The 288,358-nt window shown below is 42.8% G+C and overlaps 1 protein-coding gene across 1 annotated transcript; it reads right to left on the bottom strand.

The window, feature by feature from the left end:
* Nucleotides 1-54,150: 54,150 nt before the first annotated feature.
* Nucleotides 54,151-276,506, bottom strand: GRM5 (glutamate metabotropic receptor 5). The gene is made up of 8 exons (XM_014571135.4): nucleotides 276,262-276,506; nucleotides 133,407-133,642; nucleotides 119,605-119,851; nucleotides 111,167-111,335; nucleotides 108,596-108,722; nucleotides 87,802-88,741; nucleotides 68,440-68,535; nucleotides 54,151-57,417 (listed from the first exon to the last, which is right to left on the bottom strand). Exons 1-8 carry the CDS (start codon nucleotides 276,489-276,491, stop codon nucleotides 56,592-56,594), a joined length of 2,871 nt encoding a protein of 956 aa, XP_014426621.2. The 5' UTR covers nucleotides 276,492-276,506; the 3' UTR covers nucleotides 54,151-56,591.
* Nucleotides 276,507-288,358: the final 11,852 nt, after the last annotated feature.

Raw genomic sequence — 288,358 nt, 5'->3', positions numbered from 1 at the left:
AGTTCATCTCATCAGGTTTTTATGAGCTTGTGAAGCAAATCTACTCTGTTACGTTGATTATCAATGAATGGCGTTCCAATTTGAAAACTGTAACACTGAAAAATAACTTCAAATTTTTCCCTGAGGAGCTAAGATCTACCTGATGATTTTGAGGCTTTTTTCTGTTTTGAAGCTGCACTCGGATTCAAAATGATGTTCAGCACATAAAGAAGGTAATAAAGAAAGGGCAGTCCCTAGTTAATTACTTCATAGCTCTGAGCTGCCATACACTTTGTCTTTGTCTGCACTATGTTTTTCTGCTGGAAGAGGCAATGCAAATGAAGCACCGATTAGCATCCCGGATAGGGATAAGGATCTTGCTCAGCAAGGGGGTTTTGCACAAAATGGACATGTCCACACTGCCTGTTTTTGCACAAAACCCTTTTGTGAAAAGGCATCAGAGGAGCTTATGCATATGAAGCACAACAAAATGCTAATCTGTGTTTCATTTGCATTGCCTCTTTTGGCAGAAAACTGTAGTGTAGACATAGCTTTTGTGCAATCACTTACTCCAGAGCAAACAGGTTACAAAACCTCACCACACCCGGAATGTATATTTAACTCTTTTGTCTCTGTGAAACTGACTATAAAAGGGGAAAAACAGCATAAAAATCAGACTGCAAAATGGAATAATTTTGGGGGGGAATCAGTATGCAAATGGAAATCGCCTCAACTATCAAGTCCATAGAGCTCCGATTGATACATCTGACTATCCTTGAAGAGCATATGAATGACAATGACATATGTAAGCAGGGGAATGGTCCCGCTATTGTGGGGAACTTTCCTGGCTTCTATACCACCCCGGTGAAATGAACCAGCAAAAGGATCTGAGTCCCCGCTCCCACTTCCTTTACCCCACGGCTCCCTGATCCTGAGGGCTCCCCCTCCACTCTCCTGAGTAGCAGAGCCCTTGAAACCCCAACAAGGCTGGGCCCAGGTTTCCTGGGGCTTAATCCCTGACCTTGTAGTCACTAGGGGCAGGAGTTAGGGTGTCCCCACTCCGAGGTGCTCTCTTTACACTGCAGGCCTTCTTGGCCCAGTGATCACTTCATAAGGTTCAAAGCAAATACAATTTATTAAACATCAACTGATTAAAGAGAATAGAATAAGAAACAATGAGAATGGTTAAATGAGAACACACAGCCCTGCTCTGTAGCACAGGGACATCAACACAGCAGTCTGCAGAGTGTAAGGACAGTTCACAGTCTCTTCCTTAGAAGCCCTGGATGTGCTGCAAGGGGCTGCAGGCTGGACATGCTTGCACTGGCAGTGACCACACAGCCTCAGTCTCTAAGTGGCCAGACCCCTCTCCCAGTCCAGAGCCTTTCCCCACACTTTGCAGGTCCCAGTAGCTCACCACATCCAGCTGCAGGCTGTGCTGCTTGGCCAGTTCCAGCTCCTTGTGTTGCTTCTCTGTTCCTTTTGGCTTTCTGAGCACTGCCAGTCTGCTGCTCAACACAGGGTCTGCACTGCTTGGCCTGTCTGTGTCTGGTTCTGTCGTTGCAGGACTTCTTCTTGTACTCCTCTTTCAGCTCTCTGTCTTTGCAGGACCTCTTCTGCACACAGCTTGTTCTGCTCTTTTCAGCTCCCTGTTTGCCCAGAGAGAGCCAGAACAATCCCCACTTACAACCTGTCAGTCAGGCTGAGCTGGAGTGTTGACTGCTTTCCATTGTCTCTGGGGTCTGTCAGTCTCATGAACCCTTCCCCTTCTGAAGCTGGTAAACCAAAAAAACTCCCACAGAGTTTTAGTAAGGGGTAACAGTCCCCTTACACATACAAAGAACTAACTAGGTTGCATTCAAGTGACATTAAAATATGCTCAGATGATTTACCATTTACGATGGTCTTGAGCTTACATGTCTAGTTCGGAAAGGAATTGTATGTAAAAATAGCCTCACTCTCATGACTAGGAGCTCTACGGAAATGAATGACAGATTTGCTCAAGTTGCAAAGGTCAAAGATGAACTGATTGTCTAGATTCAGGTTGAATGATGGAAGAGAGTTTAGTTATGTCTCAGTAGGCAATGCAATCTACTGCTGTGCAGGGATCAGAACTCAAGCTCTGATGAACTTGTCCTTCACTCACTGAGCCAGCAAGAATTGGAAGTGTATGAGAGTAAGGGGGACCCTTTCTCTACTATCTAGTATGTAGCCATTTATCCCTGTGTAGTGTGGGTCAAAACACCACCATGTGTGAGCAGCGAATTCTGATTTGGCAGCATTTTATGTCAATTTTTGGGCAGGTGGACGTGACCCATAATTGAAGGGCAGTAGGGAATCTGAGCCAACATACTCAGCTTATGGGGTGACATAAGAAGAGCAACTCATGTCACTCATACCCATTTCTGCATAGTCATGGCACTGACTCGAGATGTTCAAGGGAGGGCTGGATAATTGAGAATCAAATCTAGAACTAGGACACAAAACCACAGTGGGGGCCTGTAGCAATACTGGAATAGGTCAATGATGCTACTAAATCCTGCTCCCCCTGAAAGCAAAGCTCGAAGAACCACATCTATAGCGAGTGCTTTATACGAAATAGAATGTTACTCACAATTAAACCTGAGCAAATAATTGATTTTTTTTGGTTCCAGGCCAAAACAATCTCACATAAAGAAAACATTTTGTTCAGATCAATTTGAAACACAGTTTTGGAAATAAAATGTCAAAATATATCCTTTAGAAGATGTCAAAAAGTTTTGACTCAAAAATCACAAAGTCCTCAATTTTATTTGACTGAAACTCTTTGCCAAATTCAATTCAATTTCACAAATAGGGTTTCAATCACCCTGAAACTGCTTTTTTTGAGAATTTACTATTTGAATGAAAAATTTCTCCCAGCTCACATCACAGCAACCATATAATCTGGAAAGTAATGAAGATTAACTACAACTCCCCCTTCAGCTTGTCTTCATTTCACTGAGTACATTGGTGGAATGACTCAACAGAAAAAAGAAAACCAAATAGCAGTCAGCAAGGTCCATTCCTCAGGAGCTAGCACATAGAAGAAGAACATAAGGTAATGTAACCTAGGAATGTAATAGTGTAGTCGATTAACCGATAAGCAAAAGCTTCTAGGTTAATGCTGTAGACTACACGCATTTCCCTCCCCCTCCCCATGCCAGTCATTTTTTTAGCAGGCTGGCCAGCAGCCTGGCTCAGTTCTGGCTTGCACCTGATCCAGGAACGCAGACCTCCCTGCCCAGATAGGGGCTGCTGCCTTCCTGCTCTGCTGCCTCTGTATCAGAGGCAGCAGCAATAGGCGACAGGCAGCTGGTCCACAAGTGGAGCTGGCTTTTAAACTGGATCCCCTTGTGGACCAGCTCCCATCTGGCACCCTGCGCTGCTGTCTCTGATACAGTGGCCGCCGACCTCACCCCTGGGGACTATAGAACAGTCAACTAACCAATAAAAATTCATGAGGTTACTTGACTATTCACTTAACCTATATTTAACATCCCTAATGTAACCCAGAGGTACTAAAGACCATTGAGAAGGGAGAATGAAGTCTGCTGTGCAGTCTTAGCTGAGTGCCAGGGGGCTTTTAGTTCAGGTAACTGAGATATGTGGCTTTAGCCCTTAAGGCAGCAAATTCAATTCCTCTTGCCAGTGACCCAGGTCCATCAGCTCTACAAGTGGGAGCTTATCCAGGATGAACTGCTGGGAGGTCCCAGAAGCTTGGGCTGCATTTTCTCAGCTGAGGGAAATATGTATTCCAGAGGCAGAGACCACTGACAAGGGAGAGTGAAGTAAGCCTGTACTGAGAGCCAGCTGGTTCTTAGCTCATACTGTAGAGGCACATAGCTTTAGCTTAAGATCGCAGGTTCAGTCCCTCCTACTGCACTGGTACAACCAAGATGAAGGCCAGAATATTAAATACACTGTAACCAAGTATAGTGCATTCAGTATGTTGGGAAAACAAAGAAGATATTAAAAGTCAATCTAGGTCAAGTTGCAATGCTTTTTGTAGAAGAACACTTTTCTGTCTTGAAACACACTGCTCCATTCTTGCATCCACTCTTCCCTGGAGTGCTTGGCTCACTGACCTTGAGAGGACACCATTACAGGAAAGCACCAGGGAAAACACGGAAGACTGCAGATAAACTTTATAAGGACACAATACATCTAACCTAAGTCATTTATTTTCCCTGACAGAATCTCACCCTCTGTGGCTTTCAAAACGAAAAATCTATCAGTAAAACAAATGACATTAATGGGATTGTAAATCAGCTGTGAATTCCCCCAAAGGATGTATTTCACTGCAAGTCTCAAACACACAGATTTCAGCACTGCCAGAGCCAGCCCCCACACCATTCCACTGACTGATGGCAGAAGGGGTTGCGCAGCAGGTATTTGTCTATCACCAGAGAACTGTTTCTGAAAAGCTGATGCATAGCAGTAAATGGCACTACTCTACTTCTGATGCTCCTCAGTGGGACTTACACTTTTGATTAACCAAGACCCCTGATGTCTGAATGATGGGTTGTTCAGCACATCTGAAAATCAGGCTCAAGAAGGCCCGTTGACAGGGGGCGGGGCAAAGGAGGCAATGACCCCGGGGCCTAGCAAGTCAAAGGACCTTTACTGCAGCAGTGGCGTCAGGCAGTCCCAAGCCCTTTAAATCACTGCCAAAGTTTCAGAGCACTACCCTGCATGTGCCAAAGGCTAGGGGCGTCCAGTGTCATGGTCTAGGCAGCACCGAGGGCTGGCTTCCCTGGATGTGTCCCTTCTAGAGGCACAGGGTTGGGCTTCTCCCCAAACTTTCTCTGGGGGCCTGCAGAAGCTGTTGGTCCCCCTGAACTCAAGGTATCTCAAGTTAGGCATCCAAAATCAGAGGCCATTTTTGAAAATATTGCCCTCGTGAAACAGTGCAAAACTGTATTCCAAACTTTTTGAAGCATTTAAAGTAATACAAGGCAAACAGAGCCCCAAAGGGTCAGAACACTCTTATTGGTGCCAATTTACCATAGCAGGCTTTGTTTAAAAAAACATTTAGTTTTACCATAGGGCTACTTCAATGCCCAAAGTTAAGCAGAAAGAATCAGTGAGCTGATAGCTGAAAAGCAGTGTTTAGAATCATATAACATAGGCTATGTCTAGACTGCAAGCCTCTTTCGAAAGAGGCTTTTTCAAAGTATCTTTCAAAAAAGCCTCTTTCGAAAAAGAGCGTCTAGACTGCAAGCAGTACTTTCGAAAAAGCAAGCCGCTTTTTCGAAAGAAAGCAGCGAGTGAGTCTGGATGTTCTCTTTCTAAAAAGCCCTGTTGGCATTCAAAAACGCCTTTTTTCAAAAGAGCACTTTCGAAAAAAGGCGTTCTTCCTCGTGAAATGAGGTTTACCGCCATCGAAAGAAAAGCCGCGTTCTTTTGATTTAATTTCGAAAGAACGCAGCTGCAGTCTAGACGCAGGTGAAGTTTTTTTGAAAAAAGGCTACTTTTTTCGAAAAAACCCCTGAGTCTGGACACAGCCATATTTACAGTAGCTGGGTGTAAAAGAGAATAGCTTTATATTTTGCCGCCTTAGGGTAGTGACAATGGTTCATATTCTGTATATTGTTCCTTTGGTGTTTTATGTGTGTAGCTAAACTGACTATTTTTATGGTTTACACATAGAAGTAAGCATTTGTTTATTGTTTTCCTGTTAAAAATGCTATCACTTACAGTGATACATTATTGATTAAGTTGTGCTAATTAGTGAGTGCTTAGAAATTACAGCAGTGGTTGGTATATAACATGAGACATAGAGCCAAACTGGTACTATTTGCCAGAACAGTAGAACATAAGAGTGGTCATACTGGGTCAGACCAAAGTATCCAGTATCCTGTCTTCCAACAGTGGCCAATGCCAGGTGCCCCAGAGGGAGTGAACAGAACAGGGAATCATCAAGTGACAAACAGAAGCTAGAGACACCATTCCTTCCCATCCTAGGTAATAGCCATTGATGGACTTTTCTTCCATGAATGTATCTAGTTCTTTTTTGAAACCTGTTAAGTCCTGGCCTTCTCAACATCCTCTGGCAAGGTGTTCCACAGGTTGACTGTATGTTGCATGAAGAAATACTTCCTTTTGTTTGTTTGAAACTTGCTACCTACTAATTTCATGGCCGCACAGCCATCGCCCCTGGGAGCATGGCGCATGCGCAGTCTAGCCATGGATGCTGGCATGCAGCCCGGGGCCTGCCTCTAGGGTGCATGGCCCAGTCTGGCCCGGCCATCGCTGTTGGCATGCAGGGGGCATTGCTGGCTGGCACCAGGGGGATGCGAGCGGGCTGGTGCTGCGGGAGCCGGGCGTGTGGCTCCTGATGGCAGCTGTAAGGGATGCCGTGCACCCCTTACAGCTGCTATCAGGTGCCCCCCATCAGTTGGCGTCCTCGGCAGCTGCCTGACTCCCCCATGCCTCTGTCCGGCCCTGCTTCAAGGTCCGTTCCAGGTCCCTATGAGATAGGTATATCTCCAGATATATTTCCATGTACTGAGTGCTCTGAGTATCACTATACATTCTGCAATATGACTTGTGAACTAAACCACATAATCTCTCCCTATGCATAAAAAAGTTTTTCCTGCCTCGCAGCAGAATGACATCATCAAGCTCTCTGGCCTCAAAAGCAGCCAGAGAGATGGGGGTTGGTGAGCATAGCAAGCAGGGGGCAGACCCCTAGTTTTATTTAAAAAATACAAATATTTGAGTGGCAAGAATGCCAAAAACCAATTTGCAAAAAATAAGAGGCACTGCAAATACAAACTTTTAAATTGGAAAGGAGCAAACATGTCTGTCCACCAACATCCACATCTGTCCACTGTGACTACACAAAGAGCAACTATTTTCCTGGGACAGTCTATGTGAAGCTGTGGTTTTCCTTGCTATCCCCTGATGTGGAGTGGGAGGGGTAAGAATGCGGCCCATGATGCCAGATGAAATGTCAGGGGGTGTATGGAGCTTCTAGCATGAAGTTCTCTAAGGACTGAAAAGTGGGAGTCTCGGAATATTGGGTTCCCCTTTGACAATATTCCCAAGTCTGCTGAAATTGTGTTTGCTAATTGAGAAGACCCATTATGTCTTGGCACATCTCCCTTTCTTTTTCTTAGGCCTTTCTCCCATCCATTCTTTCTGTATTCAATATGATGCCATGTGGGTTTTCCAGGGCCTCTGTTCATGGCTGATGCAGCACTGGTTGGCAGGGCCTTGCTGAACATGTCATACCTAAGTTCTCTTTTTGACATAGCTGTAATTTTACTTCTCTATTTGGGGGCAAAGGGCAGCTCCAGTCAAATCAATGTGTGGAGGGGTGGGGATTCTGTGCCTGCCTACTGGGGGCACCAGTTCAGATTTCAGAGGTGGAGAGGCATACACACATGCTTACCGGAGGTCCCTTCCTCTACACCAGCCTCAATAGGTTGTAGTGAGACTGGCTAGACTACGGTGGAGTCTTTAAAAGATCCTAGTTTATGGCATGGCTGGACCCTTCTCATAGCATCTCTCTTTTCCAGTCCTCATCCCTGACCTGCAGTCCATGGCAGGAGTCTGTCACAGGCTCCCCTGAGTATCCACAGTGGTTTTCAGAGTGCTGGTGGGTTCTTTGCCAGGTCTGGCATACACTTCATTTAAAAGGTGATAGGCCTGTGGCTCAGCACTAGATCAGTTGTTGGCCTCCTTGGCCATGTGGTACACTTGGTGCAGGCCCTTTACTTCACTGGGGCACTGCTGCTGACTTCTGTCATTCATATTTGCTTGCATCCCTGGGCAATCTTTTTGTAGATGGCCGCTTTTCTATGGCTGGTCCTCAAATGTGATTGCAGAACCTCCTCTCCCCCACAGGCCCGGGAGATCCAATACTTCCTACACCTCCAGACAGGAACTCCTTCTTTGATCTCTAGCTCATACTCCCTACACCTGTGCATGTAATAAGGAGTGTGTCTAGAGTATGGATCCAATGTGGTCCGTTGGGCAGTTGCACATGACAAGGGAGGGTTGACTAGGTGCCCTCACCAAGGGTACGTCTACACTACATGCCTCTGTCGGCAGAGGCATGTAGATTTGTTTATTCAGCAAAGGTAAATGAAGCCGCGATTTAAATGATTTACATTTACATGGCTGCCGCGCTGATCCAACAAACAGCTGATCAGCTGTTTGTTGGCTCGCCGCTAGTCTGGACGTTCCCCCTGTCGACAAAGGGCTTTGATGTCGACAAGGGGAACGTCCAAACTAGCGGCGAGCCGACAATCAGCTGATCAGCTGTTTGTCGGCTCAGCGCGGCAGCCATGTAAATGTAAATGAAGCCGCGATCATTTAAATCGCGGCTTCATTTACCTTTGCCTACAACCCTAATCTACATGCCTCTGCCGACAGAGGCATGTAGTGTAGACACAGCCCAAGATGAGCAATCAGGTAAAAGCATTTGAAAAATATGTTAAGGACTTAAAGTAGGAGTTGTTTCCAGTCTCCATTACCACTGGACAGAGGAGTTTACAACTGTGACCAGAGTTGTCACTGTTACAGGGAATGGGGAATTGTAGGACAGCTGCTGGAGGACTGTTAGTGTCAACACAGGTTACCCAGTGTCTACATTTGTGCTGTTTTGACCTCGGTTGGTTAACTGTAGTAGCTCAATGATTATGTTCAGTATTCCAGACATGTTAGGTGCTGACTGTTTCATAGTTAGAAATGGCATTTTTAAAACATCTGTCATACTCCTGATGCTATATAAAGAATAAATAATAGTTAATTGGGGATCTAATGATTGCAGGAAAAAACGGAATCTTCCATTATACATTTTACTTTTAGAAAATGGAATTACAATTACTCAATTTAAGGCATGTGTCTACAATCAGAATTTCCCCATCACATTCTCATTCCTTTTTTAATTAAAAGAATAAAATGGTGAGAAAGATCATTCTGTTCACATTACTGCTGATAAGTGCTATTTTCTGTCCGTTGGTGATTGTATCAAACTCTCACTGGCTACTATCTTATCCATGCATCTCAGGGCCCAATTTGTCCCAGAGAATTTATCAGGTAGAAGATGGTCAGAAGCTATTGAGGATAGGCAGCAATATCATGTTCTAAGTAGTCCAGCTGTCACAATGCGGATAGGCTGTTTCAGAGTTTTGCTGTAAGAGACATGCCATTAAAACTGAAAGGCTCCAGATGTTTGCAGCTACTGTGCCTTAACATCTTCCAAATCCAGCATTACAATCTAGGTTCTAAGGGCAAAATTATGCAGATCTTAATGCAGCAAAATTCCTCTTGGAGTGAGTGGGTGTGTGATGACATATTCAGAGCCCACCCGGGGCCAGGGCAGGAAATGATTATGGCTCTAACCTGAAGACAGAAATTTACAACTGTTCTTCCCACAGCATGTGCTAAGCCTATACGGAGATCCTCTAGTTAATCAAGAAGGGGCAGGATACAATGGAGAAGGCAGACTTCAAAGGCAGCTGCTTTGATCAAGGATAATTAAGTAAGAAACAATACAACCATGGAGAAAGAAACAGCAGTGGATAGGAGAATAGACATTCAGAGGAAGAATAGTGCCGATACCAGTCAGAAACACAATACTGGCAGTAGAATGCCCGTATACAGGTTTCTTTTTTGGGTTGGTTTTCCTTTTTTTTAACCATTGGGAAAATTGGTTCACATGGCTGGACATGTGTAAATTTAGGTGTCCTTAAAAACTGAAGTTCTACTGAATTCCTAAAAATGTGAGTTCTAATTTAAAAATAAAAACAAATTACCATTTGGGTCCCCAGAGTGCACATGGCTGATTTAGTTTCAGATCTTGTCTTGACTAGATAAAATATCAATGAAGACTTTGACTCAGTGGAAAATGAGTTGGGGATATAGATATCTACCCATCAGCAGTTTACCACGAAGTCTGAAACAAATGGCAGTCTCTGCTGTGGAAATTTCCAAAGCTAGGCTACTTGAGGTATGTCAAGCTATTAGCATGGAAGGAGGAGCACAGGCTGCAGAGGGGAAAGTTTGCAGGGTTGAGGAAGTTAATATGTGCCCATGTAACACCAAAAGGCAGAACCAAACCTGGGGTCTTGGAGCTTAGTGCATGATCCTCCATGCACTCGAGCTCTCAGCTTAGCCTATAGACTCTAGAGCACACTCGGGCTATGTCTACACTGAAGGCTTCTTGCGCAAGAGCATCTTACGCAAGGGTTCTTTTGCAAGAAGTCTTGTGCAAGAAAATGTCCACACTGCCATGTATGAGCTGTGCTTTTGTGCAAGAGCGCCCATGGCAGTGTGGATGCTCTCTTGCGCAAGAAAGCTCTGATGGCAATTTTAGCCATAGGGCTTTCTTGTGCAAGAAATCCCTGCCTGGTGTCCACACTGCCCACTTGTGCAAGAGCTCCTGCGCAAGAGGGCTTACACCTGATAAAAAAGAGTATAGTGCTTGTGCAAGAAACCCTCTCTTACCACACTGTACTGTACATTTCCTTGCGCAAGAGCGGGCGGGCAGTGTAGATGCTCTGCAGATTCTTGCGCAAGAACGACTGTACTTGCGCAAGAAGCCACGAGTGTAGACATAGCCTCAGTCTCTCTCTTGCTCTTTCCGTAAGTGGTCTAAGTGCTACTGCATGGGACAGTATACCATACCCAGAAGGAGTGTGCATTACAAGTGTATGGTTTGAATATTAGCTGGAGTTGCAAAATCTCTGTAAATAGCTCTCTTGGGGTGCATCTACATTGCACTCTTAGCTTGAAATAAGCTACGCAATTTGAGCTATGCAAATTGCATAGCTTATTTTGAGTTAATTTCAAAATAGCTTAGTTCAAAATCTGGCACTGTCTACACAGCACCAAACTTCGAAATAGAGTGCTATTCCAAAATGTCCTTTAATCCTCATGGAATGAGGTTTACAGGGATGTTGGAACAACACACCCATTATTTCAAAATAATGGGCGTGCTATCAAGACGTGGAAAACACTATTTCGGGATACCGGAAGTATCCCGAAATAGCGCAGCTGACTAGATGATCCTTGAAGAGCATATTTTAACATGGGAGTGTAGAAGCCTGCATAGCGACTGTTTGTACTATATATTTTTTACATTATAGGACTCTCAAAATCTTCTCTAATGAAACTAGCCAATTAGCCCGTCATAAGATGGGATTTTCAGGTCTCTCCTCCACGTCGGTCTTCTCTCCTGAGCCTCCGGTCTCTCGCTCTGTGTCTCTCTCTCTCCTCCTCCTACTGCCTCCCCCTCTCTCTCTTCCCTCCACCTCCTGCCTCTCTCTCTGTCTCTCTCTTTCTCTTCTCCTCCCCCTCCTGCCTCTCACTCGGGGGACTGCGGTGCCCAAACAGTCGTTTGGGTTCCACGCTCCCTGTGCTGCATGGGGAGCGTGAAGCCCAAACGGTCGCTTGCACCACTTGCTCCCACGTGGCAGCCAGGCTGAGCGGCACAGAAGTCAGCCAAGCGCCATGGCGGGAGGCAAAAGACGTGACTCAGGCAACAGCACCATCCAGAGGGAACAGCCAGGGAGGCAACAGCACCACCCAGAGGGAACAGCCAGCATTTCAGCGTTACAGAGTCACAGACATTGGGCTACTATATATATGATATTTATTTTGTGGGCCTTCTGCTATCTGATCCCTCCAACAATTTCTTGCAACTATGAAGATTGAAATTGATCAAAATTGAAAAAAAAGCTTAAAAATAAGTACTGATGTCTGTCAAAATGGTAAAAATATAAAAATCAAATTCTGTCAAGCCAAGGATAAATAAGTAAGAGACTGACTTTCAATAGGCTGTAGGTAATTGGCTTGATCATGAATTCCAGAGCTGACATTTGACAAATTGCCTTAATGAAGACATACTCCATTAACTTGGTAAATATCCAGCATCAGGAAGGGTCTTTCTTGCTTTCATCACTTCAGCAAAGAAAATATTTGCCAGCATTATGCTAGTAGTTAATTGACTAACATCACCCCCTGAGGGAGGGTTAAAGGCCTTTAATTCACGTTTCAGTTCAACATGGTATGGGTAATTACCCGGAGGGCTAGTTAGGCATTGATTATGCATACAAATGACTACTTGGATATCATTAAGTAGCCTGTCTGTCTCCAGCCACCCTTTCGGCTGAAGGATCACCTCCCTCTCACAGCAAAACCTGCAAAAGGGGCCAGAGAGGCAGCAAAAGTCAATGACATTTCTTGGGAACCATCTCCTCAAGCTGAGGGAGTGAGGGAGCAACATAATGTTTGCAAAGTTTGCAGCATGCAAGGCTGCTCACTCCTAAAGATCCAGGGTGCTCAACATCTGAAGAGGGAGGAGCTATATGTAAAGATGACTGACTGCCTCACCATGTGTGTCACTTGCCTGCCACTTCCCTCCAAACTCCACCTTTATAGGATAACTTGGGTTATTGGCTAATCCTCTTGTACATTCACAGCAGCAATCTGGAGACTCCATGTAAATCAGGGTCCTCCCTTTGACAGAGCCATCTCCTCCTCTCCCAGTGGTGTGACAGCAGTCCTTTGCAGCTGGATAGCTTCCTCAGCATAGGATATCACCACATGAATACTCTTGAGGAATTCTTTGTGGGCATAGGTGTTCCTCAGCATAGCCACCTCCTCCTGTCACTCTGCCACCTGCTTCCTGAGATGTTCCACAAACAGGCACCTTTCACATTGGATGATCCCCCCACCAGCCTGGATTTCTTTGAGAAATGAAGACTGTAGTTTCTGCAAATCTGCACCAGGATCTGGGTAGAGGCAACCATGCTTAGGTTGTCTGTCTGGATACAGGCACAAATGGAGGAGACAGGACCAGCGCTCCTTCCTACCCATAGCGAATATATTATGACTCCCTCACACCAACCCCCTCTCAAACTCCCCTGTTTCTGGTCCTCTCTTCACCAGCACCCCCTGGTTGCTTAGCCTTTGACTTTTAAGGCCTTCTCTTGTAGGTCAGCTCTACCCCCTCATCAATCACACAAGGGGATCACAAGGCTGACTGAGGGTGATCAAAAATGATCAAAGAACAAAAGCTCACACAGTCTCCAGACACTCAATCCCAATTGGCTCAGTAATGGACATAAGTGAAATAACCTGTAAGAGAAAGAAAAACACAGTCAAGCAAACATTCACCCCAAGGTTAGTACTCGCAGCTTCTTCACTCAGCAGGAAGATCTCCTTTTCCCTTTCAGGAGCCCCTGTTTGCAGTCCCCTTGTTCAGCAGGAAATACTAGCGACCAGAGCCAGTTCAGAACTGTGGGTATTCCCCTCCTCTCTGCTGAAAAGTTGTGTAATTGAGCTCTACATTCCCAGAAATAGATGGACTTAGGGATGAACTAAGGCATACCTTTCAGAAGAGCATTCAGCCTTGGCTTTAAAAGTCCTGTCATGCTAGGACTTTTTCACTATATGAAATCACAGAAATCACAGAAAGATAGGACTGGATATGACCTCTGGAGGTCACTTATTCCATCCCCCATGCTGAGGCTGGATTGAGTATAACTAGACCATTCATGATAAGTTATTAGGCTGAATGCAGGAATGATTTATTTGAATTCAACTATTCATGTGCTTAAATAAGAATGTATGTTATTCTTATTATTTGTATGACTGTAGTGTGTGAAGAACACAAGTGTTCTGCTGGATGAGGGCTCTAGAGAAGTGACTACATTCACAAAATCTTATCCCGATGTACACTGGACTCAAAGTAAATGAGGAAATGGGTTCTCTAGGGACAATTTCTCCTTTTGGTTGTTCTAAAGTCTTGGACAGTAATCTGGTGGCAATGTCCTCAGTATATCCACCAAATTCCTGTCCAAGACTTTCCAGTCCTTTCACTTAAAGAGGAATATATGTATTCCTATAAAGTTCTACAACAGGAATGGCATCTGATGCCAACTAGTCCTGCCTCATGAAGGGCTCAGTGCAGAAAAAGAATGAGAGTGATACTCATTAGAAATCTCTTTTTCTTAGAATGTTTTCCTGTGAAAGGATTCATTTGAGTGTGCTGTGATCTAACTGAAATGTATAATTTACTGTCTGTTTACACTGCTATTTTACCAACAGAATATTTTTAAGTCTGGCTGACTGACACCTTTTAAATCGCAAAGAATGAGAGAGAAGAGACACCCCACCCGTGCATTCTAAGTGCAGCTTTAGTAATTTTGTCTTAAATGTACATTATCATAATGATTCTCTTGATGAGTTTTTAACTTTTCTTTTTCTGGCAGAAAAACATAATAAGGTAACCTAGACCATGTTCAGTGTGGTATTTAAAGCTGACAGATGTGATGCTTTCGATTTACTCAATATACTTTGCTGGAGTAGTTATTTTCAGTTTAGTGCACAAAATGCACAAAGCAAAGAGGAAAAGTGTTACAAAAACAAAGAGTCTGATTATCCACTCATTTGGTTCTGATGCTACTTTCCTGTGAAGTCAGTAGCTAGATTCCTATTGGCTACAGCTGTGCCAAGGGTGTATCAACTGGGTGCAAAAGGCTCCTGCACCAGTAGTATCGTTTTATATTCATTGTGACTTTTCCCATGTGAAATTAACTGCACATGAGGTTGGTGTAACCTGTTTCATGTAAAACATTCTGGGTAATAACATGAGAAGACTCCAGGTCTGTAAAATTAAACTGTTTCCTTACTAAGTGAAATATTCACATAAGTGCTGCAACATTCAAGCCATGTGAACACAGACTAGCTTAGTGGTGCCTCCTCCAAACTCGTCCTGCAACTGGTGCTTTTGCCTTCAAATATCATAGAAGTTGCTATAGCTTTCCTTTCAACATTTTGTTGTTGTTGTTGTTATATCTTAAAAAACATTTGATGGCAAATAATGGATTTTTCAATTTTTCCAGAAGTTCTAAACATCCAAATTTTGCTTTGGGTTGAACAGCAAATTAAATTTATTGAAATTTTTGGTGAATCAAAACAGCCAAGGAGTGAGGAAAAGGCAGTCTCCTTTATAACGGTTAGCCCAATGACTAAGGCAGTCATATGCAATATCCCTCTACTTAATGAGAAACATGAATGTGAAATAGGTTTTCCTCCTCTTGGATAAGGGACCTAACTGCTAAACTATGGGATATTGTGATCTATGTCTTTTTCAATCTGTGCTGTGGAAGCAGTTCCACTTATTATTAATTACTAAATAGCAGAGGCTTGAAGTTGGCTGTCCCACAATCCGATTGAGCCCCATAACCACTAGGCTACAGAAATATTTGACCTTTCTTTCCTGGACCCAGTGACTATCCGGTGTCTTTCCTATGGAGCTTAGTGCATGAGCCTCTCTAGTGCTTGAAGTAAAAGCCAGCTGGCTCTTAGCGAAGGCTGTAGAGTAGGCTCATTATTTTCTGTGTAAATGGTGTAGATGCCACTGGTGGGCGAGTAAACGACATCCAGCAAGTGTGTGGGTTACATACACATTGGTCTGTACATTATTCAATGGATATAAAATTACAAGGGATGTGGGGTTTTTTGGTTCCCACAAGCACTCCTCTAACTAATCCGGAGACCACAACAAAAAATGGAAATAGCACCAAATCGATGACTGCTTTTGAAAATTTGGTTGCCTGTGTCCATTCCCTCAGGGCAAAACAGTCAATGACTGCCCCTCCCCCCTGAAAGAGATGGCTGAGGTTTACAACAATGCTATTTATCTTACTAATAACACATTAAAATGCATGATTTGTAAGGTATCAGAGGGTTGTCTTAGTCTGTATCTGCAAAAACAGAGTCCTGTGGCATGTTAAAAACTATCAGATTTATTTAGGCATAAGCTTTTTTTGGGGGGGGGGGGGACCCACTACTTCATCAGATGAAACATCTCACGAAGTGGGGTTTTGCCCATGAACGCTTATGCTCAAATAAATCTTTTAGGGCATGACTACACAGCAGCGTTATTTCGAAATAAATCATGCTATTTTGAAATAACAAAATGAGCATCTACACAGCAAGTCCGTTATTTTGAAATAACGGGCTTCTTATTCCAAATTCTTTAACCTTCATTTCACGAGGAATAACGCCTATTTCAAAATAGTTATATCAAAATAGGGTGTGTATAGACAGCACAGTTGTGGTTATTTTGAAATAAGTGGCCTCCAGAGTTTCCCATAGGTGCTCTGCTGGCCACTCTGTCCACACTTATCTGAACTCTATAGCTCCCCTACCCCTGCAGCCCTTAAAGGTGCAGCCACTGGGGAAAGGGCTTGTGGCACAACGCAGGCCCTTCTAGCCCTGTGCCTCACACCCGCAACCATCACTGCCTTCCCTGCTGCTATGGCAGAGCCTCGCATTCCATCTGCATCCCCATGGCTGCTAGGAAGCTGGCAGCCACCTCGGAAGCCCCTCATCGGGGCAAAAGAGGAGGGCTCCTTCATGGACTGAAGAGGAGATCCTGGACCTGATCACTCTCTGGAGGGGATCAGTCCACCTCCAGGATCTCTGCACCAGATAGTGAAATGCCAATGTGCACAGATGGATGACAGACAGCTTGGTCCAGAGGGGGCACAGCCACACTCTGGACCAGGTTAGAATGAAGATTAAGGAGCTCCACCAGGCCTATGCAGGCCAGGGAAAGAAACTCCTGATTGGGAGCAGCAACCCAGAGTTGCTGCTTCTATGTCCAGCTGGATGGCATCCTGGGAGGGGGGCAGGCCATTGTCAGCCTCCGTGATGGTGGGGCCGTGGAGGAAGATGATGAGGACAAGGAGGAGGAGGAGGCACTGACACTATGCCTGCCAGCCAGGAGGTCAACTTGTCCCTGGAGCCAGTATTCCCCTTCCAGGATGTCACCCAAGAGTTGGACGAGGCCAGGGAAGGCCCATCAGGTGAGCTGCATTACTTTCCCTGGACACAAGTGGGAGGAGGCAGTGGGCAGTGAGGGGGCTACATGTTGGTGCACATGGAGCACCAGTCCAGAGCACACAGTCACAATGAGGCTGTCACATAGGAACCCTGCGCTCCTGCTCACAGGGTTTCTGGAGAAGCCTGCCTCACTCCTGACTCCATGGTGGGACACCTTCCCACCCCAAGAGACGGCAGAGGAGGATGGGGTCATGGACACACACACAGCAGTGCTGCACATGGCACACAGGCATGGCTGCACTCTCAGCGGCATCCATCCCTGGGCAAGCGTGGCAAGGCACAGAACTCTGAGCCCCTGCCAGGGGAGCCTGCTCAGAGGGGGAGAAAGTGGAGGGGACCCCAGTAGCAGTCTCTCTGGCAAGTGGCCTCTGCAGCTTATACACACTTCCCCCAACACTCTTCCTCCACTTTATCCTTTGAAGAAGCTGTTCCCAACTGCTGGTCCATGGACCGGCACCAGGCCGCAAACTCTTGCCTGCAAGGCCACTGTATACTACCAGTCACCCCCCCTCCCTCCATCCCCCACTCCCAGGCTCCGCTGGGGAGCAAAGCAGTGTTCCCTCTAAGGTGAGTGCCTATGCGGCACGCACCAAGACTTTGATGTCTGCTCAGCTGCTCTGGGGCAGGGCCATATGGTGGGCACCCTGGCCCTCGCTTCAGCCTTTCTCCAGGGCTGGCACTACGAGCTGCATGGTGGGAGGTGGCTGTTCTGGTGGACCTGGTTGGGGCCGGTGCCACGTGTTGGGCAACAGCTGTTCTGATGGCCCTGGCCAGGGCCAGAGCTGGAGTTGTGGGGAACTGAGTTGAGGGAGGTCATGTCAGTGGGTGGGGTGGAGCGCAGTGCACAGGCAGCCCGAGGTCCATGTGCAGGGAGAGCTGATGCAGGACAAACCTCCATTGCCAAGGCTGGAGCTGCATTGCCAGCCCCATATGTACCAAGCGCAGATCCTGTCCCACCAAGCCACACCATGAAGGAGTGGCAGGGGCCTCCTCAGCTGCTGGCTACTACACCTATGCCCTGCCCTGGCCAACAGGGGAGCCCTTGGAACTGCCAGGTCTGACCCAAGCTTGGAGTCTTGGTTGTGTGATTCTTCCATGTAGCGCCGTTGCCTGGGGGGGGGGGGGGCACATCTGGGCAAATGCTGAGCTGTTAATCCCTGTGCAACTACCTCCCATGTACTGGGACCTGCCACTTTGCGCCCAAGTCCCCGTGAGGGTCACTCCAAGCAGCCTCTTTCACCTTTCCCAGCTCTCTCTGCCTGGCTCTCAGGCTGCTGAATTGTGGGCTGTCTTAAGGGATGGAGGACTCTCAAGGGCTCTGAGAGGCAAGGGATGACACTGAGGGGCACTGGGGCATCTGGGTGGGGAGCTGGCACTGGGGAGCTCTGGAGGTGAGGCGAGTAGTGAGGGGATTATGGGGGCAAGGCTGACACTGCAGGGCTATGGGGATGTGGCTAATATTGGAGACTGGGGGCTGGCACTGGGGGACATTGGGGAGCTTGGGTGCAGTGGGGCTCTGGAAACAAGAGGCTGGCACTGGGGTCTGGTGCTTGGGGATTCTAAGCCGTAAGGGGCAGGGGGCTGGCGGAGCTGAAGTCATCTGTTCATGGCAGCTCTGGGGGCTGGGGTTTTGGGTGTACCGGTAACATTTTATTTGCATATTCATTATTTGTATAATGAATATGCAAATAAAATGTTACCAGTCCGCTAAAAGTTTGTGAATGGATTTGCCAGTCCGCGGTATAAAAAAGGTTGGGAACCACTGTTCCAGAGTGCAGAGATACAAGTCCTCTCTGTGTGTGGGACTCTGCTACTGCCAGTCCCAGGGTGGACATGTCACAGAGAGAAGGCGAACCAGCCCTTCCCTCCTCCCATCCGCAGGTTCCTGGCCTGAAGAGCACTCCCCATGCCTGTTTGTCCCTGGGACATGGGGGTATCAAGGCTCCCCTGGGATGTCTGTGCTCCTGCAGGAATGTGCCTGCTGTCTAGGCCACAGAGGGCCTTGCTCGAAACACTTAGCCTTCATCTGACCCAAGACATTTCAGTGTCGGCTCAGAGATGAGGGACAAGCTTCAGGCACTCTGTCTCCTGGGATGACGGCCCTTCTCTTTGTTCTTCGCAGCTGGACCAGCTGTGAGTGAGATGCATCCACCACCTCCTGCACCAGCCTCCTGACCCTGCAAGATCTGCAGGTGCCAGTGACCCCAGGAAGACCTGCAGTGGGAGCATGTTGCCTGCCTACATGACTTGCAGTAGTCTCTGGAGTGGCAGGACTTCAGACTGGAAGCAGACCTGGAGCTTAACCATGCCACCTGGCAGGAGCTGTTGCAACAGGCCCAGAGCATGAGTACGGCTTTCACCACCACCATCGACCACCTGGTGACCACTGTTGAGTGGTCCAGCAGCCTCCACCCTGCTCCTGCTGCCTCTTCTGCTCCAGCTCTAGCTCCTGGCCTTTCTCCCACTCCTGGCCCCTCTAGCTTCTCCCCCAAACCACCCCCTGGACACTGAGGGCCCCATATATGAGGCGGTAGAACCATCTGAGGCAGATGCCAGTTCCAGTCCCATCCATGAGACCCTCCTCCACCTTCTTCCCCCTTCCACCTCCCTCCTCTCCCCACCAGGTACTTTTCCTCCAAGGTTCTTTCTCCAGTCCCTTCCCAGTTATATTTACCCCAATTTAAAAATACAGTTTATTGTTCAAAATCAAATGTCTTGTTTATTATGTCTGCAAGGGAGGGGAAGTGGATGGGCAGGGAGGGTTGTAGGAGGAAAGGCACAGAAGGGCAATGTAGAGGCCTCTTGTGGAGAGGCCCAGGGGAGAGTCCCTTCAGTGTCCTTTTCAGAAACTTTCCCTCTGGGCCTCCTGGATGCGCACAGCTCCCTGATGAGTTTTGTGGATGGCAGTCACGTAAGGCTGCTCAAAGGCCCTTGTGAGCTCCTCAGCTTCTGCCCCCCAACTCTGGCAGGAACATCTCCCCTTTGTTTTTGCATAGGTTGTGCAGGACACAGCAGCCCGCCACTACATGGAGGACATTCCCCTAGCTGAGGTCCAGGCAGGTGAGGAGACAGTAGAAGCTCCCTTTAAGACAGGTGAGGGCACCATCCACAATAATGTGGGCCCTGCTGAGACTGCCATTGAAATGTTCCTTGATTTGGTCAAGGTGTCTAGTGTTGGGCTTCATCAGCCAGGAGAGCAGAGGGTAGGCTGTGTCCCCCACGATGCACATCAGCAAGTCTGCCTCCCCAACCCTGATGGTGCAGTCATGGAAAAAAGTGCTAGTGTGCATCTTCTAGTAGAGGTCGGAATTGCAAAAGAGGCAGGCGTCATGCACCTTCAACGACCATCTGACATTATGTCCACTAGGGCCTGCAGGACCATAGAAAATTACCCCTTCCAGATGATGTAATCTGATGGCCAGTGGTTGTGTGCCTGGATGGAGATGTGGGTGCAATTTCTGCCCCCCCCCCCCGCAGTTGGGGATAACCATGGCAGCAAAGCCAGTGATGATGGGGTGCATGTTGCCCAGGATGATGACCTAGCATCATCAGCAGGATGGTATTGATGGCCCTCACTACCTGTAGAAGGAGACAAACTTACAATCACAGGGTTTCCAGAGCTCTCAGGAATTCTCCAAGCCCAACCCCACTTCCCACACACCTGGAGCAACCCCAGCTCTCCACATCCCCTGGCAGGTCTTTGTGAAGTTGGAACTGACAAACCTTCTAGGGAGGGAGCTTCCACTCCCTTTCTCCCGCTTCCTTAGAGAGACCCATACCAGCAGCTTATTGCCCCCCTGAGACAGTAGCCCGACAGCTCCATCCCTGCATGAGCATGGTCCAGATGGGCGATCTTCCCATGCTAAGCTAGTTCCTGATGGAGCGGTAGCCATCCAAAGTGGTGAGCTTCCACAGTCCAATGGTGACCTGCTTCTGGACAGGGATGGTGGGTCGCATGAGGGTGTCCCATCACCTGAGGGCAGGGGCGAGCCACTCACACAACTCCAGGAAGATGTTCTCCCACATGTGGAAGTTCTGGAGCCATGGCTGGTCATCCCACCACTCCATGACAATCTGGTCCCTTCAGTTGGAATAGGTGTCCCATCGCCAGAAGCAGCAGTGCACGGTGCTCAGGGGAAGATGGGTGGGGCTGTGCTGCATGAGCAGCATGTGGAGAGAGATGATGAAGTGCTGCACAGGGAGCGGTGGGTCCTATTCCTGCATAGCCACGTGGACAGCCTGCAATAACTGCAGCAGGAGGTGCAGCAGCAGGTGCTCTCCAGGTGCTTTCCAGCAGGTCTGGCTCCATGGCAGAAGTGCTGTGGTGTCTGCAAGGGCAACCAGAGCACACAGTGAGATGAGTTTTCTGTCCTTCAAGGAGGTAGGCAAAGATGAAGAGCCTGAGACACAACTGTACAGGGGGGTCCCTTTAAGCATGAGCCTCAGCTGTCCTCAGTCAGCATCTCCAGGAAGTGACTGCTGTCCTGATGCCCTGTCTGAAGTGCTTCAGGGAGGCTTTAAATGGAATTCAGGCTCCAATCAGTGTGGATGCTCTATTTCAAAATAGCTCAGTGCTATTTCGAAGTGTAGTGTAGTGTGGACGCATTGGTAGTGTGGACGCACTATTTTAAAATACGCTTATTCAGAGTTTTTATTACAAAATTGTTTATTTCAAAATAAGCATGTAGTGTAGATGTGCCCTTAGTCTTTAAGGCACCATGGGACTCTTTGTTGTTGATGTATAAGCTGTGGCATTGCTTGATCTAGTTAACCTTTTTTTCCAATTACAGCACTAGTATTATGCAAATCATGAGCCAAAATATAAGATGCCAAATTTGTTATTTAAAATTATATATTTAAATTAAAAATACATTATGGGATGAAATTAATTAATATATAAAAGTAAGAAACACAATACTGTATGAGAACAAAGTAAAGTATCAAAGTATCAAACATGCTAAAGAAAAACCTAATCATTACTCATGTAATTGGCAGACAAGGAAAAAACTGATATACAAGATGTAACTGACTATGACTCGCACAATTAAAATATACAATGTAATACGTGTGCTGCTCCGGGACATCAATGCCCAGAGAAATGAGAAGATGGCTGCCTGGTGCGCACCATCTCCCAGGAGATCCCTGAGGAGGCGGCCGGGGTGAAAGCAAAGGGAAAACCTGTGTCTCATTCCCTGGCTGAGCAGCAGAGGGGGCCTCTGAACCTTTGCTCATGATAACAGCTTGTCAGCCAGCGGTAGTGGCAGTGAAGGGAAGGTTAGCCTGGAGTGCCTTTTGATAAACTTAGGGCATCTTAGCTGGGTGACTGAACTTGCTGGCTTATGTTTGGCAAGGAGCTGCATCGCTGAAGAAGGGAATCTGGTAGCACAGAGGAAGCTTTTTCCTCTTTAAAGTTTCTCAGTCCTCAGCCCTGCAGCCGGAGAGCCAGCATGGCAAGCACAGCTTCTCCTGTTAATTATTCCATGATATCTAGAGCCCTCATGGTTGAAGGTGACATTTTGATATAGGAGCTCTGCTGTTCTCAGACAAACTTATTGGGCTCAATACAGGGGTAAATGGATGAAATTCTATAGCTTGCGTCTGAGGGAAGTTCAATCCAATGGCCTCTTTTTAAAAAATCTTTAAGAATTCATCCCTGGCTTTGACATAACATAAAAAGAAATCCCTGTTACAACTCAGCTGTTATTGCATCCTTACATGCAGTGTCTAGGACTTCAAAAGCACAGTAACGAGATGCAAAGTTAAGTCCTACTTCTGGTAATAATACTTAGCAATTACATAACACTCTTCATCTTCAAAGGGCTTTATAAACATTAACCAGCTAATCCTCTCCATAGTTTGTAAGGTGGGTAAATAGGTATTATTATCCCTCTGGAAAATGGGGGAATTGAGTCAGGAAAGCTAAGTTATCTTGAAGCTGATATTTCTGTATAGATGATTCATCATGTTATTAACTATTAGTGTCCTTACTGGAATTTTATGGGTTTTTTTAACTTGGCATATTTAACTGATGGGCATGTTTATTTGTTCCTGTCAAGGCCAGCTGCTGTTGCTCAGCTTGTGATAAATAGAAGTCCTTAAAAATCAATATTCAGGAAAATCCCACTTCTAGGGTAGTCAATCTGAGTGTTGTTAACCATGCTCTTTTCAGTGCTATATAGTGGCTCTCAAGATTGTGTCTCTTGTTGTTTATTATGAGTGATTTGTATTGTCAGTGAAGTATATTTTATTAAGGGAAACAGGTTCAACTAGCCCTCTGTGTTCAATTTAAACCTTTTAGCAACTGCTTTTCTGATTCTCTTAGCATCTGTGAATTATAAGATGAAATAGATAGCCAGGATAGCTTCCAATTTTGTTTTCCATTACCTTGTATTTCCTCATGTGTAAGCAAGAAATTAATACACAACGCCCATGTAACACCCCCTACTAGCCTTTTCCCCCTGTGTATACATTTTAATCAACATTGTGAAAACCATTAGTTCCATTCATTAGCTTAAATGAAGAAATGTGGTCAGTATAAGAAGAGATGTGAGCACGCTGTTTGGAAAAAGAAATTTTCTCAGTGACATAAAATAATAGGAGGTTTATTAAAGAAAATTTGCAAAAGATTAAATCTCCCTCCCAAACCCCAAAACAGAAATAAAAACACACACCATAAAACAAAACCCCAAAGATTCAACATAACTTGAGTCCCATCTTTGTCTCCTACCAGAAACCATGGAATGCAAAACAACACACAGAGACACTGAGTTGGGGGAAAACATATTTAAAGTGAATATATCATGGCCAGTATGGATATGTCTACACTACAAAGCTAATTTGAACTAACAGCCGTTAGCTGTGATGTGCCGAGTGTGGGCACTCAGGGCACTCCAAGTCAGGACTGCTTTGCTGTCCCTCATCGAGGTAGACAAGTAAGCGGGGAACCCTGAGAACTGTCTGTCCAGGGTGGGGGTCAGGTCCCTTTAAGAACAGCCCTCAGCTAGCCTGAGGCAGCAGCTTCACATTCTAAGTCCTGCTTCCGGCCAGCCTTAACTTGGGTTCAGGGTCCACTCAATGTGGACATGCTAGTTCGAATTAGCAAAACGCTAATTCGAATTAGTTTTTAGGTCTAGATGCACTAATTCGAATTAGCTTAGTTCGAATTAGTGCTGTAGTGTAGACATACCCTTAAATACTAGGGGGAAAACAACTGATGGTAACACACCCACAGTTAATTTCATCATAGTCAGAATTCAGTTATCTGTGAAAGGATACTTAAAGAAACCGGCCAAACTGTCACCTCATTTTCAGTGGTGTAACTTCCATGAGGTAAAACTAGTTTCATTGATAGGAAAATTTGGCTCCTTAATCACCTCCTGAGATTTTGATTCTTCTTCAGCTCACACCAACTGATCCTGAGTAACATCACTGATTTCAAAGGAACAGTATTACCAACTGCAAAGACTCAGAAAGACAAGCCCTGAAGAAAGCATGGAATAAAAAAAGCAAACATCACGTTCTTATTTGCCTTCTTATTTTTTAGCCTTTGAGGTTTTCATTTTCAGATTTTGCTTTGCAAACCACGAGAACAAGAATCTTTCTTTTTTTAATCATAAAAGCTGAAATCTATAATAAAAGTTGCATGAATCCACGTGCTGAGTGGATATCACATATCACAGGATTAACAATAAAATACCTGAGTGAGTTCTGAGCCCTTCACTCTTTTTCAAGTTTTACAAAGCCTTGCAAGAAACAAATTATTCCCTGGCTGTGTCTACATTGGCACCCTTTTCCGGAAAAGGGATGCTAATGAGACAAGTCGGAATTGCAAATGCCACGGGGGATTTAAATATCCCCCGCGGCATTTGCATGAACATGGCTGCCGCTTTTTTTCTGGCTCGGGGCTTTGCTGGAGAAAAGCGCCAGTCTAGACGGGATCTTTTGGAAAATAAAGCCTTTTCCGGAAGATCCCTTATTCCTCTTAAAATCAGGAATAAGGGATCTTCCGGAAAAGGCTTTATTTTCCAAAAGATCCCGTCTAGACTGGCACTTTTCTCCGGCAAAGCCCCGAGCCGGAAAAAAGTGGCAGCCATGTTCATGCAAATGCCGCGGGGGATATTTAAATCCCCCGTGGCATTTGCAATTCCGACTTGTCTCATTTGCATCCCTTTTCCGGAACTTGCACATAATTAAAGTAGAATTTGCCCCAAGAGCATTCCTAGAAATGGACTGTCAGGGATGTTTCCCACTCTGGCACTCCAAGTGCCAGAAGGTGGGGGCCCACAAAGACCTTAAATACCTTGCCTTTATAGGCTCTGCTTACCCAAAACTCCCTCAGAGTCACAGATGCACTGGATCTGAGAAAAAAAACCCAAAAGCTGCCACCATCAAATGATTTCCCCTAAAAACAGGAAGGGACACTTGAATTCCTTCCCCGGGATACCCCAAGCTCTTTTGCCCCAAAAGAGTTTGAAAAAAGAAAAGAGAAAAACAAGCTGCAGTCTTTGGAAGCTGATCGTTTATCTTAGGCAGGCAGATACCCACCCACACAGAGCCCCTGTTCCTTTCCATGACACAAGAATCAAATCATCACCTTCAAAAGTGATTTTTATTACAAAACAAAAGGTAAACTTGCTAAAGCATCCTTGATTGGTAGGTGTTACAGAGCAACTAATTAAAACAAATTAAAACACAGAGAAAATCTCTGAGAACAACGCTTAGGGTATGTCTACACTACCCTCCTAGTTCGAACTAGGAGGGTAATGTATGCATACCGCACTTGCTAATGAAGCCCGGGATTTGAATTTCCCGGGCTTCATTAGCATAAGCGGGGAGCCGCCATTTTTAAATCCCCGCTGCTTCGAACCCCGTGTAGCGCGGCTACACGGGGCTCGAACTAGGTAGTTCGGACTAGGGTGCCTATTCCGAACTACCGGTACACCTCGTTTCACGAGGAGTACCGGTAGTTCGGAATAGGACCCTAGTCCGAACTACCTAGTTCGAGCCCCGTGTAGCCGCGCTACACGGGGTTCGAAGCAGCGGGGATTTAAAAATGGCGGCTCCCCGCTTATGCTAATGAAGCCCGGGAAATTCAAATCCCGGGCTTCATTAGCAAGTGCGGTATGCATACATTACCCCGCTAGTTCGAACTAGCGGGGTAGTGTAGACATACCCTTAGATAGTGAATGGGGGAGGCGAGGCATGGATTCACACAGAGAAGTTCAAGCCAGACCACAAAAATAAAGAAAAATACCCTAACTGCAACTAAATACATGTTTCCCTTATTTACTCACAACCCCTTCCTGGTTCAGTCTACTTCCATGCCCCAAATTCCTTTGAGGCATGGTAATCTTGCCTGGGTTTGAATCAATCTGTGTTTCTCAACTCCTAGCTTAACTTCTCCCCACAAAGAAAGCAGGCAGGACCAGAGAGCTCCGGCTGCCCAGTTTCAGAAGTGCAGCCTGACCTGGGCTGGCAGTGGGAAGAGATTCCCAGCAAGGCTGGCGTGGTGGGGAGCACTAGGGTTAGCAGGTAGACCCCCCCAAAATACCGAACACACTTGATCATGGGCACGGAGAGAGGGACTGGCCAGAAGGGGGACAGAGCTAGCGGGGGGAGGGGGAGATGCGGGGCTGGCCGGGAGGAAGGGGGGCGGGAAGCAGAGCTGGCAAGGAGGGGGTGCAGCCACTGGCCGCAGCTGAAGTCCAACAGGCTGTGCCCCCGGCAGGTACTCCCTCTAGTTGTTAGTAGAAACCGGGCAGGGGTGGAGGGAGTGGCTGGTAGCCGCTCCCCCCACCCAGCTTCTGCACACAGCCAAAGGCTCCCAGCTGGGAGGCGGGGCTGCGACTGGTGCTGTGAGCCTCTGGCTGTGTGCAGAAGCCGGGCGGGTAGAGTGGCTGAGAGTCCCAGCCATTGTCCCTGTCCCCCCTCATCCGCCCAGCTTTTGCACGTGACCACAGGGCTCGCAGCACCAATAGCAGCCTGCCTCCCAGTCACTCCCCTGCCAGGCTTCCCTCCGGCGCCCAGCCGGAAATTCAGAAAATACCGGACATTGCACATATTTGCTATTTTCTGATTTTTTCTACCGGACAGAGGGTGCAAATACTGGACTATCCAGTAGAAAAGCAGACACCTGGAAACCCTAGGGAGCGCAGCCCTGGCCAGGGCTGGTGGCTAGGAGCACAGCCCCAGCTAGGGCTAGAGGCAGTAGGGCCAGCAGCCAAGGTCAATCTAGTCCAGTATCCTGTCTTCTGATGGAGGCCAATGCCAGGTGCCCCAGAAGTAATGAATAGAACAGGTAATAATCTAGTGATCCACCCCATCACCAATTCCCAGCTTCTGGCAAACAGAAGCTAAAGACACCATCCCTGCCCATCCTGGTTAATCACAATTGATGGACCTCTCCTCCTTGAATTTAATGACCAGAGATGGGTAATGCAGCTTCTTTTCTTGAAGTGCACTGTGAAATGTAGGAGGTAAAGCAGGGAATATAGTTCCTTCCTTTGCCACTACATGGAAATGAATTAGTTCCAGAGTTGCTGCCTAGGTTTAAACACATTGGTCAAGATTTTCCAAAAGTGTCTGGTAATTCTGGACAATCTAAAGGAGATTGAATTTTAAGTGCTAGAAACAAGCCCTCTAAGAAGCCAGCCTTTATAAAGTGTCTCAAGCAAGTCCCCTACAATCACTTTTGAAATTGTGACCACTGCAGGTAACAGGTAAGCTTCATTCTGGAGGTACCATATCAATGATCATATTTCATTTGAGACTCTTTTTGGGAAAGGCTTTTGATGCTGCTAAACTTGGATTCCTTTTGCAGTAGGTAAACTTTTCATGTAGTAGACAGTAGCTTGTTAAATCCTGTTCCTTTGGATGTTTTACTGATGTTTGCTTTGATATAGGTCCCCTGCTGACTAGCTTCATTTGCAAGCGCCTGCTATTCTTGTCACACACTCTGTATTACTTATACTGTCCTCAGGGGGTCTACAGAAATCCTCCAAAGGAAGCTCTGGTGTGTCAGTCTTTCCACACTGTAGAGCCACCTCAGGGTTTGCAACCACAGCAAATGTGACAGGGCTCCTTACAAAGGGCTTAAATCTGCAGGGTGCTGAACTGAGGGGATTTGAGAACAATCCCCACTGTAGTGCCATAGAGAATAGGCCTTAAGTAAGCCTACAGCAATTCTGAATACCCCAAACATGCCAATATGAAGCAAATAGATCGGTCAGGCTATGTCTACACTATGCGGTTTTTCCGGGCTACCAAAGGTAGCCCAGAAAATCTCCGCCGCGTCCAAGGAATACATCTGCTGTTCCACTTTTTTTTGTGAAGAGCAGACGCACTCTTTCAGAAGCCCTGTCTTTCTCCTCCCACGAGGAAGAAGGGCTCTTCTGAAAGAGGAGGATTTTCTGAAATTTGGGCCAGTGTAGACTGGCCAAATTTCAGAAAAGCCTCTTCTGAAAAAATGCAATTAGCGTACCTTTTTCCAATAGATCCCTGTAGTGTACACATAGCCTCTGAGATGCAGGCTAAAATCCTGATCCTCCTGAAGTCAATTGGATTTTTACCATGACTCCAATGGTGTGGGGAGGGGTCAGTATTTCATCCATAAGGTCTGGTTATGGAAACCTTATTCACATCGATTAGTACATCCTAGATAGGCTGTGCCTCTGAGTTATATGGAATTATTCAAATAAGTATCAGGCGGCAAATTCATGTCAATATTGATGAGGGGAAATATTCAAGAGCTCCTAAGTGACTTAGGAGTCTAAGTCCGATTTTGAAAAGTATTTAGGGTTTAAGTGCCAAAGTCCCACTGACTTGCAATGACACTTAGGTTCCTAAGGGTATGTCTACACTAGCCCCCTAGTTTGAACTAGGGAGGCTAATGTAGGCATTCAAAGTTGCAAATGAAGCCCGGGATTTAAATATCCCGGGCTTCATTTGCATCTTCCCAGGCGCTGCCATTTTTAAATCCGCCTTAGTCCGAACTCCATGCCCGCGGCTACATGCGGCACGGAGTAGGTAGTTCGAATTAGAGGAGTACCAGTAGTTCATATTAGAGATCCTAATTTGAACTACCTACTCCATGCCGCGGGTAGCCGCGGGCATGGAGTTCGGACTAAGGGGGATTTTAAAATGGCGGCACCCGGGAAGATGCAAATGAAGCCCGGGATATTTAGCCGCCCTAGTTCGAACTAGGGGGCTAGTGTAGACATATCCTAAGTGCCTACATCACTTCTGAAAATGGGACTTAGGAGGCTAAGTCCAATAGGCTCAGACCTTCAAAGGTGCTTAGCTGATGCAATGCCTAACACATGGTGCTGTCTACTAGCATCTCCAGCCCAGAGCTAGGCATTCAGTCTCCTCATATTATGCATGAGGAGTTAGTTGCCTAAGAAAGGGAAACACAGAAGCAAACAAGCCAGCCGGGAGTGGAATGCCAAGAACAGAGGTGGAAGGAAGAAAAAGCTTGTGTGTCTAAGGCCATATTTACACCAAAGACTGTAGCACCATGTGTGGATACCTCCAAAAGTGATGGAGAGGATTTTTCTGTGGCTGTAGGAGCTCCATCTGCTTGAGTGGCAACAGCTAGGTCAATGGACACATTGCTAGTTTTAGCATGCAAGAGCATTACACTTCCCAGCTACTAAGTACACTAAGTGTAAGCTACCCTAAGCCTCTAAGAAGCCTTACATGACTGAGAAGCCCAAGCCCCATTTTCAAAACTTGGGTTGCCATTTTCACACCATAAATAAAAACCCCAACTTTTCACAATAAGCCAAAATACACAATAGTCTGTAAAAGAGGGTACCTCTCTGTGGAGTACCTTTATGTGGCTGGACATGGCATAGCAATTCTCTCCCTGTCCGGTGTCCCTGACAATGGCAGCTCAGGTCCTCCAATCCTCCAGCCCTGAAATTCCCTCACAAAGGGATTAGAGAAATATCCTTTTAGATATTTCTGCACGTCCTCTAGGAGTTTATCTTTTTTCCCAAACCTAGCTTAATTTTCCCTTTCTGTTCTATGTGTATTTACAAATAACCTTGAACTAGAATTAGGCTCTGCAATAATTTATCCTTTTTTGCCTGGCTCCATGACATTTCCTGATGAAGGCAGCTTTGAACTAGAAGCAGTACTACTGCAGGGTAGAAACAGAGTCTAATGCCATTATCCTCAGAATCCTCAGGCCATAGGCTGATTTGGAGTGCCACTGTTTGTTTACTTGGGAAGGGAATTGGGGAAGGTGGTGACCAGCAGGCGGTGGGTGGGGGCTTTGGGAAAAAGGTGGGGTAGGGGCAGGAAGAAGCAGAGTACGGGTGGGATCTTAGGGAAAGGGGCGGAGTGAGGGCAGGACCTCAGAGCTGACTGGGAGTGGTGTGTCCGCAGAGAAAAGTGAAAGTTGACTCATATGTGTAGGACAATCTACTTTACTCACCTAGGCCATGTCTAACCTCTACACTGCTATATATGCTCATGCTAGCAGAGCATGCAGTGTCTCAAAGTGCCACTGTAAGGGTACATCTACACAGCAACATTATTTCAAAATAACTAGCTTTATTGCGAAATAACTTAGTCCGCCTCTACACAGCGAACAGTTATTTCAAAATAGTGTAGAAATACTGTCATGTTGGAGGACTTCTTTCTCCGACTCCATAACCCTCATTGTACGAGGAGTAAGAGAAGTGGGAGGAAGAGTACTCTATTTTGCAGTGTTTTGTAGACACTCCCAATTTCAAAATAAGCTATTTCAAAATAAGCTACGTAATTGATGTAGCTCAATTTGCGTAGCTTAAGTTGAGTTAAGCCCTGCTGTGTAGATATACCCTAAGGCTACGTCTAGACTGGCCCCTTCTCCGGAAGAGACATGCAAAGCAGGCAAGTCAGAATAGGAAAATCCGCGGGGGATTTAAATATCCCCCGCGGGATTTAAATAAACATGGCCGCCGCTTTTTTTCCAGCTTGGGGAAAAGCCGGAAAAGAGCGTCTAGACTGGCGCGATCCTCCGGAATAAAGCCCTTTTCCGGAGGATCTCTTATTCCTACTTGCAGGATTTCCCTATTCTGACTTGCCTGCTTTGCATGCCTCTTCCGGAGAAGGGGCCGGTCTAGATGTAGCCTTAAGTGTAGATATAGCCAGTGACACTCAAAATAAAGTTAATTAATTGGGTGGCAGCAAAACCTTACATTATTTATATTGAAGAGAGTTGCCCACTTGCAGGGGGCAGCCAAGTGATCAGATAGATTTAATCCCAATCTATGTGATTTGTATTCTACGAATACAAAATTTAAAGGGGACAGTTTAAAGGTCTCACACTGTCCATCAGGCCCCAGGAAAGAGCTGGTTACTATAAAAAGCAAAGAGCATGTTTTAATTCTTTGCCTCCAAGGCCAAGGCAATTAGCACATTGGTAGTCGTGCTACATTTGTGGCTGGACCTCACTATGTGTCTGTACATTGCCTAGTACAATGGTTCCCAATCTCATCTGGGGACTTTAGGTGCAACAATAATACAAATGACTTTAGTAGAGGCTGGGTCATATTCTTAACTAGTATAAATTGGTTTAGCTCCATTGAGTTCAACAGATTTAAGCTAATATAGATCAAATAAGAATCTAATCTAGTGTCTATCTCTAAAAATATGGTCTTTAGGTAAAAGCAAAGAATGTCGACGTGCAACATTCCTTCCACTATTTCTCCAGTGAATAATGTCCATCTAAACAGTCCTTTTGTATTTGTTTGTTCCATGCTATTTCCTTGGATGCTATTTAGTGAATAGCAATGTAATGTCCTTCCGTTACACTAGACTTACTGCAGAGTTATCCCCAGCTGCACCTTTGGAAGCCAAATAGCTTCTGTAATACTTGTTCCAGACTTAAAGGACTATTTTGGAAATGGGGGAGAGAAAAGTCTCCATGAATGCTAAGTAGCTCTGTGTAGTTCACCACCCACACACTCTATTGAAACATGACCCATTAACTCAGTATGGCAAATGCAATTTGAAAGGATGCCCCAGTTCATAAAGCAATATGTGTCTGTCAATAATAACTTCACAGATGTTGAAAAAAAATCTGTTGCTCAACATGATACAATGCATGAGTACATTTAAATCTCTCTGAAAACCATCAAACACCTAACAATGACTCTAAAGAGCAAACATCTTCTTAGGTAAATAGTCTTGAGCATGATACAAACCAACACAAGTGCAGATGTAAAACATTTGATTTTCTCTGGTTACACGTGTGAGACATGTTGAAGTGACAAATTTGAGCCAAAATGTGGAAAACCACTTACTATGCCAGGGCTTACTCGCTGGACTCTGCATCGTGCTTACATTGAGATTGACAGATTGATTAGACTGGAAAAACAGGAATAATGATTTCTGAGTACATATCCAATATAAAACATGGCAATAAGAAAGGGACAGCGTAGCAAGTACTTACCAGTGTTGGGGGAGAGAGCTTCAGACAACAGCTGCAAATCACAAAGAAACCTTCTTTAGCACTTCACCCGTGATGCTCTGCCAGGTTTAAAAGGCCAGTTCCAAAAAAGCATGTTGGGAAAAAAGTTCCTCTCAAGGAACCCCAGGCATTCGGTGAAGAAGGAGCTGAGTGTCAATCACTGTATAAATATAAGAACTAGCTAAGGAACAGGCAAGGACTCAGGGTATGTCTACTCTACAGTGTTTTGTTGGAAAAACAGCCGTTTTCGACAAAACTTGAGTTATGTCCACACTGCAATCATGTTCTTTCAAAATTAAATTGAAAGAACAGAGGGTTTTTTCCGACAGTTGTACTCCTCTTTCTATGAGGAAGAACACCTTTTCCAAAAGAGTTCTTTCGAGAAAAGATGTGTGTGGACGGGGAGGAAGGTTTTCTTTCAAAAGAAGAGGCCTACAGGAAAAAACACAGGTGCCCTGGAGGACACGCCATCCAAAGTAATCACAACTCTATAGTTCCTGTCTCCTGGCACCTCTTAAAGCTGCAGGCACCCTGGAGAAGCCTTGTGGCAGGAAGACGGCCTGAGAGCAGCACCTCACTGCACGCCTCTCCCTGCCACAGGCCTTGCCACCCATGGTAGAGCCACAAGCCCCCTGCAACCTTCCTGGCCCTCGCAGGGAGCAGCTCCAAGGATCTGAGGACCCACCCAGGGGGACCAAGAGGCAAGCACCCTCCTGGTCCAGAGCGGAAAGGTGGTCTTCCCCGCACGCGGTAGTTTTGGAGCCATTGCTGGTCATCCCACTGCTCCATGACCAGCTGGTCCCATCAGTCGGAACTGGTGTCGAGCCTCCAAAAACACCTCTCTACTGTGGGGTGCCGTTGCTCCTGCACCCAGGGGGTGGGCCCCAAGAATGAGCTTGGTCAGGACCAGGAAGGCAGCTGGCAAAAAGTGCCCAGGGGCATCTCTGCCTCCATTGCACAAAGGAAAAGGCTGTGGTATCCAAAAGAGCGGGGCAACCACAAGCATGCACTGCTAAAGCTTTGCTGTCCCTTGAAGAGGTAGCAAGCATGCGGCAGAAGCAAAGAAACGGCTGCCCGGGGAAGGGGGGGGGTCCCTTGAAGCATGTGTCTCTGCAAGGCTCTGACACCAGCACTCGGAAGCAACTGGTGATGTAAAGCCCTGACTGAAGTGGTTCTGAGTGGCCTTTTATGTGAGAGATCATCCAATCAGGCTGGATGCTCTATTTCGAAAAAGCAGATCACTTTTTCAATGCGCTTTTGTGAGTGGACACTCTCTTTCGGAAGAAACTTGAGGTCTAGAAGTAGCTTCAGATACCTGAGTTTAATTCCTTGCTCTGCCAGACTTCTTATGTGATCACCAGCAAGTCACCTACTCTCTTTGGGTATGTCTACACTACAAAGTTAATTCGAACTAACGGACATTAGTTCGAATTAACTTTGATAGGCGCTACACTAGCGCTCTGCTAGTTCGAACTTAATTCGAACTAGTGGAGCGCTTAGTTCGAACTAGGAAAACCTCATTGTATGAGGACTAAGCCTAGTTCGAACTTACTAGTTCAAATTAAGGGCTGTGTAGCCCTTAATTCGAACTAGTGGGAGGCTAGCCCTCCCCAGCTTTCCCTGGTGGCCACTCTGGCCAACACCAGGGAAACTCTATTGCCCCCCTCCCGGCCCCGGTCCCCTTAAAGGGACATGGGCTGGCTACGGTGCCCGTGCCAGGTGCAAGCCTGCCAGCACCCAGCCAGCAGAACCTGCACCTGACACGGCTCGAGCCAGCCACCCGATGGCCCCCAGCCCTCCCCCTCTTCCCGGGACCAGGATGGCGGCTCCCGGGAGCTTGCCCAGGACCGCAAGAGGCAGGCACCCGTCTGGTTTAGTGCAGACATCGTGGACCTGGTCCACGACCTCCGCACTAGGCACAGGAGGCACAGGAAAGCGGCCGTCTAGGGCAGGAGAGCTGCCAGCCTGACCACCCAGGAGCAGGTTTGCATGAAAATCAAGGTGGTCCACTGAGACCCCTGACCCTGAGCCCTGAGCTTAGAATGGCCGTACTGGGTCAGACCAAAGGTCCATCTAGCCCAGTAGCCTGTCTGCCGACAGCGGCCAACCCTAGGGACCCTGGAGGGGATGGACCAAAGACAGTGACCAAGCCATTTGTCTCGTGCCATCCCTCTCCAGCCTTCCACAAACTTCGGGCAGGGACACCACTCCTACTCTCTGGCTAATACCACTCCATGGACCCAACCTCCATGAATTGATCTCACTTCTCTTTAAACTCTGTTGTAGTTCTAGCCTTCACAGCCTCCTGCAGCAAGGAGTTCCACAGGTTGACTATTTGCTTTGTGAAGAAGAACTTTCTGTTATTAGTTTGAAGCCTGGTACCCATTCCTTTTCTTTGGTGTTCTCTAGTCCTTCTATTATGGTAATTAATGAAGAACTTTTCTGTATGCACCCTCTCCAGCCCACTCATGCTTTTATAGACCTCTGTCATATCCCCCCTCCATGTCCTCTTTTCTAAGCTGAGAAGTCCCAGTCTCTTTAGCCTCTCTTCATATAGGACCTGTTCCCAACCCCTGATCATTGTAGTTGCCCTCCCCTCTCCCACCCTCTCTCTTCCCCTCTCCCACCTCCTTTTCCCAGTCTCCCCCAGTTTTGTTCAATAAAGAGAGATTCTATTTTTGAACACAATTGTCCTTTATTTTGTACATCAGGAAGGAGGTCTAGGGAGGAGTAAGTGGAAGGAGGTGAGGGAGGAATGGGGTACGAGCCCCCGATGGGGAGGGCTGGGCTGGCTCTGCGGGCTTCTGGGGGTGGAACCTCTCCTGCAGCCCCCCAATTGCCCCCTCTCCCCAGATGGCAGCCTGCGGCAAGTGCAGCCAGTCTGATGGCCGAGTGCTGTGATGTGCCCAGTGTGGGTACTCCGGGCAATCCAAGCCAGGACTGCTTTGCAAGCGGGGCACCCCTGAGAACTGTCTGTCCGGGGTGGGGGTCGGGACCCTTTAAGCACAGCCCTCGGCTAACCTGAGACAGCAACTCCATGCTCTAAGTCCTACTCTGATGCCCTGCTGGCACTGCTTCCGGCCATCCTTAACCCCGGTTCAGGGTCCACTCTGTGTGGACATGCTAGTTCGAATTAGCAAAACGCTAATTCGAACTAGTTTTTTAGTCTGGATGCGTTAGTTCGAATTAGCTTAGTTCGAATTAACTAATTCAAACTAAGTTAGTTCGAATTAGCGCTGTAGTGTAGACATACCCTACGTGCTTCACCTCCCTATCTATAAAATGTGATTAATAATACTTCTTCTGTTAATAATATTTCTTCTAATACTGCTTCATATGGATATTGTGAAGATTGTATTTGTAAAGTGCTGCCAGTGAGCTGATTCGCTGCTAGTATCATCAAGGGTTCAGATGTATTTCTCTTATAGAACAAGGTTTAGTATAAAAATACTAGCCACTAAATTAGGTATATAATGAGTTCCTGAAAATTCCAGACCCCTGCATTATAGACACTATCGTCATGGCTTCAATTTTGGAAAGCTTATCCTCATCAGTCAAATACAAACTGACAATTAAGAAATATTCTACGTGAAAAAAATCTGAAACTATATTTGACCTGTTAAGTGGCCTTTCTTTTGATGACTGGGGCAAAACTCACCCAAACCCATCTCTGTTGGACTCTCTCTGTCATGTACCATGAAGCAAACTGACTTGTTGCTGAAAGGTAACATCCAATAACATTGATCTGCTCCCCAAGGAAGACGTAAAGGAAGACAAGAGAGCAAACAAAATGAGCAATTAAAATATTTTTCCTGCTGACTAAACAGTAATACATGTATAAATAGAGCAAAGCAGACACTTCTACCATTGGCAAAAAGATAGCATCCAAAAGCAGCAATGTGATCTAAGACAGCCAGGCCTTGGCCTTGCTTGACATTGGTGTAAAACAGCTCCTTACTGAGCCAGGCTTTAAAAATGGCCAATGTGGGCCAAATCCTGCTGACTTTCCTCTCACAAGACTGGTGAAGCCATTTTAAGAGTGAGGGGAACACTACGTTATTGGCTTGATTCCCAAGGGCCCAACTCTCTAGCTTAGGTACATATACAGCCCCTAGTTTTACAGTAGCTGAGCACCTCACAGCAGGGTCAGAGAGCTCCTCTGGCCTCATGGGGGAGAGACAGCTCCGTTGGCCTGGGGCTGCAGCAGGGATGGAGATGGAGGAGCTCTCTCTCTTTGCTACATCACCAAGCCAAGAGGAGCTGAAGCTCCTGCCATGGCCCTGGGGATGAAGGAATACTGTGCCCCTGCAGGTCATTGGAGAGACCCATGTACCCCTGCTCTGCCCCCCCCCTTATGACTGCCTCTGGAGCAACACCTCTGTGAGGTAGAGTAGGATGGTTAAGCAGAGAAGTTAAGCAATTTGCTAAAGGTCCCATTGAAAGTCTGTGGTAGAACTGGGAATTGAACCAAGTGCTCATATGTTGTAAATTACTGTTCTAGTCACTGGACCATCCAAATGAGAGAGGTCATCCAACCCACAAGGAAAAACAGAGGCCAGTGTCCAATTGTCACTAGAACTCTGTGAAAATCAGTGTGCTTTTTTTTGCAAGGACACATGGGAACATGACCGTCTAATTAACAACCTAGGATATATTACAATCTAGATGGAACTACTGTGAGGTGGGTGCATAACTGGCAGGATAACTGTTCCAAGAGAATAGTTATCAATGGTTCATAGTCATGCTGGAAGGGCATAATGAATGGGGTTCTGCAGGGATCAGTTACGGGACTGGTTCTGTTCAATATCTTCATCAATAATTTAGATAACTGCATAGAGAGTATGCTTATAAAGTTTTCAGATGATATCAAGCTGAGATGGATTGCAAATGCTTTGGAAAATAGGATTATAATTTGAAATGATGTGGAAAAACTGGAGAAATGGGCTAAGGTAAATAGGATGTTGCGGGAAAGATGTGGACAAATTGGGGAAAAAAAGTTCAGAGAAGAGTTATATAAATGATTAAAGGTCTAGAAAACATGTTGGGAAGATTGAAACAATTGGGTTTGTTTAGTCTGGAAAAGAGAAGATTAAGAGGGGATGTGATAACAGTTTTCAAGTACCTAATAGGTTGTTAGAAGGAGGAGGAAGGAAAAATTATTCTCAAATTCTGATGATAGTTTGTAGAGCTGGTAAATCCTCTCTCTGGCCACTGGCCAATGTCCTTGGCTCAGTCACTGTTGGACAGCCCCAGCTAAGCAACCAAGTTGCCTAGTTTGTGGAATTGTGATGAGTTCTAAGGAAGGGAACGAGAGGGTGCTCCTTCAGCATTCTACTGTCAGTTCCCCGTCTCCCCTGGAGACTTTCTCCCCCAAGTCCCTCTTCTAGAGACAATGGGGGAAAGGAGCTAGAGCTAGACCCTCAGCTCCTTCTGCCCCCAAGGGATTTTGGAGCAAAGGGATGTGGTCAAGGCCTTTCATGAGGACTTGCATCTCCAGCTTCTCCAGGAGGACAGGAAGGGACCCAAAGCCGGCTGAAGCAGGGTTTGGCACTCAGTCCCCTTAATGTTCCAGGATCTCCACTGAACCAAGAGAAGATGAATTTGACTCAAGTCTATCTCATTCGCTGCTGACTCTGCCTTTCCAAGGGGAACACTCCCAATCCGCAGTGCCTACTGGAGCCAGCCTTGCCTACCCCTGGCATCAAGAAGCTAGAGTCTGAGGTCACCTATGTCAAATTCAAGGAGGAGGATGGTGAATCAGAACAGGGTTCTGCTGCTCCTTACAGCCTTGGCTCTCTCCTGGGGCACTCTGGACCTTATTCAGAAGTTGATACACTGTGGGGGATAGAGACAGGCCAATATCAATAGAAGAGTGCATTTGCTGTACAAACAAGCAAACCCCTGTCCCACATGCTGAGACATTGTACTCAGTATTGAATATCTGATTCATTGATCAAGATACATGAGAAGGGGATTGTCAAAATTTGTCTTTGTCTCTCTAAGACTGGAACAATGCTCAGTGTCTGGGCTGCTCCCATCCTTTCTGAACTGCTAATTCATGAACAGCTCACCAGTTTGGAGGCAGACCCTTTACCCTTGCTGGCTCAAAATCCCTTGGTCAGAGGGAGGGAGTCACTGTAAGGACAATTCCTCCACCCTCAGACATCTCAGTGCTGGTAGGAGAGAAGAGCTGATTGCCTTTGGGCCCACCTGGTTCTCTAGGAATGAGTCTGTGATTCTTCTGTGAGCACCATTTCCTGGATCTCATGGTGGACAATAGGAGAGATTGGGCAGGGATAGGTGAATTGGAGACTCTAACTAACCAAATCCAACCAGGGACCTAACTTGAAGTTCCATTTCCTTCCCCTGTCCCTGAAGGAGGAAGAGCCCAACATAGCACTGCCCTAGCTGCCCCTAACCCAGGATGGCTCACGGGAGTGCAGGCTAGGAGTGAGTACATTGTGGAAGTTGGATTTCCAGTCTCTCCTTTCCAGTTCTCCCCAGCTCTAAGGTAAAACCTTCCCCTGCCCCTCTTGACCATGCTCACCCTCAGGATATATTGGAGCCTGTCTGTGTCTGGGGACTCTGCCACCAGATTCCTCAGCATGGTGTGCCTGAGGTCAAACAAGACCTTGTGAAGAGCCTGCAAAGGAAGGGGTAGCCAGGGATCACAGTTGGGAAATTGGGAAAACATCTCCTCCCTGTCAATAGCCCTCTCTTTGGCCAATCAGCATCAAGACTCTGAGAAGTGGGAGGCTAAGAGGTCTTAGCAGATGTCCCAAAGGATGGCCTAGGTCACCACTAGAGGAGAACAGTTTTAGGGCACTATTCCAGCCCCACCTCTTTGGGACAGCCTCCCACAAAGCCATAAAGGGGTTATCTCTGAAACCGCCTCACCTTGAACCTCTATCCTGCCTGGCTGCTGCCAGGGTCCCTCTGTGAGGTCATCACTTACCCACCACTGTCCTCCAATGGGATGAAGTCCTGAAACAGGCCTTTGTGATGTCACTGCCACACTCACCCATCCCCTACAAAGCTAATTTCTTGCCACTAGCCAGCTCCTTGGGACTCATTGATTGATCAGAATAAAGTACTCTCAAATGAGCTACAGATCAACAATTGTTCATAGTAATTAATCAGCAAGTATTTGAGAAGAAATGGCACATTAGAGAGAATCAGGAACTGTTCAGAGACAATAATTGCAAAGAAGCAGTACAAGCAATCAAATACATGATTACTTGTAACTTATTTGTTTGATCCTAAAAGAGAACAAAAGAACGTGAGTATTCCCTGTCAATAGCCATCTACGCAGCCAATGAGCATCGAGACTCTGAGGGTTGGGAGGTGGAGGGGTCTCAGCAGAAGTGCAAAAGGATGGCCCAAGTCATCACCGAAGGTGATCAGTATCCAAGAAGTTTTCTAGCCCCACCTCTTTGTGAGGACCTCCCACAGTGACAGCAACTTCCCTCCCTCTCTCCTGCCCCCTTCCCCCTCCCTCCCTCAACACACACCTCCTCTTGGTGGAGGCAAGGAGGAATGGAAAAGGGGGGAAAGAAGCAAGAGCATTTGCATGTTGCCGGGCGCCGCCATTTTTAAATGTTCGCTAGTGTGGACTCCATGCCCGCGGCTACATGCGGCACGAACTAGATAGTTCGGACTAGGCTTCCTATTTCATGCCGCGTGTAGCCGCGGGCACGGAGTCCGCACTAGCGGACATTTAAAAATGGCGGCGCCCGGCAACATGCAAATGAAGCCTGGGAAATTCAAATCCCGGGCTTCATTTGTAAGTTCGTATTACTACATTAACCACCCTAGTTCGAACTAGGGTGGTAGTGTAGACATACCCTATGTGGTCGCCACTTCCCCACCACTGTCTACCAGTAGGCTAAGGTCCTGAAACAGGCCTTTGTGATGTCACTGCCACGTCTACCCCCCTCCCTTGTGAGGCTGGTGGCCTGACCCTAGCCAGCCTCTTTGGATGTCTGAGTGGCTTCTTCTGGATCAGCCTAGTTAGGCTATGTCTAGACTGCAAGCCTCTTTCAAAAGAGGCTTTTTCGAAAGTATCTTTCAAAAAAGCCTCTTTCGAAAAAGAGCATCTAGACTGCAAGCAGTACTTTCAAAAAAGCAAGCCACTTTTTCGAAAGAAAGCAGCGAGTGAGTCTGGATGCTCTCTTTCTAAAAAGCCCTGTTGGCATTCAAGAACGCCTTTTTTCGAAAGAGCACTTTCAAAAAAAGGCGTTCTTCCTCGTGAAATGAGGTTTACCGCCGTCGAAAGAAAAGCTGCAGTCTAGATGCAGGTGATGTTTTTTCGAAAAAAGGGTACTTTTTTCGAAAAAAACCCCTGAGTCTGGACACAGCCTTAATGACAGCTGAGTCTGGGGATCAAGCTAGCTACACAGTAAAGCCCCAGAGGCTTCTCCTTATGTTGCACTCAGTGTTTCATTAATCAGAAGACTTTAAGGCCAGAAGGGACCACTAGAACACTGACTCTGACCCTTGCATATCCCAGCCCTCTTGTATACTATAGCTGCTACGTTTTGCGCCCTGTTTCCAGCCAACACTGGCTGCTTGCTGTGGAGGCTGGTGAATGTGGGCTGGCAGTGGCCAGTTACATGTCACCTCTGCTGCCCACCCGTCAGCCCTGTTCATGCTTCCCCTTTCGCTGTGCTCATTCATATGCACCCTCATCCCCACTGCTCCTCCATATCTCCCCAGCGGGGTCCATCCTGCTCCCAGTGCCTTGCAGAGAACCAATCCCTTGCTGGATCATTCTACTTACCCAGCAGTCTGGCTGGTAGGCGCCTTCCTTCCCCAACTGCCTCTGGCTGGGCTGGCACCAAGGGAAAGCTCAGGACCCTCTGGCGTGGGGTGTTGGCCAAGAGGAGTCAAGCCCTGCATGTGCTAAAGCTCCACACAGTGCTGGCATCGGGAAGCCTCTCTGCCCCTCACCTATGCTCTGAAGTGCTGAGGAGGAAGCTATTTCCAGCCTATTTGTGACCTGATCCTGCGAGTCCTCAGGCAGGGGCTTAGCACATATTCTGCCCCCTTCTTCCCCCTGCCGTAGGTCCTGTACCCTGGGAGCATGGGGCTTCTTTGTCCCATAGGCACCCGCCCCTGCTGAGGCACTTCTCTGGCCAGGTGGGCTGAAGCCCCTGCAGTTAGCTTCCCTGGGCCCTGGTGCTCAGTGCATCCTTTGGGCTTAACCCCTGACTGACTGTACTATAGCCAGGGAAAGAAGGGGGGCTAGGTTATGTGGGTGGCCAGCAGCAGCATGGAGGTGTTAGCTGACTTTCTACACTGTGTGGGCAGGAAGGGACAAGCTGCTTCTAGCCATAGAGGTGCAGGGGGAAAGGGGAAGGAAGAGATGACATCTGGAAACACAGGTCACCCCATCCCCATTCCTATTCCTCTGGAAGCAGCTCCCATCCTTTCCCTTCTTCCCAGTCCTGAAAAGCTGCTGCTGCTTGACACGTTCAGGCATGGCAGAAGGAATGCACTGGGCAGGAATGTTGGATTAGGTCAGTCAGTCGCCCACCTCCCTGTGTGAGAGAAGTGTATGGGAGTGTGTCTGTGCCACCTTTGGCTGTGCAAACCTTAAAGATAAGAAGATAAGTACAGAGACTCCAGGTACGCAGCATTTCTTTTTAAAAGGGGCTCAGTCAACTTGACGTTAATTTTAACATTTTTACTGCATTGTTCTGTTTGATCACCATTGAACTCATTTAATACAAGCAATTTTACCAGGTCACCCTAGCTATGAAGTCATGGGCAAGGTGCATCAGAGACAATGTCTAATTGTTATTTAACCAGTACAGGCTGCTCATTACTAGGTAAACATCTGGAAGAGGAACCTTCATGAGTGTCTCCTCAACTACAAAGTAGGGAGATTTGCAACTTTTGCCAATGAGCTTTTCAGGATGTCCTAAAATGAATGAGCAGGTGCAAAGGCTGCTTAACCGCCCTCAGATTTATTTTGATCTGAATTTCACTTTTATTAATTACTTGTTCACATGTTCTTCCAAGCAGTGCCAGGTGTTTAATTCCTCTCAATGCATCATGAGACTAGAGCCTTTAGTTTTATAGTTTATGCAGATTTGTCATTCTCTTTTTCCATAAACTATACTGTTAGGAGGGTTTAAGCATAATTGCAGAGTTTGGCAAGGGCCTGACTACCCACTTGTATTCATGGAACATAAATGCAATGTGGCATTTACTATGGCCATTATATGAAATTATATATTTTTATGTTGTACCTGCACCTGTGAACTAAAAGGCTCATTGAAGCTCTCTCTCAAAAATATTATGAATTAAGAAAAATAAATTGTGAAAAAATAATTTTGAAATGCATAGTGCTGGCTTGTTTCAGCTGTCACACAGATGCAAGAGAGATCTGCAGAAAAAATATTTTGTTTCTTTGTTTCTAAGGAAAATGTAAGGGAGTTTAACACCTGCCTATGCCTACTTGCTTCTATGAAATACTACAAGAAACACACATTCTGGGCTAAATCCTGATCCATTAATTCAATGTCATGGACTTCATTGGAACCAGAATTTGAGCCTCCATTTTTCACATTAAACTAGAAACAACCAATAAAACAGCACTAACCACAATTTTTGAAGAACTGTCAAAGGTTTCCTTAAAGGGGATCTGTGAAATTCACTTCTTGTTCCTAGCATCCACTGTCAGCAACAGTCTATGTCATGTTCTGTTTATTCCCTCTGCAGTTCATATCTTAAGTCAAATAGTATTAGCATGATAGATCCTTTTTTGTGATGGTTACAAACAATGTGGGAAAATAAGATGAAAATGGTAAATGAAGCTTTTAAAAAAAGTTTTCCTGAACATTTAACTTTTATGTTTATTTCTTTAAATAATCAATTTATTTCAAATGTGGCTGAGTAAACTTGAGAAGAAAGGTTTTTTTTTTTCCAAAGACAACTTTTCAGGGAAGAGTCATCTCAGCAAAATGATCAGCGTTGAACATGAGTCAAGATAGAAGCTGAAGAACAAAATACCTAATGATGAAAGAACATGCCTTGTGCCAAATTCCGTGACTGCTTCCATATTGGTTTTCTAGGAGGGTCTGCATCTGAATGCCATGACTCTTAAGTATCAGAGGGCTAGCTGTGTTAGTATGGATCTGCAAAAGCGACAAGGAGTCCTGTGGCACCTTATAGACTAACAGACGTATTGGAGCATAAGCTTTTGCAGGCAAAGACCCACTTCGTCAGATGCATGTAGTGGAAATTTCCAGAGGCAGGTATAAATATTCAGGCCAGAATAAGGCTAGAGCTAACGAGGTTAATTCAGTCAGGGAGAGTGAGGCCCACTTCTAGCAGCTGATCTGGAGGTGTGAACACCAAGAGAGGAGAAACTGCTTTTGTATTTGGCTAGACATTCACAGTCTTTGTTTAATCGTAAACTGATGGTGTCAAATTTGCAGATGAACTGTAGCTCAGCAGTTTCTCTTTGAAGTTTTTTTGCTGCAGGATGGCTACCTTTAAATCTGCTACTGTGTGTCCAGGGAGATTGTGTTCTCCTACAGGTTTTTGTATATTGCCATTCCTAATATCTGATTTGTGTCCGCTTATTCTTTTACGTAGGGACTGTCCAGTTTGGCCGATGTATATAGCAGAGGGGCATTGCTGGCACATGATGGCGTATAGTACATTGGTAGAGGTGCAGGTGAATGAACCCAAGATGGTTTGGCTGATCTGGTTAGGTCCTGTGATGGTGTCGCTGGTGTAAATATATGTGCCATCTCTACCTACGTAAAAGTACCCATCTGCTATTGTGTGGTCAATTTGTTATTCTGGGATAGTAAAAGGATAACAAAGGGCTTGGAAACCCATTATCTATCAACAGATACCTAAAGGATAATAAAATAATTTACTACTTATTCATCTAATTCATTGCAGCAGTTTGAATGTTCCATCCAATTTTACATGGTTTGCTATGGAGTTCAGTATGACTTAAAGGTTCAGGTTGACTCTCTCCAGTCTGGTACTCTTGAGATCTGACTGTTGCTAAACAAGAGAATTTGTTGGACCATGGGAGGTCAATATTATCTAGCAATATACTAACACTTCCACTGCTTACGAGGCTCCTAAAGATAGGGGTACATTAAAGCTGAATAACAGCACAGAACACTAAGAGCCAGGACTGGTGGCTGTGAACAAACTTTATGGGACCACATGAAACTTGGTCACACCCATGATAAGCGGACTAAAAATATTAGAACATAAGAACATAAGAACGGCCGTACTGGGTCAGACCAAAGGTCCTTCTAGCCCAGTATCCTGTCTACCGACAGTGGCCAGCACCAGGTGCCCCAGAGAGGGTGGACCGAAGACAATGATCAAGCGATTTGTCTCCTGCCATCTCTCTCCAGCCTCTGACAAACAGAGGCCAAGGACACCATTTTATCCCCTGGCTAATAGCCTTTTATGGACCTAACCTCCATAAAATTATCTAGCTTCTCTTTAAACTCTATTATAGTCCTAGCCTTCACAGCCTCCTCTGGCAAGGAATTCCACAGGTTGACTAAACACTGTGTGAAGAAGAACTTTCTTTTATTCATTTTAAACCTGCTACCCATTAATTTCATTTGGTGACCTCTAGTTCTTCTATTTAGGGAACTAATATATAACTTTTCTTTATCGGCCCTCTCCACACCACTCATGATTTTATATACCTCTATCATATCCCCCCTCAGTCTCCTTTTTTCTAAACTGAAAAGTCCCAGTCACTTTAACCTCTCCTCATATGGGACCCGTTCCAAACCCCTAATCATTTTAGTTGCCCTTTTCTGAACCCTTTCCAAGGCCAAAATATCTTTTTTGAGGTGAGGAGACCACAGCTGTACACAGTATTCCAGATGTGGGCATACCATAGTTTCATACAGGGGCAGTAAGATATTCTGGGTCTTATTTTCTGTCCCTTTCCTAATAATTCCTAGCATCCTATTTGCCTTTTTGACCGCCACTGCACACTGCGTGGAAGTTTTCAGAGAACTGTCCACGATAACTCCAAGATCCCTTTCCTGATTTGTCGTAGCCAAATTAGTCCCCATCATACTGTACGTATAGTTGGGGTTATTTTTCCCAATGTGCATTACTTTACACTTATCCACATTAAATTTCATTTGCCATTTTGCTGCCCAGTCACTGAGTTTGGTGAGATCATCTTGGAGTCCCTCACAGTCTGCTTCTGTCTTGACTATCCTAAACAGTTTTGTATCATCTGCAAACTTTACTACCTCACTGCTTACCCCTTTCTCCAGATCATTTATGAATAAGTTGAAAAGGATTGGTCCCAGGACTGACCCTTGGGGGACACCACTAGTTACCCCTCTCCAATCTGAAAATTTACCATTTATTCCTACCCTTTGTTTCCTGTCTTTTAACCAGTTCTCAATCCAAGAAAGGACCTTTCCTCTTATCCCATGGCCATGTAATTTACACAAGAGCCTTTGATGAGGGACCTTGTCAAAGGCTTTCTGAAAATCCAAGTATACTATATCTACTGGATCCCCCTTGTCTGCATGTTTGTTAACCCCTTCAAAGAACTCTAATAGATTAGTAAGACAGGATTTCCCTTTACAGAAACCATGTTGACTTTTGTCCAACAAATTATGTTCTTCTACATGCTTCACAATTTTATTCTTTACTATTGTTTCGACTAATTTGCCCGGTACTGAAGTTAGACTTACCAGTCTGTAATTGCCAGGATCGCCTCTAGAGCCCTTTTTAAATATTGGTGTCACGTTGGCTACCTTCCAGTCTTTAGGTACGGAAGCTGATTTAAAGGATAGGTTACAAACTACAGATAATAGCTCAGCAATTTCTTTTAGCAAGTTCTTTTAGAATCCTTGGATGAATGCCATCCGGTCCCGGAGATTTGTTAACATTAAGTTTTTCTATTTGTTCTAAAACCTCCTCTAATGACACTTCAATCTGGGACAGTTCCTCAGATTCACCACCCACAAAGGACGGTGCAGATTCGGGAATCTCCCCAACGTCCTCAGCCGTGAAGACTGAAGCAAAGAAATCATTTAGTTTCTCTGCAATGGCTTTATCATCCTTGATTGCTCCTTTTATAGCTTGATCATCTAGGGGATCCACAGGTTTTTTAGCAGGCTTCCTGCTTCTAGGACACAGATGTTGTCAGACCAGAGCGTGCTGGACTAGAGAAGTTCAACCTGTACTACAGCTAGTATTCCTTAGTGGTAAGAAATATGTGCACCATTTGACTAAATTCAAGCTTTACATTTAATAAAGAACTAATAGAAAACTCACCTGATGGCTGGAATAGCTCCATTGATTTCTATTAGTATTTATATTTGAATGTCAAGTATCAGAGGGGTAGCCGTGTTAGTCTGAATCTGCAAAAGCGACGAGGAGTCCTGTGGCACCTTATAGACTAACTGAAGTGTAGGAGCATAAGCTTTCGTGGGCAAAGACCCACTTCGTCAGATGCATGCAGAACTGAAGTGTAGGAGCATAAGCTTTCGTGGGCAAAGACCCACTTCGTCAGATGCATGCATCTGACGAAGTGGGTCTTTGCCCACGAAAGCTTATGCTCCTACACTTCAGTTAGTCTATAAGGTGCCACAGGACTCCTCGTCGCTTTTATATTTGAATGTGACTCCCTCTTATACATGGTTCAGTTTTGGTTCTGTGTAGGCTTAGGGTAATTCATTAAAGCTACATGTTTATCACTAAGCCTGGGTTATCACTGTGCTTCCCCCCCCATCTGAACAGATGTTTTTTTTCCATTTGACTAGTAGCTCAGCCATGATGCACTGTACCATGTCACAGAGTGAAGCCATAATTCCAACTGCCTCACCATGCTTGTTCAAAGGCAGGGGGAGCGATTGATTGGTAAGTAGCTTTGGCACAAACCAAGATACTCCATCAGCCTTTTTGAAGATGGAATTTGGTGGTGCTTGCCACTTGGCCAAAAAGTTTTTCAGCAGATGGTACTCACATATGGGTGAGGTTTGACACTGTTAAGAATCATTAACAAGCAGTACTAAGCCAGCTATGTCAGGCTGATCTGCTGAAAGAACAAATCCATTTATTTTATATTTTGCTGCTCTCACTAGTGGACAGCATTTTATATGGCAATTGTGTAGTTAGCCAGTGCTTCTTTAGCCAATCTCTCACAGTGAAAATATCATGCAAGGCAACAGAGGGAGGTACTCTAGGAGGAAATGCAGGCATTTTATACGGCACACAGTCCTTGACAGATTTCTCTCTGGGTTTCCATATGGCTACGGAATGGAAATCAGTCTCCTCTAGGGTGGTTAATGAGCTCCTTTCTGCTGTGACAGCTCCTCCATCTGCATCCTGCTTGATCTCAGTGCAGCTTTCAATACTACTGGCTATTCCATTTCCATGTGAGCCTCGACAACAGTGTGGCCATCTCAGGTTGCCTCTTCTATGGTTCTACTATTACATAACAGGCCATTGCATAGGTCTGGCAGTAGCTTCTCCCTCTCACCGCTCCTGAATGGCTTCTCAAGAGTCTATTTTTGGCTTGCTTTTTTCTAGCTCCCTTTTCCTTCTGAGTCAATTTATCTCAACTTTTACTCTTAATGTACCACTTTTAGGCTGTGTAGTTGAACTGTCACTTTTCACCCATTTTATAACTTTTGCAGTGACAGCTCCTCTCTGCCTATCTTGATGCTTGGACATTTTATTTATAGGCTTAATATTTCAATGTTGCAGATGGGGATTAGAGATAAAATAACTTCCCCAAGTTAGTGCTGGGATTCTATGGCAGAACTTGGAACTTAATCCTTATATCATGTGTTCCAGAGTTCCAGAGTCCAGTACCTTGACCACAAGATCATTTGGCTTGTGTGCTTTTCTTGTTTGCGTCTGGTGTCACACAAAGGGCTAGAATGCAGACGTGATTCTCCATTTCTGGTATGTCCCTTCTTGGTTCTTGCCATTTGTCTCCTTAGACTTGATCCTGAACGTTCCTTCATTGGTATGTTTCCCAATCACTACAGCGTAGACCTCCCTGGTCCATCCCAAAATAACTACCCCACATCTACACAAGCTACCCATTATTTTGAAATATTTTTTGAAATAGCAGTCATGTTATTTTGCCATCCCAGTAAACCTCATTGCACGAGGGATAAGGGATGGCTTGAAATGGTGCATTATTTTGAAATTTCGTGCTGTGTAGATGTGCCAAATTTCAAAATAAACAATACTAAAATAGTTTCTAAATAAGATATGTAATTTGCATAGTGTAAATTGCGTATCTTATTTTGAGTTTAGGGTGCTGTGTAGACACAACCCTAAACTCCCTAGCACCCATCAGAAAGCAGACCTGCTGGTCTGTGTCTGGAAAGAACCAGCATTATCTATTTGTGAAGCTGTGCACCCTTTCACTGTGTTTGCGGAAGCCATGTGGTATGGTAGTCATCAAATTACTGGGGGTATGTCTACACTGCCACCCTAGTTCGAACTAGGTTGGCTAATGTAGGCATTTGAAGTTGCAAATGAAGCCCGGGATTTAAATATTTGCATCATTTGCATCTTGCCGGGTGCCGCTATTTTTAAATCCCCGTTAGTGCGGACTCCGTGCCCGCGGCTACATGTGGCACGAAGTAGGTAGTTTGAATTAGGCTCTCTAATTCGAACTACCGTTACTCCTCGTGGAATGAGTTGTACCAGTAGTTCGAATTAGAGAGCCTAATTCGAACTACCTACTCCGTGCTGCGTGTAGCCACAGGCACGGAGTCCGCACTAACAGGGATTTTAAAATGGCAGCGCCCAGCAAGATGCAAATGAAGCCCGGGATATTTAAATCCCGGGCTTCATTTGCAACTTCGAATGCCTACATTAGCCACCCTAGTTCGAACTAGGGTGGCAGTGTAGACATACCCTGGGAGGCCTGGGGATGGAGGGTTTGAATCCAAGTGGAGCTACTGAGTGGCTGTGTGATACTGAGCAAGAGACCTGACCAGCTTGGACTGGAAATTTGGATAAAGTTAAGGACCTCATTAAAACCAGATGCTGCTCCTAAATGGAACTTCTCTGGGTAAATGTAAACCTATCATTAAGGTCTTCATCTGTTGGAAAGAACAAAATCTATTTCTGTCTCTATGACTAGTACAGAATGCCCTGCACTGTGTTTTTGTCACAAGTCCCTCACAAAGAAAAGCATGTTGTACTGATGGCACAGACTGGAAGACAATTGGATCCAGATACTCAAAGGTACTTAGATGCCTAATTCCCATTGAAACCAATGGGGATTAGCTGCCTAAATATCTTTTAAGCTCTAGACCATGGGTTCCCAAACTGGGGTGTGTGCCCCCTGGGGGTGTGTGAAGAAATTCCAGGGGGGAGGCACGAGGCAACCCAGCCCTCCCCCACCCCATCAAGTTTTGCTGTCCTGGTCAGTTTTTTTTTTTTGCTCAACAAGTTTTGCTGTTGAGGAGGGGGGAAGGGGGACGTGAGGGTTTTTCAAAAATCAAAAAGGGGGTGTGATGCTGAAAAGTTTGGGAACCACTGCTCTAGACCAAGGTGACTCTGAGATTCACCATGTATGTTCCAGGTTCCTCCTTACTCTGTGTGTGGCGGGGTGGGGGGAAAAGGAGGGGCAGATGGAATATACCAAGCACCAGGTCTGAGGTGTTCAGGGAAGGGGGAGCCAAGGCTCCAATCACTTTTGCCCTAATCAATCTACTTATGCAGCACCTGCCCCCAAAGCCACTTTCCCCCTTACACTGTTACTATGATTCAGGTAGTGGGAATTAGTGCATGCTGCCACACAATATTTCTAAGGGCTCCATGGAGGTATGTTGAACTTTGATATTGTTATGATTAGAATAACTATAGGATTGAGGGTAGTGTAGTCATTTTCTAGCCTCTCTAATGGGGCACGCAGCTGCTATTATTATCAAATGAAGAGCAGAAGAGCTGATAGTGGGAGATTGGCATTGGAAGGAGGTGAATTTTCTTTTGCAGAACTAAATCAGTGTTCCACAGAATGTGAGTCCACCAAATATTATAGCACACAAATATAATTTAGTGAAATAAGCCACTGTGTAATAAAACATTCATACCCTCGATAACATGGGGTTAATATGGCTTACATTTCTCTTGCTTTTTAAAACAACTGTCAACGTACAATGTAATTGCGTATTTTGCTGTCAGTAATTTCTTCCTGTAGTGTGTTTACTTTGAAATTTGAATTTTTGAGCTGAACAAAGGGACATAGGGCAGCTGGGTGATTTTTAGTGGGAGTCGAGTGCCTACATGCCCTTCGTGACACTTTCAAATGGAAGTAGCAAAGAGAACACTCCAATAAATAATAACAGGCTTGAGTCAGAATAACCGGGCCCTACATTGTTTTGGTATCTAAGAGGAAAGCGCTCTATAATCTAGCAGAGAAAGGCATTATAACATAAATTGGCTGGATGCTGAAGGCAGATATATTCTTCCACACCTATGGACTGTTCAAGAGAGAGAGAGAGAGAGAGAGAGAGAGAGAGAGAGAGAGAGAGAGAGAGTTTGTATTGGTGGTGAACATCCATACATTACCTCAATATTTATGTTGCACATAAGAAATTTCAACCCACCCAAAAAAAAATTCAACCTGCCCAAGGATAGAAAATGTTAGTGGGAACACTGACTGGAAGTCTTTAAATCAAGAAATGTGCATCTTTCTAAAAGATATATTCAAGCTCAACCACAAAGTGTAGGCTCAATGTAGGAATTACCAGGTGAAATTTTATGGCTTGTGCTATGCAGAATGTCAGATTAGATGTTCACAGTGGTCTGTTTTGTCCTTAAAAAAATCTGTGACTGAATCTATAAATGAGGACTAAATTTGCTAATTCTAAATGTGATTAGCTAAACCACCCTTCTGAATTTTGCATGGTTGCGGGTGTGGGTGTTTATAGGAGAGAAGGGTTAGACCTTTGCAGACTGCGAACATGTGTATGACCCTCAAATGGTTAGTATACTGGCTTACTTGAGCCACAGAAAAACATATGAATAACATCTTATTGAAAAAAAAATCAAAGTTGAAGTCATATCACAGGTTTTTTAATACTGTTCAAAAAGTACCTGACTCTACATAAACATCAACTATAACATGATGTAGACAACCAAGAAACAAGCAAATGTATTTTAAATGCTAAAATAAATTACATTCATACAAGTAGACAGCAAAACCAAAGCTGATAAAAATGTTAAATTTTATGAAAAATCAGTTTCCGTTCACATCAAAATAATTTTACATTCGCTATTGATTTAATAGTATAAGCAGCAACATAAGAAAGGGACAAACGCTCACAGAATGTTTAAAACCAGTTTTTCATAATAAGTTATTAGCAAATAAAAATAATCATAATAATTACAAGCACTTGTAGCCCACACAAATCAGTTAGAATTGGCACCGTCTCTCTAAAACATCTATATTCTATATAGAGTTCTAATTACAATTACCACCAGCAGCTGCCATTGAATCCTGTCAGTACATATAATATACATAGTATATTTATTCCCATTTGGCAGATCGGAGTGACTCAGATGTTTATTATTTAGTTTTTGCACAGTCATTGTTCAGACAAGACAATGCCAGACACATATGCCAATTCATCAAGGAGATGAATTTTTTTACTTACCTTTATATTTCACTGATCTGACTTTGATTTATTCTTTTCACAGTATAAAATTGTAAATGGCAACTACAGAGCTTTTAACAGCTTAGGTGTGATGAAAAGCTGTTGCAAAAAAATGACCTCAGGTAGTTCAGTCAAAGTTTTTAATATGTGTCATATCCTGGAAGCGTAGCATATGACTCTTGGGGAAACATTTTAATTCTCTTGCTGGGAATCAGAAAAATGCAGTAAAGCCCATGACCTGTTTCCTACTTATGGATAAATTACAAACTTTGACATTTCCACCACAATTTTATTTATTTATAGGAATATCTGGTAGGTAAATGGTAAAGCAAACCCATGAGGAAGAATCTAGCCCCTGAACAAGAGAGCTCTCTTAATCTAATCAGCTATTATGGTGCATGGACCAAGCAAAATCGTAAGAAATCTCTTTCCTCCTATCATCCCCCGCTGCAGTAAATAGTCAGTGTATGGACTTCACTGAACATGGCCAGACTCAGATCTCAATTACACTGACATAAACCTGGAGTAACTCTATTGACCTTCATGGGTTTCCACTGGTGTCTGTTGAGATAGCAATCTGGCCATAATTACTCATCACAAACATTGTAATCTGACTTCTTCTAACCCTAAACCTAACCCTATTTTCACTCTGTTTTTCTCTGTCTGGTAGGGTCTGGCTGTATTACCAAGTATGAGCATAAAGATAATTATCTCCTGGGAATTGCACTTACGTTCTCTGTCTAGTTGCTTTTGCTTTCTTGGGTAAAGGTTCCCAAATGTTTTAGTGTGAACCACATGGTAATCCAGAGATTGCCTCGTACCATCTGCCTTTCTAATCACACTCACATAGATGACTTTCCGTCCCATTTGTGATCACACACATTCTTGTAGCAACCACAGCAATTGTGTATCTGCTCCTGTGCGTGAAGGAAAGTATTTCATATATTTTAAGCTGTCTTTTAATGCAGTTTCACTGTGAGAAGTCAGAAGAAGGCACCAGCACCATGTGATTAGCTGTCTTCAGGAGCCATCAGCAACTGCTCTGTGGACCATAATCTAGAAAACTCTAGTCTAAAATATCTATAGTAGGCCCATCACCAAGCATCTTAGATACTTTTATAGGAAAAATAGAAGAGGATACATCTCTAAAGTCACATGATAAATAGCCAATTTCAAATACAGCTCTGCCTCATTTTTTCCCAGCACTTTAAATGCTTTAAACTCACTGTATTTCAGCAGCGTGGTTTCCAGAGTGGAGTCATACCTGCACTCTCCCAGGGCTGGTCTTCACCACAAGGGTTTTCTTGGCAGAATCTTTACCATCAAGATTGTTAGTATATTCCCTTCAGTGTAAACAATTTCCTCTTTAGCAGCAGAACTGGAAGCTAATATTCATATGCCCTTCATCTGCTTGCACTTTGTGCATTCAGATGGTGAGGTCTTCCAGGTGGGGACCTTGTTTTCACATTGTCCTGTAAAGAATCTAGTACACTAAAGGTGCAACGAAAATAATTATTAGAATCCTCAATTTCTCTCCCTTCCTCCACCAAATCCTCTAGACTCTTGCTTGGGACCCTAGAGTTCCATATAGCTGCCTTAGAGTCTTCCAATGCTTCAGTTCTTTGTGTGGCTCCTCATTTTCCCCACAAAAGCTCTCCTCTTTTGTATGAAATTCAAGTAAATCTCCAAAGGACCAGCATGCCCAACTAAATGGCTTCTGCCATCCCATACCTAGCGCTAATCAAAATCTTGGAAGTCAAATGGAAAAAAAATGTATGATCTCAACAGGGCCAGTCTTGCATTCTTTATGCATGCAGGATTTTCTCTGTAGCAAACAGAAGTACAAGGAGAGCATGGTTCTTAGTGAACAAAAGCAAAGCATGTTTAAATGATGGCTAGTATAAAGTTTGGTTCCTAATCAGCAATGAATGGAAGTGGTACCCAACTATAAAGCTGAGGGATTAATGTATTCCTGACAATATAAAAAAGATTAACAAATTCTGAACAGCAACTATGGCAAGTTGGACTAAATAATTATGACCTAGGGACTGTGTAACAGTGGATGCATTATTTATATTGAATTATGTTTCGATAACCTTCTCTTCTTACTTCTGTTTTTCCTTAAAGAAGACTGATCAACAATACATTTTAAGGGACCACTTGTACAATCCTTATTTATACTGGTAACCACTTACTCATGCCAGCAAATTCACTGAGGGATAATTGTGTAAGTACTTGCCAGCATGAGAGAGGCCACACAATTGAGACACTAGTTTAAGGAGCAGGGGTGGAGGAACTCTGTTAATAACATCTGGCAATTACTTCATATATAATACAATAACACAGTCTCTTTGAAATGCAGGTAAACCACTCAGCTAAACTATCCATGAATCAAAGCAATTCTGTGTTCAAGGCAAACATATACAATACCTTGCAAATCCACCATGTACAATATTTCAAATAGTTTCATAGTAGTCTAGAGTCCCTACTGAGAACATACATATAGTGTACGTGATTTGAAATGTCCGTGTTTCCTGACTGGAACCAAGAAAAGTTAAAAGATCTGTTAGTTAAATAAAGAATTCCTGCAGTTAGTTAAATGAAGAATAACTATTTCTTGAGTAAAATGTACTCGATCAGGTTAACCCAATGACATTATTTTAAAGCGTTAGCCTCATCTCATTCAAGCCATTTTTAAAAATGTATTGAATGTAAAATTGGGATATGTAGTATAAAATCATGATAGGGCTAACCTAAAAAGAATAGGAATATTCTGTTCTGAAATGAACAAATGTGCTTTCACTTTTTAATAATATATTTGTTACACCATTTATGGATGAAAAATGCCTGAAAAATACATTTTGATGAAAAAGTATTTGCAAAGCTGAAAAGAAATAAGATTTTGGAGTTAAAAATATTACACAGCAGCCTTATTTCCAACGCTCCCTTCCATAAGTCTATCTTCTGTAAAAGGCTGCATCAATTTGACTTTGAATAACAGTAAATTACCTGCCCCTTCATACTATATTTATTAGAAAAAACACACAATTTGGCGCCTGAGGATAACTGTGTCACTGGGGAAGGGAAGCAAATTATAGTGTGCATGTGTTGAGGACTTGAGTCATTGCTTCAACATAGCTATCAAAAATTATTTTGCTTCTATTCAAATTTTAAATCTCTCCCTGCATGTATTTAAAAAGTGCCATGACAGCATGAATTGTATTAAACTGCGCTTGTAGCTACTTTGATACAGGAAAAAAATGTCAATAATTCCCTCACCTCTTCTACGAGTTGCTAAGAAACAAAGAAAGACTCCATTGGTTTGACTCTCATTAGGTCTCCCTTGTTTGAACACCTACTCTGTATTGCTTTGAAAATCGTCTTTTGTCACAGTTCAGAGCTGCAATGTATCCACAGCTAACTAGAGTTAAAATCGTTGCTTATTGAAGAGTAGCTAAACCACCTTTAAGCAGACTTTGACACAGGGTTTTTTCGTAAATGAATTATGATCATGACCATCCTTTCATTGACAGTTTTCTTCATCCTAATCCAGACTGCTTCCTCAGTATTCTACCATAGAGTGTTCACCAGTTCCTTACAAGTAAAGGGTACGGAAGTCTGAATAACAATGGTATATTAATTGGCAATGTTATCATTAAGAGTGACCATAAAAATGTGTTAATTTCACTAGGGAATGCAGCTAGGCTATAGCTCAATAATACTGCTAGAAAGAGAATATTCTCCTCAACAACTTGTCTTGATAAAGGAATTACAAAACAGTTCTCCAGAAAATATTTTTTGCTACTCCATCATGGCAACGTGGTGAAAGAGTCAGGAAATTGTCGTCCCATTTTTTTTTCTATGAAGGTGTATCCAATGTTGTTAAATGGAACTTTTTAATACTGATAGAAGAGAATTTCATAAACAAATCTGTAGGTTGAGAAGTCACTTGTAAAGCCCTCCATATTGCAGTCACACATTGCAAAGCCGCAGTTTATTATTATCTACATGTAGGGTATCACCAGCATGATACGATTCAGCAAAAAGTTTGGTAGTTTCTAAACATACTTTACTGTTTTTTGAGATCTTCATAGAAAAAACAACAACACGTGAGCCTGACATATTGGTGCCAGATTTTGAGTCTGTTAGAAAATGTACATTCAATGTTTGGTCTTCTATTTTTGATAATAGATCAAGGTTCACTTCTGGGTAAGGAGTCAGAGTAAATAAAGAAAACATTGTACAGTTGCTTACAGTCTACTTTTTTCATATATTATACACACAGTTCATTGTTATACTAAAGCAAAGCACTTGGTATGTAACTGATTTAACAGACTCCTTATAAGCCCTCAAAAATAGATGCAGTGTTTCTTAAAAGCCCGTGTTTTGTAAGGCCACGAAAATCTGCTGAAAGTTTTGTTTCTTTAAAATAGGTTAATTCATCTGATGTCTCCATTTATCAAATAACCCTATACTGCCCCCCTCCATTTGTCACATGCTGACCCATTGCCTATCACTGTATCTGTATAAAGACTGGAGATCTTGAAGGCTTAGCTGTCCCTTCTCTACCTGCCGATAGCTGTCAGGATCCAATATGTCCTGAACTACATTCACAATGAAGAAGAACTTTGTGTGTAATCTCTGATGATAAGCTTGTCATACTTCGGGGAAGATGGGATACACAGCGCTGATTCTGACACTGGGGAGCTGGGAGATGCGCTCCCAGAATCAATGGAGTCTCTAAAAGGTGAGGGAGGAGTTAAAGCCACCAACTCCTCAAGATCTTGCTTCACCACTGGGGCCTCTGAAGCACCTTCTTTGACGCTGCCACATGAAGCTTTCCTAGTGGTCTGCGATGCACTGTTCACTTCAATGGCAGGGAGTGGCTGGATCTCTGCAAAAGTGGTCAGTGTGGTAGGAAGCTGGATCTCTCTTGGGATCAGGTAGGAAGAGCATAGAGGAGTGGCCACCATAGCCCCCGGTGTGGCTGTCGAAAGCATCATAGAGTTCAGCTCACTGATGTTGGCTGTGAAGCGTGTGACCACACTGCTGATTTGCTCCATGAGAGAACCTTGGGAGGAGCTGCTCCGCTGGGCATGTTCTGTCTGGGAGGTGGGGACCTCCTCATCTGTTCGGCTAATGGAGGCCGTCCTGTGGCTCACCGTGCTGATTGGCGAGGGGGTCTGTGGCTGGTAGTGCGCTGGGTACTGCTCCTCTGCTTCTGAGACATCGTAAAGCATTTTGGCACTGGCCTCTGGAAATGCGGCGCTGCTGCTATGGCGGCTACTGTCTGTGCTCTTAGAAAAGGGCTTGATCACTGCGGTTTGGTTTGGGTTCTCCTTTTTGTTGATGTGCACTGAGAGCCTTTGCCAGAGGTGTGCTCCCCTGCTGCTGCTCTTCTCATTCTGGGCCCAGGTGACTGATTTCCCATTCGAGCTGTGAACGGAAACAAGAGAAGACGATGGCCCACATTTAGATTTTCATCACAATGGCTCACTTTAACCACCTTGCTAAATCACGCACACGGACAGCTGAAATTCTGGCACCTATACATCAGACCTGTTCTAAAGCTGATGGTAAAAAAATATTATTCTATAGCAAAGAATAAACACTGATGAATGCACCAGTTAAGCGGAGGTTACAGATGGCAATCTACTACAAGGATGCTCATCTTGCAATGATTATAATAACCTGCTGAATTAACTTCCCACTTGAAATGGATTCTCATTACTTTTTTTTTTTTTATTTGGAGTAGAAATTGACTCTTCAGTGCATTAAACTCAGATATTCCCAGACTAGGTGGAAAAAAGGTCACGCTGCCCGGCAATTTAGGACAGCCTCAATCTAGCCTGGTCAAGAGAAATTTGATTATATACTGCTTTCAGGAGAAGCTGCTGACTTGTAGTTAAAAATCCCAGCAGCATTAGTTGTCCAGCTTGTCTGACCAGAGGTTTAAATTAACAACTGTTGGTTTTTTTTTTGCCTTATAAACATCGCTGAAGAACAGGAGAAATGAAGAGGTGCCAGGCTGGCTCTGATACTTGTATTATAGACATTTGTGTGATAATATTGTGGCAATTTCCCCTTACAGCTCAACTCAGCACAAATAGAACATGGTGCATCCTCTGTTCCCAAGCACACTGGGAGGCATCAAAGCAGTGACACTGGCAGAAGGCTGAGACTGGTGGACAGTTGTTTTCATTTTCAGCCTTGGGTCAGATATGTCACTCAGTCTCTCAGTTAATGAACCCACAGTTTTTAACTGCAGGTCAGCTGAGAGCAGGAGATTGTCCTTGAGGAAAGTAAATGACCCACAAATAGTACAAGAGCCATTTTTCTAGCCCAACATCATCAGAAACTATGGTAACATCCTGCTGTCCCCTCCAAAATTAATCACCACAGATATAGGCCCTTCTCCCCTTATTCTTCGGTCAGAGACACCTCAGGACCAAGACACTCTATAAATAGAGTGAGTGGGTTCCAGATCTCTCTCTCACACAGTGTGTAACTGCTCCTTTCACCTCTTCCCCTTCTTCTGTCAGATTGTCCATGGGCATACACATGGACATGCCCATTCAACTCCCGTACCTTCACTTGTGGCTCTCAGGATGAAAAAAAAAAACCATTAGCAGTAGAAAGATTTCTCCATAGAGACAGACAATAAACTAAATGATGTCCACAATAAAAACATTGTATCATACATACAAAATTACATACATGCATGATTTATATACAAAAATTGATTTTGCAACATGTTATTTTTGTCTTTCAAAATATTTGTAAAAAACATTTATGCCAGTTTTGGAAAGACAAGCAAATATGAGATGCTGGTTGCGCTAAGACATCTTAAACAATGTGTATTAAAGCCAGAAGTGACTGCTACACATCAGTATTTTTGTTTGCTACCTAAAAGCTTGAAAACTATCTAGTGCTAGCACAATGAGAATTTTATGTAGTTCTTTGTAGGGTGGTCTGCACTCTGCTGGGAGTTGCTGTTGATTCACTGTTTCATCAAGGAAACTAAAAACTGTCTACTGAACAAAGAACTGGTAGATTCGTATCTATGGTTGTGATATATGGAGATGCAGTGTTTCATGTAACATGACATACTGTGACACCATTTCTTTACAAACAGGAGTATGAGAGAATCCAACAGATGAACACAATCTAATCCTTTAGGGCTATGTCTAGACTGCAAGCCTCTTTCGAAAGAGAGCGTCTAGACTGCATGTTGAACTTTCGAAAAAGCGGCTTGCTTTTTCGAAAGAAAGCATCCAGTGAGTCTGGATGCTCTCTTTTGAAGAATCCCTATTTACATTGAAGAACGCCTTCTTTCGAAAGAGGAACTTTCGAAAGAAGGCGTTCTTCCTCATGAAATGAGGTTTACCGCCATCGAAAGAAAAGCCGCGTTCTTTCGATTTAATTTCGAAAGAACGCGGCTTGAGTCTGGACGCAGGGGAAGTTTTTTCGAAAAAAGGCTACTTTTCCCGAAAAAACCTCTGAGTCTGGACACAGCCTAGGGTACTAGCTGTTTGGAAGCAAAGTACGACAAGTCTGTATAATCCAGTGTGGGTACATAATGGCATAAGGGGGAATTATGCCCGTTTTCGCTCCTAGAAGCCTTCCTTGCTCTCCTACACAGTTCATTGGACATCAGGTGTTCACATGTAAGTGGATGCTGTGCACCTACAGTTGCCCCATTCCTAGCAAGTGGGTGGGGAGTGGGTGGGGCTTTGGCTCTCTCTCTCACCACCTTCAGCATGGTAGCCAGAATAGTTGTGCTATCTTGGAGGATAGGTGGTGGTGGTGGTGGAGGCTAGTAAATTGTGGCTAGTATGGATTAGCAGCAAATCACTAGTCCCTTGAAGCAAAGAGGGAACAGGGAAGGACTTGTATTCACTTGAAATATGTTTCCCTCCCTCTGCTGCAGCTGGGGTCACCCACCAATGTGTGGCCTCTTAAACAGGGCAAGACGAAACAGACAATTTTTATCCGCCACTTTGATCCATTCTACTCTTCACTGTTCTGTCATTCTGAATCATAGCTAGTGTCACTATAAGCCACAGCCTGACAAGATTCCTGTTCACTAACTTCCAGATGGTGGTTGTGAAGGGACATAGAGGGGAAGTAATATGAGTAATGATCCACCATCAAGTAGAGAAGGTGAATGAGTTTTGAGTTAGAGGGATGGGTGTGGGTGTGAAGAACTGAGCCAGCATAGGAACGGGAGGAGGAGAGAAACTATGAAACATAATTTTCACCTAGGAGAGCAAGAGCACCAGGTAAAGTTATTCATGGAGTATTTGTGACTCTCTTGAGTTCCAGTCTCTTCTGTGGGCCAGTCCTGGTTGATGCAGATGTACATTGCCTTTTATGCAAGCCTATAGGTAAACACTCCACCTAACTGCATCTGTGACTAAAAAGGACCACTGGCTTCTTATGGAATTTTCCAGAGGAATCACTGAATGGTTTGTCCCTTAGCTATTTCAAGTCCCTTGGTTTAACAAACTGAATTTAGCAGTCCCCAAGCGAATAGCAATTTATCCATTCAAAAATAGCCCAGACATGAAAAGTCAACAAGAGAGCATACAGCAATAATTAGAACATTAATTTCAGACATCCAGCTTCTCTGTTATAGCCTGCTGCTCCTATTTCCTATTCTATGACCTAATGCAAAATTAATTATATTAAAAGAAGAATTGATCTTTCAAACCTCTCTGTAAAAGTCATTTGTTTTTATCTGTTGATGGCTGAGTGATGCTTGATAGGGCTGTATGATGCACGTTGTGGTTAAGGGGTGGAGGTGCAGGACTGATCAAAGTATCATCTTTTCACACCACAAAGTACACGCTTTATAGAAAAATAAATAGATAGTCATCAACAACATAGACCATGATGCCTGCTAATGGAATATCACAAACAGTTGTTTACATTTATTGGGCCAGACTGTGCCATGTTCCATTGAGTGATGGGAACCTTTTGGTCAATGATATTCTAGATCAGGGATTCTTACCAAGAAACTCTGCTTCCCATCCATTTCTGTCATGGGGACAGGATATTTTCAGCTCCAAAATGAATATCAAAATGACTTCTGGAGATCAGAATATATATTAACATGCGACTTTGCCATGCAAACATTTTGGTTCCACTATTTTTCATTGAACAGATCACTGATTACAATTCAGGGATGCAGACTTCGAGACAGTGCCACAATTTACAGCCCACAATGCAAATTGGACACTTTTTTGTGTGTGCAAAGAATGGTGTTTATTGGTGGCACATTTTGTATTTATTTCTTTTTACAGTGTGGCTAACTTCAGTTTTATGTACAGGGAGATCTCAAAACCCTTTCATTCTAATAAATTGTATTCTTAGACTAGTTTGGCTTATCATGATCCAACATGTGCAAGAAATTTCAGACTTTACATGAGGTCTTTGAACGCCCTAACTTTCACATCTTCCAGTAAAACAATAGCTTTTGTACCTTCCTCATTCTTTTTTACTTTTTAATTTGTATTAGCTTCTTTTATATTTTTTATTTTCTTAAAAACACTGATTCATTATTCACAAATTTAAAAAAGCCTACTGAAAGCCCATTTGAAGATTGGAAATTAATGTTTTCCTCTCTCTGTTTTCTTCTTTACTAATTTAGCAAAGATTATTCTGCCCTTTGTTTTTGTTGATCTAATAAATTCTGTTTTGTTTTGATCCTTGTGTTTCTTGATATCTAAAAAAATGTGCAATGCTCTTTGGTTAACTGATTATAGAATCAGCAAGGGAAGTATGAGGATAGTGACTGTGCTTTGTGTAGGCCATAAACAAGAAAGAAGGAAACATACTGACCCATACACTGGAAACTTTCTATTAACTTTATAGCAAGATTGTCATTTCCATGGATTACTGGAGTTTGATATATGTAATTTGGTGAAATATCTGTAGTAGTACTGTACATAGTGGATACACTGTCTTCTACTCTTTTGAATAGTGGGTAATTTATTGTACACTAATGCAAGCTGAAAATAAGCCATTTATTTTCTTACTAATATCTGTCAGCCACAGAATGTAAATATACATACACCCCATGGAATTCCACATTTATAAGACAACCTAAAACAGACAGGCATACATTTAAAACTATACATTTCTTGAAAACTGAATAAAATGAAACTATTTTAAAAGCTGCCTAAAACTGTGCAGAACAAATTCAATCCCCATTTATACTGTTGAAAATCCAGAATTATTTTGCAGATTTCAGTGGTATTATTCTGGATTTGTGATCCAAATCAAAGCCCGGGCTTGCCCACAAACTTTCAAGGAAATAAAAAGGTCTCCATTAAAACTTGTTTAGCTGTTTCTGTGCAAGTGTAGGTATGGATGTTCTTGTTGTTGAAGAAAACTCAATTAGCTAAAGTTGACAACTACATTTGACTTCCATTTCTATTCCTAAGCTAGTGTGCCCATGTACAGACTTGTACAGAAATAATCACACTGTTCTATGCCACTAATATAGCTAGCGCATTGTCTTATTCCTTCTATTTAATCAGAGGCCCCTCCCTCTTTCTGCCAAGAAGGAGTCTTCAAATAAAGAAAACTAATAACATGAGTCCCTTCTCAGAGTGTCATCTTTTTGAAGACCTATCTAAATAATCACTGACACTGAAAAAAAATGGTGAATCACATTAACTGGCTTTCACTAATTGGAGCTTTCTCTGTGAGTCCTAGCATTGGTCACTTGGACAAGCAGCAATTTCAGGTTGATAGAAATTTTTTTGAAGTGGCCCAAATTCCTTTATCCGTAGAAGACTGCAAATCATGCAGCTTCTTGCATCATGATACAGACACTTGGGTAAACCAAGAGGTTTATATAGACAGCTCCAGTAAGGCTATAGAAAATGTATAGTTTCTCAAGAGTGCCATCTCAATCTTTCTGTCTTCTTGGTCTCTAAGAAAATTGCACTGTCAGGCAATGACCATTTCCTTCACCTTGGCAGACAGCCTAAGGAAACCTGGTCATTTACACTGTAAAGCTGATGCTCCTAGCTTCCTGTGGAATTTCTGTGGGAATGCCTTTGGTGGGTTGTTATCTATCTGTTTAATTACTCTGTTATACAAGATTGAGCAAAAATGTGCATGGACCCTGCTCTATATTTCTGAATTAGAATCAAGGAGGTCCTCTTCTTTGAGGACAAGCTCTTCCCAAGAAAATGTGGGAATCCATAAGGGAAAGAGATGAGCAATTTCCTGTTTTTTTCCTTTTATTCAAAAGTTCTGTGGAGTATGTGGGCACAGGACAGAGGAAGAGCATCTCTGACCTCCACTACCAACTATACTTACATGCCCTCCTTAATTGTGTGAGGTTGTTGGCAGGTGGATTAGCCTGGTTTTACTGCCTGTAATCTTATTTTGCATCAGCTGAGCAGCTATTGGGATCAGCCTTGGAATGCGCACATTTTGGCTCGGTGTCAGACCTTCTGTTCTGTTCAGTTGATGCTGCCGAATGCTGTTTTGAGGAGGTCATTCTGTAGAGTCCTCTTCATTGAATGCCAGCAGCTTGTGGGAGCTGCAAGCTGAAGACACAGACTGGCTGTGAAGTTGAGGAGAAAAGAAAGCCTCTGTACCCAGAACCTTAGTTGTGCCCTGTTGCAGCTGCAATCTGGATTTCCTCAGCTATGAAAGAGGAGAGTGCAGTGCCTGGGGGAGCAGCAGGAATGGAAGTGGAGAGCAACAGAGGGGAAATAGGATGGAAAAAAACCAAAGTGTTTCCTTGCTGAAGTAGTGGAGAGGCCTGAATGGAGCCCCTGAGCTACCTACCCACCTCGGCACAGGTGGAGACTTCCGGCAAGATACTGGTAGGCAGGTCTCCTGTCTCACACACATTGACCACTCCAGCAGCCTTTGAACAATAAGCAAGAGAGCAGTGGTAGCAAGTGTAGAAACACATCTCCTCTAAGTTGGTTGGGGTTTTAATGACCAGCTTTACTAAGCACAACAAATAAAGTGAATAAATAGTCACATCCTTATTTTCCCCATTGACACTGTAATTCCACTGTGCATAAGCAGCTCACTGGTGACATATCCATCAAGCTTAAAAGACTCCTCTGCTATGTGCTTTGTAGAGATAAAAGCTAACAAAACAAATCAGAGAGGAAATAAACACTGAATCACACAGAGCAAGCATCCATTTTGTCCTAGCCTGTGTTCTTGAGGGAGCTGTGACCTATTTCACTTTCATCACAGATCTGTCATGTGACAGTGGAAAAGAGTAAAAAAGAGTTGTTTTCTTCTAATGCTGAACAAAAAATATTGTTAATATTGTTCTTCAAGACACTCCCTGTGATCCCGGGACATCTGGGAAGAGATAGCATGGCAAAAATACTTTGGGTCTGATATCACTGCAACACATACATACAGATAACCTGCTAGGAGTTATGTATCTATATGAAAATTACATTCGCAAAGCCTATGACTGGTTACATGTAAATTGAGTATTATATGGTTCACAATGGGTGTTGATTTACAGTTTGAGTGCAATATTAAAGAAAGGATTGTGAGGTTTTTTCCAGAGAGGAAAGTTACAGGAAGAAATGAACCATCAGGAGGAAGCCCTGTTTACAAGACAGTGGATCAATGGAACTATGTCTAAGACTGCAAAGAGTCATCCAGTTAGCATTCACTGAGGCAAGGAACTGTAAAGTGTAATGTCTTATGACAAAAGGATCACTGCCTACCTGGTTGAAAAACACGGTAAAAACTTTGGATGAGCAAAATTTCATTAGTCCAGGAAAAATATTTGGTTAATTAAGTTTAGGCTACAGAAAGCACATTATGATTTTATTTTATATGTAACTATTTTTTCCCATTATTTCTACTTGCTTCTTCTCAAATCTTTGTCCTTGTTAAGTGTCTTTTTGTATTTACTGTAATAGCTCTTAGATGCATGGAGGTGAGCATAGTGGTGATCCTGAGGTGTAACTGGTAAGAAGGCATATACTGTCCTTAGGAAGTAGCAGAACTGTGAATTCTCAGGGCTTGTCTCCACTATGCCAGAGTTCAATGCTGCAGCGATTAATGTATCAGCCATAGATTTATTGTGTCTGTGGCAAGCTTGTACAATCTTTTGCATGCTTCTAGGGTCCCTCCTATAAAAAACAATGGCTGAGATTTTTATATCTGCCTGGGGAATTTGGATACCCAGTTCCTGGTCATTTTAATGGAAACTGGGCATCCAAATAACTTTGAAAATCTCATACGACATGGTTAGAGCAATTTTCATCCCAAAAGAACCCAAAGCAAATTATAAATAGCTATACAACCCACTTAGACAAATCACAGTAGCTGTTTTAACAATACATAGCTGATTAGGACAGGAAGTGAAGTATACTCTATCTAACTGAAACTACTAGGGGATTTCTAGTAGGCCTAAAACAATTGCCCAAAGTTAACATTTTTCTTCACTTACAGAGACCACCCTGAGCGTGCTCATTAACACAAGTGGTCAGGACTTGTGCTTTATTCTTTGTCTGAAATATGGCACTTCCAGCCGCGCAAGGCTCATTTATCTCCATTTTGGAGCATGGCGTCATTAGGATTTGGAGATGGAAGTGTAAGAGTTCCACCTATCAAACCATCAACTCCCCTTCTTACAGTAGTTAAGTATTCTTTACAGTTCTTCATCCCTGCTTAACTGGGGCCTGATCCAAAGCCCATGGAAATTGGTGGCAGTCTCTTCTTTGATTTTCATGGGCTTTACATTACATCACTTACAATTTCAGCTGGAGTAAAAGTGGAGAAAGTCCATTTCATCTCTCTTACATGAGAATTATAAATAGGATACTCTCACCCTTACCCACATGATGCAGGACTAGGAGAAAGATTTAGCTCTGGCTAGATTTTCATTTTGGTTTCTAGATTCATCTTGAATTTTTTATCCAGCATAGAGGTAATTTAGGGTGTACAGCTTGACTGATATATTATTGCAGAGATATTTATTCACATGGGATTTATGTCATCATTGGAAAAAAATCACTTGTGAATTATTAATCAGCTTCTTATTTGTTGCATTTAATTAAGCCGGTAATTTAAATTCTAAATCATAGCAATGCTACCATGATGCCTACTTTTCAATGCTTCATAAAAATCCCATTTCATAATTGATTTATATGAGAGAGGTGGAAGATGCTTGTATGTGATTCAGCACAGATTAACTCCCCTTACATGTAGAGTAACTGTCATCCAGTAAAACAAAAATAATAACAGCTAATATCAAGTTTGGGATACTATAGCAATACTGCACAAGAGTTTTTAGAAGTGAATAATACTGTGTAATTGAAACTACATGGAGTATTTTAAACAGAATTTGCATCCCCTACTGTTGTAAAAAAAATCTGATGACATATTTTGATCATCCATAAATAACCAAATCCTGGCTTCTGTTTGTTTCCTCAAGACTTCAGGTATCACCGTGCCCCTAAATACGGATTTGATATTTACTGAAAAGGAAAAGCACCAATTACACTGCTTTCTCCAGCACCTGTGTTTTGTGTGGACGTCTCCCATCCTACTCAGTTCCAGCTCTAGTTAGCGTCTGGGAGCTGATGGGTCCCCAGCCTGGGCTAGTATGGCTAGAGACAATACAACACAGCTATAGAATACAAAATCTGCTATCTATTAAACAACAAATATTCTTAACCGTTTGAGTAGGTCTTAGGAATGACAATCATGCTATAGAAGTATTACAGTGATAAAGCTTCCAGTCTTTCTGACTATTAGGGCTTCATCTTTCACAGGAACCTCTTTCTCATCTCTACTTGGCTCAGATGGATTAAACTCTGGAATGCACATAGATTCTTCACTGTGAAGATATAAGATATAGGGAGACAGAGTTTCATACATGTAGTTTTTATATGTGGAAAATATGTGTACAAAGAGGAACTAAACCCTGCATAATGAAGTACAATTGTTTGACATTTGCATGCACTTGTTTCCTCTTCAGTTCTCAATTATTCAGTGACTCTAAATTGCTTTTAGTGGAAAAAAACAAATCTAATTGCAGACAATGCAAGTTAAAAATACCCCCCAAGAACAGCATGCAGAACACAGACAGGTTGACAAACAAACAGCAGGTGCTGATAAATTTCGAACCACCACAAGTGAATGAATGGCGCTTACATTATTTAAACAGCCAGGATCCCCAGAGTATGCATTGTTATAATCACATGCCTTGTGTGCTTGAGTGAGTGTTGTTAAGCACAAGGGGAACATCATGCTGTGGGCATCTTGGGATGCCCTCCTGCAATTACAGGATGGCTCTGTGATACAAAAATCAGTAAAGGCAAAGGCACATTTTGGTCATCCCTTTGGATGTTCAGGTTATATTTCTAATCAGTTTATAAAGGATTAAATACATCTTTTAAGAAGTGGTAAATCAAATTGTTATAGACTGCAATAGAATCGACAGGTCGATAAACTCCATATTATGGTTTATAATAATCTATGCTACCTTCTATCAATGTGTTAAAAATCATGTATGACACATGCTACTCACCTGTAACACACTTACTATATGTTAATTATATGTTAACAGAGCTGGTCAGAAAATGGAATTTCCATCCCATGGGAAATACCAACATTTTAGTATTTCTTTTTGTCTCAACCTGAGATGGAATTATAAATCTTAAAATATTTTGTGCAATGAAATACTCCAAAATATTTTACTTGGGAAACTTAGGGGGGAAATCATTGAAATGTTCAGTTCACCAAAGTCAAAATATAATATCATATAAAATATTACCCACACTGAATATTGATATAATATTAATCATATTATAAATATATAAGAGTAAAATTTTATATAAAAATCAAAGGGAAATGTAATGAAATGAGAAAATCTAAGTGAAATGAAATGGAATTAAACAAAACAAGAACACTGAAATTAAACTAAACCACTAAATCAAAACAAAATGTTCCATTTTGATTCTGGAGAACTGTGAAGCTTTCCTGTCAATTTATTTTTATATTTACACATTCCCATGAAACATTTCTATCCTGATGTAATTTTGTCAATTTTTTCTCCAATTAGCTCTTTATATAAAATCTAACCCACATTTAGATAAAGCTCAGAATCTGCTTACTTGAAATCTAGAGACTGTATTACTCTTGCTTATTGTTTTCTTCTAGTGGATTGGCCAAAGGGTGCAAAGATTCTCTTCCCACAAGCCCCCTATTACGACAACATCATGAATGAGAAGTGGTTCCGATCACTTAAATGAGCATGGTGTATTTTTGCTGCTCAAACATAACATGTAAGCCAGTAGCAGCCAAGTCTTTTTTGTTTGGACATACTATATGGGATGCACAGTCATTACAGATAGAGGATCTGGGCCAGACCTGTCCCAGAGGTGCTCCTCAGTGCTCACAGACATATCACACTGCCCCCAGGCCACTCCACTGTTTGCTTACCTGCTCATTGTAGCTCTCCCACCATTTCCCATACTCCCTTTTGGGGTGAAACACTCTATTTCCGACTTGTGCTGGGCCAGCCTCCTGCCTTTGTACCTAACAAATCATGACAACAACAGGAGCAAACAGAAAGAAGTGATTTGTGTGCTCGGCTGCCACCCTGTGCTACAGCTGCTGTGCAGAGGGCCGTACTGGGGAAGGTTGCTATTACAATGGTGAATATTGCGCCAGCCCCCCCCCCCCCTTCAGAGTGTCAGAGAAGCTGCACAGGGCTTCCAGGCCTGTGCACAACACAAGCAGGGGTGCACAGGAAGTGAGCTCAAGCACTTTCCTTGCTCTAGCAGAAGCGGAGTCATTCTGCAGAGTTAAAACCAAACCAGCCTTTTCGCTCTAGTGTTTCACTTGTATCAGATAAATCAGATGCACAAACCAAATGGAAGACTAAGACAGAGAGAATTTGAAATTAAGGAGTAAAGAGAAGTTAACTAGTTGCTCCAGGATCACAAAGCACAAGGCCTGAGTTCTCATTCCCAGCTTAATATCCTTCACCAAACCACTGAGAGCTGCACCCGTACAGCACCTAACTCGCTCTCTCAGTTTGTGAAGCAAGAACACTGACCACTGTTTGGATCAGTATGAGCACAGTTCAATACTATGTGTTACAGACTGTCCATAGCTCACATTGGGATAGCAATTGGTACTCAAGAGTCTCATTGATCCTGATGTAGGAGATCAGTCTGTTCATCACTTATGTCCTCCAGACTGAATTACAGTTGGATTTAATGAAAAGTTCTTATGCTGCTTCTTTGCACGGTGGTGAATTTCACCCTCATTGCTTGAGTTCTAGCTGCCTGGGTTCAGGCACAGTAACTCCTCACTTGATGCTGCAGTTACGTCCGTGAAAAATGCTACTTTAAGCAAAATGGTATTAAGCAAATCCAATTTCTCCATAAGAAATAATGTAAATGGGAGAGGGGTAGGCTCCAGGGAATGATATTCAGCAGTCAAAAGGCTTATATACATATATAGAGAGAGACAGACAGAGAGTATAAGTTTTAATCCTTTTAAAACAATGTAGTACTGTACACAACAATGATGATTGTGAAGCTTGTTTGAGGTGGTGGAGTCAGAAAGTGGAACAGTTTCCATGGAATTTCTTGTTCCTAACTGAAGAACTAGCACTTGGCTGAGCTCTGAGGGGTTAACATGTTGTTAATATGGCCTCACACTCTAGAGGCACCATGGCTTGAGACAGGAGGAGGGAAGCACTAGATGTATGGCAGTGGCTGTAGACACATCCCTGTAGAAATGGGGTAAGAAGTGGGGAGGGCTTAATGCAGGGAGATAGAGGGGGACATCCTGACATCAGAACCCTTCTCTCCCTCCCCCTGTCATGTGTTCTTGCTTTATGTGTGTGTCACTTTAGTAACACCAGTAGGAAAAAAGAAACAATACAGACATAAACTAGAGGAATCTGGCAACAAAATGTCTCATGGGCCCTACAGAGATCCCCGATGGGCTGTATACAGCTGTGGGCAGCAGGTTGCCCACCACTGCCTTACAGGGAACTCAGGAGATCTGCCAGCCCAGCCTGGTTCTGAACCCCCACAATAACAGGCTACTTTTCCAGAAAATCCTGCACGCAGTGGGCAATGTAGGCAGCCAGACAACATTATAAGGAGCATTGCACATGTGCTCTAATAGATAAGCATCATAACAATGAAAAAAGGTTAACTAGGAAACGTTAAGTGAGGAATTACTGTACCTATTTAAATGTCTGAATTTGAGGGTTGAAAAACCTCTACAGATATTAATACTGAAAATTGGGCCCCCTCTCCTTACATAGTTGGTTGTGATATTCCATCGACAGATGCTATGATCGGCATTGCTGATGTTTAGCAAAAGTCTTTAAAGCAAATCTGGTTGGATTGATGCCAGAGAGTTAACCTGATGGTCAACATGACATGATAGCTAATATCACCATAGTGCTAATTTTTTAACCTGATGGAAAGCCAAGTAGCAAAAAGCTAATCCAAAGCCAGCAACACAAGACAGCAACAATCTGAGTGCAAGCAAAAAGGGAGCAGTATTTAATGTGGCAGACACAGTAAGTGCTGGGGAGAGAGACCATGCCACAGTGAGAGGAAAAGGATGGAATTAATATAGATCAGCCAAAAAGTTAGTGTAGCAGTGAGCAGGAGATTGCAGGTGGGATGTGCTCAGTGTAGCAAAATCTTTTATTATTTAAAACTTCCAAAAAGTGAGGCACCATCCTGAAGGAAGACACAACAGTGCTATAAAGAACAGCTATCAAAGGCTCCGAGCTAACCCATTGTGCTGTATGTGCAGTGCTCCCGATTATGAATGAAGACAACTCAGGACACGTTCATCTGAAATGCAAGTTGGTTCCTACAATGGAAGAAAAAATAGAGGGGCTTGAACTGCAGTTGAAATCACTGAAAGATATAAAAGGAAGTCGAATTGGATCACACAGATACATCCCATTCCACAGGTCCCTTAGAAGAGAAAGAAAGAAAGAAAGAAAGAAAGAAAGAAAGAAAGAAAGAAAGAAAGAAAGAAAGAAAGAAAGAATTACACAGAAGAGAGAGAAGATAATAAAACTAGGAAGGATGTGACATCCTGAAAGAGAGGGGATAAGAAGAGCAGGACAGAAAGACAGACATATTTAACCTTGATACGGAAACCAGATACTCTTCTCCTGACAAGACAGAAGGAGGAAAAAAACTAAAAGCAACCCAGGAAGGCTAGAGGTTCAACTCCTGAATATGAACTGAATATTGAAAAGCAGCCACCAGAAGAAAAGAGGAGATAACTCATCCTGATTGGCAATGTCATAGTGAGGAACCTAGCTGGAACACTTATAGCCCAGATAAAGAAGACAGGATAATTTTCTGTTCTCCAGATCCCACAATAATTGTTACAATCAGGATACTGGATCTTGGAAAGACTTCCTGGAGATCCCAGTTATTTTAATGTTTTCAAGATCCAATGACACCCATGAAAATAATCTTGATATGATCCAGTGTTGCTTCAAAGACCTGAAACAAGGGATCTGATCCATGATTGCTTATACAGCACTAATTTTTGCCAGTGTGTTTGTATTGCTATGAACTCCCTAGACAGATCTCTCCCTAGCCTACTACTTAAAGGGAAGCAAAGTTTCTGAGAACACATAAAGGCTGTGAGTCTCTGCATGGCCTCTGTGGAGTCTGCATGCTGCCATGCACTGGAACCATGGAGGTTCTGTAGGATATTGGATATACTGTGCCCAAGGAAGGCAGAGAAGGTGGGGCATGATTTTGCCCCAATATTGCCTTACTTGGAAATACTGTAAAGGGTTTTTTTTTCTTCCCAGTTGCAAAATGCAAAGGATTTTTTTTTAAATCTGAAAGCAACAAACAAAACCACTGTCAGATTCATTTTTTCTCAATCACCATTAACAAGTTCTGTACAAAAATTATTTTGCATTTTTAGTACAAACATATGGAGGGCAGCCAAGCCAAATTCAACTTAACCCCTTGTGTACAAGAAGATTTTTTCTTTTTTATGCAAGCACCTGAAGTATAGAACATCATGATGACTCTATGCAGCAGAAGAGGTAGAAGGAAAGATTTGCTCCTGTGTAGAGAGTCAGTACAAAGGCCATTTACCACTTAGATTATATTTTAAAGTCTTAAATGGAATATAATTTTTCTGCTTGTTTTCTGTTCAAGGATGAGTTGCATCCAGAGATGCATGTGTTTTATATACAATGATATGCACCATAAGAGCCCTATCAATAGTAGGAAATTTCAAAAGCAATCCATTGTGCAGATCACTTCTGCACTCACTCCATTTACAGAATTCCCATTGACTGTTATCAGGAGGGTACTGTGAGAGAAGAGTTTGCTTGAAGGCTGAAAAGAAATATTCTAATATAGCATGGAGAATTGATGTGTGTCTTACATCATGATACTAGGCAGAAAACACTAGAGTAGGATGATCAGGTCTAAGGAAGCAATGACCTAATTCTTCAGTTCTCTTTCAGATAATACTCCCATTGAAGACTAACAATAACTGAACGATAGGGAAGCCAAGAGGAGTCCAGAAATTGCTATTATGGGTCATACCAGTGGTCTATGTAGTTCTGGCACTGAAAATGGCAAAGCATAAGGCACATTTCTTTGGACTTCTCTTGCCTAATATAAACACTTATCAACAGAAATATTTATAAATAAATAAATAAATAAATAAAGATAATAATAATGCACTACCAATACAAGATACTCCACTATGCCCATTTCTCCTTCTGAGGTGAGGAGGAGAGAATAAATAACACATCCCAGAGGTTGTCACGTTGCTTAATGTACTAATGGAAAGCACTCAAACTATGGTTATGAGCATGGTATAAAAACCTATATAGAATAGAACAGAAGTACCAATTACTCAAAGGAAGATGTAAGAAACTTTGCAGTAGATAGTTATGGGGAAACCTGCCTGCAGGGAAAGTTTCCTCCTGGCCTTCAGTAATTAGAAGTTGGATTATGCTCCGAAGCATGATGGTAACTATCTCTTTCAAAATAATACAAAACAAATGTAGAGGGACTTAGGATATTCTTGGACCCCCTATAAATATCTAAAACATTTTGTGAATTTTTCTAAGCTCTTGGCCCATTACTATCTTGCTACAATACGTTAAATGGGTTAATGGAAGACTATGTAAAATATGCTCTCCTTTTATCAGTTTTAAATTTGCTATGTCCACATTTTATTGGCTCTTTATTGTGTATTATGTGAAAGGGCAAATAGAAGATCTTTATCTACTTTCTAAGTAATATTTAATTTATTCATACTCTAAAAAGTGTAGAACCAATTCCTATTCATGTCAGAATATTTCCCTGTCTCAAAATATTTCTCATTGTCAGTCTCTGAACTCCATTGCCCAAGTAAGGATTAAATGGGACTGCAGAATTTAGCCCACTTCTCATGCACCACAAAGCAAGTATAATTTGCTGAGCTAGGAGATTAGAGAACTGCTATAAATCTCTCTTCCTTTGCATTTTAAATGACTCCTGCACTTTATTTTATTGTTATTATTTATTGAATGTCAACGGTGTGCCTGGCCCTGATTCATCATTGAGAAAGACAGCATCTCTGATCAACATTTTCCCCTCTCAAAGCAGAAATAATGTCCTCATAAAATTGCAGCCTGGAGGGATGGAAAAGGTGACATTTCAATGGGAGCAATGAAAAAATGGAATCAGATCTGGCCATTAGTTTTAGGAATGGGCAAAACTTAAAATATGCCATTTTGCACAAATGACCTTGCAGTAAAATATTCCTAGAACTGGACCCGAACCAAAGCTTTCTGAAACTTCTAGAATGTTTGATCAATCTGTACAGGTTGATCGTCTCTAGTCCGGCACCTTTAGGGTCTGACTGGTGCTGGACCAGAGAATTTACTAAACCACGGGAGGTCAATATTGTCAACACTTCCACTGCTTACTGGGCTCTTAGAAGATAGTTAGGGGGTAAATAAGAGCTAAATAACAGCACAGAACACTGAGAGTCAGGTATGATGCCTGTAAATAAACTTTATAGGACCACGGGAAACTTGGCCACACCCATGATAAGTAGCTATCCAGCTAACTAAAATCAGCTAGATCATGGATGCTTGCTGGATCAGAGAGTGTCAGACTAGAGAGATTCAACCTGTATTTGAAGTTTAAGAATAAAATGTCACCCGCCACTTCATTTCATGATAGGGCAAAGTGTAAGCTACTAAAATGTGGTAAGAATGTTAGTTCTCAAGAGAGTGCCAATTACATTTTGTAGACACCCAAAATTTGAACATTTTGAATAAGCCTCTGAACTAGACCCTAACACCACCCTGAGGTAAAGCACACACCTTTGTGTCCAAATGTTTGTGCAGTGATCAGACAGAGGCTGACAATCGCGATGAATTAAAGACATGTTAATTCATCTAACACATGTTAAAATGGGGCCACAAACTCTAATATAGACAGATGCTTAAATATTCTTTGCATGCAGCAGAAGGCATTCTAGTTATGTGGAAAATGATGTAACCTTTGAGCTCAATCGGTGCAATTACACTCTAGTGTGAACAGTTTAAAGAAACCTCCTCTCATTATTTTTTTATTTCTAAGACTATGACTACCTTTCTGCTGTGCATTATGGTCAGGTCTACATTAGGGCAGCATGACTATGTGGATCACTCCATGGCCCACTGACCATGTTCCTTCATGCTCCTCCATGCCTCCTGGCGCAAAGCAGACTCTCCAGGATTTTTCAGGTGAGCCAGGGCTAGGGATAATTATTGGCCAGATGCATCACATTTTCTGGTGTCCATATATGTGCCAAGTTAGGCAAAATTTAGCCTTCAGAATCATAGCTAATATTGCCTGAAAAGACTGCTTGGGTCCTTCAGGTGCTGATTCAGCAAGATATGCATGAGACCCACTGACTTCAGTGAAACTAAATTATTGCTCAGGTGCTTTTGCTGAACCTGGCTGTCAGTTTGTTCTTTGTACATTTCAAGATTAACGACTATTTCATTCTGGTTTCCTATGCCTACGGAGACTATTTCTTATCAAACTATAACCATGTTATGTTTAAATCTCTAAAGTCCCAGTGTCACATAAGAAAGAGCCAAAGTCGTCTATAATGTCAATAATCCATGGATTTAAAGTTAATAATTAGGCATGGATGAAATGCTGTCATTCTGTTGCCAGAGCTGCTTTTAATGGGGCTTTTAAATCTATTTGTGCTTGTAATTTACCTGGGTAAAACCTAAATTTACCTAGAAATTACCTGGGTAAAACCAGGCTTTCCACCTTCCCAGACAGTGATAAATTTTAATACTGTCAGCTCCTACACAAATAATAGTTTTCAATACTGTCTGGCCCTGACATTAGGAAATGATGAAGATTCTGCATTTCACAGCAACAGGATAAGCTCTGCCCTTAGGATGAGATAACAGAAATAAACATTTTGTGTAGGGAGATTTCTGCATAATTTTAAACTGGTAAAGATGGAACTCTGGAGAATATTTAATATATTCATTTGAGCTGCTACTCTGAGTTACAAAACTCACTAGAGTCCTTGAAATTCAGGAGTGCCATCATTTGGCATGTCTCCATACTGTACAATCATGGAGAGACTGGCTTAAAAGGGTCTCTCTCCATTATACTATAATGAGTTTGCAATGGCTAAAATAAGTGATGTACTATTGACCACTTCTGGGTTGTTGTTTTTAACGACATATCAACATGATTGGTTAGTGGCATGATTTTTCAACAAACAGAATTACTTTAAAGCCGAGTTTACAATTGTATTTTTTCATGTAGGGTGTAATCTTTTTTATAGCCGTTTATAATTAGACAGTCATGTATCACTGCAACTTTTCTTGATGTACTGCTCTACAAAGGCTCTGGAAGTCTGCCTAGGTTGATGCAAAGAGCAGACTGTTGGTGCAAAGTAATAAGTGCTTCCATTATTCTTCTTCCTCTAGGACAGTGGTTCTCAACCTGTGGTCCTGGGCCTCCTGAGGAGCCATCAGCAAGTTTCAAGAGGGCCACTAAGCAGATTTTCTGGGGCCCAGGACAGAAAGCTGAAGCCCCACTGCATGGGGCTGAAGCTTGGGGCCCTGAGGACCATCACCTGAGGCTCATGCTAAAGTCTGGGCAGCTTAGCTTTACAGGGATCCCTATGGCACGAGCAGTTACCCTGCTTACTACCCTTTAACATTAGCCCTGGCTTTTATATGCAGAAAAACAGTTGTTGCACAGGTGAGCCATGGAATTTTTATAGCAAACTGGGGAGGGAGGTCATAAAGAAAAAGGTTGAGAACCCCTGTTCTGCGGTGTCATTGAAAAGATCTTAAGATGCCCTACTCACAAAATGCCTGCAATCGTAGAACCTTTCTATTTTACACACACTACTCCACGCACTTGTCTATGAGATTATAACATCTGAAGCCAGAAGGACAACCATAGCACAAGAGAAGCCAGAGCACTCCGTAAAGCCAGAGTTGCAAACGCTGCAACAGTGGTGCCTACACATGTCTGCCCGACATGGCAGAACATTTCGTGCCCGCATTGGCCTTATCAGCCATCTGCGAACACACCGTGGACAGCCCACAACTCGTTAGATGTCAAGGTTCTCTTCGAACACGATGGACGAACATCATCATCATAAAAATAAATGCAGTAGGAAGGTCCCATCACAAGGACGTTATTCCTTTTAGAAAGTATGTTACACATTTACTAGTACACTGTGAAGTGTTGCTATGAATTAGGCAAACAAACTTGCAAAGAATGAACAGAGCATGGTGCTTGGTCCTGACTTTGAGCTACACAGTGGATCTGTGACACGTTTACAGAATTATTAGCATTTTAATCTGGTTTCAGGAGCCTATTCTGCCTCTGCATGCTTTGGATTTTGGGAACATAAATTACAATTTCTCAAGCAAGAGAAAAAACACAGCAAAGCAACTCATACTTTTGGTCAATTTATTTGTACTACAAACCAGTCTTAACAGTTGGCAAAATACCACATAGGCAATATTACCAGACTATACAAGAAATATATTGTACCCAAAACTAAAATTATAGGAAAATGATAAAAAGTTTTATTGGTGTACAGCCAGATTTTAAAGGGCTGCCATTTTAATATCAATAACTAGAGATTGTGCTAAACTAGTTTGGAAAAGCTCAGGCTCCTCAGCCAATAACTACCTATTGATGTCAACTTCCTTCTATGGCCAGCATTCATGCACAAGTGTCATTTTATAGAATTATTTGCAGCTCATTAGAATTTGTGGGATTGGTGCAATGATGGAAAATTAGATAAACAGAGGATGCTGTCATAAGCCAAAATAATAACGATCTAAAAAAAAGGGGTAATAATGCAGGGGCCAACCGTCTTTATTTCCTTTTTACTTTCTTGAAGATATAAAGATAAGACCTTCTTTTAGCTGCTGGAGCGTATAATGTGTCAAAGTAGTCAAGAAATTGTGGGGTATGTAACTGAATTTGTGCAACTCAGTTTCAATGAAAACTTATAGTGATACCATCATAATAAAAATAATTCAAGAAATTGAATTCAATTTATGTTGCCAAACAATTTATATCAATCTATCAACAATGTTTTAATTCAATTTTAAGTTGAGAAAAATCCCCAAACAACTAGTTTAGCACTGCACACAAATTAAAATTCATTGTAATCAGAGCAGTCAAGAAGATCAATGCACAATATAGTTGGAGTATTTTAGCAGCAATTCATCAAGATCATTCAGACTTAATACGTTTCAGAGAGTTTTGCAAAATGTTCTTCAATTATTTTACAATCCTTGAAGTTTAATAAATCATATTATCAAAGTAGTCCACAAACAGACTGGAGTAAATTATCTACACAGAACTGAATGACTTAAACAATTCAACAATTTCAGATTTCAATTTTTGTGGTATATCAATTATGGACAGCTCTGAATTATCTGTTTGGAAAACGAGCGATTAGTAAGTGCAATCAAACCAGTCAAAAAGATGACTGTTTTCTTTGAAGTGTCTGTCCTTCTGTCAAAATAGTTCTCTGAGCTATGTAAATTGACAACTCCATTAAAGTTCATTGACTTAAACAAGTTTACACCACCTATAGACCTATCCCCTAGTCTATTTTGGAAGGCTATATATAGTTCAAAAGCCAATTTCTACTTTTGAACAATTTAAATTTCTCCTCCAATAAAAATTATTCTTAGCAAAATAGCTTTGCAGGTGATCCATCCCCTGTAACCTATTCCCAGCTTCTGGCAAACAGAGACTTCACTGCCACTATCAATATAAGAAATATAATGGAGGTTGCTCAACAGAAATCATAGATGACATTTGCATCTCACAGATGTTCTAGAGCAGGGATGGGTAATAAAAAACCAGCAACCTGCCGGGTTTATCCCTGGTGGACCACCGCCACTATGTTTACCTACGCTTCTGTAGGTATTGGACGAGTGCAGCTCCCTTTGGCCGCGGATCATTGTTCGCAGCCAATGTGAACAGTGGGAAGCGGTGCGGACCGGGACTCTGCTTCCCAACACTCGTATTGGATGTAAATGGTGATTCATGGCCAATGAGATCTGCAATTGTCCAATATATGTCAGGGTGCAGGTATCATAGAGGTGAGGGGAGGGGGGTTTCCCAAGGATTAACCCTGTGGGGTGGGTGTGGCCTGCAGGCTGGAATTTACCCAGCCCTTTTCTAGTAGTTACGGAGGCAAACACTATCCATGATGAAAATTAATCTATCCATCCTGTGACTGAAGGAGAATTGCAGATCTTGCCACTAGAAATGGCACATACCCTCTCACAGATAAACTGCTTCTCATGAGCAGAAATGTGTGTCTGTTAAAGGTTGTACTTTGGATGCCAATCACAGCAGTGGGCAGTAAAATTACTACTCAAGCCAGTGTCTATAACAATGTTAAAGATTTTGAACATTCTTAATTTTTCAGGGAAGTATACATGTGGCAGAGTCATAAAGAACATTTAATAGTGACTGATGTTTAAAATATCTGAAGACAAATCTTTAGGAAAGAGATTTACTGTTATTTTTAATTAGCTGTAGTAAATAGTATATCCTATATACCACACTGGCCCTTCTGCCCTTAGGTTCCTGGGCTCTCAGATCCAGGAGCATCTGTGGTCCAGTAGGACCCCGGAAGTTGTCAGACTAGAGAGTGACGGTTTTTGGAGATGCAACCTCTACTACATTCTTAGTACCTTTGGCTGTGTCTAGACTGGCAAGTTTTTCCGCAAAATCATCTGCTTTTGCGGAAAAACTTACCAGCTGTCTGCACTGGCCACTTGAATTTCCGCAAGAACACTGACGATCTTGTGTAAGATCATCAGTGTTCCTGCGGAAATACTGTGCTGCTCCCATTCGAGCAAAAGCCCTCTTGCACAAATCATTTGCGCAAGAGGGCCAGTGTAGACAGCACAGTACTGTTTTCCGCAAAAAAGTCCTGATCGCGAAAATGGCGATCGGGGCTTTTTTGCGGAAAAGTGCATGTAGATTGGTCACGGACACTTTTCCACAAAAAGTGCTTTTGCAGAAAAGCGTCCTGCCAATCTAGACGCGCTTTTCCGAAAATGCTTTTAACGGAAAACTTTTCCGTTAAAAGCATTTCCGGAAAATCATGCCAGTGTAGACGTAGCCTTTGTGTTTGGGCTAGAACATCATTTTAAGTGGAACTACAACAATTTGTAAGAACTGCAAACAAATAATTCCCAAAATTACAAAGCAAGTTATTTCTATGCACAAAAAGCGTTCTAAGGCCTTCTCTGTATTTATCTATTTATCTTGCCAACTGATATACTTATTAACTCATCAGTCTCTTCAGTCCAACATAGCACATTGATGGCTAAGATTTTCTCAGTTTTTTGGTTGAATAGATAGATCTTGATTCTTGAACACTATGTGAAACCCACATACTTTCTGGGTGTGGTGCACTGTCCCTAGTGACACCGAGACCACTTATAGAGAGAAAGAATAATGAGTCTGCTCTATAGCCTTAGCTAATAGCCAGTTGGCTTTTAGCTTATGTACTAGAGGCTCATGCACTAAGCTCCAGAAGTCTAGGTTTGATTGTGCCCTCAAATGACCAGAGTCTGTCAGCATTATATATACCCTGAGCCGCGATTAAAATAATCGTGGCTTCATTTAAATTTAAATGGCTGCCCCGATCTGCCGATCAGCTGTTTGTCGGCAGATCGGGGGAGTCTGGACGCGATGCCCCGACAAAGAAGCCTTTCTTCATCGACACAGGTAAGCCTGGTTTCACGAGGCTTACCTGTGTCGATGAAGAAAGGCTTCTTTGTCGGGGCATCGCGTCCAGACTCCCCCGATCTGCCGACAAACAGCTGATCGGCAGATCGGGGCAGCCATTTAAATTTAAATGAAGCCGCGATTATTTTAATCGCGGCTTCATTTCCCTCTTCCGATCTGGCTAATCTACATGCCTCCGTCGAAGGAGGCATGTAGTCTAGACACACCCCTGATGTAAAACACTGGTTGAACCCTGAAAATCTCTCATCAGGACCATGGATATTGCTGGACCAGAAAGCCCCCGCTGGCCTGGTTCAGACTTATAGCCTGGGCTGAGCTAGCAGTGGGGAGCCCAGTCCCAGTGGGCCCAGCGCAGGGGAGAGCACTGTCCTGCCCAGGGCTGGGAGCCAGGAGTGTAACCCCAGTCAGGGCTGGCGCAGCGCAGCGCAGAAGCACAGCCCGGACTGGTGCAGTGACGTCATGGGGGGGGGGGGTTGCAGCCATTGCCAGGGCTGGAGACAGCGAGGCTGGCCCCTGTCCAGGGCTGGCATGGTGGGCGACACAGCCCAGGCCAGGCCTGGCATGGTGTGAGACTTGCAGGCAATGGCAGGTGGCAGGAAGTACAGCCCCACCTGGAAGCAGAGTCTACAGCCTTGATCTCCCCTGGTCCATCAGACTCCATTGTTTGGGACCACTCAGGTCCCAAAGGTGCTTGGCAAGGGAGGTCTAACCTGTCGTTAAAAATTGGATCTTGGGAAAGAATTATACTTTTATCTTGCCATCAGTCAAGAACTCATCCACACCTCAGATTAATCAAGATAGGAACCGTGTCTTTCCAAATTGGCATTGGTACTAATATCTGGGTTCTCACAGAATAAGACATAGATGACTCTCACAACAAACTTCTTACTCAGGGGGGATATGGAAAACAAGCACCTGCCATTAAACAAAGCCCAGTTTTCAGCAATGATCAATTATTTCTTCTCCTGCTGCACCACTCTGGCTTGTATTCTTTCCAGCATGGCCCCTCTTCTTTCCTTGGCTGAACAGTAACATATCAGATAAAAGTCCTTTTACCTCCCTTTGGTTTTTCATCTCAGAAAGGTACGCAGAATTTGAATCTCTCTCAGGTTCATCACTGGGATAGCATTGCTAGTGAATATGCATACTAACAGCACCTAATCCAACAGCCTGAAGTCCATGTCTCAGAGTCCGTCTGCTGGTTCATGGATCACTCAAAATCTACTACCTGGACTACTAAGTGTATTGCTGCAATATTATTTATAGTAGACTCTATCCTACAGCAGGTTGGTATAATGCCAGGATTCAATGACAAATACTTGACTGACTTCAACTGGCTGGTTTCCCCATTGGCTAGAAACTCAGGCTTCTCTCCAGAGCTTTCTAAACAACAAATAATAGCAACAATTCACTCTCATATGACAGTGGAGTCTCTTAAAAGAGTTGCTTTGTCTAAGTAGCTGTGGAAAAGAGGACTGATTTCTTAATTGTGATACATTGGTTTTGATGACGGTACTACAGCAAAGGCAAACATATTTAAAGAATCTTTAGTCATAATGCTGTGAATCTCCAGAGTGATATAGAAATGACAACTAATCACACTCATTAATAATCTCAAACTACTGCACACTTCATTTGCATCAATAGCTGTCACTACTTCACACCAATTATTTGAAGTTTCATAGTAAATTACCATATTTCACAAATTCACAAATAGTGTTCAGGTATAATAAAAGATCATGATAAAACATCACAAAATATACTTCATTAGTTTCTTTGAGAACTGTAGATTAATTTTAATCATTTAAGAAATTCTGCATAAGGAATGAGCTAATAAAATTAGGCATTTTAAATTAGAACGTCTTGATAACTTGCATCCAAGAGCTGTGAAAGAGCTGGCTGAGTGCTCATACAACCAATAATATTTATTTTCAAGAAGTCTTGGAACACTAGGGAAGTTCCAGATGACAGGAAGAAAGCTAATATTGTGTCATTATTTACAAAGAGCAAATGGGAGGACCAGAATAATTGTAGGCTTGTCACTCTGACATTGGCTATAGGCAAAAGTTTGATGAAATCCAGCAGTTGCAAGATGAAGCTAGAAAAATTCAGACTATAAGGTGAAAGTTTTTAACAGTGAAGATAATTAACCATTGGAACCACTTTCTTAGGGCTATGGTTGCGTTCATTTCACTGGTGATTTTTAAATCAAGATTGGATGGTTTTCTGAATCATATGTTTTAGACAGGGATTAATTTGGGGAAGTCCTGTCACCTGTGTTATATAGAAGACTGCACTAGATGATCACAATCATACCTTTTAGCCTACACGTCTAGAAATCTAAGCAATGTGCTAATAAAGTCTTAGTAATCACTACTATGCATTACTATTAAACTTCAGTACTAAGGGGATCTGCATGCTATCTTGGACTTCTATATATAGGAAGTAGAAATTAATTTGTAATCCTTTTCTGTTCACAGATCAGGGTTGATTTTCAGATCTGGATGGGTGAAAAGTTTCAAGTGCTAAAGAGCTGAAATACATGGTCAGTTGACCATCTGCTTAGTCACTTGCTGTTGGGTGACTACTATGTACTGTTCTATGTACATGCTCCTGCTATGTAACTATCCCTACAATTAATTTTAAAGCATGTCTCACACTTTTAGAAAAATGGGAAATAAAAATCAGTGTCACCATGAGTAAGCAAGCAGTCTTGGTTTGTTGGTTTGTGGATTTTGATACATTTGATGTTCCCAATTGACTTTGTCTTTTGTGATTGCTGATTGGATTTCCAGGTAGGTGGACTCATACATCATCATAGAGGGTATGGCCAGTTAGGATAGTAACAGCTACCTAAAAGGGTTGCAGAAATCATCAGATGATTATGCTTGCCCCCCACCACCAATACAGACACAAATTTACTGTTGGAGAAACTTTCCTGTGAGATTCAGAACTGAGAGGTTAGATATAACAGAACCATTGGAACATCACTTAAAATTCCTCTGCAGTGATAGATATAGTCCACACCTGTTACTTCTGGTCCCAGCTAGAAATGGGAAAAGAACAGAAATTGTGGAACTGTTTGGTTTCATCCAGACTGGGGCTTGGAAGTTCATGAAAAAGAAAGATGAAATATTTCACCCAAATATTTCAGAATCTTAAAAAATGCTTGGTTGATATTTTTCTAAAAATTGAAGAGGCTTTGGGAATGAATATGATATTTACTTTTTTCTCAACCAGCTTGCCCACTTATATCCCCTAGATATCATGGTGACTCAATACTCTAGAAATCCAAAAATAAGATTAGATGAAAAATAAACAGGCTGCATGGCTTTGATTCTGGCAATGATGTATTTTATATAACACTGTGGATTTTCTTCAATTAATATTGTGCATTGATTTGATACATGAGCTTTTCTTTTCTTTGAGGAAGAAATTTATTTGGGTAGATACTGTAATATCAGAAGAGCTCCCATTAAATTCACAGCGTGAATTTCATTTCATTGGGTAATGAATATTTTTGTAACTAGCACTCTCTACATATTTCAGCATTTGAATGCTCATTTCAGCACAGAACCATGGTACTTCTGAGTTTTTAAATTGAACAGCCCTCTATGCAAAAAATCATTTAGGATTCTAACAGATGTACTACTTTATTTAGGCAAGAGCAGTCTCTTTGTCTGTCATTTTGCAGATGACGTGAAAGCTTTGAATGGAGCCTTGGCATTATCTGTTTGACAATAATTTGATGGAACACTACATTGTGGTATAAATTAGTGTCAAGAAGCAAAATGTTAATGATAGGGGCCCTTCCATGCTCTGGTGACTTAAATAGCATGTTTCTTTAAAAGCTCAACAATGACTCACTCCCTTTTTAAATAAAACTCTTCTGTGCTATTTAAATATGTCATGTACTTCTGGTGAATATTTTCTGTGATTGCAAGTCCTTTAGTGTTGACTTGAATAGGTTCCAAATAAACTGTTGAACATAATACTGATATATTCTCTGAAATATTTTACTTTTTACACCATGCTATTATTGAGAAATGTTTGATCATTAAAATGAAATGGTGTTCACACAGTACAGCAGGCAGAATTAAAGTTGAAAAAGCTTTTTTGTCCCACCTTGGAGATGACATCAGACCTGGGTAGACTCAGGAGTGGAATTTTATATTCACTTTGTGAATTGAATGTTACAATTTAAAATACAAATAGAAAAAGTAGACATAGCACTGAGAGAGTTTCTGATGGATTTGTGGACTCTATTGGCCCATGCAATTCATGGTCAGATCCACATTTGCTGTAAACTGGCATAGCTATGTTGAGCTCAGAGGCTGTGCGATCTTCTGCAAAAGCAGTCGCTTTTGTGCCAAAACTTGCTGCCTGTCTACACTGGCTGCGAGTTCTTGCACAAGAACACACGTTCTAATGTATGAAATCAGTGCTTCTTGCACAAGAACTATGATGCTCCCGCTCAGGAATAAGCCGTCTTGCACAACTGTTCTTGCACAACAGGCCAGTGTAGACAGGCAACATGAATTTCTTGTGCAAGAAAGCCGTATGGTTAAAATGGCTATCAGAGCTTTCTTGCGCAAGAGAGCGTCTACACTGGCAAGGATGCTCTTGCGCAAAGGCACATGCCAGTGTAGACGCTCTCTTCTGGAAGAGTTTTTGCACAAGAACTCTTCTGCAAAAGAGTTCTTGAGCAAAATCATGCCAGTGTAGACGTAGCCAGAGGGTCTGGCTTCAGACGTTTTAGAAGTCATTTCTCCATGCTCCTCACAAACAAATATAAAGAAAGAAAATATTTCTCCCTAGAATTCAGATTAAATTTCCATCCTACTGTAAATCAGCTTAATTTAGTTCTGTTTTCAAACTGATATGTCAGTCTGATATCATAGGGCATATTTTTCCCGCATAGATGTACATTGCATTCTGAATTCTATATAGAGCCAAACTCACCATGAGCAAAGTAGTACCAATAAAGAAGAAGAAATTATTGGTTTATTATGCTTTTTTAGAACTTAATGCCCAGGGCACATATGTGCTAGCTGTTAAAGAAACAACAATAATTAAATGTCAGTATCCAACATACCTTTTCCTCCAGGATCTCACCAGAAACAAAGAGCTTCCACCAAACCTAACCAAACCAGCTACTACTACCCAATATTTAGGAAAAACCTGGGAGAGCACATAAAGCCTTTGCAGCCTGACCTGAAGATGAACACATCTGCTATGTCTACGCTGCAGGCTTTTTGCGCAAGAACAGCTGTTCTTGCACAAAAACTAGCAGAGAATCTACACTGCACGCATGTTCTTGAGCAAGTAAATTTACTGTAAGGCGTCAGAACAGAGGGCTCCTTGTGCTAGAGTTATTCCTCTCCCCATGAGGAATAAGCCTTCTTGCACAAGAGCTCTTACGCAAGGCAGTGTGGATGGGCAACAGGGGTTTCTTGAACAAGAAACCCATATGGCTAAAATGACCATCAGAGTTTTCTTGTGCAAGAGAGTGTCCACACTGCCATGGAAGCTCTTGTGCAAAAGCACATCTCTTGTGCAAAAGCACATGGCAGTGTGGACACGCTCTTGCACAAGACCTTTTGTGCTAGAACTCTTGTGCAAAACAGTTTTTGTGCAAAAAGCTGCAGTGTAGACGTAGCCCTGGATTCTTATGATCCAACGCAGGAAGAGACTCCATAATGGAGAAAATTTGCTTCTAACCCCCTTAGAGATAAACCATGGAACTGTTTGTCTGAGCACTTTAGATGGCGTCAAATGCCCACGTATTGAATGGAGAGAGCCTGTATCTGAAGTATCCAAAGTTCAGCTAATTTAAGGCTCAATAGATTAAAACTAACATATTTAATTGCACCTGGAAATGAATTGAAAACAGGGGGATCAACAGTTTCAGTGCCCCCCCCCCCCTGGGCAAATTGTGTGTGTGGCCAGGTCTGGATCCCTGGCATGGGTGGCACCTTGGATGAAGGGGGTGGGGCCAGGGGCAGCTGGCTCTCAGAGCTGCCTGAACTGCAGCACTTTGGCAGCAATTTACAGGGCCTGGGGCTCCGGCTACCACTGTAGAAATGATGGACCCTGGGGCAACTGCCCCCTTGGAAGCTTCCTGCCAGTGGGCCTGACTGGAAGTGAGTGCTGATCACAATGTGCCCATGTAATATTATTTTTTTTGTATCATTGCAGCATTACAAACAGGCATAGTCTGCATTAGTGGAAATTTCAGAGTGGTCTTAAACAATCGCTTTACAGGTTACACTGTAATAACTGAGCTGATAAAAGCATGTATTCCTGTGGCAAAGGTGGCACCTCCTTCCACGTGGTACACATAATAATGTGTGCACTTTGGGCCTGACTACTGCCTGTACACCAAGAAGAACATGGAAGCAAACTCCCATTGTTTTCAATGGCCCCTGGGCTTGCATATTTGAGGGCACCCAATTCATCAGCCCTAAAATGCATGCCCTTGGCTCCCATTTGTTTTGATACAGAATGGAATTTGCCTATCCCTAATTTCCATGCAATGCAAACATAACAAAGTAATGACAAGGTAGGTTTTGTGCACCTTTGCATAATCAGGCCTTTTTCCACACTGAAATCAGTCCTATTGCAACCATGCCACAAGGGGTGGAGACCTGAAGAAGTAAATGAACCTTCCCCATTCTGTTTCCAAGATTACATTGTATCTCCTCCTAAAGATGCTCTTTAGCTGTTCTCTTACAATGGCTCTTATATCCTGAATATGCATGCTGTGTGGATGACCATTGAAAAGTTGATGCTTCATTGGGAAGTTAAAAAAGTAGTATGTAATCAATGGCAGGGCAAAGTACAGTTTCAAGAGCGTAATCTGTTGATAGCAGGAATTGGGGAGATTGAGGAGAAGGAAAAAGAGAAAGACACCAGGAAAAAGAAGAGATGGTAGATGAGGACAAAAGAGTAAAGATTGGAAGAAGAAATAAGAGGAAGGAAAATAAGAGAATGGGAAAGAAGAGATATAATAATTGTATGAAATAAATCTGTAGAGGCTTAAGCGTTATTGTTCATGATCGTATTTCTAATGATTGCTTCTCTTCTAATTTTGTAACTTTAGCAGCAATTCTGTTATCTTATTGTTGTGACTAGATAAAAACATACCAGAGCATAAGACATTTCCAATGAACATATTCAGGAAAAGGCAATCATTCTTAGGGGTTTTCTTACAATCTTATTTCCTTTCCTTTGACTAATGTGCAGTTGACTCAGTTGGTGCTTTCCGTTTAGTAATTATGGTTTGCTACTCTAAATGGCCTTCACCCATAAGCAACCTTTTACCTGAAACAGACCTGCCATGAAGCTGTGATAATGGAGGAGCACATATCTGCCCATCCTAGGTAAAATGTATCCAAGTGCAGAGGTGAAGTAAATTAAATTTGCTCCTATTTCTCCTTCCACTAGTATTATTGCACACTCAGAAGACCATAATTGCTCCAAACACTCACATATTAGTAAACTTTACCTTAGAGTTTCACCAGACGATCCCCTTCTTTTCCATAGGTTGACCAGGCTGCTTGAGCGGCTTGCAGCTGAAGATGACTTTCCATCCCCTACGTGCATGCGGACCACAGTCGACGTGGTGAATGCGCTGCGTACATTCCTTTCTGGCTTAGCGAGGATGATGTACACCTTTGGCACAAACATGCAGCCGAGGGCCACGGTGGCACTCAGGCTTACAGAGAAACACATGGTGATTATCTTGTAGTTGCTTCCAAAATATATGGGCACAAAGGCCAGCCAAATGATGCAGGTGGTATACATTGTAAAGGCGATATACTTTGCTTCATTGAAATTAGCTGGGACATTTCTGGTCTTAAATGCATAAAAGGTACAACTTAAAATTAATAATCCGTTGTACCCAAGGGGAGTTACGACACCCAAGTTGGTGGTGTTACAAATCAAGTAGACCTCTCGGATACTTGGATAATCATGCATTATATCTGGGGGCTCCATTATGAAAAGGGCAACAATTATGCCTAACTGTATACATATTAAGATAAATGAAATAACCAGCTGGGCACAGGCACTCATGAACCTAGGTTTCTTTGTACAGATTTTCTTCTTGCTGCCAGCTAGAATTCTTGCAATGCGATTGGTTTTAGTTACTAGGGCAGAGTAACTCATAGCCGGGGACAGACCGATGCCAATTCTTTGAAGGTAACAATAAATCTGTTGAGGCTTTGCAATGAGACAGAAAGTACACAAGTAACCCAAGCAGATGCCAGCGAGAATAATATAGCAGAGTTCTCGGCTGGATGACTTGACAACTGGGGTATCACGGTACATGATGAATATAGCTGTAACAAACAGGGTGGCCAGTAGACCTAGACAGGAAAAAACAACAGCTGCTATTGGTTCAGGATCGCCCCATCTGAGGTACTGGACTGGGATGAGGTCACAACCTGTTTTAAAAGAAAAAAATGGCAAATTGAAATACAAACAGTCAGATTTGTACAATTTCAGTTTCTTCTGCTAATTTTAGTCTCTCCAGATTTTTCCCAAGATATATAATGCTAAGATGATATTACCAAAATGGCACGTGAGCTGTTTTTCAATGCTATTTTATTTTAGTGACATAGATCATCTTATTTTGAGCCCATGATGACGCCTGTCAAAAATGGCCAGGAGAAGCAGACAGAGTGGGAAATGCAAAAGCACTAAGCATTGGCCTACTTGAGTTGAATTCAGTGGGAGGAGAGTTAGGCCAACCAGAAACCTATAGTCATGCTGTGTATTTTGGCTTTTTATATTTAACTAGCCAATTAGCCTGTCATAAGACGGGATTTTCAGGTCTCTCCTCCACCTTGGTCTTCTCTCCTGAGCCTCCGGTCTCTCACTCCATCTCTCTCTGTCTCTCCTCCTACTGCCTCCCCCTCTCTCTCTCAGCTCTCCTCCTCCTCCTGTGCCTTCTGCCTCTCTCTCCATCTCTTTCTTTCTCATCTCACCCTCCTGCCTCTCACTGTCCCTTTTTCTTCTCCTCCTCCTCCTCCTGCCTCTCTCTCCCCACCCCCCTTTCCCTTCTACTTCCCCTTCCCCACCCCCTCCTGCTGTGCTGCTCGGCTGAGTGCTGCCTGCTCAGCTGGGCCGCCGTGAGGGATGGGGGCGAAGCGGTGACATACACGGCCAGGGGGTGGGGCTGTGTACATCACGGCCCCACCTCACCTTCCCCTCCCGCCGTGGGGGAGCCCAAATGGCCCCTTGCACTGCTGGTGCCACAGCAGGAGGGGAAGGGGGAGCAGTGACGCCATATACGTCACCACCCCATCTACTTCCCCTCCCACCGTGGTGGCTCGGCCACTGCAGGGGAGCCCAAATGGCTGCTTGCCACGGAGCACCACGGGAGAGCCACGGCGGGAGGGGAAGAAGGGCGGGGTGCTGATATACACAGCCAGGGGGTGTGGCTGTGTACGTCAGCATTACAGACTCACAGACATTGGGCTACTATATATATGACTAGCCAATTAGCCCATCATAAGACAGGATTTTCAGGTCTCTCCTCTAAGTCGGTCTTCTCTCCTGAGCCTCCGGTCTCTCACTCCGTCTCTCTCTCTCTCTCCTCCTTCTACTGCCTCCCCGCCTCTCTCTCTCTCAGCTCTCCTCCCTGCCTGCCTCTCACTCAGGGGACCGCAGAGACCAAACAACCTGGAGCCGCTGTCAAGCCGCACGTCACTGCCCCGCCCCCCCTTCGCCTCCCACTGTGGCACTCTGCTGACTTCTGCGCTGCTCAGCTGGGCCACCGTGGGGGAGCCCAAACCACCCCTTGCTCCACTTGTTCTCCCGCGGCGGTCTGGCTGAGTGGCGCAGAAGTCAGCCATGTGCCACGGCAGGAGGTGAAGGGGGGCACGAAGGTGATGTACATGGCCATGTACGTCACCTCCCCAACCTCCTTCACCTCCCGCCATTGTGCTCGGCTGACTTCTGCACCACTCAGCCAGGCTGCTGTGGGGAAGCAAGCGGTGCAAGCAGCCGTTTGGGCCCCGCGCTCCCCATGCAGCACCCGAAGGAGCGCAGGGCCCAAACGGCCCGCTTGCGCCACTTGCTCCCCCGCGGCAGCCTGACTGAGCGGTGCAGAAGTCAGCCGAGTGCGATGGTGGGAGACGAAGGATGTGACTCAGGCAACAGCGCCGCCCAGAGGGAACAGCCAGTGAGGCAACAACGCTGCCCAAAGGGAACAGCCAGCGAGGCAACAGCGCTGCCCAGAGAGAATGTCCAGCATTTCAGGCAACAGCGCTGCCCAGGGGGAACAGTCAGCATTTCCGCGTTATAGACTCATAGACATTGGGCTACTATATATATGATTCCACCACGATTTCAACGGCTTCCACCTCACCATCAACCTCAGTCTGGACCAGTCTACATGGGAGGTGCACTTCCTGGACACCACAGTACAAATAAGTGATAGTCACATGAACACCACCCTATACTGAAAACCTACCAACCACTATGCCTACCTTCATGCCTCAGGCTTCCATCCCGGACACACCACACGATCCATTGAATACAGCCAAGCACTGAGGTACAACCGCATTTGCTCCAACCCCTCAGAGACCAACATCTACAAGATCTTCAGCAAGCATTCTTGAAACTACGATACCCACACAAGGAAGTAAGGAAACAGATCAACAGAGCCAGACATGTACCCAGAAGCCTCCTGCTGCAGGACAAGCCCAAGAAAGAAACCAACAGAACACCTACAATCCTCAGCTAAAACCTCTCCAAGGCATCATCAGTGATCTACAACTCATCCTGGACAATGATCCCTCACTTTCACAGGCCTTGGGAGGCAGGCCAGTCCTCGACCACAGACAACCTGCCAACCTGAAGAATATTCTCACCAGCAACTCTTCACCGCCCCACAGTAACTCTAACTCAGGAACCAATCCCTGCAACAAACTTCGGTGCCAACTCTGCCCACATATCTACACCAGCAACACCATCACAGGACCTAACCAGATCAGCCACATCATCACTGGCTCATTCACCTGCACATCTACCAATGTAATATACGCCATCATGTGCCAGCAATGCCCCTCTGCTATATACATTGGCCAAACTGGACAAGTCCCTATGCAAAAAATAAATGGACACAAATCAGATATTAGGAATGGTAATATACAAAAACCTGTAGGAGAACACTTCAATCTCCCTGGAAACACAATAGCAGATTTAAAGGTAGCCATCCTGCAGCAAAAAAAACTTCAGGACCAGACTTCAGAGAAAAATTGCTGAGCTGCAGTTCATCTGCAAATTTGACACCATCAGCTCAGGAAAAGACTGAATGTCTAGCCAATTACAAAATCAGTTTCTCCTCTCTTGGTGTTCACACCTCCAGATCTGCTGCTAGAAGTGGGCCTCATCCTCCCTAACTGAATTTTCCTCGTTAGCTCTATCCTGATTCTTGCCTGTATATTTATACCTGCCTCTGGAAATTTCCACTCTATGCATCTGATGAAGTGGGTCTTTGCCCACGAAAGCTTATGATCCAATACATCTGTTAGTCTATACGGTGCTACAGTACTCCTTGTCGATTTTGCAGATCCAGACTTACCGGGCTACCCCTCTGATACTTGACTAATGTGTAATGGTTCTCATATTACAACAGGTAATTTCCTCTTCAGGTACTCTCACCTTCTCAACACTATTGGGGGTGAGCCACATCCACTCTGATTTAGTTATCACTGATGTCATACTCCCATCCCTGTATACCTTCCTTTTTTCTTTTCTCTTCAGAATCTGAGGAAGTGATTTGAATCTCACAAAAGCTTCTGCCCTAATGAATTTGTCTGTTTGTTGTTTCACTGAAACAGACTAATACAGCTACCCCTCTCAAAACTATATGGCTTTAGAGTCAGTCAGCAAGGAATCAAAATAAGCTCATTATTCACTCTTAAACCAAATTCAGATTGCAATGAGAGAGGTCTAGGAAAAACTACTCTACTAAGAGGATGGTGAAGTACTAGAATGGGTTACATAGGGAGGTGCTGGAATCTCCATCCCTAGAGATATTTAAGTCCTGGCCTGACAAAGCTTTGTCTGGGATGATTTAGTTGGGATTGGTCCTGCTTTGGGCAGGGGGTTAGACTTGATGACTTCCTGAGGTCTCTTCCAGCCCTAGGATTCTGTGATTCAAACGAAGGCCATTGACACTGAGGTATTGCACTGATTTAATAAAACCCGTTCCAGAGAACTATAGATAGTTTTTCACATGGAGACAAAGTCTATGTTAGTGCGTCCCTTGATTTGGCTGGTTTCATCCTCTTCAATGTGTAACTTGTTTTGGAGCGAAGGGCTGGTTGGCATTGTACAGGGGCCTCTGAGTAGATGTGCTTGCTTCTGAGGCTTTGTCTACACTGCAAGTTTTTGCAGCAGAAAATATACCAATGAGGGACTCATTAGCACGAGTTGCGATGTCATTGGCATATTTTCTGTTGATGCTTTTTGTGCAAAAAGCAGTGTAGCCACTTCAATTTTGCACAAAAAAAACCCATTTGCGCAAGATCCTTATGCTTCTCCCCGGGAGGCATAAGGATCTTGTGCAAAAGGGTATTTTTGTGCAAAACAGAAGTGGCTAAACTGCTTCTTTTTGCACTAAAAACCTTGGTGCAAAAAGCATTGGCAGAAAATATGCTAATGACATCGCGACTCATGCTAATGAGTCCCTCATTAGTTTATTTTCTGCCACAAAAACTTGCAGTGTCGACATAGCTTGAGAGTTCCAAGGGATCTTGTTTATCTTATGGACAAATCTCCAGCTAGAACTGCAGCCCCAGCCAGGAAAGTCTGAGGTTCCCTTCACAGAGCTTCCTCTCTGGGTGCCAACTCTTGCCATTTGGCTGAAAGCCTTTTAGCATATAGAATTTTTCTTAATGCCTCAGTTTCTAGAAACCAGTCTTTGTGGGATTCTGAACTCGCACTTGAAAAAAAAAAGTAAGCATCTAACCTCCATGGTTATAGAGAACAGCTTGAAAATGTGAAATGAACTAACCCTAAAGACTCACTAACCATGTGGAAAGTGGAAACAACCCCAATATTTCCTTCTTTATTAAAACAACAGCATGATTTTAAGCCAATCTCTTGGTTTTCTGTAGATTGACTGGGGATTTTTGATGCTGGAGCTTGGCAATACTGCCTGTGCCACGTGGAGAAGCCCCATAGGACAGATAATATGTCTTTTGGGCCCTCTGCATGTATTCCAGGACTACATAATTCAAACACTGATTATATAATAAATTATCATTTTTCAAACCACACTGATTAGCAATTAATAACGTATCATTCTGTCAATTATCACTAATAGCAATGCTAATATTATTTAATCAAAATGAGGGCATGCAATTTTTGGACTGTTACTTCATAATAATCATGGCTTACAGGACAAAATGCACTTAGCTACCATGGTGAACAGTGCTTGAGGAAAACACAAACTAGAAAGGACACTAATGGATGGCCTGTAATCTTGCATTAACACGTCATCCCATCTTCCCATAGTTATAACTTGCAAGCAACTGTACAGTGAATTAAGTATTTCCCAAGCAGGAAACTAACCACTGGCCTCATCAGCCTCCATGTTGCTAACCTATGACTATCCAGATGGGACGACATGACTCCTTCCTTTATCCTATCTAACAGGAGAGAAAACAGAAACATTTTGTATATGTCTGAAGCCAGGAGGAGATACCTATCTCTTTGAAGGCAGAGAAGGAGCAAGCCAGGCTGAAGTGGCTGCACGATAATCTGAAAGCTATTTATATCTTCCCCAATTTATATGTTTATCTACCTAAGATCTTTTAGGATTTAATTCAAAGACCATTGACATTAATGGAAAAACTCTCATTGACTTCCATGGGTCTTGGATCAGGCCAATACTGTTCCCTGTCATTGACTGTTCCTCAGACTGGTTAATCTTTCACCACTGGTTAATCTGTCTGATGCAAAATAGTTGACCTTGTCTAAAGTTCATAGATTTGTTTTATGCCAAGTTCAGCTCTCCAAGGGGAGTATGTCTAGACTACATGCCTCTATCAACAGAGGCATGTAAATTAGACTACCCGACATAGTCAATGAAGCTGGGATTTAAATATCCCCGGCTTCATTAAAATAAAAATGGCCACTGCGCTGTGCCGGCTCAGCTGATTGTCAGCACAGCGCCACAGTCAAGACACAGATCGGTCGACAGGGAACACCTTTGTTAACTGCTCTCTTAGGCCTCATGAAACGAGGTTTACAGGAGCGGTTGACAAAGGCTTTGCCCGTAGACCGATACACATCTTGACTGCCGCGCTGTGCTGATGATCAGCTGAGCCGGCACAGCGTGGTGGCCATTTTTATTTTAATGAAGCCGGGGATATTTAAATCCTAGCTTCATTGACTATGTCGGGTAGTCTAATTTACATGCCTCTGACAACAGAGGCATGTAGTCTAGACAGACCCCAAAAGTGAACCTACACTGACTGCACCGTTACCTTAAAAGAGGCATTTCACGGTGGATACCCACAAACTGGGGAGACCAGCCTAAGTAGCATGTGGAGCTCACACAGGCTACTTCTACACTGCACATGAATTTCTAAATAAGCTATTCCGGAATGGTTATTCTGAAATAGCTTATTTCAAAATTGCACTGCTACACTCAAAATTAGTCCGAGGCAGGCTTCCTTAATGTAGCCGTGCTATCTCGATTTAGAGCCCCAAGAGGGACTGGGGAGGAATAACTTAGAATGGCCCTTTTGAGGGGCTATTTCAAAATAGTAGCAGTGGAGCAACTACATATGCCTTATTCCAAATTAGCTATTTAGGATAGGCATTATTTTTCATAGAATGAGATTCACAGATTTCTGAATAAGCCGCCTGTTATTTCAAAATTATTTCGAAATAATGGAATGACGGTTTAGATGCTCACATAGTTATTTCAGAATAATGGCCGTTATTCCGAAATAACTTTGCTGTTTAGACATACCCACAGTGATTTGGCAATTGGGAATAAGGGCCTGTCTCTGTGGGGACATTCAGGAAAATAAATCAAGGGTGTGAATTTAAAGTGGATTAGTTAAACCACGTTAACCCTTTGTGGGGGCACTCTCATTCAAAGTTAAAGTAGACTTAATTTGGTTTAGTTTAATTCATTTTGGAATTTATTCACTTTGAGTTATTTCAGATTAATATTCCTGAGGGTCCTCATATATACTAGTGCTAAATGTAAGTATTTGACTGGAATTTGGAAGTTTCTATTTCTGAGCCCTGTGTTCATACAACTAGAAAATGCCTCTTTCACCCTTTTCTTTATTTTCAGGGGATATTAATGTTGTAAGGTGTTTCCTGCCAATATCAAATATGTACTTAAATACAGAATTCATTCCAAGGAAAATAAACTCTTTGTATATTACATCTAAAAGTGTCAGAGGGGTAGCCGTGTTAGTCTGTAACTGGAAAAACTTAAAAAACAACAAATAGTTTTGCAGCACCTTAGAGACTAACAAAATATGTAGATGGTATCAAAACTCATGATACAATCTACATTTTTTAGTCTCTAAGGTTCTGCAAGACTATTTGTTTTTATATTAAGTCTAATTATTCTCTTTCCATCATCTGAAGAAGTGGGTTGTGCCCATGAAAGCTCACGATACCATCTACATGTTTTGTTAGTCTCTAAGGCATGGGTGGGCAATAATTTTTGATGGGGGGGACACTCCAAGATTTTGGAAAGTGATCAAGGGCCGCACTCTTCTATGATATTAATGGGGATGTGAGGTCTGGGATGGAGGTTGGGTGCAGAAGAGAGCTTGGGGTAAGTGACTGGGGTGCAGGAGGGAGACTGGAGTCTGGGAGGGAGTTGGGATGAAGCAGGCAGTTGTGACCTAGGGCAGGGGACTGGAGTGCAGGAGTTTGGGATGTGACCTAGGGTAGGAGGGGATTGTGATCTGGGGAAAGAGATTGGTGTGTCAAATCTGGGAGGGGTATGGGTGTAAGAGGAAGATAGAGGGTTTGGGTATGTTGAGTGGGGGCAGGGGAGGGGTGAGGCAGAGAGTTGGGGCAGGAAAGAGCTGGGGTGCGAGAAGCAGGCTCTGGCCAAGAGACTTACTTTTCAACTGTCAAACTAGCCTGCCTGCCTGCAGAGCTTAAAATGTTTCCCAGCCAGCCTGCCTGCCTGGCCATGTGCTTCCTGAATAACTGAGCCCAGGAAAGGGGGCCTGATTCTTCTTAGCTGCCTGTTATTCTAACAAGCAGCTCACATTGGCTGGTTTCTGCCAGAAACTGACCAATGGGAATGTGCTGGGGGTGGGGCAGCTCCTAAAACATCCTCCCTCTCCTCTAGTTTCAAAACAGAGATGGAGCCCTGCAGCTGCTTTTCTGCACCGCAGGTGGGGCTGCAGGGCAAGCAGGAGAGCCTGCTTGGGGCTCCCCGCTGCCTCCACGAGCCAGATCTGGTGGCTTGGTGGGCTAGATTTGGAATGCGGGCCATATTTTGCCCTTGCCTGTTCTAAAGTGCTGTTAGACTATTTGTTGTTTTTTATGTTTTTTCATTGTTTTTGTATCATTCACAGGTGTGATGGTGAAACTACAATTATACATAATACATCATCAAAATCAATGGGGTGTATAGCAAAGGTTCTAGGCAAATTGATTTCTAACCCATGGAAATACCATAAGGATCTGGGTTGTTTAACCTTTGACATCAACACAGCTAAAAAGAGGAACAAATTTGCAGGCGTATTTGTGTAACAGAAGTTGTCCCTTAATTAATAAATGCAGACTAACCTGACACTCATATGTTAGCAGTTTTAGCATGAAAAGCTTTTCATGCTAATAATGAAGTTATCACCTTTTCATAGTGTAACAAGATCATCTGGATTTTTAATCACTCTCATTAACATTAATAAAAGTTACCTGTGTGACTCCCATTCTCTTTACTGAGAATATGCATCTTATTTATCCTGAAGGAGATTAGGGGGTTGATTCTAATTTCAATGATATTGGCATAATTCAGGAGTAACTCCTTTGAAGTCAATGAAGTTACACCTGTGTAAATCTGATAGTAAAACATTTGTCATACATAATCACCCTAATCCCTTCTTAAGATAGCACCTGCATATCTTTCCACCAATATATGACTAAAAAACCTCAATGACCAATATGGCCATTCTCAATTTTACCAAAGGATCACTTAATTAATGTTTACTGGAATTGCTTTGGTACTAGCTATTTCATATTCATAATGCTGCCTGTAGATTTCTGGAGCAGAAAACATTAGAAAATGAACTTTTTCTGGCAAGTGGCCTTTATCCGCAGCAAAAAGAAAAAAAAGGACTGATTTTAGGATGGCTTCTAACAGAAGTGACTCATAGACATGCACTTATCAGTTCCAGCCTATTTCTTGCCTTTCAAGGTTTATTACTCTTTTTTAAATTCCCCTAATAAAAATCCCACAAAGAGCTGAAAGACTCAGGTTATTTTTTCTCTTTTCATTTTATTAGGAGGATGCTAAACTATATGCAATGCTTTATTCCTCAATTAAGTCTGAAGACTGAATATTTTCTGTGAAATAATGATCAGCAAGGTTATCGTGTACACACATTTGCAGGTAATGGTTTCTGAGAATGACATTTTGAAGGGAGAGAGGACTATATAAAATAAAGGAAGGAAGAGGGGAAAAAAGATTTTGAATACTTTGTCAGATTTATTGGCCAAGATTAAACTAATGTCAATACTGAAAAAATTAGTCCACATAAAGTAGCCCAATTCTTCCCCACAAGATATGGATATGCCTGAACACCCTTACATCAAGGTGCACCTCTTTAGCAGGATAACACATTTGGAAAGCCTGTTTTGTTGGTTGGCTGGGGAATCCTCAGGCATAGTTACAAAAGACAGAGATGCCACCCACAGGTGTGTTGAGAACAATCTCAGACCAGAGGAAAGGCTTTTAGCATCAAGGGCAGTTTATTTAATGCTATCTTGAGGTGGCACTATAAAGCTGCATGAGTGTATCTGAGGCCAGAAATTTGTCTGTCTACAGGCCAAGGTGATAAGCACATCAGAAATAAATTGATTCATAGAAAAGAATTCAGCCTTTTTTGCTCTTTGACTTAAAATGGAAAAAGACCTTTGCCGCAACACAATGCAGTATTTATATCTACTTAGTTGTATGCACAATATGCAAGATCTCATATCCCATAAAAATGTCTCTGTTTTGAGATATGAAAACTTACAAGCAAGTTCAGCTGTTGAATGCAAGAAAGCTAAATTTTGTGAAAAATACATATTACATTATCTGGAGCACTCTCTCTCTCTAGAGTCACAAATTACATTCATTTGTGATCTTCTGTATTGCTAAACAATTTCTCCAGCAGTGAGAGAAATTTAAAGGTAGGTAGTATTCACCCTTGGGATTTGATCATGATAATGTTATTTATTTTATTTATCTGAATTCCTTTGAAACCTATGACAAGTCTAAAATGTCATAAGAACAGGAGAACATAAGAGCAACCATACGGGGTCAGATCAAAGCCCAGTCCATCTAGCCCAGTATTCTGTCTTCCAACAGTGGTCAATGCCAGGTGCTCCAGAGGGAATGAACAGGAAAGGTAATCATCAAGTGATTCATCACCTGTTGCCCATTCCCATCTTCTGATAAATAGAGGGGAGATTTCTAACACAACATGTCGGTGCACACTGTTATTCAGACCCCCATAGACTGACCTGTAGGGCAGTATGGATGCAATCTAAGGCTGTGTCCAGACTCAAGGTTTTTTTTGAAAAAAGTAGCCCTTTTTTGAAAAAACGTCACCTGCGTCTAGACTACAGCCGCGTTCTTTCGAAATTAAATCGAAAGAATGCGGCTTTTCTTTTGACGGTGGAAAACCTCATTTCACGAGGAAGAACGCCTTTTTTCGAAAGTGCTCTTTCGAAAAAAGGCGTTCTTGAATGCAAACAGGGCTTTTTCGAAAGAGAGCATCCAGACTGCCTGGGTGCTTTCTTTCGAAAAAGCGGCTTGCTTTTTCGAAAGTACTGCTTGCAGTCTAGACGCTCTTTTTCGAAAGAGGCTTTTTCGAAAGTATCTTTCAAAAAAGCCTCTTTCGAAAGAGGCTTGCAATCTAGACGTAGCCTAAGGGTGAGATAAAGGAAATGCTATTAACCTTAGTTTACAGATGGAGAACTCCGGTACCAAAATTTGAGAGCCTGACCCAAAGCTCACTGAAGTCAGTAGAAAGACTGTCTTTGACTTAATGGCTTTTGGATCAATCCCAGTGAAAATCATTTGACAAAGACAGGAATTAAACCCAGATTTTCAGAATCCCAGGCCAGCACCTTAACTACAATCTCTCCTCAGTAAATACAAACAGCTTAAACAACTAAGACAAAGCAGCTCACCTCAACAAGAAAGATGATAAAAAAACTACTCCTGCCAATCATCCCAGCTCACAATATAACTGCCCTACCCCTTGATACAGCTCTTCACTCATCCCTGTTTCCCCTCAACCTTGGTAAACTATAATTAATGCAAATGATCAAATCTACTTTCTTATGAAGAAAGAAGAAAACACTAAGTTATGAAGAAAGCAATGAATGTTCTGCACAGAGGCGTGTTTAGAGTTATAAAAGCAATTATATAAAATTGAACTCTCCCTGTATCTGATCCTTGCATGTCTGAGTTATAGCTGTTCAAATTATTCACAAAAGCAGGACTGCAATGTCATTATAATAGCAATCTGAGACATGAGACAGATCCTATTCTGTCTTGTTCATTATCACCAGAATTGTCAGCTAATAACTGACTACGGTATCTTTTTTTTAATATACTAATGATGACATAAGAAGCACAACTGAGAGCTACAATTTTAAAGTAGCTCTAGTGTATTTGTTTGAATGCATGGTTTTGGCAGCTTGTATTGCTGAGGTTTCAAGAGACTCATCCTAAAAGGTGCTTTACATATAATTTCCCAGTTATTTCTGTAGGAGTTGAGGGTGTTCAGCAACTGGCAAGTGTAGGCAATCAGCACCTCAAAGCATCCTTAGAAACTCACCAAAGAAACCCAATCCTGATCTGTGTTTTTCATAAGCTGTCATATAAACTGTGCCAGAAACCAAGACTGAGCAGTGACTGGGTACGTCTACACAGCAGTGTTATTTCAGAATTACTGATGTTATTCTGAAATAACATAGTCCATGTCTACACTAAAAGCAATTATTTTGATATAATGTCAAAATAATGTCAAGCTGGAGGACTTCTTACTCCGACTCCTGTAACCCTCATTTTACAAGGAGTAAGGGAAGTCAGAGGAAGAGTGCTCTTTCTTGGACTTCCTGCTGTGTAGACAGCGCCAAAAGCTAAAATAAGCTATTTTGACTTAAGATAAACAGTTGGGCTACGTCTACACTGGCCCCTTTTCCGGAAGGGGCATGTAAATTTCATGAGTCGTAGTAGGGAAATGCGCGGGGGATTTAAATATCCCCCGCGGCATTTAAATAAAAATGTCCGCCGCTTTTTTCCGGCTTTTAAAAAAGCCGGAAAAGAGCGTCTACACTGGCCCCGATCCTCCGGAAAAAGCGCCCTTTTCCGGAGGCTCTTATTCCTACTTCGAAGTAGGCGTTTCCCCTCTAGAATCTTCTGGTCGCGTTGCTCTCTTCGCCATACTGCCCTCCGGCAGTGCCCAAGTCACTCGCTCTGAGCCCCCCTTCCGGGGGTTTGGTGTCTCTCCAGCAGGCCTGTCCGCAGGCCTAGCAGGCTGGCCGGTTGGCTGTCCGAGCGTCCTGGCCCAGCCTGACTCTCTAGCCCTGCCCTAGCTCCAGAGAGCGTCCTGCTCCCTCGGCAGCCAGGCTCACAGCCTTGCCGCAGGCCTAGCAGGCTGGCCGGTTGGCTGTCCAAGCGTCCTGGCCCAGCCTGACTCTCTAGCCCTGCCCTAGCTCCAGAGAGCGTCCTGCTCCCTCGGCAGCCAGGCTCACACTGCCTTGGCTGAAGCAGCCCTTCCCTTTTATAGCCCCCAGCTGGGCCTTAATTGGCCAACGCCGCCCAGCTGCGTTCCTTCGAAGTAGGAATAAGAGCCTCCGGAAAAGGGCGCTTTTTCCGGAGGATCGGGGCCAGTGTAGACGCTCTTTTCCGGCTTTTTTAAAAGCCGGAAAAAAGCGGCGGACATTTTTATTTAAATGCCGCGGGGGATATTTAAATCCCCCGCGCATTTCCCTACTACGACTCATGAAATTTACATGCCCCTTCCGGAAAAGGGGCCAGTGTAGACGAGCCCTTCATGTAACTCAAGGGCTACGTCTACACTGGCATGATTTTCCGGAAATGCTTTTAACAGAAAAGTTTCTGTTAAAAGCATTTTCGGAAAAGGGCGTCTAGATTAGCAGGACGCTTTTCCGCAAAAGCACTTTTTGCGGAAAAGCGTCCGTGGCCAATCTAGACGTGGTTTTCTGCAAAAAAGCCCCAATCGCCATTTTTGCGATCGGGGCTTTTTTTGCCGAAAACAGTACTGTGCTGTTTACACTGGCCCTCTTGCTCAAATGATTTGCGCAAGAGGGCTTTTGCCCGAACGGGAGCAGCACAGTATTTCCGCAAGAACACTGACGATCTTACATGAGCTCGTCAGTGTTCTTGCGGAAATTCAAACAGACAGTGTAGACAGCTGGCAAGTTTTTCCACAAAAGCAAATGATTTTGCAGAAAAACTTGCCAGTCTAGACACAGCCAAGTTGCGTAGCTTATTTTGGCTTTGGCCCTGCTGTGTAAATGTGCCCTTCACATCCTGGAAATGGTCACTTTCTGTTGATCTTCTCAGTGAGACAGAAAGAGGGAGTGAGCAACTGTATGCAGTACAATGAAAGGGATTGCTTTTGTTCATTATATACAAAACCAGATCAGTTTTGATCCTGGACTCTTACTAACAAAATCCTTTCTATGGAAGACAGCATAGAACTATCCAGTTCTTTCTATGAAAAATGCAATGTAAATGCCAGTTGCTTTGTTTCCGGGGTTCAGCTCTTTCTATTTTTCTCACTGTTTATCCACCCTCCTAAATCCAAGCCCAGTTTTCATGAAATATCCAGGGCTCCTACTCAACTGCCCTCAGCCAGATAGGAGTGAACACAACTTCCCTGGCAGCCTTTCCCTTTTACTTCAAATGATAAACTAATAGGCTGCCTAAAAGGGAAGCAGATGTTCCCAGTCCATGCCTCTCAAGGGTCAGAATGCAGTCTCCATACACAAACTTAGTCCTTGCCAGCAGGGCCGGCCCACAACATTTTGGCACCTGAGGCGCAGAGCTCAAATGATGCCCCCTCACATGGGCCAAAACTTTGAAAGGTCTCAATTCTGCCTTCTTCCTGTGATGTCTCTTATGCCCTCCTTCCTCCAGCACAGCACTCCACCATCTCTGTGCATCTAGAGCAGAGAGAATACATATGCACCAGCAGCAGACACAATTTTCTACACTCTGGGTCCTAGTGACGCCCCACCCCCAGTCTGACACCTGAGGCGGACGCCTCAGTTCACCTCATGGTAAGGCCAGCCCTGCTTGCCAGCTGGAGGCCCATAACAGGGTCATAATCTGGCTGCACTTGTCCAATATAAATATCAGATCACAAGACTGGGCCATAAATGTAATAATGCCCTTGCTTTATTTTGCCACATGAAATGAAAATGTTCCTTGCAACTACACTGAAAAAGTAAATCTATTTCTGATATTCAGTCCTAGTACATGGCAGTCAAACCAAGAAAAGAAAATAGACAGTTCAATGCAAAATATCATTTTTCCCAATCTCATCTGAATCCAGTTAAGAAAATCAAATAGACAGCACATCCAGAGGACATTAGGAATGAGAAAAAAATGTCAATACAACCTGAAGAAAACCCAAATGTTGTTGATATTAATAGTATCAACCTTCTGTTCCTGCCCCTAAATAGTTGCTGTCAAAACTTTGTTGCCATCACTCTTGTGCTGTGTCAGAAAGTGTGACCTACCCATTTTCCGCACACCAAAAGACGTTTCTAAGTCAGTTATTAAGGGAAAAAGAAACAAGAAGAAGGAGTCAGCTAGAACAGGAAATCCCCAAGATATACCAAAGCAGCACTGAAATTTCAGACATTAATATATGACGCTCTTCCCGAGCCCACTCTTACCTTTTTTTACAGAGAAGTGTATGTGCACAAAAACAATATGATCACCTAGGAAACCAATGAGAAACACTCCTATTCATTTTACTAGGGTTTGAATATGGCTTGTTAAGGAATCCCTTGTTGCTGTCTTAAAATGTTTGGATTCTCTCCTCCCTTCACTGTTGAGTTAATGCAGACAATACCCTGGGTTGGGTTGCCAGCATGTCTAGATCTAAATCCATGAATCATTGTTTCCTGGCCTGAAAACCTCCGGTGTGTTTGCTTAAAGTCTGTAGTTGTCTCATAAACCTTTATATAGGTGCAGAGAGCAACGCTGAATAACCATGGATGCTATTAAGATAACATGTATTGAAGACTCTTATTGCAAATTTGAAAGGTATTCAGCTCTGTCTTTCCTGTGGAATTGCTTGCTTGGCTCTTCCTTTTCTTCAGTCAGGCCTGCATGTTCCAAAAGTGAGTAGTAATTTTGGGCATGTCCATTGATGCTCAGTTCGAGACATTTTAAAGGGGCCTGACTTTAAGAGGGTGGGTGTTCAATGCTTTCTTAAAAGTCAGCCCCTTTTAAGATATCTCAAGCTCCCTTCGTGAGCCACCCGCTAGTGTCTCTAAATGAGCATGGGAGATGCACCACACAGTCCACTCAGCCTCCTCTGACTGCACTAGTTTTGGGAGAGTTGTGGTAGGGGAAAAGCTTCTGATGTAGAGTGGGAGACTGGTAGTTACTTCATCCAGACTTCTTTCTTTCCTACAATTGCCTTCCTACCTCCCTCCCCCTTATGGATTGATACCCGGAGCCTTCTTTCACCACACATCAGCCAAAGAGCACCTGTTTCTTCATCCTTACACACCCTCTAGCAATCAGAGGTCGCTTGCCAATCAAGAAGTCAGGGCCCATACTCCAACCCACATCACTACCAGAACAGTTACATTGTCACCCAACCAGCCACCCTATTGTCAGAGTCTTCAGAGGATCCTGTTTGCCTCTATTATTACCAAAGGAAAAACCAGCACAGCCACTGCTAGCTTCATGAAAACCAGCTGCCATGCAAAGGTGGCCACAAGAGCAAGTACTGGGAAGAAAGGGGTGAAGGTGTTCGTGAGATATCAGGCTGTAGTGGGGAGGGGAGAAGGAAAGAGATGGATTTGAGAGTGGGAAGGACATGGAACTGATGAGTTTGGGGAGGGAAAGTATACATTTTCTAAGGGGGTAAGCAGTAATTTACCCAGGGAATGTTGAGGGTGAAAAGTTTTGAGGGTTGAAACTCTGGCCACATATCATGGTCTTTGTCATGAACAGGGGAAGTGCCGACCAGCATGCAGTGACTAAGGGGTTAACTCAGGTACCTAGCAAAGGTGTTGGCTAGGGAACCAGAAGAGTCAATCGAGATAGAAGGTTGAAATTTGAATTTGATATAATTTCCCTGCCAGCTTCCTTTGTGTGGGAGAGTTAAACCAGGAGTTGAGAGAAACAGAACGATTTAAACCCAAGCAGGACTACCATGCCCCCCCACCCCCTGCCATGGAATTCAGGGCATGGAAGTGGACTGAACAAAGAGAAAATTAGAAGTGAGTACCAGGGAAATGTGGGTCCAGTCACGTTCAGGGTAATTTTTCTTTATTTTGTGGTTTGGTTTGAACAGCTTTGTGTGAATCTAGGTTTCCTCTCCCCACTTACTACCATCTAAGCTTTGTGCCAAGACTTTTCTCTATTTTTTTAAGTTTGTTTTTCTTGGTTGCTCTATAACATCTAGCAGCCAAGTATGTTTTATCAAGTTTAGCTTTTGTTTTTTAATAAAAATCACTCCTTTTAAGATGATGATTTGATTCTTGTGTCCTGGAAGGTCTGTCTGTATCTATCTGTATGCCTCTGACTGAGGGGTCAGCTACCAGAGACTGCAGCTTGTTTTTCTTTTTTCTTTTTCAAGCTCTTTTGGGGCATCCCTGGAGTTGATTTCAAGTGTTCACCTCTGGTTGGGTTTTTTGGGTGGGGGGGAATCAAAGCACTTTGTGGTGGCAGCAAATCCCCCAAAATCTGTGTATTAGGATTCTGGAGGGAAGTTTTTGTAACCTGTGCCTGTAGAGGCAAGGTTTTGAAGCTCTCTTATGGACCCCCACCTTCTGCATTTGGAGTGCCAGAGCAGGGAACAGCCTTGACAATCTTCCTGGCCTCTAGTACTTACTCTTAGATGGTAACAGAGATATTTTCCTGTGTCTGTCTTTATCAACAGAAACTCTTTCCCTGCTTTCAAATATATTTGGACTTTACACTTTTCCTGCACATTTAAATTCTCATTTTTGCTTCTGAGAATAGTTTTTCACCATTTGTTCTAGCTTCCTTCTCAAAACACACTTGTGTTCTGATGTCCTACAAACACATAAGTAAAGGGATACACTAAGCTCATTTTTCCCACACTGGCAATCTCCCAGCCCCTCACCATTTCATTTAATCAAATCTATGGCTCAAAACCAATCATGGCTATTGAGCAGATGAAAGATGGAGTAATATGTTGTCAAATGAGCCAGGAGTGATTTGATTGGTGCTCCAGTAACTGGCAAACAGTGAGATGCTACAGATGTGCCAAATAGCTATTTGCCAATATGTGACAAACAGTGAGATGCCATCCTTTTCAGGTGTGGAGTTGATCTATTTCAAGGAAGGCAAAGCATCAATACTCTCATCTGAAGGAGATAGTGGAAGTAAGACTTTTTCCAATCAGCTTATTATGAATGAAGCTTTGTGAAGCTGTCACTACCTAGGTGAAGACTTTATCTTGCAACGAGGAGATGCAGATTGCTGCAATATCAAGCATAAGGGCATTTCAAGGAGACTACTGTGTGCTTTGCAAAATTGAAGGAAATGTCCTGCCAGACTACAAAATACCTCTCTCTTGCTCATTCTCTCTCTTTACTAAAGCTTATGTGAAAAACAAGGCTAGACTGAAAGGCATTTTCTTAACAAACTCTGTAATCTGGTGACCTTAAATACAGTTAAAAACATTATTGCTCAATGCACCCTACAGATCCACTGGAAGAGCATTTTTAGAAGCTGTGTTTTTAAGTCAGTGTTAAAGAGCAGAGGCTGGATTGCACTGTTTTTCACAGACACCCCAGATATGTTATATGTACACCTATCAGTTTCAGCAACAGCAAGGACATTACATGGAATTAATCAAGCAGAAGAATGATCTACAAAATGCATTAATGAAGCAGTAAGCATGTCAATGGTAAAAAAAAAGCTGCTTTTTTTCTTTAAAATGGAGTAACTGGTAACTAGATACCTCAGTGGTGCACACATTAGTGTACTATAACTCTCCTACACAGCAAGAGAAATATGAAATGCAAAAATGCCACATTCTACTTGGCTTTTCTGTGCACATGTACATACATTCTCTCTCTTGTAGCATTCCCTCCTCTCCACACCCAGCCCATTTGTTTAATCCATCTTGTCCTGAACTAAGATGTCAACCTTTTGGCAACGTCCTTTTTCTACCTCTTTGTATACAACCCAGCTAATGAGAATCTAATCTGTGGCTGGCATTTGTAGGTGTTTATGCACCGGTTCGACCTCTCTGGTCTGGCACCTTTGGGACCTGATTGGTACCAAATGAGAAATTTGCCAGACTAGATGAGGTCCCCAGATACCACCTCCCACAGACCATCTTCCCTCCCCAAACTGCCTCAGCCCCAGCCCTGCTATTTCAGCTGCTGTGTCTCCAGCCCCGGCCTTGCTATCAGGGCTGCCGCAGCTGCTGTGTCTCTGGCCCCAGCTGCCCTACCACAGCTGCCACGACTGCCAGGTTCCCAGCCCTGCTACTGGGACTCCTGCAGCTCCTGCTGCATTACTGGGGCTCCAGCGCTGGTCCCAGCCCCAGCCCCCGCCCCTCTGGGCTCTGAGCTGCCAACCCTCTTGCCATTGTGGCTCCCTGCCAGGACTCCCTGGTCCAAGAGCACCCGTGGTCCAGTAGAACCATGAATGTGGCCAGATAAGAGAGTCCCTATTTTGGGAAGTTCAGCCTCTAATAAAAATATTTGAACACTACTGCCATCATTAGACAGCTAGGAGAAACCCCAGACAGTACCAATGTTGAGGCCATGCACTGCTAGTCGCAAAATCTACTATTGGAAATTCTTCATACTTCCTTGCTTGAAACACAGAGGTGGCACCATACTGAGCTGGGAAGACATCATCCCTGTTTGCCCGGTACATCCAAGGCTATTACAAATGTTGATGCTTCTTAGATCAGTCATGTTTTTGCTGGGAGTAATATTCACAGGGAGCACTCTAGAAGTTCTCACAATTAGTTAGAATTTGGATGAAAAACGGATGTTTCGCAAAAATATTTTGTGCCCGTTTTGAGAAAAAACAGAGGCACTTAAAATTAGATCCCGCTCACTTTCTATCTAAGAATTTATCACCTGCCATTTTTGGAGGTTTCATATCTGCTTCAATGATTTTGGCCCAGCTTGGCCCTAAAACTGGAATAAGCCTATTTTCTAGATCCTGTGGTTAAGAACTTTGGGAATAGTGGGTCCAATGATTTTCCTCTGGTTTGTGATAAAGATTCATGACCCTGGTCTATACTAGGGAGTTATTTTGAAATAACAAGCGGGCATCCGCACTACCAAGCTTGTTATTTCAAAATTAGAGGCTGGTTATTTTGAAATAATAACTCCTGCTTTCCACAAGGAATAATGGTTATTTTGAAACAGTTATTTTGAAATAGCGGTAGTGTGCTATTTCAAAATAACTGGTTCCCAGAGTCATTCAAAGTAATTACTCCCTAGTGCTTCCTGGGGCTCTAAGTAGAGGTAGCACTTCCACATTAAGGAGACTGCCTTGGACTAATTTTGAACCTTCCTCGTAGTGTGGAAATGCTATTTCAAAATAGTTATTTCGGGAATTATTATTTTGAAATAAGTTATTTCAAAATAATTTCCTGTTGTAGACGTGCCCATGGAGAACAGCTATATGAGTACAGACTCCAGCCCCAGTTCAAACATAGACCTGAACTCTAGGCTAAACAAAATCCAGACCACTCTACTATTTAGTTTTGTAGTGCATATATTTCCCCAACTCCTGTATGTATTGTGTATGAGCATTTTGATTGACATTTGCTCGGTTTTAAAAACAACAATAATTCAATTACCTGTAAGGTCATCAGTGGGCCAGGAGCCCAGCTGGCATGCCTTGCATGTGTATTCATCAGAAACAAACTCATTCTCTTTACATGGGGTACAGGTCCAGCAGCAGCTTACTTCTCCTTTACGGATCACCTGAGATTAACATAACAGTGCAATTAGATCTGTTTTTAAATCAATTTTCTTTATTGCTGTTGAGATTCCTTATTTTATTTTCAAAGTCCCTTTTTTAAGATACTCCCTGTATCTTATAGGGTGCATCTACACATCAGGGCATAACTCGAAATAAGTTGCGCAAATTGAGCTACGCCAATTGCATAGCTTATTTTGAAATTGGAAGCATCCACACAGCACTCTCATTTCAAAACAGAGCACTCTTCCTCTGACTTCCTTTACTCCTCATACAATGAGGGTTACAAGAATCAGAGTAAAAAGTACTCCAGCTTGACAGTATTTTGACAGTATTTCGAAATAACTGCCTGCTGAGTTACTTTGAAATAATGTTGCTGTGTAGACGAACTCAGAGAGATAAACCTCTTTTCCTGAGGTATGGAAACTACTCACAAGGTAGAGTGGAGTCAATTCTACAGCCTAAACTGAGAGGCAGTTAGTTGGCTTTCAGCTCATACTGTACAGGCACATGGCTTTAGCCCATAAAGTCTCAGGTTCAATCCCTCCTAACAGCAACCAGGGTCAGTTGGCTTTATACAATCACAGAAAATAGTTTGCAACCACCTTAAAGGCTGCATTATGTTCAAATAAATTGTCATATACATTTGTGAAGATCTAAATCTCATCAGTGTTGATTTACACACAGAAAAAACGGAACAATATTATTCATCGTAGACAATTCACCCATTTCTAGTCCAAATCTACCATGAAAAGGTGGGAAACTAGCTTTGCTTCTCTAAGGATTGGAATGGAGTAGGGGTCAGTTTTCAGTAGTTTGTGTTCAATTTGAGAAAATTGAGAGTTTATGTCCTTTTCCCAAACTGATTCAGATCAGCTACATTTTAAACTAACATTTAATAATGAGAGAGCAATGTGTGTCCATTTTAACATTCAGGACTGATTTCCACCTCTTTCAATTCAGCACACTACAGCTTATTACTCCCTGGCAATTCAAATGAATTTTTCAAAATCCCCATGCATCTTCTCTTGGGCATTGAATGCATCTGTCATCCATGGCAATCTGCCAAGGGTGATGCAAAGGCCCTTTCCTCTTTGAGATAATGTATTCTCATCACTTTCTAGTCGATTTTAAATAAATACTACCAACTACAGCATTGGGCAGATGTATCGAGGCTTTGGAGTGATCAGTCCAGAAGGTGGCTTCACAAGCAAATGCGACAGATTGGGATTTGAATCAAATGCAAAGGCATGCAGCCAACTCAATTCCTGTATGTCTGGTGTAGTGCAGAGGCCTGAGCAATACCTCTCCTTCAACAGCTTTGAGAGAGCTCACAGAGATGGGTGTTGTTCACATTGGATTGTTAAAGGGCACGAGTAAGACTCTTTTAGCAAATCTCAGGATCAAGCTCCCTGTTAGATGTATCTAGCAAATGGAATTTTTAGCTGCTTCACTGTCCCTTTTTGAATATCCTGCTGCTGTCAATTGCAGTTGGTTGCACCGGGGAGCCAATGGGATCACTGGTCCCCTGGACAGTGTGTGTGGGGGGGGGCCCAGCTTTGTTCTCTTGGAGGAGGCAGGGCCTCAGGCAGAATAGGAGCAGCTGAGGCAGACTGGGTGGCATCTCTCCCCCTCCTCCTCTTCTGTTGGCCATCAGAGCCAGCCAGAACATGCCGCACAGGGCTCTAGAGTGCACCGTATGGTGCTTCGGCGCAATTCTAAAAGGCCCGGGGCTCCAGTCACTACTACTGCCACAGTAGAAGTGGTGGCAGCTGGGACGTCACTTCCAGCCCTGAGGTCTTTTCCAGCCCTATAATTCTATGATTCTATGATCACCCAGCCCTGGAGCAATTGTCCCCTGTACTCCTTGCCTCTTTTATTGTGCCTGTGTTCCATTCCCTCCCAGAATTTATCCAGCCCTATTTAACTAAATCTCGTCCTCCCCCGTCCCAGACCACTCTCCTGCTGGTCGTTCTTGTGATTTTTCAGACCTGTTCATCCAAAGAGATTTGATGTCTCCAGAATGTTTCAGGTGTTCAGGGTGTGAGGCTTGCATAAAGCCGTGCAGAAAGGGCCATGCTGGGTGCTGCTGAATAATGGTACGCTGGTTTTATGTGCTTCTATAATCTCTGTATGAAATTCTGACTCCATAGATGTCAGTGGGAAGGCTTCTATTGACTTTGTTCAGTAGTCAGTATCTCATCTCCTATTTTACTTTGTGGGCTATTTATTGTCCATGAAAGAAAATCTGGGATGTGTACTTATCAATAAAATGTAAAAAAATAATAAAAAGAATATACAGATATGGGTCCCGGTGTTCCCTGCTGGACCCCAGCTGATTTGCAGGTTCTCAGGGCTGAAAATTTTGACACACATTCTGGCTAACATATTGGGACTATGCAGATAATATATCAACACAATAATAAAGCCCCCAAATAAAGATATTTACCTTTATCTGGCCTTTTTCACATGGTTCACTGCAGACAGATCTGATGACAGTATTTTTCTTTGACCATATTTCATCATCATCCATCTTCAGTTCACCATTGTCCCAACTTCCAACATTGATATAGTCAAAGTAATCTTTTCCCATTTGCTTAAAATTCATAATCTCATACCTTTTGAAACAGAAAATGAACAAATAGTTGATCACTAAATCTTATTGATTTAAACAAGCACTATCAAATTAATATCTAATCAATGAAAAGAAAATTAAAAGTACTTATGCTACATGAACCACGGAGTCTCACAGGCTACATCTACACTACCAGATTTGCCGGTAGTGAGTATGCAAATGAGACATGGATTAGCATATTGCCACACCTCATTTGCATAATTGGGGGGAGGGATAGATCAGTGGTTTGAGCATTAGCCTGCTAAACCCAGGGTTGTGAGTTCAATCCTTGTGGAGGCCATTTAGGGATTTGGGGCAAAAATTCATCAGGGATGGTACTTGGTCCTGCTGTGAAGGCAGGGGACTGGACTCAATGACCTTTCAAGGTCCCTTCCAGTTCTCGGAGATAGGCAATCTCCATTAATTAATTAATTAATTTAATTTATAATTTATGCAAGCTGTTTTTGTGCAATGGATTTTTACAGAAAAAAAAAAAGTAGTATAGATGTCTTCTTTTTGCACAAAAACCTCCTTTCCTGCCAGATTCTTATGCCCCCAAAAAAGGAGGTTTACCAATCTGGTGGAAGAAAGGGTTTTTGCGCAAAAAGAAAGCATCCACACTGCTTGATTTTGCATGAAAACCCCTAAGCAAAAACGGATCTGAAGAAAATATGCAAATGAGATTGCAACTCATGCTAATGAGTCCTTCATTAGCGTATTTTTTGCTGAGAAAAATCGTAGTGTAGACATAGCCCCAGACCTATAGTTGTTTATAATCATAGTCTACTATCATTTTTTAAAGTTTTCTCTTCCCTGTTGCTGTGTGAAAGACCCCTGGAGAGTATGGGAGAAAGCCTGACATCTGCCTAGCACGGGAAATGGGGAAACTGACTGGACACTAAGTGCTCCCAAATGCACTAAATGAAAGAATAAAAATGGAAAAATTTTGTTCTCTAATCTCCCTCAGCTCTATCTTGGGCTCTTCTACAACAGCACAATTTACTGAGGAATAGGGGGGAGTAGCCCTCCCTCCCAAGTTCAAATCCCCTGGGTTTCATATTTGAGGTCTGGTTAGAGCCCATGCCCTGACTCCAGAGGCATTTCTTAAATGCAACAGAGTTTGAGCTTGACTTTGGGGCAGGGAGTTTGTTACAAAAAGAGGAAGGCACGGTGATTAAGAATAACAAAAGGCTGGGCATTCCAGTAATTGAAGGATCAGATCGTTAGATCATCATGAAAACATTGTCAGGTATTCCACTTAAAAGATGGGGGTGGGAGCAGGGGAAGCGGAGGAATGAGTGTTGTGCTGCTGGGATTTGCATTTGGATTACTGTGTTAAACTTACAAATGTCTTTGAAAAAGGGGTGGCCAGTGACTAATCCAAAACTGACTGCAAAGAGCTACAAAGGGATTTCACAAACTTGGGTGACTAGGCAACACAAAGGCAGATGGAATTCAGTGTTGATAAGTGCAAAGCAACACACATGGAAGAATATAATCCTAACTACAGATACAAAATATCTGTTACCACTCAGGAAAGAGATCTTAGAATCCTTGTGGAGAGTTCCCTGAGAACATCTGTTCAATATGCAGTGGCAGTCTAAAAACTAAAAAGCTAACAGAATATTCAGAATCATTAGAAAAGGAATATATAATAAGACAAAATACCATATTGCCTCTATGTATTCCCACATTTTGAATACTGTATGCAGATCTGGTCAACCCATATAAAAAAAGGTTTATTGTATTTAGAAAAGGTACAGAAAGGGCAAAAGAAATGATTAGGGGTAAGGAACAGATTCCCTATAAAGAGAGATTAACAAGACTGAGACTTTTCAGCTTGGAAAAGAAATGACTAAAGGGTTAGAGTAACTGGCATTGGTCACTGTTGGAAGACATGATACTAAGCTAGAAGGACCATTGGTCTGACCCAGTATGGCCATTCTAATGTTCTTATATAGAGCTAAAATATATCTGCCCCTTGCTTTAATACACTACATCCCACTCCCCTTCCAGAGCTGAGAGAGAGCCCAGGAATCCTGATGGGGTCTCTCTCTCTCCACAGAGTTAATAATAAAATAAGAATATACATTCCAATTTTAAGGCTAACCAATGTCCCTCAAGGGACTTGCCACAAGATGTCAGAATATGTTAGTGTTAGAGCTGAGTGAGCCTAATATTTATTTAATTTTCTTTCTTGTATATAGGAGTTAGATACTGTGCTCCTGTCAGTTAACTGCTAAGTTGTCTGCCAAAAACACTACAAAAAAGTAGTGTTTTCCAGTATCCTGGCAGTCCTTTGATAGGGATGATGTGTGTGTGGTGGGTAAGGTATATGGGGTTGGTTCCCCCCTCCCCATTTGGTGCTTGGCTTATACCGAGCATGCTCAGTAACACAGCTGAAGCCCCTGTCCTCAGTCTGCCTGCCTCCACCCTGTGCTTTCACTCTCCACCCCTTCCCCCGCCCCCGCATGGCATGCAGAGGTCTTCGCCACCAAAATCTGAAATGGCGCCCTTGCTCTTGTGTGGCTCCCATTACTGTACTATCTACTTGATTGATAGTTGTCAGGTGGCTGTACCCTCACAATGGCCCTGTGAAGTGGGAAAGTTCTGTTTTCTCCATTTAAAGATGAACAGAGGCACAAAGTAGCTTCTCCAAGATCATACAGCAAGCCTGTGGAACAGCAAAGACTTGAACCCAAGTTTTGTAAATCCCTGGCTAGTACCCTAATCACTGAATCATCCTCTCTGGTAATTAGGATTCACTCTCTGGGAACAACATACTAGGAAAGTAGTGCAGTGTTTTTAAGGTTACTCCAACAGCCTCTCCTTTGCTGAGTATCTAAATTGTACAGAACCAGATTGCACAAGACATTAGTGCATGCCCGTCAAAGTAAATAAACAATCAATTAATTTAAAAATAGAGAAACTGTTTGCAACATAGTCGCTGAAAGCATTTATAAAAAAAAGTGTGATTATTTGGTACTTAAATTGATCCATAACACTGTTGCAGACAGTGGGCAATTATTGAGCCCACAAAGCCAAGCCACACTGTCATATTTACATAAGGGCAGATATTACTCAAAATGTAACATGGGAGCTCCCTGCGTGCACAGATTGGAGAGTCACCTGTGTTCATTTGAAAGGTCTACTACATAAGATAAAATTGTTCTGATGAAGTGCTTAGCAGTCAGGGAAGCAATGAGGATATGCTTATAATATATTACATTGATATAGCTCCCTGTGTCCCAGCAAAAATATAACAATAGCATCACAAATAAAACACTAACATCATATTCTTTCATTCACAGATCTCAAAGAATTTTAAAGGAAGAGATCATTATGCCTGTTTTATAGGTGGAGAAATTGAGGCTGAGCAGTGAAGAGACTTGACCAAGGTCACACAAAGGATCAGTGGCAATGCCACAGGCATCATATCAAGTCCTTTGCCTCTGATAAAAAAATTAAAAGCTGATGATAGGATTAAGTGTTATTGAGTGATTTCAGGTGCTGGTTTTAACACAGAAGAAACAATTCATCCACCACCTAGCCAGGAAGAAGAGTTGTTATTTTAGTGGGTGTAGGGCATGCTTATTTTCCTTGTTCTTTTGAGCAAAATTGATCAACACTTCAGAAAATGACTATCTAATCTTGTGCAGCATGGCAACAAAACAAAACAAAACAAAACAAAACAAACAACCTGAAAATTAGCAAGTTTGGTTGGCTTAGTTAAGCCAGTGGTCACCAACAAGAAGATCAGGATCTATTGGTAGATCTTGGGGCTTCTGACAGGTGATCCTGACTGGTTTGGCCAAGAGACTATCAAGCACAGCACTTTAGCTGCCCCTCCCCCCACTGCTGCGCACCTCCTGCCCTTTGCCTTGAAGCTCCCTCCTTCCCCTGGGAGCCTCCTGCTTGCGGTACAGAGCAGGGAAGGGAGGAGGGGGCATTGATGTCATGGTGCCCCCTCTTCCATCCTGTATTCTATCTTCATGAATGGGGAGGCACAATAGGGCTTGGGATGGAAGGAGGTTGCTGGCTGCTTTTGAGAGTGGTGCAGGGCCAGGGCAGGGGTGAGCCTGCCTTAGCCCCACTGCACCATCACCCAGGAGCCACCTGAGGTAAGCAGGGTCCAGCTGGAGCCAGCTCCAAGCCTCTGCCCCAGTCATGAACCCCCTTCTACACCCCAAGCTCCTGCCCCAGTCCTGAGCCCCCTGAACCTACACCCTGAACCTCCTCCTGCACTCCAACTCCCTGCCCCAGGCTCAGCTCAGACTCTCACACTCCAAATCCCTAGGCTCAGACCAGAGCCAGTGCCCCAACCCTCTGCCACTGCCTGGTGAAAGGGAGGGAAAATGGGAGAGAGGGAGGATGGAGTGAGCAGGAGCAGGGCCTCATAGAACAGGCACGAAGGAAGAGGGGCAAAGGTATTTGCATTTGAGGTAGATCTTACATTGCACTTCAAAAAGTGACCTCGTGCTTAAAAAGGTTGGAGACCACTGAGTTAAGCTATGGAAGACACATACACAATGATAAAGGAACTTAACTGGAAAGGGAAAGCACCTACAGAAATTAAAAGACCCCAGAAAAAACAGGCCTTTCAGAGAGATTCATGGGCATGTTATCACAACTAATCAAATCCACTCCTAACAATTAAATGCTCCACTCAGAATGTTGGCTGATGATGGGATAAGAAGCAAAAGAAAACCTTTAAAAAATTAGTTGTCCCAGAAGAGCCTAGGAGATCCATACTCACATATGGGATCCATACTTAGCTTCCTTAGAATATTGCAACACTCCTAATGTTGTTTTATGAGGATCACCATTATTCTGTATATATAACACATTGGGGAAAATGGAAGGGCCCTCCTAACAAAATATAGTCAATAGTGCTCTTTTTATGCTATATCTCTTCGAGGACCTGTTCTCAGAATAGGGCTGGCAGAAACCCCAATGCTAGGAAGTTCGTGAGCTACTTTGGTTGTTCAGTATCTACTGCTTCTTTGAAGTTAGCTTGAGATAATTTTAAGACTGTTAGGTACTTTAGAGAGTAAGGAAACAGATGATAATGTAACTTTCTGGCATTGTCCAATGCATAGGCCAAGATGCTTATTGCAAACTCAATTTCAGAACATACAAATTGGCATGGTGAAGGTGGTGATTGCTCTTACCCTGTTGCTAGAGTCCAAAGGTGAACATTAACACACTTGGCTTTTCAATTCCTTCTTCAGTGTTTCCAATAATAATGACTAGCTAACCTTTTTCTTCATATGAAAGACAACTCCTTACGTGGTACTTTGTTTTCTCCTTCTCTCCCTCTTCCATGTGGCTAAATGTGTAAATCCTCCATATGCCTACCTGTATGCTTTAAGTTAAGCATGTGTTTCAGTGCTTTGCTGGTTCCAGGCTAAAATGCTTCGCATGTTGTTAGATTGAGCATTTTTTGTGTATTGTCAAAATCTTGAACTCTCTGGGACAAGGAGTGTATTTGTGTTATTTATTTGAAGACTAGGGATCTTAAGCACAACAATAACACCAATTTAGATCAAGTATGAAGATTTCAGCCAAAACGAATAAAGACATAATACAATAAACTAAGGTATAATAATGATAGCTTCCCATTTCTAAAAGTTGAATGTGTTTAGGAATCTACTCACATAAAAACACTTTTCATTTGCACTTAGAAGCAGTGTCAATTATGAGTCAACTGGAGTAGCTTCACTATAGTCATGTATTATACGAAATCTTAATATTAGTAATTGTCTGCTATGTTAAATTAGTATCATATTATAAATAATTAACATTTCCATTTTTCTTTATTAGCAGCACTTGCTTTGATTTATTCTGGATTAAAAATGAATACCAGTAGGTGGAATGTGTAGTAGTAAGGAACACAAGGCACGTTAGAGAGAGAACAAAATGGCCCACAGCAGCAGCAAACTGTTGTATATGCTATAATAGTATTCACTGGCATGAACGCCAACCCTTGCGAGACTAGACTTTATCTTTGAGAGCCCTACGTTCCGATACCAAGGTCCAATAGCTATTCTTAAAGCAGCACAATTTATTTAGCTAATCATAAAGAAGTTTAAAGGGTGACTTGATCTCAATTAATAAACAGCTACATGGGGAAGAAAAATCTAACAACAGAGTGGTCTGCACTCAGTCAGGCAAAGGTATAATAAGATCTAGTAGTTGGAAGCTGGATCTAGACAAATTAGGAAGGAAGCAACACATTTTAGGAGAGAGGTCGATTAACCATTGGAAAAAATTAACAAGGGTTTGTGATGGTTTCCCCATCAATAGCAATTTAAAAATCAAGATTGGAAGTTTTTTCTAACAGACATACTCTAGTTCAAACAGGAATTAATTCAGGGAAGTCTTTGTTATATAGGCGGTTAGAGCAGATGACCAGAGTGGTCTCTTGGGGTTTTAATGTATAATGTTGAGTAATACTGAATGGAGAGAACCATACTACCATATAACCTCTCTCTCCATCCAACAGGAAGCCATGCCTGAAGTAGAGTAAACTGGGACACAGTACAAGCAGGAAACCTTTGTCTTGTAGCATTCAAACATACTTTTTGAGAAAGCCATCTCTCTCACAACACTAAGATAAACTCAAAAATATTTGGATGGGCCTTTGTGATAAGAAGGAAATGTCAATTAGCTGAAAACATGTAGGCTGTGTCTACATTGGCAAGTATTCTTGCGCAAGAGGCCAGTGTAGACAGGCAACGTTAATTTCTTGCACAAGAAAGCCCGATGGCTAAAATGGCCATCAGAGCATTCTTGCACAAGAGAGCGTCTACACTGGCATGGATGCTTTTGCTCAAAAGCACATCTCTTGCGCAAAAGCACATGCCAGTGTAGACGCTCTCTTGCACAAATACTTTTAATGGAAAAACTCTTCCGTTAAAAGTATTTGTACAAAATCTTGCCAGTGTAGATGTAGCCATAGGGTCCTTAGAAAGAAGAGGTAGTAGGTTCTAAGTACTAATTAAATTATATGGAGAGCAAGATAAAAACAGACATCTTCACATGCTTGGTGGAAGAAATGGCCATCAGTAACAATTTAAAGGAAAATGCTCAAGGAGAAACAGATTAAGGCTCCACAAAGATACAATCATGTTAATGTTGGATTTCTTGGCTATGTCTACACTAGAGTTTTTCCAATGTACCAGAGGTGTCCCAGAAAAACTCTGCCGCATCCAGGGAACGCGTCTGCTCTTCTGAAATTTTTTTCAGATGAGCTTTTTCAGCATCCCTGTAAACCTCATTTTATGAGGAAGAAGGGATGTTCTGAAAAAGAGCTTTTTTCTGACATTTGGCCCAGTGTAGGCAGGCCAAGTGTCAGAAAAGCCTCTTTTGAAAAGCTATGCAAATTGCTGTTCACAATTTGTGTAGTTTTTTCCGGAAGAACATTGTAGTGTAGACATAGGGTATGTCTACGCTTGCCCCCTAGTTCAAACTAGGGAGGCAAATGAAGCATATCAAAGTTGCTAATGAAGCACAGGATTTAAATATCACACGATCAATTAGCATATTCGCGGCCGGTAGCCATCTTAAAATGCTGGTAGCCCGAATTAACTCGCCACGTGTAGATGCGGTAGTCAGATCCAAAACCCTTCCCTCGAATTAACTGTTACTCCTCGTGCAATGACGACCAGCCTTGAATATGCTAATCAAGTGCAGGATATTTAAATCCCATGCTTCATTTGTGACTTCGGTATGCTTCATTTTCCTCCCTAGTTCGAACTAGGGGGCAAGTGTAGACATACCCATAGTCTTTAAGGGAAGAGGTAGGGATGCATTCTGATCTTTCTCCACATTTGCTAGTTACAGTTGCATCAGTCCTCAAAGAATTAGGAACTAGTTCAGCTAGAAGATAAAGCAGGAGCCAGGAAACACAGCTAAACCTTGCTAAATAGCCTTCTTCTTCACACGTGTAAAGAAAATGTTCCCCAAATTTTATAACTAGAGCTAGATTTAATAATGTGTTTATCAGTGAGCTGAAAGATCACAGACATCAGGTTGATGTTTTAAGTAATGAGTTTCCTCCTCTATATGATGCATTAGTTTGCACCTGGAGAGTCCTGCTTTACTCGATCTACTTCATGGGAACGACATTGTTTCCCTGAATAAAATGCACAGTCAATCTGAAGTCCTTCTCTTGGAGAGTGAACCTCTTTCTGGAGATGCCCTTATGATTAGAATCATGAATAACAAACAAAGCAATATAACTGTCATTGCATTTTCCAATAAATATTCACCTTCCCGGTGAGTCTCCATTCTCATCAAACAAGATCATGTCCCCAGAAACCCCAGTGAAGTTAGTCTTCATGAGAGAATCCAGGAGTTTTTGACCATCTATAGGCTTCATGGCATCACAGAGACCTGCATAGCCTGGGCACAGTGACATCTGCATGTTGTGAAGACCATATGCCATAGAATATATGGCATTGATTACGAATCCCATTTTAGAATCCTGAACATGCTGTGTTTTGAGAGTCAACTGACCTGTTAGAAAACAGCATAAAATTTAGTCATTACTATAGACAGAAACATGATGAATCTTCAAACATTTTTGCTGTGTATCCATTATTAATATTTTTAAAATCTCTTAAATACCAAACAGCATTTATACACACACACACATAGAGAAAGAGAGAAAGAGAGAGAGAGAGCAGGATAGAAGAGAACAGGTACTCTTTCAAACATCTTGTGATGCTGATGGGCTTCATCTCAAAAAAACACTACAATCTGTGTGTCCTCATTTTGAGTTATCCCTCTTTCACCTTATATTTTTTGTGTGTATGCATCTATTAAAAGTTAGTTGGTTGAGCCCTTTGTGTTCGATGGCCATGGAGGGTGCCCCATGTAATAGGAACCTTGTATGTAATCTTCTGTGTTTCCAGATTTATGGAGCAGCCAAGGGTTCAAAAAGAGCTAGATAAATTCATGGAAGATAGGTCCATCGATGGCTATTAGCCAGGATGGGCAGGGATGGTGTCCTTAACCTCCATTTACCAGAAGCTAGGAATGGGTAACAGGGGATGGATCACTTGATCATTGCATGTTCTGTTCATTACCTCTGAAGCACCTGGCATTGGCCATTGTCAGAAGACAGGACACTGGGCTAAATGGACCTTTAGTCTCACCTAGTATGGCTGTTTTTATGTTTTTATGTAAGGAATCCAGAAATCTACTTCAAACCAAGATGCTGGCATGGAAATGAAATCTTGAGTGGAATTTGCAAACTGATATCAGCAAAGCAGTCTTATTAATATCACACCGCTCAGCAGCCACAGCTCCAGTTGAAATATATGGCAGTTGTGAACATGCAGAATCTTTCAGGGTTATGGCTTCGAAACTGAACTTTCCTAGGGTACGTCTAAACTACATGGCTCCGTCGACGGAGCCATGTAGATTTGTTGTTTTGGCACAGGCAAATGAAGCCGCGATTTAAATGATCACGGCTTCATTTAAATTTACATGGCTGCCTCACTGAGCCGACAAACAGCTGATCAGCTGTTTGTCCACTCAGCGCGCTAGTCTGGACGCTCCCCTGCCGACATCAAAGCCCTTTGTTGGCAGCCCCGGTAAACCTCATCCCACGAGGAATAATGGGGCTGACGACAAAGGGCTTTGATGTCGGCAGGGGAGCGTCCAGACTAGCGCGCTGAGCGGACAAACAGCTGATCAGCTGTTTGTCGACTCAGCGCGGCAGCCATGTAAATTTAAATGAAGCCGCAATCACTAGTTTTAGGCCTCACACATACATAATGGCCTAGATTAACCCTTGCACTGCCAGTGGAGAGCAAGCCTAAAGTTAGCTTAGCTGCCTGCAAAAGCATCACTTCAGCCTATGTGGATCCACCAGTGGTACAGCTGAAATAACAGTGCCTGTCTCGTCTTCTTGCAGCCAATGTAAGATCAATTATTAGAGCGGATCAATTATCAGTGTGGATCAATTATTAGAATGTGTGGCCAGGGTTCCCCTGAGATTCATGGCTGCCGTAACAGCCTTCTCTTCTTCATAACCTTCCCCATAGGATTTCCTCTTTTTTGGCCATCTCTGAAGGATTTCCTGTTCTATGCACCAATGTGCCTTATCCTAAGGACAGTAAGGCTACGTCTAGAATACCCGCTCTCTATCAACAGAGGGATGCAAATCAAGCACATTGAATTTGCTAATGAAGCAGGGATTTAAATATCCCGTGCTTCATTAGCATAAATATGGCCACCTCTTTTTTTCGAAATGGAGCTTTTTCGAAAAAAAAACCGATAACAAAACAGCAGTCTAGATGTGGATCTGTCGAAAATAAACCCTTTTTTGAAGGATCCTGTATTCCTCAAAAAAATGAGGTTTACAGGCTCTGTCGAAAAAGGTTTTATTTTCGACAGATCCATGTCTAGACTACCTTTTTTTTTTTAAAAAAAAAGCTCTGTTTAAAAAAAAACCAAAAAACGGTGGCCATGTTTATGCTAGTGAAGAGCAGGATATTTAAATCCCTGCTTCATTAGCAATTTTGATGTGCCTAATCTACATCTCTCTGTCAACAGAGAGGTGTAATCTAGGCATACCCTAACTGTCCCTCCTCTTCCTAAACAGGCCATAGAGGAGCAGTGATGAGCAGAGATATAAATGGAAGAAGAAAGAAAGAAAGAAAGAAGAGTTGACCAATTAGGCCATTCCTTCTCAGACACATTCTATTCAGGGGATTCTGTATCCAAGTAGTGAAAGGTCTTAACTATGAACTGACTAGACTTCAGGAATGAGTATCAAACCCAAAACTTCTGACTCACAAAAGACTTCAGTACCTAAAGAGAGTTAGGATGTGTCCAGCTCAACCAATATTTTCCCCTTTTTAACACGCTTTTAAATATATTAGGAAATGGCTCCTGGATATGTTTTACTGCTTTGGAATGAAAACCTGTGGAATAGCAGCAGACCAGATAGTAGCTTAGAAGGATTGGAGGGCTCCACACTAAAGTACTGTAGCCAAAACAAACACAAACACAAACCTGAACCTCCTGGAAATTCCCACATAATGAATTTAGATTTTCATCCATTTTCAGATATCAGATTTCATGTTTTCCAGTACATCAGATCTTCCGGCACAATCTCAATTATTTATTATTATTAATTATTATTATTACTACTACTTTATTTGCACTAAAGCAGTGTCTAGATGGAACCCTAATGTGTTAGATGCTGCTCCTAACATTTTACAATCTAAAACCACAATCCTGGGAGAAAAAGAACAAATGTGCTAATTTGAAGCACACAGTTAGTTTCACCATTGACCCCCAACCTCTCACACACTACCCGGTGGCCCTTCAGCATATGAATTGTTTATTTTCAAGTATATTCTACAATGGACAAAAGGAGGTCTCTGACCTGACTTTTCACATGATGCTGGAGATGTTCTGCACCTGACCTGCAGTGGTGACTTCTGTTCTTGCAGGTCTGTAGGGCAATTCCTATGTCCTTGTGTTAAGACCCTGTTCTACACTAGGGAGTTATTTCAAAATAATCCTCCTTAGGTCAAATTTATAATCAGAGCATTTACATTACCAGGCCTTTTGTTTCTAAATAATGGACTGGTTATTTTGAAATCTGTATTCCTGCTTTCCTCAGGGAATAACGTTAACTTTAAAATTGTTATTTTGAAAAATCTTCTTGCTCAAGAAGCCTGTAGTCTAGACATAGCCTCGCTGAGGCCCTTTAAATGGTTGAACACACATTCCATGACTATGTGGCACCTGCTCATCCTGGTGTTGAAGTGCTCCTTTCTGGGGTGAAGTTTGCTCATGTAGGGTTCCAGGGGAGCAAGGGGTAGGCTCTGTCACCCAAGAGGCACATGGGTATGTCTACCACTCCGACTCTCATGGTGCAGTCAGGGAAAAAAGTGCTGGTGTGCATCTTTCAGAAAGGCAGGAGTTCCAGAAGATGTGGGCGTCGTGTGCCTTTCCCGACCAGCTGACATTGATGTTGGTAAAGCATTCCTTGTTATCCATGAGGGCCTGCAGCACCATGAAGTACCCCTTTCTGTTGATGTCATCTGAGGCATGGTGGTCGGGGGCCAGGATGGGGTGTGCTGTCTATGGCCCTCCTCACAGTTGGTGAAGCCCCAGGTGGCAAAGCCATCTACAATGTTGGTCAAGTTCCCCAGAGTGATGACCGTCCATAGCAGCAGGTGGTTGATGGCCTTCACTACTTGTATGAGCATGGCCCTGAGTGTGGATTTCCCCATGCTGAACTGGTTCCCAATGGAGAAGTAGCTGTCTGGCATGGCAAGTTTCCAGAGTGCAATGGCCACACACTTCTGCATGGGGATGGTGGATTGCATGCAGGTGTCCTGTCACCTGAGGGCAGGGGCAAGCCATTTGCAGAGCACGAGGAAGGTGGCCTTCCACACGTGGAAGTTCTGCAGCCACTGCTGGTCATTCCATCCGGGCATGATGATGTGGTACCACCAGTCCAGGGCATTGAGGGGCATGCGCAGCAGCAGGAGCACTAGATCCTGGATGAGCAGGGCTTGTGGTCCATGCTGGGGTTCATCCTTCAGGTCCTTGTCCTCATCCTGCTGGAGCAATATGGGGGCGGTCTTGAAGTACTGTGCCATGAGGCACAGCACGTGGCCCAAGAGCCTGGCACTGCTTTGCAGCCGCGCTGGCTCCATGCTGTGAGTGTTGCGACATCTGCAAGGGCATCCAGAGTATGAGATGGCACATGCCCACTGAGACACTTTTGGGTCCTGCCAGGGGGGAGGCAGTGGAGAAATGGTGTGTGAGAGGCCCCTGAAAGCATGTGTCACAGCTTGCCTGACCACGCAGCCACAGGAAGTATCCGCTCTCCTGGTTCCCTCCCGAGAGTACTTCCTGGGGCTCTAAGTCTGAGGCAGGATCCAATCAGTGTTGACACGCTATTTCAGAATAATTCTTACTAATTTCGATACTTCCCCATATTGGGTACACACTATTTCGATTTTGTTAAATCAGGAGTTATATCGATTTTACTTATTTCAAAATAATTTCTTGTGTAGACATGCCCTTAGTGACCTCTTGATTTTAAAGTCCATGGAAAAGGTTTTAATTTAAATTTTCATTTGCCTTTATTGCTTTGCTACTAATCTCTTACTTTAAATCCTTTATTTTTCGACTGCTTCCCTTAACCTGGTGTTTCATCTTTCATACATGTCTCTCCTGTATTGTTTTTAAGCTATTTCTTTCATATTCTGCTCAATATCATTGGTTTTTATATCCAGAGTATATTTATAGCTAGATGACATTAATAACCTTCACCATCTATTCATTTATCTTCCAAGATCTTATAATTCCCCATTGTGTCCCATTGCGTTATCTATTTTGTCATTATTCAGCACTTTATGCAAGCTTGCAAGAATTAGTAATGCTGAATGTTAGTCTGCTTAACTTTTTTTCTTCCTTTTAAACTTGGTCCTTTGGCCTATTTTAGTCCTAATCACATTTAGGGGCACCCTACAGTGGACTGATTTATAACTACTAATGTAAGCAACACATTGGCAGTGGTAATAAAGGCAACAAAGACTAGACTGGATGCCACTCTGCACCATTTATCTTCAACAAAATTGTCAACTAACAGCCATCTTTATCACTAGCGATTATACAGGAGTGTAAAAGGGCGAACTAAGCTCTGAGCCCAGAAAGGGCCATAGAGAAGTCGTCCAGGATGTTAGAGTGGAGACAGATGAAAACAGCCAATCAAGGGCCTGGGAGGCCTACAAAAGGAGCTGCAAAGCTTAGCAGCTTAGGAGCAGCAGTACCATAGGAAGCTGGACGTGGGGAGCTGCTGTAGACTAACGTGTTGTATTGGAAGATAAAGTCCTGAGATAAGGACAAAGGAGTTGTCTCCAGGAGGGGAAGCACTCGAGATATCACTCTCATCCGGGGTGTGTCAAGACTACATGGCTCCGTCGACGGAGCCATGTAGATGAGGCAGCATGACAAAGGGGAATGAAGCAGCGATTTAAATCAAAATTTACATCAAAATGGCCGCCACGCTGTGCCGATCAGCTGTTTGTCGGCACAGTGCGGCAGTCTAGATGGGGATCTGCCAACCCCAGAACCCTCTGTCAGCAGGAACCTGCACTCAGCCAGATGAGGGTGCTTGCATGAGGTGAGTGCCAACCTCATTTCAAGGAGACAGAAACGGCATGAGCTGTGAACATGGCACTACAATTTGATATGCAATGGGAATAAACAATGAGCTCCACCATATGATTTCCGAAGAGTTGTTATTCTGATTTCAGCCACACATGAATCCTTAAAGGTCTGCCCTGGACCTGCAAACCTTCTTAAGAGAAGTTTAATCACAACTGATACGTTTCTGTGAAATGTTTTGTTTTCCATGAATCAGCTTTTTCTGATGGAAATAAAGTCATTAAAAATTCATGATCAGCTCTATGAAGGGTTCCTGCATTGGGGAACATAGGGAGCTACATGCATCCCCATAGCCAGTACAGAAGGGAAGTAGCTGCTGCCAGATGGTACTGGCTACTCCCTCTCCTTTGAAGGCTCTATCCTGCCAATGCACCAGTCAGAGCACCAGAGATGGCACAGAATAATCTGTGTCAGTAAAATAATTAGCTCAGATTCCATCCATCTTTGAGGATCAGGGTCCAGATGGTGGTCCTGAAAAACAGTTTGGTTCGTTCCCTGCCATTGAGGAGTGCACCAAAGTGCTTGGCCCTTACTTGGGCAGCATAAAAGGATTACAATCTAGTGCTTAATCATGTCCACAGTGTACAAATGGTGCAACGTTCACCAGCAGGAAAATAAGTCTACTTTACTTGTAACTGAAAACCATTTTAAAAATGGTTCAGAAAAGCTTGTGTAAAAGATGAATAATGTGACATAAAAGATCTTTCCCTCTTTCTTGTCTGACCCCGATTTTCAGAAATGCTGTGCTCCCACAGCTCCTATAAACTGTGGGTAAAGTGGTGGGCACACAACTTCTCTGAAAATCAAATTTTCTATGGTCTATCACTGATCATGAACTTTAAAAAAAACCATGCTACTTATTTGTTTCATTCTCCTGAGGTAATGTTTTTTTCCTAATTAAAAATAATAGGTGTAATAACTGTAATGAAAAATTACATGTAAAATTCATATGAATTTAAATTAAGTGGAAAATTGAACAAGTGTATTACATTACAATGCACACACCTTTATCCAATTACTCAGCCTCAAAATTAATGGCTCACAAACTGTGCTGTTAATTAGAGTGGCCAAAAGAATGAATCTGATGTGCACCAGCAATAATTTTTATTTAAAAATGATAGTCCAATTGCCTTATTATACATGACAACTTGAACATTTAATAACTTAAATCTGAGTTGTGGGAACTCTTGTTATTAGGCATTGTGCTGCTGTTTTATAAAATTACTTTCTTTACACATTTGATATCACTCAGCTCACCTGATAAATTGTAATAAGGCTGCTAGCAATCGTCAAAGGAAATCTGAGGGAATTAGCTGTTCTGAGAGTTTTAATATGGTTTCTGTTGCTGGGAAAAGCATTTCCTCTACATGTGATTGCTTCCACTTGCCACAGAGGGGCAAATTTGTCCCACAGCATGTGGCTGTCAGTCTGCAATGCACCAGAGCTCTGTAGCTAGAGAAAATCTAAAAACCGATGTGAAGGGAATAAATTCTCTTAATATTAAATACTAAAATATGGAGAGTTGTTTGCATTAAAGTTGCAAATGAAAATATGCCCAAATTTTGGGAAAATTCAGAGCTGGAACCAAACGTTATACTTGGTCTGCATTTCTAAAGTCTAAAGTGACCTGAGTCCCATTTCACCAAGGTTATTTAAGCACATGCCTAAGCTTAAGTATATGGGTATTCCCACTTTCCTCAGTGAGACTATACATGTACTTGAGGTAAGGCACATGCTTAAATACCTGGCAAACTGTGTCTTAGGCCCTGATTTTGGAAAGCACTTATGAACATCCTTAAATCTATCCCCATTTAGATCAGCATTTAAGCATGCAGTTAACTTCCAAGCATGTACTTAAATCCTATTGTCTTTGAATGGAACATACATATGATGGCGGATGCTGAAGTACTATTATCTTTTCACTAGGGATCTTCCTAATTTGGGGTCTTTATGAGTATAAGTTAGGGCATTTAGTTCCTTCTCTTGTGGAAGAATACTGTAGATTTTAATGAGGATGAAACCAATAGCATTCACTAGAAATTACTCTTCAATAATCAATAGAATCTAATGGAGAAAACCCATGAAATTCTATTTCATACCATCCTGCAGAATTATTAAATAGACAAGAATGCCCCTTGTGAAAATTCCATGTGCTGGCTTAAAATGTGCATAGAAACTATACAATCCTTTTCAATTACATGCTGCATGATTTCCAGAATTTACATGCTCTGTCTTGCACATTCCCAAAAGGGAAGAATTTTAAAAGAAGGAAACAGACTGCATTCCCCAGTGCTCCAATTTGAGGAATTTCCTGCTATCTCACTCATGATGAGAACAGTTGGTTAAACTCTAAGGAGAAAAAAAATCAAACAAGCAAGTAGAGTCAACCTGATGGTATTCAGTGGTATTATATGGGAATAATCAGAGTTTGGCTTCTAACTTTTTTCCAGCCAGCAGGAACTGGAAGCACTGTAGAGAGAACATGCTCAGGCCTGATGCAATGACGCACTTTGTATCCCTCTTGAACATCCCCTCTGGTTAATGAGCAAGGTAATTTTGATAATCTCTTGAACTAGGTCCATTCCTCTGAACCTTGTCAGGAGTTGTTGCTATGACTGAGCGTGCCCAAGTGGAGAAAAGTAGATGGAAAAAATGGATGTTCCTCAAGGGTCTCCTCCAAAACAAATAAACTTTAACTATGAATTAAATGATTTTTATATTGTGTTCATATTAAGTTAGTGACAGTTACTATGCATACTACTTATTATAGTAGCACCCTAGGGATGAACCAATGGAGCCTCAGTATGCAAGGCACTGTTCAAACACAAATATGCCCTCTCCTTAAATTCTGTCAAAGGACTGAAATTCCCCCTAAGATTGTTTTAGGAACATTGAAAAGTTTAATTTGAATAATGTCAATTTATAATATTCTAATAGAATATTATCATTATCATAAAAGTTGAAATGAGAAAATCAAAATGGCTGGGTTTACACTTTTTCTCTTGAAAGTGAAATCACATAAACATTCCAGAGATAGTTTTCAGTTTCAGCACCTCTGAGAATTTTTTGACCAGCTCTAATTTTCACTCTTGGACTGATGTGTATTGCTAGTGATGCTGTTACCATTGCAGCAGATTTTCAATATAACAGCCACCATACAATATTATCTCCAGTAAAGAATTTTCAAAGATTTGCAGGCACCTAAAGCTGTGATTTTCAAAAGTGCTCAAGGCACTAATATGTGAATCCTTAGGTGCCTACATATATTTGAAAATCTGTCCCTTTGATTCAGAAACCATTACAATCAAATTGAAATAATGAAAAGACTAATTTTGTGGTGACACATTCTAAATGTAACTCAGCCTGAGAATAATACAAGTAAATCCTCAGCTCGTACTACTCATTGGTGATTTTAGTGTGGTTGTGGTTGTCTTAAAGAGCATGATTATCCATTCAGCTTCTTCAGAACTCAGTTTCTTTGACCATAATTCACAATGCAAGAGTCACTCTCATGCACACAGAAGCATATTAAATGTATGAACAAAACATGCTGTATTTGCAGAACAGTGATTTTTCATCAGGGAAAATATGTTGCTGGAAAAAAAAATAAAACAGTTGGTCCAATTAAGCCATCAGGTAAAAAACATTAAAGGACATACATCTATTTATGTTATAGTTTACATTATTTCTTAAGGACAGAGAGACTCCATCTACCTGGGCCATAACATTAAATATTCCATGGAGTTGTTAAGGTTCATGTTGAAATATGTAGTCAATGGAGAATGAAAGAAGGAATGATGTTGTAAGGAATCAAATCATCATGTACAATATCAAAGGATACTGACATGCAAAGGGGGAGGGAGTTGGGAGGACTGGGTGAAAGAAAATGAGTGTTATCTTTGAAGTCATCATTCAGAGGAGTTTGCAGATTTAGAAAAAAAGCAGGAAGAAATTTGTTCAAGAGATTGGGCTATGAAAGTTTTAAAACCAGGAATATGACAAGTATCTTTCACCTGTCGAATATAGTATAGTATACAGCACTCCTCGCTCTTGGCTGCTTTCTTCTCTGATCGACTCTAAAAAATGGAGATTTGTTTGCATTAAAGTCCCAGATCAGAACACATCTCAACTTTGCAAAGCTCAGAGTTGGAGCCAAACTATGTAGCTGACCTGCATCTATATAATGAAAATCTACTTAGGTAGGTCACATCAATTCTCCTGTGACAAGGAATTGATAACTCTGAGCATAGAGTCAGATAAGTCTGCAAACTTCTCTCTTTCAGTAGTGCTCCAGCTGGGCAGAAAATCGTTACCTTTAGCAACAGCAGGAGCAGTGGCACCCATTTGGGTTATGTAAATATATTCAATATGCAAATGAAAAATGGCTGGATACTAAAATGTTTACCTCAGCATGAGTCAAAATATATGTGAAAAGATGGAAACTTATCAGAAGCTGATAGAAATTAAATAAAATTATATTCATTTGGGACTGTTTTTCACATGCTCTTTACTTTATCTTCACATTTTCATTTTTGCATGGCTCACTGATTTTCCTTCAGCCCTAATAAATAATGATTGTGCAACAGTGAATATGTACTACTCCAAAATGAGATCTACAAGGCCAGCATCACTCATAATCTTGTGATGAATTGTTCACTTCATCCCAGAGTGCCATGGGTTAATGGAGGCCTCCTGGGAGCAGTGGAGGTGAGTCCTTCAAGCAGCCTAGCAAGGCTGCATGGGAAGCCGCCAATTGGTGGGAGTATGCACAGAGTAGCCAATCAGTCCCTAGTGGAATAACATAAAAGTATCTGCAAGGCCAAAGACTGTTGCTGTGGGGAGCTGAAGACTGAGGACTTTATTCTTAGTGGGCTGCTGGAAAGGTAGCACCTTGGACAGAGCAGTTGCTGGTAAGGTCTGGACTCTGGAGGAACAAGACCTTTAAGAAGCCTTTAAGCCAGGCATGTCCAAAGTCCGGCCCGCGGGCCAATTGCGGCCCGTGTTCCGGTTTAATACGGCCCCCCAGGTAATTTGGCAATATCTATCTTTTATGGCCCCCAACGAATCCATATGTATTGAGATGAATACATTGTAAAATCTCAGTTAATGTCAGTTGGTCTAAATCAGTTATAAATATATTTGGACACAACATGTATACTTGGTGTTATGTTCCTGTTCATATTTTTTGAACTTAAAAGTTGACAGACAACCTTTATTACCAATAATATGTAATGTACTTTACAATGTTCCTGACGTATATTTCAGCTTCCTGGATTTTTTTTTCATCTGGCCTTCAGATATGAAAGGCAGAGTGATTTAACACCTGTTTAGATTTGTCATCCATGTGACGAAATGAAAAGTATGCCGTTTGCAATAAACTTTGCATAAAATAGTTAATTTGCATTTAATTTTAACGGTTCAAAGAATGTCAGGCAAAATGGTCGGCCCTCACGCATGTTCACTTCATCAAATCTGGCCCTCATTGAAAAAAGTTTGGACACCCCTGCTTTAAGCTGTCTGTTAGGGCTTACTGTTTGATTACCCTGAGAGGAGGGTGAAGAAAAAGATGTGGCTTCAGAGAAGTGGCCCAGGGAATTGACACAATTGAGCAAAGTCCTGGAGGCTGATATCTACAGAGTTCCTGGGTTGTGGCTCAGAGTAGTGGCCAGGCCTGGGTCCATGCAATTTGCACCTGGGGAAGTGGCTGTAGAACTGAGATATTTCACCATCAGAAAGGTGACATAGCTGGAAGGCCAAATAATGAAGAGGACACTCTGATACTTTAACTGAAGTGAGTCTGCAGTCAGAGACAATGACAGGAGAGATGCCATTTGGAGACGGTGCACCAGCTGGTAGGTCTAATCCCTGTAATGACCAGAAGGAGGAATCACTGTGGTGAGTGGACTCCATTAAAATCTATACACTTTGCATTTGTGGGAAAGAATCTATCATGTCATCTCAGTATGCAGGGATTTAAAAGCATAGGCCAGAGTTTTCAAGCATGAATGCCAAATGAATGTGCCAAAATCCAGATTCTAAAAGATTTTGGCATCCACATAGGCATAATTCCTATTACTTATTTCAATATTTTAGAATATATTGTTTATATGAATAGTTATTACCAGTGTGACGTTACTGCAGTAGAATGAAGTTGTTGACTATAGGTCAAATTCTGCACTTGCATGGTGATCTTAGTCTATTGCTTCTTAACCAAATTATTCTTTAAACTATTACTTCACCGATTTCTTCATACCACCTTCTTGTCTATATCTTCTTGCCACTGTCTTAGACTATGTGGTCTCTGCATAGTGGCTAGAGGTCACCAAATTAAAATAATAGATAGCAGGTTTAAAACAAACAATGGAAATATTTCTTCAGACAATGCACAGTCAACCTGGGGAACTCCTTGCCAGAGGATGTTGTGAAGGTGATGGCTTTAACAGGGTTAAAAAAAGAGCTAGATAAATTCATGGAAGATAGGTCCATCAATGGCTATTAGCCAGGATGAGTAGGAATGGTGTCCCTAGCCTTTCTTTGTCAGAAGCTAGGAATGGGTGTGATCACTTGATGATTACTTGTTCTGTTCATTCCTTCTGGGGGCACCTATCATTGGCCACTGTCAGAAGACAGGGTGCTGAGCTAGATGGACCTTTGGTTTGACCCAGTATGGACATTCTTATATTTTTATGTTCTTATGTAATAAAGGGACAGATTTTCAGAGGTGCTGAGCTCTCATTGACATCATTAGGAAGCCATGATGCGACTTTTGGGAACTGGAAACTATTGTGAGAAAAACCCATGGATTTTAGAACAGCTGCTGCAGCCCCCAATCCTCTTGCTCCTGAGGGCAACATTCAAATAAACTCTGTGTGGTGAACACCAGTATTATTAGCCCAGTCTTGTGCTTCTTCCGAGTTTTAACACAAGATGGTTAGATCACAGTAAAACTTAGGAAACTGAGCACTTTGACAACCAATGAAAATGAGCATAAAATCCATATTTACAAAACATTGTGCATTGAAATAGACAACTTAAATCACCTGGTGACATCGATCACTTCTGAACAGTGGTCACTATTACATCTTTACCACATGGAATTATGTTAATTACATGCAAACAGCAACAATAGAGCAAATAAAGGTATTATCTAGATTTTTTATTAAGCTCATCGATTTGGACAAAGCATCAGAGGTATTTGGTGAGACCAAGGTATTTGGTGAGACCAACTTCACAAATTTAGGCCTTTTTTTCTGTTCGTGAATTGTTAGTAAACAGATTATTAGGAGCCTAAATTTAATTTTCAAGAGTGACAAACATTCAAGAGCCTAAGTTGCAATGACTTTAAACTAAATATGCATTATTAAGGGACTTAAATTTAAATGTAGTTTGGTTACTGCAGACAGGCACATGTAAGATTTTTTCAAAAATAGTCATGCCTCTAACTCCCAATCAATGGGAAATGGAAGGGAGTTGGGTGCCTAGTCACTTCTGAAAATCCTACTAGCTGCTGCTTTGCATTTTCAGGTACCTACATACATCAAAAATCTGGGTTTTAAGTGTCTAAGTTGATTTTGGAAATGGGATATAGGTTTCTAAATCACTTGGATACTTTTGAGATTTTTATGTTAAATGACCAGCCCAGGTCATACAGAAAATCAGTGTCAGGTCAGGAAGTTGTGCTTGGGTCTCCTGAGCAGGCTAGAACTCTCATTTTTTACTAGTTTTCCTCTCAGTGGCAGATCTGGATCAAAATTGCATTTCAATATCCCTTCCTTTAGACCTTGCATGGCATTATCTACTTAAATCAAGTCTTTAACTTAAGTGATTTTATCTATAAATACATAAATAAATAAAACCAACTGCTTACTGTTGCAAGTCTTGTTGTATTTAGTATTCTCTTGCGGATACCCCATCAGCCGGCACTGGAACCTGTGCTGCCAGAATTCCTGAAACCAAGGGTTTCGGAGATTGGTTTCTGGCCGAAGCTGCAGGTAATAGTCATCAAACCATTTCACATCAGGAGACTGGAGCTTGATCGTTATTCCGCCAACAGCTTCCCGCTGATACCCGTCTGTCACATCATACCTGTCTGCCCAGCCATCACTGTAGAGAAAAATAAAAGAGAAAAATGCTCTATGAATATACTGTTTCATGCACCTTTCTAAAGAACACGTGTTCAACTGCAAATAGCAATAGAAGCAGATAGATACACACTCATACCAAAGTTGGAATTTGGTGAAATAGCAATAATACTTTTATTCAGCTTTCAGCGTTTTCTAGTTTCTTATAGCAAGCATTCTGTAGTAATCAGCACCTTCTATTTCTGTAGAGTGTTCTTAATCTTGTATCCCACAGAATCCAGACCACTGCCCTAATCCTAAAATTGACTGAGTGTATATGCACCTTTGCACTGCACTAAGCCCCAGTAACTTCAGAGGTATGGTACTTGTTTGCAATACATCTGGGGCTACATCTACATTGGAATGGCTTCACCTCCTATCGATGTAAATCAATTAGAGTTCAAGATGTTTCACAGCATTAGAGAAAGAGGATATTCTAGCCAAAAGAAAATTTAGCCAAAGTTTCATGGACTCTTTAACAGCATTGCCCAAAACCAGAAAGGAAGCTGGCTTTTAGAATCATGGTTAAAAACAACCCATCATGGTTAAACTGAGATGCCAATGGCAAACTGACAAATGATAATGGCCATCAAGTGGTCCACTAGCAATTCTCCACTTGTTTCACTTTAAATCCTCCTATAACTTTGACTAAGAACTCCAAGCAGAGCTTGCAGAAATACAGGGGAAAAGTCATGAACATAACATTTCAGTGCAATTCTCCACGCACAAGTTTATTTTTCTTTCATAGAAATTCAAAATGTTGACAAATTTTGCATAGAGAAATTAAAATTCTGAAAGTCTCATCTGGCTCCATCTCCAACTTATACTTTGCTAAGTATACTCTTGCCAGCTCCTGCTGTTTTATCAGAATTACCATATTTGGTATTGTTCTTAGGGCACCAGCTTCTGGAGTTATGGGATTATGGAAAAATCTTAATTTTCACAGGGCAAAATACTGAAATTCTGGCCTTCATAGTCACAAAAAACCTTGAAAATGTGCACTCTGAAAGCTCAAAAACTACAGGGAGAATTGAAATAACCCAATATTAGTTATTTTTTAAAACAATGTTTTTTTTTAAGATCTCGTGATTTGTTTAAAAAAAGACTTGATTTTTTTAATCCAGGGGATTGAGAAAACTGTAACCAACATAAGCAACGTTCTGTCTTGTTACCATCAACCCTCTCCATTATATTCTGAACTCAGCTGTTGTCCCTATTTAAAATCTTGTTATGCATTTCATAACATTCAGGAAGACTACTATAGCTGCAGGTCCCCTATTTAATTCAGTGGTGTTTTGTGCCAGCACAGAAGTCTGCCTGTCCTCCATACAATACAGGATTAGGCCCATAGATTGTAAGGTCTATAATCATCATATGTGCAAACACAGAACAAAAGATCATGCCTGTTTGAAAGAATGAACAGTCTGATGAAGACAAAGGGAATGTAGGAGGAAAGAAAGTGCTTCAGATTCAAAATAAATATTAAAGGGTAAAGTGAGTTATTGACTGCGAGAAAGAATGAGATTCATTTATGAAGGAAAAGAGGTGAGCAGTGATTCTTAGCTGATATCACAGAGAGATGTGTAGCATGTTGCTTTGAATACTTATCCTAAGTTAAGTTAATGTTCCTAAATATGTTAATAGGAATCAATTCTGGCAAAAAGTCAACCTCCCCCCAGAAGGGTATTTATTAGTCCAAGGGCTGGTATCATTTACATGCCTATCTTGGTATTATAGGAAAAAAAGCATTTTAAACAGTTAATCATAATAATTATCAAAATAGATTTAGTATATTCAAAAGGTTCATCTCTGTTTAGCGAGATTTCATGTTTCCATCCTGTATGACACAATAGTATGGAACTGAACAATAAATATTGGCTGTCCTATAGGATTTTTTAAATCATCTCAGTAGAATTAGATCCATATTATGGAATTGTTGAGGATCATTTAAAAAACCTCAAAGCTATGCCTTTAGAAAGGATATTATTTCAATAATAAATGCTGTGGGTTCTTAAAGTAATTAGTGACAAATTACTATTTTATTTATTTCACTCCTAGTAAAATCTTTTCCTTAGAGGATACTAATGATTAAAGTTTGGGAATATTAAAAATACGAATTCTAAGCCACATGCTCCTTAGTTTTTCATGAACTGACTCCTGATTTCAGTACTGTTGGAAATAGACTAACTTAGCTTCTTTGTGCATCAGAGAACTAGGAATAAGAACTATAGATATTTAACTAGAATTTTGCAAGCTCTTATGGTTCTGAGGATGTCTAAAAGGCATTGAAGGAGGAAAGTGAAACAGGAAAATATGCATGCAAAGAAATGCAGAAATAATAATAAATAACCTCACTAGTGCACTGGAAAGGATGTTCTGGTCAATACAGAGAATGACTATGAAGACTCAGACTCAGGAATGGTACAGAAGACGGAAGAAGAAGGCATCCAGCACAAAGAAGAGGTTAGGTGTATATGCTAGAAATCATGAAATGTTGGTTGAATTAAGAGACCAAACAGGGAGTTCATCTTTTTAGTAGATAAATCTCCATGTACTTTCCTCGCCTTGAGCACCAACTTCACAGTTCCTATTGGCCAGAAACTGTAGCCAGTGGGAGCTGTGGGGATGGTGCCTGCAGCCAGCAATACACAGAGATCCTCCCCGTGTCCTCTGCATAGGAGCTGCTGCCAGAGGGGTGTACTTGTCCCTTTCGGCAACCACGCAAGATAAGTACCAACCTGCTCCTGCACCTCAACTCTTTGCCCCAACCTAAGCAAGCACCCGGCACCAAACTCCCTCCCAAAGCCTGACTCCTCACCCTCTTCTGCACCTCAGCCACTTTCCCCAGTCTAGTGACTCACTCTTCCCCATAAGTGAGGGTGGGAAAGAGTGAGTGATGGAGAGAGGGGACACCCAGTAAGAAATTTACAGATTCAGGGTCAGTTATCCCCATGGATACACCTGGTGCACCCACATAGACATGGTACACTTGATATCTGGGCACTGCTGGGCCTGCGCTAGCTTCTACCCAACAAGTTGCCAGCTGCGCTACTAGGAATGCTTTTTGAGTACTCAGGGTTTCCACATGCCTGCCTGGTAGGGTTCCCAACTTTCTAATTGCACAATCTCAAGGACTCTTGCACCATGCTCTGGCCTGCCACACCCTTTCCTGGAGGCCATGGCCTTGTTTTACCCCTTCTCTGAGGCCCCATCCCTCTCTCTCCATTAGGAACCATTATGTATTAAGTGCTTTTGTCTGGGGAAACCTATGAAGAGTTGAGTCAGAGTGTATACTTCAGAGAAGTTTGGATTTCTACTAACTTAGAGTCTGAGACCTCCCCAGCTGCTAAAAGAAGAGCTAGTCATTGGAACTCTGCCACTGTCACTCCACACCATCTCACACTTAGGGTAACTATATTTTGGTGTGTTCTCAACTTTTGCTATAGTTTGCGGTAGGCTTTTTACTCAATGAAAACAAACATTTTTAAGTGGAACCACTCTTGTGTATTAATCATTTACCAGACGGAGGTGCTGTCCCCCCTGCTTATTTATTTCTGCACATTGCCTGAAAAATAGAGATTAGATATCATAGTTTTGGGGTAAGGCAACCCCGGTAACATAATTAGCACACACATAAAAAAAAACAGCTAAGAATGTTGTGCTTTCTCCTGTGAGCAGAATGGTATTGGAAGGTCTGGTATTAGATCTAAATAATCCCCAGTTTACGCAATTCATGTCATGTTAACATGAATTATCAGTGAATAATCTTATGGAAAATGTGAATGAAGTAGTTCATGGCCACATTACGCTCCATTATGCTAATAGAAATCTGAGTAAACATCACTGACTTTACTAAAGGTCCTCGGAGCAGATTTTGGTCCACAATTTTCCATATAGCAAAGATTGCTCATTTGCATGATTACATTGTCACAAGGTTTAGTTTTCAGAAGATGAGCAAGTATTATAGAGTTTAGTCTAAAATAACCCTTGGAAAAAATGTAAGGGGGTGGGGGAGTTTCACATCAGGAGAAAAGGGATGCCTAATTGAATTGAATTGAATTAAAAAGCACTACAGTATTAGTCCACAGCAATGCTCCACTAAAGTCACTACAAAGTCTTACACATTTACTGAATGTACAAATAAACACAACAGCCTCAATAAATCTTGCAGAACTTTGGCAGCCAATGGTGTAAGTCTTTATCATTAGGGCCCTTCCAAATTCTCCGCCATGAAAAAAGTGTCATGGAGCATAAAATGTGCTTGTATCCTATGCAGGGGAGTGTTTCTTAAATTGGGGGGGTCCTGATCCAAAAGGGACTTGCAAGGGGTCACACGGTTATGTTAGGAGAGGTTACAGTATTGCCATCCTTACTTCTGCACTGTTGCCTTCAGAGCTGGGTGGCTAGAGAGTGGCTGCTACTGACTGAAGGCCCAGCTCTACAGGCAGCAGCATAGATGTAAGGGTAGCAATACCATACCATGCCATCCTTACTTCCGCCTGCTGCTGACAATGGCTCTGCCTTCAGAGCTCATGGCCAACAGCTGCCACCCTCCAACCACCCAGCTCTGAAGGCAGTGCTGCCAACAACAGCAGTGCAGAAACAGGGGCAGCAGTATTACAACCCTTCCTGCAATAATCTTGCAACCCTCCCACAACTCCATTTTGATCAGGACTCCTAGGATACGTCTACACTATGGCGCTACTTCAGGATACTTCCAGTATCCTGAAATAGTTATTCCATGTCTTGACAGAGTGCTGTTGTTTCAAAATACCTTTCAAAATAGTGGACGCGCTATTCCGATATCCCTGTAAACGTCATTCCATGAGGATTAAGGGATATTTTGGGATAGCAGTTTATTCTGAAATTTGGTGCTGTGTAGAAAGCACCAAATTACAAAATAAGCTATTTTGAAATTAACTCAGAATAAGCTACTCAATTTGTATAATTCAAATTGTATAGCTTATATTGAGGTCAGAGTGCAGTGTAGACGCACCCTCTATAGCTAAAAGACTGTAAAACTTCAGGTTTAAAGAGCTGAAATCATGACACTGATTATTTTAAAATCCTATAAACATGAAATTGACCCAAGTGAACTGTCAATTTGGTAGGGCCCTATTTATGACAGAAAACTTGATTTCCTAAAATGTGAGTAGGAAAGTAGAATTATGATTGTAAAGTATCATATATTATGATGTGCTGTATTGAAACTGGGTGTACTGACTTTTTTAACATAAGCAAAAGTATTATGATTGCCGCTGTAAGAGATGGGAAATCTGAATAATCTGGTAATACAGTTTCAAATGATGAGTGTTCTCTTTTTTGGTCTTTCACATCTACCATCTATTCTGAAATATCCAACTTCATTAGCAGCAAAGCTGACAGCCTCCATGAGGCATTGGACAAGGTGGGAGGAGGGGCGCCAGGCTCCATGCTCCAAGAAGGGATGGGGCTGAGGGCAGTCAGCCTTCAGCGCTGTGTGGAGTGCAGTGCACCCTCCTGCCTGCCCTTCGCTTTGCCCAGAATGCACGGCATGGTGCTCTGGTAATGATTTAATGAGTCTGGAGCCGAATCACTATGTCTTAGGGCAACTGCCCCCTTTGCCCGCCTGTCAGAAGGCCTAATAGATTTCCTCCAGAATAACACCATTCCCTATGCTACATTTTACTCTGCCGATGCTGGAATTGATGTATGCACAGGATGTTTTTGTCCCTAGCCTCTGTTTGTCTGGAAATGGGTGACGGGGAGGGATCACATGAGGATTACCTGTTGTGTTCCCTACCTCAGGGGCAGCTGGTATTGACCACAGTTGGCAGACAGAATAGTGGACTAGCTGGACCAGTGGTCTGAGCCAGTGTGGCCATTCTTATGTTCTTATGTTCTATGTTCTTATGTTTGTTTCTTCAATGAAAACCCAAAACGATTTGAAGAAAATTTTAAACTGAAACTGAAAATATTTTTCTCTTCATTGAATTTTTCATGGGAATAAAATGCATTTCCTGACTAGCTCTACCCCTAATATTGTTCAGTTAAAATAATCTTTTATATTTTTTTTAAAAAGTCATTTTAAAAACATCTACCATCTCTAACACAGACACTTTCTCCAAGAATTTTGGATAAACATGGATCTGCATAGTTAATGTTAGTACCTGCGTTTTGAAGCTCTTATTCTGTATTATTGCCCGATGCACAAAATCCAATTAAATTCTCAAACAAAAAAACTCCAAGCTATATTCAGCTCTGACATGCAAAACTATCATGCCAATAAAGTCAGAAGAGTTACAATAGTCCTGAGTAACTATAATGTGCTTATGTAAACCAAAAAGATTAACCGACCAATTGCACCTGTGATTTACAACGACCTCCTCTTGCAACTTCTGCATTTCAAAATATTAGCTACTTTTTGTGATTAAAATGCTACAACAATTTTGGCATATTTTTTTAGTTTTTTAGGCTTCGCCCATTGGCTTTAGCTCTCTCCATTCAATAATTAACGTTGCTTCTCGAGAGAGCTTCCTATCAGTAAATTCTATTAGGTTATAAAATAAGCTCCTAAGGTTATTTTAGTGTTTACCACCCTGACAGTTAGGAAGCTTTTTTTCCGGCTTGGAAAGTAGGAATAAGAGATCCTCCGGAAAAGGGCTTTATTCCGGAGGATCGCGCCAGTCTAGATGCTTTTTTCCGGCTTTTCCCCAAGCCGGAAAAAAAGCGGCGGACATGTTTATTTCAATCCCGCGGGGGATATTTAAAGCCCCCGCGGATTTCCCTATTCCAAAGTTTGAAATTAGCATGCCTCTTCCAGAGAAGGGGCCAGTGTAGACGTAGTCTAGGTGTACCACGTTCACCGCTTCTCCTTTATCCACAAGACATATTATCCTATCAAAGAAAGCTATCAGATTGGTTATTACATGATTTGTTCTTTATAAATCCATGCTGGCTGTTACCTATCACCTTATTATCTTCCAGATGTTTGCAGATTAATTCCTTAATTATTTGCTCCATTATCTTCCTTGGCACAGAAGTTAAACTGACTGGTCTATAGTTTCCTGGGTTGTTCTTATTTTCCTTTTTCATAGATAGGCACTATATTTGCCCTTTTTTGGTCTTCTGGAATCTCTCCCAACTTCCATGACTCTTCAAAGATGATAGCTAAAGACTGAGATACCTCCTCAATCAGCTCCTTGAATATTCTAGGATGCATTTCATCATGCCCTGGTGACTTGCAGACATCTAATTTTTCTAAGTAATTTTAATTTGCTCTTTTTTATTTTAATTTCTAAACCTACCCCATTTCCATTAGCATTCACTATGTTAGATATCCCGTCACTATTTTCTTGATGAAAATGGAAGCAAAGAAGTCATAAAGCACCTCTGCCATTTCCAAGTTTCCTGTTATTGTTTTGCTTCCCATGGGACCTTATCTACCAGCTCTTTGAGCTTATCAAATTCCGCCTTCCTGAAATCCATTGTTTTTATTTTGCTGTTCTCCCTTCCACCATTCCTTAGAATCATCAACTCTATGATTTCATGGTCACTTTCTCCCAAGCTGCCTTCCACTTTCAAATTCTCAACCAGTTCCTCCCTATTTGTTAAAATCAAATCTAGAACAGCTCTCCCCCGCAGTAGCTTTCTCAGCCTTCTGAAATTAAAAAAATGTCTTTAATGCAGTCCAAGAACTTGTTGGATAATCTGTGACCTGCTTTGTTAGTTTCCCAACATATGTCTGGTTAGTTGAAGTCCTCCATCACCACCAAATCCTGCGCTTTGGATGATTTTGTTGTTTAAAAAAAGCCTCATCCACCTCTTCTGCCTGGGTAGGTGGTCTGTAGGGGTACGTCTAGACTACAGGCTTTTGTCGACAGAGCTTTTGTCAACAGATACTGTCAACAAAGCTTCTGTCAACAAAGAGCATCTAGACTACATCCAGTGCTGTCGACAAAGCAAGCTGCTTTGTTGACATGAGAGTGTAGACACAAAGGACAGTGTAGATGCAATAACGCCTTCTGTCAACAGAACTCTGTCGACAAAAGGTGTTATTCCTCGTAGAATGAAGTTTACCACCGTCGACAAAACTCCCTGACATTATGTCGACAGAACTCAGCGGTAGTGTAGACGCAGGTATAGTTTTGTCGACAAAAGTCCACTTTTGTTGACAAAACCCTGTAGTCTAGACACATCCTAGTAGACCACTAGTATGATATCACTCTTATTTTTTATCCCTTTTAACCTAACCCAGAGACTCTCAACAAGTCTGTCTTCTATGTCCATCTTCACCTCGGTCCAAGTGTATTCATTTTTAATATATAAGGCAACACCTCCTCCTTTTTTTCCTTGCCTATCCTTCCTGAGCAACCTGTACCCTTCTATACCAATATTCCAGTCATGTGTATTATCCCACCAAGTTTCTGTGATACCAGCTATGGTATAGTTGTGTTTATTTACTAGCACTTCAAGTTCTTCCTGCTTATTCCCTATACTTCTTGCATTTGTCTATAGGCATCTAAGATACTGATATCATGACCAGGTCTAAACTGACAGTATGAAAGATGGTGATCAAACTCCCCTTGTACAAGGTAGGGGTGGAAGGATAACTAAGCAACAGGAGTTGGAAACCTAATACGTCAGCAGTGAGGTATAACTTGTTTGTACCTGTGCATAAAAGTGAATCCCAAAGAGTTGTCTTTGTCTGGCCGAGGGGGCAATTCTGGATCCATAGTATTGACTGAGCTAGTCCATTGTCACAGGTACACATGCATTGTGGCTTAGCGGCAAGTCTATTTGTTGACAACTATTCCCATATTTTGCTTGGCAATAAATCTGGCCTGGTGCTTTCAATCCTTATCTGATTTTGTGGTCTTTAAACACTCTCTCAGAGTCTGTTGTGTTGACCAATTGCTCATAGTTAACGCAGTAGACAGGGGAGCATACGCATGAATGCAGCCAAAAGTTTATTGTTAATGGAGCAAAAGTCCTTTCAGGAACCCATCAGGAATGCCTGACTGACATTAGCCAAATTTTTCTAAGGAAATACTCTTAATTCAATTTTAACTCTGACAAAAATACAATAAAATAATGGCCCTACTTTTATATCTTAGATTACATTGAAAATAAAATCATGTGAAGATTATGCTTTCCATTGGAAGTTATCATATTCAGCTATTGCTTGCCCACTCTAGTCTCTTTAATTAGATTCACATCAGAATATTTAGTCTAGAAAACAAGGTATTAACTTTTATTGAGCAAAGGCCATAAAGTAATTTCATATCACCATTCTCCAGGAGTCAAAAGAGTTGAAATAAGATGGTTCATATTGCACCTACTTAACAGGGCTTACCCCTCCATTAATCGGAATGAAGGATGTTTTTTGAAGGTGATGTCACGCTGAATTCTTTACATTGCAATATTTTTAACAATTACGGCTTTTGAAAATGTGGGATTACTAAAAAGATAACATATCACTAAGCACTTCCGATCATCCAGAAAATCATCAAGGGGAAAAAAGAAAATCAAGGAAAAATGTTTTATATAAAAATGTATCTAGAATAAAATGTTTATTTTAATTAATCAGAATATGTTCATTAAGTTTTATTTACTGGGCATTATAATCTATCTATCTATCTATCTATCTATCTATCTATCTATCTATCTATCTATCTATCTATCTATCTATCTATCTATCTATCTAAGAAACTTGTGAGCCAGTCTGTGTCTGTCTGCAATCTGATTGTTTGAGTGCTGCTACTAAATTGTAAATGCTAGGACTACCACATTTAGTATGCAGCTTCCTCTTGTCCTAAATTAAAGCGAGGTCAAGGTGTGATTGTGCCAGGACAATTGGAAGTGCTGGAAATGGGACTGTTTTCCATATGTTAAGTGTGAGGGGGAATGGGCTGTTCTGAGGGATGCAATACTGAGAGTAGCCACTGGGGGCAGTGAGCCCACAGGAGGGCTATCCTGCAGAGTACACACTGTGGGCAGCCATACCACCAAGGGAGTGGCCAGCAGGGTTGGGACTTTGCCATCTTTCCTGCCAGCACACTGGGTGAGTAGCCCCCGTGCCCCAAACCCTTTTCTCCCCTCCTGGCCCTTGGCTGCAGAACCAGAGTGTGGGGAGAGGAAAAGCTGCTGGAGGCTGGGAGAAGGGTTGGGGAAAGAAAAAAGGCCCATGGTAGCTGGGAAGAGGGTTGGGGTGAGAAAAAGGTTGCTGGTGATGGAGCGGAGGGGAGGGAATGCTGGATGAGACTGCCACTCTGATCTCCTCCTCAACCTACCAACCCTCACTCACTCCCTGCCCACAGTTTCCTGCACTGCCCCTCCACATCCTTAAGACCCTGCCCTGACTCCTGCACCCCGCACACTACCAGCTCCCTGTCCTGAAGGACCCAGTCAATGCCAGGTGAGTCTTCTAGTATACACATAACAGAAAATACCTAAAAGTCATCTACCATACCAAAATATAGGAAGCAAGAATCAGTGAATATCTTTTCCTTAAAATAGTGTCAGAAGTCCACATTTCTGCAGTCCATAGCTCCAGATTTGAAATAGCTTAAAGTTGACACAGCAGGAACCACTTCCCAAAAGATTCCATAATTTGGCCCCTAAAAACATGGCTTGATCAATGTGATTTTTCTACCACTGATTAACTCTACATGTGCTTGACTGATAGGATGTTTCATTGCATTATGTCCACCAGGAGAAAAATAGCTCACATCTAATTGAATTTCTCATGGATTGATGACTTACTTGAGCTGCTGTCTACTGAATGATTTTCCATTAGATATCCAAAAACAACTTGTATAGATAAGCAACAGGAGGATGTATAATAAATTCACGTGTAGTCACTGTAGCACACAGGTACCAGAGACAGACTTAAACTAAAACTGGACGAATACTGCAACAGAGGACACAACATTTGTTTAATTAAAACTGAATTCATGGGCAGGGATCTACAATCTTTTTTAGTGTATGCTCGAAGAATAATTTTGAAGGAAATCTATAATCTGTGTTACCTAGGAGTTCAGACCAGATGATCACAGTGGTCCTTTCTGGCCTTGGAATCTATGAATCTTATTTATTTAGTCTACAAAACAATTTACAGTAATAGAGAATGTGGTATACACACATACACACACTTGAGAAAAAATAGGGTATGTCTACACTACCCCGCTAGTTCGAACTAGCGGGGTAATGTATGCATACCGAACGTGCAAATGAAGCCTGGGATTTGAATTTCCCGGGCTTCATTTGCATAAGCCGGCCAGCGCCATTTTTAAATGCCGGCTTGTTCGAACCCCGTGCCGCGCGGCTACATGCGGCACGGGCTAGATAGTTCGAACTAGCAAGCCATTCCGAACTATCTGTACGCCTCGTGGAACGGAATGGCTTGCTAGTTCGAACTATCTAGCCCGTGCCGCGTGTAGCCGCGCGGCACGGGGTTCGAACAAGCCGACATTTAAAAATGGCGCCGGCCGGCTTATGCAAATGAAACCCGGGAAATTCAAATCCCGGGCTTCATTTGCACGTTCGGTATGCATACATTATCCCGCTAGTTCGAACTAGCGGGGTAGTGTAGACATACCCATATATATTTACATTTACCCAGCATTGATTGGGTCTTTAACTCAGGTAAGAGTTTTTGTTTTTGTTTTTTTGGAAAATACAGTAAAAGGAAAATGTACATGCTTTATCTAAATGGTTGCATTTATAAAAACATAGTGTGATTTTTATGAAGTTAATTTTTATTTCAGATTTCATAAGGGATAGTTCGTTTTTTCCTTTTAATTGTTTTTAGTAATTTTTTTAAAATATGGGAATTCCATCAAGTGTGTTTTCTTCATTCCTATAAACACTAATAATTTGCTGTATTTCAACAAAAAGTCAATGTGGTTTGCAATAGCATTTTCTTCTAGTTTTCAAACCTTAAGCATTGATTTAACTGTGCCAAAATAGAGCACTATTTCAAATTTTTCTGTTTTATTTCTTTTTTGTAAGAGATGCAATCCTATTCCCAGTTCATCCTATTTTTCTGTCTCACTTTGGTTCACTCTCTTTCAACATTCATTCAGTTATGTCAGTTTTGAGGACTGTCCTTGATTTGGTAATTCTGTCTCTTTTCTGTTTGGTTTTATGAGAAGCAATCCTATTGCAGGCACATTCTGTTTTCCTGGCACAACCAAACTCTAATGTTGCTTTAAGTTATCATCAGAGGAAGCTGAATACAGAATTTGGTGGTCCTAGCTCTTACCATTTAGAAGGAGTTATTGAACAAACACACTGACAGACAGTCTAAAATATATAGTCGATGGAGAGAGCTCTTAGAGATCCCTGTATTTTGTTAACCTAATGATTTCAATGATCAGATCTAGGATTAGAATCCAAGAGGCATCCTAACCCTGTTAAACTCAATAGGAATGTGGCTGATGATTTCATTGGAGCTAGACTTTCACCTTGGTTCCCAGCCTCGTGCTCAGGCCACTAGACCTATTTTGTCTTTGTTCTCACATACTTTCTTACCCAGCACTGGTAGCCTCCAGATGCAGTAGTTCCCACTTACACTTATGCTGATCCCCGTACAGTTTTCCTCTCAATAACCCTGTTTTGAATTGCATCTCCTTTTGAATGCTCTTCTGAGGCTCTGCCATCTCCCTAAGATAACTTCAAACTTCCTCAAGTGTTATGGGCTCCAAATATGAAGTTCCTCATATCACTGTTTTGGAATTTGGGCACATTCCCTGCTGCAGAGCAAATACAAACGTCATAAGAAAGATTCTTTGACACACAAAAGAAGGACAAAAAGTTTTAAAAGACTTCAGCATAGCCAGTGTAACATCATCTGCACTATAACATTCAAAGCCCACTTCAAAACTGTGTATCATAATAAACTCACCAAAATGACAGATTTAATCTATAATATACACTGAAAGATTTGTGAAAGAGGAATAAAAGATGCTCTGTTGCATCTTGAAAATCTATTTCACAACCCACAGCAAGTTTAAAAAAGAACAATCTCACTAGATGATGCATGGGCTTTCTGCGCAGTTGGGTCTGATTCTCACTTAATGGAATTTATGCCCACTCTCATGCTCTTTTACATCAACAGACTGGTGTACTGTGACCTGGATATATATGAGAATCAGGCCCAGAGACGAATTTCAAACCATGAATATAAATCCCATGGGCATGAAAACAGATTCACTCAAAGATTTCATTAGTTGATGCACAAAGTAAAAAGCCACATATTGCACAGTACATATTCTATAGCATCAGCCATCACACTGTTCCTGAATTAAAACCAAAATTAATCCCTTAACATAGCTTTTTTATCTATTGTAAAGAAGGAATCTGAGACCTGATTTTTATTTCACAATGGAATAAATTAAGAATAACTCCACTGAATCCAATTCTTATCCAAAGCCCATAAAAGATCAGACTGAGACCCTAGGATTCCAGAATTTTTATTATGATTATAAGCACGAGTAATGAATATAGCATGTGAAATTTCTCATTACATCTAGATGCTACTCTACAAATATTTTTGCTGCAGTTTTATGTTCTGAATATAAAATTGGGAGAAAAAAGAAAGGAAAAGAAAGGAAAAATAATGTTCTAAGGGCAGAATTATGATATTTTGAGATGGTGTTTAAAACAGATTAGGTAGGTGGCTACTTTAAAGTGCAATAATACAGTACAACTTCCTTTTGCATAACCTCTTTCATACAAACTGGATCCCCAAACACATTACAGAATTAAATAATATGCAGCAGAAGGAAAATGCTATACATTCCAGAAAAGAGTAATATAAAACCAGAATCTTCTTTTCAGTAAAATAAGAGACAGTTTTATGTAGTTCATGTTCTGCTATATTATAATCATTTTTCACATAGGATTTTGATACATAACATTATCTTGTTAATATTTCACAGCTGAAAATAATACATGACACAGTACAATGAGGTTTAATCTGAAACTGTATAATAATAAATCTACAGGATTACTATCACAGGTGTTTGAAGATTTAAACCAATGGTAAATTATAATAATAGACCATAATCTGTCATAGATTCATCAATGAATGAATTGTTGGGTCCTGCTGTGAAATATCAGAATAATTGCAAGCTCTCCAAACTAAATAATAAAATGATAAACTGCATGACTCAAATACATCCACATACATTCCAGCTTTTCCTTTCCAAATGGAACAGAAATTTCAAGAGCTATTCCTTGTTTTAAATGTCATTGTACATGAGTCTTCATTTTATTTGGAGTAGGCATACGAGGCCCATATGGTGTATTCTCTTGCAGTCTGTGCTTGTTCCCACTAAAATCAATGGCAAGATTCCCACTGGTATTAGGGATTATGGCTTGGTTTCTAGGATCCAATTAACCAAGCACAGTCAGACGGAGGGTTTACTACTTGGTGTAGTTCCATTGTCTACAGGAACTCAAAGTGGATCTGAACCAAAAACCCAGATCTGAACATCCTCTTTTTGCAAACTGATTCTAACTTCTGTGGCCTGATCTTACCTGTAGTGGAAACTTGATTGTTTTCTACCCATGTGAACTGACCTTTTGTCCTTATATTTTCCCATAATCTCTGGTAATGCCTGAGATAGCTAAATCATTTTACCTCAGTCTCTACTACAGTATTCTAGGTATTCCTAGTAGTAAACATAAATATTTTTTAGTAAAACTGCAAATACTGAGGAAAATAATTAGTAATCTTTTAAAGGATACTCATGTTGTAAAGGTATGAGCCTCTAAACGCTTGCTACTAGGTATACTGGTTATACAGTGAAATATCAGATGTATAGTTACCTCAAGGATAGGGCCAGAAGCCAGTGTGCTCCAGCCCCACTCCTGAGGAGCCCCCTGCCACTCCGTGCTGCTGTCTCTGATACAGAGACAGCAACATAAGGGGCTAGGCGGGAGCCAATCCGTGAGGAGACCCAATTTAAAAACCAGCTCCTCTTGTGGACCAGCTGCCTGTCGCCCCAAGGGTGAGTACTGTAGAATCTCAGAGCTAAGATTCACAAATCCAGATCTCAGAGCAAAGCTTGAGTCCATGGCTCACTTTAGTACATGTTTAAGTTCTTCATTAATCAACAAGAACACACACATGCTTAACTTTATTCAGATGTTTTATAGAATAACTGAATGGGGATTCTTTCCTGAATCAGGCCTTAAGAAGACACTTCAATCAGCTAATGTAGAATTGGTATAATACCAAAAATAGGTATTTAGTTGGCAATTTGATAAAGACAGTAAGAAGTGTGAATCAAAATAGACAAAAAGTACAATCTTTAAAATTACCTATGGGCCTGATTTTCAGTGGGAGTTAGGTATCTAAATACCTTACAAAATCATCCTAACTGCCATATGACCACATGTCCCATTGACTTTTAAGCAGATGTTCTCCTGGTCTGTAGTCTCCTGGGTTGTTCTTATTTCCCTTTTTATAAATGGGCAATGTAATGCTTAAATTCGACACTTTACGCCAAAGTTTGAATAAAGACTCTAATTATCTTACCCATTACAAAGGTAACTTCTCCAATTATCACCTCTAATATCATTAGCTCACAGACATTTACCTCCCCCCCATGCCCCTTCTGTTCTGAAATTTGATTTGTCCTTTTCATATGTGTTCATTTTTTTAAATTGTATCCTTTGGTATATATGGTTGTGACAATTTTCTTCCACTATTTGATCTGAGGAAGTGGGTCTGGCCCACGAAAGCTCATCACCTAATAAACCATCTTGTTAGTCTTTAAAGTGCTACATAGACCTGTTTTTTTGTTTCATATATCACTTATTGCACTTTTGGAACTAACATTTGAAATGGATGGTTCTCTTTTCCTCCCTTCCTCTTCTCCAAGGGAAAATGAGAATCTATCTCAATAGGGGTGCTAACTCTGAAAAAAGAGATGTGCCAGAAACTCCCTGAATTCCACATGGAACTTTACTATTGCTACTAAATTTATGTGGAAGGTGCTCAGATACTACAGGGATGAGAAGTAAACTAAAACCCTGACTAGCCTAGATTATACAGTTGTGCGTTCTGCACTTCACCTGATAGCAAAGCATCTTCCAGCTGTTGAATGTTGAGCATTACTGTTTTAGGATATTTGCACACTGGATAGCTGAAAGTCTTTGCCAATGTTTTCAAGACTAGTGATTTGGCATCTCTTCATTTCCCAGGGTCCAAACTGAGGTACCTTAAAAGGGCTTGATTTTCAGAGGGCAAATGCTTAGCACTTTCTAAAATTAAGTCCCATTAAAAGTATCTCAGATTAGGTTCTCACAATCACAGGTCACCCCTGGAAATCTTCACCTTGGATCTCTAAAAGCAATAGCCCAATCATTGGTGAGGCTTTGCTACTTAACCAGGATTATGATAGTATCTTATGACAATTCATTATCCATGGAAATTATTTTGCTTCTGGTTTACACAGCTCTGCTCTCCTGTGAGGCAGTCTTGCCTGTCTCTTTTTGCATACAGTCTTAGGAAAATCAGTTTTGAATCAGCAAACCTTGGTAATGATAAGTAGAGAGGCAGTGTTACCTTGTAGCTAGAGTCCTGGGTTCAAGTCCTAGCCCTGCTATAAGCCTTGGCTAAATGACTTCACTTATTGGTGTCCCAATTTCCTCTCAATACCCTGCCTGTGTCTTTATACAGTGTTCAGCACAATGGAGATCCCAATCTGGGAGAGTCTGCAATTGTACTTTTGTAGTACAAATTAATAACAGGTTTGAATTTGGTTTGTGAGACTCTGAAATGAGAATAAGTATCTGAGATAGAAAGAGTGGGAAGGGGGGCTAAATAATAATACCCTGCTGAAAAAATAATTTTACTTGTTTGAAATAAATGCAAAGCACCTTGAAGAAAACAATTACAATCCATTGCAAATCACAAAAATCAAATCCAGCCAAGTTTTCCCACAGAATAATTAAAGCACAAAGAAAACTGTTCTTTGTGGGGAAAAAATAATGGATTGAAAGAGCCTCGGAGGCCAACATTATTGATTAACTGTTTTAAAGAAGGAGAAAAAAAAGATCTGAAAAAATTATTTGCTAGACTAGAGTTTACACTTTTGAAATGGTTGCTATATTCATTAGTTCAAGTGTTGCATATACAGTAGCTGTCCAATGTCCCACAATACTACTCAATGGGCCATACTTTATTTTGATTTTAGTAGTTGAAATCCTTTAGCAGACAAATCATGTCAGAAGTGGAAAGAGTTGCTAGTTTAATGCTGACATGAAATTATGACACCCTTTGATGATATTTGTTGTAAATCAACAATGCTTTTGTAAAAGGAAATCATGCCTCACTAATCTATGAAATTTGACAAGGTGTCTGACCAAAAGTCCGCTCATGGATCAGTAACTCATTAAGAGACATGAAACAATAAGTATCAATAAATAATTAGTTTTGCCTATAGAAATAGGTAATTTTAGGAGTAGAGTCTCTGGATAATCTATACAGGTACCAATGCTATAGAACATATTCATAATTGATCTGGAAAAAGAAGTCAACAGCAAGGTGGCAAAGTTTGCAGATGATAAAAAAAATCACTCAAGACAGTTGAGTCCAAAGGTGATTGTGAAGAGTTACAAAGAGATCCCACAGAACTTGAAAATGGGCAGCAAACTAGCAGAAGAAATTCAGTGTAGACAGAGATAGAGTAATGCACACTGGAAATCATAATCCCAAATCTACTTAAAAATTATGGGACCTTCAATCTGATATTCTCACTCAAAAAACACATCTTGGAGTCATTGTGGATAGTTCTTTCAAAACCTATGCTCAAATGTTCAGAGGCAGTAAAAAAACTAACAATGTTAGGAATCACTTGGAAAGATAAATTCAACAAGATACAGGAAATAACATAAGATTACTACATGAATCAATTGTACACCCACACCTTGAACTTTGAGCGTAGATCTGGTCATCCCATCTCAAAAAAAAAGAAAAAAGACATATTAGCATTAGAAAAGGTAAAGAGAAAGGAAACAAAAATGATTAGGGGGTATAGAACAGCTTTCATATGAGGAAAAATAATAAAAAGTAGGCCTATTCAGCTTGGAAAATTGATGGCTACAGTGGGATAAGGCAGAGATATAAAAATCATGAATGCTGTGGAGAAAGTGAATACAGAAGTGTCATTTACTGCTTCACATAACACAAGAAGCAGGAGTCACTTGATTAAATTAAGAGGAAGCAGGTTTAAGACAAGCAAAAGGAAGGATTGCTTTACACAATGTATAATCAACTCATGGAATGCATTATTAGGGGATGTTATGAAAGCCAAAAAATATAAATGGGGTAAAAAAAGATAACTTCATGGAGCATAAGTCCATCAATGGTTCTTAGATACAATGCTCAGAGATGCAGCCCTACACTCTGGATGTCCTGATATCTCAAGATAAACTTTCTAAGTGTAAGGATAACTAAGCTTTGGGATAGGCTTCCAATGGAGGTTGTGTAATCCCTCTGATTACAGGATTTCAAGCACAATTTGGACAAACACCTTTCAGGTCTGATCTAGGTTTACTACGTCTGGCCTTATTGCACGGGACTGAACTTAATAACTTCTTGAGCTCCCTATCAAGCTTACATTTCTATGATTTTGTGATAAAAATCAAGATTCTACAAATTAGGCTATTCTAGAGTGGGTATACTGAAGGCAGTAGCCAACTCCCAGATTCAAAAAAGAGGCATATGCAATATTGTTGTCATCATGAGAATATAGTTTATATTGAAGCAAGATGAATTAGTTTTCCATGAATTGAAAAATATAAAAAACAAAAAAGTGATATAAAAGCATAGAGAACTAATTTGAGACTTCAAGAGTCCTGAAGGTATGAGTTCTGGCCGGTTTGATGCTGCCATACCAGTAACTGTGGTTAGAAGAGCTTCTTTAATGCTGATGTATCAGTCAACAAGGAGAGTGTCCTCTCATGATAGAATTCTCATCTTTTGTTCTTAAACAGTGGCGCTCCATACCAATAATCTGTTCTATTCGAGTTCTTACTGTGCTTTCACCCCATAGTATCAGACCCCCTTCCTGGAGTCCATTGAATGTCATGATCCACTGATGTGAAATCAGAATCAGGTGCTATATTTTAGCTTAGGGTTTCACTTCAGTCAGTGGCTTAAGCTTTTTGGTGCTAGGTTTTTAGGAAAATACCACTTACCATCTACACTCAGAGATATAGGAACATTATCTGCAATTTAACAGATTTACCATGCAGAACACAATGCAAGGCACTAATGGATCATGAAATAATAAAATTACAGTATTTAATCAATTGTTCTGAAATCTTGAATGAAAATTATAGTAGGAATGAAAATATTTTTACTTTCTAGCTAAAATAAAAGGAAAAGACTTTTGGAGCAAGAAATTAACAATTCACTTCCCTCGGAATGGATGTAAGAAAATAATTTATATAACTATATCGGATACTAAAATTAAAATGACTTGGGGGCAACTTGTAAGGTTTTGTGTCTGTAAAGTTTGTTTTGTGGTTTATGATTTGGGGTCTGTACTAGGTATTATAATAGCTGTTTAGACCACCAGCTGTCTTCCTGGGGGGTCACAGCACTTTGATCTGGGCCAGCTGGTATTTTATTTTCCCAGCCTGGTGCGTGACGCCAATGCAGTGGGGGTGTGGAGGGTGGCAGGGGAGTGGACCGGTTTAATTTAAAGGGGCCACAAAATGATCCCGGTGTGGGTTTTTTTTCTTTCTTTCTTTTTGCTCAACAAAAATTTTCCTGGCTCTGGGGGTCAGGAATGAAAAAAGGTTAAAAAGATTGAGCACCACTGGTTTAGACTATAAAACAAATTAGTTAGCCACCTCCAAAGATCCAAATACAGAAGAGTAATGAGCTTTTGGCCTTTAGTCCCGTGACATACCCAAAGTATAATCTGGACAGTTGAACAGCTGTATCATCTCAGTTCTCTGATCTGGGTGTCTTTTACACTGCTTCACAGCAAGACCAGCCATTCTTTTCTGCACATGTAACCCATGTACCTAATAGGGTGATAACTCTTTGAGAGACCCATGGGGGAGGTAGGAATGAGTTGTATCTGGGTCATTGTTGCGAGGCTGATTTAGCACTGCACACCCAGAAGCTTCTGGAGTGCTGTGCGGTAGTTTTGGGGTCTGCTCCAACAGGTTCTATGTCTGTTGCTGGGGTCAGACTGCATGAGGGGAAGCATCTGATTTACTATGTGCCATATGTGCTGGAAGAAGCTGAGTTCAGGAGCAAAAAGCATGCTGTTGCTCACTCTGGGTATGTCTAGGCTGTGTTGCTCTTTCGGGATACAGGAACTCCACGTCTTTAAAAGTGCCTGCTATTTGCCAAAAGAGCGGGTGTGCTATTCCAGCATCCCTGTAACCCTCGTTCCACAAGGGTTAAGGGATTTGTTGGAATAGTGTCATAGTTTTAAATTTGGCGCTGTGTAGACAGCGCCAAATTTCAAAATAAGCTCTTTGAGTTAGACTTGGAATAAGCTACACAATTTGAATAGCACAAATTGAGTAGCTTATTCCCACAGAAGTGTGCTGACTTAACTGAGGGACTGATTAATAAGTTAGCTGTATACCTGTGATCCACAGCAGAGGAAGAGTTTGCCTGGATTCCAGTTGGAAATTCCTACAAGCAAGTGGAGGGAAGATGGTTCAGACTAAGCAAATTGTGCAGATTTGGTGATCAAAGACACTTAGGGTGTGTCTAGACTACAGGGTTTTGTCGACAAAAGTGGACTTCTGTCGACAAAACTATACCTGCGTCTACACTACCTCTGAGTTCTGTCGACATAACGTTGACAAAACTTGGCAGTTTTGTTGATGGCAGTAAGCCTCATTCTACGAGGAATAACGCCTTTTCTCGACAGAGTTCTGTCGACAGAAGGCATTATTGCATCTATACTGTCCTTTGCGTCCCTCTCATGTCGACAAAGCGGCTTGCTTTGTTGACAGAACTGGATGTAGTCTAGATGCTCTTTGTCATCAGAAGCTTTGTCAATAGTATGGCTGTGTCTACACTGGCGCAATCTTGCGCAAAAGCATCCGCTCTTGCGCAAAAACTTGCTGCTGTCTATACTGGCTGCGTGTTCTTGCGCAAGTAAACTGATGTTCTAATGTATGAAATCAGGGCTTCTTGCACCAGAACTCTGACGCTCCCACTGAGGAATAAACCCTTTTGCACAACTGTTCTTGCGCAAGAGGCCAGTGTAGATAGGCAACATGAATTTCTTGTGCAAGAAAGCCCTATGGTTAAAATGGCCATCAGAGCTTTCTTGAGCAAGAGAGCATCTACACTGGCATGGATGCTCTTGCGCAAAAGCACATGCCAGTGTAGATGATCTCTTCTGGAAGAGTTTTTGCAGAAGAACTCTTCCGCAAAAGACTTTTTGCGCAAGATCACACCAGTGTAGACGTAGCCATCATCTGTCGACAAAGCCTCTGTTAACAAAAGCCTGTAGTCTAGACGTACCCTTACTGAGACTTAGGTGAACTAAACCAAAGCTTTTGGGATCGCTCAGTTTCTTCTTACTGTGTGCTGTGTGTACTGAACTGTTCCATTTTTTATTTTTTTCTTTATTTATGTTTATTGTAACTGTGAAGAAAATGTCTCTGGTTTGTAAAAGAGCAATGTTATGTTTTAAAAGTAGACTATTTTGTTTCTTCATCATAAGATTTTATAAAGTGATTTAATTATATTTATGCCTTTACTACCTTTTGGGACTTGAATGTAAGGAGGCTGACCCTGTGCAATCCTTGCTGAAAAGGCTCCGGATTTTCCAGCTATTTTTCGATGAGAGTTGGATTTTTTAAGTCACTAGAGAAGGACAATGGGGTGAAGTCTAGTCCACCCAAGGTTACACAGGCTCCATCATGTAAATGACCCCCAGTTATACTGTATGGGCACATCTACACAGCAGCATTGTTTTGAAGTAATTAGGGTTATTTTGAAATAAAGTGAGTGTCTACTCAGCAAGCCTGTTATTTCAAAATCATTTTGAAATAAAGGACTTCTTATTTTGGAAATCTGTAACCCTCATTTTACAAGGAATAACGCCTATTTTGAAACAGCTATTTTGAAATAGGGCCTGTTTAGACAGAACAGCTGGAGTGTTGAAATCAGTGGCCTCCCACAGATGTCCTGCTGGCCACACTCATCAGAGCTCTATAGTTCCCCTTCCCCTGCAGTCCTTAAAGCTGCAGCCACAGGGGAAAGGGCTTGTAGCACAACGCAGGCCCTACCAACCCAGTTCCACATTGCAGCAGCCTTCACAGCTTTTGCGGCTGCCTTGAGCAACCCCTGTGCTCCGGCTGAGCCCTCCACGGCTGCAGCTGGGAGTGAAAGAGGCATGCACCTTCCTGGTCTGATGCAGAGATCCTGGATCTCATTGAGGTCTGGTAAAAGGAGGCTAACCTCCATAACCACAGCATATGCAGGAATGCCGACATCTAAGGCTGGATGGCTGACAGTCTGGGCCACAAGGGTCACATGCGCACCCAGAAGCAGGTGCACATGAAGATCAAGAAGTTGAGGCAGACCTATGCCAAGACCAGGGAGTGCAGCTCCCACCCTGGGGAGGAACTGCAGACCTGCCCTTATTATGACCAACTCCACCGCATCCGGGGTGTGTGTGTGTGTCAGTCCCTTTCCCTCATCTCACTGTGGACTCTGGGCTGGAGATGGCCATCGTCACCCTCCCCGGAGGAGGGGGGGGGGGGCAGAGCTGGTGTAGAGGAGGAAGAGAAGAAGCCAGATGATGCCAGTACTGTTACCCAAAGAATTCCCCACTGGAGACCACCCAAGGTTACACTAGTATGGGTTTATAGATTGAGGAATTAACACTGCACTATCTGGTTAAAATAAAGAGGATAGAGCTGCCACTAAAGGTTTAAACTAAAGGAGAACCAGCTATCTCTCTCACACACACACATATTCATTCCTACCCTCAGGCACTCAGACGGGCATATGGGTTGCAGAAGAAGCCAAGGCATGTAGATTCTGGAGTGTTTGTCTGCTGATCATGGCTGGGGAACTAGTCAGGAAAGAAGCTGGCTGCAGAAACAGGAGTTTCTCAGAAAGAGAGCTACGGCCACCAGGGAGCATGCCCAGACTTCCCTTGATCCAGCAGAACAGCAGTCTCCTTTGTTTGTTCAGTCTTGATTGGCCTGATGACTCATCACCTGGCTCCCCATGCTCAGCCTTGTAGTTTCTAATCCCAAACACACAATACTCTCCACTCACACACACACATTCACATCTCAGGGGAGAATGCAGTTTAGAGCAAGTTAGAAGCAAAGTGGCTGAGAGTTACGAAGATTACAAATTTGCAAAGCTCAACAATAGTCAGTTTCTGAACTTAAAGCAAAATTGCTGAGAGTTACAAAGTTGCAAGGTTTTATAACGATTACAGAGTAAGGTTTAAGATTATAACGAGTTGCAGAGTTTTAAGGGCAATGCAGCTGAAACAATTGCAAAGCTTCAGAGAATCATTTACGAATCATCAGTAATGAAGTAATGTAGAAGACAATTGGTTCATAGGCCAACACTATAAGGAGGCTGGGGACATGGAGACACACATACACACACACACACACATAACAGTACTGCACATGGCACACGGGCATGCCCACACTCTCAGGCAAGCATTCACTCCTGGGGACAGTGCAGAGAGGCGGAGGACACTGAGCTCGTGCCAGGGCCTGCTGGGAGGGAAAGAAAGTGGAAAGGACTCCAAGAGCACCCTCCCCGGCAAGTGGCATTTGCTGCTCGCACAACTCCCCCAATACCCTCCCCCACCTCCTCCAGTGGCCAGGGATACAAGTCCTCTCTCTGTGGGATGCCGCCATTGCTGGACCTGGTGTGTGTGTATCACAGAGGGAAGCCAAGATGCCTCATTGCCCCCCTCCCACCCGCAGGCTCCTGGCCTGGCCAGCACTTTCCCATGTTTTCTTGTCCCTACTTTGCCTAGTTTATTGATAAGAATATCATGCAAGACCATATTAAATGCCTTACTAAAGTCTAGGTATACCACATCCACCACTTCTCCCTTATCCACAAGACTCGTTTTTAATGGGGACCCAATTCCCCCGTCCAGTGCACTTCTTGTCCTTCAAGGACAAGAGAAAGGGAGGAGAAATTATTTGTGTCCTTTGTTCTTACTTCTTATTGTTATTCTTCTCTTTGAAAATTATTTCCAGCTTAGTTTCAGGAGGCAGAATGTCTGCTTGCCCAGGAACCTGCAGCTGTTCCATTGCCAAGATGTAAACTGATCACTCACACCCTGCCAAAGATATCCACCTGAGCAAGTAATAGTCTATTTGATTTATATTTATACAGGTCAAGGCATCAGTTTGCTTTTTGTCCCTAAGGCTATATCTACACTATAGACAAGATCGGACCTGCCACAGTCGATCTTCCAGAGTTTGAATTAGCAGGTCTAGTGAAAACACACTAATTCAAACTGAGAGGGGCACTCCAGGTAGTCCTGTCTTCAAGAGGAGTAAGGGAAGTCGAAGGGAGACTGTCTTCCCTTTGACTTTCCGCAGTGTAGGCAGCACCAAAAGTTGAGTTAAGGTACTTCAACTTCAGCTATGCAATTAATGTAGCTGAAATTGTGTCTCTTAATTCAACCTTATCCAATAGTGTAGACATAACCTAAGAAATTGGATTGTGCCTGTTTTTCTAAAGTTGAAACATGTCTCAGCAGTATCATACAGCAGAATATTACAACTTTACATATAGTGTTGTCACATATTTTGCCAGGACAAAAATCACCAGCCAATTTTGAGTTTTCAAATGATACCTCATCAAGCATACTTTGTACAAAATGTGTCATACTCTTGTTGAAAAGATGAACATAGGGATACTGTCACAGTGCCTCTGCCCAAATTGTCATATGTCTTGTTATTAATTGTGTTCTAACTAGGTGTTTGGCTAGAAACGGAAGCCTGAAGTATCATGAAAAAAAATTATACCTCTACAGAGCAGGGCCATGGTGTATGGGTAATGGGAGAGAACACAGAATTTGCCCCACTACATATACATTACTCACTTAGATAACCATTACAACATAAAATACTGAGTCTCAGCTATGCTGCAGCTATGTTATTCTGTTCCTCTGACACAAAGGTTTCTTATCACCAGTACAGTCAATCAATGGAAGATTTCCCCTGGGAAGAGGGCTCCATAGTCTGTTTAAAAGCATCATAGAAGTTCCTATGATGTCCTTCTTTTTTGGCCCTTTGAGAGACAAAAGATATTCAGAAAAAAACCCCATAATGTCACATGCCATTCAAAAACAAATACATTTATTTAATCACAAACCACATCTCCAGTGCAGGAAAAGAGTTCAATTCACTATTAAAATATTCCAGATAGGATTCAGGAAAGTAAGCCACTATGGGGCAAAGAGCACACTTGACCAGCGAGGGGCAGCTAGATGCCCTGTGGTGGGTAGAAACACGAAGGCCATGCTCTCTATGCCAGAATCAGAGGTGTGGTACAGGAACAGGAGCATAAAAAGGTGGGCCCTGTAGCTCAGTTGGGAAGCAGCTGCTAAGAGAAACTGATGCTTTCTTCCTGCTGCGAAAACAAAAAAAGCACGCAAAATACTTCTGACATCCTAAGCAGTTACCTATATGGCCAGACACTCTGGATGTTGAGAATTTGCTGGGATTGCCATTCACAGTGTACTCTGGAGAGATGGAGGATGACCCTTGGAAGGTGACCGAGGGGGAAGTACAGAAAGCAGGTTTGGGGAACTATTGTGTTGCCAGAGACATGGTCAGTGTACTGCAGTGGGATCCTGGCTGACTCAGTGGCAGACCACTCTGCTACTGTGAGGTCCCTAGGAGGGGACATGGTGGAGTTGGGAAACCCCTTTGCCCCTCCCACCAATAGGTTAGAAAGACAAAATTACTGTTCCCCAAACTAAGCAACAAAACTTTGCAGGGATGGCAGTTTCAAGCCTTTGACACATTATTTGAATACAACTTCTTTACACTATGTGGCCAAAGGTAAGCATCTGTCACTGTGATGGAAAAAGGAGTTGATCCCTAGCATGGCTGCATTCATCTGTCTTTATTTGTGTTATTCACACAGATGCACAAAGACTCCCTGTTTTTTATATACCTCATTTTAACTGAGCTTCCTTTTTGGAGAGTTTTCTTAAGTGTGTACAGGGCATGTAGTGCTGGACAAATAACAGATATGGTTTGCTGGCAATTCAAAAACTATTGGTTTGGATTGCAGCAAAAAAAAAAAAGGGAGGGGGGAGAGTGTTATGAAAAATCAAAACTCTTCATTTAGTTTTGATTTTGAACATTTTTGATATTTAAAAAAATAATAAAGGAAATTTTGAAATGAAAACTTCTTTTGGACAAAAAATGTATCATTTTAATTGAGAAAATCTCAGGACAATATTATTTTGTCAAGGGTCATTTTAGATTTATCTTTGACCAAAGGAAGTTGATAAAATTGGTGTGAAATCTTAAAATGTTTGAATGTCACTGGATCCACATTTTTTTTAATGAAAAAGGTTTTCTGAGAAAAATTTTGCCCAGTTCTATTGGCATGACAAAATGTAAAAATATTGTTAAGTTTCATGAAGTTTGGAGCAGCTCATGAAGTATGAGAGTCAGGGTTTCATGCACGTCTCCACTGTACTGTTATCTGTTTCTGAATCAGAGGCAAGTATATTGTTAGATAGCTTCTACGTTCACTTTCTTTTTTCTTAAAAAACAACTTGTCTAGTAGCATCTTAAGACTAACAAATCATGTAGATGGAATCATGAGCATTTGTGGGCAAAACCCACTTCTTCCGATGACCTGACTTTCCTTTTTCTGAAAGTTCTGATTAGATTCTTATACAGTATGTTCTGCATCCCCCTCTAAAGGAAACAGCTTTTTGTTCTGCAATCCCAGACAAGACCTACTTGGAACCTCTGGAGCTTGTTTAGTATAGGAGCCTCTACAGCTTGAGCTATAAAGCCAGCTGGCACTCAGTTTAGGCTGTAGAGCTCCCTTGTTCTTATCTCTCACTGTAAGTGGTCTAAGTGACACTACATGGGACAGTGACCCACACCCACTAGGAATGGGAGTTACATTTGGACAGCGTCTAGCATGTTGGAAGATGATACAGGATTGGGACTCCTAGGCACTGCCAGAACACTGTATAAATAAATAATAATGATTATTTTATATAGAGGATAACAGCCTACTATTGTTACAAGTTAATGGAATTCATTTTTTAGCTCATGTATAAAGATCTGTTATACAGTTATAGGTTACTGGTTCCACAGTATTGACTAACTCTGCTGGAGTTACTATCTGTGGGGTTTTTTTACTGGGGCAACTTTATTTTCTATTTCCAAGAGCCAGAAGATAAATTTTCATAATATTTATTTGTATGTTTTGCATGCAGTGAAGTAAAAAAAATACTATTTCAATGTCTTCTGAGTCATATTGATTACATAATCTGTCCATTGATTGACTATACTGGGCTTCCATGATTCCTTATCTATATTCCATAATTTCTATTTGCAGTGTGCTATCATTGCTGCTTTGTTTGGTGAGACAATTTTAGCAGCATCGTTTTGAAGGAGACTGAAAGTGGTTACTATTTTGAGTATACAGGTTGTGCAGTGATTATAGAGAATCATCTTCATTCTTTTCTCACTCACTCTGATACTGTTGTGTAATCATTATGAATCTGTCACATCACCCCACCCTACCACATCGACAAATGTATATGCTGTGTTGAAATCACAGCAGTGCATTTCTCACTGTGGTTATTATTTTTATTAACGTGCAACCAGAATACCTGTGACTAAGGCCCCATTGTATCAGTGACTGTGTGACTGAGAATCTCTACCCCAAAAAGCTTGCAGTTGAACTAGACAAAAGATAAATATAGGGTGAGTGAAAATAAATTTCCTAATTTTACAGGTGGGGACAGGCGATCAAGTGACTTGCTCTGTCATACAGGCAATCAGTAGGAAAGCCACAGCTTGAACAAATAGCACATATGCAAGTCACTTTTTGTATGGGTACAAGGTCTCTTATGTAGTCCCTGGGAGAGCTTCAAAGCATATCTATTAGCTAGAAATATTCCATTACTAAGTTGCTTTGAAACTTCATTTCCTACCAGACTCATGTTCCACTTGCCAAGGAGGCACCTGCCCCCGTGAGACTCCAGCAAAGGGTGTGCACCCCAACATAATCTAGGGGGCTCCACCAAAGGGTTAGTGCCCAGTAGGCAGTGTAGGGCACTCTGGCAAAGGATTAGCACCACAACAGAGTCTGGGGGGGCCTCTGGCACTGGGTTGAGCACCAAGCAGACAGTTTATGGTGCTCAGGCATGAGGTGAGTACCCAGTGAACAGGCAAACTCATTTATCAGTCTGCTTGTCTTCCTTATTGCTTTAGAGAATCAGACCTAATTTATTTAAAGAATGCTTCAGTTAATATTGTATTAAAGAGGGTTGTTAGAGTGTAGCTGATTAACTGTTTAATTGATCAGGTGATGCCTATCAGTTAATTGTATCAGTTACAGTCAGCCAGCTCCCAGAGCATGGCAGGGTAGCGAAGCCTGCTCCTTGGGAACTGGCAGGTAAGTGCTGCCTACTCCATTCTGGGGGAGGGAGACTTCATTGTCCCAGTGCAGTTTCCTTCTGAAGAGCCAGAGGAGCAAAGGCTGCCCGCTCTGCTCGCAGGGAGGAGGCTTCATGGAGGGTTCTGCAGTACAAAGCTGTAGCTTTAGTTTAATGCCGCAGAGCCTGTAACTGTGTAACCGCTAGGATTTTTAGGGAATACACAGGAAGACTATACTGAACAACTTTTAACATCCCTAATATTAACTCAACAGATAAGGGATAAATTAATGCTTCAAAAATTTGTAATTTAGAAGGTACCTTTTTGCATGCTTTTCTGCAGTAGAGTGTATGATATTAGCTACTCTTTTATCCACAAAAATTAATATATCAAACTGGTAATATTTTAGAAAGAGTGCAAAAGATAACTTTTCCTTATCAATGAAATTTTAAAAAATCTGTGGTTCAACAAACAATGTTCATCATCACTAGAGCTCCTATGATGCCCCTGGATGACTAACAGCGAAAAAGCTTTGATGTCCCTCAAGGAGGTAGGCAAAGGAGAAGAGCCTGAGATACGTCTGTACAGGGGGATTCCTTTAAGCACAAGCCTCAGGCAGCAGCTATGGGAAGTAAGTACTGCCCTGATGCACTGCCTGCAGTGCTTCCGGGTGGCCTTAAATATGATTCTTCATCCAATGAGTTGGATGCTCTATTTTGAAGTAGCTCAGCACTATATGGTTGTGACTATTTTCTTCCACTATTTGATCTGAGGAAGTGGGTCTTGCCCACGAAAGCTCATCATCTAATAAACCATCTTGTTAGTCTTTAAAGTGCTACATTGTCCTAAATAGATGGGCATTTGCTGTATAGATGCGGTATTTCAAAATAGGCTCTTTTGAAATATAAATTTCAAAATAGCATATTCTGAAATAAGTATGCAGTGTGGACGTACCCTTTGAAATTATTGAAACACAGCATTTCATTTTCAGAATATATTTTCTTCTGGATGAAACAGATAGTTAAAACTAAAACTAACCTGAATTCGTGAAACATTCTGGTATTGCTGAAACTGCATATGTAACCAACAAAAAATTTTCCCTAAAAATTGTACCCTACTCTTTACTTATACATGTGATAATTCAAGTACACAAGTCTGAATTAGCTACATGGTAACTTGATTTACAATGAATTCCGGATGAACTGTGCACCATACTATGTTCTTAGTAGGACAAATGTGGAGCTACTCTAGAATGAAACCAGTTTATCACAAGGCTTAATTTGAAGACATATCATTGGATATTGAAATCTATATTATTAAGCAATCATAACCACCCTAATTACCTCATACTCATCTCCTGGTATTGAATGATAATAGTCCAATGTTTATCTCATTAAAAGAATTCCAAGGTGAAATCTAATCACAATAGATACAGAAAAGATTTATTTATCCATTAAAAGAAAACAGATAAAATACCTGTAAAATAGCTATGATGCAATACATTTCTCAATCTAATTGATCATAAGGCAATCTGTAGCATTTTTGTGTGTGAGTTTAGTGCCAATGAAGGTATGATGTTGAAACTTGGATAACAGATTTAGCAGTTTATTCAGACAAGGGCAGACACAGAACTAAAGAACCTTGGTTTTATCTTGGGGGGACCATGTCTGGGGGAAAAGGATATGTGCAAACACATTGCATCCCTGGCCTCTTGGCTTAGATGACCAAACTGAGGTGTGGGAAATTTTGCACCAGGAGCTAGAATCCAACCAGCAACCAACCATTGATGTCAACAGAGCTGCACTTGATATAAAATACTAGCTGGAGTTACCTGGCGTTGCTTGGTCCCGTTCCCCGCCAGCAGATTCGCTTCCCCCTGCCTGCCTGACCTGCAGTCTCTCCCGGCTAGCCCCACTGCCCCCAGCCATTTCCCCCTGACCAGCTCCCAATCTCCCCCGGCCAGCCCCGCTGCCTCCGGCCCCTCCCACCAGCTCTGCTTCCCAGCCCCACCCCCTTCCCAGCCAGACGCACTCCCCACCTGGATGGTTCTCTCCCTCTGCCCCCATTCAAGTGTGTTTGGGGTTTTTTTAGACTACCTGGTAACTGTAGCCACGGGGTGCAGGGTGGGTGCCTGAGCCATTGTGTGCATGAGTGTGGGGCAAGTCCCGGATGGTGCTGGGGGCCTGCAGGTGGCAGGCACGTGAGCTAGGGTAGGCGGGGCTGCCTCTGCAGTGCAGTGTGGTGGGTTATTTTTTATTTTTACAGGTTGAGATTGGGTCCAAAAGTACCTTAAAACCTTCTCCTGGGGGCAAGGTTATCCCATACAAAGTTTAGTTGCAGTAGCTCTTATAGTGTCCAAGTTATTAGTGCACAAATGTACAAACAGTTTCCTTTATATATTAGATAAGTGAGAGAAAAATCAGAATTTATGGGTTACCAGCCCCCTCTGAGCCTTATCCAAAATTCACTGTCGTCAGTGGAAAGATTTCCCCATTGACTTCATTTGTATTTAGGAACCAGGCCTCTGAATTTCCAGCCTATCGTTTCTAATCTGAATAGCAATCCGAGAGCCCTTATTTTGTAATTTATTTCAGTATTGAAAAAATTATTTTAAATTTCCACTGTGGGAAGGTGATTAGTGCTATTCTCAGCTCTGGTGGAACTGACTCATGTTTTCAGGGCAAACTATGCAAATATCTCTGAAGCAGTACAGTCATCATATCCATCTAAATGTCAGCTGGCTCATAATTGTAGCATGCTTATGTCATGGAGTCTTTTTATAAAAACACCTCATTTTCATACACAATGTATATCATTTTTTGTACAAATAGTCTGGTAGCACTTTAAAGACTAATAAAACATGTACCGATAGATGGTATCGTGAGCTTTCGTAGACACAGTCCACTTCTTCAGGTCATCTGAAGAAGTGGGCTGTGTCTACGAAAGCTCATGATTCCATCTACATGTTTTGTTAGTCTTTAAAGTGCTACCAGACTATTTGTTGTTTTTTAAGTTTTTTTCTGTTACAGACTAACTTGGCTACCCCTCTGAAGTTTTGCACAGTAAGTAGCTTATGCTGGTACAGATCAGTGTTAAAGGGTCTGTTATCAAATGAGTTACATCCATGCTCAAGCAAAAGGAAAAACTTTGCAGCACTTTAAAGACTAACAAGATGGTTTAATAGGTGATGAGCTTTCATGGGCCAGACCCACTTCCTATTAAACTATCTTGTTAGTCTTTAAAGTGCTACATAGTTTTTCCTTTTGTTTTAGCAAGATCAGACTAGCATGGCTACCTCTCTACTATTATTCATCCATGCTCAAGGATACTGTGAGAGACTGCTGAATAGCACACACTAGTCTATGTTCCCTTCATTTTCTTTCACTGAATCATAGTTCCAGTTTGCCATACTCCCTGTAGCAATGTGCCTTTACCAGTTCTGATCTGACACTAGTTTGATACCACTTTATAAAGTCATTGATTGCAACTGAGTTAGAGAGAACCATTCTCAGGGGCTGATGAGCTGCATTCAGCTGAGAAAGAAAGAAAGAAGGCTGAGATGGCTTTCTCCCATCTTTCCTTCTCTTTCCCTGAAATGTCCCAATGTGAAACTTGGAGCAGTCTCCAAGCTGTTCTATGTTGTGCTGGCTGGTAAGAATGCCCTGCTAGCCAGGGATAATCACCAGCTAAATATCTTCTTTGCCAGCACCCCTGACATGCCTCTCAGTCCCCCCCATAATAAGCCAGCAGCTTCGTTTTGCACTAAATAATAAATAGTCCTTAGCATATCAGCTTAGCCATCTTGTTAGGGACAACCTAGCAATTTTAACACTGCATGCACAGAAAGACCCATCTTGCATTCCTCTTAGACACCCCCCCCCATTCCCATTTTTAATTAAATGAGATTATTAAATTAACTCATATTTCATAAAGGAGCAGAGTTGAGGCCCTGGGAGCAATCTCAGATGTTCACTTCATTTTTTTGCCATGACAAATTCACAAAGAAAATCAGCTTTTGCTGAGTCAAAACCAAATTCAAAGTAAAAGATTTATTTTCTCAGCTGCTACACAAAAATTGCCAAGTTTCACAAATAACTGTCATATTTCCTAACTGATCAACAAATAACCAAGTTGATTAATTGCCTTTCTTGTTTTTAAATCCACCAGGAGCTTGATCAAACTTACTTCGCTGACCAGAGGTGAAATTCTGGCCCCACCGAAGTCAATAAGAATTTTGCCATTACGGTAACAGGGTCAGGATTTGACCACTTTTCAAATAGTGTAATTCTAGAATGACTCCATTCACAGAAGTATAAAAAGGTTGAAAGGGAGAGAAGAATTTCTGCATCTATGTGTGTGTATACACTGCATCCTTATCTCAAAATAAGATATGCAATTTGTGCTATGCAAATTGCATATCTTATTTTGATTCTTTTCCTAAATAGGCTATTTTGAAATTTGGCACATCTACACAGTGTCAAATTGTGAAATAAAATACTATTTCAAGACATCCCTTATTCCTTGTGCAACGAGGTTTACAGGGATGCTGAAACAGCGTGTCTGCTGTATTTCGCAATAGCGGATGCATTCAAAAGATGTGGGGTAGCTATTTTGGGATACCAGAGGTATCCTGAAATAGTTTAGCAGAGTTGACGTACCCTATTTCTGCTTCCCTCTCTTCTCTTTCTATTCCTCTAGTATCTCCACTCTGTTCTCCTCGTGAGAAATCTTTTCTGAAGCAGTTATTCAGTATCTCTGTGCTTCACCAATTGTCTTTTTTTTTCAAATTTCATCTGAAAACATTTCTGACTACACTTCTTATTTTCTTTCTTTCATTGGGATTCAGGCTGAATTTCATATGCTCTATACAAAATGGAGTACTGTAGTCTATATTGTTTTTTATCTTAAAAGTTAAAGAATTCTAAAACATACCGTTGGAAAATCCAGAGCATTGGAGCATATAGTACTTGTATGACTTGTGAAAATAGATAGCTTAAATAGCTAATAAAATGTCATTATTTATAACAGAAATTCATTGCATGTTAGCAGTGCAGACTTGATTTGAAAGGTTTCTCGTAAGTCTTTGACAGTTTTCTCAAAAAATAAATGAGATTTCTATCATGCATTAATACATGAATTTCAGATGAAGCATTGATACACCATAGAGATAGGTGAAATTCATACTGAAACAATGACTATTGCACTTGTAAGTTCTTGATCTGGAGAGCTGAGCTGTCAGAAAAATGAGATATAGAGAAATGATAAAGCTCAGCATTGATTTTAGATGTTGATTTGATGGTGCAAAAAAGTATCAAACCAGAATGATTCAGGATTCTCAATTTGCCCTGAAATGTCAGGTATTTGATGTCTGATTTTTAAATACCATTTCTAGGGATGTCTTGCTTTTAAAATGCAGTCCTACAATTCATGGCAAAAATACAACACACAGATCAAATCGTGATCTATTTTGAGGAAATTTACATTCCACGTCAAACCTCTGAACTAAAAAGAAACCCAAGCACTGACTATGAAGAGAAGAGCTAATAGACACCAGCCCAGAGGCACTGTTCCACATGAATGCATCCCAGATAGGATGGTCACAGTGACTCAGAATGAGTGACAATAGCTTTGGTTTTATGGATCTTCATTTCAAAATAAAGTGACATGCTTAAAGCTGTTCTGTGTCCAAATTCTTGGTTTAATTCAAGTTTAATTCAAATTGTGTATTTTCACAAATAATAGTAATGGGCAAGATTGGATGAAGGATACTGCATAACCGTGATTATAGCCAAATTAGTGTAAATATCTGTTGACAAAAACAATGCCATCACCTCATAACCTGCTGAGAGTCAGAACTTAGCTAAAGACCACTAATGAGCTCCTAAGTAGGGACGCAGGCAGTAGGGTTGGTGGCTCTCCCACTAGTTTGCGTTCAGGGGAGAGGAAGAGGGTATCTATCCACAGGCTGGCTGTGTCTAGACTGCATCCCTTTTCTGTAAAAGGGATGCAAATTAGACACATCGCAATTGCAAATGAAGCGGGGATTTAAATCCCCCCCACTTCATTTGCATAAAAATGGCTGCATTTTAAGAGGAATAAGGGATCTTTCGGAAAAGGCTTTATTTTCCAAAAGATCCGCATCTAGACTGGTGCTTTTTTCCAGCAAAGCTCCGAGCCGGAAAAAAGCGGCAGCCATTTTTATGCAAATGAAGTGGGGGGGGGGGTTTAAATTCCCGCTTCATTTGCAATTGTGATGTGTCTAATTTGCATCCCTTTTACGGAAAAGGGATGCAGTCTAGACACAGCCACTATGTCTATACTGCAGTTATTTTTTGGAAAAAAGTACACACATTGCGAACCGCAATTTGCGTACCTTTTTCTAATTCTTTTTTCGGAGAAGCTTTTCCAACATTTGGCCCATCTACATGGGGCCAAATGTGGGAAAAACCTCCTCTTTCGGAAAAGCCCTTATTCCTCATAAAATGAGGAAAGACCGTGCCCACTTTTCCAGAAACTAATCTGAAAAAGCGGATGCATTCTCTGGACATGGCAGCTTTTCTGTAGTGTAGACAGCCCCAGTCTCCTTTTGGTTTTTATTACCAAATGTGTTTGCAAGAAGAAAATGAGAAAAGAATAAAAATAAGTGGGGCAGGTAGAAGAGATAAGAATGTTGTGTCTTTCTTTCTTTCTTTCTTTCTTTCTTTCTTTCTTTCTTTCTTTCTTTCTTTCTTTCTTTCTTTCTTTCTTTCTTTCTTTCTTTCTTTCTTTCTCATTGCTGAAATTGCATATGGCTATCTACGGAAGCATAATCCAGCTCAATCCATAGGTTTTAGGTGCCTTTGCAATAATTTAAAAATCAATACAAAAGCATTGCAAAACTTAAACAGTGACACATTTCCCTCTCTTCCCCTTCCCCATTCATAAGAATAAAACAGAGAGGCAGAGAAAACACATTTAAAACTATGAAATATCCCTCCTCTGAAACTCCCTAGAGAAAACTTCCATCCAGGCATGCTGGCTGTCCTCAAGGCCTGCTCAAATGTAATTTATACACTGAGGCTACGTCTACACCTCATGCTTCTTGCGCAAGAAGCCTTTTGTGCAAGAGTTTTGTGCAAAAACTTCTTGTGCAAGAGCACGTCCATACCTCAAACCACATCGCAAAAGCGATGTGCTTTTGCACAAGCGAACGTCCACACTGCATGGATGCTCTTGTGCAAGAAAGCTCTGATGGCTATTCACAGAATGGCCATCAGAGCACCTGTGCTTTTTCCCATAGGGGTTTCTTGCACAAGAAACCCCTCTGGAGCATCCACACTTGCTTTTTTGTGCAATAGCTGTAGCGCAAAAATGAGTTGTGCCTTGTAAAAGGAGGTTTACCTACGTCGGAAAAAGCCCTCTGTTCTGCTGTTTTACTCTTGATTTCCTTGCTGGTTTTGTGCAAAAGCCTTGCAACGTAGATGTAGCCCTAGTGTGATTCACAGTCCCATGAAGTAGCACTTAAGGCCACTTACAGCCAGAGAGAAGAACAAGGGAGTTCTACAGCCTAAGCCGAGCACCCACAGGCAGTTACACAAAGACATAGATATTATAGCGCACCTTGAAGATCAACAATTCATCTAGTTCAGACCAGAAGAAAAGGGATGAACTTGGGATTTAGTGTGACCTTGAGAAAGTTATTTAGCCTCTGTGTGCCTCAGTTCCTTATCCGTAAACTGGGGATAACAGTACTTGCTCAGCTCTTAGAGATGTAATAAAAATAAATACATTTGAGATTGTGAGGTGGGGGATTTATAAGTACCTTAGTCAGGTAGAAAGCAAAGGTGATGGACCCTCATAGAGAACACCCTGCCAGAGGCCCACTCGATTAGGGTACACTGCATGCTTATTTCAAAATAAGCTATTCTAGAATAGTTATTTCAAAATAGCACATCTACACTGCAGAAAAGCCTCAAAATTAGTCTAAGGCAGGCACCCCTAATGTAGATGTGCTATCTCAATTTAGAGCCCAGGAGGCACTGGTGAGGAATACCTTAGAATGGCCCTGGTGAGGAGCTATTTCGAAATAGCAGCAGTGGAGTGTCTACACGTGCCTTGTTTCAAAATAGCTATTTTGGAATAGGCATTATTCCTCATAGAATGAGGTTTATAGATTTTGGAATAAGCTGTCTGTTATTTCAAAATTAATTCGAAATAATGGAATGGCTGTGTAGATTGTTGTTTTGAAATAATGCTAGTTATCTCGAAATAATGGTGCAGTGAAGATGCATCCTTACAGACCGAGGGTATGTCTACACTACCCCGCTAGTTCGAACTAGCGGGGTAATGTAGGCATACCGCACTTGCAAATGAAGCCCAGGATTTGAATTTCCCGGGCTTCATTTGCATAAGCCGGGCGCCGCCATTTTTAAATCCCGGCTAGTTCGAACCCCGGGAGTACAGCTAGTTCGGATTAGAAGCCTAATCTGAATTAGCTACTCCGTGCCGCGTGTAGCCACGGGGTTCGAACTAGCCGGGATTTAAAAATGGCGGCACCCGGCTTATGCAAATGAAGCCCGGGAAATTCAAATCCCGGGCTTCATTTGCAAGTGCGGTATGCCTACATTACCCTCCTAGTTCGAAGTAGGAGGGTAGTATAGACATACCCCAAGAGAGTTGCAGTTTGACACTCTGTGCAGAACTCTACTTCAGCACTACAGCATAGTGAGAGAGGCTTTCCCTCAGATTCAAGACTCATGGGCCATTTAAGTAGCTTAAAAACAATGTATAAATCCCACACTAAAGACTGTAGGTAGCCAGGGCAGTCATAGAGCACAGGCATCAAATGCTGGTACTGAAATATCTGAAGTGGGCTGATGCTTTGTATTGTAGCTTCAACTTCTGAATTTAAGTGGAGGTCCCCCAGAGCACGTGGCCAGTAGCCAATGCAGAGGTGAGGTAAGGCATGGATCATGATAGCAAGGATTAAATCCGAAAGAGATGGTCACAACACTCCTAGCTGGAGTGAAGATGTACAAAAAGCCAGGCTGATGTCTGATCCCATTTATTACTCTAGAAACAATCAGCCAGACACCTGAGCTGTGAACTTGGATGAAAGAACTGTCTCAATCGATGGATGCTGTTGATATACTTGAGTTGCTTTCCCCAATCCATTATAAACACCTGTCTTCTTAATTCTGGGCTTCATTGGCTCGATGTCATCTATTCTTGGCCCCAATGCTCAGCTGTACTATGCATCAAATGAGATAGAGTCATAAAGATGGGAGTCATCAGCACACTGAAAAAACTTCAGTCCATATATCCCACTAATTCTCTCCCCAGACTCACAAACACAAAGGCTGTGTCTACACTGCACCCCTTTTCCGGAAAAGGGATGCAGATGAGACAAGTCGGAATTGCAAATGAAGCAGGGGATTTAAATATCCCCCACTTCATTTGTATAAACATGGCTGCCGCTTTCTTCCGGCTCGGGGCTTTGCCGGAGAAAAGCGCCAGTTTAGACGGGATCTTTTGGAAAATAAAGCCTTTTCCAAAAGGTCCCTTATTCCTTTTAAAATCAGGAATAAGGGACCTTTCGGAAAAGGCTTTATTTTCTGAAAGATCCCGTCTAGACTGGCGCTTTTCTCCGGCAAAGCCCTGAGCCGGCAAAAAGCAGCAGCCATGTTTATACAAATGAAGTGGGGGATATTTAAATCCCCCGCTTCATTTGCAATTCCAACTTGTCTCATTTGCATCCCTTTTCCGGAAAAGGGGTCCAGTGTAGACACAGCCATTGAGTAATGGAGGTAACAAAGCAGATACTCATGATACCCGATATAAAGCATAAAAGCATAGGCATAAAAATAATTGCCCGACTTTCAGTGGTGTTTTCAAGTGCAACACACACACACACAGTTTAAGGAAAGACACAAAGCTTCTATCTCTCCCTGAGCTGTCCTCCTACGATTTTGGCTTGTAAAGAATTATAAGTACACAGAGATGCATCCAGTCCTCTGTGTTTGTTCCCAGAGAACAGACACCAGAATAGCAATAAAATAGCTTGGCTTGAGCTGGAAGAGCACAATGTCTATTGGCAAGCAAAAGAACAAAACAAACATCTCACTTGCTTCTGAATTTCGCATACCCTTGGTGCATTTGTTTGCATACCAATGAGCAGAATGCTGTTCCCATTCTGAGGACAACTCAGGCCTTGCTTTCTTAAATACAAAAACATACATACAAACACACACAAAGATATACTGCTCTTTACTAAACTATTGCTTATTATTATATACATAGCAGCAAGGCAAGCAGATACTGTATTACACACAAAAAGGCATTTTAAGGAATTGGACTACTTACAAAAAGAAAAAAGAAAAACCAAACCTTTCTTTGAAGGGCAGCATTTGGTAACAATACCAGGATGAGAGATTCCATTCAGGCATTTACAAGTTCTCCTCATCCAAATTTTAATTGACCCTACTGAGGCCTCACTCCCACAATCCAGCATGAGCTTTCTTCCATTCTTTTAACTTTTAATCAAATCCATTCTCATTCTGTTTCCTGTAACTGTCCTCTGCGCTTTCTTCCATCCCTGCACTGGCCCTTTCCATTGGACCCCTGTATACCAGTCATTGTAAATTAAACGCGCCAAGTACCAGAATTGCAGAGAGATAGTGTCAGAAATCAGGACAGGTGTTGGAAGAGAAAGTAGGGGCTGGCAGTAAGAAGGGACTAAGGGCCTAATCGAGCAGTTCTCAAACTCTAAATACTAGGTGTATTGGCGACTCCTTTCACACAAAAAACTTCTGATACAACCTTCTCCTTTAACAATTAAAACACTTTTTAATTTTTATTACTATTATAAACTAGCCAATTAGCCCATCATAAGATGGGATTTCCAGGTCTCTCCTCTACGTCGGTCTTCTCTCCTGAGCCTCCGTCTCTCGCTCCATCTCTCTCTCTCCTCCTCCTACTGCCTCCCCCCCTCTCTCTCAGCTCTCCTCTGCCTCCTGCCTCTCTCTTTCTCTTTTCCTCCCCCTCCTGCCTCTCACTCAGGGGACCACGGAGCCCAAACAGCCGTTTGGGCTCCACACTCCCCGTGCTGCAAAAGGACTGTAGAGCCCAAACAGTCGCTTGTGCCACTTGCTCCCATGCGGCGGCCAGGCTGAATGGCGCAGAAGTCAGCCAAGCACCACGGCAGGAGGTGAAGGGGGGCAGGGTGGTGACATTCATGTCCAGGGGGCGGGGCCTGGAGCTGCTGTCACACCACACATCGCCGCCCTGCCCCCTTTCGCCTCCCACCGTGGCACTCGGCTGACTTCTGTGCCACTCAACCGACTTCTGCACTGCTCAGCTGGGCTGCCGCGGAGGAGCAAGTGGCCGTTTGGGCCCCGCACTCCCCATGCAGCATGGGCTGCCCAGAGGGAACAGCCAGCATTTTCCCTGTACAACTGTTTACAATACAAGTGAGAGAGTTTTTGCAAAGGTGCTGGTGTGACTGCCACCAAGAAGATTTGAACCTGGGACCTCTGGAGCTTAAAAGCCAGCAGGCTCTCAGTTCATGCCATAGAGGTCTCTTGTTTTTATCTGTTGCTGGGGTCTAAGTGCCACTGCATGGGACAGTGAGTCACACTAGGGCTATGTCTACACTCGCGGCTTCTTCAGCAGAAATATGCAAATGAGGCTAACCATGGAATATTGCCGAGCCTCATTTGTATACCTAATGAGTCACCATTTTTGCAGAAGAGGCTCTTCAGCCAGTTATTGTGCAAGAAAGCGTCCACACTGATGGACGCTCTTGTGCAAGAAAGTTCTGATGGCCATTAACAGAATGGCCATCAGAGCACCCATGCTATTTTCAATTAGGCTGTTTTTGCACAAGAAACCCCTTTTTGCAATCCACACACACTTTTTTGCATAAGAGCTTGTGCGCAAAAAGGCTTATTCCTCATAGAAAGAGGAATAACTCTTGCTCAAAAAGCCCTCTCTTCCTACGATGTACTGTAAATTTTCTTGTGCAAAAATGTGCTTGTAGTGTGGACCCTCCATGAGTTTTTGCACAAAACATTTTTGTGAAAAAACTCTGCAATGTAGACGTAGCCTAGGTGTGTGAGTTACACTGGTACAGGACATGTGATAAGTCAGTGGAGGAATAGACAGTTCTATTTCTATGGACAGTTGTAGCCAGACACAAACCCCATCTTGTTTTTCCACGAACCCCATCTTGTTCCCTCCCCCCCCAGAGAGCAAGAGAAAGGCAGTCAGCCTTTGATGCCCTGGGAACGCAGCTGTGCTGCCTGTCCCTGACTCTACCATAAACAGAAACCAGACAGTAAATGGGCTAGCTGACGACCCGGGGCCTCCCGTCGCCCTGATGGCTAGTACCAGTAATTGACACGCCTGCACTGTCCCAGGAGAGGAATCTTCGCCCATCACATACCAGAGGTGCCCATTGTCTGCATTTTCCCAGGTGTAAATTATGCTTTGCACCCTTCGTGGGAAACTTGGTGTTCAAAGCCATTTTTCCTAATTGGCCACTTGAGACCAGGAAGAAGCCTACATGACCCAAGGGGTATAAAAAGAGGTTCAGCAGCCCACCCCATTTGAGCTCCAATCATCTATACCTGCTGGCAGGTATTGATTGTCTCCCGAGGTCTGTGGGACGCCCAACCTCACCCTACTTCTTCCCGAGGGATTGAGAGAAAGACGCTGGCCACGCCAAGTCTGGAACGCAGGGGTGAGAATATATACCTGCTATGTGTCTATTTTGCATGCATTTAATAAGAGCTCAGAGAACCAAAAGGGTTTCATGGTACCTGTAAGTGACTTATTAGTGTAATTTCTGTCCTGTCCTTTGTAGTGGCTGTGTTATCTGTAACACAGCAGTAGCATTTAACAACTAAGTTTACCCTGTAACAATAAAATAGTAACTGTTTAAGCTTTAACCTGACTCCTTCAGTTGCTGTAACAGAACCAAGCATAATTTAAAAGAACTTCAGCCGGTCATAAGGGACTCACTGCCCTGACCGTCGGCTGACAACAGTTCAAGGACCATTTGAAGCATTCTGAAATGTGGAAGCACCATTTATACATATCTGAAATTCCAATAGTTTCTAACTAAATTTTGCACATTAACAGTATAGAATCAACTAGCAACAGTCCAAGTAGAAGAAGAAGAAGACTATTGATTAGTCATACTCTTTTCTATAGCAATAAGATCTCATCTGCAGTAACTAATCTGGGACAATCTTCCTGTTATGCCTGAGGGAAACAAACAGAATTCCATAACTTTTTTACCTTTAGTACCAGTGGGTGTTGATATCAACATATTTTCAATTTCCTTATGTTCGCTGCTACCTTGTAACGACTTATCTAAACTGCTTAATTTGCTGACATTTTGTTTCCAATTACAACTGTTTTATGATTTCATGCTAGGTATAAAATGCCTACCAAAATCTGTTAAGGGGTTTAAATTTTTGGTTCAGATCTTTCAGCCCAAAGCCAAAATAGAGATTGAGCTTCAGGATTCAGATCCTCCCCCAAACTGAAGGAACTTGGGAGCGAGGGGTTATGTTTGGGTCTATCTATAAATTCAGGGAAGAAGAATCATGCAAGTTCCCACAAAGCACAGAATTAGCTATGTTTGTGTACAAATTTAGCTGTGAGATCACAGACAATTTTCATTGGTTGTAATAGTGTTTAAAGCAGGGGTGGGGAACCTTTTTTGGTGAGGGGCCACTGACCCACAGAAAAATCAGTCGCATCCATCCCCCAAGGTTCCCTATCACTGGTTTAAAGAGTGCCATGGCTTAGATAACTCCAATCAAGGTTGAGACAGTTTTCACAACAATCTCTACATGTGTTTTACTGTCTTTACTCCAAACAACAATTGTACAATATTTGTAGTTGATAAAGTCAGGAGGACTCTGTCTTATTCAGTTTCTTTTTTATTAAAAAGTAATGAACCATTTATTCCACTGCTTTTTTCTGCAGTGGTGCCAGTTATCATAAAAGCTTCTTCTCTGCTCCAGTGAAATGGACTTTGGAAAACATCAATTTGCTTCAGTAGGCCAGCACAATTAACTATTACAAATAACAGTGCCAGATAAAGTCACAGAGCTTGCTCTTTTGAAGAGTTTTGCATCAAAGACAATAGCATGCTCATCATCAGACTCTGTGGCAAGCTAATTATCATAAACCAGAGATGTTCAATGAACAATAATGTTTTGTAAAGCTAATACAAAGGATACAATGCGATGAAATAAAATCAAAGATGAACTGGGAGATTCATATAAAGCAATTTAAAGGCAACATGAAAATCATGGGATGTAATTTTCTATAATTTAGCAAGACAATTCAGTACACACAATAAATGGACCAAAATAACATCCATATTAAGCAGCTTTCTTTTAAATAGTGATTACTGTACTTTAGCCTTTGGATTTTGTTAGTACATAAAAGTGCTAAATAGGAACCCTGGTTTGTAGATGCAGTTGTTCAACTATTAATTGATAAAAGTTGTGTTATACAGAATGTTTCAGGTGCTAATATGTTATCCACAATATGATTTTACAAAATAGTGAAGCTGAGTGATGCATTTTGCTAAAATTTCATTCACAACTAGGACATTCTTTAAATCTTCCATATGTTTTCATATTGCAAAAACTAATACAGGATGTATTGAGGCCTCCATTTTGCATTGTGATCACATAGAATGAACCTGTACACCTACACTGAATTTCACCTGGCATGTGGGCCAATGACAGATTATGTCATTGCAGAAACAATCTTAACTGGGAAGAGTGAAATTCTTCATTGACTTTCCCCATGTGTCCTACAGATGTGAATGGTATTGGACAGGGCACCAGTCAGCACAATATATGACCCCATCAGCTTAAACAAAAGACAACTTAAACAACAATACCATAACCACTGCAGTTTGATGTATTAATTATACTAATTGGTCTTTATTCCCCTTTCACTAACACCAGTAAAAACCGGGGTAACATAAAAAACAAACAAGCGTGAGGTTAGAAACAAGCTCTCTATTTATTATTGCATTGCTGTACTTTCCTGCCACCAGTGCCCCAAAAATTGAATGCAACCATAAGATTGCCATTGTTATATTATCACCGAATAGGACATAAACAACTTGTAAATTGTAAGACAACAAAGTGAGATCAATGCTTGCCACAGTGAGCCATGTAATTCTGAAATATAATTCACTTTTATGAAGACACACCTCATTACTTCCTAATTTCTTTTCAGAAGAATAGATTGGTGCTGTACTCAGTACTTGATATCCTGTGATCACTGGCAGAACACATTGGCTACCAGAGTGTATTTGGTCAACAGATTTTTCTAAAATTAGTACTGTTGTGAGCATATTAATTGCCATACAAACTTTGGATGTACTCCCATTACAGTTGTAAAATGCAAATGAGGAAATGATTAGCATCTAGAAACTGTGTTGAGGAACTACAAATTCCTACAGTATTGTTCTCTTGGTATGACTATGGTACAACTTTTTATTTTAATACCAAAATATGAAAGAAATAAGTATGCAAAAAAACTGTCCATGGGCACTACATGAGATTAAAATATAGCTTCTATGAAAAACATAAGACACACCCTTGCCAACATTTATGTTCTATGGACACGTCCTCTCATGCAGAAAACCTGACACATTGATACAGGGTAACAAGTTAAAGTTGTCATGTCAAGATGCAGAGAACAGTCTCTTATACATGTAAGTATGGGAATCAATATTCTGGTGGGCAAATATACCATTATTTGAGAATTCTATGACTTTACTAGCTCTTCATTATTAGTGGGGGTTTCTTCTGCAGCTATGTTTTTCCTTGTAGGAACAACTCACTGGTCTGAAACTCAAGATATTTCTATCTGTCGAATACAGGTTCAACCTCTTTAGTCTGGCAACATCTGTGGTTCAGCATGATTTTAGTTAGCCAGATGTCCACTTGTCTTGGGTGTGGCCAAGTTTCCTGTGTTCCCATAAAGTTTGTTTACAGCCACTTGTCCTGGCTCTCAGTATTCTCTGCTATTCTTTAGCTATAATTTATCCTTAAATGTCTTCTAAGAGCCCAGTAATCAGTGGACGTGTTGGTAATGCTGCTAGATACGATTGATGTCCCTCGGTTTGACACCAGTCAGGTCCTAATGGTGCTGGATTAGAGAGGTTCAAGCTGTAGATGCATATCTCTTGTGAATGTAACTCAGTCAGTAGTGGCAGAGATTTTCATCTTCTCCCTTAGGTTACACAACTTCCAAAAAGGTCATTATTATCTTGATGTGGTTTTCCATCCATGCACCTATCACTTTAGAATGGTATTAAGTGTTATTAAATAAAACAGTTACAGTAGTTTAATCTGTGTCACCTCAGGACAGGATTGCTGGAACAATTCTTATAGTGGGGGCATAAGCTTAGTTACAATCCTATAAGCAGTTGCCCTCCCTCTGCCCCCACACACTATTGGCAGGTAAGGGTCATCTCTGAACATAAGTTACTTGTTTTCCTTTTCAAGGCATTCAGAGTCTCTACCCAGCCTACCACCTCTCATTGACTATCAAACTGTCAATGGTCATTGCCAATCAGCCCATGATTCCAGTCTCTTCTGCCCAATTGCTTTCTCTCCTAGTGTCTCACCAGCTTAGTACCTGTGAACATCCTTAAACTTCATCGTTACCTGCCTAAATCCCTTATTTAGCACAATGACTCCAAAAATGCTAACAGTTAGTTTGCTGGTGTCTGGAGAGTACAGCGCATCATGCTAACCAATATATTCTCATTGCTTCCTTGAACTCCACAAACTCCACTTTATCCATTTGTTGCCTCTTGTTAGCCCTTTAGGGTAGAAGTCATCTTTTTGTTCTGTGTTTGTACATTGTCTAACTGTGACGGGGTGAAGCAACCCCGCCACTGCCAAGCGCGGCAACCCACGGTGGGCGGTGAAGAAACCCCCGCTGCGGTGGCGGGCGCGCCGGGACAGCTGGGGTCGGAGGTGGAGTGCGACGGGGTGAAGCAACCCTGCCACTTCCAAGCGCGGCAAACCACGGCGGGCGGTGAGGGAACCGCCGCCGCGGCAGCGGACGCTCCAAGGCGGCAGAGGCCGGAGCCGGAGGCATGTCCTCAGGACGCGCCCAGGGAGGCGCGCCCGGAAGTGAGGGCATCGGCTGGGGATGGTGGGGAACGGGATAAAGAGAGCCATGGGGACGGGCGGGGGGGGGGGGAAAGGAGCGGTGCAAGAGGTAAGGAGGGAAGACGCCCGCGACAGGAGGCTGGCCGATAACAGGCCGGCGGGGTGAAACAGACCCAGGGCGGGCCGTGGAACCCGGGAACGGGCGTGTTTGGGGGCAGAACCCCCGCCTGTTACCGTCAGGAGACCCACTCCTGACGTTAGGGCCCTGGGTCGGGGTCCGGAGAGAGGGAGGGCCCGGACCCCTCACCCCGCCAGTGGGGTGGTAATTATTATAAAAAGGGGGGGGCAACCCCGGCCCTTGACACTAACACAATAGGGTCCTCGTCTTTGACTTGGGCTCCTAGACACTAAACTAAGATAAATAAATAGTAATAATCCCATTAATATCAGTGGGATATTTGTGCAGCAAGGGAGTTTGCAGTGTAAGTAAGCATAACAGAACTGGACCATAACAGACTCTGGGCCTTCCCTCATTAACAGTGTTCATCAGGATTTATCCCACAAATGTGAAAAAAAACTTCTTCAAGATTAAAATCCAATATTTCTGTGTTCAAACAATTTAAATTTATAGTAATCAGAAAAATGATCTGAGAAATACAGCAGAAAAGACATGCAAACAATGAGAGAACTTGATACATTATTTAATCAGGCTCTGACTAAGGAATTGGGTGTTGTAAACAATAGCTGTTTACATTGGAAAGATAATTAAAAACCATCACAAAAACATTACGCATGTTACAAGTATCTTAAAAACACTTATTTTAAGGATCACTTTATAATATTTGAATAAAGATTTAGCTACATGTTTCATTGTTATAGTTCCTTGAATCTTAAAGCACTCTATCATCTCTGTTTGCAAAGAAATCACTTCATCCGCATCTGGACTGTACCCATCTCTGGGCTGGAGGACAACAAGCTGGCTAGCAATACCTAACTTCATAATTAATAGAGAGGGGATGATTTGGTCAAGGACAAAATGCCCACTTCAATAAAAAAATACCTTTGTATACAGAGGTTTTAAATGCTCCATCTGAAAAGTTCCATAGACTAATGTGCATGCAAGACAGTCGTATTTGCCTTGAAAGAATGATGAACTGAATCAATGCTGTCAAGATTCGAAGCTGGGAAACCCCAGGCATTTCACACTTGATGCTGAAATTTAGCTCTCCTTTTTTGTATTATAATGAGCATCAGGATGAAATCCTGACCCTATTAAAATCCATGGGAATTTTGCTATCAACTTGAATGTAGCCAGGATTTCAGCCGATAGTATTGTATTCTGGAAGATACTGTCTAAATGGTAAAGTTTGTAGAAAAATCAAGGAGAATTCAAGTTCATTATTCCTTCTTCAGCTTTATTTTTATTTGCAGAGCCCCTGATGTCTGCCTAGCTCTGCACAAAACATAGAAGATATCAACTCTACCTCAAGGTGCTTACAACCTACACCCAGATGGTAATGGGATTGCTCTCTTGAACAAGGGATCACAAAATCAGGCACAAAGTATGTACAATGGGTACTATATAGTCAGACAGTGAAAATTAGCATCACTCTTTTGGCACCAGTGGAGCAATGCCCATTTACATCAACTGAAATAGTGTAATCCCCACATCAGATGTCAAAACAATCATTTCAAATTCTCCAGGGAGCTTGTATCTTGGGAAAGACGTGAAATTGCTTCTGTTCTGAAAGGGATAAAATGTGCTAGTTGCAATGGCAATGAGTACAATATGGTTATCTGTACCCTAGAAATTGGAATGTAACCCCAAACTCATCTCACAGAATGTAGGTTCCTGAATACTCATCAGATAATACCTTCCTGCCACTGCTGGCTGGGCTGTTGGAGAATGTTTTGGAGATGATAGGTTACCCATCCCATTAGCAATCAAATAAGTCATCAAGTTGTTTTTGATAAGTTCATAATAACTTGATTTCAGTGGGACTATTTGCATGCTTAAAGATGTGCACATGTGTTATAGATAGGAGGAATGCTGGCCAGCACATGGTGACTAAGGGGTTAAACTCAGGTAGCTAGCAAGGGTATTGGCGGGGGGCCAGAAGAGCAAATGGGGATATAGTGCATAAGTGTGAATTGTATTTAGATACCTTGCCTGCTTTCTTTGTGAAAAAAATTCTAAGGTAAGGGCTGGAGAAAGCAGATGCAGTAATCAGAATTACCATGCCTATAAGAAATATTGAACATGGGAGTGAACTGGCCCTTGAAGTACAGATCAGCACAGATTGTGAGTAGAGGGAAAATGTGTATTTAGTTGTGATCAAGGTATTTTTCTTTTTTTGGTTGTCTCATTAAACTTTTCTGTGTGAATCTATGCCTTCCCTCCCCACTCACCATTTAAGTCATGGCCCGAAGAACTATGAGTCTTTGTGTTTTTGATCTGTTCTTTTCTTAGTTGCTCTGTATTACCTAGAAGCCAAGTATGCTCTATTAAGTATATCTTTTTGCTTTGTTAATAACAGCATCTTTTTATGGCGATTATTTGATTCTTGTGTCCTGAAATGTAACAGGAAGTCTCTGTGTGTCTGCCTAGCCTTGGAGGTCAGCTATCAAAGATACAGTTTGTTTTTCTGTGCTTTTTCCTTCTTTTTTCAAGATCTCTTGGGCAAAAGAGCTTGGGGTACCCCTGGGGAAAGAATTTAAGTGTTCCTTCCTGTTTTTCAGGGTTAAATCACTTGATGGCGGCAGCCACGCCCCAGTCAGTAAATTTGTGATTCTGGGGAGTTTTTGTAAGAAGAGTCTATAGAAGCAAGGTATTTAAGGTCCCTTGCGGGCCCCCATCTTCTGTACTCAGGCTACGTCTACATTCCAGGAATTTGTCAGCAGAGGCAATGCAAATGAAGCACTTCTTAGCATTTCTCACACTCTCACACAAAACAGATCGGAAGAGACTATGAAAATGAAAGTGCACTAAATGGTAATGAGCGCTTCATTTGCATTGCCTCTGCCGACAATTTCCTGCAGTGTAGATGTAGCCTCAGAGTGCCAGAATGGGGAACAGTCCTGACAACATGTTGTCTAAGAGCTTTGCTGGATCAAAGCCCATGTACAGTTAGATTTAATTCCAGCTATGAACTACCCATCAGATTGCATCTATTTAAGAGCACTGAGCAATGTTTCTGAGAATGAAGTAAAGCGCTGAATTCCAATGCTTCCAATATCTAGACAATAAATGAATCTGTGCATGAAACCAGCAGCACAGCATGGGGGAAGCTTGTCAGTTTCTCTAAACCGCTTCCAGCAGTGAGAGAACTTGAGCATGTTCACTTTTAAATGTCCACTTTGTTTAGGCCTGTGGCATGAAGCTAGTGACTGAAAGTGAAAATAAGTACAAATAATACAAAGTGTGCACTTTGATCACAACTCCTGGGCGACAGCTCCCTGGACCTATGGATCTTCTGATGTCAGTGGAGCTAATTTTTAATGGTCTGTTCATTCACACAGGGTAGAGGGCATGGGCTGAGCAGGAGGAGAAGGAGGACATTTATTTTAAAGAAGGAGGTGCAAGAAGGAAGCTTGGAAAGAGACAAGGATTCACATTACAAGAAAAGAACAAAAGATGGTTACACACATCTAAGAAAGAGTTAATGGCTTGATTCTACTCCCACTCATGTCATTGGCAAAACGTCTGCAGTGCTGTACCAGGACCTAGAGTGAGTAAATTGCTGTGGATGGAGGGATATATTAAAAAGAGAGAAATAAACTTATAATAAATAATATAAATAGAATATAAATAATATACATGAATAAAAATAAACAATACCACATGGCACATAAAAGAAAATTACCAGCTGAAGCTAACAAAGGTAGAAAAGTAACAGAGAGGTAGCCATGTTAGTCTGATCTTAGTAAAAGAAAAAAAGCAGTCATGTAGCACTTTAAAGACTAACAAGATGGTTTATTAGGTGATGAGTTTTCGAGTTTTTGTGGGGCAGGGCCACTTCTTAGAATAAACCATCTTGTTAGTCTTTAAAGATAGAAAAGGTGCATTCAAGGATGGGGTGAGCAATAATTTTTAATAAAAACTCCAAGATTTTGGCAAGTAGTCAAGGGCTTCATTTCAAGGGTTTGGGGTCTGGGACAGAGGTTTGGTGCAGAAGGGAGCTTGGGGTAGGAGATGGGGGTGCAGAAGGGGGTGTGGAGTCTGAGAGGGAGTTTGGGTGAAGGAGGGGGCAGTGATCTGGGGCAGAGGCTTGGGGTACAGAGTCCAGGAGGGGAGAGAATTCTGGCCTGAGGGAGGGGCTCTAGGATGGGGTGCAGGGTCTGGGAGGGAGTTGTGACCAGGGTAAAGGGGATACATAGGGTTTGAGTGATGATTTGGGGCAGGGGAATGGGGTACAGGGTCAGGGAGGAGGTATGGGTTCCAGAGAGGATTCTGGCCTGAGGGAGGGTATAGGAGAAAGTGCAGAGTCTGGGAGGGAGTTGTGACCTGGGGGAAAAGGGGTACAGAGAGTTTGGATGTGGCCTTGGGCAGGTAGTTGAGAGTGTGGGTGCCAGAGGCAAGCTCTAGCTGGGAGGCACTTACCTAGGTAGCTCCCAGTCAGCAGCCCTGCATGAACCTGAAGGCAGCAGTCACAAGCTGCCCCACATGGCTTCATTCTGAACAGAGTGAAGGAGGAAGCTTTTTTTGGCTGTCCCTACCACCAGCAAAATATCTCAGCTGCTATTGGTCAGAAACTGGCAAATGGGAGCTGAGAGACTTTGCTGAGGGATGGGACAGAGCGCAAAGCCTCCCTCCTTGCTCCCAGAATAGAACAGCCACATTTAAAGCAGCTGCTGCTGTACTGTACTTAAGGGTCCCAGAGAGGTAGCTGCGGGCTGGATCTGATGGCTTGGCGGGCCAGATGTGACTCAATGGCAGCCCCTTGCCCACCCCTGCTAAAGGCTAATAGGAAAAAAGTTACAGTGGCATTATCAATTTGAAATATAGCTCGTTTCAAATAATACATTCATATTTGGTTTTGGTACTACACCTGCCACCAAATCTCCTTGCCAATTGTTTTGCAATCACATTTTGGTATCTTTTAAGTTTTTTTTCTTTCTCTTGTTACTGTGCAGAAAGCTCATGGAGATAATGCCATCCACCTTACAGTAAGGGATGCTAATGGATTCTAGAGCATTCATTTATTGATTATTGGGACAGAAGGGGCCACTGTGATCATCCAGTCTGATCATCTATGCATTTGAGAGACTGTGTGTGTCTGTTTGCCTGTTTGTTCAATAATTCCACCTAACCGGTAAGAGTTAGCAGCACCACATTTAGTGATAGAATCACCAGGCAAGCTTGCTGGGGGGATGCCCTTCTCCACATTTGGGTCTGCCCCAGCCTTGGGCTTCCCATTCTGCAGGAGCCCATTAAGTCGGGTGGGGGTGGCTGAAGCTCCCCCCACCCTGATTGCTGGCTGTTTCCCTTCATCAGTGCCTTAACTACTAATTTTGCGCCTGAGGCAAGAATATAAAATTACGCCCCCTGGTGTCTGTTGGATTGCGGAGTGGCAATGTGCAGCTTGACATGTAAACTGTGGGCCAGCTGATGCTAATGGGCAGGGGAGAGAAGCTGCACTGTCTTAAAATAAGTAGCTATCTTAAAATAATTCGTTTTCTATATTATTTTTCTGTGCCCCCCTCAGCTATGCACCTAAGGCAAATGCCTCACTCGCCTCGCCCTTGTTACAGTCCTGCCCTTCATCAGGGAGCGAGGGCAAAGTGCACAATTTGTTCCATTCCTCACTCTGGCTGGGGAGCCCAGGGAGCAGATGAACCTGGACCTCCCCAGTTGGGGGGGTCTGCCCCCCTTCTGCAATCCTCTGCCCTAGGTCACAACCCAAATCCCTGCACCCCCTTTGTGAACCTCAGTCCCCTGCCCTAGGTCATAACCCCCTTCTTTAAAATTCTTCCCAGATCCCACAATCGCTCCTGAATCCCAGTCCCTTACACCAAGTTCCCTTCTGCCCCCAACCTCTAGACTCCACACTCCTTCATTAATATCATAACCATCAATACGTATTAGTCAGAATGGGTAGGAAGGGTGTCCCTAGCCTCTGTTTCTCAGAGGCTGGAAATGGATGACAAGAGAGGGATCACTTGATAATTCCCTGCTCTGTTCACTCCCTCTAGGGCATCTGACATTGCCCACTGTCAGCAGACAGGATACTTAGCTAGATGGACATCAGTTCTGACCGAGAATGACCAATCTTATGTTCTTATAGAATTGCAGGCCTTGATCGCTTACCACATTTTTGGAGTGGCCCCCATCAAAAATTATTGCTCATTTCTGTTTTAGACAGAATGAATGAGGTTCCTTTATGATTACAAACAAAAGAATGTAATTTCAACATTTCACTGACTCCTTTTCCTATATTAGGGCCTAATCCTGAACAAATTTTAGGTAGGCGAGCATTCCTTACCTATGCCACTGAAATCAATAGGACTACCCATATAAGTAACTGATCACATTTTCAGTGAAGTCAACGGAGAGACTCCAAGTCAAGTTCAGGAAAACATTTAAGTGTGAGATTAATGTTCAGTGGAATGTAAGTGTATTTAACTTTTCTTCTGAGTCATGGTGGACCTGAGCAAAGTTGTTTTGCTGAATCAAAATCCAATGGAAATATAGTATGGACTGCAAAAGAAAGTATTCCCTAGATGAAATCTTCAGATTGAAGGGTCCTCAGGGCAAGGCCCCATTTTATTCTCTAATAGCAGCGATGTAAGGAAAAAAAATATGATAAATACATGTTGGGAATCAGTAACCTCTGTTGCATCCATATAAATCAGGGGTGGGAACCTTTTTTTGGGTTGGGGGCAGTGTGCTCTCTAAGCTGCACAGCAGCCGCCTTCCCAGGTGATTAATCAGCCCGGTCCAGTCAGAGGCTCAGAGCTCCATGCACAGAGTTGATTGACTGGGAAGGGCTGATTAATCGCCTGTGAAGCTGTGTGGCTGTGCAGCTTAGAGGGAACATTGGTCGGGGGCTGCTGACCCACAGAAAAATCAGTCGGGGGCCGCACACAAGTGAGAAGCAAAAAAGGAAAACAAACAAAAAAGAAGAATAAAAAATAAAAAACAAATCCCTGTTGATATGGTCTCTGGGGAGAAAGACACTCTCCACATTCCCCTCACACATCAGGGCCTATGGGAGCCCAGGCTAATAGATTTTGTATGTTCCAGCCCCACAAGAAAGTGACAGGGGCTGGAGCACCATCATGGACTCCCCAATGCTGCGGGGAGAGGGCCTGTGCCTCGGGAGCTGGATCCAGGCAAGCCGGGGGCCGGGCCTTAGGTTCCCCCACCCTGATATAAATCTTCAGTAAATAGGTTTTTGTAATTGCTGTTTTTACTTAAAAAGCGATCGCAGTTTTGTAATTGGACAAGCAGTGACACACAGGTTTGCAAATGTAGAACATCAGTGTTTTGATAGGTTTGTCAATTATCTGACAGCATTTTGATGTTTCCATCTATAATTGTGCCTGGCAGCATGTGAGGGAAAAGCTGTAAAGTATGTGTGTGTATCAATATAAAGTCCACTGGCACAAACAACAATAATCTTCATTCTGGGGAACCCTTTTTTGGTCAGGGACCACTGACCCACATTGGTCAGGGGCCTCACTGACCAGGCTCCCAACTGAGAAGCAAAGTCATACTCACCTTACTCGCACTCAGCTCGGTGCGCTGGGGCTCTGCTCATGCATCAGCTCCATCGGGGGATGCTGAGGATCGAGACTTCTTTCAGCAGTGGGTCATGCCCTCACTTGCACTCCAGCCCTTTGGGGCGGGGGCATGCCAAGGCTCAGAGACTTGCCAGAAGGCTGGAGCATGAGCGCCATCTCACCCAACTGTGGGGGGAAGACTGGCTCCTGCCTGCAAGCTGTAGGTTCCCCATCCCTGGTTGAAACCATAGCCCCACCTTCAATTCCTTCTCTTCATGACCCCCAAACTGCAATGGGAATTTCCACATTTCTTCATGAGTGAAAGCCCCTGCAGTTTGGATGCAGTTATTCAAGCAGAGGAGGCCCCATCAAATGTAAACTCTTTATTCTTCTTGGCTCTGTAATAGCATTTCCCTGTACTGGGAAGGGATCAGCACTATCTTTGCTTCACAGGTTAGCAAACTGTCATAATGCAACTCTGCTCATCAAAACATACTCCTTTCCTGGATGCTTCCCCTGTGACATGAACGTAGCCAACAAGTAAGTAGCATCCCCCCTCTGACACAGGCTAATAGCTCTGATGTCAAGCATCAGCAGCATCTGAACTGTGAACTGATGACCACTTCTGGCATTGGAGATTCTGTGATTCCAAAGGCTGACTGTGTTAAGAAGGAAATCTGTATTTGATTATGAACAGAAATTGTGCTCCCTGAGCTGCACCGTGCAATTTTAAAACAGACACATTTGACTCAAATCCACCTCTCTGGAGCAGAAACTCTGTTCTCCACCACTTCCCGAAATGAGCCAGGAGTGCTCAGAGAAACTGATTATCCTTCTAGGGCTGGTCACAAACTTCTCATCAAAAAGCTTTTCCATTGAAAAATGGCTCCTTGAACACACAGAACATGCTCACAAAGGAGATAGGCAGCTTGAGGTCTTTATATATATATATATATATTTCAGTGAAATCATTTATTTTCAGTTCAGTTCAAATCAGATAGAATCAATATCATAAAGGTTTGTGGTTTCTCCCCTTTCTTTCTCTTTGTCCTCTCCCCACCCCCATTTTTTCCATTAGAAAAGGACAAAAAAGAAGGAGAGGAAGGGAGATATTGGGGAGGAAAAGAAAGCCAAAAATTAAAACAATTTGTGTTTAGATTGCATTCATTTTAAAACAGATTATTTTCATTTCAAACCATTTTCCAAAAATTGAGAGAGATTTTTTAATTTTGTTCAGATTTTCACAGAAAATAATAATTCCCTTGTTTCGACTCTCTAGCTGTAAGCTCTCATTTGCTGAAGCTAGCTGCTCAACTGCTCCCCTTCTGGCTACCTGCTGCATTGCAGGAGAGGGAGAAGAGACTCCTTAGGGCCATCCCATTGTGAAAAAGTGGGATAAAAGCTTGACTGGTTCTGCCTGTATCTAGGGAAGCTGTTACTACAGTATGCCCCTCCCCCCTGCGATGGCAGCTCTGGAGAGGAGAAAAAAGATGAGCTACTAAAAATCTCTGACCACTGTGATTGCTAGAAGATCAGGTACCGGTTGTTTCAAAATCTATAGGCATCAGTTGTGCACCAACAACTGCTGAAAAACAGGTCAGTTCACCTACACATTAGTATTGTTCAAGATAGTTGGACTTGTGAGAATCTAATTATTGTCCAGTGTCTATCAAATGCTTGTAAATTGCTGCATGCATTACTCTTACTTGCACTGTCTGTAGCCCATGCTATAAGGGAATATATATATATTTTGCTTTAAAACTATAAAAACTTCTGCTCTGAATTTCCAAACCTCAAGACGAAATAGGCCACTGTAGTACAAATACTTTCCTGATTGCTCTCTCTACCCTTGCAGAAGTTATATGCAGAAGCCCTCCTCTCATCAGTTTGAACTCTTGGGAAAATGTATATAAAGATTATCACAAGAAGAAACGGTTATCTTTCAGTTATGTGGACTTTCACAAGGGCAGGAACTAAAAAATAAAAGTAGACATCCCCAGAGTCAACCAGGGTTAGCCATAGGAAACATTTACTGGGTGGATTATTACATCTCTGTCATCTTTTAGAATCTAAGGGTATGTCTACACTACCCCACTAGTTCGAACTAGCGGGGTAATGTAGGCATACCGCACTTGCAAATGAAGCCCGGGATTTGAATTTCCCGGGCTTCATTTGCATAAGCCGGGTGCTGCCATTTTTAAATCCCGGCTGGTTCGAACCCCGTGCCGCGCGGCTACACGCGGCATGAACTAGGTAGTTCGGACTAGGCTTACTCGTGGAGGAGTAACGGTAGTTCGAACTAGGAAGCCTAATCCAAACTACCTAGTTTGTGCAGCCCCGTGGGTACTCTGCCCCGTGGGTACTCTAACTACCTGGGTTTTTAACAAATTTTTTCAGAGTCTGGAAATCTGAGTTTGAACTCTGACCTTTGGAATTCTTTATAAAACCATCTGCAGTTTTGTGCCCAGAGTCCTGTAGCCAAAAGAAATATACACTAAAGGCAAGAGGCCTCTATTATTTATTTCTGTGATAAACAATTCACATTGGTGGTTTTATAGTTTTCCATCTATCTGCTGATATGACACTTCTCTGGAAAATACCCATAAAGTTGCTCTAAGAACAATCACTTACAGCACATGGTGCTTTGCAGCAAACTATGAAAGCATGATACCCTAAATGGTTGGGAAAATATATCCTTTTTCTTTTTAAATCAACCTGCAACTCAATGTACTATTATCTGAAATAAATCAAGAAGAAAATTTGGACTGTGAAAGCAGGGAAACCAACAGGACCTGAGATTTTTAAAATAACAGATTTTCAAATACAGTACCACCATATATTTCCCTGGAGTGAATTGTAAACAAGAGCTAAATGAGCTCTCCCCTGAAATCCAGTGATGGGTTTGGAGTATGGGGGGTAGTGGGGAGAAGATTTCAGAAGCAGATCATGCTTACAGAGACAAACCTACTCCTGCTAGGAGCACAGTAGAGGGAGCAGCTTTGCCAAATAGACACATATTGTCTGGCTGGGGATTACAAATCACTCTAGTATGTAAATTCCAGGGGTGATGGAATGTTATTATCTCTTATTATAAGAGCAAAGGGCAGCAGAACGGTGCTTAGCATGCACTAATTGAGGGGGGGATCACCCTACAATGAAGCTCATTCACAAAGCAGGGGGTTGGGGTGTCAAATTCCATTGAAGATGGGATAGAGGAGATTAGTGTTCTTACCTGGTGGTTTGGACTCTGCCTAAAGAGCCCTAGAGGCCATCTGACTTGGGGTATGTCTACACTACCCCGCTAGTTCGAACTAGCGGGGTAATGTATGCATACCGAACTTGCTAATGCTACTTCAAAGTTTGAAAGTAGGAATAAGAGATCCTCCGGAAAAGGAGGCATACCGAACTTGCTACTTTGCTACTTCAAAGTTTGAAAGTAGGAATAAGAGATCCTCCGGAAAAGGGCTTTATTCCGGAGGATCGGGCCAGTCTAGACGCTTTTTTCCGGCTTTTCCCCAAGCCGGAAAAAAGCGGCGGACATCTTTATTTAAATCCCGCGGGGGATATTTAAATCCCCTGCGGATTTCCCTATTACGAAGTTTAAAATTAGCATGCCCCTTTCGTAAAAGGGGCCAGTGTAGACGTAGCCAATTTGAGATTGACTGAACTGGAGTAGGTTAAGTATAGTGTGAGGTGTCTACCTAACATTAGGGAAAATGGCACCAGAAGCATTTAAGAGTTTAAGTATGAGGATGTTAGTACAATGCTGCAGAAGTGGGTTAAATCAAAGAGAAGACCCTATGAATTTCCTGAGAAATATTAGAGGGAGACTTGTACTGGGTCAAAAAGGAACTCCAGAGACTGGTAGCAGATTAAAAACAAGCAAACAAAAAACAGTTGGCAGAACATAACAGATTATTGAATAACATAAATAAATTATTGGCAGATACAGCAAAGGTCTGCTGAATTACACCAAAATAATAGGACACAATGACAATAAGAGGAAATAGTATCTATTATTTTTATCCTAAGACAAAGGAAGTCCAAATCAAGGTTGCAGTTTCACAAGGATTATTGCTGGTGGCTAAAATTTTACAAATGAAATGTACCGCCCTGAGCATTGAACACAGAGAGTACAAAGAGCAAATCAAAGATGTAGAGTAGGAAGCCATCATTTTATATTTATGGAAAAGATTCCCAGGTAGGTTAGCAGAGTTTGTAAGGGACTAGGTAGTCCAGGGAATTGGAAGTGATATAGTGCAAAAGAGGATGTTGTTAACATGTTTGATTTGAGAATAAAACCCAGTTATGGCAGTATAAATTAGTATAGTCATGCCCAGTAAAATCTTTAAAAATCAAACTAATTATGGAAAGTGCAGAACAGATAAGGACAACTTCTACCACTGTTTCTTCCTAAGAAGCTTTTCCAACTACTCTGAAGGAAATGGACCCTTCCTTCTTTATCTCTGCCAATAATCACTTGTATGCTGAATGCAGTGATGATTTCATTTGAATTACTAGACTATGGGGGTGAGTCTACCCAGCATAGTTATTTCAAAATAAACTGACGTTATTTCAAAATAACAATGCGAACATCTACACAGCAATTCTGTTATTTCGAAATAATTTTGAAATAATGGACAATTTTGAAATTTGTAAACCTCATTCCACAAGGAATAAAGCTTATTCTGAAATAGCTATTTCGGAATAGCAGTAGTGTGGATGCTGCTATTTGGGAATAGCTCCTCCCCAGGGCCATTCAAAGTAATTACTCCCCAGTACCTCCTGGGGCTCTAAATCGAGGCAGCATGTCCACACTAGGGAAGCCTGACTCAGACTAATTTTGAGGCTTCCCTGTAGTGTAGACGTGCTATTTTGAAATAAGCTATTCCAGAAAAAAATTCTGAAATAGCTTATTTTGAAATAAGCATGCTGAGTAGACGTACACTGGATGATTTAATCAATACTGCTATAAAGATAATAAAGATTTCTCTATGGCTTAACTGCTTCCAAATGTGTTAATGTGTATACATCTATGTACAAAAAAACCAATTAAGAACACCACAGGAGGCATTGATCAGTTCAAAGAAAATATTTTAAGAAGGAAAGAGGGGAACACCTACTAAGCTGAAAAAGAAAGAGACAAAAATTAAGTTGTAATGATCAGCTTACTAAAGTCTCAGATAGTTGAGATGCAGAAGGAAATAAGGGAATGAAAATGGCAGTAAAAAAAATGCTAAAACACAGCAACTACCAGAGCCTGGGTCAAAAAAAGTTATTTTGCCTGTCAAAAAAAAAAAAGACATATTCAAAGCTTAAAAAATAAAATTGCTGGGTAGAAATGTGAGCAGTTTAAATTGGCATCTGCTCATAACTTGCAATTTACTAAAGGAAAACGTCAGGAGTAGAAAACAATTTTAGGAAGGAAGAAGGTCCAAAGGCTCAGTTGGCAAGGCTCTGCTGAGCAAGTTTAAAATATTTATCTGGCTTCTCATAATAAACTATTTACAGAGAAACGAAAGACCCATTTAAAAAGAAAATGAAATGTATGTATAAAATGAGCTGCCTTTTAAAGGATTCTATCGAAAATCCACCTGAACCTTTCATTCAATGTTGCAAGGCTGACACACACTTCCTGGGTGGCAGCCCATGCATCCTGGCAGTCTTAATTTTGTTAGTTAACACTTTGGGTACGTCTATACTACAGCGCTAATTCGAACTAACGCATCTAGAACTAAAAACTAGTTCGAATTAGCGTTTTGCTAATTTGAACTAGCAAGTCCACATTAAGTGGACCCTGAACAGGGCTTAAGGATGGCCGGAAGCAGTGCCGGCAGGGCATCAGAGGAGGACTTAGAGCGTGGAGATGCTGTCTCAGGCTAGCCGAGGGCTGCGCTTAAAGGGTCCCGACCCCCACCCCGGACACACAGTTCTAAGGGGTGCCCCGCTTGCAAAGCAGTCCTGGCTTGGATTGCCCGGAGTACCCACACTGGGCACATGACACCACTCGGCCATCAGCCCGGCTGCACTTGCCGCAGGCTGCCATCTGGGGAGAGGGGGTAATTGGGGGGCTGCAGGAGAGCTTCCACCCCCAGAAGCCCGCAGAGCCAGCCCAGTCCTCCCCATCGGGGGCTCGTACCCCATTCCTCCCTCACCTCCTTCCACTTAGCCTTCCCTAGCCCCCCTTCTTATTGATGTACAAAATAAAGATAACGTTTCTTCCAACATTGACTCTGTCTTTATTGAACAAAACTGGGGGAGACTGGGAAAAGGAGGAGGGAGAAGGGAAGAGAAAGTCTGGGAGAGGGGAGGGCAACTAAAATGATCAGGGGTTGGGAAGAGGTCCCAGATGAAGAAAGGCTACAGAGACTGGGACTGTTCAGCTTAGAAAAGAGGAGACGGAGCGGGGACAGGATAGAGGTCTCTAAAAGCTGGAGTGGGGTGGAGAGGGTGCATTCAGAAAAGTTCTTCATGAGTTCCCATAATAGAAGGACTAGAGGACAGCAAAGGAAAGGAATGGGTAGCAGGCTTGAAACTAGTAAGAGAAAGTTGTTCTTCTTCCCAAAGCAAATAGTTAACCTGTGGAACTCCTTGCTGCAGGAGGCTGTGAAGGCTACAACTAGAACAGAGTTTAAAGGGAAGTGAGATCAAGTCATGGAGGTTGGGTCCATGGAGTAGTCTTAGCCAGGGGGTAGGAGTGGTGTCCCTGCCCAAAGTTTGTGGAAGGCTGGAGAGGGATGGCACGAGACAAATGGCTTGGTCACTGTCTTCGGTCCATCCCCTCCAGGGTCCCTAGGGTTGGCCGCTGCCGGCAGACAGGCTACTGGTCTAGATGGACCTTTGGTCTGACCCAGTACGGCCATTGTAAGCTCAGGGCTCAGGGTCGGGGGTCTCAGTGGACCCCCTTGATTTTCCTGCACACCTGCTCCAGGGTGGCCAGGCTGGCAGCTCTCCTGCCCTAGCCGGCCACTTTCCTGTACCTAGTGCAGAGATCGTGGACGAGGTCCACGATGTCCGCACTAGCCCAGGAAGGTGCCCACCTCTTGCGGTCCAGGGCAAGCTCCCGGGAGCCGCCAGCCTGGTCCCGGGAAGAGAGGGTGGGCTGGGGGACATCGGGTGGGTGGCTCTGTGCCGTGCCAGGTGCAGGGTCTGCTGGCTGGGTGCTGGCAGGCTTGCACCTGGCACGGGCACCGTAGCCAGCCCGTGCCCCTTTAAGGGGGCCGGGGCCGGGAGAGGGGCATAGAGTTTCCCTGGTGTTGGCCAGAGTGGCCACCAGGGAAACCTGGGGAGGGCTAGCCTCCCACTAGTTCGAATTAAGGGGCTACACACCCCTTAATTCGAACTAGTAAGTTTGAACTCGGCTTAATCCTCGTAAAATGAGGTTTTCCTAGTTCGAACTAAGCGCTCTGCTAGTTCGATTCAAATTCGAACTAGCAGAGCGCTAGTGTAGTGGCTATGAATGTTAGTTCGAACTAACGTCCGTTAGTTCGAACTAACATTGTAGTGTAGACATACCCTTAGAGTGTTAAAAAGTTCAACATTTTTATATAAAAATAAGGTCATAAATATTAAACATAAATTAGTAAATAAAAATAATGTCTAAAATGGGCAGCCAGACAATAGTGGGAAGATACCCTGGGTAATTTTTTCAGTAATAAAGCAAAAGCAATAATAGCCGCAGAAAAATATTAATAATATAAATAATGCATAATTAAATTGATATGGCTGATATACTGTTACAGCAAATAAAAGGTGAAAGTTGAAGGCAAAAGGCTGGAGGAAGAGTGGGGATGGGGGGGCTGGAGCTGGGCTTCTGGGATTGGGACAGTTTTGTCTGGCTTAGGGAGCAGGACAAGAGCCGGGCCCTAGCTCTGGGTGCCCTCTCCGAAACATTGATTGTACTGACTGCTTCCAGTTGCTGCTGACAAGTCTATTCTATGCTGTGTCCCTGTCGACTAATAAACCCTTCTGTTCTTCTGACTCACTAAGAGTCAGATCTGACTGTGGATGAGGGGTACAGGGCCCAGGGACTGCCCCACCCTTTGGTGTCACTAACTTATTAACGTAATGTGTGTTCCGATGAAACATTCAGTGTGTACAGGAAAGGGCATGGACATGAACCTCAGGCTGGGAGAGGCAAGGCTCAAGACCTCGCCCCTGCTGCCCATGGCTCTGTGGAAGCCAAGGCCCCCACTGTAGGAGCAAGACCATCCCCCAAGCAGGGGTATCCTGTGGCCCACAGCTTTCCCTAGCCCCCTCACCTGCAGGAGCCCTGTTGACTGGCAGCCTTCTGTAGCCTTCCCAGAACACAGGTGGTATGGTTGCTGAAGAAATCTATGGCAGTCCCTCCGAGCATGGTGGTGTAGTTGCTGAAGGAGATCACTTCTAGTATGGGCCCAGGAAATACCATTTTAATTGGCTTATATGCTGATTCACTCCTGAATTTCCTGTTGTGATAAGTAAGAACATATCCCCTACCAGCTCTTTTTTATAATATAATTAAAATATAGGCAAAGTTAAAATTGTAAAAGGATGCTTTATTAACAGTATCCAAACTTGGGCAGCTGATTTCTCCTTAATCTTGGATCTTAAAAACGTAATGGTCAGAACCTCTGAGCACAATATTAGTTAATTATAGTAATAATGAATAATGTGTACAGGGATATTGTATGTGATATATCCAGTCATACACCTGCAATACATTTGGGTTTAGAAAATAGAAGAAACAAAACAAAGGATTAGTGGAATGCACTTTAGAACAGCTGGTACCCATCACCCAGATATTAACTGAACAAAATAATGAGATAGATACCACCACTGCAAAAACAACCCATGGTTAGCCAATCCAGGGGAAGTATGCCTCAATCATACAATTCAGACATTGTTTGCTTTTAATGGCTGTACAATTAGTAGCCATTGGTGTAGTTTTGGGAATGCGTTGCTAGGTAATAAGCCTGAAAAAGCACAAGCAAAAAGAGAAAGGAATGTGTCTGAAATGAAACCAGAGCAGTACTAAAATAGAGGTGGAGTAGGGGGAAAAGCTGAAATGGTGACTTTGCATGAACTATGCAAAAGTGAGGAAAAGAAGTTAAGGAACAGAGCTAGATGAAGCATAAACACACAAGTGGCCTTGGAAATAATATGTACTTGGTAGGTATAGAAATAGAAGAGTAATGTGTGAAAAGCTTACATGTGCACCTTTGTTTACTAGCATACTTTGAAGCTTTTGGATAATTCATGATCTGTACAGGGTATATATCATTTCATTCATGATTATATACTGTGAAATTATGGTGTATATAGTAACCAGCCCCTCGCTGAGCCTGATCAACTCAGGTGTTGTTTGATTGCATGCTATTAACAAAGCCTCAGGGACAGATCCAGCATTGACCTGATTTCTTGGATTCCAGAGAATTGGATGAACTGTTTCTCCAGAACTGGAAGAGGTGATCTGGAGAAGCTGTATGGAAGAGGTCTCAAAGGGAATATTAACAATGTGACTTGTGGCTGGGGTATCAAAAACTGGATTCAAACACCATAGTCATTGTTTTGTAAAGTCAATGGGAAGATTAAGATAGATGGACATTCTTAGATTTCAAGGACATTTCAAAAAACAATCACCGTGTTCAAGTGCCTCCTAACAGTGCTGGATGCTGCATGTGTAGTGGGCTGCATGTGACATGCAGCACATAAGATAACCTTCACTTGCCGGGTACCGTAAATTAGCGAATGTAACACGCATCCAAGTATAACACATGTATTACCAGCAGTTTTTCTATCGTGTGTAAAAAATATATTAGAATACCCGCGGATGTACATAACTCACAGACACTTCTGCCACCTTCATAAAAGAATCTGGTGGTCTTTGATGTGGTTGCCACTTGCCAGCTATAAAGATTGACGATTATGACATCATGTAGGCCAATAATACTTGTTATACCAGTAATGAACCACGGCTGAGGCTGCTGAGCTATAAAAAGCAATAAGCACTACCCTATTACCGGTATATAAGAGCTACACAAATCACAACTTTTTAAAACTTTTTCAGTTTATAACAAATATAGTGTAAGAAAATATTTTTAAAGGCGCTTAAGTGCAAATCATATACAGCCGATTTTAAACTATCTCTTGTTACCACTCTTATTAATTTATTATTACATTGAACATGCTGATTTTATTATGTTGATCTTGTCTTCTTGTAATATGAGTAAAAATCAAATTGCATATATACCCCGTGGGGGGGAAGGGACGTGGTAGGTAAAAACATGGACAACCCGTGGGCTACATTCGCTAATTCACAGTAATCCTCATTTATTACCTTCTGCTCAAGTTCACTAACCCACTGCTTTACCAGTATCACAGGGTATGCTGAGGCCTGGCTGCACTGTGTCAATTAACCTCTAGAGCCATGTGCATTTACAAAATTGCATCCGCATCTGCATCTGCATCTGCATCTGCAAAAGTGATCACAGATATCTGAATCCACATCCATGGATGTGGATACCCATAGGTATAAAGGGAATATCTGCACATTTGCAGAGTTCTAATAAAAAAATTGTATTCTCATCCACAGTACCCTCAGATTTAAAGTGAGTATCAGTGGATTGTCAGGGTCCATTAATCTCCTGGCATTGCTCTCCATTACTAAACATGAAGAAACAATTATCCCATCTCCCAAAGACTCTTCATAACATATGTAAAGAACCAATCACCCCTCTGAAGCAGAACACTTATCCTTTGTTCATGGACAAGGAAGCATGGACAGGGAAGCAGTCTCCTATGTTCCTCTCTCAAGTTCCTTAATGCTCTGCAGTTGGTGCTGAATCCTTCTATTCTCCACCCTCCATTATGCAGTGTGCACGAAGGTTTGTAATGGCATGAGAGAGTGGTTAGAAAAACTGGGGGGCTAATAGATGGTGAGATGGGGAAAGAAAAGAGATAGGAGGAGGAAAGGAAAAGCTAAGGATGAAGAAAGAGAGATGACAACAGAGAGAAGAAGAACGGGGGAAAGAAGAAGAGAAGAATATGACACAGGTAACAACAGACAGCAAAACAAAGGAAGAGTAACAACAAGAAAAGCAATAATAAAAGGATTTAAAGGGGAGTGGAAAAAAGGAAGGGAATGAGAGTACCTCTAGCAATAGTAATGGAGAAGTAGCAGTAATAAGATCATGCTTTCTGCACAAGAAATACTGTGAATAGGCGGGGGTATGAGTTTGAAATTCACATGCTGGCGATGTGGACTCTACCGTGGCCAGCTTCGCTGCCCTCGGGTTCCCCAACTGCGGGGGAGCCCTGGATGCAACCCACATCCCTGTCCAGGCCCCAGAGCATCAAGCGGCCCATTTTATGAACAGGAAGGGGTACTGCTCAATTATACTCCAGGCCCTCGTGGACCACCATGGACACTTCCTAGACGTTTATGCGGGCTGGTCCAGCAGGGCACACAACTCCTGCATCCTCCGGAATTCTGGCCTGGTTTGTAGGCTGGAGGTGGGCACCTACTTCCCCCGGCGGGAGGTTACTGTCAGGGATGTGCCTATGCCCATATGTGTCATTGGGGTTGCAGCCTACACCCTGATGCCCTGGCTAATGCAGCCCTACATGGGGTGGCCGGATCAGAACCGGGCCCGGTTCAACGACCACCTCAACCGGGCCCGCAATCATGTGGAGTGCGCCTTCAGCCACTTGAAAGCCCGCTTCCATTGTTTGCTCACCTGTCTTGAGATGGGTGAGCGGAATGCCACGGAGGTAGTGGTTGCGTGCTGCGTGTTCCACAATCTTGTGGAGCGGAGTAGGGAGGCCTTCCTCCCCAAAAGGATGGCAGCCGAGGGCCAGGCCTATGAACAACCCCACACAGCTGCCATCCACCAGACGCATCAGAATGGGGTGCACATCCGGGAGGCCCTGACTGACATGTTCGCCCAGGCCCCATAGTAGGGTCACCTCTGTTGTAAGTTGAGGGTCAGTAACATGGAGTCAGCAGGCCTAAATAGAGGCCTGTAACATGAAAAGAGCAACAGGCCTTGCAATCTAGTGAGCAAGACTTTGGTTCAGTAACAGGAGCCAAGAAAGAAGCCCTATTGATAATTGTGTGATTGTGTAAGTTAGGTGGAGCATGGAAGGACACAGGGAGGCACTGGGTACAGACTGTAAGCCAAAGGGGAGTAGTGGAACATCTTAATAAGAAATGTCTTGGTACAAAGATTCCCTAAAAACGAATGCACATACCGACCTAGATTCAGGACCGGGTCGAGATTGACAGCATGAAGGATAGTAAGTAAGCCCCCCTTCCATAAGGTGAGGGGTGGTAACTAGGCCACAGAGGGTGGTAACCTGGTATGTAAAGAAATGATGTAAGTTGTTTGTACCTGTCTATAAAAGGACACTGCAGAGGGTGCTCACCTGCCGACCTTGGGGGGGGGAGCGCACTAGGCGCCTGAATGGCAGGTGTCATTGCCTAAACTTACAGAATACACAGTAGCTTAACTTTGACTAACTGCTGTTAATATCTGTTATATGGTAATAGGCCTGCCCGGTGTTGGTACCTTGTCAACGCGGGCCATAGTGCCCAGTGGTGTAACATTGTACTGATCTCTATCAACTGGTAGAGCTTCACATTTGACAATAAACCTGCTTGATTGATTTCAAACCTTGCCTGCATCTGTTGTTTCCAAAGCCTCTCAGAGATCTCGTGTTGACCCAAGTGCATGGGGTCTAACACTCTAGTTAAAGGGAGTACCGATTGTTACGCACACAGCTGAAAGTTTATCACCACCAACGGAGTAGAGGTCCTGTCAGGAGCATGTCAGGACGACCCTGACCAGACAACGCTGACACTGACAGTCTAGACCGCAGAAGGTACCGAGGTACGAAAACACTGAGGTACGACACTGGTGACCCCGACCACTGATCTGGTAAGAAGGTGAACGGTTCTGTTTTTCTGTTTGCAATCTAACATCTAAAATGGCAGAAAATCACGAGTTAGGTAACCCCCATCTACACTCCCTTAAAACTCTGTTAGGTTTTGATGAAATATGGACCCGTTGGAGTGCTAAAAAAGGAGGGCCATATGAGTTTAAAAAAGAGTATAGAGAAACCGGTATATGTGGAGCCATGGCAGAAACTGAAGCACTGAAAAAGAGTAATAGTACTAAAAAGCCTAGAATTTTGCAACTTATGTCTATGGCAGTGAGATGGCTTAAACAGCCTGCCACACTGCTAGCCTCCCTGGTAATGGAACAGAGGGTATGTCTACTCTACAAAGTTAGTTCGAACTAACGGAGCGCTTAGTTCGAACTAGGTAAACCTCATTTTACGAGGATTAAGCCTAGTTCGAACTAGCTAGTTCAAATTAAGGGCTGTGTAGACCCTTAATTCGAACTAGTAGGAGGCTAGCCCTTCCCAGCTTGCCCTGGTGGCCACTCTGGCCAACACCAGGGAAACTCTATTGCCCCCCTCCTGGCCCCGGAGCCCTTAAAGGGCCACAGGCTGGCTACACAGTTTGTGCCAGTTGCAAGGCTGCCAGCACCCGTGCCAGCAGACCCTGCACCTGCCACACCATGAGCCAGCTACCCGAGGACACCCAGCCCTCCACTGCTCCCCAGGACCAGCCTGGCGGCTCCCAGGAGCCTGCCCGGGGATGCAAGAGGTGGGCACCCGCTTGGTCAAGTGCGGAGATCGTGGACCTCATCCAGGTTTGGGGGGAAGCCTCCAATGTCCACGATCTCTGCACTAGCCACAGGAACGCGGCCGTCTACGGCCGCATGGCTGACAGCCTGGCTGACAGCCTGGCCACCAGGGGCCACCAGCGCAGCCGGGAGCAGGTGCACTGCAAGATTAAAGACCTGCGGCAGTCCTACTCCAGGGCCTGCCAGCCAGGGGCCAACCCGGAGGCCTGCCCCCACTTCCACGCCCTGGACCGCCTCCTGGGGGCTCATGCCATCCCTTCCCCCCGGGACGTGATAGACCCCGGGGCAGAGGGACCGCTCCAGGAGACGGAGGAGGAGGAGGAGGGCTCTGAGAGCCAGGAGCCTGCCGGCAGCCTGCCCAGGACCCGGGACCCCCGAGGCACCCCACAGAGCCGCTCGCCTGTGTCGTCCGAGGCCGGGGAGGCGTCCACCTGTGAGTACCATCGTGCTTCCCTTATGTGTACGGGGGGCTGGGGCGAGAGGGAGCCCCGGGACCGTGCGCCTGAGCCTTGCCCACCACAGAGCAGCAGCTGGGGATCTTGCAGGGGCCCTGGCCTTGCAGAGGGGAGCTGGGTTTCACACACCTGGGCCCCTGGGGTAATTGACCGCTGGTCTTGTTGCATCACAGCCGCAGCACCTGGGCCTGCAGGGCGCACCACACCGCCTGCAGCAGCTGCCCGTGCCCGGGCAAGCAGGAGAGCCAGGAATGAGGAGGACTACCAGAGGTGGCACCTCCGGTTCATGGATCACCAGCTCCGCACCCAGGACCACTGGGTCCAGGAGGACCTGAGGCTGCGCCGGAGGAGTTTGGAGGCCCTGGAGGAGCAGGGCCGTGCCCTGCGAGGCCACCTCCAGAGCCTGCTCGACTGCTTCCCAATTCCTCCTGCTCCTGCTCCCCCTGCTCCCCCTGCTACTCCTGCTCCTGCTTCCTCCACTCCCCCCATCCCTCCTGCCCCCCCCAACCATTTCTCACCGACGCCCCCGGACCCGCAGTGTGGCGAGACGGGAGAGGCAGCCAGACTCCCACCCCTGAGCTTTCCTTTCCCTTCCCTCCCCTTCCAGCTCCCTCATCCCAGGGTAAGTTTAGAAGATAGGATACACAAAGAACAAGTTAAAAATCACTTAGGAAAGTTAGATGTCAGCAAGTCACCAGGTCCTGATGAAATGCATCCCAGGATACTCAAGGAGCTGCTAGAGGAGGTATCTGAGCCTTTAGCTATGATCTTTGAAAAATCATGGCAGACAGAGGAGATTCCAGAAGACTGGAAAAGGGCAAATATTGTGCCCATCTATAAAAAGGGGAATAAGAACAACCCAGGAAACTACAGACCGGTCAGTTTAACGTCTGTCCCAGGGAAGATAATGGAGCAGGTAATTAAGGAAATCATATGCAAACACTTGGAAGGTAATAAAGTGATAGGGAATAGCCAGCATGGGTTTGTGAAGAACAAGTCATGCCAAACTAATCTGATAGCTTTCTTTGATAGGATAACGAGCCTTGTGGATAAGGGAGAAGCGGTGGATGTCATATACCTAGACTTTAGTAAGGCATTTGATACGGTCTCGCATGATATTCTTATTGATAAACTAGGCAAATATAACTTAGAGAGGGCCACGATAAGGTGGGTGCATAATTGGCTGGATAACCGTAGTCAGAGAGTTGTTGTTAACGGTTCTAAATCCTGCTGGAAAGGGATAACAATTGGATTTCCTCAAGGGTCTGTTTTGGGACCCGTACTGTTCAATATCTTCATCAATGATGTAGATATTGGGATAGAGAGTACGCTTATTAAGTTTGCGGATGATACCAAACTGGGTGGGGTTGCAACTTCTTTGGAGGATAGGGACATAATTCAAAATGACCTTAGCAAGTTAGAGAAATGGTCAGAGGTAAACAGGATGAGGTTTAATAAAGAGAAATGCAAAGTGCTCCACTTAGGAAGGAACAATCAGTTCCATACATACAAGATGGGAAGTGACTGTCTAGGAAGGAGCATGGCGGAAAGGGATCTAGGGGTCATAGTGGACCACAAGTTGAATATGAGTCAACAGTGTGATGCTGTTGCAAAAAAAGCAAATATGATTCTAGGTTGTATCAACAGGTGTGTTGTAAGCAAAATTCGTGAAGTCATTCTGCCGCTCTACTCTGCACTAGTTAGGCCTCAGTTGGAGTACTGTGTCCAGTTCTGGGCACCACATTTCAAGAAAGATGTGGAGAAATTGGAAAGGGTACAGAGAAGAGCGACAAGAATGATTAAAGGTTTAGAGAACATGACCTATGAAGCCAGGCTTCATGAACTGGGCTTGTTTAGTTTGGAAAAAAGAAGATTAAGGGGGGACCTGATAGCGGTTTTCAAATATCTAAAAGGGTGTCACAAGGAGGAAGGCGAAAATTTGTTCCTCTTGGTTTCTGAGGACAGGACAAGGAGTAATGGGCTTAAAGTGCAGCAGGGGAGGTTTAGATTGGACATTAGGAAAAAATTCCTAACTGTCAGGGTGGTCAAATATTGGAATAAATTGCCAAGGGAGGTGGTGGAATCTCCCTCTCTGGAGATATTTAAGAACAGGTTAGATAGACATCTGTCAGGGATGGTGTAGACGGAGCTTGGTCCTGCCTTGAGGGCGGGGGGCTGGACTCGATGACCTCTCGAGGTCCCTTCCAATCCTATTATTCTATGATTCTATGATTCCCTCTCCCCTCTCCCACCCTCATTCCTCCCTTCCCCCACCCCAGTTATGTGAAAAACATATGTTTTTGTTTGAAAAACAGGGGTCTTTATTTTACAGTAGGTAGGGAGGAGAAAGGGGAAGGGGGGTAGGGTGGAAGAAGGCCCCAGTGGGGCATGCAAGGGAGAGGACAGTCCACCTCCTCCCCCTGGAAGCTCTCCCGCAGGGCTTCCCGGATCCGGACGGACCCCCGCTGGGCTTCCCGGATGGCGGCGGTGCGGGGCTGACCATAGCGGCCAGCCATGCGGTCAGCCTCAGCCATCCAGGCTGGCAGGAAAGCCTCCCCCTTTCGCTCACACAAATTGTGGAGCACACAACATGCTGCCACCGCGGGAGGGATGTTGTGCTCGGACAGGTCCAGACGGGTGAGGAGGCATCGAAAGCGGGCTTTCAGTTGCCTGAAGGCCCCCTCCACCACGATGCGGGCCCTGGTCAGCCTGGCATTGAAGGCCTGGCGGGAGGGATTGAGGTGCCCCGTGTAGGGCTTCATCAGCCACGGCTGCAGTGGGTAAGCGGCATCCCCCACCAGGCACACGGGCATGTCCACGTCCCCGACCCTGATGTGGCGGTCGGGGAAGAAGGTCCCGTCCTGCAGCCGCTGGCACATGGAGGAGTTGCGGTACACCCGGGCGTCGTGTGCTTTGCCGGACCAGCCTACATTAATGTCCGTGAACTGTCCCCGGTGGTCACACACGGCCTGCAGGAGGATGGAGAAGTACCCCTTGCGGTTGACGTACTGGGACGCCTGGTGTTCCGGGGCATGGATGGGAATGTGCGTCCCATCGATGGCCCCCCCGCAGTTGGGGAAGCTGAGGGCGCCGAACCCCTGGATGACGGCGTCCGGGTTGGCGAGGCGGACCACCCTGCAGAGCAGCACCCGGTTGATGGCCTTGACCACCTGCGGAGAGAGACACAGCAAAGCGCCAATCAGTGGGGCGCCCGGGTGGCTGGGAGTGTTCGTGCCCTGGCAGTGCCCCGTGCCCCACTCCCGGAAGCAACCCCCCTGGCGGCGTGTAGTACGGCCGGGACAGACCGACCCCTCCGGTGTGGGGCGCTTTTGCCTCCTCCCGCCCCCCCTTTGTCCCTGGGGCGGCCCATACCCTCTTCGCCTTCCCCCTCCCTCCCAGCTCAGTGGCCGACGAGTGCCATACCAGCATGAGCACCGCTCCGACGGTGGATCTCCCCATGCCGAACTGGTTCCCGACGGCTCGGTAGCTGTCCAGCGTGGAGAGCTTCCAGAGGGCGATGGCCACCCGCTTCTGGAGGGGGATGGCGGGCCTCATGTGAGTGTCCCTTCTGCGCAGGGCAGGGGCGAGCCACTCGCAGAGCTCCAGGAAGGTGTCCCTCCTCATCCTGAAGTTCTGAGTCCACTGTCGGTCCTCCCAGTGCTCCAGGACGATGCGGTCCCACCAGTCGGTGCTGGTGTCCAGACGCCAGACGCGGCGGGGCACGCCTGTGCCGGGGCACCACCGCGGCTCCTCCACGGCCTCTAGGGCGGCCAGGCGGAGAGGCAGGGGACTGACGTTCCCCAGATGGTGCCAGGCAGCCTCGAGCCATTGGTGGCAGGCTTGCAGCAGCTAGTCCAGAAAATGCACCAGAAGGTGCAGGGCGAGCTGTGGCTCACCTGCGGCGGCCCCCCCGAAGGGAAGCACCGACACAGACGGGCACAGAGACCAACGCTTTGCTGTCCCTCGGCGAGGTTGGCAAGCAAGCAGGAAAAGCTGAGAACCGGCTGTCCGGGGGGGTCCCTTTAAGCTCGAGCCTCAGATAGCCTCAGACAGCAGCCACACAAAGCAACTACTGACCTGATGCCCTGCCAGAACCGGTTTCAGCTGCCCTTAAATGCCCCCCTGCGTCCAATCAGTGTGGACGCACTAGTTCGAATTAGCAAAACGCTAATTCGAACTAGTTTTTAGTTCTAGACGCGTTAGTTCGAATTAGCTTAGTTCGAATTAACTAATTCGAACTAAGTTAGTTCGAATTAGCGCTGTAGTGTAGACATACCCAGATAGGGGAAGTAAAAGAAGCAACCTTGCAAAAGGGAAAAGTGCCGTCCCTAGTAAAGCAACAGCCTTTGGAAGCTTTCACAGTACCTAAATCCATGGGACAGAAATTATCAGTGGTAGCCCTGGAAAATTTGAAAGATGAAACAGAGTCCACTGCATTGCAACCACAACCATATGATAAAAGCCAGGTTCCAGTTGAACTTAAACTGAGACCTAGACTGGTGCCTGTCAGAATGGGAAAAGTAAGTGTACCAGAGGGAGAAGTAGTAAACAATACTTTCACTGAATTGGTAAATAAAATGAAGGAAAAAACGGAACAGTTCACAGCGCACACTAGGAGACAGGAGCTGCAACTTGATCGCAAGAATGTGAGTAAAAAAGAATTTCAAAGTGAAAAAGCAAGATTAAGCAGGCTAACAAGAATTGATGCATTAACTCATGGAGTCGCCCCAAAACAGTTAAGTGCAGCATATATGGGCACTCTCACAATTCATCTAGCATGCAGACAAGAACAACAGACACTGGGGGAACAAATTCAGTTTTTACAAGTGCAGGTAACTATCCCCACTATAATCTTAGAGTGAGGATAAAAATCCAGGGTGCAGGTTTCCAACCTCATATGTCAAGCTGGAAGGTGACAAAAAAGAATTCTGAAGTGCCCCAAGACAGAGGCATAGCGAGGGTGTTATGCGCCTGGGGGCAAAGGCAAAATTTGCACCCTCCCCAATCATTTGTTACTACCTGTGGGACTTGACACATTCCAATCTGCGCTGGGAGGGGAACATGTGAACAGGGTTTGGTGTGGACCTTCTGTGCTGCTCTCGTCCGACCAAAGTACAGGATTTGTTGCGTGGGAAATGGGAGCTTGCAGACCACAAGGTGAGTGGGGCCCAGTGGTTTGGGGGTGGTAATGAATCGCACCCACATGGGTGGTTGAGGCTGGAGAATTGCTTGAGCTCTGCAGGGGGGCGGAGTGCACTGTGTGCATCCAGTGTGTCCACAACAAGCCTGGCAGCATGATGGTGGCTTGTGGGAAGTTCGGGACCCAGGGCTTCTGAAGGAGGCTGACGAGGTCGGGTGGCATTGCATTGAGAGCAGGTCACTGTAGAACACCGAGCAATGTCCCCAGCTTTGCTTGTGTTCTTAAGCAGATGGATGGGACGTGTAGAGGGACTCAGTGCAGCAGGTTCCAATGTCAGGAGGAGATTGGGTTTGGGGGCACGCTCAGGGACAGGGGTGAGGATGCAAGAGTCAGGGATGGCAGTGGGAGGTGAAGGGCTCACAGCAGGGTGCTGGAGGGCAGGGGTAGCTTACCAGGGCTGGCCAGTGGTGAGTGTGACGCAGCTCTTGCGGCGGATCCTCAGAAGGGCAAGGGACTCCAGGAGCTGGCCCCAGTTTTTATCTACTCCTCTCCAGCGAGTGGAGAGGCCTAGCTCTAGGGGTCGGCTCTCTCCTGCAACTGCCCCTGCAGCTCTTGGGGGTTTCATCGCTCTGGGGTCTGCCCAGCCTGTGGCTGCACCCCAGCCTCCAGCCAGACTGGGAGAAGGCAGAATTCAGAGTCAGCCCTGAACTCCAGCTGCCACTCCTCTATCCCCCGAATTCAAGGTCACAATGGTGGGGTTGCTCCGATCTTGCACAGAGGCTGTCAGTGTAAAAAGAAGCCGGGTCTTACTGTCTCACCCAGGCTGCGCTGCAGGGGCTATTCACAGGCAGCTAAACTGGCGCCTCCCTTAGCGTGATTCCCAGGGGCAACTACCCCTCCCCGCATCCCCTCGCTACGCCTCTGCCCCAAGAAACCTTAAAGAGAATGATCAGCACAATCCTTTGGATCCTCACTGAGTCCAAGAAAGGAAGCCACTGTAAAGTAACTGTGAGATGTGGAGTAATCAACATCTCCCCTTTACCAAAGCCTTTGGAAAGGTTTGGGAGGTATAGTTATCCCCAATTCATCATCAGTGACAGATATCACTACAAAGTGAGTCAACATTAGTGAACCAAATATGATATACTAATTCATCTGCATGAATGCAGCAATCCAATGTTTGTGCAGTAACATCACTCATCCAGATAGATTCATTCACCTCCATGAGAAGAGGTCCATTACTACAGCTGTGAGAATGCTTAACTCACTGATCATTATGTGGTACACTTTCCACTCTGCTCTTGGGCCACAGAAAATACAAGTCAGTTACAGGCACCAGTTAACGGCCTGATTTCTTTAACTGAAATTGTGGAGACTCCTGGTTTCAGATCTAAGCGTCTCTGATTCAGCCTCAGTGTTTGTAGTCAAAGATGGCAGACATCACACATGACTAGATCTCAGTCTGAAGGAGAATGATTTCATGATACATAAGAACATAAGAACAGCCATACTGGGTCAGACCAATGGTTCATCTAGCCCAATACCCTGTCTGCTGTCAGTGGCTAATACCAGATGCCCCAGAGAGACGGAACACAACAGGTAATCCTCACATGATCCCTTTCCTGTCACCTATTTCCAGACAGACAGAGGCTAGGGACACCATTCCTACTCATCCTGGCTAATAGCCATTGATGGACCTAACCTCCATGAATCTATCTAGCCCTTTATAACCCTGTTAAAGTCCTAGCCTTCACCACATCCTTTGGCAACGAGTGATGAGTGAAGAAAAACTTCCTTTTATTTGTTTTAAACCTGCTGCCTATTTGTTTCATTTGGTGACCCCTTGTTCTTACATTGAAGGGAATAAGTAAATAACTTTTCCTTATTCACTTTTTCCACACTAGTCATGATTTTATAGACCTCTATCATATCCCCCCTTAATTTCCTCTTTTCTAAGCTGAAAAGCCCGTGTCTTTTTGATCTCTCTTCATATGGGACCTGTTCCAAACACCTAATTATTTTTGTTGTCCTTTTCTGAACCTTTTCTGGTGCCAATGTACCTTTTTTGAGATGAGGTGACCACACCTGTACCCAATAATATTACTATATCTTCCACTATATCGTGATAATATTAGATCCAGTACATGAATAAAGAATGAAGATTGTTGGGGTCTTCCAGTGGCTATGCTGGAGAGCACATATTATGCTTATGAGCTTTATACTCTACCTCACTTCATCCAGGGCTGTGAAAAAGTTGGCACTTTTCATTAAAGATGGAAAACTATTTTCAGTTGATCTTCTGATTTACATGAAAATATGGCAATTGACACAAACATAAGCAAGAAGGAGACAGAATTCTGCGATATGGTTACATCTATTATGAAATATTCCAATAGCAATATAACTAACAAGCTTCATTTCTAAAGTAGCAATTACTAGAAATCATATATAATTCCAGACTACTGGTTTTATTATCATCATTAATTAAACTATAAAAAGTGATAACAAATATTATTTAGATATAATTAAACATTTCTCATCTGTAAATTATTATGTTAATTTGTTACCCTGATTTCAATTTCTTAGTGGAAATAATTTCAAGATATTCTTTCCAGGTATAGATGTTAATGAAAATGCATTTTTCAATTATCTTTCAGAGGTTACTGTGCTGGGCTCTTACCCAGTCTGTTTAGTGAGCTGAGACCTCATGCCATTACACTCTATCTTTTGACTTGTGTGGGAAGATACAGATTCAATATCATCCCCATTGCACTGGTTTAAAATTATGTGAAATAAATGCATTGTATTAGGCAGGCAAACACACAGGCACACACTACTCTTGAGAAGCCATGTTGAGATACCGACAGGAAAAAGATACAAACAATTCTGATTTAAATGTGTAGTTTCTAACACGCAGTTCTACAAGGTTGACAGATTTCAACACAGCTAAATAAAAAGGGAATATGATTTTTCCCCTCAGTAGAATTCTCTTTCTTGTTACCAGCCCTGATGGAAACAAAGATCCTAATGAAATAACTTTATCAAAAGGTCATAGGAATAGGTTATGCTGGATGATATTAACTTTCATTTCATTCGTTATTGAAAAAACAAGCATAGCAGAAAGCATTTATGTGCTTTTAAAAGCTACAAGAGGATAAAAATGGTTATCAAAGCAGCAAAACAGCATGAAGTGAGCAAAGAGCCAGAATGTGGGGATTGTATATTAGTGAATAGCAGCTCAAATCATTACTGTGACTGTAATTACCGTAGGTTTGCAGGTTGCCATAGACATGCCATTAAGAATCACTGAAATGCATTGAACCAAATCTGTTTCCTGGCCCTCATTATAAAAAGTCTTCTGTACAAGTACTGGATATTATATGCATATTGTAAAAATTTCCCAACAGCACAAATTTAACTAGTTCTAGTTATAACTATATTGGTCACAATTAAAAATTAATTTTGGTTTGCGTTACTGTATGTGGAAAACATTGCTTCAATTAGAAATGTCTCTAAAATGAGAGTGGACTTGATAATTGTGACTGGCTGAAATAATATTTTTATAAGAATTCAGTGGATTCTCAATATAACCATGAGGCTATGGTGTATTTCATCATTGTAAATAAATTATGATAAAGATAATGAAAATGTTCCTTCTCTTCACACTTGTGAATCTTAGGATAAAACTTAGCACCTATAATTTACACATTACTGCTAATCAAGCCAAACAATTTATCTGAGAGGTACCAGAGCATTGTCAGAAGTTGAGATTTAAGCATTGAGGCTGTGTCTACACTACATGCCTCTGTCGGCAGAGGCATGTAGATTTGGGTTGTAGGCAAAGGTAAATGAAGCCGCGATTTAAATGATCGCGGCTTCATTTACATTTACATGGCTGCCGCGCTGAGCCGACAAACAGCTGATCAGCTGTTTGTCGGCTCGCCGCTAGTCTGGACGTTCCCCCTGTCAACATCAAAGCCCTTTGTCGGCAGCCCCGTTATTCCTCGTGGAATGAGGTTTACCGGGGCTGCTGACAAAGGGCTTTGATGTTGACAGGGGGAACGCCCAGACTAGCGGCGAGCCGACAAACAGCTGATCAGCTGTTTGTTGGCTCAGCGCGGCAGCCATGTAAATGTAAATGAAGCCGCGATCATTTAAATCGCGGCTTCATTTACCTTTGCCGAACAAACAAATCTACATGCCTCTGCCGACAGAGGCATGTACTGTAGACGTACCCTGTGTGTCAAAAATTGGGGCCTGATTTTCAAAACAGTTCCAACTGCAATTTAGAGGCCAAAACAAATATTCTTAATTGTGGGTATTAAGTCCTTGAAAATCTGGCTCTGAGATCTTTTAAAAATCTGGAGCCATGTGACCTGGTCAAGGCCACAGAAGGATCCAGTGGGAAAGTCAAAATTACAACTCAGGAGTCATTCGAACAGGCTATGCCATTCTCATAGTATGCTCAGTTTTCTATTATTAAAGAGTCTGCAATGGAAATCCAGTAATAAAATTGGAGGTCCAGCCTCCTGTCAGGTTCTGACATATTTCCTGTACCTGGACTTTTCTCAGATCAAAGGATTTGCAGACCCATTGCTCAAGGGTGATTCTGCCGCATATTTTCTTTGACATTTTGTCATCTCCATACACTTCATTAAGTCACCAACAGAGGGCAAAGCCGTCAGATTTAAGTTTCATAGGTCATGACTGTATTTCAGATTTTTATGTACAGAAAAAACATACAATCTATTAATGATGACAAAGGAAAGAGAGTCACGTAAGCTCTATAAAAAGCATTCTGTCATCATCCATCAATGTATCCAATAGTATTTTATTAATATTATCCAACATATTTCCTTTCCCAATATCTCCATCTAATTACAAAAAAGATGGAAAATCTTGCAAAAGTCAGAAAGAATTAATGATCTTCCTAATAAGAAAACTGTTGCAATCTCAGAATGTATTTGTTATGTCAATTTCCACTCCTCAAGCCATGTCAGTAGCAACTAGAGTTAAAGTCTACTTTATTACTTCCTTTTATTCAGCAGATGTTACTGTCCCTGGCAGAGATTTCGCCCAATGTTCTTTTTCATGTGAGTGAAGAATATAAGATGAAAACATTTCCTTTAGTGAAAGATGTTATTTTAATAGGTCCCTGTCTCTTTAAAGTCACCCACTTCAGTCAAAGGGTTTTTTGCACATACTTTCTACCTAGCTAATTTAAAGCCTAATCCTTTCCCTGTTAACGTCAGTGGAACTACTTTCTGAAGAAAATATGAAGTGTGAGTAAAGGCATCAATCTGGTTTGTGATTGATAGTTCAGTTTACAAGGTACCTGCTTTTCAGGTACTTCTTTAAAAAAGTAGGAAGTCATGATTTAAATCTGTTCCTCACCAATAAATGTGCTCCTAAAGTAACAATGCAGACAGTAAAATGGAACAGGATAGTCTCCTTCTGCTAATGTTTGAGGGTCCTAATAGTTAGTTACCTACAGATTTGTACATGCTGAGAACTTCCTGAAGTTTACAGTGAGACTCTTTTATTATTCCTGACTCAGCCAATAGTCCTGAAAGCTAATTGTAGAGAGCTATTCTAATTGCAGTACAATTACCAAATATATACCTCCAAATGTAAGAATTCTTGTTTTCTTTAAATTTAGCACCTCAGCTTTGTCTAGAACCAGGGCTAGGTGTGATAGAATGTAGTTATCAACAGATGTAAGTAAAGCTTTGCTATGCTTAAAAACAGGTTGTTGCTGCATTAATTGACATAAGCAGTAGACTATAATGGCTAACTGCTATTTATAATGTAGCACAATAGGCTGAGTGGAAACTCCTATCCAGATATGTTACCCTTACTCTGGATCAGCCCTGTAGTTCAGCCTGGAAATCACAGCTGGTCTGTTTCTATTTATAAATGTTAAATCATTTTAAATGTTGCTATGTATTCATGAGGACATTGTGCAGGAGCAGGGCCTGAGTTGTAGCTGTGACTAACAAAAGAGGAGGAAAAAGAAACAAATATGTATCCCACTGTTTTACCCCTATGCCAGCCACTTTGCCAACCTGTCTCCAAGTGCAGAGAGAGTTAGAACAGGGGCTTTCTTCTGCCACATCCAAATGAATTGCAGGTCTTCCCAACAAAGCTGGTTGAAACTCAATTTCTGGTTTGCCGGAAATGTTGACATTCTGAAATTTGTCTTTGATCCAAATGGGAACAAAAACAAATATTTAGACATTTCCTGCAAATCAAATTCTCAAAAAAATTGGGCTCTGAATTCTGAAATTTCATTTTAAATTATCTTGTAATTATCATTTTTATCTATTTTTATTTTTTTTTACCTTATTTCGCAATGTAGTAGTATGTGGATAGTGACATGTACCTTCTTAGTCAAGCATTTTAAAATCTACCGATGAAAACTTCTCTATAAGAGCTGGATTTTAGCAGTAAAGAGAATACATAATATGTGCTACTACTACTGACAAGATAGAAAAATATTTAAATATTATATTGTATTACATTAATTTAAAATATTTTCTATTAATTTAATTTTAAAAAATTATGAAAGGCTGCTTCTACTGGGCACTAATTGAAATAATCATTTTTCAGATCAAAGTGTCTCCTGCTTGTTGTAATGAAACATTTTGATACTTTTTTTTTTAGTGTTTAAGGCACCAGACTACAACTCAGAAGATTCTTAGTCAAGTCCTTGCTGGAACAGATTTTCTGTATGACCATGGGCAAGTCACTTAGTCTCCTTCTGCTTCAGCCTCCATACATAAAATGGGGATAACAGCAATGCCCTGTATCAAAGGAATGTTGTGAGGAAAAATAGACCAAAGACTGTGGACTGCTCAGATACTACAGTAATTGTTTTTGCTCCATGGCTTATCCCAGAGTATAGTTGCCCAGGTAGCCAGGATCCTTATCAGATAGTATGAACCAGCAAGAGCACTATTTAGCAATAATGTAGTCTAACTGCACTTCTATGGAGAAAGAGGTCATTATTATCTCCATTTTACAGATGGCAAAACTGAGGCATAGAGGATAGGTCTACATTATAGCCTTTTTTCAGAAAAAGCTATGCAAATTGCTCTCCAATAGCTTTTTCCGATTGCTAGATGGGGCCAAATGGCAGAAAAGCCTCCTCTTTCAGAGAAGCCCTCATTCCTTGTAGAATGAGGTTCACAAGAGAACAGGGCTCACCAAAAGAGTGTGTTTGCTCTTCCGCAAAAAAAAGTGGAAGAGCAAACATATTCCCTGGATGCTGCAGAGTTTTTCCAGCACACCGGAGGTATACCATAGTCTATATGTACCCAGAGAGACTAAGTTACTTGTTAAAATACAGAGTATTAAATCAGTTCTAAACCCAGAAACCTTCACTCCCAATATCAAGTTCTAACCACCTGGCAAAGTGTCCTGTTTGGTTATAAGAACTCTCTCATTATGTTGCTTTACGTATAGACTTCTCTCTGTCCAGACATCACTCTGTCTGCAGCAATTCAGCCTTGGAATGGATATTTATCAGTAGTTATCTTGAATCTGTTTATTCTAAATTCAAAATCGATATGGCAAGCTTTCAGAACTAAAACAAGCATTGCAGATTTATGCCAGTACTTCATGAGATGTTCAGTAAATAATTATAACATATTTTAAATAGTGAAATCAGATTTTTGATTTATGCTCAAAGAGTTCTTACACTTTATATAAATGTCACTTTAGGCATGTTCTCCATGACAAAACTTAACTTACCAAAATACAGTTTTTCAAAAATGCAATCAAATCACTTTGTTAACTATGCTTTTCTGAGGCAATTTGTTTTATGTTTCCCTTGGATACATTTTTAAAATATTCTACCTCCCAAAAACAAAAAGCTGCCTTTTTGGCTTAGTTACTATGTAGTTCAGATTGATAACAACTATCTGACTGATATTAAATGTCACAATTTATTAATGCAATAAAAGAACACAACACAGAATAAACTTTTTCTAGGGCCTGAGACAAACTTAAGCTACAATGTATATTTAAGCTACAATGGCATGAGCTCTGAGTACATGGTGTTCCCAGTACTACAGCCTCTTACATTAAATATTAAGAGAACTGCTTCTTTTGTTCATGTAAAGAATAATGGGCCTGATTCTCCACTCCCTGTTCACCTAGTTCACCATAATGACACTACACTAAAACAGTGTAATAGAGCAGAGGATTATGCCTGCTCATGATGAGTCTGGACTTCTACGTTCTATCCTGGATTCTGAATCTCAACGACTCATTTTGTTCCAGATCGTCAAAATATATTTAGTTGCCTAACTCCCTTTGGTTTTCATTGACCCATTCAATATCCAGGGGAGTTAGGCACCCGGTCAGCCTTACTTTGTAGGAAAAACTGGAGTTTGTCAGTACACAGCCTCTAGAGTTGATGGTGGCTAAACAGGAAGGAATGGGGCCAACCCAACTTGGAGACATGACAAAGACTCAGACAGCATCTACTAAAGAGTTCCTGTGTAGCCCTGACAGGCACATAATGCTGCTTCCCTGCAGTGCAGCCTCCGAATCTGGCCCCATGGGCTTTTGTTTCATTAAAATGTATACAGAGTGTTGGGTTCACTTTGTACTTTGGCAATGAAAAGACTAGAACACAGCTAAAATATAGTCATGGGGTGAGTCCTCAAACGGCACTTAGTGTTACAAGTTATTTTTCTTAGAATGCAAGCACTGTTTCATATATGGAAAAATTCTGCACTGCTAACTTGTTAATGCAGTTTGTTTTGTAGAAGCCATGGCAAGTGATTGTTTGCCTTCCTCCCTCATCTCTGCACCTGGAGTCAATTCTTGGGGGACAGTTATTTCCTGGGAATGGAGCATTGCTGCTGGGACTATGATTCCTGAAAGATGGCATCGGCAGTGTGCTAGTTGATCATCTCTGTTCGAAAGCTTATATGTCTTGTATAAACAATGTACACTAAGAAAATAAGCAGATTCTGTGACACTGATTTCTTCTTCGAAAAGGAACAAACTTATGAAAATGATTATTAATTATTTGTATCATAGTTCCTAGGTACCTCAATCAAAAATCAAGGCCTCATTGTATTTGGTGTTTTACAGAAAGATATCAAATAATAATAAATGGAGATATACCTATCTCATAGAACTGGAAGGGACCTTGACATCCAGTCCCCTGCTCTCATGGCAAGACCAAGTACTATTCCTGACAGATTTGCCCCAGATCCCTAAATGGCCCCATCAAGGATTGGGCTCATAATCCAGGGTTTAGCAGACCAATGCTCAAATCACTGAGCTATCCCTCTGCCTTTGAACAGCACAGTATTGCTCCAATGAGCTTTCATTCAGGGTGTCAGCAAGGACAAAGCAAGTGGTCAAAAAAAGCACTGAAGAGTGAGGAAATGAGGTAACAAAATGCACAAAAGTTTAGCAGAAAAATTCTAAAAATGGAAAGTAACAGTGCTCTGACTACATTTCATTTTCAGTAATTACATTCTGCCTTGCTTAATTCCCACTGTAGTTTAAGATGGACAAATTATTCTGCACTGTTGATCCCAAAATGTTCTGTGGTTTGTATGCAGTGTGAAACAATTGCTACATTGCAATGAATGTTCTGTAGTTTGTATGCAGTGTGAAACAATTGCTACATTGCAATGAATGTTCTGTGGTTTGTATGCAGTGTAAAACAATTGCTACATTGCAATGAAGAGGTGCTTGTTCATTAGTATGTAGTTTAAGGGGTAGGTTATTTCCTTAGTTACTCGAATACAAATCTATAACGTAAGTTTGCTGGTTTCAATGTAGGTACATCAGTATAATCAATTACATCAACACAAAGAGCATCAGAGAACAACCTGTTTATATGCACTATTTAAACTGGTTTTGCAGTGGCATGCTGAAAGATTCCATTCCACACTATGCTCCTGTCTGCTGCACCTAAGGTTGTGTGTATTATTTTATTTCATTTTTAAAAATTCTATTGGAAGACAATCAAGTAGCAATAACACAAAGATAACTTTGCTCCTTATTGTGTCATATCGCACTATGTCCCATGAAATGTGATGGTGGACTGCCGTAAAGCATGCAATTATTTCAATTGGAAATAACAGCTTTAAACCATGGGTACCTGTGTTAAGGTTTCAAATTCACTGTGTTGAGTTTCTGTGCTGGCCAATCTTGCATCTCTTCCCCTGATTTTATGTATCTAATTTGTTTATTACTCTCTCTTTTCATCTACTCCAGTTCTTCATCCTCATCTTGGTAAATAATTTATGCCCATAAGAGAAAAAGAGAAAAAAAATATGTTGCCTTTTCACAGGAAAACAAGGGGATCTTTCTCAGAGGAAAAAATAACTATAATTGTTGATTGGCACTTGGTTCTTATATTTCACATTGTTTGGTAAAGCTGCTGCATCAAGAAAAGTAATCAGCATACATGCTAGAACAGAGCTGGAAATTAAATGGAATTGTGCTGACCTCTAGATTAATGATAGCTAATGGCATGAGAAACATTGTCCCTACAGAGAATGGCTAACTACATGATTACAGTATTTAAGAACATATAAATAACCACACACACACACACACACACACACACACACACACACACAGCATGTTAGAACAGTTCTAAAAGAAAGGATACTTGCTTAAAAGTGCCAATTGAAAGCAACAGTAAGAATGACAACAAAAGACAGTGGCCAGTGAATGCCATTTCCTTTAGAAAAATATTGTGTGCAACAAGCCGTGAAGAGGACTGTTCAGATCTAACCTTAACTACCCGCTCATTATCAGGGAAATCACCCCTGTGTAGAGAGTCTACATAACACCTGTGCACAATTCAGTCCCAACAGCACACAGCCTCTGCAGGACTGAATATCTCTCGGTGGGGCCGAGGGCATGTCAGTTACACGTAATCTATCAGGCTGAAAATTGCTTTTTTGACCTGCAGGGTGTTTCTTGCCCTGAAAGGAGAGTTCCATTGAATGCCATTGCTTTCCTCTAAAATAAAACATTCCTTTCCTATAGGCCTTATGGAATTTTCAGGCATCAGGACTGTATCTGCAAATGGTCACTATTAAGGTACAATGGTTTGTTTCTTTAAGACCATAAGAACAGACATACTGGGTAAGACCAAGGCTATGTCTACACTGAAGAGTTTTTGTGCAAAACCTTGAGGAGTGTCCACATTACAAGTGCATTCTTGCACAAGAAAAAGAATGTTAATCATAATAACACAGGGCAAGAGTTATTCGTCTTTCTAAGGATACGTCTATACTATGACCCTCTTCCACAAGAGGAAATGCAAATGGAGCGCTCATTTGCATATGTCACGCTCTCATTTGCATTTCCTCCCCGGATCCCTTTTGCACAAGAAGTTTTTGCACAAAAAAGCACTGTGTAGACGGCTCCTTTTTGTGCAAAGCCCCCCTTTTGTGCAAAGCCTCTTGCGCAAAAGAGATCTGAAGAGGAAATGCAAATGAGAGTGCGACATATGCAAATGAGCGCTCTATTTGCACTTCCTCTTGCGAAAGAGGATTGTAGTATAGATGTAGCCAAAGAAGAATAAGCCTTTTTGCGCAAGAGCTCTTGCACAAAAAGGCATGTGTGGATGGGCAACAGGGGTTTCTTGTGCAAGAAACCCCTATAGCTAAAATGGCCATCAGAGCTTTCTTGTGCAAGAGAGCTTCCACACTGCCATGGATGCTCTTATACAAAAGCACATGGCAGTGTAGACGTAGCCTTGCAAAGGTCCATCAAGCCCAGTATCCTGTCTTCCAAGAGTGGCCAATGCCAGATGTCCCTGAGGGAGTGAACCAAACAGGTAATTATTGAGTGATCCCTCTCCTGTCATCCAGATCCAGCCTCTGAAAAACAGAGGCTAAGGACACCATTCCTACCCATTCTGGCTAATAACTATTGATGGACCTAACCACCATAAATTTATCTAGTTCTCTTCTGAACCCTGTTAAAATCCTAGTCTTCACAATATCCTCTGGAAAGAAGTTCCATAGGTATACTATGCACTGTGTGAAGAAAAACTTCCTTTTGTTTGTTTTAAACCTGCTACCTATTAATTTCATTTGGTGACCCCTAGTTTCTTTATACCTTTAATATATAAATGATCATTTTCCCTCTTATTCAATTCTTGCCCTTCTACTCCAATATATTTGAACTGAGTGAAAAGCGATGTCCCCATTTGTATACCCAAATAGCCCTATTTACAGATGCAAAGTATTGGCAGGTATATAGTCCAGCCATGCCTTATTTATAGAGGAAATCACACTGGTGTAAAGATAAAGTGTGAATTTATAATGGTATAACTCTGCTAGTATACCATGCCTTCCGGGCACTCTTAAGTCAGGAATAAGAATGGCTTTTTCCAGGATAGCTTAAACTGCATCCAAATTTACATACGATAAATGAGAAGTTATGCTTTATTCTGAAACAGCGTGCCCAAAGGGAGTGCAATATGAGTGATATAAATTCACATCTTACTTTATATATCATACATTCCCATGAAAACAAGCCCTACATACCCACAGATATAAGGTGAAGCGACAAGCAGACTAAGGAAATGTATCATATACACCAGTATGCATATGATATAGTAAATTATCCTTTTTGTAAAATGGATTCTAAACTTTCCCTTTTCTTGTTAAATTATTCATTTTGAAATTTAAGAGTCATATCAACATTATCTTACCTCAGTAACCACCAGGCTCTATTCAGCAGAAATGCTGTTCATTACTTGTGTCTGCATAAAACTCTGAAATGTAGTTTAATGTCTGGGTGGCCTATTTGGCTGCTTAGTGTGCAGGGCCATTTTAGGAATGTTACATGAGTACCTTAGGCATAGAATTGAATTGGTGATGAGCAGGCAAATATTACAAACTGACTCTCCACCCTGTAATCTGCGATTCCACAGGACCAAAGTCCCTAACAGAGCAGCTGCAGGAACTGTTTTTTTTTTAAATTGTGTTTGTGCAAATTAATCCAGCTCAGAGCAGAAAAGGCAATGGTATAACTCCCCTTCTCACATATGGAAGGCTAGTTCTTTTTAGTCTGGGATTCAAGCCATCAGCAGCAGGCATATTTGATCCTCACAGATGGTCTCTTGGCTACCCACAATCATACCCATTTCTGAAGCCAATAACGTTCCCCTAGTCTCTTAGATTGTTTGATTCATAGCTGTTACTGTAGATGCCAAGTGAACATGAGTTGAGACTGACAGCTTGTATCACACAAAAAGTGCCCTCTGTCTTCTGCATGAAATCTGTCCATTGCAAGATAATTATTACAGGGGGACAAGATGCCCTACCACATCCTCTTATATCTGATTATACCAGACGATACTTACATGCCAAAAAGGATTTTAAATGGAAGACAAAAGGCCTGGTCTACACTAGGGAGCTAAATCAAACTAAGGTACGCAACTCTAGCTACGTAAATAGCATAGCATACTTTAGTTTGACTTTCCGCAGCATCTCCAGCGTGGACAGTCGATGGAAGAAACTCTCGCATCAACTTCCCTTACTACTCACAACCCAGTGGAGTACGGGAGTTGACAAATGTGGGATCAGCTGTCGATTTACTGTGTTTTTACTTAAATCTCATTTTCAAAATGGACAGGCATTTGGAAGCCAAAATTCCATTAAGGTGCCTAATTCCCTTTTGAAAATTAGATTTATGCTCCTAAATCAATTAAGGTGCTGCATTGCTGAATATAACAATCTCTAGATATCTTAAAAGCTCTGATCCCTACTGGGATTTGGGGTGTGAGGAACATTTGAGAATGCCTCTTGAAACCTATCTGCATCTTTAGATACCTAAATACCTTCAAATCTGACCCTTCTGAGTCTAAATACAATGAAAGTCATTGGATGTCTGTGCCTAAGTCACTTTTGAAAATCATAGAATCATAGAATAGAATCATAGAATAATAAGACTGGAAGGGACCTCAAGAGGTCATCGAGTCCAGCCCCCCGCCCTCAAGGCAGGACCAAGCTCCACCTACACCATCCCTGACAGATGTTTATCTAACCTGTTCTTAAATATCTCCAGAGAGGGAGATTCCACCACCTCCCTTGGCAATTTATTCCAAGGGCTTAGAATCCAATGTCACATAGGTACTTTGAAAATTATTTTTACAGATGACTAAGATTTCTGTAAACTGCACCTACAGTTACTATGTAGATCCTGGTATCAGACCTAGCTTAAAATAGACTGACATGTCTTTGTAGAGAAACCTAAAATCTTAAATAAAAGGGATAGGGCCTCCCATTTTTTTCCCTTTGGTAACTGGAAAATTACATTCATGATGTACTGGATTAATCATACTTGGTAAATTGTCATGTTGATTACTCTGATGGTGATCTTTATCTATATTAAAGTATATAATTAATACAGATTGGTGGAAGAGAGTCAAAGAAGTAAAAGTAGCAGGATATATTAGAGTGGAGAGATGAATTATCTGGTAACTGAAGGAAAGGTATTTGGGAGGTGATCTGTAAAAAACAGTGAGTCAAATCCAACTCTCCCTAAAAGTTTCTGGGAATCTTCCACTGACTTTGCTGAGGGTTGGATTGAGTCTGTCAAGAGTAAGATGTAGCCCTGAAGAGAAATAGAGAGAGAAAATGGAGCCTTAAAAGGTTATTCAGCTCTGAGAAATTGGTCCATTGAAAAAGACTATGAGTGTCTAATTACATTTTAAAATATAATTAGTGAGATATAAAACTGAGCCTTGGAAACATTGCAGACCAATAAATATGTTCTGTTCCTTTCAGATCCTGAGGTGAAGCAATTGCACTGAGACCATCTATAGACTAATTTCCTGTAGCGATAGCATGGCGTTGTTCCTGGACAATAATACAAAGATGAGATAGCTAACACAATCAGTTTCACTTAAGTTGCCTGCAAAGGGTGAACTGATTGTTCCTTCCATTATCTTAAAGTTCTTAGGTAACAGATTTGTGTTTTGCTTAGTCCCTCTTTTCAAATCTTTTTTATCTGCCAACATCAATCACTTGGGCTCTCATTCAGAAAAACACTTAACACATGTGCATGACTTTATATATGTGAGCAATCACACTGAAGACTTTTCAGGGTCATCAGTTTCATCTCCCTTCCAATGCAGAACAATTCTCTTTTATATTTTTGCTAGAGTTTTCAGAGTTCACCTCATCTACTCCCCTGTCCAGTGCATGTTTGTCCCCTACTGCACAATTTCTCATGTTTTTTCTGGTCTAGTTTTAACTGTTGCAACAGTGGGACTTCCAACATACCTCTTGTTCCACAGATTAATAGATAACACCATCCAGGTATTCTGCTGAATTTTTCCTTTCAGTTTCATCAGTTACTCCTAATCATGTCTGCTTGCACTATTCTAATTCTTATCATAAATAGGCAAATCTTGGGAGCATAAACAACCACAATGCAAGAGTACTATTCTGCTTCCACATAATATAAGTATGATATATTCAAGAAATACCATGTCTCTAACATGTCACAAATTTGTATATAGGATTCCATCTACAGCAGCATACAGATGTATTTTGAGGGTGAAACATCTGAGTAGGTGAATCCAATGACCAAACATCCCCCACAGGGGAAGGGATTCAGTTGCTGCATGAACAAACAAGCAAACAATACATAAACAATTATTTCTTACAAAACAAAATTCTGGAAAAATAAATTGTTTCAGGCCACTTTGTTCTAATTTGAACTTAAAAGAACCAATGAATTTCGTTTTGAAAAGTAATCTTGAAATGAAAAATCCAAGTGTTACATGCTGAAAATGTTACAATGGGACATGTCAACATTATCAAGACACTTCTTGAAACACAGTTTCAACAAAATCAATATTAACAAATGTAGCCATGTTAGTCTGTATCTGTAAAAACAACAAGGAGTCCTGTGGCATCTTAAAGACTGACAGATTTATTTGGGCATAAGCTTTTCAGGGCAAAAACCCACTCCATCAGATTCATCTTCATCAGAGGTCTTTTTCCTCAAACGCATATGCCCAAATAAATCTATTAGTCTTCAAAGTTCCACGGAACTCCTCATTGTTTTAACAAAATCAATAGTTAAAAAAAGTCAATTCCAATAAAAATGAATTTTTCCAGAAAACATTTTGGCAAAATTTTTTTTACTGACTCTTCTAAAAAACATTAAAGTTTTTGGCAAGCCCATGGCTGTCTGCTCAGCAGCAGCAAGTCCTAGCCATAAACCTACCACCATTTTTGGCTTGACATCCAAGAGTTTTTCATATAATTCATCATTTTCAATAGTCTTTCCAGATAGAAACAGGACCACTACAGAAGAACTGAGGCTGGCATCTGGCATCTGGATATCACAGGGTATGTCTACACTACCCTCCTAATTCGAACTAGGAGGGTAATGTAGGCATACCGCACTTGCAAATGAAGCCCGGGATTTGAATTTCCCGGGCTTCATTTGCATAAAGCCGGCCGGCGCCATTTTTAAATGCCGGCAGTTCGAACCCCGTGCCGCATGTATTCTCTATAATTTGGGTCTCTGTACACAGAAGGAATCAAACAGTTGGAAATAACTTCTAGAAAACCTGCACCCCAGATCCAAAAATCTCCACTCCCCCAGAATTATTCCTGAGCCAGACGTGTTTCAGCTGATGCTTCAATCAAGACTCTTTTTTTTAATGTCAATTTCTGTATGTTCTCTCTTACCCCTCCTTACTGTCACATAGGTAGCCAAAAGCTTCTGGGCAGATTCACACATTTTTTTTGTCTTCAGTGAGGGCTGATTCTTACAGTAAACTTAATTAATATCTTAACCCAACCCATAACATAGTTTCACCTAGGCCATGACACTGTGATGGATGGATGATACAAACCAGCTCCTGTAACATTCCCTTAATAGGTGAGGGACAATTTTATTCCCTATCCCAGCCCATTCATTCAGACTTGGTGCAGGGTAAAGTATTTAGCCATAGTGATGATATTCTGTGGATCTGGTTGAAACATATATCAGGCTCATCCCAGAGGTCAAGGAGTTCATCTGAAATATGGGAGATTCAGATTAAAGTCTCTGCTCTGTCTGATTAGGGGCAGAGACATGAATCTTCATCTCCTGCATCCCAGCTGAGCACTCTGTCCACTAGGCTGTAAAGTCAATTTCTCACTCTCTCTGGCCTAATGAATATTTATTTATAGAAATCAGAACATCAAGAGGAGATATTAAACCACTAAGCTTTAGTGTCATCTTATAAAACCCGGGGTCTTCCACATCCCAGGTGCCTGACTTCCTAAGCTACTGGCTATTCTGGAGTGGAGAAAGGCAGGGCGGGGCCTCTCTTTAGCTCTCGCTCTTACATTTGAAAGATTTCTGTTTCAATTCCACATCAGAATAAAAACAAAAATTTTGAACATTGACATTTCTCATGAGAAAAGAATTGTTGTCTTCTAGTCAGCCCCAGCTGTAGGTCACTACACTGAACAGAAACTGGAAAGTTCAAGAGCCTTTGGAAAACATCTGGGCTACGTCTAGACTGGCATGATTTTCTGGAAATGCTTTTAACGGAAAACTTTTCCGTTAAAAGCATTTTCAGAACAGAGTATCTAGATTGGCACGGACTCTTTTCTGCAAAAGCACTTTTTGCGGAAAAGCGTCCGTGCCAATCTAGACGTGCTTTTGCACAAAAAAGCCCCGATCGCCATTTTTGCGATCGGGGCTTTTTTGCGGAAAACATCTCAGCTGTCTACACTGGCCCTTTTGTGCAAAAGTTTTGCGCAAAAGGGACTTTTGCCCGAATGGGAGCAGCATAGTATTTCTGCAAAAAGCACTGATTTCTTACAATAGGAAGTCAGTGCTTTTGAGGAAATTCAAGCGGCCAGTGTAGACAGCTGGCAAGTTTTTCCAGAAAAGTGGCTGATTTTCCAGAAAAACTGGCCAGTCTAGACACAGCCCTGGTAGCTTTGAGGTTGGAAATTTTTTCTCTGGCTAGGTCATAACACATAAGGTTGGCATTCACACATCCTTTCAGCTGCTGCCTGGCTGTGATTGACAGGAAATTCCAGTATCCTTTCTTTGAATAAAAGAGCTGCTCTTTATATGTTTAATGATTTATCTTTTTTTTAAATTCTGACTCATGATTAAGCATGTTTACTCTCATACAGTCTGCTGTGCCTTCCTGTGGCACCAAATAAATCATTCATTTTTGGCTCCAGTTTTGTGGTTTATATTTCAAGGTCACTAAGGCATTAGAAAAATGAAATCTCTCTAGACTCAATCTTCTAAAAAATTTCACTTAATAAATCCAGGCTTCCCTGCCCTCTTTAAGAATTAACCATGAAAAGCCCTTAAAATTTTCCTTTTTAGCATAAATTCATCTGTGGTCATATGTTTTAATTCTCTAAACAATTGCTCCTGCCACTTAATCTCTTTACGTAAATTTGTCATCACACACAAGTAAAATGGTAACATTTTTTAAATACCATGCTGTGAAACAGAATAATTTGTTAACAATTATTGAGGCTGAAATTTTCAAATGAGATAATGGAGTCAGCTGCCCTGATCCCAGTCTGTGACTCCATGTTAAGGCTGTTGCAGTGCCTGAGCAGTTCACAGTTGATACATACTTGGCAAAATCTAAACATGCAATTCACAACCAATTTGGGGTATGTGCTCTGCTTCTTAACGTTCTGCTCTAAGGTTGGTTCTTATGCTCCTGAGCCACTCCACACAGCTGGACAGATGGAAGCACAGAAAAGAAATTCTGGGCCCAGGCATCCCCACTCTGCCTATGATGCTTCCTAGGGGTGCCAGGGGTTGTGAGGTATCTCACTACCACCTGCCTTGAGCAGGAATAAGCATTGTCTGTGCTCGCTGTGGGTCAGCTCCCCAACACCACCAGCTATCTTCCTCATCATGACGTCTCTATTGTTTAGGGCAGTGATGAAGCTCCTCCGCTCCTGTCTGTTTCTGGCAAGTCTTTCAAGGGTTCCCCAAGCTGTGCCCCAGGTTCTTCAGCTCAGCTTCAACAGCTATTTGCCATGTTGTTTTAGGGTAGCTTCTAAGATGGACACCTGAACACAAGGAAAAACAAGGCCATTGCTGGCCATGGGCAACCCCAAACCCCTTTGCAGACCCCATTGTCTCTCTGTAAATAAGCAACAGGTACACCCCAGCCTCCAAGCAACTTCTTGGAGTGTCAGCCTCTGATCCACTAGAAAACATGTAGTAATGAAACAGTGTTCCCCAGTTTACCACACAGTTCTGTGCTTTTTCTGATAGGGGCTTTTTGTGCAAAAAACCCCTGTCACCCATCCACACACGCCTTTTTGTGCAAGAGCTCTTGTTCAAAAAGGCTTATTCCTCATAGTGTTGTAAAGCAGGCTTTTTCTGTCCATAGCCTTCGCGTATAGCCCATCCTGCCACACAAGGCCCCTCACACAAAACCCAGATACTCAGAGGAGCATGGGCAGCACAATGCAGTTTTGTGAATGGAATTTGATCTTATAGGCATTCTGGGACTCACAGGCGCCAAAAAAATAGGGAGGTGAGCATGACTAGATAGTGCTTACAGATAAGCCTCATTTGACCGTAGCTTGACCAGTCTTAGGGGCAAGGGAAAAAGTAAACATAGGGTAATAAAACATAATTGTCTAACACTAACTATGCCCCATCTAGTCCTGTCCACGAGGGGATCATGCATACATCACGAAAATTTCTATAGGGCAGTATTGTCATACTACCTCATCACTAGCCTATCAGGCCCTGCCAAATGCAGACCCTAGCATGGCACAGACACCAAAGTTTTGTATAAAAGACCCCCAATCCCTTTGTTCGACGGAGGTTCCGTGTATTGAGGGCACGTGTCTTTTTTTTGCCCGGCTAAAGGATTGATCACCTTGAGGCTGCCTCTCCACCCTTTGAATCAAACATAGGGGTGCACGAGTCCTGAGTATGCTCCGAGTTCTAGTGTGTCTTTATGTTGTTATCGTTTCTGGATTTGTAAGTATTGCTTAAATTTATTAATTGGTGGTTTAGTTAATAGTTAAGCTGTATTAATTATATCCTATAATCCTGTGAAGTATAAGTAAGTCACATAAATTGTATTGTATAGATAGTGTGATTTTGTGCCCAGGTATTAGTGTTAGGAGAAAAACCTTTGAGTTGTCAACTTGTAACAGTACAAAATCAATGACTAACTCCACCAGCTGTCCTAAAGTGACATTGGAGGGATTGGCTGTGGGTGGTTCTTTTATTATCATTATTTTGGCTTTGTTTTTTGTATTTTTCATTTGTATGCTAAGTTGTCTTAGGCGAATTAGGGATAGTGATTTGATATAAGTGAATTGTAATCAAAGAATTGTAATCAGTTGGGTATAATTGTGCCCAAGCTTTTCTACGCTGTAAAAGTACTAAGCAATTGCTAGTTTAAACACCTACTTGTTAATTGCTGGTTTTGACCACTTAATAAATATCATTTGTTTCACCATCATCCAGTAGTTTTCACTGGGTAGTCGGCTTTAACCTTTGAGGCTCCCATCACATCACCGAACCAAGGTGTAACACATAGAAAGAGGAATAACTCTTGTGCAAAAAGCCCTGTCTTCTGACAATCTATTGTACTTTTTCTGGTGCAAAAATGTGCTTGTAGTGCGGACACTCCACGAGATTTTGCACAAAAACTCTGCAGTGTAGACATAGCCCTACATTCTGAGCTCCTAGGAAGGATCACTGCAGGAGCTCCTGTTATCTGATGCCTTCCAATAGTGACATTGTCACACTCATAAAGGAGGAACTTATATCTATCAAATGTTTGAGACTTTGGGTGTGTCTACACTGCACCCATAGCTCAAAATAAGTTTCACAATTTGACATAGCTTATTTTGAAATTTGGCACTATCTACACAGCGCCAAATTTCAAAATAGAGCACTCTTCCAAAACATCCCTTAATCCTCAAGGAACAAGGCTTACAGGGATGTCAAAATATCAAGCCCCTTATTTCAAAAGCTATTTCAAAATAATGGGCTTGTTTAAAAGACATGGATTAGCTATTTTGGGATAGTGGAAGTATCCCAAAATAGTGCCACAGTGTAGACGTACCCTTTAAATTTATCTACATTGCAGGGTTTTTGTTCAAGAAGCTTTTTGCGGAAGAGATCTTTTGCAAAAACTTCTTGTGCAAAAGCGCATCCACACCTCAAAAGCACATTGCAAAAGCAATGTGCTTTTGCGCAAGAGACTCTTGTGCAAGAAAGTTCTGATTGCCATTCATAGAATGGCCATCAGAGCACCTGTGTTTTTTCTGATTGGCTCTTTTTGCACAAGAACCCCCTGTGGAGCATCCACACACACCTTTTTGTGCAAGAACTCTTGTGCAAAAAGGAGTTATGCCTCATAGAAGGAGGTATACCTACGCCACAAAAAGGCCTCTGTTCTGTCAATTTACTGTAGATTTTCTTGTGCAAAAATGCACTTGAGGTGTAGACGTTCTGAGGGTTTTTGTACTTATTGGGAAGAGAGGCGACTAAGAGGCAGAGATCCAGAGAGACAGCAATATACCACTTTGGGGTGCAGGATTTAGCTGCTTATCATTGGGCCCTGAATGAGAACCCAATGGAGAGAGAGAGGCTGGGTTCTCCTGTCAATACTTAAGGCAATGACCCAGGCAAATGTCTACCTCTGGCATGAGGAATCCACGTGAGGGGAGGACCTGAAGACAGAGAGCTTGGACCATTAAGCCTCAACCCAAGATTTCTGGAGTCCCTTGACAAATCTAGTGGTTTACTCCATTACTGGATTTTTTTACATACCCTAAAAGGAGCAGACACAAATGACCAACCTGGTCAGAGGGTTTAATCACAGAAGAGACAGATCAGTGCAGGGCCCAAGGGGCTGTCAATGGGAGCACCTAGGAAGGAGTGGTCCTGTCTCCCTGCACCTGACTTATAGGCACTGCCAGTGGTGTACAGACTCCTTCACAAGGCCTTTCCCATTGCAAATGTAATACAAAGAAGAAACTACAATAAAAAAAAAACAGTGTGACTGAAACTGAAAAACTGAAGTGACAGAAGAACACATAAGCCTTGTTTACACAAGTGACAGAGAAAACTTCTGAAATTACTTTTAATTTTCCTATTATCTAAAGGCAAGCCTACAGGAGAGTTGATTGGGAAGTCACTGACTGAGTGCTTTCTGAGAGGAATCATGATAATGGTCTGAAACACATTCCTGGCATAAAACATTTTAGAATTTAGAAAAATATTACTCATTTGAACACAGAACACAACTAAAAGACCAGTAACCCAGTCACCATTCTCTTCAAATGCTTCCACGGACTCCTCATAGCTCCACATACCACATTCAAGTTGTTAGTCCTCATTTTCACTCAGCCCTGGCCTAAATTTGACCTGGTCTCCTTTCCTCTCCCTCACCACTCCTCGTCTAACACCGTAACATCAGCTTCAATAATCTGTTCATCTCTGCTTCTGCCTATGTGTCTTGTTCAGTGGAACACATCCCCAAAAGACCACATCATTCACATGCCTCCTAAGAACTCGCTTCCGTTGTGTCACTTATCAGAAGAGAATCAATTATCCAAAGAACCCCTAATAGATCAAAACCATCAAAATGTGTTCGGGACTCACTTAAGATCTACGTGCTCTTACTGTTATTCATTTCTGTTTCTCATTTTGCTGTGCTGCTCATGTTGACATCTCCCCACTTTTTTCACAGTTGTTCTTATTGGTAGGTCCATTTGAAAATAAATCTCAAACCTCAAGTGAGTGCCCAACCACAGAGGCAGATTCTCTCACCCACTTATTGTGATACATGATGTCCTGATCAAAAGCAAGCTATGATAAATTGCTCCTATTTCAACCTGTCCTTCCCAAAGGTGCTCCAGAGTCGAATTGTGTTATCCATCCATAATAATACAAGTAGCTTTTCTTGGCCACAGATACCATCAATAGGATCATTTTCATTGTTCCAAAACTTGTAAAGCCAATACAAACTAACCTTTCTATCCAGGGCCAGATTAAGGCATGGGCTAGCCGGGCAGCTGCCCAGGGCGCCAACCTACGGGGGGTGCCCGGCTCCCGGATTGCGGGCTGCAGCAGCTCCCAGCAGCCACCCTGCAGTGGCCGCCCAGGGTGGCAGCCGCGTTAACCCCCGCAGTACCAGACAGCAGCACCCTTCCCTCCGTGGCCGCAGTTGCCCTGCATGACCAGGCTCAGCCTGCCCCGGGCGGCCCTGGGCTGCGCGCCAGTGGCGGTATCCGGGCTGGGCTGAGCCGGGCACGTGCGTCCTGTCGCCACCATCTCCGCACGCCATCCACCACGTGCTGGGTGATGGCGGGGCTGCATATGCGCCCTCTCCCATGCACTGGCATGGGAGCAGGGCCGTGCATGCACTCTCTCTCATGTGCCGGTGCGGGGGCGGGGCCACACATGTGCCCTCCCCCAACCTGGGGTGCAATTAACCTGACTGCCCAGGGTGCCTGAATGGCTCGGTCTGGCCCTGTTTCTATTTAGTAACAAAGTTATGAGAAATTAACATTCAAGTTAATTTTGTACTCTTTCTGCCTCTGGTTGATTATGGGAAAAGCTTTTCCAGAAGAAATCTTCCGAAAAGCCTTCTTCCGAAAGAAAGAGTCCACACTGCCAAAGTGCATCAAAAAAGCGATCTGCTTTTTCAAAACATAACGTCCACAATGAATGGACACCATCTTGCATTTAAGCTGTGATTACTATGGATGTTTATCTGCCTCCATTTACAGATTTTTGGTATAGATATTAAAAATCTTAAACATTAAAGATAGGTTTATATAGTGAAGACCTACCAAAGCAATCTTATAATTTCATTTTGAGAAATTGCTTTGGGCTTGGTAATTGTCAGACTAACTCTATAGAATATTTCTGCAAAGTTTGGAGAAAATCCCAATGATTTCTCAGGAAAAACGTAAAAAACAACAAATAGTCTGGTAGCACTTTAAAAACTAACAAAACATGTAAATGGTATCATGAGCTTTTGTGGGCACAGCCCACTTCTTCAAATGATCAGAGCGTTGGAAGTCCAGAACCAAGAATAAATAAGGGAAGGCGGGATGGGCCGGGGGTGGGTGGAAGAAGGGAAAGAGGGGGAACATGAGGGAAGGAAAAGAGGGCAAGCCTATTAGAAAGTTACCAGGTTTTAAAAATTTGATTTTTTTCTAAAATTTCTTTCTCTGCCCTTCTCCTAAAAACAATCTGACATTTCCTCTTTGAACTTTCTATAAATCACTTTATAGAAAATCACTAAAAATCACTATGGAAAATCGTTAAATCGCTTTGGAAATCCATGCACCACTTGCTCCTGTTGAAGAAAATAGGTTAAAATCAAATACTTGAATACAGATTTGCTTTCCAAATGCTTGAGGAAGGGATGTGGCCTAGAAATTTTCAAAATTTGTGAAGAAACCCATTATTAAAGCAGATGATGACTGCCATTTAAATTTTTCCCCTCCCCCACTATTGTATTTTAAACTATCCTACGTAATGGCACTATTCAATTGTTGTTTATGTTTATTCCTTCTTTAAGATTCAAGATAAAAAGAAATTTGAATTTTTCTCTTTGATCATTAGGCTGATGCTGTAGTTCCACAAACTATTGTTACCCTGGTATAATTTTTCAGTAGCTTTGTGAGGGTGTTTTCATATACAGCATGACTTCAGGCAGGAAGAAATACCAACCCAGCTCCCTCATGGGTCTTAGCTAAAATTACTTCTTTAAAGCTAGTCTAGACTACACATGTTAATGAATATATTTTAAAAGTCTAGACTAGACCAGCCTTCAACACATGCTTAATTGAATAGGACCAGGTAAAGATATTCCATTTAAGGTATGCCATTAGCATGAACAGCAAGACAATAACCCAGTCTATTCTATGACCAAAAAAAAAAGTTTGCAACACATCATATGATTATTCAAGCCCCCAAACACAGAAGCAGTAATGCCAGTTGGTTTCTTAGCTGCCTCTAGAGGACCAATTCAGCATGTATTAAAGCAGAGTGCTTTATCCAGACAAGACTCTTACAACTCTTAGTTAGCACATGTGTATCTAAGGTGTTTAACATCACACCTTAAATCCTACACAATGCTTCATAGTACACACACACTGATATAGAAGAGCTGTGGCTGCTCGGATCAGTTGACTTAGGCCACAGGGCTAAAATCTTCTGGCAGACGTTTGGGCTTCGGACCCTAGGCTTTGGGGCCCTCTCCCCTTTTGCAGCTAAGTCCAATGTCTACACAGCAATTTTAGAGACCAGCTGTCCAGTCAGTTGACCCAGGCCAACTGCAGTTGCTTAATTGCTGGGTAAATGTACCCTCAGTGACCACTAAGACTATGTCTAGACTACGGGGAATCCCGGAAAAACTCTGCCACGTCCAGGGAACACATCTACTCTTCTGCTTTTTTTTGCAGAAGAGCAGATGCGCTCTTTTGGAAGCCCTGTCTTCCTCTTCCCACGAGGAAGAAGGGCTCTTCCGAAAGAGTGTAGATGGGCCAAATTTTGGAAAAACCTCTTCCAAAAAAGCTATCGGAAAAAGGTATGCAAATTGCAGAGCACAATTTGCATACCTTTTTCTGATAAAGCTCCGTAGTGTAGACATAGCCAGACCTTCCACATGACCCCAATACAGTGACCCTTGGTGGCTTCACCCACAACCTTGAAATTAGTCTGTGCCCAGAGTTACATACATATCATTATCAGTCAGTAGTCTGTGCCCAGAGTTACATACATATCATTATCAGTCAGTTTTCTAATACATTTCCACTAAACACATTGGAACACTTTGCTTCCTCACCACTGGGGAGGATAAAACAATACAACAATGACTTCTATTGCATAATAGTCATTTCCAGTTGCCTTTGTTTCCTTTTGAAATCTCCCACAAAACAGCAGCAGCTGAAAAACCAACTGGCTTAAACCAACTGTTTCTGTGTTTGAGGGCTTAAATAATCATATGTTATATTGCAAAATATTTTGGGGTTATTGTCTTGTCGTGAATGCTAATGGAATACCTTAAAATGGAATTCTTTACCTGGATCTGTTTCAGGTTCCAAAGTTGCTCTTTTAATGATGCCATTTTTACATGTTTCTATGGAATTTGTTAGCTTGAACAGTTTTCTAATTAACATTCTCAAGCGCTCCTTCAAGTGAATAGACACAGTACTTCACAACACACTCCCCATTGTCTTTGAATAGTATGTGTGTCTTGCGGTAGGGAGCACTAATCGTTACCAATTAAAACTGTAAGGATGGTTAATTATTTCTTTCCCTGAAATCAGTGCAGGAAACTGACTGATTAAAACTGAACACATATTATGTCACCTATTGGAAGTGTTTCAGTTTTTAACTTCATATTAACATAACAAGAATATCAGAACACAACTAGGTCACCTTTCTGTTTCCCTATTTCTTGGTTGTCTGGGGTCAAAATGATCCCCTGGCTTACCTCAGAAAAAGTCTAGGGGATAACTTTACCTTCCCCCACAATTCAGGTAAAGTCTATTCCCCTCTCTCCCCACAATTTACAAGGATAGGATAGCCAGCAAATGGCACAGGTATTTTAGGGGAAGTTTTAGCTAGCCCCTTCAAGACAGCTTTTCTGCTAGCAGAGCCACAACTACGAATCTGTCCCATTAGCACAATAGTACAATTTCCTTCCTTCCACTTTTTCTTTCTGACTGTTTTATGGTTGCTAATTGGCTTCATCTTTCAGTGTCTGTCTCCTCTTTTATCATACTAGAACATAAAAACATAAGAACAGCCATACTGGGTCAGACCAAAGGTCCATCTAACCCAGTATCCTGTCTGCCGACAATGGCTAATAACAGATGCCCCAGAAAGAGGGAACACAAGAGGTAATCCTCATGTGATCCCTCTCTTGTCAACTATTTACAGACAGAGGCTAGGGACACCATTCCTACTCATCCTGGCTAATAGCCATCAATGGACCTAACCTCCATGAATCTATCTAGCTCTTTTTTGAACCCTGTTGAAGTCCTAGTCTTCACCACATCCTCTGGCAAGGAGTTCCACAGATTGACTGTGCAAGAAATACTACAGAAGAAATACTGTATTTGATATATCTCTGTTTGTAACCTATTATTTCTCCACCATATCTACTTCTGGTTTGAGAAGTAGATGAAAGCTTTTTCTATTTTAAATAAAAATGTTATTCACTTTAATCCACATTCAGATAAACGTGCACTTGACAGTACAGTGCTTGGTACCATCTATATAGACCACAAGAGTATAATGGCTCCAATAAACATTTCCTAGTAGTTTGTGATGAGTTGTCATCATTGTTTTCAGGACAAAAAAAACACAACATTAAGGAATTTAGTCTGGGAGCAAAAAATTGTTCTGATTACAAATTGTCAGGGAGGAAGAAAGAGAATATTCCATGTGGGTCTTTTGAAGTGAGAAAAGATGGCATACATATGAGTCTTGCCTATATTGTATTTATTATTGATATCAAAACCAAAGGGATGCTGGGTAGGCTACAAGCAAATAGGGTGGCATGACTTAGAATCTAAATAGACAGCTTACATACCAGAGACGGAAGGATGGTTTGTGGTTAGAGACTGACATGGGGCTCCGAGAATGACCTATGACCTATGATGGAAGACTGAATGAATTGGGCTTGTTTAATTTGAAAAAGAGAAGACCAAGAGGGGACATGATAGAGGTTTTCAGATATCTAAAAGGGTGTCACAAGGAGGAGGGAGAGAAATTGTTCTTCTTGGCCTCTGAGGATAGAACAAGAAGCAACGGGCTTAAACTGCAGCAAGGGAGGTTTAGGTTGGACATTAGAAAAAACTTCCTAACTGTCAGGGTGGTTAAACACTGGAATAAGTTGCCCAGGGAGAATCTCCATCTCTGGAGATATTTAATAGCAGGTTAGATACATGTCTATCAGGGATGGTTTAGACAGTACTGGGTCCTGCCATGAGGAGAGGGACTGGACTCGACAACCTCCTGAGGTCCCTTCCAGTTCCAGTGTTCTATGATTCTATGGGTGTGTCTAGACTACATGGCTCCGTCGACTGAGCCATGTAGATGAGTTTACTAGACATGGCAAAATGAAGTGGCGATTTAAATAATTGCCGCTTCATTTACATCAAAATGGCCACCACGAGGCTTACAGGATCTGACGACAAAGAGTGCTGGGGTCGCCTGATCCCCGTCTAGACTACGGCGCTGTGCCAACAATCAGCTGATCGGCACAGCGTGGTGGCCATTTTGATGTAAATGAAGCAGCGATTATTTCATAGAATCATAGAATCATAGGACTGGAAGGGACCTCGAGAGGTCATCGAGTCCAGCCCCCCGCCCTCAAGGCAGGACCAAGCTCCGTCTACACCATCCCTGACAGATGTCTATCTAACCTGTTCTTAAATATCTCCAGAGAGGGAGATTCCACCACCTCCCTTGGCAATTTATTCCAATATTTAACCACCCTGACAGTTAGAAATTTTTTCCTAATGTCCAATCTAAACCTCCCTTGCTGCACTTTAAGCCCATTACTCCTTGTCCTGTCCTCAGAAACGAAGAGGAACAAATTTTCTCCTTCCTCCTTGTGACACCCTTTTAGATATTTGAAAACCACTATCATGTCCCCCCTTAATCTTCTTTTTTCCAAACTAAACAAGCCCAGTTCATGAAGCCTGGCTTCATAGGTCATGTTCTCTAGACCTTTAATCATTCTTGTCGCTCTTCTCTGTACCCTTTCCAATTTCTCCACATCTTTCTTGAAATGTGGTGCCCAGAACTGGACACAGTACTCCAGTTGAGGCCTAACTAGTGCAGAGTAGAGCGGCAGAATGACTTCACGAGTTTTGCTTACAACACACCTGTTGATACAACCTAGAATCATATTTGCTTTTTTTGCAACAGCATCTCACTGTTGACTCATATTCAACTTGTGGTCCACTATGACCCCTAGATCCCTTTCCGCCATGCTCCTTCCTAGACAGTCGCTTCCCATCTTGTATGTATGGAACTGATTGTTCCTTCCTAAGTGGAGCACTTTGCATTTCTCTTTATTAAACTTCATCCTGTTTACCTCAGACCATTTCTCTAATTTGCTAAGGTCATTTTGAATTATGTCCCTATCCTCCAAAGAAGTTGCAACCCCCCCCAGGTATCATCTGCAAACTTAATAAGCGTACTCTCTAACCCAATATCTACATAATTGATGAAGATATTGAACAGTACAGGTCCCAAAACAGACCCTTGTGGAACTTCACTTGTTATCCCTTTCCAGCAGGATTTAGCACAGTTAACAACTCTGACTACGGTTATCCAGCCAATTATGCACCCACCTTATCGTGGCCCTATCTAAGTTATATTTGCCTAGTTTATCAATAAGAATATCATGCAAGACCGTATCAAATGCCTTACTAAAGTCTAGGTATATAACATCCACCGCTTCTCCCTTGTCCACAAGGCTCGTTATCCTATCAAAGAAAGCTATCAGATTAGTTTGGCATGACTTGTTCTTCACAAACCCATGCTGGCTATTCCCTATCACTTTATTACCTTCCAAGTGTTTGCATATGATTTCCTTAATTACCTGCTCCATTATCTTCCCTGGGACAAACGTTAAACTGACCGGTCTGTAGTTTCCTGGGTTGTTCTTATTCCCCTTTTTATAGATGGGCACAATATTTGCCCTTTTCCAGTCTTCTGGTATCTCCCCTGTCTTCCATGATTTTTCAATTTAAATCGCCGCTTCATTTTGCTATGTCTAGTAAACTCATCTACATTGCTCTGTTGACGGAGCCATGTAGTCTAGACACACCCTATGATTCTATTATTCTAAGTTCAAATGTGTAACCTTGGGGAAGGATCTAAGTTCAAATGTGTGACCTTAACTCTTTAGTGGTTGTTTTCCTTCTCTAACCTATAGGGCTGTGAAGATGATACATCCATTGATGTTTGTCAGGCATTCAGTACAATGTTGATGAGGGCCACACGAGTCTTTAGTTAGATACACGACAAAATAATTTTTGCCTGTTGGAGGAATTGTTCTTGGAAAAAGTGTCTTTTGAATATCTACTAATTTTACTTGCTCTCTCCAAAAAGATAGTGATGGCAGGGTGAGCGTAATGGAAGCTTTGTTGTCATAGCTATGTTACCTGGGAGTGTGAAGAAAAATCACATCTCCTAGCCAACATAGGCATTGTACCCTTTGAAATGTGTGTTCCCAAAAAGTAATGTAAAAAACTAGCAATAAAACTAAACTGAATTGTTTAAGCTTCAAACATTCAGGGAGGTTATAGATCAGGCCTGGGCAAAATATGGCCCGCAGGCCAGATCCACCGTATCTGGCCCATGGAGACAGCGGGGAGCCCCAGGCAGGCTCCCTTGCTTGCCCTGCAGCCCTGCACGCCGTACAGAAAAGCAGCTGCAGGGCTCCATTTCTGTTTTGAAACTGGAGGGGAGGAGGGAAGTTTTAGGAGTCGCCCTGCCCCCAATACATTCTCATTGGCTGGTTTCTGGCAGAAACCAGCCAATGCGAGCTGCTTGTTAGAATAACAGAAAGCTAAGAAGAATCACACCTCCTCTCCTGGGCTCAGTTATTCAGGAAGCACATGGCCAGTCAAACAGGCTGGCTGGCTGGCTGGTAAACATTTTAAGCTCTGCAGGCAGGCAGGCTAGTTTGATGGCTGGCAAGTAAGTGTCTTGGCCTCAGCCCGCTTCTGGCACCCCAGCCCTTTCCTGCCCCAACTCTCTGCCTCCCCCCCAAGTCAACATACCCAAACCCTCTGTCCCCCCCTTACACCCATACCCCTCCCAGATTTGACACCCCAATCTCTTGTCCCAGATCACAATCCCCTCCTACCCTAGGTCACATCTCAAACCCCTGCACTCCAGTCCCCTGCCCTAGGTCACAACCGCCTGCTTCATCCCAACTCCTCCCAGACTCCAGTCTCCCTCCTGCATCCCAGTCCCTTCTGCACCGAACCTCCATTCCAGACCCCACATCTCCATTAATATCATGGAACAGTGTGGCCCTCGACCACTTCCCAAAATCTTGATGTGGCCACCCCCATGAACAATTATTGCCTACCCCTGTTATAGATAATATAATTTAGTGGGGGACTGTGAATAAATGGTAAAATTATGAGTGATAAAATTAAAATGTTATTTAGTATAATATATGTAATTAAGCAAACAGGTCTTACAAAAAATCCATATACTGCATTTATACTCCAATTGTAAAATGAAATTATGGATTTTGGTGTGCTCAGTTCCTAAATGAGGAGAATGAGTATAATCCTTTCTCTATCAGTGCTTTGATGGTAAATGGTGCATTTAAGCTAAAATTAGTGTGTTACCCTTTAGATAATCAATTATAAAACACTCCTTCCTTAATTAACATTAAATCCACCTTTTTGCAGTTATATTTCATCTACCATAATTAAATATTTTCTATTTTCTCATTGATGATTTAACATTTAATATCTTCTAAATTAGTGTCTACATCAATATAGACAACATTTGCCAAAACATTAACATTTTATCTAAAACACTTGTCAGAACTAATTAGGACCAACACATTTACAACATGACCTGAGGTTATATCCTAACTTATCTCTAACTTGCCTTGGAATTGTCTCCTTTTGCTTCAATTTGGACTAGAAAGGGGCTTATGTCACTTCTTACCCCGTGATCCAGAGATGCCTTACTATGCTTTACTATTGTAGCTCCCAGTCTGGGAGAGTTATGGTACATCTACACTGTAACACTATATCAAAATAACTAGTGTTATTCTGAAATAACTTAGTCTGCATCTACACAGCAGGCAGTTATTTCAAAATAGTGTCAAAATACTATCAAGCTGGAGGACTTCTTACTCCGACTCCTGTAACCCTCGTTGTATGAGAAATAAGAGAAGCTGGAGGAAGAGTGCTCTATTTCAAAATAAGTGCTGTGTAGACACTCCCTATTTTAAAATAAGCTATTTTGAAATAAGAAATGCAATTGACGTCTCTTATTTGCATAATGGGTTATTTTTGAGTTAAGCCCTGCAGTGTAGACACACCCTTAGAGCCAGACAACAAGACTCAGGTCATATCCTGAGTGTTTGTGTTCTAGAAAGCCCTGGTTTAGCAGCATTGACCTTGGGCACCTGTCTGCAGCCCAACACTTCTACTCTGGCTTCCACCAGCTTTGGTTACAACCAACACGGTGACCCCAACACACTCCCATTCCCACATTTCCCCAAAACCATATGATCTGCAGTGTCCAGCCCTCTCCTGGGCAGCACAGAGAAAAAATAAGATTCGTTGCTCCTTTAGAGAGACCAAAAGTACAATACAATTTGTTAATGTGACTGGGGGCAAACTCATCCATTCTTTCAAACACTGCATTGGCTTACAGTAAAAATAAATCAAATTTAATAACAGCACACAGGCTAAGTGATGACAATTAAAAAAAGATAAAAGAAGGGATGTTACAGGCAAATAAAAGTGATAAGCATGTAAGAATCTAAACTTAATGTTACAAGGTATAAGCTTTGTTCAAGATGGTTTTTCTCACCAATTTTCCTTTTTTCCAGTCATCAGGATCTTCAACAGAAGTATAAGGTACTGGTTTCCCTTGTCTTTCTGTAATAGATCATTACCTAAACAGGTTTCTCACCTATATTCAGTGTCCAGACACGTTACCTCTTGCTTTGATTGAAAGATCCATCTTCCTCAGCTTGCAAAAGATATGTTCCCTTGTGATTGTCCAATGATGAATGCCAGAGGTGGATTCTTTGCTTATATCGTCCAAAGTTCAATTAGCTTTTTTTGAGAATTAAGGTCAACTCAGGAACTCACATTGGAGCTAAAAATAGCACTATAGACATTCTGAAACCCTAATACTCAGCAAGAGGGGCTGGTCTTCAGTCTGAGCAAAAATATATGAACTGTTAGTTTTAGCTATATAGCCTGAGTCTTGCAAGGCCAAGTCAACAGTCCCAGTTTCTGGGATTTGATACTCCATATTGGAGTTTTTTTGTCCCAGTTTCTGAGACTTGCTATTCCATATTGGTATTTTTTTTCCCAATAGAAATGTATCTTCTGTCTGAGTTCTCTGGGGTGCCAATAATTCAGCTACCACAGCAAAATGCATAATCTGGAAGAGCTTTGTTTTTAAACTTGTATCATCATGGGATATGCATTCAAAATTGCTTATTTATAATCTGACAGTCTTCTCAGTTACTGTGCTTATTATTTTCAGAGAACATTAGAATCAAAGATATGCACAAGCCCAAATTCAAACCACCAAAGAAGAGAGAATTTATGAACTCAACTGCCCACAGATAGAACTCAATCCAGGCTTAAAATAAGAATGACCCAAAATCAATTCTACTACTTATGACAGATATAGAAATTTCCTGCAATATCCTGGACAAACCTTATTGAATTAACTTCTCATAGCTTAGGAGTTTGTTATATAAAAATGCAAATATTTACATATTATTGTGAAATTGCATGGGGGAGACATGACTAATTGGAACCCTGGGAAATTGTATGAGCTTCAAATGACTAGTTGAAAAAATGTGAACTATTAAAGTGAAGCAGGTTTCCCAGGAAATCCCTAGGAGGTTTATATGCAAATAGAAACTTTCTAGTTATACAAGAAATCAGCCTTGTGTAGCTCTGCCCCGAGGAGGGAAATTTGTGTCTGGTGTTCACTTGTCACATGAAGACAGATCAAACCCCTGGACTGTATAAACAAGTGACCCTGGGTATGTCTACACTAGCTACCCTAGTTTGAACTAGGGTAGCTAATGAAGTCATTCGAACTTGCAAATGAAGCCCGGGATTAAAATATCCCAGGCTTGATTTGCATGTTCCCAGGCGCCACCATTATTAAATGCCCGATAGTTCGGACTCCCTGCCCGCGGCTACACGCGGCACGGGCTTGGTAGTTCGAACTAAAGCCCCTAATTTGGACTACTGTTACTCCTCATTGCAGGCAGGCTTGCAAACCTAGTGAGGAGGGCTTTAAATTAGTTTATTTGGGGACTGTGACCTAAGCCTTTAGGTAAGTGGGAAAGTAGAATAACAGGAAGAAACATGAGGAGGAAGGTTCAACAGAGGAAGATGCCTAATTCGTATGGAGAAGGTAGGGCAATCAGCAAATTATCTAAGATGTTTATACATGACATAAGAAGCCTGGGAAACAAACAGAAAGAATTAGAAGCCCTGGCCCAATCAAAGAACTATGATTTGATTGGAATAATGAAGACTTGGTGGGATGAATCACATGACTGGAGCACTGTCATGGAAGGGTATAAACTGTTCAGGAAGGACAAGGCGGGGAGAAAAGGAGGAGGAGTTGCACTGTATGTAAGAGAGCAATATGATTGCTCAGAGCTCCAGTATATAGAGGGAGAAAAGCCTGTTGGGAGTCTTTGGGTTAAGTTTAGAGGTGGGAGCAGCAGAGATGATGGTGTAGTTACTGTCTCCTATAGACCATCAGATCAGGTGCATGAGGTAAATGAGGACAACTAACAGAAGCTTCCAGATCACAGGCCCTGGTTCTCATGGGGGACTTGAATCACCCTGACATCTATTGGGAGCCCGATACAGCAGTACACAGACAATCCAGGAAGTTTTTGGAGAATGTTTGGGATAACTTCTTGGTACAAGTGCTGAAGGCACTGATCATGCACAGCTTGACCTGTTGCTCACAAACGGGGGAAACTAGTAGGAGAAGTAGAGGTGGGTGACAAGCTGGGAAGCAGTGATCATAAGATGGTTGATATAAGGATCCTGATCAAAGGAAGAAAGGAGAGAAGCAAAATATACATCCTGGACTTCAGAAAAGCAGACTTTGACTCCCTCAAGGAACTGATGGGCAGGAGTCCAGGAAAGCTGGCAGTAGTTTAAAGAAGCCTTATGGAAGGCACAGGAACAAACGATCCCAATGCACAGTAGAAAAGCAAATATAGTAGGCAACCAGCTTGGCTTGCCTGTGAAATTCTTGGTGAGCATAAACACAAAAAGGAAACTTACAAGAAGTGGATACTTGGACAGATGACTATGGAGGAGTATAAACATATTGTTCGAGCATTCAGGGGTATAATCAGGAGGCCATTAGAACTGCAGCTAGCAAGCAATGTGAAGGGCAGCAAGAAATGCTTCTATAGGCAGTTAGCAATAAGAGGGTGATCAGACCTCACTCCCATAATCCAGCATGAGGTTTCTCTGATTCCTTTAACTTCTAATCCAATCCATTCTCATTCTGCTTCTTGTAACTGTGCTCTGCACTTACTTTCTTCCATACCTACATCTGAGGCTGGCCCTTTCCATTGGACCCCTGAGGGAGGTAACCTAGTGACAGACGATACGGGAAAAGCTGCAATACTCCATTCTTTTTTTACCTCTGTCTTCACAGACAAGGTCAGCTCCCAGACTACTGCAATAGGCAACTCTGTATGGGAACGAGATGAGCAGCCCTCAGTGGACAAAGAACTATTTAGAAAAGTTGAACATACATATATTCATGGGGCTGGATCTAATACATCTGAGGGTGCTGAGGGAGTTGGCAGATATCATTGCAGAGCCATTGGCCATTATCTTTGAAAATTCATGGAGATCAGGGGAGGTCCTGGTTGATTGGAAAAAGGCAAATGTAGTGACCATCTTTTAAAAAGGGAAGGACAATCCGGGAACTACAGACTAGTCAGCCTCATCTCGGGCCCTGGAAAAATCATGGAGGGAATCCTCAAGGAATCCATTCTGAAGCATTTGGAAGAGAGGAAAGTGATCAGGAATAGTCACTGTGGATTCACTAAGGGGAAGACATGCCTGACCAACATGATTGCCTTCTATGATGAGGTAACTGGCTCTGTCAACATGGGGAAGTCAGTGTATGTGATATACCTTGATGTGAGGGGGGCGCGAGGGGGTCACTCACCACCGTAGCGGGGGTCCGTCATCTGTCCCCGGAATCAGTCCATTCCATCTGGCCAGGCCTCCGCTCACGGGCATTTCCCCTCTGGACCCCTTCCAGTCACGTATGTCTCTTCGCCACACTGCCCTCCGGCAGTGCCCAAGTCACTCGCTCTGAGCCCCCCTTCCGGGGGTTTGGTGTCTCTCCAGCAGGCCTGTCCGCAGGCCTAGCAGGCTGGCCGGTTGGCTGTCTGAGCACCCTGGCCCAGCCTAACTCTCTAGCGCTGCCCTAGCTCCAGAGAGCATCCTGCTCCCTCAGCCGCCAGGCTCACAGCCTTGCCGCAGGCCTAGCAGGCTGTCCGGTTGGCTGTCCAAGCATCCTGGCCCAGCCTGACTCTCTAGCCCTGCCCTAGCTCGAGAGAGCGTCCTGCTCCCTCGGCCGCCAGGCTCACAGCCTTGCCGCAGGCCTAGCAGGCTGGCCGGTTGGCTGTCCAAGCGTCCTGGCCCAGCCTGACTCTCTAGCCCTGCCCTAGCTCCAGAGAGCGTCCTGCTCCCTCAGCAGCCAGGCTCACACTCCTTGGCTGAAGCAGCCCTTCCCCTTTATAGCTCCCAGCTGGGCCTTAATTGGCCAATGCCGCCCAGCTGGGCTGAATTCTCCGGGCCTGCTGCAGGCCAGGGTTTGGCTCTTAAAGGGGCCAGTACAGGGCAGCTGCCCTGTTACACTTGATTTTAGCAAAGCTTTTGATACAGTCTCCCACAGTATTCTTGCCAGCAAGTTAAGGAAGTATGGATTGGATAAATGGACTGTAAGGTGGATAGAAAGCTGGCTAGATTGTTGGGCTCAATGAGTTGTAGCATTCAGTATCAATCAGAGTGCCCCAACGATCAGTTCTAGGTTCAGTTTTGTTCAACATCTTTATTAATGACCTCGATGAGGGGATGGATTGTACCCTCAGCAAGTTTGTGGATGACACTATGCTGGGGGAGTTACGTTGGAGGGTAGAGATAGGATCCAGAGTGATGTTGTAGACAAATTGGAGAATTGGGCCAAAAGAAATCTGATGAGGTTCAATAAGGACGAGTGCAGAGTCCTGCATTTGGGATGGAAGAATCCCAAATATTGTTATACGCTGGGGACTGTCTTACTAAGCAGCAGTTTGGCAGAAACAGACCTGGGGATTACAGTGGATGAGAAGCAGGAGATGAGTCAACAGTGTGTCCTTGTAGCCAACAAGTCTAACAACATATTAGGGTGTTTTAGGAAGAGCATTTTCAGCAGATCTAGATAAGTGATTATTCCCTTTATTCAGCAGTGGTGAGGCCACATATGGAGTATTAAATCCAATTCTGAGCCCCTCATTACAGAAGGGATGTGGATGCATTGGAGAGGGTCCAGTGGAGGGCAACAAAAATTATTAGGGAGCTGGAGCACATGATTTATGAGGAGAGGCTGAGGGATTTGGGCTTGTTTAGTCTGCAGAAGAGACGAGTGAGGATGGATTTGATAGCAGCCTTCAACTACCTGAAGGGAGGTTCCAAAGACGATAGAGAGAAGCTGTTCACAGTAGTGACAGATGGCAGAACAAGGAGCAATGGTCTCGAGTTGAAGTGGGGAAGGTCTATCTTGAATATGCTGGGAAAAAACTATTTCACTAGGAGGATGGTGACGCACTGGAGTGGGTTACCTAGGGAGGTGGTGGAATCTCCATCCCTAGAGGTTTTTAAGTCCCAGCTTTAAAAAAGCCCTGGTTGGGATGATTTAGTTAGGGTTGGTCCTGCTTGGGGCAGGGTGTTGGACTTGATGATCTCCTGAGGCCTCTTCTAGCCCTTGTATTCTATGAATAAACCCCTTGGTGGGTCTGAGCCCATGTGGGAGATGGAGCATTTCTGATAAGTTTATTAGCATGAACGTATATTCTTTTAATTGTTTTCATTATGTTTTCTCCTTAGTGCTTCTCTAAGTCAGCCAGGATGAGGGCAGCTTTGCCCAGTGGCTGGAGCAGACCTCAGGCCAAGTGGCTACAGTCAGAGCTGTAATCAGTCTCTAGAGACAGGGTTAAAACCGTAAGGAGTGGTATACCAGAGGTGGGGGTCAAGCTAGTGTGTATAGTCAGGGGCCAGAACCAGGTGTCAGAACTAGAAGTTAGGAACTGGAGTGAGCAGGGTATCAGGAAAGGAAGGGGTCAAGGCAGGGATGGGACACAGGCACAACTGGGTGCAAGTTGGGAGCAACTGGAACAAGGTAGCATAGGAGCAGACACGAGCACTGAGAAACCAGTGAGGGGCTGCTATTGCTGGTATAAGAGTCAATCTGCTGCCCTTGGCAACCAGTCAGGTTGGGTATTTACAAGAGATGACCAGGGTGGCTCATCAGGTAATTGCTACAGTATTGATGAGTCTGCATGGAGACTAGCTCTGCTGTAGGTCCTGGTTGCTGACAGCTTTCACCCTAATGCTATGTCTACACTGCTTCGCTCTTGTGGAAGAGGAAATGCAAATGGAACGCTGTGACGGGGCACCTCCGCCCCGCCCTGAGGGCCACCCCGAACTCTGAGCCGGGGAGCCAGCAGGAGTGTTGAGTGGGAACGGAGGCCCGTGAGAAAATCCTGGCTGGGGAACAGATGAGGGGCATGCGGGTGGCAAAGTGGGGAACGTGGTCCGCCCGTCACCACGGGCGCCCGCGGATGATGTCACCTGTGATGTCATCCGGGGAAAGCTGAAGGGCAGGGGTAGTGACGCCGGGGAGGGCCGGCCCCGGGCGCCACGGTGGGAAGTTTAAAAGGGTGTGGGAAAGCCGGAGAGAGGGGAGAGGAAGGCGAGGAGGCAAAGAGGGCGAGAGGAAGCAACAGTAAGGAAGGAGGGGAAACTAGCGCATAAAACGTGCTGCGAAAAGACCCAGGACAGGGAACGGCCGTGGTGAGTCCCACCCCCACCCCTGCAGGTCAGAATTAAGTAGGGGACCAGGGAAGAAGTAGCCCAGGGCTGGGTCTTGGACCCTGTGAGTGGGGGAGTTTAGAGGCATCAGCCCTCTCCACTGAGCAGGGACCCAGGTCCCCGCCTTAGGGCCCTGGGCTAGGGCTTGGAGAGAGGGAGGGCCCGGGCCCTCTTCCCCGGCGCTAGGGGCGTGGTCCCTGGGCAGTGCAGCCATATAGCCATATTGTAAACACCAACGTAGTGAAAGGAAGAAGGGAACTGGAAAAACAGAGCCACGAATGACAGCATAGAGGAACAGTTGCAACTCTGGGAAGTGGGGAGACTTGAACCCTAGCAGAGAATTTATAACAAATGCTCATTAGCATATGTCACACTCTCATTTGCATATTCTCTTCTGATACTTTTTGCAGAAGAGGTTTTTGTGCAAACAACCACAGTGTAGATGGGGCTGTTTTGCACAAGAACCCTTATTCCTTCTTTTCTGAGGCATAAGGGATCTTGCACAAAAGGTTTCTTTTGCACAAAATGGACCTGTCTATGCTGCTTGTTTTTGCACAAAAACCTCTTGTGCAAAAAGCATTGGCAGAGATATGTAAATGACATCTTGACAAATGCTAATGAATGCTTCATTAGCATACTCTCTGCCAGCAAATACCTGCAATGTAGACGTAGCCTAGGTGAGTGGATTACACCAGCATTATATTGCCACTGATCTTCCTTCAGCTCATTGTGTGAGAGCCAAAACCTACATGTGTGATCATGCCCCACATCTTGAAATTGCCCTCATGCTTCAATTTCTTCTCTTGACCAGCTCACATTTATAAACTGTCCCAGTGCCAACCAATTACCAGGGAGAGAACTGTAAAGGTACCAGGCTATTTAATAATACAACAATGGATTATAGGAAGACTTCATTCATGTTGCTTAGACTTGCATTCTGAAAGGTCAAAAGATAAGAAACATTTGTCATGATAAGCTATTGAAAGCATCTGAAAATAAAGCTTTTTCTTTGGGCCAGGGATTAGTTTCATTTTTTTCTTCCTTGTATATTCCTGATCATTTTAACAAATCAGTTATAATAATTATAAGCCTAGAACTGCCTATCAGCAGCATTCTTTGTAAAAATGGACCCGGTGGTTAACAAAGGCAGCATGGAAACCCAGTAGAAAAATGCAAATGAGTTTCTTTCCTATTTTACTACTACTTCTACAGGCAGACAACAAACATATCATAATGCTCAACTATTTCAAATGGCACTAGAAAAATTATTGAACAAAAAAATTCTCTTCTATAAACAGTACTTTTCTAACATGGCATTCAAACACAGAGCTTAACTCATTTCTGTCTCTAACCTAACACCTGAAGGGTAAATACATACGAAAGCTAAGCTGAATGGACAGTCTTCTCTAATTGTCTCACAAAAGTATTTTTCATCTCTGAAAACTGAGTTGAGGTAAAGAATGAAGTAAATATAAGAAAACTAGGATTACATTTTTACAACACATTTCACTCTAGAAGTCTAAACAGTTTTTAGTAACACACATGCAGCCCCCAAATTATTTTCCAGTGGAAAATGGCTCATTTTGAAAAAAAAGAAAAGTTCAACTTTTCCTCAAAATTTATTTCAATATTTGACCAGTGTTACAGATTATTTATGCAAATTGATGTCTAAAATCCTAGCTTTTACTTAGTCAAAATTTACTCTCAAAAGAAAACAACTCACAGAATATCCTTCATCTATGTTAATTTACAGAAGATTTTAGAAGATCTCTGGGCTTTTCATGATACACACTCATTGTCAACAACATATAACTGTACGACATTTTATAATGATTTGTAAAATTGTGCTATACCAGTCTCCAGGCACAGTCTAAAGTAAGTATAAAATTAAAGCAGCTTTACAGAGGAATTGAGAGGCAATCTGTATCACAGCAGAGCATTTTTGCTGTTTTATAAACATAAAGCTATGGTGGCCTGGCTCTGAGAATATCTAAGACACCCAAAGCTCCAGAAAGTGAAAGCAACAAACAATCATCCATACAGATTGACCATGGAGAAGATGACAGGCATCTCTATGGATGAGTGTTATTCTTAGAAAAATCCTGAGCACCCAGCTTAGGGATTTTGCTGATTTCCTCTGTGCCTGTGAGCAGAAAGTTCTGACCCAGTTCAGCGAGCTCAACAGTCCCCTGGTATTTTTAACTGTCAGTTCTATTTCAAGAGAAAAGTAGAAAGCACTAAGAGATGCTAATACATGCTGTGAAGTATGCAGGGAAGGTGGGTGAGCAGGCATGAATTTACTTCTGCACATACCTTCTGGAAGAAGAAGGAAAGATACGTTATTCTCTCTCTCCACAGTCAACAAAACCATGGTTTAAGGACTTCAGTGACTCAGCCAGAGGTTAGGGAACTATTTCAGGAATGTGTGGGTGAGATTCCGTAGTGTGCAATGTGCAGGTCAGACTAGATGATTACGATGGTCTCGTCTGACCTTAAATTCTATGAATCTATGAGCTTTCCTGAGTTAGGTATGAAGCTTGTGGCTTTCATATGGGTTGAAGGGAAGCCATACTTTATTCCTTCCCTGAGATGTCCAGGATCTTCAGCATGATCAGTCTCTCAGGTTCCTTTAGGAGAAAACTATCCCCTTCCCAGTTTTCACAAGGGAACACGATAGCTAGAAAGATTCTAATACTCATCCATTTTATGCAGCACATTTGGTGGGACTAGGGACCTCCAAATATGGAAATTGTTTACCCCAGCTCCTATCAATTCCCCCAATCCGATGGAGAAAATCTCATACCTCTAGGATCACCTCACACATAGAAGGGATCCCATCCCTCCTGGCATAAAGAAAACTGAGATTCTTTCTGCTAGTAGCTGAAGAAGAGGTATTAAGCTCAGTCAACCATGAAATGATAGAAGGACCTCTACCTCTAGCCCCCTTACTTGTGCAGTTCAAGAGAGATAATTTCTTCCTCTCTTCCTTTTTAACATCTATGTGAATCCACTAAGGCTATGTCTAGACTGCAGGCTTCTTTCGAAAGAGGCTCTTTCGAAAGCATCTTTCGAAAGCGCCTCTTTCGAAAGATCGCGTCTAGACTGCAGGCGGATCTTTCGAAAGAGCAATCCGCTTTTTCGAAAGAGAGCACCCAGCGAGTCTGGATGCTCTCTTTCGAGGAAGTCCTATTTACATTGAAGAACGCCTTCTTTCGAAAGAGGAACTTTCGAAAGAAGGCGTTCTTCCTCGTGAAACGAGGTTTACCGCCATCGAAAGAAGAGCCGCGTTCTTTCGAAATAATTTCGAAAGAACGCGGCTTGAGTCTGGACGCAGGGGAAGTTTTTTCGGGAAAAGGCTACTTTTCCCGAAAAAACCCATGAGTCTGGACACAGCCTAAGGGAATTGGTCAGATGACAACAGACTCAATTGCCAGAGATATGGAGATGATATATAGTTCTACTTATTCTTCACCATATAGAACAACTCCACTACCATCACAATGTCCCAATACTTGCATGAAAATAGCTCTTGGATGCAGAATAGCTGGAAGAAGTGGCAGTAGAGCAAGACAAAATGCTGATGAGTAGAGGAAAGAACTTTGAAGAGTTTGCAGTAATAATGCAATCTGAAAATAGATGTACAATTGGCCTATTCAGTCTGCAATCTAGGAGTATTCTTGGATGCCTCACTGATGCTGAGTATGATGTTGGCAGAACAGGTGCTGGTTCATGCCAAGGCCTCTAGGTTTCAAATGAATATAGACAAATACATAGTTGAAATCAGTTAGGCTCACCTGTGCATTAGTATGGTTAAAATCAGTATTAGAATTCTAAGAATTTGTTTAGGCTAAGAAAGGCTGTAAATTGTTGCATGCATTAACCTCACTTATAATATCTGAATCCCACGTTATAAGGTAATGTTTAAGTATTTGCTCTGTAACTGTATTTCACCAGACAGGAGAGAAGAATTAACAATTGGGAAACACTAGTTTCCAACAGAAGGTGCAATAGCTGCAGAGATGCCTTGCAGAGTTCCTTTAACCTCCTATGATTCTGACATAGGACACAACTCTCTGACAATAATTTTTTTATAGTCTCAAGCATGTGAGGCCAATAGAAATTCTATTTGAGTTTATCACAGGTTCTCTTCACTCCTGTCTACAGCAAAGGGGTAATCATGAGCGACATGCAGCAATTCTGTTCTGTACTTATCAGGCAAAAGCACCTGCTTCCAAATCTCACTATGGCACCTCTTCCCCCCCTCCCCCATGGGATCTTTCAATACATTTGCTTTAAATTATAACTGTATCTTAGACTCACTCTCTTCTACATCATTACAAATGTGTCTGACTTTCCCAGTTAATTTGATTAAGAGGACAGGTATTTGTGTACCCACTGAGAATTTGTGCATCCCACATAGTCTCTCAAAGGTGAACGGGAACTCTGCTGTACAGTCAGTTTCTGTATAAACTGGGCAGTCTTTCTCCCACTCCCTTATGTTGATGGGGCTATAATCACTGACTAGGGAAGCCCTCATTGCTGCTTCAGTATTCTGACCTAAAATGTCCGGACTTCCATCTTCCTTCTGGGTTCCCTTGCCTCAATTTCTTTGATGGCTTTGAATGTTGCTATTTGCTCTATGTGTCTTTGGTGGGCTTTTCTCAATGACTGCTTTGGTCTCCCTGATCTGCAATTCCACAATCAGACTCTCGGGCTTGGTCTACACTAGACCAGGTAGGTTGACTTAAGGTACGCCATCCAGGAATGCAAAATGTGTAGCTGGATTTGGCTTACTATAAGCTGAGCCACCACAGCGTCTACACTGTGTGAGGCTGACAGGAGTGCATGCTCCTGTCAGCTTCCCTTCCTCCTCACAGAATAAGGAGTATAGGACACCGAGGGCTGCTCTCAGCATTCGATTTGGGGGTCTACACTAGACCTGCTAAATAAAACGCTAGAAGATCAACCTCCAGAGGGCCGATCTTTTCCATGGTGTAGACAAGCCTGGTACTTGTGTTCTTCCTGGCTCTCAGGCACTGCAGTCAGACTACTACCACTACACTGGTCTCCTCTGCAGTGTCTGGGCAAAAGAGTCTTCTCTCTCTTTGTCAGGATTCCCTTGTTGGGAAAGTATGAGCAAAGCTTTCAGCTCCTGCACTGAGGTTTTCTTTTTATAGCATGTTCCTTCTCCTTACATAACCACTCAAGGTCTTGCTTCCCACGACCATCATCTGACTGTAGCTCACTCATTTTGTCTATTCCTTTACCTTAAAATATCTCAATATTAAGTTTAAACTTTAACAGCATTCTGGGTTATGACCTGTAATTCTAACTGACCTGTCATATGTGAATCCTGCCAAGACTTTGCCAGTATCAAGCTGTTCTAGGTTAAATCTCAGGGCAGATTATTAAAAAAAACAGGGCTCACACTTCAAAGTCGCTATGAATTAAATACTTAGATTTCAACAAGTATCAGTGTAAAGCCTTCAGGCACTGACAGCCTAACCATTTAGTCACAGACAGTCCCACTGGGTACTCCGAACTATCTTCTCACCTAGGCAAGCCTGTCTTTGTGACTGATGGCCCCTTACACCCCCAATCACAATAATATTCAAGTTAATCCCAGTTCCAATTCCAAACAATTACCCCAGGTCAACTGCCCCTTAAATCTTACACTAAAGATTGTAGCCAATCATATAATAGAATCAGAGAATCAGAGAATACTAGGACTGGAAGGGACCTCGAGAGGTCATCGAGTCCAGTCCCCTGTCCTCACGGCAGGACCAAATACTGTCTAGACCATCCCTGATAGACATTTATCTAACCTACTCTTAAATACCTCCAGAGATGGAGATTCCACAACCTCCCTGGGCAATTTATTCCAGTGTTTGACTATCCTGACAGTTAGGAACTTTTTCCTAATGTCCAACCTAAACCTCCCTTGCTGCAGTTTAAGCCCACTGCTTCTTGTTCTATCCTCAGAGGCCAACATGAACAAGTTTTCTCCCTCCTCCTTATGACACCCTTTTAGATACCTGAAAACTGCAATCATGTCCTCCCTCAATCTTCTCTTTTCCAAACTAAACAAACCCAATTCTTTCAGCCTTCCTTCATAGGTCATGTTCTCTAGACCTTTAATTATTCTTGTTGCTCTTCTCTGGATCCTCTCCAATTTTTCCACATCTTTCTTGAAATGCAGTGTCTAGAACTGGACACAATACTCCAACTGAGGCCTAACTAGCACAGAGTAGAGCGGAAGAATGACTTTTCGTGCCTTGCTCACAACACACCTGTTAATGCATCCCAGACGAGCCCCCAAATGTTCGGATTGAAAGTTTTATTCTTTTTATATTTCTTATTTTAGGTATAGTAATATAGCAATAATATAGCAATATAAGGCATATATATATTAACATACATTTAATATTTTACAAATCAAGTCCTTTCAGTTGAAGGTCTATTTCCTTTGTTCTGAAGTAGAAAAACAGTTCTGGGTATTTTGGCTGTGTTAATAAGATTAGAGGAATTCTGCGAATGTTGAAGGCCACGCCTTAATTGTTTAATTTACAACACTTTTGTCCAGATCATTTTGAATTATCACCCCATCCTCCAGAGCAATCGCAACCCCTCCCAGCTTGGTATCATTAATAAGCGTACTGTCTATGCCAATATCTAAATCGTTGATGAAGATATTGAACAGAGCCGGTCCCAAAACAGACCCCTGTGGAATCCCACTTGTTATACCTTTCCAGCAGGATTGTGAGCCATTAATAACTACTCTCTGAGTACGGTTATCCAGCCAGTTATGCACCCACCTTATAGTAGCCCCATCTGAGTTGTATTTGCCTAGTTTATTGATAATAATATCATGCGAGACCGTATCAAATGCCTTAATAAAGTCTAGGTATACCACATCCACCGCTTTTCCCTTATCCACAAGATTCGTTATCCTATCAAAGAAAGCTATCAGATTGGTTTGACATGATTTGTTCTTTACAAATCCATGCTGGCTGTTCCCTATCACCTTGCCACCTTCCAAGTGTTTACAGATTTCTTTAATTACTTGCTCCATTATCTTCTGTGGCACAGAAAAACTGTCTAAAGGTTTATTAACAAAGAAACAGAAGTAAGAGAATTCTTTATGGAGCAGAAAACATATGAGTTGCAGTCTTAAGTTTCAAAAAATAACAAACTTTTAAAATAAGCAAGCTCTATAAACCCTTTTAGGCTAATCTAGGTTAAACATGGGGTGGGGGGTCTTGCTTAAGCCCAGACAACTTTTCCCCCCCAGAGCCCAAGCAGCAAAGTGATACAGTTCCTCTTTGTTACCATCTTTTTAATCTTTTCCCCCTCATTGCTTCAAGTTGCACAATTATCATCTCCTTGCACATCTCCTTTTTGTGGGGAAGGGTGGCAATGGGAGTGGCCATCTGTGTAGAAAGTTGAGTGGTAGGGGGTGCTACCCAGATTTTGTACCACCCAGATTTTGCACCCTGTGCCTGAATCCCAGCCACCAGCCCACACCCAAAGGGGCCCACTGCTGCTTGAGGTCCAAGCAACCAGCTGCAAGGGGTCCCAGCTGCCAACCCCACAGGCTCCACTGTTGGCCCCAGCATCTCAGCTGCCAGGGAATCCTCTGTGGTATAGGGTCCCTGCTGTGGTCCCAGCCTGGGAAAATGAGAGATGTGGATGGAATAAGGTGGGGGGGCTCAGCTCCGTACCCCTCTCCACCTTAAACATGTTCCAGTGGCACTGGGAGTTGTGGGGTGAACAATTAACTAAGACTTTGAGACTCATGGACATCACAGTCAGAAGGGATCATTGTGGTCATCTAGTCTTATCTCTTGTCCTCTGATGTTCCACAATTGTCTGTTTGGTGTTGATGGGTCTTCATTGTTATAATGAGCAGCTCACAACTCATTAATGCTTCTCTCTTCTTTAATGAATTAAGTTACAGAGCAAACACTTAAATGTTACATTGTAACCCAGAATACAGATAGTACAAATAAGATTAGTGCATGTAGCAATTTACAAGCATGTCTTGAAGTCTAAACACTATACACATTCTTATCATTCTAATACCTATTTTGACAATACCAACCCTCAGGTGAGCCAGGTAGGTGCCAACTCTGCATTCGTCGGTGTTTTGTTGAGAACTAGGGACCTTGGCATGAGTGAGCACCTGGTCTGCCAGTGCAACACTGAACTCTCACATAGCAGCACCTGCGAGTAACACTTTCTACCACCTCCACTTGGCTAGGACACTCTGGCCCATCCGGGTGGATGAAGAGTCGGCCTCACTTATTCATGCCTTTCAGAGCACATTTCCACCAGGAAACAGACGTAGGCATGAAACATTCAGTGCTTAAGAAACTATAACTAGTCGAGAATGCTGCAGCATGTGTCCCGAGCAATGCAGGACACTGTGTACATATCAAAACTGTCATCCATTCTTTTGCATAGCATATCAAATTAATTTCAAGGTCTCAGTGTTTATTTTCAAACAGCTCTGTGGCCTGGGACCAGGCTATCTAAAGATTGTCCAAAGCCTCAGGATGAAGTATGTGTTTGACGACTGCACTCCTCTGGCATGATGGACATCTCTACAATAATAATAAAGCTTCTCCTATTCTTCCTCCCACGGTGGCTGAGACTCTGGAATGACACCCTCAGAAACTAAGAACCATCAGCAAAACCCCCACTTTTCACTGCCAGTGCAAGGTTCACTTCTTTTATCTTGCCTTATGCAATATAAATTCCTACATTTATATTTTTAAAAGGATGGGGGAGGGAGGAGGATACAAACTACCAGAACAAGAAACTTCTCTGTAGACTCTTGTCTCTGGGGAGAGGATGAGTGAACAACCATTGCAAAAAAAATCGTATTGCCTTTTTATAAATCCATGGTACGCCCACATCTTAAATACAATGTGCAGATGTGGTTGCCTCATCTAAAAAAAAAAAGATATATTGGAACGAGAAAAGTTTCAGAAAAGGGTAACTAAAATTAGTAGGGGTATGGAATATCCACCATTTGAGGAGTGATTAATAGACTGGGACTTTTCAACTTGGAAAAGTGACAAGTAAGGAGGGATATGATAGAGGTCTATAAAATCATGATGAGTATGGAGAAAGTAAATAAGGAAAAGTTATTCGCCCTTTCTCGTATCATAAAAATTAGGGGGCACTACATGAAATTAATAGGCAGCAGATTTAAAACAAGCAAAAGAAAGTATTTCTTCACACAATGCACAGTCGACCTGTGAAACCAGAGAATGTTGTGAAGATCAAAACCTACACAGAATAGGATAAAATAGGAGGACCTAAAATAAGAGGTTGTCTGTCCCCAAAGACTGAGTATTTTTGCATTAGGTGCTTCTCCAATAATATCAGCAGGAACTAAGTAGACTCTTGGCACTGATAGAGACACAAAAAATAGATATTAGACCTGAAGTTCCATAATTATTGTTAAGTTATATCACCAACATTTTTCAAAGAAAAGAGAAAATGTAGATAAATCTTTAACTGTTTAAACCAACGAAAGCCAGTTTCATACCAGATACTATAAGCAGTGATATTCAGACCTCAGTGGCTCAGCAGCCAAATTAGTGATCAGCATTACCCAAAAGAGTTATGTGAATGTATTATTTCATTTACTATACTTAGTATGTATTTCTCACAGCAAAATATCTGACCAAATATTCTATAGTAGGTTAATAACACAGTAAAAGCATCCTGATGGGCTAATAGTTTAGATTAGTTAATAATTAAATCACCATTTTAACAGCATATGCTGCAAAGAGCCACAGATGACACATTAAAGTGCTACTTGCAGCTCTCAAGTCTCAGTCTGAGTACCAGCGTAAGAATCTGATTTAGACTTATTTTTAAAGAGGACACTAAAATACATTTATTAGCATCCTGTGTGATATCAAATCATCAGCATAAAACAACAATTGGCAAAAGTAAATGAGCACACTGCCTTCTGTGAAACATTTGCACTGTGATTGTCACATCCTGGGTCACTGGACTGCACTGGATTTTCCAGACATTAGTGTGACTTTCTGGGGCTCTAGTATGAGAGCAATTAAATAACACACTTCAGTGTATGTTTTTTTTAAAAAATATCACTTCTGTATGGATTAGTTAACAATGCTTTATATTTCATCACTATCACCACCTCTGTGTTAAGGTTGATCTGATGTTCTACGAGAATGTAATGCTCGTCAATTCAGAAAAGCTTGCTTATGCTTAGAATATCAATTTGAGAATTCATCTTATGCACTGAACATTTTGTTATATTACACAATTCATGGGAGGTGTTGCCATGCTGATATATTTGCTGCACCAAATCTCCTTCTTTTTTGGCCAGATTCTGTCATGTTTTGGCCATCCTCCCTATAGGAAGGTTTATTTATATAGTCAAGAACATGTTAATATGTTGTAGCTAATAGATGTTAACCATGATTTTGACTTTAGTGTGCATAAGTGTAACCACCAGCAGGCAGATTGCAACCAGGGATCCTTGGAAAAATAAGTGGAAGAGCAGACACGTTCCCCGAAAAAACTCTGTAGTATAGACATAGCCAAGGACAGTGAACCACACCACATAGGTGAGCTACATAAGCACGTTACATAACCACATGTATGAGTTACATACGCAGAGTCTGAGTCATATTTCAAAATGTAGGAGGACATGGTTAATCCTTGTGAGTCTCTAAGGGTACGTCTAGACTACAGGGTTTTATTGACAGAGGTTTTGTCAACAGATACTGTCGACAAAACCTCTGTCAACAAAGAGCGTCTAGACTGCATTAAGCGGACAGACGAAGCGATCCGCTTTGTTGACAAAGAGCGTTCAGACTGCTGGATGCTCTGTCGACAGAAGAAGGCACCTGGAGCTGCTTCTGCCAGGTCACGGGGCAGCATGTACTTCCTGGTGCTGCTGCCTGCCCTTTGCAGAGACGCATGCTAAAAGGGACCCCCCTGACCAGCCATTGCTTTGCTGCTGCAGTTGCCTTGCTTACTTCCTAGAGGGACAGCAAAGGTTTTGCAGTGCTTGTCGTGAGTGCCCTGCTTCCTGGGACAGCACAGCAGTCTTTTTTTTTTTTGAAGGTTTTTCTGATCCCTTTGTTTGCCATGGAGCCAGAGCTGCCTCTGGGCAGGCGCTGGCCCCACTCCATGGTGCTTCAAATGCTGCTGAAACTGCATGAGACTTTCATGCTGTTAATGCCCAGTCCAGATCCTGCACCCAGGCTGGAGCCTCTACTTCAGGATGCAGCAACACTGTTCTTGCCACCTAACTTTTTCCAGGAGAGGCGATTTTGGAGGCTGGAGACAAGTACAGACTGGTGGGACCAGCTTGTAATGGAGCAGTGGGATGACCAGGCTTGGCTTGGCTCTGAAATTTCCAGAGGCAGAAGTCCACCTTCCAGGAGCTCTGTACCTGGCTTGCCCCCACCCTGCAATGACAGGACACCCACTTGCGCCCTGCTGTCCCACTGGAGAAGAGGGTAGCTATTGCCCTCTGGAAGCTGGCTACTCCTGACAGCTACTGGTCAGTGGGACACCAGTTTGGTGTGCGGAGATCTACTGTTGGCACTGTGTTGATAGAGGTAAGTCCCTGGGGGGGGGGGGAGGAGCAGTCCATGGGGGTAGGGTGACTGTACCAGGAGAGGGCAGGGAGGGAGGGCAATGGAGGGGAGGTGGTGGAGGGCTCCTGGCCTTGCTCCACTGTACTGCTCTGAGCAATCACCCGGGTGGGGGGGGGGACTCCTGGGGTCTCGGGGGGAAAAAAGGGGGACCTCCCAAGGACTTGGGCAACCCCTCTAACTTCATATTGTGTGTGTTTGTATGTGTCTATTTCTGCAGGTGGTAAGGGCCATCAACTTGGAGCTGCTGAACCAGATTGTCCGCCTCGGAGACCAAGACACCATCATGGCGGGTTTTCCTGGGATTCCCAAACTGCAGAGGAGCACTCGATGGAAATCACATTTCCATCTGTGCACTGCCCAATCGAGCAGCCTGTTATATTAATCGAAAAGGGTACTTCTCCATTGTGCTGCAAGCCCTGGTAGACCACCGTGGACTATTCACAGACATTTGTGTGGGGTGGTCGGGCCGGGCACACAATGCTCAGATCTTTTGGAATTCGCACCTTTACAAAAGGCTGCAGGCTGGAACTTTCTTCCCCCAGTGAAACTTTGCTGTTGGGGACATGGAGATACCGGTCTGCATTGTGGCCGATGTGGCGTACCCCCTCATGCCCTGGCTCATGAAGCCGTACACAGGGCATCTGAATCCAAGCAGGAAAGTCTTTAACGCTGACACTTGCACGTTTACAAGTGGAATGTGTGTTTGCCCACCTGAAGAGAAGGTTTAGGTGCCTGCTCACTCGCCTCGACATGGGGGAACACAATATCCCAGAGATGGTGGCAGCATGTTGCGTCCTCTACAACCTGGTAGAAAGCAAAGGGGAGGCCTTCCTCCCAGTCTGGGGGCCAATGGCTGAAGTGGAGGGAGGTGGTTTGTGCAGCCTTGGACAGCTGCCGTTAGCCAAGCCCATCAGGTGGGGGTCCACATCCGGGAGGCTCTGCGTGAGCGCTTCTCAGCTGGAGCCCAATGACTCCCCAAGGTCTCTCCAACAGGGCCTGTGGGTCTGGACCCCAAAACCTTCCTTCCCACAACCCATTCCTGCACCAGCCTCTGAACAGTTAAGACACACACACACCATGTTAAATATCAAACATATAATGTTTATTAACAATTAATGTTAAAATTAAGAACTGTGTTATAAAAAATAGAACTGTTCAACAACTGTTAAAAAATAAACTGTTTTTTGAACTATAAACCTGTGTTTAAAACTGGGGTAGGAGGGGGATGTCAACCTGGAGGGAGGGAGGCAGGGAGGGCAGGCAGCTTAAGGGTAATGGCGGTATTGCCTGGGACACAAGGCTTTGCCATCTCTGGTCCACGGAGCCTGCTGTCCTCGGGCTCGAGTTGGGGCTGTGCCGGTGGAAGGGGCTGAAGATGGCTCTGCTCTAGCGGGGGGGAGGGAGGAAGGGGCATGGGCTGAGGGAGAGGAAGGCGGGTCATAGGGGGCTGGAGCTGGATGGGCAGGAGGAGTCCCCTGGGGGAGAGGACCTGGCACACATCGTGCTCCACTGTGATAGGAAATCGTCCAGGAGGCGATTATGCCAGCAAGCCTCTTCCCTGGTCCTTTTGGCCATGGTCTCCTGCATCCTGGCGTTGGTGCCCTCAGTTTTCTCCATGGCCTCCACATGCTTCCACGGGAGGTTGTTATAGGTCGTCCAATGCCTGCAGGTGCTGTGGGACCACGTGGGTGGTGGCACAGGGGTCACTCGGAGGTCAGGAGCAGCAGGTCCAGCTGTGGAGGAGAAAAGGGGGAACCGATCAGTGTTAGGAACGAACACACAAGTCCTTACAACAAGGGATAGGAATGTTGTTACTGTAAAGCCACGTCTGGCCCTGCCAGCTGCCTCAGCCATACAGGGGCTCCGTTGTGGCTAGGGCAATGTCCACCTCCTCCCCCTACCTCCTCCCCCCCTCCACCATGGCCGTACAGGCCAGGGAAGTGTGCAGCCACAGTGGGACAGGGGCCTGCAGCACGTTGGGTCTCCCATGGCCCCCCACCCACATACCCACCACCTACCCACCTGCTTGCACATGCACAGAGAGATGCAAGCTGTCCAGGAGGACCAAGATGTGCACATTGCTCTGCATCCTCTCTGCTCCCACCTCCCCCGTTCTGTGTCTGTGACCCTGACTGCACTCACCTGATGTTCCCTTGCCAGCGTCGGAGGATGCCTGCGACGCTTCCTGGGTCTCCGGGACAGGCTGCAGGGTCAGGGTCAGGGTGTCTTCCATCTGCTTCTCCTTCTCCATGTCTTCCCTGGGAACCTCCTGCCGGCCCTGCTGCACCGGTTTGTGCAACTCTGTCTGCACAAGCACCGGTGAAGACATAGGCTCCTGGCCTCCCAGGATGCGGTCCAGTTCATTATAATATGCACAGTGCATTGGGGCTGCACTTGATGCTGAGCTCTGCTCTCAGGCCTTCACATAGCTCTGCCAAAGCTCTTTCACTTTAGCCCAGACCTGTTGTAGTGTCCTGGGGTAGTGCCCTTTATCTGCCAGCCCCTGAGCCATGCAGCCATAGATGTTTGCGTTCCTGTGCCAGGTGTACAGGGCCTGGACCGCTTCTTCCTCCCTCCCTTCACAATTCTAACAGTGTCAGGATCTCTGCCCCTGACCAGACTGGCTCTCTTCTTCTTGGCTGAAGGCACTAGGGCTGGCTCCCTCGAAGGTCCTTGGGGGCCTCGTGGATCTGGAGCTGCACACATGGCCATGTAAAAGTGAAGCAGGGAAAGCCATGTGCTGACAGGCTTACTTTGTGGCCAGCTTCCTGTCATAATGCCTGCCAAGGGTGTCTGTGCCTTTAAAACATGGCTACAGACAGGAACAAAAGAGGTTTTCCCTGAAGGACTGTCCAGCAGGGGGTTTCCTTGGAGGTCTTTTTTTGTCGATGACAGAACTCTGTCAACAAAGGCGTTATGTCTCGTAAAATGAGGTTTACCGCCATCGACAAAACTGCTGCGTTCTGTCTACTTACTGTCAACAGCAGTAGTGTAGACTCAGGTTTAGTTTTGTCAACAAAAGCCCACCTTTGTCAACAAAACCCTGTAGTCTAGACACACCCTAAGATTAACTATAACCAACAAATATGCTTTTAAACATGATTTGTCCCTATCTCCACTACATGCTCAATTGTATTTAATATTGTGTTATTTAAAATTTGTTCTTTAACAAGTTAACTAACAGCATACATTTTGCCAATGAAGAGTTGGGCTTTACTCATGCAGAGTAAACCCTTATTCCCAGACTAGCTCCATTTTCTTCAGTGATATTACTAAACATGGCTAAATATTGTGGAATCTGTCTCTTTGCAGATCCATTTATTATTTTTCCTGTCTCTGCTTTCACAATTTAAAATATTACTCTGTTTACCTTCGTCTTCATTACAGGTTTTTTTAATTAAAAGGATAAAGATCAACAGCCATATTCTTTAAGCAGACAAATGCCTCCCCCCTTCTTCCTGAAAATAGATTCTTCTTGCCAAGATTTACAATGCCTTTTCAAGTATCTCGTGAGCAGAATTCTACCAGAATGAGGTTTAAAGGTTTTTAGTATTTCATCCACGTTATCAGTCGCCTTCAGCCTTAACCTCTGGAGACAAAACAGCATCAGTAGAAAACATCAATTCAGTCATACTCGGGGAAATGCATTTGTGATGTTTCCTACTTTGTCATTTTAATAGTGTAATAGAGAAATGAATTACAACTCAAGTTTACAAATCAGAAGTTTTTATGACTTTTATTGAGATTCTTCCATAATCACTCACAGATACTAGTAAAATGGAATTGTCAGTATAAATCTACATTGCACGGCTAATGTTTCTATTGTTAAGTCTATTGGCTGTTTAAAATAATTTTATATCATTTTAAATGTATGAATGATGGGGAAAGCCTCTCTCCATTTCTGATTCCTGCTTTCAACTCCTGCTTACAAAATGAGACACATGAAATAACAGTTATAGATCTACAGTAAATAAAATAAATAATGCTGTCATGACTACATAATAGTTATGATAATGCACATAACAAATATCTATTTTCTTGTTGTTCCATTGCTGTTCTCTATTTTACCACCTCCGTCTGTTATGGCTTGCCCATATGAGGCAACTTTCAGGATCCTGGCAATTCACTGTGCACACTTTGGGTCAGAGACTGTTTCATATCATTGCGTGTAAAGAGTGCCTAACACAATGGAGCCCTTTTCAGAGCTCTCGTATAGGACTATCTGGAAAACAAAAAATCTATTTAATGTTCAAGAGACTTGAGCCTGTGTTTCCTAAGTCACACATGAGTGCCCGGTCCACCAGGCTGTTGTCTATTCTAATTTTACCCATTCCGTCATTTTGACCAGAAATTCCATCCTGGACCTACAAAATGTATGTGTCCACAAAAGTTTAAGAATCACAGAATCATAGAATACTAGAATTGAAAGAGACCTCAAGAGATCATCAAGTCCAGTCCCCTGCCCTTACAGCAGGGCCAAGCATGATCTATATCAGGGGTGGGCAATAACTTCAGGTGGGGGGGGCCACTCCAAGATTTTGGAAAGTGGTCAAGGGCCACACTTTTCTGTGAAGGAGGAGTGAGGTCTAGGATGGAGGATGGGTGCAGAAGGGCACATGGGGTAAGGGTCTGGGGTGCAGGAAACAGTGTAGGGTCTGAGAGGGAGTTTGGTGAAGAAGGGGGTTGTGACCTGGGTCAGGGTGTTGGGATGTAGAGTCAGGGAGGGAGTGGGGGTGCAGGAGAGGATTCTGACTGGGGGAAGGGTTTTGGGAGGAGTTGTGACTTGTGGTTGGGGCAGAAGGTTTGGAAAGTGACCTAGGGGAGGGAGTTGGGGTGTGGGAGGGACTGGGGTGCCAAAGGCAGGCGTTGGCTGGGAAGCACTTACCCAAGCATTTCTCAGCCAGCAGCCCTGTAACACCCACAAGGCAGGCTGGGATTCCTGCCTTATTCAGCCACAAAACACTGAAAATGCAGCCTGCTCCCTCCACGTGGCTCTCTACTTTGGGAGAGGGAAGAGACTTTTGCTGCCCCCGTCCCCCAAGCCAATCTTTCAGTTCCTATTGGTTGATTGTTTTGCCCAATAGGAGCTAAGAGATTGGCTGGGGCCAGTTCCTAGTGGCTGGTTGTTTTCAAACAATAGGAGCTGAGGATTAGGCTGGGGGAGGAAGATCACCCAAAGCTTCCCCTCCCTCCAAAGAAGAAAGTCACATGAAGCAGCCCTGCATTTAAAACAGCAGCTGCTTCATGCCTGAGGATCCTGGGAGTGGCATCCGTGGGCCGGATCCAGTGGCTTAGAGGGCCGGCTCCAGCCTGTGAGAGGTATCTTGCCCTCCCCTGGTCTATGTCATCCCCGATAGATGTCTGTCTAACCTACTCTTAAATATCTCCAGTGATGGAGATTCCACAACCTCCCTAGGCAATTTATTTCAGTGTTTAATCTCCCTTGCTGCAGTTTAAGCCCATTGCTTCTTGTCCTATCATCAGAGGACAAGGAGAACAAGGTGACACCCTTTTAGATACCTGAAAACCGCTATCATGTCCCTTCTCAGTCTTCTCTTTTCCAAATTAAACAAGCCCAATTCCTTCAGCCTTGCCTCATAGCTCAAGTTTTCTAGACCTTTAATTTTTTTTTGTGCTCTTCTTTGGACCTTCTCCAATTTCTCCACATCTTTCTAGAAATGTGGTGCCCAGAACTGGACACAATACTTCAGCTGTGGCCTAACCAGCGCAGAGTAGAGTGGAAGAATGACTTCTCGTGTGTTGCTCACAATACTCCTGTTAATACAGCTCAGAACCATGTTTGCTTTTTTTGCAACAGCATCACACTGAGCCTCTTCATGGGAACCTGCCAGAAAGGTGGAAGTGGAGGAGACCCCAGCAGCACCCTCCCCAGCAAGCAGCATCTGCCACTCACACACACCTCCCCCAACACGCCTCTCCTACAGCAGCTAAGGATAGAAGTCCTCTCCCTGTGGGATGCCACCACTGTAAGATCTGGTGTGTGTGTGGCACAGAGGGAAGCTGAGCCCCCTTCCTGCCCACAGGATCCTGGCCTGTCCGGCACCTTCCCATGACTGCTTGTCCCCGGGCTGTGGGTATAGTGAGGCTCCTCTGGGACATCCCTGCCCCTGCAGAACAGTGCCTGCTGTCTAGGCCACAGATGGCCTTGCTCGAAGCACATAGCTATCTCCTGACTCACGGCCTTTCAGTGTCAACTCACACATTAGGGCTAGGCTTCATGCACAGTGTCTCTTGGGATGACTCTCCTCACTTTTCTTCACAGCTGGACCAGATAATTGCTGCAGATGACCCCACGAGGCAGTCGGGCACACATCACCAGCCTGTGTGCCCTGCAGTGGTCTCTTGAGTGGCAGGATCAGAGGTTGGATGCTGACATGAAGGAGCACCATGCTGACAGGGAGCTGTGCCGCACCATCTAGCTGTTCTGGCCCCATCCCTTAGACACTGCTCCACCCTCCTCCACTTTCCACCACCTTCCTCCTGCCTCCCAGATTCTTTCTCCAGTCTTTCCATAGTTATATTTACTCCAAATTTAAAAAAAAAAAATTATTGGTTCAGAACAAAAAAAATCTGGTTTATTCGGCCTACAGGGGAAGGTGGGACAGGAGAGGAGGGGAGGGGAACAGAAGGGTGTGGAAGGAAAACCATAGAGGGGTAATGAAGAGGCTCCTTGTGGGGAGGCCCAGGGGAGAGTTTCACAGCTGACGTTGGCTGAAACCCTCCTTCAGGGCCTCCCAGATTTGCAGAGCCCCCGATGGATTTGCCAGATGGCAGTAGTGTGTGGCTGCTGAAAAACACTTGTGAGCTTCTCAGCTTCTGCCTCCCACCCTGGCAGGATTATCTTCCACTTGTTCTCACACAGGTTGTGCAGGACACAGCAAGCTGCTGCCACCTGGGGGATATTCTGCTGGCCGAGATCTAGGTGGGTGAGGAGACAGCAGAACCTCCCCTTCAAACAGCCGATGGCACCCTCTACCACGACATGGGCCCTGCTGAGCCTGCAGTTGAAACATTCCTTTGTGCGGCCTAGGTGTCCCATGTACAGATTCAACAGCCATGTGAGCAAAGGGTAGGCTGCATCCTCCACAATGCACATGAACATGTCCAAGTCTGTGATACTGATGGTGCAGTCATGGGAAAAAGTGTTGGCGTGCATCTTTTGGAACAGGCTGGAGTTCCTAAAGATGCTGGCATCATGAGCCTTCCCTGACCACCCGACATTGATGTCAGTAAACTGGCCTCGGTGGGGGTAGGAGGGAGTGGTGGGGGACCTAAGTTGTTGAGCAAAAGAAAAAGGACTCCAAGACTTAAGCCAAAATATACAAAATAAAAATAACAAATAAAACAGCAAATAAAACAAATAACAATTAAAACAGCATGTCCCCTTTAAGACATGTGCAATGTCTGGTATTTTCTGAATTTCCGACTGGGCACTGGACGGAAGCCTGGTTGGGGGGGGCAGGCTACAATTGGGGCTGGGAGTCCTGTGGTCGCGTGCAAAACCCGGGCGTGGCATGGCGGGACTCCCAGCCACTCCCCCCGCCCGGCTTCTGAACACAACCAGAGGCTCCCAGAGCCAATCACGGCCCCACCTCCCGTCTGGGAGCCTCTGGTTGTGTACAGAAGCCAAGAAGGGGGAGTGGCTCCCAGCCACTCCCCCCGCCCCCACCCCCGCCCCTGCCCGACTTCTACTAGCAACTAGAGGGAGTGCCTGCTGGGGGCACAGCCTGTTGGACTATGGTTGCGGCCAGTGGCTACACTCCTCCCCCCCAGCTCTGCTTCCCCCCCCTTTCTCCCGGACAGCCCCGCGGCTCCTACCTTCCCTTCCCCACCAGCCCCGGCTCCCACCCCCCTTCCTTCAAGCCAGCCCCGTGGCCCCCCACCAGCCCTGCCTCCTCCCGGCAAGTCTCTCCCCCGTCGCCCACGATCAAGTGTGTCCAGTATTTTGGGGGGTATACCTAGTAACCCTAGCTGCGCAGCCACGATGTCTCCCATGGCCCTTTAAAATCAGCAGGGTGGGGCTGGGCATTTCCGTGGGCAGCTCTGGCTGCTTAGCGACCACTGGGGAGGAGCAGGAGAGGAGACGGGGCGGCCAGCAGGTTCCGGGCCCGCATTGGTGCCAGCTGGCTGTGCAGCCACTGCATTTCCCGGGCCCTGGCCCTTTAAAATCTGCAGGGCGGGGCTAGGCATTGCCGGGTGCGGCGCCAGCTGCTTACCTGAAATGCTGCCCCTGGCAAAGTGCTGCTCCAAGCACCTGCCTGGTTTGCTGGTGCCTACAGCCAGTCCTGCCCTCACAACCTGTATAAGGATACAGACATAGAATCACAGGGTTGCCAGTGCCCTCAGGAGGTCTCTGAGTCCAACCCCCTTCCCACACCAGGCCCAACCCTAACTTACCACATCCCCAGCAGGGCTTTTTGAAAACAGGACTTCAAAACCTCTAGGGAGTGAGATTCGCCCCCCCGCCCAGGGAACCCAATCCAGTGCTTCACCATCCTCCTAGGACAATAGCAAGTAAGTCATACCTGCATGAGCATGTTCCCGATGGTCGATCTTCCCCACACCAAATTGATTCCTGATAGAGTGGTAGCTGTCCAGCATGACAAGCTTCCAAATAGTGATGGCGACCCACTTCTAGAGGGGGGTGGTGGGTCACATGCATGCGTCCTGTTGCCCGAGGGCAGGGGAGAGCCACTCGCACATCTCCAGGAAGGTGTTCTTCCACATGCAGAAGTTCTGGAGCCACTGCTGGTCGTCCTACTGTTCCATGACGATTTGGTCCCACTGATTGGAACTGGTGTCCCAGCACCAGAAACGGTGGTGCACAGTGTGCAGGGAAAGGTTGGGGGGGATGTGCTGCATGGGCTGCACATAGAGAGATGCGAGGAGGTGCCCCAGAGTGAGCTGCAGGTCCTGCTGCTCAGGCAGCAGCTACAGGAAGTGACTGTTGTCATGATGCCCTTCTCGGAGTGCTTCCAGAGGGCTCTAAATGGGTGTGTCTAGACTACATGCCTCCGTCGATGGAGACATGTAGATTAGCCAGATCGGCAGAGGGAAATGAAGCCGCGATTAAAATAATCGCGGCTTCATTTAAATTTAAATGTCTGCCCCGCTCTGCCGATCAGCTGTTTGTCGGCAGATCGGGGCAGTCTGGACGCGATGCGCCGACAAAGAAGCCTTTCTTGATCGGCACAGGTATGCCTCGTGAAACCAGGTTTACCTGTGCCGATCAAGAAAGGCTTCTTTGTCGGCGCGGCGCATCCAGACTGCCCCGATCTGCCGACAAACAGCTGATCAGCAGAGCGGGGCAGCCATTTAAATTTAAATGAAGCCGCGATTATTTTAATCGCGGCTTCATTTCCCTCTGCCGATCTGGCTAATCTACATGCCTTCCTTCGACGGAGGCATGTAGTCTAGACGTACCCAATGTGATTCAGACTCCAATCAGTGTGAACACACTATTTTGATATAGCTCTGTGCTAATGTGATGGGAATTTTAGCATGGACACACTATTTCAGGAGTTATTATTCTGAAATAGCTTATCTCAAAATAAGCGTGTAGTGTAGACATACCCTGTGGCTCTTATTTTTAGACCATCTTTATGGAAACCTGTTTGGGTTTGATTTCATTTTGATTTTTTAAAGTTGCAGAACTTACAGGACTACTTTTAGATTCCTCAGTCTTGTTCTAAGCAGAATGTTCTTCTCAATTTAAGGGTACCCTCAATCCAGAAATCTCTAGCTAAATTTCTCCCACTTCAGATCTTTCTCAGAACAAGTGAAATGCAGTATTTAAATAGAGGGTCAAGAGTGCTGATGCCTTCCCAAAATACAAACTGTGGTACACATATTTATATTCTTTTCCCCATTTTCTGTTTGAACAGACTGTCATAACAGGTCATCACATTCAGGCATATATGAATGTAAATTTTGCTCTATGCACACAGTGTAGGAGGGCAGAATCTGACCCTCAAATGAAAAAGTTCCCTAGTAACTACAGCTACTGTGCCTGTTATGCAAATATATTGGCAGCTTGGAGTTGTATTTGAAGCTGTTATATTGTTATGTAGCTGGCTGTGCTTGTGTGAGTTGCCTTTAGGTTTGCCTTTATTTTTGAGGGTTACCATTCTTTCATCTATGGAGAAAATTGAGACCCAGTAAAGACTTTCAGGTTTCCCAGCCCTCTTCATTATGTCTTTTCTTCCAAGATCTTTGTGCAGTTGTATGAATAAAAATGTCATGTAAATGCTATGTACTTATGATTTTCATATCAATAATAAGGAATTAAGGTAAGGTAAAAATAAGGTAATGCAGCCTTTAGGAAGGTGTAGTTTACAATATAAGTGGTCTAGTCCTAGTACACATGAAACTCACATTTTGTATTGGTGGGCATGATAACCATGAATTGAAGAGGGGAACTAGAATCTTCACTGAGTAAACTATTTAACTGGGCACAGTGTTGTATTCATGAGGTAGCCAGGGAGTGGCCTTTGATTATTACTTGAGTGGCATGAGATGCAAAGTAATATTGTCACCATTAAAGTTTCTTACAGTGGCAGCATAGATCACTCCTTTATATTAGTTATTACAAACAGATTCACGATGCAAAGAGCTGCAAGAATGCTTATGGAACAGCCGTGACCCTAAATAATCATCATCTACTTCCTGTAGCATGATAGTGCTTAGAGTTGCCAGCTGTGACTATGGCCCCATTGTGCTTGGTGCTATATGTACAGGTGTGAAGAGACAGTCTCTTGCCCTGAACAACAAGAAGACAGACTGTAGCAGGGGAAATGTAGGTACAGAGCAGTGATTTACGCAGTGCAAAGCCACATGGAAGACCAGAAGCAGCATCAGGATCAGAAACTAGGTCTCAAGTCCAATTTTGTGACCTAGTCACTGGATCGTGCCTCATCTTTTTCTCTGTCCACCATGACAAACTCATTTTTGCCTTTAAATTATAAAGGGCCAATCTCCAATTGGCATCAGTAAGAAGTGCATATGCTTCTCCAAGGGCACAGCTTAGCCCCTGATGACATTTGCCCAACATTTGTCACACAGCATATTGTGAGGATTTAGCACTTGCACAAAGGTGCAGTAAGAAAAATTATTTGAAATAAATGTTTATTTTGACTCCAGCATCCCACCTGATGCTAACCCATAAGTTCAGCCCACAGAGAGGAGACTGAGCCACACAATTTGGATCTGGATTTTAAATGCACAAAGATCAGGCTGGAGGTCTGTCTCTGGGTCAGGCTAATCATATCTTCACTTACAGCAACATGTACAGTACACATGCTGGCAGTATACAGTGAGACACAGCCTAGGCAATAGTGTCGAGTACACTACACACCTGAACCGCCAGGTGATATTCCCTGCATGACACCCTACATGCCCAAGAATATTTTTGGCAGTGTAATGTTCTGCTGCCTCTTCTCTGCCAGAGCCTTTCCCTGCCAAAAGGCTCCAGCAAGCCAGAGGCAGCCAGGAAAGCCTCTGGCAGGTGTCTCCTGCCACAGCCTTTCACTGCAGCATGTAGCTACACAACACAGGGACAACTGTGGTCACAGCCTGCCTTTCACTGGTGTGGACAGCTATATGTGTAGTGCTAGTTCTTTACATGCTACCTTAATGAGTGTAGACATAGCCACAGAAGAACGGCTTTGCATTCCTCCCCCCACTTCCACTTCTTCCTGAAACCCACAAGTTTTAATGTGTGGAATTTTTCATTACACTTTTCTTCCTTTGTGAGTGTTGTCATGCAAGGGGTAATCTCACTACTCATGGTACAATTTTTGCCGTGATCTATAAGATAGATAAGTAAGGACATACCAAAGTCACACCAGGAGCAGCTGTGGGAAAGAATTACCCCAGGGTATGTCTATACTGTGGGGCTGTGTCTACACTGGCATGAATTTCCGGAAATGCTTAAAACAGAATAGTTTTCGTTATAAGTATTTCCAGAAAGAGCGTCTACATTGGCCACAGATGCTCTTCCGGAAAAGCCCTTTTTCCGGAAAAGCATCTGTGGCCAATGTAGACGCATTTTTCCGGAAAAGACTACTGGGCTGTCTACACTGGCCCTTTTCCGGAACAGTGTTCCGGAATAAGGACTTACGCCCGAGCGGGAGCAGCGTAGCTTTTCCGGAATAGCGGCTGATTTTGTACAGTAGAGCGTCGTTGCTTTTCCGGAAATTCAAGGGCCAGTGTAGACAGCTCGCAGCTTATTCCAGAAAAGCGGCTGATTTTCCGGAATAAGTGGCCCAGTGTAGACACAGCCTTGGGGTATTTGGTATCTCGGAAAAACTCCGCCACGTCTAGGAAACACGTTTGCTCTTCTCTTTTTTTTTTTTTTGCAGAAGACCAAACATGCTCTTTCAGGGAGCCCTGTATACCTCATTCTTCGAGGAATAAGGGCTCCTCCAAAAGAGGAGGCTTTTCTGCCATATGGCCCTGTTTAGAAGGGCACAAATGGCAGAAAAGCCTCTTCCGAAAAAGCAATCGGAAAAAACAATCAGAGGACTTTTGCTTGAACGGAAGCAGCATAGTATTTCCGCAAGAAGCACTGATTTCTTACATGAGATCGTCAGTGTTATTGCAGAAATTCAAGCGGCCAGTGTAGACAACTGGCAAGTTTTTCCACAAAAGTAGATGCTTTTGCGGAAAAACTTGCCAGTCTAGACACAGCCTGCAAGTCTTGCGCAATCCTGTAACAGGTTCCTGTTCTCTGTGGACTGAGCACCAAGGGAGCCTGTACCACACACTCACCAACACACTATGAAGCCATTTTTAGCATCTAGTTATTTTAGCCCAAAAGAGGATGGCAGCACACATGGGTGGAATTATATTTCCACATTTCTGCTAAAAATATTAGTGAAATACTTTTTGATTTCTTTTACCAAAAATTGGAAGAAATAGTGAAAAGGAATTTACCACAAATATTTCCAGTGCTAAAAAATGTCATACCCTCATTGATTTTCAATCAGTTCCTGAGCAAAGGAACTTGTACAAACACTGGAACAGGCCTGTTAGCTGTGAAGGTGAATTACCCTGCTGATAACTCTTTTAGGAAGGAAATGGCTATTCTCAGTAAAGATCTCCTTTTAAATTACCGAGACAAAGCCATTTCCCTCAGATGAGCAATCGTGCTTTGATCTTTGAGCACTGATACTAAGCTTATATTGTGTATCCCCATCTCTAATGCTTAACCAGACATTCCTCACACAGATCTGGGTTTCCTGCCTGTCAGCCTTTCATTTGCTTTCTGGAGTGGCCCTCTCAGGCAGAATCCAGGCTCTTGACCATTACGTTCTTCAAACGCTACTCCTTCCTGCCCTTCACCCCAGCCACTCATATTTTATCTCTATGTTTCTATGGCCTACTGTTGTTGGAGCACCTGATTGCCCCATCCACATTAGTGAATTGGTCCTCCCCACACCTGTGTGAGGTAGAGAGACATTATCTCTATTTCACAGAGAGGGAACTAAGACAAAGGGTATATTAAGGCTATGCTTACACAGAGGAGCTATTTTGGGATATCCCGAAATAACTAGTCCGTGCTTTAAGGGTATGTCTACACTACAGTGTTATTTCGAAATAGCTTATTTCAAAATAACGCGTCTAGACATAAAGTGCATTTTGAAATAGCATTTTTCTATTTTGAAATAGTGCGTACACATTCAGTGGACACTGAATTGCATTTAAGGCTGGCCAGAACCAGTTCTGGCAGGGCATCAGGTCAGGAGTTACCTTGTGTGGCTGCTGCCTGAGGCTATCAGAGACCTGTGCTTAAAACCGGACAGCTGGTTCTAAGGTTTCCCTGCTTGCTTGCCTACCTACCTCACTGAGGGACAGCAAAGCATTTTTTTCTCTACATGCCCTGGTTGCCCTCATTCAGGACACTACAGCACTCTGCAAGAGGGAGCTGGAGCTGCCCCTGGGCACTCTGGTGCTTCTCCTGGATGTGTTGCTGAGAGCCTGGTAGCACGTTCTGCAGGCAGTAACAGTCTCCCTGGTGTGCCCCACTGGGGGCTTGTGTCTCATTCCTCCCTCACGTCCTTCCACTTACCCTTCCCTACCCCCCTTCCTGCTGTACAATAAAAGACACATGTTCATTACAACAAAGCCTCTTTATTGAACAAAACTGGGGTGGGGGGAATGAAACTGAGTTGAGACTGGGGAAAGAAGGTTGGAGAGAGGAGGAGGGAGGGTGGAAAGGGGAGGGGGAGCTGGCAGGGGGAAGAAAGGGGAGGAAGGGGGAGGAGAATCTCAGGGCTCAGGGTTGGGGGTCTCACCGGCCCAACTGTCTCCCAGAGCTGTGGGTGCAGGGGCCTTGGTGTCCCTGGGGGTGTGGGGAGGGTGGGGAGGAAGAAGCGGGAGGGGGAGAAGGAGTGGGAAGAGGAGTGGTAGCTGGGGAGGCAGCAGGGGCTGGAGCAGCAGGAGGCAGCAAGCTCTGCCCCAGGGTCAATGACCACTTAATCAAACTAATTTAGCTGGCAACTAGAAATAAATTCATCTAACCCAACAAAATTAATATTCCATATTTCTTTTTGCAATATGCTTTCCAGACAAGAGATGCTGTTTCATTGATGTATTTCTTGAACTCTAATCGGTGCCATTTGTAATAATATTTCCTGTCTGGTGACCTGAGGAAGCCACAAGCAATAAGAACAGATGGATGCAGCTTTGTGTACATATCTCTATTAAACTGAATCATTGCAGGGTTAAAGTAGGACATAATTTTTTACACTTGAAACTCAGTTGGGGTTGAATCCAATCCCATAAAGTAGGAAGTAAATATTTGCTAAGTGTTTTAAATGGTTTCCATTGGTTAAAAAGCCCTAGAGTGTTTTCTAGTTTTCCTCTCTGTAGAACACTGTCACAGATAGGCAATTCAATCATGGTTACTACTGAAAACATAGAGAGTTCAGTATTCACTGGGAGTTACCTTGATCACAAAGTTTTTGATCACTGTTCTTTGGTCTACATAAGAGAAAACCAAGGCTCAATTGGCATGTGACTCCAAAACAAAGGTCTGGTCTGCATCAAAATCATAGTCATGATTTATGTAAGATACCATTGTATAAAAACTTGAGGGGGCAAGGAGAGTAAACCCCTGATGGAAAGATGCCCCCATCGTTAGTAAACTAGCTTAGGGTATGTCTACACTACCCCGCTAGTTCGAACTAGTGGGGTAATGTAGGCATACCGCACTTGCAAATGAAGCCCGGGATTTGAATTTCCCGGGCTTCATTTGCATAAGCAGGGAGCCGCCATTTTTAAAACCCCGCTGGTTCGAACCCCGTGCAGCGCGGCTACACGGGGCACGAACTAGGTAGTTCGAACTAGGCTTCCTAGTTCGAACTACCGTTACTCCTCATGAGGAGTGGTAGCTGGGGAGGCAGCAGGGGAGTTACTCATGAGGAGTAACGGTAGTTTGAACTAGGAAGCCTAGTTCGAACTACCTAGTTCATGCCCCGTGTAGCCGCGCTGCACGGGGTTCGAACCAGCGGGGTTTTAAAAATGGCGGCTCCCCGCTTATGCAAATGAAGCCCGGAAAATTCAAATCCCGGGCTTCATTTGCAAGTGCGGTATGCCTAAATTACCCCGCTAGTTCGAACTAGAGGGGTAGTGTAGACATACCCTTAGTAGTTGGAGTAGTCTGTAACACCCCATCTTGGCTCACGTGCACTAGCTGACCTGTTCAGGAGGGGGCAGATCCAAAGCTCCAGCCATTTCTCACCCCTGCCCACCTACCTGTGTGGAAAGAAGAGCCCTGTAACTGTTTTTTCTTTCCCCATGCATGCTGGGTGACACGGGATTTATGCTCTGAATTGAGGTGGTACTTTGCCTTCCCTGAGTGAATACATAAGCAGGCTCATGATTTAGCCCCTCTCCCTCTAACACCCATAGTTTGAATCCCTATTTCAAGCTTTTATTTAAAAATTATATTTTTCCTTACAGCAATAAGGCACAAAAGGTTCCCACCACTGAAACATTATCTAATGCTTGAAAGTGTCTTTTGCAATTTCTGAAACCTCTCCTGTGTCACACCTCACACTCCAGTGTGTATTTCTAGGCTCACTGCTCCACAGTAAGGTAGTTGAAAGTACTTTGCTTCAGGCCTTCTTCGATGCAACACACCCTGGGCTTACCCATCAGCTCACTAATGTACACTGAGGTATAGCGTATTGATTAAACTGCCTCTCAGGAACCTTGCTGCTCACTGTAGCTTATCAAATAAACATGTCATGTTAGCAAAAGGACACAAAATACTGAGCTGAAACAAGCCATTGATTCTTTTATAGTTGAACAAATGCTATTATGCTGAAACAAGTCATCTTTAGACAATAACAAGCTGGGACAGTTATATGTTGTCTGCTTGCTGAAAAAATGGGAACATATTATACAGAATCAATCCTAAGCCATGCATCAGTCCCTTCACATTGCTCCTGCTAAACACATTGCCCAAAAGGGGATGGATCCAGTGAAGGGGGAGTTTCCAACAAGCTCAGAGCTAATATTGCGGGCCCCTGAACCACTTTTGTGCAGCCTCCAGGTTCAGAGGGATGTTAGGATCATTTCCTGCGAACAGTAGGACACAGAGAACATGCAGCACTCCATTAACCTACAATTGGCTGACAGCCCCTTGGGCCATAGCCAGCTGGGTATAGTTTAAGGAAGACAATTTATTTTCCCCAGCTCAGCTGTCCCCAATGGACACTGGACACTGTCAATTGTACATGCTATTCATCATCATGGTATCTGAATGCTTTGTAATACAAATGATCACCATCACCTCCATATTTCTCTCTTTGTGAATTGAAAAGCCATATTTCTTAAAGACAGCTGGGAGAAAATTTTAGGTCAGCAGTTTTTCAAAGAAAAATGCAGATTCAGCAACACTGAAATGCTTTGCAAATTCATATTATTTTTGCCAAATTTTTGTTGGGGGAGGAGATTAAAAATTCTGAAAAAGATTAAAAACGTTTCATTCTAATATTTTACACACAAAAAACTTGATTTTTTTGGTATGAAACAACTCTTTGTTCAAAAATCTCATCTAGTTTCATTTGTTTCAAATTCAAAACGATTTAAAAAACTGTTGAGATTGGAATACAATATTTCTGACTGAAAAAACAAAATTGTTCACTGAATCCAAAATGATTTTTGTTTTTACCTTTTCTTTTACCTAACATTCCTAAAATGATTGGTTCAATTTGAAATATTTTGATATTTTGAAATTGCCAAAGCACTGAAAAATCCCTTATTTGCACAGCTTTATTCACAGATGAACTTAATATCATCATAAGCAAAAACATACATAAATCATTTCAATAGAACTAGTAGAATGTTCTTTTTAATCCAAAACTATTTACTACTTAGATGTCTAAAATAAACCATCATCACAGAATGCCACCTCTAAAACTTTCTTACAACTAGACAGGGCATCCCTGAATATAACCAGGAATACATTGTGTCATTTACTAAAATGAGATAGTCAGTTATACTTAGCCTCTCTCTTTCCCTCTCTCTCTCACTAAAGTATACCTCCTACTTTGACTCTGTCTCATAGCCACTGAGGGTCCTACTAGACACCAAATCCTGCTATTACATATGAACAATTCTTAGTAAAATCAATGGGAGTTTGGGACTTATATGAACAAAGAACCTAAGTGACTTTTGAAAGTGGGATTTAGGGGCTTTTGGAAAGTTGAAGACTGCCACAGAAAAACACTTCCATGCGTTCAGTGTAAAATGAGGTATAAAAGGTAAATCCAACTGAAGCCAATAGGTTCTCTGTAAATCAGACCACAAATGGATGGAAGAAGGAAAGACAATATAGAAGAAACAACAAAGCAAACTCACTAGGTATAAGGTAGCCATAGGAATGGATTCACACATTGGTTTAAAATGCAGAAATAAATAAGCAATTACAATTATTCAGAGAGGAGTGATGGTTCTCTCTCCCCCCCCCCCCCGCCCATGCTAGAGTAATGAAAGGAAGTGGGAGCCCATGCAGCCATGCTATTCTTCTTTGCTCCTCTTCCAGAGATAGATAAGCAATATGTTAGAAAGGCTAGGACGCATGAACTAGGCAGTGGATACAGGCCAAGATTTTACAAGTGACAAGAGCACAAGTCCCATAGATTCCAAACCAACTGAACAGAGGTGATTCCCTTCCATATTCTTCACAGACCTGCCCTTCCTTCTCCAGTACAATCAGTTTCACTATCATGTTGTTCTTTCTTTGCCAGCCACACAGCATGCTTGTGAATCCTCCAATAGGGTTCACTTTTATGCCAGTATATACTTGCCTTTCCAACTCTACTTCATTGAGGGGGAGCATACCATACTCAAGTTATACTCTTTCATGTCACCTGCCAACCACATCCAATGTCCATTAATTTATGTGAAAAGAGTGGCAAATACACAGAGGCACACTGAATATGTAGCAGTCACCTTTCCTCATTGTGCAATCACTGTAGTCTCGTTTCCGACTTGATTACGGTAGCTAATAATTTTCCCCTCTCCCCTTTTTGTGCAGATGGAAGTGAGCTTTAGAGCCATGGTTACTGAGCAGTAGATCATATGAAAGAACAGCTGAATACTTTCATAGAACAATGCTAATGGAACAGCACTACAGAGAAAGGAAAATACTCATTCACAAATAAACGCTCTATTTTGAAGCGACTTTTACTTCATTTCCACACAAAGACTAGACCAGCTGTGTCTTAAAACAACATTCAGATCATCTATTGTTTCAGTTATTAATGGCGTCATATTTATATGCATTTCAAAATAAAGCAGCAAAGAATAAGAACATAAATCAGAAATAATTCTCTATTACAGCTGTTCTCTGAAAATCTGTACTATGCAGCAATACTTTTTTTTTAAATAAAACTAGAAGGGACCTTGAAAGGTCATCAAGTCTAGTTACCTGCTCTCACAGCAGGACCAGGTACCATCCCTGACAGATTTGCCTCAGATACCTAAATGGCCCCCTCAGAGACTGAGCTCACAACCTTTGGTTTAGCAAGGCAATACTCAAGCCACTGAGATATCGCACCCCCTAACCAATAGCCCAACAGAGACACTGCAAACAGTGTAATGTATATACATAAGCCTGTCTGGTATCTATATCATAGATGACAAAGTTTCTGTTAAAATGATTTCTAGAACTTCAGTAAAAACACACACACACAACCTTACCGGCAGGTGCAATTGACCAATCCATGCTATCTTTTGTACCATGAATACCAGTGAATGTCTATAATTATACAGGGTTACTCACCTTCCTAGCAGCAAAAACTCTCCAGCCAGACCCAAGCGCCTCATGGCCATTAGCAGCCCTCTTACTGTCATGCCCTCACAGAAGCAGGCAACCACTCTTGCTTTGGGCAGGTGGCTTCTTAGCTTTTTCAACAGCTTGTCAAAACTCTGTTCACCAGCATTGCTATAGATCTTGTAGGAATGAGCAATGCAGATCCCCTCCTTGGCTGACATATCTTTGAAGGCTTCCATTCCGCTCTCACCATAGTTTCCTAAATGGAAACAAAGAAACCCCAGAGTTGTAAATTAATAGATTAAAATGTTGAGGTGGTCCATATTAGGAAATAAACGATCAGATTAAATGCTCTCAACATTGATTCTAACAAGGAATGGTTAAGAACTATTCTTTTCTTTTAAGAGAACACAATGTTTACAACAAAATGTTTATAAATCACAGAGCTAAGCATTCCCTTCAGCGTCTGCTAAATTGACTGAATTAGTTTAGTTGCTTTCAGGTTTTTGACAGTTTTTAAAGGGTAAAATTAAGTGTTCAGAAGTATTTGTTTGTTTTACTCTTGCTTTAAAATGCAACATTCTGAATGCTAAAAAAGACTAATTAGCAGAAATGTGACTTTGCACATAATGCAATCTTCAGCATACCGGTTTTTTAAACATGTTAATAAAGAGTGCATGGCAAAAGTAATCTTCTGAGGAACTGACCTTTTCTGTGCTTCTCTCAAGAAAATATGGTAAAACTGAAGACACTAAAGGTCATGGCATGCTAAAATGCTGGGTTTGCTTTTGGCTTTGGTTTTTTTAAATTAAAGTAGTAATGTAAACCTGAACCAGAACTTTTATGCTGCCCCTTACCCAAAGGAGAAATTCCTTGTAAACATCACACATCAACCTAATTATCTCTTAAATGTTTCCTTAAAACATTCCTTCACTAAAAACTTGACAATGATTTGGCCATTGGTGTCCTGAGACTGAGGCTTAACATGCAGATAATTTGTCTCATAGTTTCCTTGTCTCTCAGACAGTCAGTCTATATTCACCAGTTGTCCCTTGTCTTGTATAGAAAGTGCTTTGAAGTGCTTTGAAGCAATGACCATCTCTTTGTTGTCTTTGTTGCCTGATTGCATGGCACATAGCACAAAGGAAATATAGGAATTTACTACAATGGAGACATTGGAAAGATTATTGTGTTGAATGGTTGGCCCTGGATGGGAGAGTTTGGATGTCTAGCTCTGACAATGTCTTGCTAACACTCTCTGACTTTGTTTGTATTATGGTAGACTTTAGAGGTCTATTGGGGTAGGCACTATAGATAAACTTAATAGGAGACTGGCCCCACCTTGAAAAGCATGCACTCTGAATATGTAGGACAGACAAAGGGTGGGAGAAAGGAAATATTTTGACACAGGGAGTTGAAATGAGAAATGAGACACAGGGAGTTGAAGTGACTTATGAAAGGTCCTATCATCAATGTGCAGCAGAACCAAATCTGAACTTAGACCTGCTGGTTTACAGTCTAGGTTCTCAACTGGTGGTCCATGGTGACTTTTTCAGTGGTCCACAGGAACATTGTCCAAAGTCACAAGGTATGAGCAGGCGCCGCCATTAGGCTGTTTTACGCCGTGTTCACAAGCACATGGTGTGTCATCCACCTCAAAAAGGAGGTGGTCCACGAAAATTTTTTGATTGGCCTGGTGGTCCATGCACTGAAACAAGTTGAGAATCACTGGTCTAGTGTCTTAACCACAAAATGATACCCTTTCCCCCATATCAGGACTACAACTGGTCCAAATTCAGAATTCTGCCTCATTGAAATCTGAATGAACAGTCAAAATATCAACAATTCTCACAAAACAGAAAATTCAGAAACTGGTTGATTTAAGAATGTTAAAAATGTCTCATTTTGGCTCAGTTCAATATCAGTCTGTTTTCCTTTGTGCTACTGTTGTGTCTCATTGAAATGTAGTTTTTGAGTCTTATGGGCATGGTCCATTCTAATTTATGGGTCTGGGTCCTCAGTCAGATGCATCTCCTATTGCGTTCCACAATTACATGGCTCACATGAGGTGACACATCAGTTCATCCAAAGGCTGAGACTTCAGTAAATCATGTAGTAAATCATGTAGTCTAACCAGGGAACCCACCCTATAGACTATATGGAGTCATTACATACTCATACTGTAACTTGAAGGCGGTCCTGCAGCACCCAAGGCCTACAAAATTAGTGTCTGAATGACCCAAACTGAAATATCCATTTGGTTTGTAAAACACCCACAACATTTCAGTGTAGATCACTATGACCAAACAAAATTATTTCTTTTGATTTTCGCAATAGACGTCTCAAAAAATTTCAGTAAAATTAAGATGTGTTGATTTTGATTTTGTAGAAACGTCCTTTCCATTGAAATAAAAAATTCAGTGGAAAATTCCTAGACAAGGTGTAAAACACTCAACCCCTCAGATGAAAGCAAAAATACAAACTATTATCTTAGGCATTCTATAAAACTCAGGAGAGGTTTGACTACAGTTTAGCACAAGTAGCAATTTTCTCAATGAATGTCCCAGCCATTGACTCTTTTATAGTCAAATACTATTATGTCACAAATATATTGGTCATATAATATTTCAAGGCCATAATTTTGTTACACCATACAGGATGTACCTCATATAAAATGAGAGAAAGTGCTTCAACATAATGAGGCCACTTACCAAATTATGCAAATTTTCAACATTCAGAACAAACCTACCTTGATAGTCTAACTCTGAGGGTATGTCTACACTACCCCGCTAGTTCGAACTAGCGGGGTAATGTATGCATACCGCACTTGCTAATGAAGCCCGGGATTTGAATTTCCCGGGCTTCATTAGCATAAGCGGGGAGCCGCCATTTTTAAATCCCCGCTGCTTCGAACCCCGTGTAGCGCGGCTACACGGGGCTCGAACTAGGTAGTTCGGACTAGGGTCCTATTCCGAACTACCGGTACTCCTCGTGAAACGAGGTGTACCGGTAGTTCGGAATAGGCACCCTAGTCCGAACTACCTAGTTCGAGCCCCGTGTAGCCGCGCTACACGGGGTTCGAAGCAGCGGGGATTTAAAAATGGCGGCTCCCCGCTTATGCTAATGAAGCCCGGGAAATTCAAATCCCGGGCTTCATTAGCAAGTGCGGTATGCATACATTACCCTCCTAGTTCGAACTAGGAGGGTAGTGTAGACATACCCTGAAAGAGACTGGGTTTCCAAGGTGGGAAAACTCTAGCTGTGTGGTGTGACAGTCAACAAAAACAGAATGCAGCTTAGTGTCAAGATACTGGTACAAATCCACTTGTCATAATTGTTGCTGATTAAACTACTTAATTAATTATTCAAAGAGAAGTCCCCTGTTGTGGAGTACTTTTGATGAGGTATGTATATTTAGCTAGACTGTAGTGGTACTGAACATTTTCAAGTGGAAAAATAATCATTGCTGTTAGATTCCCTTATATCACAAAAAAAGTCTGAATTTCCTTAAAGCAATATTTCCCCTCCAAGAAAAAAAAACAACAACAACAACCACAAACAGGAAAGACTGAGAATGTAGGAAGTTATGTGAAGTTTTCATCAAGAGTTTCTTCCACATATCTTCCTCAATTATAAGGAATTAGAGATGGGGGAGTTCATGGCTGAAGACACCGTTGGCAAGTTGATGGAGCCCTACACTTCTCAAAGAAACAGATCTTATTCATATTACGTGTAGTCTTGGAAAGAGTAAAACTTTATTGGTGTCAATAAATGTCAATTTTTCCCACAATCAATGAAAAATATTTCCATTAATAATCATATAAATTTACATATAGACAAAGTAAGAAAATGCTGCTTGAAAATTTATTAGAATTTAATTTAAGGATCTTTGCTTTTTTTTAAGAATAGGTTAGACAAAGACCTTTTAGAGATGGCCTAGATCAGGGGTGGGAAAAATATGGCCTGCAGGTTTTATCTGGCCCACCAAACTACTGGCTCTGCTCTGCAGCCCAGTGGGAGCCCCATCCGACAGGTACCCTGCCTACTCCAGCCCTGCATGATGCTCAGAGCAGCTGACGGCAAAGGCCATGTGTCTTTCTCTGAACACTGTGAACCTGGGGCGAGGGGCTTCACTGCACTCATCCCATACACAATCTTGCAGCTGCCACTGGGAGCTACCTGTTTGCAGGACAGGTAGTGCATAAAGTGTTCCCCCGCCCGAGTTCCCAGCTTTCTGAGAAGCACATGGCCTCTGCAGCCAGCTGCTCTGAGCAACCTGTGGAGGAAGGACAGGCAGCAAGCCTGTCTGAGGAACTTGCTGGGCTGCTGGTTGGGAGCTGCCCAGGCATGTGCCTTCTGGCCACAGCCTGCCTCTGGCACCCCAGCCTCTGCCTACCCTCTTGCTCCACTACTCTCTCCCATACTCTGCACCCCAATCGCCTGTATATTTGTTCTGAGTCACAAACCCCTCCAAGACTCTGCACCTCCTGCTACACCCCTCGGCCAGGTTAGAATTCTCTCCAGTATCCATACCTTCTCCTGCCCCAGATCAAAACCCTCTCCTGCATCCCAATACCTTACCCCAAGCTCCTTCTGCACCCAGATCCTGCACCTTCTCCATTAATATCATGGAAGAGCACCGCCCTTGCCAACTTACCAAATTCTGGAAGTGTTCCCCTATTTTGACATGTGAGGTTGACAATGTGTGCTTTAATGGTTATAAAGCTTTAGCTATTTGAATCTCGGCATATACTGTCATTACATAATATTCTTTGATTCCATGTGCTCTTCCTTACCATAATTTCCCAGGACTGACAATTTAAGTTGCTAAAACATAAAATTAATGCTTAAAACCCATAATTCCACTGAACTATGAAAATGTAAATTGATAAAAAATTTAAAATGCAATTTTATCCATTGAAATTGTATAAAAATGAAATTTTGCCATGCCTAATTATGTGATATCTATGTTGTGGTATATGAGAGACACAACATGGGTGACCATATTTACTAGGCTCCAAAGTGGGTTGCCTGGGCAACATTCCCTTGTGGCTCCTCAATGAGTGACTTACCTATTTGCAGGTCCCTGACAGTTGGGTGCCCTCCATTCTGGGACTAGCACTACAATACCTTAACCCTTCCAGCTATGACACATATAAGTCCCATCCCTGCTGGGGCATTAGAATGCAAAATGAAAGGAAAACTAAATTTAAAACCAGGGTCATCCAAGGATTTCTCAGCAAAACCCCACCATTATACTCGGGTTTCTCTGTGTATCCAGTCTCTTTTGTCATTCTCCCTGTGCCCACTTGTCCCATCCACACAGTAGGCGACTCACCCAGGTAGCAAGCTGTCTCCAGTTCTTGGCTGGAGTCAGGCTTCCCTCATGAAGGAAGAAAGAGAGCTGGGCCTCTTTCATTTAAGGGTTCTCTCCTCTCTGAACAATTCTTGCAGGTAAATTGGGATAGGACTAACTGGGTATGTCTGGACTACATGGCTCTGTCGCCAGAGCCATGTAGATTAGTTTACTAGACATACCCAAATGAAGTGGTGATTTAAATAATCGCCACTTCATTTAAATTAAAATGGCTGACGCGCTGAGCCGATCAGCTGTTTGTTGGCTCAGCGCGCCAGTCTGGACGCTCCGCGGTCGACATCAAAGGAATTTGTCGACCACCCCGGTAAACCTCATCCCACGAGGCATAACGGGGAGGTCGACAAATGCTTTTGATGTCGACCGCGGAGCGTCCTGACTAGAGTGCTGAGCCGACAAATAGCTGATCGGCTCAGCGCGGCAGCCATTTTAATTTAAATGAAGCGGCGATTATGTAAATCGCCGCTTTATTTGGATATGTTTAGTAAACTAATCTACATGGCTCTGGCGACAGAGCTATGTAGTCTAGACATCCACAGGTCCTCATTAATCCTTTCTCTATCTGTGGAACTCACCTGCACTGTCACATTGGCTTTGTACAAAACATCAATAAATGATTGTTCTTTCTCCAAAGAACTTAGAAATTAAAAATAATGTAAACAGCTGGTTACTGTAAATGAGTGGGCTGTGGTGGAGAAGGCAAGATTAGAAAAAAAGGTGTGAACAACTGTCCTCAAGTAAGAAATGGAAGAGAGAAGTTGATTTACTGTTACTTTATTGACATCATTTAAGTAGGGTGGCCATATTACCTAAAGAGAAAAAAGGACATCATACAAGGCTGACCCGAGCTGCCCTCACCTGCCCCTCATAGGCTGGTTTAAGCCACATGCCCAAGCCCTACTCCCCACTTGGAGAGCAGGCAGGATTCGGACAATCAGTGCCACATATGCTAGATATTCCCCAAAGGTTAGGGTTGGTCTGTCTTTTCATTTGAGACCTACCTGCCTCCCACTGGAATACTGCCCTTCCCTTGGTTCCTCACCCCCTCAGGGCTGACACTGGGTTTCCCCCACCACAAGTGACTTTTTATAAAAGTGGTCAGTTTATAGAAACAAAAGTAACAAATGACCACTTATCCCAAAAAATTTGGGATGATCAAGACAGAGGTTAAAGGTCATGTCCAGGCCAAAATGGGATGTATGGCCACCCTACATGTAACCAAGTAAACCTCACAAAACCACACCTAGAGATAAATCTGTGATGTAAAACTAGAAGTTTATATTCAAGCTCTGTCCCTCCTAAAGTGTTCCCATCTTCACGAGAGCACTTGAAAACTATGGATCTCTATGTTAGCTGACTCTGCACTAGAATGTGGGCTAGACTTTCATTGGATGCTGATCCCTTTTGAAAATTTGACCGTAAGTGACTGAGGGACTTTTGAATGTCTGACCCTTATTTATGTGAATAAATGAGAGTTGACTTCTTTTGAAAAACTGATGTAATGGTGCTGAACCCCTGAAAATCTGGTCCTGAGCTCTTTGGAAAATCTGCTCCCATGTGTGTCACATGTATAAATAAATCAATAAATCATCATCACTTTCTAATGAACTATCCCTTCTTATGATTTACAGTTTGGTTCAATATGAGGCATGCTCATTACTATTTATGGCATAACTATAACCACCTGCTAGCTCAGCTTCCACTGGATCACCACTACTAACTATTAAGAAGCTTAAAAAAGAACAGACTGTGCTTTTTCTTTCTCTACACCTTTCTGTCCCACCATCCCACCCCCCATAAAAATGAATGTAGTACAGTATACAATAGTTGGATCTGCTAAAACGGGGTGTGGCAAATTACTATCTACTTCTACTATTGTTTCTGCCCAGTAATTGTGCCAATTAAACCCTCATAATTCAAACTTCTGAGCTCTAATCTGCATTACGAGGCAAAAGCAACATGGGTTTTAGTATAAAAATAATAAACAAAATACACTGACATCTGCTTCTATCAGATTAAAGGATACTAATACAAGATAATAAAGAAAGGCTGCACAGCAGACTGAAACACTTTGTGGAGAGAATTTTGATAGAGCCAGAAAGATTGTTTTATTACTTTTTTCATAATCTGTAAATGCAAATTGTTGTCAGGCATCTGTCCCATTTTGAACTGAAGCTTAATGTGTGGGAACTAAAAAGGAGGCCATGTGGAAAACTTTAAGATGTAAAATTGATACAGACGTTGGGGAGATATCAAATCACTGGAGAGTGAAAATAGAACTGTCAATCAAGAATGAAGAAATGTCATTTATTTAACTAGTGATAATCCTACCTGTAATAGAAAGGCTATTTCTTTAATCAAGAACCATTACCCTTGTTTATGAGAAATTGGTAGAGATTTTCAAAGCAGGCCAGCAGATTTAGCCATACATCTTATACCTAAATTCATTGGCTTCCATTAGAGTTAACAAGATACAGCATCTTGCAGGAGGCATTTGGAAAGCTGAACAGGTATAATGATTTATATGTAACTTGAAGTGAGGGAATGACATTATTAAAATGCAACATGTTGTCTGATTATCACAAGAAATCTTCCTGAAAGTCAAGGGTAAGATCTGTCTCCATCGTAGACATCAATGGGTGTAGTTGTAAAACAAAACAAAACATAACAAAAAAGCGATAAATTTACCTTAACTAAATTCCATATTGCCCAAATGAGAAGTGGGTAAACTGAGTTTACCCAAGTTTATTCTTGACTACACTGCTGTTAGAAACCTCATCATCTATGACGTTTAGAACTAGACTGGGAAAAACATTAGAAAACATACCAGAAATATTCTGGGACTTTTCATCTCTAACTTGCACAATTCTATGATTCTTCCTAGGTTTTCCCATTGCTAGTGGTAAGGACAGGACCAGACTTATAAAGGGATCTTAAGAAGCAGATAGGATTTGGAAAAATGCCTTACTCATATTGAATGTCAGGAAACTCAATATGAATTAGGCATCTCAACTGTATAGGTGCTTTTAAAAATTCCAATAGGCTACTACAGTATCTGGATCATTAGGTACCCAAATAGCTTTGGCATGCTGGACATTTTCCCTTATTTTAAACTTTGTGTACAGCCGCTCCCCGGGTTGTATATAGATATAGATTCCTAATTGCACAGAAACACCTTCATTTACAGTAGTGGTATTTTAGATCTGGACAGAAATGATCAGATAATCATTTCAAAATGTATCAGACTCATCAGCACCTCTGAGAACAAATATTGTAAGAGGTTTTCTTTACTCCTCTTTGGAGTGGTGAAATCAATTGGCTCAGATTAAATCCAGCAAGCATATTATGTTAGTTCTCAAGAGCCAAGTAAGCCCTACAAATATTCTCTTCCCTCCATGCCTCACAATTGTTACCTGCTTGAGAGGAAATTGGATATTTGCACTAATTAGTATAGCTGGATTCAATTAACTAAAAGGATCAAAGGTGATTAATACTAAAAATATGGGGATAATCAAATAAGACTATCCTATGGAAAGGTTATCCACTGAATGAGAGGATCTGCAACTATAGTTACCAATGCTCAGTTGGTACCTAGTTGGAGTATTGTGTCCAGTCCTGGGTACCACATTTCAAGAAAGAAGTAGAGAAATTGGACAAGATCCAAAGAGCAACACAAATTATTAAAGGCCTAGAAAACATGAGCTATGAGGGAAGACTGAAAGAATTGGGCTTATTTATTATAGAAAAGAGAAGAATGAGAGAACATAAGAACATAAGAACTGCCAAACTGGGTCAGACCAATGGTCCATCCAGCCCAGTATCCTGTCTGCCGACCGTGGCCAATACCAGATGCCCCAGAGGGAGGGAACACAACAGGTAAGCCTCACATGATCCCTCCCCCATCACCCACCTCCAGAGAAACAGAGGCCAGGGACACCATTCGTACCCATCCTGTCTAATAGCCATTGATTAACATAACCCCCATGAATCTATCTAGCTCTATTTTGAACCCTGTTAAAGTTCTAAACTTCACCACATCCACTGGCAAGGAGTTCCACCGGTTGACTATGTGCTGAGTGAAGAAAAACTTCCTTTTGTTTGTTTTAAACCTGCTGCCTATTAATTTCATTTGGTGACCCCTAGTACTTATATTGTGGGAATAAATAAATATCTTATCCTTATTCCCTTTTTCCATACCAGTCATCATTTTATAGATCTCTATCATATCCCCCCTTAGTCTCCTCTTTTGTAAGATTAAAAGTCCAAGTCTTTTTAATCTCTCTTCAGATGGGACCCGTTCCAAACCCCTAATAATTTTTGTTGCCCTTTTCTGAATCTTTTCCGATGCCAATATATTGGTTTTGCGATGAGGCAACCACATCTGTACGCAGTACTCAAGGTGTGGGCATACCATGGTTTCATATAGAGACATTACGATATTTTTTGTCTTATTCTCCATCCCTTCTTTAATTATTCCTAACATTCTATTTGCTTTTTTACTGCCACTGCACATTGAGTAGATATTTCCAGAGAACTATCCATAATGACTCCAAGATCTCTCTCTCTTAAGAGCCTTTGATGAGGGACTTTGTCAAGGCTTTTTGGAAGTCTAAGTATACTATATCCACTGGATCCCCTTTGACTCCCTCAAAGAACTTTAGCAGATTAGTAAGGCATGATTCCTTTTACAGAAATAATGTTGACTTTCCCCTAACAAATTATGTTCATCTATATGTCTGACAATTTTATTCTTTACTATAGTTTCAACTAATTTTTCCCAGTACTGGCATTAGACTTATCGGTCTGTAATTGCCAAGATCTCCTCCAGAGCCCTTTTTAAACATTGGCATCACATTAGCTATCTTTCAGTCATTAGGTGCAGAAGCTGATTTAAAGGGTAGGTTACAAACCACAGCTAATAGTTCTGCAATTTCCCATTTGAGTTCTTTCAGAATTCTTGGCTGAATGCCGTCTGGTCCCAGTGACTTGTTACTGTTAAGTTTATCAATTTGTTCCAAAACCTCCTCTAATGATACTTCAATCTGGGACAATTCCTCAGATTTGTCACCTAAAAAGAATGGCTCAGATTTGGGATTCTTCCCAATATCTTCAGCTGTGAAGACTGAAGCAAATAATTCATTTAGCTTCTCTGCAATGACTTTATCATCTTTGAGTGCTCCTTTAGCATCTTGATCGTCCAAGGGCCCCACTGGTTGTTTAGCCAGTTTCCTGCTTATGATGTATTTAAAAACATTTTGCTATTACTTTTTGAGTTTTTTGCTATCTGTTCTTCTAACTCCTTTTTGGCTTTTCTTATTATAGTTTTACACTTAATTTGGCAGTGTTTATGCTCCTTTCATTTTCCTCACTAAGATTTGACTTCAACTCTTTAAAAGATGTCTTTTTACCTCTCACTGTTTCTTTTACATGGTTGTTAAGCCATGGTGGCACTTTTTTTGGTTCTCTTAGTGTGTTTTTTAATTTGGGGTATACATTTAAGTTGGGCCCCTCAGTGAGAGGGGACATGATAGCAGTTTTCATGTATCTAAAAGGTGTTATAAGGAGGAAGGCGAAAAATTGATCTCTTTGGCCTCTGATGATAGGACAAGGAGCAATGGGCTTAAAATGCAGCAAGGTAAGTTTAGGTTGGACATTAGGAAAAACTTCCTAACTGTCACGGTGGTTAAACACTGGAATAAATTGCCTAGGGGGCTTGTGGATGTCACATAAAAACTAATATGTGGGGCCTGCAGCTTAGCAGGATGGAATGGAAGTTTTCATCCTTGGAATATATAGCCTGGGACCCTGCAAGCGCAAACAGCAGTTGGCCCATATCAGCTTTAACCCATGCACTTGAGCTGGGAAACTACAAAGTGGTCAACAAGTTAGCCCTTGGTTTCAGCTCGTAAGAGTGATAAAAATGGCATTAAGCCACAACACACATACCATGTAAACAACTGTAATATCACTAGTGTAGGGAGTCCCTTTCCCAGTGAGTCTCACCAGAGACCTAGACCTTGGAGGGTGCCCTGGATTCCCCCAGCTGGAGCCAGGTCCACTGCAGCCTGGTACGAGGTGACAGGAATGGGACTCCCCACAGACTAAGGGGTGTAAGCATTTCTAAGTGCCTATTACTCTTTCATGCATTGATCTGTTTGGGCTTATTGATGCGTGACTTTGCAGTAGCTGTGTAACCATTTGGCAGTATTATCAATTTGTTCCAAAATCTCCTCTAATGACACCTCAATCATTACAAAGATGGTGGGGCTGCTTTGAGTAGCCTTTCCGGCATGACTGTGGGTGATCTGAGAAATTAATGCAATGCCTTTAAGTGCTCTAACACATGTTCATATGTGCCATCCGGTTCTGATGTGTTTTGCTGTAGCACCTGATCCTGAGTTCCAGGGGCATTTTGCTTTTGTTTTATTATCAGTCTCTCTTGTTCATTACACTATTTTATACGTTAATGATGTAACTGTAGTACATACAGTAAACAATACCTGAATCTTGATGTTCAAATGTAGTTAAATTAAATACAGTAGCTCATTGCCTCCTCTGGTGATGAGCCACCCTTTGGGGGAAATTGCACTTTTTTAATTACTTTAACTGAATCAAGTTTTTTTACATTAGGAAACTTTGACTCAATTCCACAGTTTAATGCATTTACTTCTGTCTTCTTTTAACATGATCATTTCCCAGTTTAAACTTAAATGGAAAGTCTCATTAAAACAC

This window comes from Pelodiscus sinensis, chromosome 1 (genome assembly GCF_052426305.1).
Source record: "Pelodiscus sinensis isolate ZL-2025 chromosome 1, ASM5242630v1, whole genome shotgun sequence".
Classification (NCBI taxonomy): Eukaryota; Metazoa; Chordata; order Testudines; family Trionychidae; genus Pelodiscus; species Pelodiscus sinensis.
The sequence above is the reverse complement of the archived record's forward strand: the minus strand, read 5'-3'. Positions and strand labels throughout refer to the sequence as shown.

Bases quoted from the DNA above. Each gene is read 5' to 3' on its own strand.
- GRM5 (XM_014571135.4), bottom strand. From the start codon at position 276,491: ATGGAAGCCTTCAAAGATATGTCAGCCAAGGAGGGGATCTGCATTGCT. The intron at 108,723-111,166 runs GTAAATATCTTT...TGTTAATCTCAG, and splicing joins GTGAAAAAGGCCAGATAAAG to GTGATCCGTAAAGGAGAAGT. The intron at 68,536-87,801 runs GTAAAGTTTACT...ATGATTTGTTAG, and splicing joins TCGTCTGGTGAAACTCTAAG to GTACAAAGGCAGGAGGCTGG.